General features: G+C 40.1%; 5 protein-coding genes across 6 annotated transcripts; 4 read left to right on the top strand and 1 right to left on the bottom strand.

Annotated features, from left to right (window-relative positions):
• Positions 1-5,286: 5,286 nt before the first annotated feature.
• On the top strand, positions 5,287-12,477 carry LOC112312340 (fibrinogen alpha chain). Its single transcript, XM_024568740.3, has 5 exons — positions 5,287-5,444; positions 7,676-7,801; positions 8,262-8,445; positions 10,260-10,405; positions 10,991-12,477. The coding sequence occupies exons 1-5, from the start codon at positions 5,307-5,309 to the stop codon at positions 12,230-12,232; spliced, it is 1,836 nt and encodes a 611-aa protein (XP_024424508.3). The 5' UTR covers positions 5,287-5,306; the 3' UTR covers positions 12,233-12,477.
• Positions 12,478-12,971: 494 nt separating this feature from the next.
• On the top strand, positions 12,972-13,860 carry LOC123480618 (fibrinogen alpha chain-like). The gene has a single exon (XM_045202745.3). It carries the CDS (start codon positions 13,096-13,098, stop codon positions 13,660-13,662), a length of 567 nt encoding a protein of 188 aa, XP_045058680.1. The 5' UTR covers positions 12,972-13,095; the 3' UTR covers positions 13,663-13,860.
• An 8,245-nt stretch (positions 13,861-22,105) lies between these two features.
• On the bottom strand, positions 22,106-29,704 carry FGB (fibrinogen beta chain). Its single transcript, XM_045202808.2, has 9 exons — positions 29,566-29,704; positions 29,297-29,317; positions 26,837-27,028; positions 26,154-26,337; positions 24,999-25,226; positions 24,364-24,477; positions 23,871-23,996; positions 23,386-23,671; positions 22,106-22,805 (listed from the first exon to the last, which is right to left on the bottom strand). Exons 1-9 carry the CDS (start codon positions 29,629-29,631, stop codon positions 22,574-22,576), a joined length of 1,449 nt encoding a protein of 482 aa, XP_045058743.2. The 5' UTR covers positions 29,632-29,704; the 3' UTR covers positions 22,106-22,573.
• A 7,183-nt stretch (positions 29,705-36,887) lies between these two features.
• On the top strand, positions 36,888-52,499 carry PLRG1 (pleiotropic regulator 1). Of its 2 annotated transcripts, XM_045202600.3 has the most exons (16): positions 36,889-37,006; positions 38,392-38,498; positions 38,755-38,830; positions 39,516-39,658; positions 40,525-40,578; positions 41,667-41,760; positions 41,970-42,036; positions 43,692-43,793; positions 45,524-45,616; positions 47,456-47,605; positions 47,695-47,796; positions 48,371-48,473; positions 49,532-49,640; positions 50,617-50,756; positions 51,251-51,444; positions 51,989-52,499. In XM_045202600.3, exons 4-16 carry the CDS (start codon positions 39,529-39,531, stop codon positions 52,046-52,048), a joined length of 1,398 nt encoding a protein of 465 aa, XP_045058535.1. In that variant the 5' UTR covers positions 36,889-37,006; positions 38,392-38,498; positions 38,755-38,830; positions 39,516-39,528; the 3' UTR covers positions 52,049-52,499. The 2 variants fall into 2 exon arrangements, with proteins under 2 accessions (XP_024424860.1, XP_045058535.1); XM_024569092.3 differs by lacking the exon at positions 38,755-38,830 and having other exon boundaries at positions 36,888-37,006.
• Positions 52,500-84,358: 31,859 nt separating this feature from the next.
• On the top strand, positions 84,359-266,425 carry DCHS2 (dachsous cadherin-related 2). The gene is made up of 20 exons (XM_024568565.3): positions 84,359-86,362; positions 170,009-170,194; positions 181,190-181,421; positions 192,756-192,992; positions 194,110-195,126; positions 197,034-197,221; positions 198,544-198,643; positions 203,384-203,541; positions 204,630-205,473; positions 207,691-207,930; positions 216,764-216,898; positions 217,105-217,314; positions 221,012-221,869; positions 234,923-235,036; positions 245,300-245,511; positions 247,575-247,726; positions 255,702-255,832; positions 257,906-258,192; positions 259,109-259,241; positions 261,591-266,425. Exons 1-20 carry the CDS (start codon positions 84,359-84,361, stop codon positions 264,212-264,214), a joined length of 10,062 nt encoding a protein of 3,353 aa, XP_024424333.2. The 3' UTR covers positions 264,215-266,425.
• Positions 266,426-288,358: the final 21,933 nt, after the last annotated feature.

Genomic DNA, 288,358 nt, shown 5'->3' with positions numbered 1-288,358 from the left:
TTAAAGTGAATACCATTTGTTTCCAAAGCTTGTAGCTTTTAAAACATTTTTAAATTAATATCTAAATTTATTGCATTATGGTCAGAGAACATAAACTTGTTGATATTAATTCTTGAGAGAAAGAGAGATTTCAGAAATTATTTTGGGACAGAGAAATTATCAGAGAATTAATTGATCCCATTAAAGTGTATGTAATATAATCAGTCTCCAATAATGGTCTACATAACAGAAGACTATTAATACTGTTACCTTTAGGAAGGAAAATGAACAAATTAAAGACAGACGGATACTTATCGGCTTTGTAAACATGAGTTTTGGCCCAAATGGTCCTGTAGCCATGGTCCATCATGAACATTAAAAATAGGTTTGACCATCAGCCTGTGGAACACTCCTCTGGATCAGGTTTGAAAGCCTTTTGGGAAGGCTGGCTGTCATGATTTCAAGCTCTTGCTCATCTCAGTTTCATTGGGAAATATTTGAAGTTACAGGTAAATTCAGGATCGTGGCATTTAATCAAGTCTACAACTGGGTCAAACACGTGTTTCCCAAATGAACATCCAGTATCCTTGTCCCCCACCCCCGTTTCCCAGGCCTCGTCCAGGTCTTTGTCTACCGGTGATTTCAAGAACACAAGTGACCTGAACTAGATGGGAGTCCTCTCTAGATAAATTTGAACATTGACTCTCCCTAAGTAAACAGAGTGGGCGAAGTCCACTCTGTGATGAAAGTGGCCTCTTTTTAATCCTCGGGCAAGTTGTCAAAGTGTGACTTAAAATATATATAAAACAATATGGAAGAGACCATGGGCTGGGAATGTTTTCCTTCCTAATTTTCTCTCCTGACTTCACAAAGCCAGACAAGGGTCAAATGACATATGGTGAAATTGCTCCAGACACCAAAACAAAATTGAACCGTTTTTTGCTGTTAGCATTGGCATTCCTGTGTGGGATTTGAATCAATGTTGGTTAAGTGTGTAAATATTATTTTAAAATTTCAATATTTTTGTGTTTATTTTTAATAACCTTTTCATTTTGAAATCATTTTCTTATTTACAGAAAAGTTTTAAAGATACTATAGCTTCCTATACCCCAATGTTAGCATCTTATGTTAGCATCTTACATTGCTGTGGTTCATTTGTCAAAACTAAGAAACCGACTGTAAGAGTTACTATTTTCTAACTTCCACACTTCATTCAGATTTCAGCAGTCTTTACACTAATGTCTTTTCTCTGGTTCATGATCCCATCCAGGATACATTACATTCAGTTGTCACATCTCCTTAGCTTTGGTAATAGTTTCTGATAGTCTCCCTTGTTTTACACGATCTTGATGTTTAGAAGAGTATATTCTGGTGTACTGGTCAAGTATTTTGTAAAATGTCCCTCAGTTTGGGTTTCTCTACTGTTATTCTCCATAATTATTTTATTGCATTTTATGTAAGCAGAATTTTACCCAAATGCCTTTTGTGAGTTACTTTAGTTTTATTATAGAACAGTCCATTAAAAATAGGTTCCAATAAGAACCACAGAGAGTTAAATGGATCTTGGTAATTATATTATCCCTTGCTTTTCATAAAATTCCTTGCTATGGAAAGTCTTAGTACCTTACAGATGCTATTTCTCCAGGTCTCAATACATCACTATTAAATCAATACCAACTGATAGATTTTGTTTGCTAAACTTTAATAGAAGAACCACAGTGAAACCAGCAGAGAAGTGTGTCATTAGGTGTATGATGTTAGAATGAATCCATAGTGTAGAAATCAATATGTCAATTGGTTATTCATCTATATGATGGTTTTACTTTTCAAAAAGAGCATTTATACTTTAATAAATGTTCAATGTAAAATATTTGATAAATCAAGTTAAATTTAGTAAAGCACATTATAAGTAAAATTGATTTATCTTGAAAACTGAATTATTTAATTGATAATACATTCAAATATAAAAAGAAATGAGGCAGTGGGAAAAACTTGGGGCCTCACTTTCACCCAATTCTCTCTCTGTCTTTCACACGTACACACCCATGCACACACTCATAATTACTCAGTGGAAACTTGATTAAATCTGCATAAGTAAAAGACCATAAAAATTATACATAAAAACAGCAAATAAGAATGATTATTATATTATTAGAAAATTATAGAATTTAATCTCAAAAATACTAAACACTGATTTAATTAAATGACCACTAATCTGGGCATAGTTCGGTTATAAAAAATAAAGTGGATTTCTTTCCCAAATAAAGATTTAAAGAGAAATGCGGTGTGATAGAATCAAACAAGATCAAATTTTTTTTTTCCCTCCTCACTTCCGTAAGTACAGTTCAGAATCATTTCTGTGTATTTTAGGAAATTGTCATTCTTCTCTCCACAGCTATAACTTCCAGGACAACCCTCCGGAATCAGGGTAGTGATGGAGTCTAAAAATAAAATTCCCCTTAGTTACTCTTGCACAGATCACCATACAAACTCATTCACCTTTCACAGGAAGCAGCTTGGTTAATAACAAACTTTTACAACACCCTTGAAATGTAGGACACCGGTAGAGAAAATAAGACAACGCTCCATGGCCTTGCCAGTGTGTTCCAGTTAATCCTCTAGAGGCTGGTGGCTGTTGTAAAAACCTGAGGCAAAGGCCCTGAAAGAGTATTTTAAGTGCCAGAATCTCCTAAATTTTTATAAGTCATGCATTTCAAAATTTAGAAATTAATTTTAGTACTTCCCTGTCATGCATGTAATACCATTTTACCAACATATTTCCTGTCAAAGTACCATTTCCTTCATGTTATTAGGATAATAATAAATGTGTATATTCTGATAGATTTTTATGCTGGAAGACACAATGAGTGTTTTTCAGGAAGATCTTGCGTGTTTTGGCCAGAATTAAATCTGATATTTTAATGAACGTTTCACATGAAATGTAACAGAAAACAATGCAGAAGTGATATATCACTCCCTGCTCTGTGTTCTAACAGTATTTTGAATCAACCACACAGAAGTTTTTCCATTGTTTTGTATTAGGTTAAACCATATTAATTGCAGATATTCATCATTTTGATCTACAAAAATGGTAATTTACTATGGTTTAACTTCTTAGTTTCATATGCACTTGATTTGCTCACAGCTGTAAGCCACTTGAATGCACAAGACTGTACGTTATTCCCCTTCTCACTCAAGAACGTAGCATGTGGGACTGACAAATAGTAAAGATACAGTAAACAGTCATGACATTTAAATGAATGGATAAGGAAGTAAACTGCTCTCAGAATTCAATACATTTAAAATCAATTGGTAAAGAAAAGAATAATCTTCAACTTTCCTAGGGAAGGAGAAATACCTCATTAAAAGAAAGATGAGGGTTTTTGTTTATTTTTTGTTTTGTCTGTATTTTTAAGTTATGTTTATACGACAGCAAATATTTAGATGACTGGCTACATATTTTAGTCTTCATGTGTAAGTTTTCATAGGTAGGTGCGGTTTAAAACTGAAACGTATTTACAGCTCTAGAATTTCTATTCTTTCTTACACACATCATTCACCATAGGAATGAAAACTATTCCAGTCTTGCCAGATGTGGTGGCGTAACAAATGTGAGAATCCCTGCATGTCAATATTTACAATTTGTGGAACATTACATTAATTTCAAAGGGAAAAATGAGTGAAACATCCTTTTCACAACTAGAATGAAGGAAAATAGGATATAGTCTTCTCAGAGAAAAACACAGAGATTGTGGTTTAAGAAACTGGAAATTGCTCGTATAATTTTTCCATTTTTCCATTTGTAAAGATATCCTTACTGTCACATGCTTTTAAGAAATGATACTCCTGGTACTTGTTGCCTATTCATCTGCACGGCTTTGTGTCCAAACAAAACCTGCTTTTCCATAGCAGATAACGTGGCTCGTTCAAGGGATGGAGAGACCAGTCCGGGGCTCAGGACAGTGCCAGGCCAAGACAGTGCCCCACCAAAGTGCCCAGTTAGGGAGTCCTGGCACGGGAGAGCTAACATGGGAGCTTTCTATTTGAGGGCATTGGGACATTCTAAAAACAATAGAATATACCATTCCTGGGTCTCATAATGTGTATATTCCACTTCGCAACAACCCTGCAAAATAAATATTGTCATACTTATTAGTACTTGCTTACCTGGCCTTGGACTAGACAGTATGCTCTGGCTTCATGAAGCGAAATGTGGGAGAGACATGAAATAAACAAACAACTTCCCAAATACCTATTGTCCAGCAGTGATGCAGTACTTCGAAGTAACACACAACCAGGCTAAGGGAACACACCTGAAGGTGGCTGCTCTGAGGATGGCGTGGCCTGAGGAGGGCCTCTCTGAGGAGGGGCCACCAGTGCAGAGCCCTGGAAGAGGTATGGGGGTCAGAAGTGCTGATACTGGAGAGAACCATGGACCAGCAAGGATGATGCAGGAGACCTACTTACACTAAAAGGCATTTGTTTCTTATCTGAAATTCAGGTTTAAATGGGTATCCTGGATTTGATAAATTTGGCAACTCTCAGCCAAGGAAACTTTGAGATGGAGAGGAAGAGCAGGAAAGGGGGACTAGCAGGTCCAGAGGCATAGAAACAGAAAGAAACAGTGTGTTCCATGGTGCCTCACATGGTGATGTTCTCCAATAACTGCTTGCACGTACTGAGCACTGGACTTAGCTGTGGCCATCACTGCTCTGAGGGCTTTACAAGGATTCTTTCATTTATTCTTCACAAATATATGTGTGGTGGGTTATCATTATTCCCATTTTAAAAATGAAGAATCTGAGACATAAAGAGGCAATGTGTCCAGAACCACAGAACTGGGAGATGTAGCTAGGATTTTAAACCTAGGATGTTTGGAGTCGGGGGCTGCTGTCTTTTGGATAAAGAAAAAATGACCTGTTCAAGGTAAGCTTTTAGAAGGCCTTCAGTCATTTTTCAAAGGTCAGTTCATTCGGACACAATTCCTACAGAGACTGAATTATCATTTGTGAAAACCGTGCTTCACCACGGGTTACATACAGCTGGCTTGCCTTAGCAGCTCTCCACATTCCCTTAGGCACTGAGGTCTGGGTATGTCCTCCCATAGTTCCCCTTCAGATTAGAAAATCACCTTGTTCCTGTAATGTGGGATCTGCCCCTCTCTGTTGCTACCTTTGCAACAGCTTATTGGAAGCAAACAAGTGTGGAGCAATTTAGCAAGAGCTTCTGGGACACCAACCTTGGAGAATGAGCAGGGAATGTGGAGTGCATGTTGACTGTCTAAATAGGACAAAGATAATGATTAATCAAATCCCCGGCAGGTTTAAATGAGATGGGCACTAGGAGTGAGGGCAGTCCTCTTGTCTTGCTGCTGGCGTGCTCCTTGGGAGCCAGCCCCACCCTCAGGAAAGATGTCTTCCGTGCGGATCTTTTGCCTGGTCCTGAGCCTGGCGGGCACAGTTTGGGTATGGTTTACTTTGTTTTCTCTTCTTGCTCACTTTCTGGTGTTTATTTCACAAAGCGCTTGCAGGTCTGAGTCAGCTTTCCCTACGTCCTCACCCTGTTAGCTCTCTAAGCTCTGGGCAATGGAGGCCAGTTCCCAGATGGGCTGAACACCTCAGCAGTGCAGGTTAATATGGCCCTACAAGGGAGACTTAGGGGGAACAAAGTACAGAAATTCACAGAGCAAGCTTTAACAGCTATAACTCAGGCTTACAACAGTGTGTGGTTGTTTTTTTTTAAGGGAAGAGATCTTTGTTGCCCTAAAGCCTTGAGATAATTAATACTGGTTAATAGAACAAAACATTCACATAAGTTCTTTAAATGTAATTATTATTTTCTTGCTATCTGTTCAGAATAAGCAAAACAGTGGTTTAATGTAGTTTTCCTGAAAGATTGTTTCTGTTTCTTTTAAGACAAATGCAAAGCAAATTAGTTGTCTTCGCAAATATACTACATAGCAAAGTCAGATGAGATTAAGTAATTAGGCAATATGCTTTTTTGGAAGCAATTATATTCTTTTAAGATAATTACTAAATATTGCAATAACTTCTAAAGTTTGACTTCAGAAACCTACAGAAGAGAAACTTTATTCAACAAGACTTTTGAAACACTTTGATTTTATAAAAAACATGATAAATATGTTTATAAACTCAGTTATATACAAGCTGTGAATTACTCCAAATTATTTCTTTTCCTTCACCACTCATAAGGTTTTATACCAGAGCAGAAAAAAAAACTAAAGAGGGTTTCTAACTTAATTTTCTCCCTTAAAGTAACACAATAAGTAAACACTTTTATGGGAAATAAAATTAACATAATTTGCTAAGATGATATTTTGGATAATGCATAACTTTCAGTTATTTCTCCCTGTTATTGGCATAAATATTTAATTTTTGCCTGCTTTTATTCTTGTGTCATTTTATTTTGGAGTATGTTTGAATGTATCATCTTATTTCTTAGACAAAAAGATTACATTTGTTACTTTAAATAAATTGTTCTTGATTGCTTGAATTAGTATTAATATTATTATTATTGAGGTATTTTTTAAATGAGATGACAAATGTTAACTAATTATAAGAATAAACTGTCTGAGATTAAAGTAGTCATAGTCACAGACAACTGTGTGGTGGATGAGGGGGTATGGAGGTGGAGGAGGGTCTGGGGAGATACATGATAACAGAAAAAATACAGTAAAGTAGCGTAGTCATAGCCAAGTCCTTGTAAGTTAGTGGTACTAAGTAAAAATAGCTTAAACCTAAACCCTGCATTGATTTGTTAGCATATAAAGTCTTATTAGAATATTTTCATATCGTCTTTTACGTCATAGGTCACAATAGAAAATTTTTAAATCTGAATTTCTAATTATAAGGGTTCAAAAAAGTTGTTAGTCATGAACCATTATCTATGCTTTCATTCTATTTTTCCTCATTTAAACACAAAGAAACTATTACATGAGCAAGCAACCTAAAAAGCATTTCTGAGTCTGAAGTGGCCACATTTGTGTGCTTGGGAATATTTGCTCAAATTATGGACCCCCAAGGTCATAGCAGAAACTTAAAGGAGTAACAGACATTAAGCCAAGATAATGTAGACTTTTTCCTACTAAAACCGGAATTATAGGAGAAAGAACTCTTTTAATTTTCCATTATCTATCTCCAGACAGTAATGAAAATTAAAAAATAAAATTTAACTAATTTTGTTCATTCAAATAATTTTCCTTTTATAACGGGTCCTTAAAAGGCCTACCATTTATTATATGATTTAATGTCAAACACAGATAAGAAATTTCTACACCTTATCTCCTTTAATTCTTATAACTTCATAAAATGGGTTTTAGGGTTTTCATTTGAAAGATAAGAAACAGCTGGGGGGTGTTGAGGGTAGTGGGATTGAGCAAAAAAGGAAAAGAACTCACAGACATGGTGATTGTGGTGGGGGTGGGGGTGGAAGAGGGAGTGAGAAAAATGGTAGTGGAAAAATACAATAAAATTATTAATGAAATAAAACAAAGTAAAATAAAATAAAGTAAAGTAAAATAAAAATAAGAAACCTGAAGCTTGTAGAGCCCCCAAAGCTGGTGCACTTAATCTCTGGGAAAACCACTCCTCTTCTCTGGGTCTGACAGGCTCTCCAGTTTCTTTTCCTTATCTGCTCACTGTTCCTTTCTCTTGCTTGTGTGAACGAATCCTTAAAGACTACAGAGACGGTTCAAGGCGAATTTTTAACTGAAGGAGGAGGTGTGCGTGGCCCCAGACTCACAGAAAGACAGCAATCTTCCTGCAGAGAGACAGACTGGCCCTTCTGCTCTGATGAAGACTGGGTGAGCAGCGGGCGTGGGGGGTGGAGGGGCGCTCCCTCGTGGTGTGAGAAATGCCTACCGGCTGACCCCAATAGGTTATAGCAAACTTGCCCAATGGAGATAATCTAATGGCTCCTTACATGTTAAATGAAAAGGAACCTAGTCCTGAGAACATTATTTAAATTACCTCCCCTACTCTGGTCATTAGTGGGATTAAGAGACTGGATTTTAATTGCATGTTCAGATAGGTACTCGGAATCTGACTATTATGACCTGAAGATTTCAGGGGGTCTACTTTGGGATTGAGAGGGTCCTCGTCACAGGATTTCTCTACGATCTCTGACTAGTCCTCTTAAACAACTTTTACATAAGTTGATGATCAGAAGGTATTGGGAGTGAGAGGAGCTTCATGGAAACCTTCGAAGTTGTACTGAACCCAGGAGATAGACCCTTAATGTAATTTCTTTCTCTTCACTTTCAGAACCAAAAATGCCCTTCTGGCTGCAGAATGAAAGGGTTGATTGATGAAGTTAATCAAGATTTTACAAACAGAATAAACAAGCTCAAAAACTCACTATTTGACTATCAGAAGAACAACAAGGACTCTCACTCACTGACCAAGAATCTAATTGAAATAGTGAGAGGCGATTTTGCCAACGCTAACAGTAAGTATTACATACTTAGCGTTTTGACTTTGTAGAACACAACAAAACAACATCAAAAATCCTAAATATGGTATCTCTTTATAGCAACTGAGGTTATATTCCAAAGTATTCATCTAAAAACACGTACTGTGTTTATAAGCATACGTTAAGATGTGAATGATTATTAAGGAGGGCTTTGCAATTTTGTTACTGTTACAATGTGAGAAAGGTCAGCTTAAAATTGTTTAAGATCACAATGGAAGTCAGAATTTTGGATTGAAGACTAGAATTTAAGTGCTTTCTTCCCAAGGGTGTATACTGAAAATAAGATGGGCCTACCCTTCCAAGCAGATATTGTTTGTTTCTGTTTTACAAAGGAGGGAACCAAGAGGTCAAAGGACTTGCCTAAAGACACAAAGCAGCCACGTGATGGAGTTGGGAGTGCAATCCAGGCACTCCACGAAGCTGATTATGCAGTTGTTGGGTTTTTTATTTTTAAATATATAGATAGCCATTTTATAACTTTCTCACAGGACGAGGGCTAGAGCTCATTAGGACCAGGAAACGCTGGGTTTGTTCTGCGCATGGGCAGCAAGTTTAGTGAGGCCCCGGTTCCTGAAGCCTTGCCTGACTCTTTGTATCTTCAGGAGACACTTAACTAATCTACAGTCAATGGTGCCGCAGTAACTGGCAAGTGAGCGATCCTGTTGACCTAAATAAAAGGTTAGGAATAATTTCAAATCCTTGGGTAAGAAGAAAACCTCAGTAAGAAAATCCAGGAGCACATTTCCCACTACACCCTGTCTAGTTATCAAGAAAAACACATTACGAGGCACACCAAAAGGCAAAGAGCACATGCTGCAGAGGCAGAGCAAGCATCAGAACCAGACATGGCAGGGAGACTGAAATGAATGGACTGGGAATTTAAAGCACCTAATGACTAATATGCTACGGATTCTAATGAATGAAGTGGCTAGCGTACCCATGCAAGAACATGGGCAATGTAAGCAGAGAAATGGAAATCCTAAGAAAGAACTAATATTAAATACTAAAGATTAAAAATAATAGAACAGAAGTGAAGAGTGCCTGTGATAGGCTCACTAGCAGACTGGACATGGCTGAGGAAAGAATCTCTGTGTAAGATGATATATCAACAGAATCCTCAAGAACTTGTACATTCATCCTTATACTAGTACAAATCCATAGACACACAACAGCAAGAATGAACCCTAAGGTAAACTCTGAACTCTGGGTGATTATGATGTATCAATGTGGGCTCCTCCTTGATTTAAAAAATACCATTCTGATGAGTGATGATAACGAGAGAGACCATGCATGTGTATGGGGCAGCGGGTATGTGGGAAATCTCTGTACCTTCTCGATTTTCTTGGCAACTTAAAACTGCTCTAAAAGTGAATTGATAAACACACACACAAAGAAAAATCATAGGAAATTATGAGAACAAAAAATCCAGGAACATGTTTGAGTCCCCTGAGTAAGGATATGATGAAATAATTGGAATGTGATAAGACCAATTTTTTTTATCTCTTAATTACACCTTTAAAATTCCAAAGATATTTTTTTCTTCTGCAATTATTTGGATTACTAATTGCTAGCAGAATGCCTTAATTGGCATCCATGATGACAACAGGACTTAACAGTGTCCAAAAATCAAATGCCTAATAGATAGACTTGCAACTCACAAATTAAATATCCAGAGAGCAAAGTATTAAGAAAATAAACAGGGAATATTTCTAAGTAGATTTCCTTCTTTTGTTGGTTATTACAAGCAGATCACTCAGCAGCTACTTCAATATCCATATTTTCTATTTCAGACAATGATAATACATTCAGCCAAGTGTCAGAAGATCTGAGAAGCAGACTTGAGGTCCTGAAGCGCAAAGTCACAGAACAAGTACAACATATCCAACTTCTGCAGAAAAACATCAAGGCTCAGCTGATAGATATGAAACGACTAGAGGTAAGGAAGTGTGTGGCTCTGTGACTGGATTTCCTTAGTTTTGAATAGCAGGGAAAAGGAAGGCAATAGTCATTCACTGGCATGCCTACTATATGTAGAGCCAAGTGTTATATGTCCCTTATCTACCTACAAAGTAGGTATTATTCCCCCACCATACAGATGAAGAAAAACGTTCAGTGATACTAAATGAAATTTCCCAGGGCACTAAAGAGTAAATTTCAAAATCAAATATTCAGTCCCTGCTTGTCTTATTCAAATTCCTAATACTGCCAAGCCCCTGAGCCCTCAGCCTCACTGAAGATCACTTCATTAGTGTTACCTTTCAGAGGGAAGAGCAATTTGCTCTTGATCTGTTCTAAGATGAATCCAAATAGTTCCTATTGCTTCTCCTGGCTAGTCTTACAATACCCAGCAACTCTTCCACTGAGCATACTACATAAATGGAGAATAAAATTTTGCTTGGTAGGTCTCCAAGTCAAAGAAATGAAAACAGTTTCCAAGAAATAAATTAAGTACTAAGAACTCAATAGATATCTTATATTTACTTATATCTACCTTTTTTCTTCTCTCTCCTCCTCTCTCTAGGTGGACGTTGATATTAAGATCCGATCATGCCAAGGATCCTGCAGTAGGGCTGTAGCACATGGGCTAGATCTACAGGACTATGAAGAGCAGCAGAAACAACTTGAACAGATCATTGCCAAAGACTTACTTCCCTCTAGATATAAGCAACAATTACCACTGTTAAAAGTGAGCCCGGCTTTAGAGTTGCTTCCCAGAGATTTCAAGAGTCAGCTTCAGACAGCCCCTCCAGAGTGGAGGACACTAACGGAAATGCAGCAGATGAAAATGGTGTTACAGAGGTCTGGAACAGATGGCAACCCCCGAGGAGACTCTACATCTTATGGAGCAGGAACAACCCCTGAAAACCCCAGGAACCCTGAACCTGGTAGTACAGGAAATAGGAAACCTGGGAGCTCTGGACCTACTGGTGCTGGCACTTGGGACTCTGGGAGTTCCAGACCTAGTAGTGCTGGCACTTGGAACTCTGGAAGTTCCAGACCTAGTAGTGGTGGCACTTGGGACTCTGGGAGTTCCAGACCTAGTGGTGCTGGCACTTGGGACTCTGGAAGTTCCAGACCTAGTGGTACTGGCACTTGGGACCATGCAGGTCTTGGGGCTGGAAGTTTTAGGCCAGATAGCTCAGGGCATGGGAACACCAGGCCTACAAATGCAGACTGGGGCGCATTTGAAGAGAACTCAGGAAGTATAAGTACAGGGTCAAGGAAAGAGCACTACCACACAGGTAAACTGGTCACTTCTGAAGGAGGAAAAGAGCTTCTGATTAGTAATGAGAAGGTCAGTCCTGGTGGCCCAACCACCAGTCGTCGTTTTTCATGCTCTAAAACCATCACTAAGACTGTTACAGGTGCTGATGGACGCAAAGAAGTAACCAAAGAAGTGGTAAACTCTGAAGATGGTTCTGACTGTGGGGACGCAACCGATTTAAGCTCATATACTTTTTCTGGCACGGGTGGCCTAGATGACTTCCGTATGAGGTTCCCTGAGCGTGCTGATTTCTTTGATGTTGACTCAACTGGAAAATTACTCTCGTTACCTGTGCTCAGAGAATTGGAGAGTAAGACCCACTCTAAGGGCTCAACACCTGACATTGTAACTGACTTAGGGGAGACCAGTTCTCACCACGTCAAAGAAACTTCTCTTGACGTCAGAGGAATTCGTACCACCACAAGAGGCCGTAGTAAATCTCGCACAGCCAGAGGTATCCGCACTTCTCCTTTGGGGAAGCCTTCCCTGACCCTCTAGACTAAGTTAATTATTTTTGCAATGTGCTCCCGCAGCACTTTGCATTTCTTTCCTAGCCCTCTCTCATGCTTTATTAAAATTACACCCTTTTTTTTTTTTGTTAGTTTTTCATGCTGGACTGTAAGTTCCACAGGGGCAGGGACTTTGCCTATCATGTTCATCTCTGTATTCCCACCCACCTAATAGTGAAGAGGGTCACCACTCAATAAATACATGTTAAATGAATGAATCCCACTGAAACTCTATTTTGAGTTTGTTTAACCATTTTTTTTTCTATTCCAAATGCACATTGTTGGAATTGTCACCCAATTTATTGATCATATATTTAGAGTGGCTCTCATTTGAAATTGAGATCAGGTTAAAAACAAGTTATATTAGTGCTAAATGATGCTTAGTTATATTTTCTGGTTACTTCCTATTAATCAGTACATGCAAGTAAAATTCTAAATCCATTGAGGAAATACCCTTTGCAATTTGTAGGTATTAATGCCACTCATTTGCTTATGATTCATTCCAGTGTAAGTGTATTTTTTCTCCATAGAGGAAAGGAAGGAAGAAAGGAAAAAAAGACAGGAGGGAAAGAAGGAAGGAAAAAAGGGAAGGGAAGGGTAGGTAGGAAAAGGAAGCCGGTATCTTGCCTTCATTTTAGTCTGGGCCATTCCTATCTTTGTAAAGTTAAATGAGAGTAACTTCTTCCAACCAGCTTAATTTTTTTTTTAGACTGTGATGATGTCCTTCAAACACATCCTTCAGGTGCCCAAAGTGGCCTTTTCAATATCAAGCTACCAGGATCCAGTAAGATTTTTTCAGTTTATTGCGATCAAGAGACCAGTTTGGGAGGATGGCTTTTGATCCAGCAAAGAATGGATGGATCACTGAATTTTAACCGGACGTGGCAAGACTACAAGAGAGGTTTCGGCAGCCTGAATGACAAGGGAGAAGGAGAATTCTGGCTAGGCAATGAATACCTCCATTTACTAACCCTGAGAGGCTCTGTCCTTCGGGTTGAATTAGAGGACTGGTCTGGGAACTGGGTATATGCAGAGTATCACTTGAGGGTAGGCCCTGAGGCAGAAGGCTACGCTCTGCAGGTCTCCTCCTATGAGGGCACAGCGGGTGATGCTCTGATTGAGGGTTCTGTGGAGGAAGGCACAGAGTACACTTCTCACGCTGGCATGCAGTTCAGCACCTTTGACAGGGATGCAGACCAGTGGGAAGAGAACTGTGCAGAAGTCTACGGAGGAGGCTGGTGGTACAACAGCTGCCAGGCGGCCAATCTCAATGGCATCTATTACCCTGGGGGCTTCTATGACCCCAGGAACAACAGTCCTTATGAGATTGAGAATGGAGTGGTCTGGCTGCCCTTCAGAGGAGCAGATTATTCCCTCCGGGTTGTCCGCATGAAAATCAGGCCCCTGGTGGCCCAGTAAGCTGACAGAGTGGAAATGAGAGCGCTCCGTTTTGTTTAGTGAGGTGGAGAAAAAATAAGGAAGATAAAGGAGTCAAGATTCTCTACAACCTAAAAATTCCCAGGTGCTATTTTATTATTTTTTGTACTGTAGCTAAATGTAACCGAGACATATTAGTGCTTAAAAAAATAAAGTTATGTGATTTTTTAAATCTTTAAAGTAGCTCTGTGAGTTTTAAATTTTCTATAAGGGTACACCAAGGGATATTCAGTGCATCAGAAAGAGGGAGTCAGATAAAAGCTCCTCTCTGCCACCCTTAAGAGTATTGTTTGCAGTATTTCTCTTCCCATACCATTCAAAGTCATAGGGATACTGTAAGGTATAAAAGTCACCCTGGCCTGTGTGGCTCAGTTGGCTGGATCATTGTTCTGTAACCAAAAGGTTGTGGGTTTAAATTCTGGTCAGGGCACATACTTAGGTTCTGGTTCAATCACCCTGCTGGGTGTGTATGAGATCCCCAATGTTTCTCTCTCTCCCACTCCTCTCTCTCTAAAACAATGAAAAAAAATGTCCTTTAGTGAGGATTAAGGAAAAAGTTATTTCATATTTCATTTGAATGATTTTGAACCAATGTTTTAAGTTGCAAAGCACTAAATTTAACAATGGGTGCCTTTTGTAGAAGAATTTCCAAAGTCCTTTTATCTCTTCTGCTAGCAAGCAAATCCAGGAAGGCCAAAGAAGCACTCCATCAGAATAGAAATAGAATCTTTTCATAATGAAGACCACAATGCACACTTAATATTTTCTCCAGAGTCTAACCAATTTCTTTCCAAAAAAAAAAAAAAAACCCTGGAAAAATGCATTTAAAATTTTAAAAATATTTATAAGTATTCCAAAAACAGATGGCATTTACTCATTGGTAAATAATTTTCACAGCATTCATTTTACTTTATTTTTCCACCAGTCATAAAGTATAGTCTGTGATACATTAGATGTTATTAAAATAAAACATTTGTTTGAAAGCACCTCACTAAATATGATCCATACTATTCATAAATTCAACATATTACATTGGCTAATATTATATTTTGATCTAAGTTGCATCTCTGATCTTGGTGGCCTCAGCTCCTGCTCCCAATTTTTAATTCATATTTTATTCTAGTGAGTACTTCTTGCCATGTATTCTTAAAAATGTATTAAAATATCCCAAGCACATTGGGATCCCAGTACATTGCACTCAACCGCATAGTTTCCATCCTAACATAACTGCATCCTCTCTCCTTGTAAGGACAGGAAACAGAGGGAGAGAGAAATGGCATGATGGATGAGGGAGGGAGGAAGGGAGGAAAACAAAGAAGGAAGGAAGGGGCTAGGGCCAGGCACCAGAACCTGGGGAGCAGAGGAAAAGTGAGCATAAGAACTCGCAAAGGAGTCACATATGAAGTCTCAGTATTCTTGCTTTTCCTTATGTGCGAGTAAAAATCCTTGCTACGAATAAGTGCTATATCTCCAAATCTTTGGATACTTGCATAAGAACTTCTGCATTAAAAAAAAGTTTCATTTATTTTAGACAATGAAGTACCATACTATCTCTATGCCCACTGTGTAGACACTCACACATATACCTTCTCAGAATTTGATTTGTAGGAAGAATTTTATTTTCTAGAATATCACACTCTTAGGGACAGAATCAGGTCCCAAAATGAAAGTGACTCTGAATGTGAAGGGTCACTTATTTCTCATTTATTTTGAAGGCTTAGAGTTCATTAGCAAAGAAGAGGTAACTTCTTTTAATTTAATAAACAACAGCCAATATTAGTACAACCATGAAATTAGAGATACAATTTAATTGTGAGAAAAGACACCAAACATCTCCTTCCCATTTTACCTTACCTTTAACCTGTTGCTCTATTTCCTTTGTTCCTGAAATTAAATATTGATTCAACTTCTCTGATTACCATTTACATGGAAACCCACTTTAAGTTGGTTTTCACTTGGTTATCACTCTCTTGAAATTATTCTCCTTAAAGCCAACAATAACTTTGCAGTTCTAAAGTTAATTTCCTACATTCAAGCCTCTTCTTACTTGGCCTCTTTTAAACATCTACTACGACTGTCCCTATCCTTCTCTTCAGTCTATATTTTTCTCATTTCTGGTATATCACTCCTAACCATGTAACTTTTCCTTAGCCTTTTCAACTGGCCAATTCTTTCTTAGACCACTCCTTAAATGGAGCAGTTTCTCATTACAATAATATTAGTACTCATTTTTATCAATTAGGATTAGGTTTGACCCATGTGGCTTAAGTAAAATAGAAACTTATTTTCTGTCCACAGAAATGTCTACAGGAATTCCTCGTAGCGTCTTCAGGAAGCCATCGTTCTGATAAATGGCTTCCATCCTCAGGTTCACCTCATGGTTTAAACACTATGTTCTGTGGAAATCGGGAAGAAAGAGGAAAGACAGAAGTAAAAACAAGTACCTTCTCTCTTTGAAGGAAATTTCCTGGATGCTCCATATGGCACTCCCTCTTACCTCTCATTAGCCACAGCTCGGGCACATAGACACACATAGCCACAGGAGAGGCTGAGACACCTGACTGCTAGCTTAGACACAGACTATCCCAATTAAAATTAGGGTTCTGTTCCTAAGGAGGAGTCAGATAACAGATGCTGCGTAGGCAATCAGCAGCTTAGCCCGACTGCCTTTTCTCACCTTATGGGTACATTTTTTCCTTGGTTAATTTGACAATCATTATAGTTTCAATTACCATCAGTAAGTTGATGATAGCCAAATCTAAAACTTCAGTCCTGACATCCAGATCCATTATTTCCGCTGATACTGAACACGTCCAGTTAGACATTTCTCATTAATTTAAGATTAAACCAATAAGCTTTCATCAAAGCTATTGCATCTTCTCTGTTTCTTCTCCTAGTCAGAGGCATCATTAACCCTCCAGTTTTGTAACTTAGAAAATTTGGGCACCTTGTCAGCCTCTTTATTAAAACTCCTGTAACCAATCTATTCCCAAACTATCTTTTACTCTAGAATTGGTCATTCTAACAGCACTTTTGCATTCTTATGCAATCTTGTGTTATTTTTTCTGATTTAGGCTGTTCAATAGTCTCTTAATCTCTTGCTTTACCACACTTCTTTTCTTCATCCTCCACAGTTATCTTTTCAAAAATAAACCAAATCATGTCTTATCTTGTTTAAGACCTTATCTTAAGGTTGAGTTAAAACAGAATGGAAGAACCAACAAATGAAACAGACACATAGATACGGAGAGCCAAGTGATGTTGTCAGAAGGGAGGGTGGGGGATGAGTTAGAAAAGGTGAGGGGGAATAAGATGTACACACTTTCAGGGTTCTTTGGTTATATTCCCAGAAGTGGAATTGCTGGGTCAAACAGGAGTTCCATTTTTAATTTTTTGAGGAAACCCCATGCTGTTGTCCACAGTGGCCGCACCAGCTGGCATTCCAGCCAACAGTGCACTAGGGTTCCCTTTCTCCACGTCCTCTCCAGCACTTGTTCTTTGTTGATTTACTGATGATGGCCATTCTGACAGATGTAAGGTGATATCTTATTGTGGTTTTAATTTGCATCTCTCTGATAATTAGTGATGTTGAGCATTTTTTTCATATGCCTATGGGCCATCTGTATGTCCTCTTTGAAGAAGTGTCTATTCAGTTCCTTTGCCCATTTTTAAATTGGATTATTTATTTTTATTTTACATTTACTTAAACATGAGAATATTATCATAGCATTTAATTTTAATTATTTTTCTGACTGGTATTACCGATCTAATTATACTCTCTCATGGGTCCCTTTTAAAACCAACAAAATACATTTCCAATTCAGTTAGCCGACACGAGGGGTGTGGCTGGTGAATTAGAACACGATCCAGCCAGCCAAGTTCACTGACGTCTAATCATGTCTAGAAAAGCCTGAAAGAAAAAGGCACCATGTTAATGTAAGTACAAACAGGTCACAAAAATCATAAACTAAATATGAGTTGTACTTGAGTGAAGTAATGCAACATTTACAATTTACTGAAACAACCTGAGAAGAAGCAACACTTAGATTTTGGTAGCCATGAATATTACACAGGTTGCTTGTAGGTAGTGAAATTTACACAGAAACCATTTTGGAAGTATCATGTTTTATTGATTGATTGATGCATTTATTGATTAACCCACATGTTATTTTTAATTGAATCCCAAGTACTTTATAAAGCTGGTTATGGAGAATAAATAGGGGGAGGGAAGGCAAGGGCTTTAAACATCACAGATGGGAAAGTACAGTAAAGATTTTGCATACTATTTCAGATGAAATTTGCATACTGATTCAGATGAATTCTTATACAAGAGCTAGACAGTATGTCTTCCATTTCCACATTGTAAAAGCAACACTTTGAAACCACAGAGGCAAGAACATTTAAGTCTGAACCGACTAAACAGTAGTCAGCTATTAAACAGTGGTCTCCCTGCTCATCAGTCAGGGGTGAAGGTGGCTACATGTGGATTGCAACAGAGCACTCTAGAAAATATTTGCTAGATCCACCCTGGACTCTATCTACAATAGGTCAGTGACCTCAAGGTTGCACGCCTACATAAGCTGTTGCAAAACTGCATTGAAAGTATATCCTTTGGAGAGATAAAGCAAATGTTGCAAACAGCTGGTGAATCTAGGTGAAGGACATCAAGGTATTCATTAAACCATTCTTGTCGTTTCTCTGTAAGACTGAAACTGCTGAAAATAAAAGGATTTTGGAAAACTATAGTTCAGTCCACATACAAAACAAAAAACATGTCCCCTATTGGTCACATCTTGGTTGCCAAAAGGAGAGAAAGAGCACAGTGGTTAATACTGGTACCAGCTGAGACTTGTCGCATAAGCATATGATTCTCCCAGTCTAATCACTTAGGAAACGAAATGCTTGAATACACAGAAGATAATATCATGTTTCTGATTGCTATCTTACATACTAAAAAGGAATGGTTAAGAATTTATATAAAAGATGATTATGCTAATAGAAAGCTGAGGAAAGAATGTAAAAGATAATTCTCAAAAGATAAATGGTCATTAAACATTTTAAAATCTCTTACTTGCACTAGTAATTAAAGATATGAAAATTAAGTTGTCACTATTTTAATTATAAAATTCAGAATTAGTGAGGGAGAAAAAATAAAAAAACACCTGTAACTCTGCATACCAAATATAAATTGATACAATTTTTCTGGACAGTTATTTGGAGAGATATATATGTATATAGCCTTTAGAAAGCTAAAACCTGTTATTTTCTTTAGAAATTCTGCTTCTAGGAATTTATTCTACAAGGGAATAGATAATAGTATATATTATACCACATACAGACTATATATATGCAAAAATTTAGAAATATGCTAATTTCAGTATTATTAGAAAAAGTTCAGAAAAATCTAAATGTCAAATAATAGAAACTTGCTTAAAAAATAGAGAACATTCACATTATGGAATGTTATATGGCCATTAAAGAACATATTATAGAAAATAATATCATAGGAAATATCAGATAACATGGAAAAATTTCCATGGCACAATGTGATGAATTCAGGTAGTAAAATATGTACAAGAAAACAAGAAAAACATAAACCAAAATATTAACTGCTTCCATATTAGTGCTGAAATTATGCGGTTGTACATTTTTCTCTATTTCCCAAAATGTCTACAAATAATATGCAGAACTTGCATTATCTAAAACAACACTTCTTGTTGATAACATACACAGCAGTCATTCCATTCGACAGGTTTAGCCATAACTGCAGCGACACAGTGCTACGGGGTGCAAAGCTGAGCACTGGGGGAAGCTGGAGGGGAGGCCCTCAGATCACTTGCCTCAGGGAGGGGAGGGATGGAGTTCAGGAATGACAGTCTCGGGTCTCTGCGCAAATGGTAGGCAGCGTCTATACTTCAAAAAATCTGGAAGTCCCACCTACAGAATCATCAGAGGCTGCGGGCCACCAGAGCAGGAACAGTGGTCCCAGCGTTTGGAGACCATGCTGGTAAACCCCAGCCAGGTCCTGAACATAGTCAGTGGCCACCTGTGAAGTCGCAGTGATTTCAAAGATGATCACTTGCTCTAAATACTGCCTCGTGGTCAGCATTTGGGTGAAGAAACTGCTAGATAAGAAAGACGGGAGTCTCAGATAAATGCCAATGTTGCCAGGGTCAGTTGTTCCAAAATCCAGCCAGTGACCAGAGTCTCTTGAGGACATTTATTTAAAAATGCAGACTCTTAGGTTCTTCCCATGCACACTCTGATGAAATATACCTGGGTGACACGAGGAAAATTGTGTTTTAAATAAGCTCTGTAGGTGTGGACGATCAGCATAGGGGATGTTTGGTGCTAAGGCTTAAACAGAAATGCCAGCTGACAGCAGCTGCTGGTGTTGCGCCTTCCACACTTTCGCCCCAGGTGGGGAAGTCTGTGCTCAGCTGAAAAGGTGATCCCTCAGCCGCACTGGTTAGCTGCTTTCCTTGGTTCCCAAATGCAGAGGAACTAGAAGTTTACTTCTTGAGTGCATATATCCCTCATAGTTTGTTACTTCCAGTCCCAGTTGTAGAATAAAATATATTACACTTCTCATGCCATACTGCAGAATTAATTTTCAATTCATCTTTTTAGTATCTTCATAAAAGTCATGAGTTTATCTTTTTAGCTACTGTTTTATATATTCTAACTAGGGGACACTCCCCCTTTTTTATTATATTCACAACAATGACGCTTGAAAGGGCAAAATCAGGTATATAGCATTTCTTATCAAGTGATACCGTAAGAAGGCTTAGTGCTTTCCAGAGACCTAGATATTACGTGTCACCTGCGAGTGGTCTCTGTGTTTCTGCTACTGGTACATTAACTAAGAACTAACCACCTGATTACTGACTACAGTGGTTTTTAATCTGTGGCTTTGGTTTAAGCTCTAGGAATTCTTTAGAAATTCTGTAGACCCTCGGTGAGTGCTAAGGGGGTTAACAAAAGTCAGAGAGGCACTGTGCTTGGGTGGGGCTCCTGCCCTCTGCCACCCACGATTCAGTGGGCTTTGGCTACTGCCAGCCTTTCTGCAAAAGTTCTACTTTCAAGGATTTCGCATTTTGAGTTTCTGTCTGTGCCTTTACTGGAAAATGGGTTCTATATATTTAAAAGCAGGATACCTAAGATCTTGGTAATCACTGGTTAAATCATCCAATATTTATGAACTTATGAAAATCAGCCTTTCTGATGGGCCAATGACTCTGGAATCACAGATGTGTAAGAGCTCACTACTAGTGGAGGAGGAAGGTATGTACAACAGATAAATAAGAGAGGCTTGGGAACAAAGAACAATTTGCCAGATGGATTTGGAGGACAGACACTGTTAACAATGGGAGCATCATAGAAAAAGGGCCTGACATTTCCTGGACTGGTGAAAAATTCACAGTGATGAGAAGGCAGATGTGGGGTGGGGGTGGGGCCGAGGGCAGTGCTGGGACTATTTTCACTGCCAGCTAAGGAATTTTGACTTAAAATTTAGATAACAGCGAAATAACATTGAGCAGGAAAGTAACTTGGTCAGAATTTTCTATTACGGTACTAGGACATTACACGTAGTAACACAGTAAAAGATAAATGTAGTTAGGGGTATAAGAAAACCAGGTACAAGTTGAAGTTGGATTTGATGAGGAATTAAGAGAGTGACAGCATTTCCATGGTAAAAATTAACAAACTTTGTCATGCAGGGGTGTTCAATCTGCGGTCCAGGATGGCTGTGAATGCAGCCCAACACAAAATTGTAGGTTTACTTAAAACATTACGAGATTTTTTTTGAGATTATGTGTTGCCATGTATTTAATGTGTGTCCCAAGACAACTCCTCTTCATCCAATGTGGCCCAGAGACGCCAAAAGGTTGGACGTCCAATGATGGTTAAGAGGATGAACCTCAGGACCATAAGTTTCCAAGAAAACCATTGACAGTGATGCTAAAGTTAAAGAAAGGGGACCTAGGGTCATAGAGTTGCCCAGGGCAGTTGGAGTGAGGTGATGGGAGAATACAAGCTAAAAAAAATGTTGAGTCGATACATTCATTTCTTGGGGAGACATGGAGAAAACAAAAGGTTCACATCTACTTCAGTTCTGGTGTAACTGTGTGAAAACCAAAAACCTGACTGAAGCCCGTCAGCCTAATTTCCAGGGGCAATAGGCAACTGCTGCTTCCTACCTCACTATTTCCCCCAAAAAAGCCGAATGGTGAAGACTGGGTCCTAATTGTCCTCTGGGGAACTCTGATCCCAGTGTCTGGCTAAGGGGCAGGGCAGTGGCTTTCCGCGGTGCAGAGTGAGATTTTGAATCTTCAAATGCTCAGTGCCAGTTTATGAGCTACTTGAGGTTGTGAATACATCTCTTTTCTTAAAAGCTCAACACCTAACTCATTGACCACGTGGATTACAAAATAAGAAAACATTAATTTATTGCAACAGAAACTAGTTTAATTGATAAATCTTTTTGAAAGTTTTCTGAGGCAGACCTTACATAAATAAATAGAGTTTTCAAAGTGGACAGTCATATATAAGCTTTTAGTTTGCCTCATTGTTTTTCTACAACAAGGAATTTCCACAAGAAATTCCTCCTTCTAACTTGACACTTTTCACAATCAACTGGAAACGAAACTCCACACTGACTGTCCACAAGTATCCTTTGGGTTACTTCTTGGTAAGCAACATAAAGGAAGAGCACAAAAGAAAATGGTGTCCTGACTTTAATGTCATTTCCCCTAAACAGTGTTTCCAAAAAAGTCACACTCACAGCCTTTTGACAGTTTTAGAGGGATATAATATATGAAAGAAAATTCCAATGACATGATATAAAAAAATGTTGTTACACACGGAAGAATAAAAATCTACGTGTTGGGGACTATTGCTGTGGGAAGTAGGGCCTGATCTTCATAGACATCTTCCTCATCGAGTACCAGGACCCCTTCCAGTTCATCCAGACCACTCCATCATCTGTGCCGTGTTTGGCCATGTCCCAGCTGTACTGTCCGCCCCAGTAGTATCTGCCATTTGGATTGGCCGCGTGACATCTATTATACCACCATCCACCACCATCCTCTTTAGAGCACTGCTTCCTGGGGTCGGTGTTTATCCTGAAAGGAGATGTGTCTGGGGTTATTACAACTGCAGCGCTGTCCAGTCAATTCAGTGCAAAGAGGATGCTGTGTGTTGTGCCCCTTCCCTCTGGATCTATAAATAAAGTCACCCCACTACACCAAAGACCTTCTCTGCCCCTGAGCAAGGAAGGGAGAGAACTGGGCCTGTACAGCAAATTTATCTATAGTTGTTACTTTATACTGAAATGATAGCTTAGTATTGGAGAACTCTGAAAAACAAAATGAAGCTTTCGAATATATACATTTCAATATAGAGATGCAGAAATTTTTCTAAACACTACTACTCAGAAGGTTAAAGCGTTCTAATTCCAGTTCTGTCTTTCAGAGTTGTATGCCTTTGAATAAGTCACTTAATCTCCCTAAACTTCATCTGTCAAATGAGAGTATAAGGGTAACCTTATCAGAATGATGTAGAAAGAGCTTCCGTCAGTGGCTGACACGCAGCAACTACCCAAAAGGAGAGTTATTAACAACATTAGCCGTCATGAGTGATCCCAGCCAGCAGTATCGGGGGGGTGGGGGCTTTGAGAGCAGCAGGGAAGAGCACAACACGTACCAGCCGTCGTTGTCTCTGTCGTAGGTGCTGAAGAACATGCCGTTGTGAATGGTCATGGTTCGGTTTTCTCCCATGAGCTCAGAAGCTCCCTCCATGAGGGCGTTGCCAGCTGTGCCCTTATACTTGTTCACAGAGATCTGGTACTTGTCCGCCTCGTTCTGTATAGTGAATCCTCCATAGCGCACTTTTGCCTTGTCTCCTTTCCAGTCCTCCATTTCGATCAGAAGTTCTGTGGGGCCCATCTTGGTAAGCTGACTAATTTTATCATTTCCAAGCCAATACTCACCTACAAAAATAAATAAAATCTCACTAAAAATAAAAACTGTAGAAACTAAAAACCGCCTTTCTTCTCTTCTCTTTCACACTCTTTTCATAAATTCTTCTGAACCTCCTAAAACACCTGAAACAGACTCCCAACACTATGTGTTTCTTTAATGGAAAGAAACCCACTTTTAATGATTTTATTTTGCACTCTCAGTGGTTACCTGGGAGGCCGCAGTACTTTTTCCCGTCTTCACTGGTCGCGATATTGCCAAAGCCTTGTTTATACGGGTCCCATTTCCTGCCGAAGTCAACGCTGCCATCTTGACGGTTCTGAATTACTGTCCATCCTTTGGGGCAAAGAAAGAAAAAAGAAACAGCACATATTAAACAATAACAAGTAATGTCACTCCGAGGGCAATGTCTGAATGCTCTGTCTATTTAACTTTCATTATGCCCCTCTCTATACTTAGTGTTCCCCAATAGACACAACAAGGAAATAAACATGAGAAGAAAACTCTTAAAATCTTTAAACGCTGTAAGAGCTTTATCTCACTGTGCATTGTGAATCATAGATATTTTATAACTTTTAAAATATCAGATTGATTTCCAAATCGAGTGGCCCGTTGTTAGTTATGCTAAAGCTAAGATCTATTCTCTAGTATTTTGTGGTTTCAGAATAATTGCAGAATGACAGGCCAACAACTACCACCTTACCTCCACCTTCTGTGTTCATGTCGCAGTACACTCTGTAGGGTTTGATAGAGCTGTGCGGCTGAATGAGGTACAGCTCGGACGTCTCACCTCCGTTCCTGACAATCTCCTCACACTCTGCAACCGTAAGGAAACAGATGGCATTCAGGAACCACAACTGTGCACTTGGTCTTTAGTATCCATTTTATAAGATTACATGGGCTCCCCAGGAATGTTTTGTTTTAGACAGCCGAGGATCCAGCAGAGAAACTGAATCTTTTTACAAAAGGATCAAACTCAGTTTTGACTCATATCTGCTAAGGGGATGAAAAAGCCCTTCTCCCCGGCTATCTGCCAGATGTAAACAGCCAGAACATGTGGGATGAAGAAATTCCTGCGTCTGCTCACTCCCTTGCCATCTATTCAAGCAAGGACGCGCCTTGCCCCGGGAGCTACGCCGTCCTGACACTGCCTCCTGCTCATCCCAAGCGGGCAAACACAGGAGGCTATGTCGGAACACAGCACGCTGGGAATGTGCTGGGATGTCGTTAGGATCTGTGGGAGAGAATCCACTGGACTCTTTTTTTTGTTGTTACCTTATTTTTAGAGAGTGTGTGTTCCTCTGAAACTCTCCAGAAACATGTTTATTAACTAGTTACCTTTGCCAGACACCACAGGAATATTGCAACTGACGGTGCACGGGGTGCGGCAGTAGTCCATCTGGACGGACACGTCGGATTCCAGTTTCTGTATTTTGCTTCTCAGGTTTTCCAGGATTGAACGGAGTACGCGAAGGCTATCTGGGATATGGCTAGTCAAGGTCTCATCTATAAATAATCGGAAGCTTTCCATGTCTGAGGTGTACTCATTTATGACATTTTCATTTTCTGGAAAAATGAAATTATATAAGAATAGTTAGCATTTTTCTCCTGATAAAAAAAATTAAAAGTATTCAACCACATAACTGTGATTCAGATTTGCCGAGAATGAAGAAAAGGGCACTGAGCTACCATCAGGCAGTCATGCTACACAGTTGTACTCGGCCCCATGGCACAGGCACCTTAACATATATTCTAGCTACTATCCCAGTAATTTACCTGAGGAGTAAGCTAAAAATTGTGCTTACAAATAAATACAATAGGTTGTTTATATCTTTGGTGAGGCAAAAAGAAGAAAGTATTTAGACCTTCCATCTTAGAAGTTCAACATCTTATGGAGTGGATATACTAGATTTATTTATCCATCTCACATAAGTATAGCAGAGCCTTCAAATTTACAAAAGAGATGTCACAATTTCTTTGAAAATGTCCAAATTTGGGCATGCTGATCACTGAGATGTCAATGCCGGACTCACTCACCAGCTGATTTCTAACCAGCAAGCCCATCATACTCAATTCAGATCTTAAGATTCAAAGGTTAGGTATTGTTATTCGCAATACAATTGAGTATATCATGGACCACCCTCTTATATTCAAAACCTCAAATGTTAAATGCTAACTTTTTTACTCTGTGACTATTGTCTTCTGAGTCACAGGTTTCTTAGAGACTAAAAATGAGGATTCAGAAAAATTTTCCATAGAAAACCATCCTTGCCGATGTTACGCTGGGAGTGAGTTGAATAGTGTTTCTCCGACAAGCTGCACGTGATGGTGAGTACGTGGGGCCTCCAGCGTGATCTGGCCCACACTGGAAGCCTATGGGTGCCACTTAGCCTAATCCAGAAATGTCACTCTTCCCACAATCGTGCATTCCCACGGCAGTCTAACAGTCCCTACTGTTGAACAGAGTCGAACAGAAAACACAAGGACATCTACCTCTTACTTGCTTCTGCCAGTTTTTCCACATGTCTTTTAGCACGTTCATATACTGGAAGGTGGTATGAGAGGTCTGGGAGACAGACTCCATATTATTATTTAACTCATTTACACTGTTTCTGATTGGTCTTTCTTGTTTCACCAACGTTTCTTGCAACTCACATCCTGTAGGACACAACACTCCCTGCAAACAAAGAAAACATCAGGTGTTAGATGACGAATTTGGACTATGTGTATTTGTGAAAATTGCAGTTAGTGAAAATTCAGTGATCATTAGCCAATACAAAAACTTGTTTGCTTTTCTTTCCGTAAGCCCAGAAATTCTAGAGTCATCACTGTATTCTTACAATGATTAAAAATAGGCCTTACCACGAAATAAGTGTAAATATAAACATAGTAAATAAATTAAAAATTTCCCACCCAAACAAATGAAATGGGCAAAATACAAAGGTAAAGGCAACACCCATGTGTCTTCAATTGTAATCTTGGGCCCAGACCAAAGAAAACTAGAAAGAAACCTTCAACCAAAGGCCCAGCGTGTTTATGTTTTGTATGTATTTCCAAAATAAACAAAATAACAAGAGTGGCCACATGGGTCAGTGCAGCATCAGGAAGCCGAGATGAAGTGAGAGGCTTTCCCTACACGGACCACCCACCGCTGCGAGAAACATCAGTGCACCCACCAGGTCTGGGTCGGCATGAAGGCAGCCCCCAGCGTCAGGGGCCTTTCTCTCCACTTTCTTTTGGTTGGCAGCTACTTTGGCTGGACGCGCTCGGTAGCCACCTCCACTGATGGGGGGTGGGGCAGGTCTCAGGCTGGGAGCCTCTTCCCTCCTCTTGTCCAGTGGTCGGTGACCTCGGGCATCAAAACCGCTCTTCAGAGAACCAGGCAGAAATAAAATGTATTGTGTTATAGAAGACTTGAGACGTAACTATTCCAGCTATTATTCAGGTATAATTTACATTATCACACGACTGGCGATTTGCTTAAGGCCCATCAACTGCCTAGTTGTTGGTAAATCAATAGGTTGCTCAGGTCTTTTTAGTTACAGCAGAAGGAAAAATTGTGCAAAAAGCTATTGTATCTCATGTAGTTTTTAAATTCTCAAGCCACTTGGATTACTAAATTTCTATAATGATTGTTAATTATTTCTCCATGTTGAGTTTTTATGAATTGATGATTAATTTGGATAACTCCTACATAATAATATCCAAAAATAGTACAAATTTATTTATAATAGGGAAACCCTTGACTCTAACATGTTTGGAAAGAAAGAAGAAAAGAAAGAAGGCGCTCTGGAGCTGGACTGCCTGGCTTGGCCCTACCACCTGCTAGTTGATAAGATCTTGGGCAAGTTATTTTATCTGTGCCCATTTCCTTACCTGTAAAATAGGGATAATGATAGTTAGTATCAGCCATTTAAGACCACTGTGAGACTTAAATAACTTACTGCATACGATACCCTCAGAAGAGTACCTGGCACATAGTAAGTATTCGTTATTATTTTCACTGCAATCACACATAGCAGGTACTATAGTTTAAGTGACTTTTTCACTGCTAATCCCAATTTTTGCTCCTATCTTCTATCAGTAAAGCCATTTGATAAACATTTCTAATGAAATTTCCTACATGATTTCTTTATCAAACATCATGATTTTTCATATTTAAAATAATTCTCATGGTGTGTGTATTGAGATTCAAATTATTTGTCAACTTGAAAAGCATTACATTAAAAGATGATGCAGTGGAAAATATGCATTGCAATATAAAAGAGTTGACTTGGATTAACTGTATTATCACATGGGTTCTGTCAGTAATTATACCCTTTCAGGCTTAATTACAAATTAAGGAAAGACTAGATTTGGAGCAGAGACTAAGCTTTCTAGTTATTTTGTGAGCCTGAAAGTCATTCAACTACTTTCATTTACTCATTAAGTTATAATATTGAACATTTAGTTGGAGGGTGCGAGGCTTTAAACCCAGGCGGGCTGGTTCCTGATTCCTCTGCTTAACTGCTGAATTTGAACTATAGTGTGTCATGGCAATAAAAATAAAAATGTGTGAAGATGTGAAGGAAATATACATATTTTATTTCGGAGATGTGGTTTCTCTGTCAGAGAATTTTATAAATATAGTTCTAACAGGAGTTTTATAAATATAATTCACCTGTACATTGCAAATCAATTTATAACAGAAGGAACAATCTTTTCTTTTTATTTCAGAGTGTAGAGGTAGCATTGATAATCTAGCTTTACAAGAGACAAAGAAATAAAAAATATTTTAAAAATTATATAGGCATTTAGGTTTATGAAGACCACTAATTAAAATAACTAAAACTAGAAAATCCATTTTGAAGCCTAAACTAGTAAACTGTCTCCGTAGGGATTAGTTTGTGGGCGAGAATGTAAAAGTGCTTAGCCATGTGCTTCACAAATGTTTACACATTCTCGACAATCTTCTTACCCCCTGCAATTAACCAGACAAGGACATTTTTATATGTATAGTTTTATAATTAGATCACTTAGAGTCCCTTCAAATTCAACAAATGATTCAAAATGAAGGACACCATTTGAAATTATTGTGTACTTCTATTTCTAGTGTGACAATGCCATGTTATATCCAAGAAATTTGATCATGATTCATTTGATATTAAAATCAAAACGCTTTAAATTTTCATTTCCCTAAATGCATTTCCATACTTTTGATATCTTCAAACCCATAGGAATAAATCAGCAAAGATAGTACTTGAGGAAAAACTGGTCTACAAATGAATAAATTAAACTGGGCTATATGTTTTGTAATCATTAATAGTAACAATAAATACTACCTATGTTTTAAATTTTCTAATTTGAATAAACAATATTCCATTTTTTATCACTGTACTTTATCTATTCTGATTTCAGATTTAGTTTGTAATTTTCATTCATAAATAGCCAATAATTTCAGCAACTATATATGACCTTCCTTCCCCAGGGAGAACTTATCTACCACAGTGTTTTTCTTGTCAAATACTGCTCTTTTGTTATTTTATAGTCTGCAAAATTTCCAGATTTTTGTCCCCACAATTTAATAATGTGTTGCTAGAACCAAACAAAGTTCAAAGTACTCAGGATAACACCAAATGAGAATAAACACATCTTACCTTAGGTGTGTCGTCTTCATCCTGGGAAAAGGAAAGCGACAAACCAGAAAACAAAAAATTGTTAACTTGTTTTTATACAAGAAATACTATGTAACGTTGTTTAAATAAAATGGGTTCCTAAGATTGACAATTCCATTTCATAATTAAAATCAAGATTAATTTCATCAAAATAAATATTCCATAATATTATAATTGTTATATTTTACATTAATAACATTAGTAATAATATAGTAATAATAATATAGTAATAATAATTTTTTAAAAGTCACCTCATTTTCATAGTCTTGGGACTGAACTACAAAAACACACAATAGTAGCAGTAATAGATGTTTCATGATTTAAAGTTTTTGGAAGTTCCAAGAAACCGTCCTTTGCTGGTGAACTTCACTGAGAGCACTTCAATCTTATATATACCTGAATCCCCTGTTAGGTATGACTTTAAATGGTTAGCTTCCTTAGTTAATGTTTAATTTTTTGGTTCACTTCTTGGCTGAACCGTTTTATCACTTAAGCAACATCTTCCCAGCAAGACTTATTTACTTGCCATTCAACTGTTCTCTGTTGGCCGAATTAGAAACGCCAAAGTTCTTCCATTGAGTTCACTGGACAATATGATGGTAAATTAGGACATTCCTAAAAGAGATGTGCATCGCATTTCCTGCAAATGCATGTGCATGCTATCCAAGCTTACAAAGAATGGGTGAGAGAAAAATACTTTTAATCCAGGCACAAAAATGTTGGACTAACTCACAAGGCACCCACTAACATTGTGAGCTCACTAAAGGTATAGCCTAAACACTTATGTTTTGAGGCGATCATGTAATTCAATTTTAAAATAAGCCATTAAAATGAAGAACAATGTCACATCACTATGTATTTATTAATAGTAAAACTACATATACAGTACATAATACTGTAAAACTACATTGACACATTGTGCAATGATGGACAAACATCAAAAAGAATTGTCTTTTTTTCACTCTGACCACATGTCACATTTTGTTCTTTCTTAATATAAGCTAAAATTTTCAACAAATTTTAAATATTATTAAAACAACTAGTAGATCATGGATTCCTGGATCAAAATCATTATTATAGTGATTGGATACATATTTAACATTTTATTCTTAAACCACATATATTTTTTATTTTATATTAGGCAGTATTGTTTACAAAAACAAGGCTATCTTAACACTAGCGAGGCTTCACACTTCCATTTCAAACAGATGCTCGGAAACTGACTGCGGCCCATCTCTTTCCATCATTTCCTAGAAGCCACCGAGCCCGTCTCACCTTCTCACTTGCTCGTTGCCATTGAGACTAACAACTCCTACGGGAATCGATAGGTAACCAAAATCAACAACACGCATCCCAGCCAGTGTGCTGCTTTTAGCATTGTCTGGGCATTTTTGTATAGAACGTGAAACATTCTCATTACATCTTTAAAGGGCCTTATTAAAAAGATAGCAGGTTTGGGTCAGGAGAGTATGTTTTAAACAATGCTCTAAAGTGGGCTCTTGATGATGGAATGAGACCCAGTAAAAGTCTTTTTTGTCTTCGTAGTATAGGTGGCTTTCCCACATTCTTTTCACTCAGTTTTATAGAAGCAACGTATTATATTTAAATTAAGGGAAACGATTGATTGGATTTTTCTATATTTGCATACCAGTCATTAGTAAGTAAATTGTGTGCTTTAAGATTAGTGTAGTTTTAATTTTTCTTAGAAGAATATACAATCTGACTGAAAAAGCAAATGTGTGTATTAATTAAAATAAGATGCAAGAAGACTTCTCTTCAAAATGTAACTGTGAAAAAGTTTATTTTAATTATCTAAGCAGGCTTTTATTTTAATGATATCAGATTCTTGCTGATTTAAAAAGATTGACAATTATATACCAATTTTATGTCAATAAAAATAAATAAAATAAAAAGACTGTGAAGAAGACTAAAACATGTTTTTTTCTTTTGAGGTCGTATTATACTATTACTTCATCTTCAAGCACTGACATTTCATCAACTAGCAAAAGAGCCATTATTTAATTTCCAGAAGTTTAATTTTTAAAATTCTAGCGTATTACACAATCTTGTACAACATTAAAGGGAAAACTGCTTTGCATTCCCACTTTTTCTGCTCCCACTGCCATTCTGGCCATTCTCAGTAGGAAGGTGGAAGGAAACTGTTAGGATGTACATTCCACAAGAGCAGAGACTTAACATTCATTCCACAGGTAGGTTCTTGAGAGCCTCCTACGTGACAGGTAGTGTGCTAGGAGCTGGAGATACATTGGTGAGCAAGGCAGGCCTGGTAGGCATTCAATAAAAAACTGTAGAGTGAATGAGTGCACTAGCCTTCTTTGAAACATGCCTCAGAGGCCAAGCTCTGGTAATTATTTATCCGATTTAATTCTTGAAACCACTAAGTGTCATACAGGTGATGAAACTGAGGCTAGGAAAAGATGCGTAAACTACCCAAGGTAAACAGGTAGTAAGTACTTGTACCAGGACTTGACCCAAGTCTATCTGATCTCACAGTCCATGCCCTGTGTCCCTTACACCACATTGCCCAACGAAATGCAAACATCATAAAGAATTCGCTGGTGCCTTTTTGCTTTGCTCGTTGTAGTTGCTTTGGCTAGCCCATTGTCTTGGGACGATCGTATCTCACATTGGCGCACTCAGTCCGAGCTTTATTTTCACCTACATTTTTACTTTCTTATAAGGCCGTGGGTGTGGATATTCATGTCTGTGTGAGAAGCATGCCTGATGCAGTGATAATAACTATCCGTTTCTTTAACTCTAGTCCTTGCTGGATATGTTTTTCTGTAGTTATAGACAGCTACACGAACACACTAAACTGCCTAACATTATAAAGTACATTGCCATGTTTTCAAAGAGAAGGAATATATTTGCAGACATTTTGCCTATTAAATTACTTGAGTTCTTTTAAAATGTTGATGCCATTGGTGGAGGAGGAAGGGAGTACCATGTGTTCGGTTGTGATGTCAGGTCAATAGTGCAGTGTTCTTCATATTCCCTGATCCCGTTACATAAGTCAAGGGCAGTAAATCAGTGACAGGAAATCATGTGTCCTGTCCAGCAGCTGTCTGGCGCGAAGGGCAGATTCCCAAGCGCTGCTGGTCAATGCGCTTGCTGTTGATACTTTTACAATTCGTGTCAGGCCCAGTTTGTAAAGCACGTGGCACTTTCTGTTCATCATACGAAGCACCTACTTCGTGGCAAGATAGTGTGCTAGGGGCTCAGGATACTCTGGTAACCAGGAAAGACAGCACCCTGTACCCCTGAAGTTTTATGTCTAGATGGTGAAGGGCACCAGAGTTTTGCCACCCTACATCTGCCTTTGGGGATAATGATTTTAAGCTGATTATTAAGAAACAAAAGACTTAGAAAAGGCATTTGACCCTCCCCCTTTTCTGCCCAAGAAATTCAAATGGAATCCTTCCTGCTGTTGGAAGAAAAACCTTAGCTTACTCAACTTAGCCTAATGTGAATTAAGTGTGGTAGATACGAACACGCCAAGCAGGGACCCGGTTGCGAGATCACACTTGTCCCACTGAAGCTAAAATTTGCCTGCCACGTGTGTTCTCTCCTCCTTCCTCAATTACCTGTAAGTCGTCTATCTTTATTTTTGAAATCTAACACCCCACGTCCTCCTTTCCTCCTTTGTCCAAAATGACACATATAACCAATTTTGCCTCACTGTCTCTGGGAAGTTTCATGTATTAAAACTGATTTCTCTCTGGTATCTGTCTCTGTTAATTTATAAGCCTACCTAAAAGAATTTAGAAGGCAGTAAGAAAAGTATTATCTTTTTTTAGCTCTTCCAAGAGGAAGACAGAAAATGAAAAGTACTTATAAGATGTATTATGCCTGAGACAAGGAAAGGTAAAGCTTTGGGAAGAATAACTTAAGGCCCTAACCTCCTTCAGAGGGAAAAGGAACTTGAAAGGCAAAAGCGTTTAGACTTGAAACTTATTTGTTTGAATGACAGTATGGTTTATATCATACATCTGACACATGGAAGGTATTTGATAGCTATCTATTGAACAAGGTTTGAACGTATAAATGAGTGACTGATTTAATGAGTAAAATAAAATACTGTACTCTTTTTAAATAGGCATAGCTTTTGAGAAACCATGCTAAATCATTGTTAGTCTTTGTGGGTACTTTTCTTGTGACACTATATTAATTGTTGTTTAGTCTCTGTGTTTTTTTTTTCTTGTTTTATCCTGAGCTGAAGTTTGAGAACCACTGTCCATGGGGAAATTAATACTGAAGAGCTGGAGGCCCGCTTGGACCAGAGCCTTGATGGGCAAGCCTGAGACCAGTGCAGTGGTGACCACTGTAACTGGTTAGCCGTCCACAAGGGGAAAGCAGGGAAGACGAGGAGGTGCTAGCTGACTCTATTTCTTGTGGAGAAACTCCCTCCGCTGACTTGGAGGATGCCACTCTGTTTTTCTTAAGGGGACTGATTGATAACAGAGCGTGGCAACATGGGAAAAATGGGATATTTTATTTTTCAACCCAAAACCAATCACAAGAACTTGAGAAAAGGCAGAGATGCTCATCTCTTTCTGTCACACTGGGACTCAAGACCACAAAGGGTGTAATGAACACCTGTGGAGTGCTGCCCCCTTCACTTGGAATGACCCCTAAAATGCAGGTGTGGGGCTACAGTGGTCCTGTTAGTACTATGATACTCTGACCCTAGAGCCACAGGTCACTGGGTTAGGGGTAGACTCCTTACCCAAGTCATATTCGTGGCAGCATTCTCGAGAGGAAGTCTACCAGCTCTAGCAGCAGAAATAACCCAAACTTCTAAACTTCATCATTTTATTCTTCTGTCAAATCTGTGAGACATATAGTTGTTCTTCGAATAGTACCCACACCCCATTATGTTTTGGTTAGTTAGGCTGAGATTGCTTCTAAGGTTTGCTAAACTAATCCAAGGGGAAAATTAAGATAAAATTTTAGGAATCAGACTGACTATTTTTTAGAGGCATAAATTGCACATGAGAAAGAGAAGCTGTATTTTCAAGCAATACAATAAATGATGAAGTTTTTATACTTGAGTACATAGTACCAGCAGTAAAACTCTATAGAAAATGAAAACTTATATTTTATTTTGGAGTGTTTATAATTTTTAAATTGTTTTCACTATTTAATAACTACTTCTTAAATTATAAATATTTTCTGTAAAATGTGCCCAGGATTAGATTAATGACATAATAGACATGTTTGTAATTTTGAGTCTTTCTATCCAAGAATAAGGTATGAATTTTCATTAATTCAAATATTTTAAAATGTTCCTTAGGTTTTTTAATCTAAGTCTTGCACATTTTTCACTTACTGCTGTTATAAGATGGTTTTCCCTATATACTTTAATTGCATATATGAAAACTATTGTTTTTTTAATATTATTTTTGTACTCAGACACCTTGGTGAATTCTCTTATTGTTTCCAACAGTTTCTTCAGTTGATGTCCTATTTTTTAGGCACAAAATCATACCGTTTGCAAATAAAAATAGCTTTGCTTCCATATTTCTTATTTGACACCACTTATTTCTTCTCTCATGAGCAGAACTTTCAGGAAAAAATAAGTGTGGATAGTAGTGGTGTTAGTAACAATTCTAGTTTTCTGGCTTACTAATGAGGATGTTTTTAATACTAATCTATAAACACGATGCTGACTTTTGGTACTATGCTTTTAAAAGAAAACCTAAAATTTTCTAAATTATAATAGTCAGATATTCAAACAATCAAAATGCTTTAATCTTCTTCATTAGGATGTCAAGAAGTTTCCTGTCAACTAAACCCATTTTTGCAAATCATACATTTTCCAAATAAGTTACTATCCTATAACTTAATATCAGAATTAAGTTTTATTTATACTAACTAAATTTGGCACTCACTTATCTAAATATCATGGAAAATAATGTGTTTCTTTAAAATTTACTATGACTAGAGAGTCTGACTGTCTTCAGGCAAGCAATTCTCTGCCTTACACGCAGAAAAGGGTTAAGATTAACTTAATGGTTGTTTAAACGTAGCATCTTCTTAAGGGTGAGCACATAGCACACACCTACAGATACACACAATTGTGTATTTGAAAGAGAATAAAGAAATCCCTATGTACTGGTGAGTTTTAAAAAGTAGCTTAACTCATCAGGGGAGGACTTGTTTTAAATTTGTACTGTTGGTTTCACACGAACAGACTTAACAATATTTACATTAATAAGTTACTCCCTGTCTGATTTAGGGAAAAATCCTCCTACTCTTATGAAGAGCAGCAGTGACCCCTACTGCTCGATTAAGACAGCTCTGGGTGTCAGCCAGGACAGGGATTCTTTACCTTTTCTGCATCCTGGATCCTTTTATGAATCCCAAGAAACCTATAGATCCCATCACCAGAACAAAATTTAGGTCCCTATAAACACAAAATTTGCATACAACATACAAGATTTTGCATTCATGATGCGCACTTTTGCCCAAATTTTTGAGGGAAAAATAAGGGTCCACATTATACTTGGGTAGTGCCTGAAATAACTTGTATCTATTGTTGAGTTTCGTAATTATTTTATTACATAAAATTTATTGGACCATAATATGGTAAAGAATAAAAGCTAAAATTCCTTTATAATACACAAAGGTATCTATAAATAAATAAATAATTGAAATAAAAAAATTAAAACGAAAGATTTTTTCCTGAAAGTTTGGGCCAAAAACGTGGCTGTGCATTATACCTCGCAAAAAATAGCAGGTAGTTCATGGATTCCTGAATTAGATACCAGGGTCACTGAGCTCTATCTAAAACGTTAAAGTGTATAATTCTGTAAATTCAAGAGAGCTTTAAAAGCTAAGAGCATAATCTAGTGCAAATTACCAAAATTATTACAATGCTTTTGTGAGTCTGGGCTTATACATTTTTTTTTCAGGAAGATTAACTAACTAGATAACAGACCTAAATAGACAATTATATATCCATAGATAAATTAGACTCTTCCTCACATGTCTATAATTTACTGCCATTTAAAACCATGTGCTATTGTATGGTTATTATTGGTTTGTAATTATATTATGATATCCAGTACAGTATATATTTATAATTATGTCATTTCCTTGCAAGTTCTACCATCAATGACCATTGTCAGAGAAAATTAGTTTTAAGCAAAACTCACGCTCAAATTCAGAGTGATTGTATTTTCAAGGATAGCCTTAATGTGTTCAATTAATTAAAAATTAATGAATTTCTAAATGAGATTATCGATTTACATTGCTGTATTTTGATAGGTTTTTCCCCCTCTCAAATTATAAGCCGTATGCCCCGGGGACAAGATCAATGGAACTGATTATGGTTAAGGAAAAAGCAGAGTAATAAAGTTTGTTTATTCAAGATTGCAAACGTTCAAGTCCATCAAATTTTCTTTTTTACGTAGAAAAACACATTTCCCAGTAGCAGCCGTTTCTCCAACCCGAGACTCCGCCCCGGAGGCGGCCGGGAAGAGAAAGGCCCGCCCCTCGAGCCCAGGAGGCCCGCGGGCGACCAGCGTCCGTGGCGCGCAGTTGCGTCACATCCGGGGTCAGGACTCCAGATTCCGGAAGAGGCTGCACGGTTGTGGCGGCTGTTTCTGCGTTGATGATTAGTTTCTTTGCTGCCGGAGCGGCGGAATACACAGCAACATTATGGTGGAGGTAAAGTGGCACTTTGGTGCCGAGGAGTATTTGCTTTGGAGCTGTTTTGCTTTGGTGGCGGTCGTGGGGGATCGAGGGTGTTGGGAGTCTGGGAAAGAGTAGCGGCTGGGAGGGGAGGCTTTTTGGCCCAGCGGGTTGTCTCTCAGGCTTTTCAGAAAAGGAGAGAGGCTGGATGAGAGCACAAGTTGCAGGTTTCGTCCGGCCGGGAAGTTTGAGATAATGCCCTCAGCCTTTCTTTGACCCTTGGGCCCTTGAGGTGGGCTCTGTCCTCGGAGGCGGGGCTTCTGTCATTGTCCGACCACTAGTATTCGGCGCCTGCGGGGTAGCGTCTGTGAGTCTGTGTCCTGAGAGATTGGAGGTCTTCTTGGGTGTTTACTTTGTCTCTTACTCCAGCTGTTCCCCAGAAAAATCTGCCATTCTTGGATTTTTGCATCTCTTCCTAGCTTGAAAAACCATTCTATTAGCAAGCCTTGTTTCTCTTTTCTCAGAACTATTTCTTGACTTATGTCCATACCCACTGCCATCATCTTAATAAGACCAACATCATCTTAAATCTGGACTGGCGAATTAGCTCTCAACTGGTCTTGCTTCCATTTTTGTTACAACTCTCCCTCCCCAAAGTAATATGTTTAAAAACGTTAGTTGGTCCTTTTTCTTTTCTTTTTTTTTTAACTTGCTTAAAACCCTTTACTAGTCCTATGTTATTAGAGCAAAAATACAGACTGTTGCAATGGTCTGAAAAAAAACCCTTATCTGATCTGGACCTTGTGTATCTTGCATCTCAACTCACCCTCTTACCGAATGTGTACAACTATTCTGCAGCTTCTGGCATTATTTCCATTACTGAACACCTTTGTACGTGGCTTATTTTCTCTGCCTGGATTGTTTTTACCTATTTTCTGTGCAAGGCTCATTCCCTTTCTGAGTTAAGTATCACCGCAGAGAGATCTTTCATAACTATCTTAAGTCCTTGATCCATTCTCTGTCTCAGTCCTTTGTTTATTTTTCATAGTACTTATAAAATAAAAATGTGGAGCTATTTTGCTTTTATTTTGTCTCTTTCCTCTTCAGCACAGGGACCATGGCTGTCTTTTCATCATTCTGTTACTAGCTCCTAGCACAATACCTATCAGGCACATAGTAATAGTTCAGTGATTTTTTACTGAATAAATGACTAATCTTAAGCATCACTCAGTTGCTCTACTCTAGCCAAAGAGGAGCTTTCTCCATTTTTCTGAGCTTGACTGCTGTAGCTTGCTACACATAGCTGTGGTGAGTGGTACAAAGCTTTTTACATTTGTAAACATGTAATAACTAACTTGACTCTAACTTAGGTTTGATGTGTAGTTTGTAGCTAGACATGTAATTACACCCTTTCTTTCTAGGAGGTACAGAAGCATTCTGTGCATACACTTGTGTTCAGGTCATTGAAGAGGACCCATGACATGTTTGTAGCTGATAATGGAAAACCTGTGCCTTTGGATGAAGAGAGGTAATTGCCGGACTATTAAACTTCTAATATTTGGGGAAGAGAGCTGGGAGAAGGGAACCTTTAAAGTTTAGTGAATAACACTAACACACATAAGTTATCTATTCAGTAACGAGTGGTGTCAGGGCATAATTGAAGCTGATTTAACTTTTTTTTGGCCTTATCTGTTACATTAATTTATTAATTGCATTTTACAGATACCCAGGAAGTAGGAGAGGGTGTTATATTTTATAATCAATCACTTTGTATGTGCTTTCAGCTTCCCTCCCGCTGCTCTCAGAGCCTTGCTGAGCTGAAACTGTACCTGGCCAGTACTTCTGCTCCCATCTTTTCTCGTTAGTATGATGAAGATTTTTGAGTGGTGGCATATTTTTGGTTCTACATCTCCAGCTCCAGTCTAGGATTGCATTATGTGCATCGTTCCTCTTTTGTCCTTTACCATTCTTTTAAAATCTGCTTAACTCCTCAAGCAAGCATTTATGTTTAATGTGTAAATTGAACTATTCATAAAAGTAATATAATAGGTACATTTTTTTAAAAAAGATATTGTACTAATTAAGTACTTTGATTAATTCTAACTAACCTTTTTTGCTATACCCAGTAAGGGTTATTAGAAAGCTTTTACTACATTTTTATATTTAGATATTTGAAGGATAATAATATATTGACACTGAGGGGTTTTTAAAAAGATATATTAGTTTCTATGTATTTAAAAATCAGTTCAACCCTTGATAACTCATCATAAAAGGTTTATTTACATTTATTGTTTAACAAACTAAAATATTACTTAGACTTAATGGATGCTGTGTGGTGAATTGTGAATAAAGGTGTGGAAATGAACTTGGAAATTTTGAGCTTTTAAAGTGCAGTTTAACTTTAAAATCTTTATAGAAATTTTTTCTACATGATTAGGAAAACAGTCTATTTAAGTACTTGTTTCTTGTCTATCTGTATTTACATTGGTGAATATATTTAAAGTACTCAAAAATACATTCTTATTTTTATAACTTTTTAACATAGTCACAAACGAAAAATGGCAGTTAAGCTAAGGAATGAGTATGGCCCTGTGTTGCATATGCCCACTTCGAAAGAAAATTCAAAGGAGAAGGGTCCTCAGAATGCATCGGACTCATACGGTCATAAACAGTATCCTGCCAGTCAGGGTGAGTATGGTGTTGTCAGAGCTGTCAGGACTTACATGTGAATTTTAAAAATAGATAAGTGAAATGTGTTACTAGTGCCCCTCCTGGAAGGGCTAATTAGAGCCAACCCCTCCTGATTTCCTAATTGGAGTAGTGAGTGAGATTAGAGATTGGTGGTTTTTTCTTATAGGAAATTAAAAAATGATAGTATAATAAGGGCAGAAATTCTTAGGAAATGGAGGTCATGGTGGAGACTAAAGGAAAAATTCCTAATTTGTGGGGAGACTGTCTTATCTTTTTCAGAAAGATGACATTAAGTACTGAAATTGTAGTGACTAGAGATAATCCAAGATTCCACAGGGAAACTATTTGCTTAGAAGGAAAACCAGAGTGGTGTACTACTTTATGGGATGATCTCTCCACACCACTGCGTGATAGCAAATGCACAGGCTTTCTTGACATCCTGTCAGCTAATGCTCAAGGAAATCACTGTGTACATATGGTCTTCAGGAGTCAAAACAAAAATGGTCAACACCTTATTTCTGAGGCTTAGGTTCAGTTGTGAAAATTCTAGAAATCTGGTTGATAATTTAATATTTAATTCATTAAAAGAGATGTTACTGCCGTGGCTGGTGTGGCTCAGTTGGTCGGAGCAGGTTTGATTCCTGGCCAGGGCACATGCCTAAGTTGCAGGTATAGTCCCAGATGAGGGTGCGTACGAAAGGCAGCCAATCAAGGCTTCTCTCCCTCTCGCCCTCCCTCCCTCCCTTCCCATCTCTCCAAAATCAATAAGCATGTTCTTGGGTGAGGATTAAAAAAGAGATGATACTGCTACATAAAATTAGTTTTGCTATTGATAAATTTCTCTCTCTCTCTCTCTTTTGAAGGACAAGAAGTTGAATATTTAGTGACTGGTACACATCCCTATCCACCAGGACCTGGTAAGTGAGCTACATATTGATAATGTCTTATTGTCACATGTATTTTCATGAATGACATAATAATATGATTCCCATCAACTATAAAATAAAAGATATGCTCAGTAGCCAGGCATCCAGGCATAGCTTTTTTAGATAATAATTAACTAATACTTAGTATCACAAGCATTCATTTGGCAAACATTCTTAAGCACCTATATTTTTTTTAGGCACTGTGCCAGAAATTCAAAGACAATAATACTGCTCCAGTCTAAGGCAAGCTTATTATTTGGAGGTTTAGGCAGACATGTAAATATCACTAAGCTTATAAAAGTGACTCTAGAAGTGTTAGTATAGAAGCAGGTATGATAGAAATGTTTTCATGGGTGTATGTATGAAGGAATTGGCACAAAAGTGGAGTGGCCAGATTGATAATAGAAGATAAAAAGCCTAGTATACCTAGGCTGTGGTAATTTTATCTTGTTTTTTAATCCTCACCCAAGGGTAGGTTTATTGATCTTAGAGAGAGAGAGGAAGGGAGAGAGAAACAGACAGACAAACAGATCTTGATGTGAAAAAGAAACATTGATGGGTTGCCTCCTATTTGCACCCCGTCTGGGGATTGAACCTGCAACCTAGGTGTGTACCCTGACCAAGACTTGAACTCCCAACCTTTTGTTGTATGAGACAATGCTCCAACCAACTGAGCCACTCAGACAGGATTTACCATATTGAAAGTACAGGAGAATTAGTGCTTCTTGTTGTACAATATATATTTATTCTTCAAAGCATTGTTAGTATTTAGGGAACTGCTTAATTTTTTATCTAAATGGTAGCATCCCAAGATTACACAAATTTAACTTTACTTCATGGGTTTTGCTAATACCAAACTGCTTATGATTAAATCACATTTGAGTTATATATTGTTGAGCAATATTTGTGGTAAAAAAGTAGCAAAAAATATGCAAAATGTAATCAGTTATTGAAATATCACCACTTGGAGATAATCACCATTATGTTTGTGGTATGTGTTCCTTAAATGTTTTATTTTAAATGCATGCAAATGAAAACAAAGGTAACTACTAAAAGGATTTTTCTTTTAAACTTAACAGGAGTTGCTTTAACAGCAGATACTAAGATCCAAAGAATGCCAAGTGAATCAGCCGCACAGTCCTTAGCTGTAGCACTACCTTCTTCTCAGGCCAGGTATGAAATATTACGCTTCTAATTACAAAAATTTTGAAAGCATAGTTTTACTGTTCACATTTTTTTATCATTTTTAAATTTGTTTTCTCATAATTATGTATTACATGACACTTTGTCATTGCTTGCAAAAATGTAACATACAAAGTTCATTCTGCAGAACAGGTGGCTGAAGGTGTTAACTTCTTAGAATATGATGTTTTTTGCCTCAGGGCCGATGCAAACCGTAGTGCACCTGCTGGAGGGTCCGAGCGCTCACAGCCTGCAGGGATGACTTTGGTAAGTGTCTCTGTGTCAGGTCCCCTGCAGGCTTCCACCCTTTGGAACATACTTCCTTATTTCCCTTTATTCTAAAACTCTTATTTTAAATACTAAAAAGAACTTTTGGGAGGAATTGTTTAAGTAAATTGCAGCCTGAATTAATTGTTAATCTTTTATAGCCCTAAAATTTAAGTTGCTAGTGAATTGACATATATTTTAGAATTTAAATTGTTAATTCTTTGTCTACTTACATGTTCTTATATTTATTTTGATGAAGATAATGTGATGTTGCTCTTTATTATCCACTGTTAACTATATAAGGAATGCCATTCTGAAACTTGTATTAGTGTGTTTTAGATATGAACGCCTTTTTTAAACTAAGTTGATTTATATAGTTGAAGTTGAGTGCTACTAGTATTGTAATTCCATGAGCTGTAAAACCAGTGGTGTATTAGAGCATTTAGAAATATGTAAGTTTATCTGTAAGTAACTGGCAGCTACTGTTATTGGTGGAAGTAGAGAAGAGTAACCAAGTATGCTGTCCCTTGAAATCAGTGCAGGCTTTACTTCATCAGCAAGTTGTGCAGTTGATTTGGCTCGATGAAGAGAGTGCACGGGTAGTCCTCCCATCACACTCCTTTAGTCTCTCTCTGCAGGACCCCCGGCTCAGGCTCTCTGCCTCCTTAGGAGGAGGAAATGTTAGCTGCTTGAGGGTAGGAACTTCATGAGCTTAAGTATTTTTTTGGATAGATGGACAGATGCTAACAGAAGATTGTATGTTAGCTAGAATGCCTTTTAAAATCGTACTGAAATATTTGGGGGGAAGATAAATAGAAAGACCTAACAGTCTCTCCATTGCAATGTTAAATCAATGATGTTAAAATATGACAATGAAGGGCAACGGCATAATCCATCTACAGTCCCTGAAATAATAGTAAGAGCTTACATAGAGCATTTACTACTCTGTTCATCTTCATTAATAAATGTGTCAGGTAGACACCATTATTTTTATTATTTCCATTTTAAAAATGAGGCACAGAGGTTATTACATGATTTTTATACAAGGCAATCAGCTATTAATTGGCAGAGCTGGGTCTTGAACTTATGCACAGTGATTAGTGCTCTTAACTTTATGCTCTCTCTTTTTTTAAGATTTTACTTTATTTATTTATTTATTTATTTATTTATTTGTTTGTTTGTTTTAGAGAGGGGAAGGGAGGGAGAAAGAGAGGGAAAGAAACATCAATGTGTGGTTGCCTCTTGTGCGCCCCCCACTGGGGACCTGACCCACACCCCAGGCACGTGCCTTGACCCGGAATCAAACTGGCAACCTTTTAGTTAGTGGGACAACACCCAGCCCAGTGAGCCATACCAGTCAGGGCAATTTTATGCTCTTAACTTTAATACTCTGCCTCTCAGATTTTTAAATTGCATTTTAAAGTTAACATAAAATGTAGTTTTGATTAGAAGTGTTAAGACTCATTTTCTAGTTATACAAACATTTTTAGCTGCCCCTTCCTCTTTATAGAGGGGAAGAACAGCTTTCATAAATCCCCTTTGAATTTCCATTTTCAAAAAAACTTTCATAAATCCCCTCTTTCATTTTCTTTTTTGATGACATGAAGACTTAAGTATGATGCCTTTACTAATGGTGTAGTTTGTTCCATATCTAGGCTGTTATGGAGGGCGGCAATGCCAAGAACTCTGCACTGATGGCTAAAAAGGCCCCTACGATGCCGAAGCCCCAGTGGCACCCGCCATGGAAACTCTACAGGGTGAGTGAATTTGCATGTTATTCCACTCCGTGAGACGTGATCACTGCTTTCCAGTTGACAGGAGCTGAGTGATAGACTGAGGAGGAAGAGGGTGACTATGAGAACCGGTAAAGTGACTGAGGTGGGACGGGGAAAGGGGCTTAAGCATGATATTGAGAGATATCTTGGAAAGGATACTTGCATCTTGTATAAAATATTAAACAAGTGTTGGCGAGGATGTGGAGAAAAGGGAACCATAGAGCACTGTTGGTGCATCCACTGTGGAAAATAGTATGGAATTTCTTCAAAAAATTAAAAATGGAACTGCCTTTTGACGCAGCGGTCCCACTCCTGGGAACATATCCTAAGAATCCCGAAATACCAGTTCAAAAAAATATATGCACCTTTATGTGCATAGCAGTGTTATTTACAGTAGCCAAGATCTGGAAAGAGGCCAGGTGTCCATCTGCAGATGAGTGGGTAAAAAACTGGTACGTTTACATAGTGGAATACTATGTGGCCATAAAAAAGAAGAAACTCTTACCTTCTGTGTCAGCATGGATGGACTTGGAGATTATTACTCTAAGTGAAATAAGCCAGTCAGAGAAAGATAAATACCATATAATCTCCCGTACATGTGGAATCTAATGAACAAAATAAACTGACGAACAAAATAGAGGCAGAGGAATGGATACATGGGACAGACTGACAGCCATTAGAGGGGAGGGCGGTGGGGACTGAATGAAAGAAGGCGAAGGGATTAGCCAAAGAACATAGATGCGTAAGCCATAGGCACAGACAACAGTGTGGTGACGGCCAGAGGGAAAGGGGTTGAAGGGACTGAGTGGAGGAGGGCAAAGGGGGTAAATGGGAGCATTTGTAATAGTGTCAACAATAAAAAAGTAGATAAAAACAAAAAAAAAACCACCACCACAACAAAAATGTTGATAGAAGGCTGCTAATTGTGGAGAGCAGACAAAATAAATTTAGCAACATGCTTGAAAAACAATGTATCAGTACACTTCTTTGGTTCTGATAACCTTTTCAGTTGTAGTAAGTTAAAACGAGTACTACATCTTAAAATGTACTAGATCTTAAATGAAATGTACATAGTAGGAAAAGTACAACTACTTACAATTTGACACATAAAACGTTTAAATTTTGAACTGTCATGCAGTAAATAGATTTTCTTTTGGTATACAGATCTAACAAATTTTAATTCGGTATAGATTGGAGAACCACTACCACAGTCCGGATGTAGATTTCTGTTCTGTGCAGCCGTACCCTTCCCCAGCCCTGGCAGCCATTTGTTTCCTGTCACTGTACTTGGGTTCTTGAGCTGTGTCATGTGAAGGGAATCTTCTTTCACTCGGCCTAATGCCTTTGAGATTCATCCAGGTTGTTGCAAGTATTGGTACATTGCTTTCTATTGCCGAGTAGTATTCTATTGTACAGACACCACAGCCGGGGTATTCATTCACAGGTTAAAGGTAATATAATACTTATTCTAAATCTAATTGTCAGATAATCTTACAATGTTTTCATTTGAAGATGTTGGAGGTGCAATTTAAACTTGAATAAACTTACTAACTTATAAGTTTAACTTATATGGAAGTTAAACTTACCTTATGTTTAACTTACTGCATTGTATGTATTATATATGTAATGAGTTGAAGATTAACTTGTATGTAATGAGTTGAAATTGAATAACCTTTAACTTTTGTGTCCATTCTACATTTTTTTAAATACAGGTGATCAGTGGGCATCTTGGCTGGGTTCGATGTATTGCTGTGGAGCCTGGAAATCAGTGGTTTGTTACTGGATCTGCTGACAGAACTATAAAGGTAATAACGAAGGGAATGCTTTGTGTTTGCTGTGTGTATTTAATCTGTTTTATTTCTTCTGGTGAGAATTGCTCCTACAGTTCCTCTGATTTCTGAGACCCAAGTATGGAGTAAAGTTAATTGTCTCTGCCAGTTAAAAGTCCCATCTGTTTGAAAAGTAGAGTTTCACCAACAGTTTTTTCCAAACAGAACATGCTGACTACCTACCAAAGATTCCTTGACACGTAATATTTTTCCTCTCTGGTTATAAATTTAAAGCATGCTCATCTATAAAAATACGGGAAGTACAGAGAAATACAACACCCATTACATAGACCCATATGTAATCCTACTACTGTCAGATATTTGAATAAATTTCTTTTTAGTGTTTATTTCTGTGCCTGTGTATCAGTGCATTTTCTTCTGAGTTTTTTCCTGTTTGTAAAAATGTGTATCTTTTAAAAGAACCTTGTTGGGGTTTTTTTTTTTTTTTTTTGCACTTAACATTAATTATATCAAAGGGCCATCTCTGTGAAAAATCAGGCATCTTTTTAAGTGGTTCCATGGTATTACATCGTTTGGATACTTTATAATCTATTCCTGTTATTGGGCATCTTAGTTTCCTGATTTTCACTATCACAAGTATTGCTGTAATCAATCTTTGTGCCTAAAGCTTTTTCTGGTTTTAAATTATTTTATTACTGATTCCCAAAAATGGAATCAATGGGTCAAATATTTTTGAAGTTGGCACCCGAAGTACAAATTATTTTCTAAAAATGGTGAATTGATACTTAAAGTATATGAGAAGATTCTTTTCAGCCTGTTGATTGTGTATCTTTAAAAATTTACACTCATGATAAGCAGAAGTGGGTATCTAATTTTTTAAGAACTGTATGTACAAAATTTCTAATGAACTTTTTGATACCTTTTAAAGCTACTTTTAGGATTTAAAAAAATTTGTAATTGACATAAAATACTAGGTTAGTTTCAAGTATACAACATTATCATTTGCTCTTCGCATATATTGTGACATGATCGCCACAAAGTGTAGTTAACATCTGTCACATTACATAGTTAAAAAACTTTTTCTTGTAACGAGAACTTTTAAGATCTGCTCTAAGCAACTTTCAAATATGCAATACCGTGTTATTCGCTGTAGTTACAACGTGTACATTATGTCCCTGTAGCTTACTAAATTCTAACTGGATGTTTGTACCCTTTAACACCCTTCGCCCATTTTATCCATCCCTCACCCCAGCTTCTGGCGACCACCAATCTCTTCTCTATCTGTGAACTTGGCTTTCTTTTTTCTTTTTCTTCTTCTTTTTCTGTTTTTTAGGTTCCACATACAAGTGAGATCATATGCCATCTGCCTTTCTCTTTCCGACTTACTTTGTTTAGCATAATATCCTCAAGGACCATTCATGTTGTCACAGATGGCAAGATTTCACTCTTTTTTACGACTGAATAATATTCCCTTGTATGTGTCTATGCCACATTCTATTTATCAGTTAATGGACACTTAGGTTGTTTCCATAGGGGTTTTTTAAATGGTTGCCATCTTTGGCTAATTTAATACCGTGGTATTCATACTTTTATTATCAATGATATCCTATATATATTAAGAATGCTAATCTTTTGTCATCTGTTATAAATATTTCCCCAGTTTGAGCATGCCTTTTAATTCTGTTTTTTCCTTGCTTTTATTTTTGGTGGTGCTTGAGGGGAGTCTTGTTTTGCAAATTTAAACAATTTTTATGTTTATATCTTTCACATTTTGGAGACTTCATTTTAACAACAGGTTTCTAAAATTTTGGGGATAATCAAGAAGAAGAAAAATGAGATATTCTTTCATTGCAGATCTGGGACTTGGCTAGTGGCAAATTAAAACTGTCACTAACTGGTCACATTAGTACAGTTCGGGGTGTGATAGTCAGCTCGAGGAGCCCGTACCTGTTCTCCTGTGGAGAAGACAAACAAGTCAAGTGCTGGGATCTTGAATATAATAAGGTAAGCTTGGATATAGGGATTTAAAACATGGTGAGCCACTGTTTTTCTTCCTAATCATAGAAATTTGAACTTCCCTGCTGTGTCTGTAGGTTATAAGGCACTATCATGGACACCTGAGCGCAGTGTATGGTTTGGATTTGCACCCAACAATTGATGTGCTGGTGACCTGTAGTCGGGATTCGACGGCACGGGTAAATGGAGTGGAACCTTGTGTCTATTTGTGAATATGCTGCATCTCACGGTGTGCATGTTGGGTACTGGAGTCATACATTGTTTGATAGAGAACTAAAGGTAGTTACTCTGACCCACCTGGCCCCTCCATTTCTTGGCTTGTACGTTTTTATACCTTCATCGTCAGTTCTGTGCCCTCACCACGCTTTTTATTGGGAGTGCCCTGTCCCTGAAATGTTCCGCTCTCACATGTCCTTCCATCACCACAACTGTTGCACAACCAGCGCTTTCACTCAGTAGTCCTGTTATACCCAGTCCTAGGCTTTCAGTCCCCTGGTGTTTTCTTTTAGCTCCGCCCTCACCCCACCCCACCCCACCCCACCCACCCTGCCAGCTGTCTCCTGTCTTCAGCCCCCAGCCAGCTTCGAGATTACTATCTCTTATTTAAGTGCTTTCTTCATTATATTCAGGCCCAGTTGTGTAGTAAATTCCCAGCCCTGAGTTCATTCAGGTACCAGCCTGAGATAGGAATACCTACCTGTTCTCTTTGACAGCATGTCCAGTGATGTCTAGTGTGTGTGCGCTTTTCTATAGATTTGGGATGTGCGAACTAAAGCCAGTGTGCACACGTTATCTGGACACACGAATGCCGTTGCTACAGTGAGGTGTCAGGCTGCAGAACCACAGATTATTACTGGTATGATTGCTGCTTTTCAAATTTACCATATATTCATATCAGTGCATTATGATTGCATTTGAAATTTACTGTAGTAATACTTCATATTTATGTCATACTTTTATATGTCATAGAATGAAAATATCATGTAATGTCTGACTAGAAAATGGTGATTTTAGATAAATTAAGCATTATTTCATAGTATCAGATTTAGTGGTCTAGAAAACTTTTTTAAGAATGTATTTATTTTAGAGAGAGGGGAAGGGAAGGGGAAAGGGAAGGAAAGAAACATCTGTAGGAGAGATACATCAATCGGTTGTCTCTCGCACACCCCCAACCGGGGACCTGGCCTGCAACCCAGGCACGTGCCCTGACTGGGAATAGAACTGGCCACCTTTTGGTTCTCAGGCCGGTGCTTACTCCACTGAGCCACACCAGCCAGGGCTGGTCTAGAAAATTAAAGTTAGAAGACAGGATACCCTGAGACCAATAACCTTTAGAACAAGTTTGAGTCATGTTTTATATAAAATAAGATTAATAAAAGTGGATTTTAAGACTATAAAATAATGCCATGATATATTTTATTAACTAAAATATCATTTGAGTTTTTTTCTCTCCTTTCACAAGGGGATGACATCATGTATTTGTTTTATTTGTTACTGGCATCTGTTCAAACCATTCAGTTGACAGTACATCAAGCATATATTACATTTTTTTAAGAACTAAATATAAAACCAGCCCTGGCCAGTGGGCTCAGTTGAAGAGCATAGTGCCGTCCCGAAAGGTCGCAGGTCCAATTCCCAGTCGAGGCCTGTGTGAGAAGGCAGCCGACTGGTTTCTTTCTCACGTCAGTGTTCCCCCACACTCCTCTTTCTTCCCTTCCCCTCTCTCTAAAAGCAATGAAAAAATGTTCTCGGGTGAGGATTAAAAAAAGTTTTAAACTAACCTAAAATTTTGGAAGGTCAGAGCGATTAGCCAAGAGTTGATATGACTTTCATTTGGTACATAGGTGCCTGGGCAAACACATCATAGTTTACTACAGCTTTGCATTCTTTCCCTGACATGCGTTTTCGTTACAGGAAGCCATGACACTACAATACGATTATGGGATTTGGTGGCTGGCAAAACACGAGTCACATTAACAAATCACAAAAAATCAGTCAGGGCTGTGGTGTTACATCCAAAGCAGTAAGTGTGTCTTCCTAATTAGTTTCTCTTCCTCCTTCAGTTTTTGGTATAGGACAGAAGTACCAACATTAGTACTACTTTGGTAGACATTTAGACACCTGTTTCCAGGCCTATTCTGCTTATGAACGTGCATTTCTTATTTTCCTTATGTATTTTGCTTTGTGCCCTATAGATGAGGAAAGTTTTCTGCATGGTCAATAATGATAATGTCAAATGAAACTATGAATAAACCATGTTTAAAAGCTGCATGTCAAAATAGAAGCTAAGAGTAGCGAGATTTAATGTTTTGGATGTTAAGTGTTGTTTTTTGTGCACTGAGATATATGCAGAATAGTGTGATTCTTAAAGAGGAAGTTAATATACCTGGCGGGGGAGTGGGAACTGAGAACATTACAGCCAGGGTACCCAAAGGAGTGGAGCATAATATCCCAGACTACTGACCTTTCCTGTTCATATTCATGGCTTTCTCTCCGTCCCTCCCTCCCGTCCCCTTCCTCCCTCTCTTCTACTTTTCTCTCTTTCCTGTCTTCCTCAGTCCCTTCTTCTCTCTCTTCCTCTCGCCCTTGTTTCTTTTCTTTTCTCCCGTTCCTCCTGTTGTCCTCCCTCTCCTCTCTCTCTCTCTTTTTTCTTTCTTGTCTTCTCTCTCTCATTCTCCACTCCCCCACATGATAGTTGCACGGCCCCTTACCCTTTATGTGAATTTATTGCTGTAGCTCAGTATAGAGCATTGGGAAATGAGAGGACAATAAAACATTAATTGAGGCCTTAAAATACATTTAAAATAATTTGAAAATCTGATTTAACTTGGGGTAAATGTCTTCATGTTTTTACGTCTTGGCATGACAGTAGTATTTGGCTGCAACTGCATGGATCACTGAGTACATGTGCTAATAAATACAACCATGATAAGCTTCTTTAAATCTACCATTTTTATTTAACTTGGCTTACTTTGTTATTGTTTTTAATCTTATTTCAGCTACACATTTGCATCTGGTTCTCCAGATAACATAAAACAGTGGAAATTCCCTGACGGAAGTTTCATTCAAAATCTTTCTGGTCACAATGCTATTATTAACACATTGACAGTAAATTCTGATGGAGTGCTTGTATCTGGAGGTAAAATAAAATTTCTGATAAGTGTGTTTTTAGTCTGTCATTTTTTCTTTTAGTGAATGAGTAAACATTTGTGAAATTCCTGAGCCATCACACCTGTACTATAGCAAAACTTACCTAAGTAATGTGTATTTGAATGTTTTTATACACATTCATGCTTGTTCATAATACATGTAGCATATTTCATAGTTCAGCCTTCTTCGAGTTCCCACATGATATATCTAAGTTTGGGATTTGTGCTGGGACTTGCCTGAAGTTTGGTTGTGCATTCTGTAATTGGATATCATTTTGTAGTGCATTTTGAGATCTATAATAAATTCTGAATTAAGCACAGACAAAAGTGGACAAACCAATATTAAGAGAAACTTGTGCCTGTGTCTTATATATCTTTATAACTGTAGTTGTTGCTATAGTGCTCAGCTAGTGGTTGGTGCTTAATGCTTGTCAAGCTGAATTATTGAAGGGGTACCAAGTTTAACTACATCTTTCTCTTTAAGCTGACAATGGCACAATGCATCTTTGGGACTGGAGAACTGGCTACAATTTCCAGAGAGTTCATGCAGCAGTGCAGCCTGGGTCTTTGGATAGCGAATCAGGAATATTTGCTTGTGCTTTTGATCAGTCGGAAAGTCGTTTACTAACGGCCGAAGCTGATAAAACCATTAAAGTGTACAGAGAGGATGATACAGCGGTAAGTTCTCTGTTTCACACGTATATTAAAGTAACTCAGCTGTACAAATTTGCAAGTGTTTTCTCACTTTAAAGTTACTGAAATTATCAGAAGGGAAAATAATCTATATAGTATTAAAGTATTTACCATCCTGAGTAGTGTCTGCTCGTAGCTGTCTGTATTGGTTTCATTGATGACAACAAATCCACAGATTGTTTTAACTCCAACTGTTCCTATTAAGTTACTGGGAAAATGTTTCACTAAAAACAAATAGATTGCTCTGCAAATGAATTCTAGAATCATCAGCTTTGGTGTTACTAGAATATCTACATAGCAACTTTATTTGAGATGAAAAACCACGAACAGGATATAGAGTAAACTCATTCATCCTTTATTAGATCCAGATAATGCCAAAAGTTTGTCACCCATCTCTAAAACTGTTAAATAACTTACATAATGCCACGTAATAGAATTCAGAACAGATACCTTATTTTTGTTAGAAAGGAAGTTATTAAATATGAAGTAAACTAATACTTTCTTTTCTTATTTACTTTTTGATTTTTAGACAGAAGAAACTCATCCGGTCAGCTGGAAGCCAGAAATTATCAAGAGGAAGAGATTTTAATGTGGCATTCTCTTCACAATGTTTTTTTTCTGGTTTTGTTTTTGTTTTTGTTTCTGTTCAGCCTGGTGTTGATGAGGATATCCAGTCATTCTGTGCTCTGGCTAGGACTGTAAAGCAGAAACTCACATGCTTGAATCACTGCTGCTTAACATTTTACAATAAAATGTGTTGTCCCCCTCCCCATGTTTTTATTTCTGAAGTAAGTGAATAGTTTGACATCCTGGGACGGTGCAGATGTCAAGCACATGCAGGTTTGTTAAGTATAACTATGCTAAATATAGAATATTTTGTCAATTTCATTAAAAGACACCTTTTTTCCTTTTAACTTACCAAATTGCCTGTCATAATAGGACTTGTTTTGAGGGGAGCGGTTGGTTTCTTTTTTTAATTCCTTAAAACTAGTATCTGTGACTGATAATTTTGTATTAAAGGATTTGAAGTCTTAGTTTAACTTACATATGTTGATTCCACAGACGGGCTTTGAGTGCATGTTCTGCAAAGTTCTGCACCAGGTACTGTCCAGGACACAGACAAATTAGACGCGTCCATCCTCTAAGACTTCTGGTTTATTGTGGAATGCTATAGTAGAGGTGCAAGCGAAAAGCCGGGGCAGCACAGAGGAAAAGACTTTTTTTCTGGGAGGATTGTGGAAGACTTCTTAGAATAAGTGGTATTGGAGCAGAACCTTGAGAGGGCAGAGAAGGAAATGGGTACTCTAAGAGGAAACAGAAACCAGCCAGACATGTGAAAGCCTGTCGTGTGCTGGGGGGAGAGTGTGGTGCGCGGCCGTGGAGTGCACACAGCTGGTGGGTGGTGGGGGAAGCCTAGGCGCCAAGATAGGCATCGAAACCTGGGGAACTAACTGGAGATTCCAACAGAGCTATTTGAAGCCGGAGCAAGGGCTGTAGTCTGTCTTTTGTGAAGACTGTAGGGAAGTGTTAAGTTTCTAACACCTGGGCCTCTTTTTGGTGAACGTGAATTGTGTAAATCCTGCCCTTAGGGTTTTGACTCCCCGTCAGTCAAGATCTGTCCAACTGCACTACCTGTAGTTAGAAAATACGGTTGTAAGAATAATTGGCCTCACTTCTTTTTAAATTAAAAATTACAATTTGGGGTATTTCCAAATTACATATTTGATCCTGCATGCTGTAGGTGGGAGTGTAATTGTTACAACTTTTAGGTGGATAGTTTTCTGCAGTATATTGAAAATGCTTGACCTCTCTGGCTAACGTTTATTAGACGTGAAATTACTAGGAAACTTCCTAATAGGAATAATCTGACAGTGTACACAAGCAAGTTGATTGCACCTCTGTTCTTTAATAGTTAAAGCTAGCCCAGCTGTCCTATTGATCAGGGACTGGCTTAATAGATTATGGTACCTTTGTGGAATTTATTTCAATCAAATAAGAGTGAAGAATGTCTTTGGACTAATAAGGTGTCCAAACTTTACTTTTATGTTAAAAAAAAAAAAAAGTGCAAGCACTGGTAAAATAAGCTGTTAATGCTCTGAAAGCTAATGGAGAAGTAGCACCACGTTGTCATCAGTGACTCTGAGGGGGTGGGATTATGGGAGAACTTTCATGATTGGCTATATATTTCTATGTTTTAATTTTCTATAAGCATGTATTGTAACCTTAAATAAATTAAAAAAAAAAAAAACACTATACTTGCATCCCTGATAGATTCTAATATGAATTCTAACAGAAGAAAAATCAAAGATAGTCCCCATTATCCTGCCTAGCAAAGCTTCAACTCTTGTGTTGGGCACAAGTACCAAATTCTAAATAGCATTTCAACAGTCCATCTCCCGGCTTTATGATTTCCTGTGTCATGGTGTTCCTGACTCCTCTTGCAAACATCTGCCGTATGTAGTCATGAATCCCATGAAAACTTACGCGGAATTTCACGTGTGTGCCCTTCTCTTGCTTTGACAGAACCCTAACGCAAGTGAAACCCCAACCTCTTACTGTGCCTGTGCCTTCAGTGCACTCAAGTTGTCAGCTGTTAGCAGGACAAGCAGCTGCGCTACTGGACTCCTTTTGACTCAGGACCACGCAGGTCAAGTGGGCCGTCATAGTGACCACATAACACATTCCACAGCTACTGCCCTCGCTGCCGCTTAAGAAGGACGAGCTCCCCACCTGCAGTACACAGTTGTCGCCTTAGACTAGTCTACTCAAGGACTTTGCTCCCCTGATTCGCCCCTTTCTCTTCTTCATAAATTCCTTCCCTCTTCACCAAATGACTCAACAAATTTATGTGTTTAAATAAATATGCCTGACTTTAAAAAGAATTTATGCCTGTCTTAAAAAAAAAGTTCCCTTCTAAGTATGTACCCAGTTTGTTTCCTTTTATCATCAAACTCCTAGAAAGTTTTCACAACGTCATCTCAATTTCCTCACTTCCCATGCTTTCAACTGGCTCGGACCGAAAAATAACGAAAAATCTGTTAAACATTGTTCTTAGACACACTGTTGGCACTGTTGAGATGTCCCCATTTTGCCCCTCCTTCCCCTTGTACCCCTTCCCCTCTGGCTGTCACTATGTTGTCTGTGTCCAGAAGGGGAAGGGATTAGTCAATGCACTTAAAATTTTCGAGAACCCAGACAAGGAAAGCTTTCACATGTTTTAAAGTGTGAGCATAACAAAGATACCCCAATCCAGTGAAGCATAAATATGATTTCATGTTGCTTATCAATGTCAATGCAAAAGTTTATAAAGTCTAATATAAAGGATCAAGTAGCACACACCCAAGTGAAGTCATCCTAAGAGAGCAAAGAAGGTTTATTATTAGGAAATAATATAATTTACCACATCAGTTTGCGTAAGTAGAAAAATAACGAGCAGAATGTAACTGGAAGCCAGTTGGCAAAAAAGCCTGGGAAATGGTGGTGTTTTGACCTTCAGCCTCACAGCGCTCATTACAAGGTGGAGGATAGGGTATGAGTCTGGGGCTGACTGTCGGCTAAATACCCAGCAGTCGCTTACGTGAGAACAACGTAGGCGTACAATTTCAGCTTCATATACAAATACAAGGATGGTTTTGGGTTAATTTCCTTTTATGCATACTTATGGTTGCCTGTCTTGGCACTCAAATGTTTTGTGTGTTTTTTGGGGGGTGGGCCAAAAAATATCCATGATAACTGGACTGTAAGGTGTCATGGAAGAAGTGCCACACTAGAGGTCCCCTTGGAATAGCCATAGAAATGCCAAAGAAGATGTGTTCATTCAGACCTGGGCCTCTGAAGAAGCTTTAAGAATCAGTGGCATGAGAATGAGACTCATATAATGAAGAGGAAAACATTCCCAGATGGACAGAGATCAAAACCAGAGGTGAGAAAGAGTGAAGTGTGTTCTGAGCATAGCCAAGCTTTGGTGCACCTGAGTAGAAAATGGGTGCAGGTTTGGGATGGGGAACAAGTCCAGTCACGTGGGAACAGCAGCTTGTCAGTGGAGACACCTGAATATTGAGCTAAGAATTTGGCTTCTTTTCTGCCAAATAATGTATAGGCAAGGGGAAACCATTCAAGGACACTTGGAACCACGGAAAAAGATCAAGACCAAGTGTATTTGAGGCCAGGTTGATGAACATAGAGAGCAGTGGGTCTCCACCTGGTGGAACCCATGGCCCGTACCGACCAACAGACATTCACAGGTACCTACCCTGGGGAGTCCTTATAACACCTACTGTAAATCATTGCTTTGGTCTGCTCATGTCAGCCAAGTCCAATTTTGTCCAAATTCTTTTTTTAGTATTCCCCCCAAAATAATTTTTAATACAAAATATATAATTCCAAAAATGGCTTGTCAAATTGTATTAATGCTACAGTCATAAGCTATTGAGGTAAATGTAAATTGCTAAAGTTATTTTGTGGCCAATTTGACAATGCACGTTGTATTTTATTCACCAATGCACTTTCAGCACCTAGAACAGTGTCTGACACTTAGTAGGTACTCAGTATGTTTTGTTAGATAGTTGAAGTCAGATATTCTAAGTAACTGGGAAATGGGAAGAATCGTTTTCCAGCGATCTGATTTAATTTTTTTAGTTTTGGAATAAAAGTAAATTATTGAATGAATTATTAAACAATGAAAGATTGAAAGTAATTTTAATGAAGATAATTTATACTTTTATGAATTTAAAATGTAATTAGCAGTTAACACTTAGCAAACTCATAGATTTAGAAGATACTTTGATGACAAGATGCTAAATTTAGAACATGTGAGTTGTATCTCGCAGCATTTGCACTGAGAAAAAGTAGCAACTGAAACTGGAATAGAAATCACCCCTAGAAAAGCAATATTCAGTTGATATCTCTGCCATCATTTCCAAAAATATGTTTATTGATTTTAGAGAAAGAGGAAGGGAGAGGGAGACGTTACTGGTTGCCTCCCAGATGCGCCCCCACCGGGGTCACACCTGTAACCTAGGGATGTGCCCTGACCGGGAATCGAACCTGCAGTTCAGTGGATGATGCTCCAACCAACGGAGCCATGCCGGCCAGGGCACTGACATCATTTTTAAAATAATGCTTGCGAATTTCTTTAAAGCCTTCAGACAATTTCGTTTTTCCACCATCAGCAATATCCTGATGCTCCAGCTTGTCACGCTGTCTTTTCTCCTGATCAGATGGCTGCACCTCCAGAGGAGGCGAGGGCAGTGGCTCGGAGCGCAGCCGCAGAATTGCCCACCCTGGTGGGACTCCCGGTCCTACCGCTGATTGACAGGTGCAGCGCACCTGCTGGCAAGTTACTAAACTTCTCTGATCTCAATTTCCGAACTGGTAAAAGTGGGGTAATAATAGTACCACCCCCATAGAGTTGTTGCGCCTCTTTAAAAGCCAAGTGGTCGTAACAGGACTTGGCAAATAGTGAACAGTCTATAAGTATCAACTATTATTTCCCCGTATACATTGACTTTCATCATTCTTAGTTGCTGCTGTTTTCAAGTCTTTTATAATTGCCTAAAAAATGTTACAGATTCTTCACTCTCACTTCTAGTTAGAGCTGGTAAATTAGAGTTCTCCACTCTAGGGCATTGATCTCTCCAAAGGTGATTGGAAAAGCCGCTCTTTCTTTGTTCACCTGCAAAGCAAGCTGTCCCTGGACAACACCATCTTCATTTGTGGAAGGAGCGGCTTCCTTGCCATTTGCACATTTCCCTTACAAACATGTTTTGTTATGTTCCACACCACACACTTTTCTTCTTACACTGCGTGTGTATCCATGTGTATAAGATATGTAATATATAGAATGCACATGAAATATTTGACTTCAATTGATGTTTAATTGTTTAACTTAGAAAATATTAATAGAAACTTATTTACTTGGTTATTCATAATAACACAGGTGAGTTTTCCCCACTATCTAGCCTTCTACTAGGTATCTACCTATGCATTCAATTCTACACAAACTCCCTTTCAAAGACCAAAGAGACTGTGAGTTAAGATCCAATAGCCATTCTCATCTCCTTTCTTAGTAAGAGAAGCCTTATTCTGGGAAGGTAAGGAGGTGGGTAATGCATCCATCTAAAATTTTAGCTACATATCTCAGACTTTATTGTGGGAAAGTCCTGACTAGTTGTGTGAGACCTCCAGGAAAGTTGGTTAAAATTTGTTGACGCAACTGGGAGGTATGAATTTTGCATCCTTCTGTCAAAAACCGAAGGTAGTGGTTGGAGGTCCAGCCATCATCTTGGGACAAGGGGTGACCTTGAGGATGGAAGCCAGAGCTAAGATAATGGAGCAGCAGCACAGAAGCCTGAGGTCTTTTTGCCCATAGTGCTGTTAGCCCAGCCCCACACTGCTCTCCTCTGGACTTCTACTCTATGATGGAGAAAGAAACTTTTATCTTCCTTAAGCTACGGTTACTTTAGGTGTTCTATTATAGGTAGCTGTGTGGAATTTTAACAGATAGAGAGGACCTGTTTTTCAATGTCCTCAGAAGTGGGTCCCCCTTTGGGCCAGTGCCCACGGGAACTCATCCAAGTCTCACAGCAGGGAGAGGGCAAGGGTGAGGGGATGGCTCTTTTGTTGAATGACCAGTGGGCAAAGTGCAGGCAACAGTGAGAGGGAGTTGTAGCTTCTCAGCCAGGAGCAAGATGATGACCTCAAAGGAATGGCAAGGGACAGTCCCATCGGTGTGGGCAGGTCTCCTGATACTGCCAAGGGCTGGAACAAGCATTGGGTCGACTCTCTCCTTTGAAAAGGTTATCAGCTCTCTGTCTTATTCCTCTCAGTACTTCTCCTTTAAATCTTCAAATCTTAGTTTGGGAATCAAAAATAATAATACTATAGTTTCTTTCCCCTTGAATTCCTTGCTCTAACATTCTTACCTCTCCTCTGGACAATATGATCACCTCTGACTGAAGGGTAGAAAGACCGGGAAGTAGGGGAGAAGAAAACACAAGATTAATATTTTGATATCTCACTACAAGTACCTGCCATCAGAATGTTTTCTAACTTGCGGTAATACGAAGAAACAATTCACTCAAACCAATCACAACCTGTGTAGTTTCCATTTATTTTGAAAACTACCAACAAAAGGAAAATATCCATCAAACCTCCTAAGAAGTATCATCCTGTATTGAACATGCTTATTTTAAGAGAAAATTCTTCAAAGGAGAACCTATGAATACAGTAGCTCTTGTCAAAAAGTTAGTGTAACCTTATTGACGTTTAGTAGATTGTTTTATAAATGACAGCCAGCTGTTTGAGTGTATAGCCTTGCCTGTCTACCAGCCTTTTGGAAACTATTTATAACCACACTGCTTTCAATACCCTTGGTGACATTTGAAGTGAATGAAAGTTTTGTTTTCAATAAGAAGTTAAGTGCAGAATTTTCTATTTCATTTTTACAAGGTGTACAGCTGGAGAAGCATTCTAGTCAACACTTTACACTGGGAAAGTTGCAAGAGAAAGACCTGAACGAGCTAGAGAGTGTTCCTGGATGATGGGGAGGCCACAGCAGTTGTAGGTAAGGAGGGTGCAGTGAGAAATCTCAAGTACTGGTGTGACTGGGAGTATTGGTGAGGAAGAGGGAACAAGATTCCACGGAGGGTCTGGGACCCAGTAAACGTGCCAGAGTTCACCTTCACTGGGGTCAGAGTGCCACCCTCTCTGTTCCCCACTGGTGTTTGACAGATCTGATATTCAACTCTTATCAGCAAGAGTTCAAGAGGCCAGTAGAGATAGCCGTAGGCATGTACCCCAGATGTAATGAAAGTAGCTCCGTTTTCTTTATTTCTGGTTCCTAGCTATGATCTTCTATGAAGAAGAAATTAGAACTTTGCATGATTCATTCGTTTGTTCATTCATTCAGCAAACATTTACACAGGCCATCCTTCCCTCCTTCCAGCACAGATGTGATTATGCTCTGTTTTTATTTCTTTTAGTATTTTATTACTCCAGTCCTGATGAGAGCTTGAGTGGAATCCCAGGTGTCTGGTGATTCTCCGACCAGGATGGGCGGCAAGCCCTCTGCAGGGGCCCTGCCAGCAGTCAGGGCTTGTCCCCGAAGAGAAGAGCGTTTGCCCCACCAGCTCCTGCAGCGTCCCGTGTCCTCACGTCACCTGCCCTTCTTCCATCGGAGCCCCAGCTGGTGAGTGGAGGTCTAACTTCCTGGCTTGTTTACTTTATTTTAAATAAGGAGACAAATTCTATCAACCACAACTTTCTTCTGATTTGGTCATGCTAACCAATAAAAAATGTGATCTTTGATAACTCTGGAAATAAACACACGTACTACTTTTTTAAGGTGTAGAAAAACATATATAGGTAAAAATACCCAAATCAAAGGCTCACACCAGCTTTACTTTTTAAAAATCCCCAGCCCAACTTTATAACAGGCAGAAATTTCAGGATCCTTTATAATGATAGGCAGGAATTTCAGGAATATTCTCACTAGGCAAAGTGAAAAAATTTTTTTTTAAATTCTAACACTCTAGTGAGACTTCTTTTCTTTAAAGGTTTGCCTTTCCCATGCACTCTGCTGCAGGCTTTTCTGTGCTGTGTGCCCTGGAGTCCAGGAGGCATGTCCTAGTTTCCTCCCAAAGCTGGTCCATCTTTTTCCCCAGCCTGCCTGCCTTCTAACGGAACTGGATATAGACATTCCTATAGAAGTGCTTAAAATGTTTGTACTAGTTAATGAGCAGGAGTTCAAAGACTGAAATACGTAAAGCATCTGTGCTACTTTCCAGAAAAAAATGGACTTTTGTGATGACCCCTGGCCAATAACAGGTCCACTACACATGGGAACTCCCTCCCTTGCTTCCTGCAGTAACAGGCCTTTAACTACCTCAAAGGAATTTTGCATTGTCCATTTGCCTTTGAGATTTATTTCTTCTTTTCAGATTCTGAGACTCTGAACCTCCTGGACAAGTCTACTTTTAAAATATATCATACAAGAGAGTATAATTATTTTTTAAAACCTTGGTAATCATTGTTTCTTTCTTAAAGATTATGCATTCACCTACTTTGTCACGTAGATAAAACCCGAGAGAACACCCATTATGATTTTTGAAGCCATTTTGAAATAATGGAAACCCTGCCCAACCCTTTAAAGAAAAGAGCTTACTTTAATGGATTTTGAAGGGTATCCTAGCAACCACTCCATAGTGAAATTTATCAATTTCTCTGAGAGAATTTGCACGAAAGCCATGAAAGGGACACTTCAGTTTTAGCTCTTTAGAACCATTTTTCTTCTACATTGTTCTAAGAATTGCATCATTTTAGATATCTTCACCCTTGACATTTATTTTAATGACCGTTAAAAACATATTTGATGTTATCCTGCTTAGGCTCCTTTAATGGCACTGGATTCTACCAGATGATTGACAGATCAACACATAGATAAAGATAATATTTTTAAATTGCACAATCAGTCTGAAATAATGCAAAAATAGAATATATGTTTGTGCTTTTCGGTTTTACTTCTGTACATGCAAAAATACAAGGCAAAACCTTCTTGACTCTATGGAAATGGTGACAGAGGCTAAGTCCTGGGAAGCACATTCACACTTACTAACCTTGTTTTTTCCTGGGTGCTACAAATGGGAGAGGATTTATTTTGCTGTGTTTTCAGATAGCAGTTGTTTTCAAATCTATGATTTTTTTAAAAAAGAATTCTGAATGCAAATTAAAATAGGAATTTCTCCCAGGTGTGTAGACCAGTCGAGCATAAAAGAACAGAACTGAGCGCACCTTCTGCAAACAGGATTCAGAACTGAAGAGGCTATTACAATCAAAGAGCGTTAACAATGCAGCTCTGGTAACCAGGAAATAACGCCCGCATGGAAAATTGTATGTGTGAGCAAGACTTCTTCTCATCGTTTTGCTCTCTAGAAAAGCAATATGAATTATAATATGCATTGGCCCATGTGGATTTAGAATCCAGGCATTGTTTGCAAGGCGGTCATTTGGTGTTGCCCAGGTATCTGTGTGGACCCGTTTATGAGGACATAGACGAATATGGGCAGAGACTCCCTTTAATTAGCCTTATAATAATTTAGTTATAGGGACAGACTTTCCATGATCTAGGAGGCCTACTCATAATGTTTCTTAATGTGTTCTACTGAATTAAGCATTTAGAAGTCAATATATACAATGATAGCCTTCTGACAAAAGGCCCATTAATAGACTTAGAATTTATAGCAAATACTTTTTCTTTTAAAATATTTTGGTGTTTCATAAAGATTTGTTGATTTTACCATACTAAATATTCTTTATGAAATTTATTTAAGTATAGTCTGAATTATTCAAAATTTTATTCTTTGAGTTATTTTTACAGCTATATTAATATAAATATAGCTTTTTACATCCTTTAAAAATTTTTTTCATCCATTTTTAACCTGACAGTTTTACAGATTACTATTTCTTAAGCTTTTGATCTTTAGCTCATTGAATCCTGCTTTATTTGTTTTCCTTTACCTGGGTTTTCTGCAGGGAGCTGGGTTATTCTTAGTTTGGGGTATAATGGCAGCAGGAAAGTGTGGGCACAGGGTGACAGTGGCGGGAAGGGCCCACACCTTGGCAGCGAAAGACATGGAAACCCATCCACGTCCCGGAGGTCCTTCTTTGTTCTCTTTCGTCCCCTGCTTCCTCTCTGTACTCTCCAAGTAATCTTAGCCAGAGTGATTTAAGAATCCCGTAGACTAAGAAAGCTTTTCCAATCAAAACTGTCTTTCTGTTCAAACCACACACTTGAATCCCTATTGCCTGAGGCCACCTACAGTTTACAACTCACAGAACAGCAACCATTATTGAACAGCGACGGCATGCTGAGTTTGTGCCCCGGTCTGCCGTAGACTGGCCGTTTGGAACTCAGGATCACTTTTCCCAGACATCGCCATCTTTGTATCTAGTTTCCTAGTTGGTCCGTAAAAGCCCAGGGAAGCTGGACCAGCTTAACCAAGGCTTAATTCTTCCCCTCCTTCCTTTCTTATATTAAAAACAAACAAACAAAAATAAAAACAGTCCTAGTACACTGAATTTCTTTCTGTTTACATTTACAACAATCTCAAGGAATTCTTTTCTTACACAGGTTAATTTTAAACCACTCTATCCAGACTTAATTAAGATAAAGGGAGACATAGAGAAAGCAAAACTGAGCAGAACAGAAACTTCAGTCTTAGAAGCCTCCTGGTGGGGCAAACAGGAGGCCAGTTCAGGAGAAGCGCCAGCCTGAGGGACTGAGGCCAACGCTTGGTGGGCACAAACTCTTGCTGAGTGAAAATTTCAGGAATATGTTGACCATGTTGATGGGAACAGATGCAGAGAGCAATGCCCTTCAGTATGCATTTTATTTTTTTAAATTTAGGAGCATCTCCCTCAAATGGCCTTTGTGAGAGGCCATCAAAAGATTCCAGAGAATGTGGGATAGTGACTGGCAATAATTAGTAATTAATATTAATAATGGCTTTACTCTCAGTCTTGATGTCCTCAAACCCATTTTTCCTTCACATCTTAAATTTTTCAATTTCCAACTCCACTGCCAAGGGGATTGCAGGCATCCAGCCACTGAGCTGGAGATTGAACACTGGAAGCCATGAAAAACAGCATAGCGATGTTGCAATGCCCTGAATTCAAAGTCAAGAGCACTAGATACATTAGAAACAAAACTGTGTTGTTTTGAAAGCTGGTGCTTAAGGGAAGGCAAGTCTAATTAGAGGAGGATGAAGAGAGTCCAGTGTGGCTGCTGTCAAGGGCTTTAAAAGCTGGAGGCAAAGATTCCTTTTGAACCCATTTCTTTTCAGTCTCTGTGAGTCTGGACCCTTGCCCCTTTCCCCTGCCTGGGTGTTGTAGCTTGGCTTATAAATGGGACAAAAATATAACAAGGAACGGAATGAAAGAAAGATTCTTGAGATAAACTGGCAGAAAGTGGGAAAAAGAAGAAAAAGAAAGGAATCGAAGGTTATTGAGGGGAAAGATTTCTCAAAGCAGAAATGAGAGGAAGGGGAGAGACAGAGGGAAAGGGAGAGATGTGAGCAGGGGAGAGAAGAGAGTGAGGAGGAAAGAGAAAGAGCATAGTGGGGAGGAGGGAGGCAAAGGGAGAGAGAAGCAGGGGGGAGATAGAGAGAGAATAGACAGAGGGAACGAAGGAAACTGAGGGCACCATCTTATGGTAACACTCTCCTATGGGTTGGTGAGGTCTCTAAGCTGGGGCCAGAGTGGGGCTGGGGACCTGGACATGCTTTAATGCTGGCCACACATTAGATTCACCCAGGCCTGGCTGTTTAAAAGCTCACCCGGTAGGTAGTTCCAATGTGCAGCCAGCACTGAGAACCTCCCGGTAGGTCTGAAGACATTGGGGCGGCATGCAGCTGACTGCTGTGTTTGTGGGATGCTCTTTGTGAGCCGGTTGCCACCCTTAGGATCTTGTCTGCATCTAAATACTTGTTTTGTACTAGTTCCTTTGAGGAAGAGGCCCCCGGGGTGCTCCCCACTGCTAGCACTTTCTAAGGAGGTGGGCTCTTCAGAAGCCATAGAAAAAAACATGGCATTCAACATAATGATCAAATAGCTTCGTTCAACCACATTGTTTTTACATTATAAAATCTTTGTAAGATAAGTGTTCTCATTCCCTCGTTGGTGAAATCTCCTGCTGCTCAGAGATATAAAAAGGGAAGGAAGCTCCTTAGCTTTTGATTGTCAATTAACATTGCCAAATTTCTTAAACAATACAGAATTCTATAATTTGTCAATTAAAAAATTACTGCAACTGGATTTTTGAAAGGGGGACAAGAAATTTGAAAGAAAAGATCCTTACTAGCTAAGTTATCATCATTATTATTTAATAATGATTTTTATTGAGCACCTATTATGTGTCAGACATGGTATTAGGTGAATTACACAGGGAATCTCTTTGTCATTCACAGAACTCTCTTTTCTAGGTTCAAATGTTGTCAACGGTGATTACAAAAGTCAGCTTGGACATTTAAAAGAGTTTTGTCCACATTCCCTGAGAAATCACTGTGGTGTAATGGAATCTTTGTGTGAAGTTAGAAACCTGGGAAAACTCATTCATTCAAGTTGTGGTTTCTTCCCTTTTTTAAGTGATATAGTCAGACTGATTGATTTTTTTTTTATAAATTTATGAAAATCTTGGTAATGATATACTGGCTATAACTCTGAACTGTTGAATGAATTACTAATGTTTGGTGGGGGGTGATCCTGTACAATTTCCACCATAAATGTTATTATTTTTAATCTCTACTCACAGCTCCCTTGTGAGGTAAGAAGGATAAATATCACCTCGCCATCCCTGGGAACAAGCCTGCGAATGTTATTCTTTCTTGAGAAATATTACAGCAGGAGCAGTGGGTTTTGTTTTCTTTCTTGCAGTGTGAGGCAGTGGGAAAAGTAAATGAAAGATTCTATGATGGCTAAAACAAATACACAAAGAAATGTAAAAGCTTGACTTTTTCACTACGCTTTGCAAACATTTTACAAATTTTCATTTTACTAAAGAAGAACATCATGTGAATTGTTTCCCTCTAAAATACTCTACTTGAAAAGGCAATTCAGTCTCCTAGCAACCACCATGTCTCCAAATGAGAAAAATGTCTGGAGGAAGGGAGAGAAACTACAATTACACATAATGAATAGAGCAGAATTCTCATGGGCCTGGAAGAGAATCATAAAGGGTCTCTTAGCCCATTTCCATTCTCCCACTGTCAGTTTCTGGAGTCCTCAGAGGCTCCAAACAGGGTCACCAGCAAGGTCAAAGGTAGTGGCCCGCCTCACGCCTGTGTCCCGGCCTGGGCCTCTTCCTTTCCTACCCTCTTGCTGAAGAAGCAGCACTTCAATAAGCAAGGTCTGCAAATCCCCGGGGGCAGCACAGTGCGATGTAGCACCCACTAGCCCCATCTGGCTGTTTAATTGTAAATTAGAATTAATTTAGGTCAGTTCCTCACTCACACTTGAACGGGGACTTGAAGCCCCATTTCAAGTGCGGACAGCTGCGTGTGGTGCTGGCTGCCACACTGGACGGTGCAGACCCAGACAGCCCCAGTGCCGCAGGGAGTTCCGCGCTGCTCCATTGCGATGCTCAGCGGTGTCTGCTGGATGGACTCGCGTGCGGATGTCCAGTCAGGAGACATCCCGCTGGGTGAGCAGCCTTGCTGTGGCCTCCCTGAGTTTTACCTCCAACTTTTGATTTTTCTCACCATATTGACACATTAGATATTCATCTTTCCTATCGTCCTCTTCAGTAGGAAAATTGATTTTCGTAACTGGGATGATACGTTACACATGTGACTGAGGGTTGCAGTGGGAAAAACTGTGAGAGGACAGGACCCTTTTGCAATCAAGCAAAGGGTCCCTCTTCAGCAAGAGGGTAGGAAAGGAAGAGGCCCAGGCTGGGACACAGGCGAGAGGCGGGCCACTACCTTTGACCTTGCTGGTGACCCTGTTTGGAGCCTCTGAGGACCCCAGAAACTGACAGTGAGAGAATGGAAATGGGCTAAGAGACCCTTTATTGATGTTTTCCACAGGTTTAACTCTAGTAAAGTTGATAGCAGCAATAGGAAATGCTGGTCGCAAATCTCAAAATTCTCCATCTAGATGACTTGGCGTGGAAGAGTCGGAGAGCCTCAGACGTGGTTATTTTTGGTTCTTGTTTCTGGATCCTGCAATTTGGCCAGCCCGCTAGGCGGTGCGGGAACGCGTGCTTGGGAATGGAGCCGGACGTCCAGACAGGTTGGGATTTTCTCCTGGATCTCCTCACCTTCTCGTACACCGACTTGATCAGCTCCTGTGGTGTCCCATCTGATGAAACAACTTAGTGCCTCGGAGGAGAAGATGAAGCAGAAGCAGAGTGCGGTGATCCTGTACTCTGAACCCGTCTGAGCAGCGACACACCAGGGTTCTGGAGATGCGGACTGTCGACGAAGCACCTGGCATGGGCCGCTGCCAGCACGGACTCCCAGCTGGAGCCTTAACTCCCGCCTGGCCTGAGGGAGGCCCAGCAGATCTGCTACGTGTCTGTCCAGAATGGATGCCCTCCTTCTTGACCGCACGTTGGTGTTTGGATGGAGGGGCTTCCCCGAATGCTGTGACGGATAAGTCGCATAGGTCACAAGTCAAAGGGAGTTCTCATGATAAAGTTTTTCATTTTAATTCCATGGCTTTCATCATTAGGCTAATTTATAAAAATGTATCCTAAGTCACCAAAAACCAGGTCTAGGTTGATATTTTTCTTTTCTATAGGATTGAAAATTCTTCAAAACATCATTTCACGTACAGTTCTCCAGAAATGTTTTTTTTTATTTGAGAAAGTTCATGTCATCCTGAGAGGTGGCGCAGTAGAAGCAATGCAAGAATTCTCTGAAACTTTGAACTAGTGTGTACTAAGTGAGGAGTACTAATGAAAAGACAGATGCGAGGGCTTTGGGAGCATCAGACGCCGGGCATGACGTGACTGAATGGCAAAGCCAGAGAGGGAATTTTCTGACACGCTCAGCAAATAATGCAGCACCCATATTTCTGCTCATGGGGAATTGATTTTAAATTACAATCCAAGCCAGAATTGATCCACAGCACTAGTGGAGGCTTAAAACCCTCCTTTCTTCACGGCTGCAACATGCAGAGGGGAGACCATGGCAGAGAAAAACCAGGTGCATAGTATACCCAAATGAGGGACTAAAAGCTGTAGGTCCCTGTTTCCTTCATACCAAGAGCGGGCCATGCAGCACGGAGGGGAGGGAAGGAGCACAGGCCACCTTCCTGGAAATCAATCAATAAACAAAAATAAAAGGAGAAGAATTGTAGTCTCAAGACTCAGTTTGGTAACATTTTTATGCAAGTCAACCTACCCCTCAAGCCCCTATTTCCACCCAGTTCTGGGGAGAAAATCTTGCGGCTCAGTCACTTCTGGTGTGAAATAGTCAGGTCAGGATTTAAACTGATTCCAGTAGAATTTTCCTGCCCCCTGCCCCCCACCCCGCTTCACACACACAGGTAGACACACGCACACTCCCTTCTCATGTCGGAGGCCTGGGGCCTGGCTGCTGTTCTCTCCTGGGGCTCCTACTATCACAGGGTCCTCTGGGAAGCTGTCCGCCAGAGCTGCAGATGGGATTGGGGCATGGGCCTGCGGCGCTTTTGGAGGCCTAAGAGGGCTGGGGTTTCAACACCACCTCTTTCTGGGCTGAAAGTGATGATAGTGAGGCAATGGGGCGGGGTGGGGCAGAGACGGGCCTTTGTATTAGTTTCTAAGTATCTGTTCTCTCTCATCTTCCCCGACCTTGTCCCTGCAGTCCTGGGAGGGCTGTCCTCTCTTCTCTGTGCAGAGGGAAACTCCGCATCACTGTGCTCTTCCTGTTGATGTCACTCGCAGCACGAACCCAATGCTCCAAGCCCTCCACTCACTGGGCTCCTGGAGCACAAATCCTTGTCTCTCTCAACAAAGCCAGAGTCTTGCAAAATGAATGCTTTGCTTTCCAGTTTGTTATTTCTATAATAGATTGACAAAAATTAATGTAGCACTTTAATTAAGGTTAAATGATTAATTCTTGTTCTTACCCATTCTCCTCCTGGAAACAATGAATGGCATTGATTCTTGGGTGAAAAGCTCTGGGCGACTGGAAGCTATGAGGAATTGCTGGGAATGAAGGAAGTACATCAGCTGGCAGGTCCCCATTATCTGGACAGAACATCACTGACCTCCCACACCCAGGCCACCTTCACCACTAGGGCTGTACGGCCTGCCACTTGTCTTTTTCCTCTAATAGTTTATTTTGGCTTTCAACTCTACCAGGCAAAAAATGTTTGTCTTTTCCCAAGGGCTCAGCAGTCCTGAAAATCTCAATTTCATAGTGCCCAAATTGGGGGCGTTTCATTAATAATGGAACATCCCAGAATTTCTGGGCTGGCCAGCCAGCATTATGTTGCGCATATGAGCAAAGCAAACTCAGCTCAGTGGAACAGATGTGCCAGGAACAGAGGCAGAGGGAGCAGGAAAGAAGGACCTGGGCTCCTTCTGGCATCTACCACCAGCCTGGGCACTGTCCTCACTGTGGCTAAAGCTGGCCCCTTAGCCTTCAAAACTTTTTGTTTGTTTTTTAATGGTAAAGATGCTTAAAGGAGAGTAAGAAGGAAAATCGAATTTCAGAGATAATGTCAAATTGTTTCAAGCACTTAAATTAGTGGAGTTATTAATAGTATCAGTGCTGTGATTTCATTTTACAAGCACGTCTCTCTGGCTAACGGCTGAGTGTGAATTCAGTTCTGTGTCATAGAACCTGCTTCATCTCTCAACAACCCAAGTGCCAAAAAGCATGTCCTCAGATTGATGATTTTTAAATTCACATCTTTGGCTAGCCTTGCCTCACCTTTTCCATTTTTATATTTTATCATAATCATGATGGAGGGGGAGGGAGGCAGGTTGAAAAAGAAATGGGAAGAGAGCAGCTAAGCGAAGGAGCCATGCCGGGGTCTGCTGTCTGCTCCGCCAGCCGATCGTTTCCGTGACGAATCCACCCAGACTTACTTTTCAATATTGACGTACCGGTATTTATAGGGCATGAACTGGTAATTAGTTATTGACTGTGAAAAACAAATTATTTGCAAAGCGTTTATTCTAGGATGGTCCATGATACAAATGAGGTTCAGGATGACTGATGACTTTTCAGGACAGTCTAGTTCATTCCTATGTACAAAAAGCCCCCAGGGGCCACCATGCTGCTTATGAGAAATCCAGTTCTAAAGTCGTTTGAAACAATCATTTGGAGAACAGACTTAAAAAAAAAAAAAAAAAAAAACTAGGTGGTGAAATGTTAACTGAGAAATAGTCAAAGAAAGGAAAAAAACAACTGTTTGTTTTCCCCCAAAGCAGCATCAAAAAGAATTTGGGGATTTCGGAGTGTCAGTGTGCTCTCTGCCCACCGACGCCCTCTCGCTGTCCCGGCAGCTCCTCTGAGCCGGGCTTTGGGTCACCGGGCAGGTCACCTCCCCTCGCTGCCCCTCCACCTGGGTCATTTATTTCTAATAATTGTTGAAGCCGTGTCAGGGATTTTATTATACTATTCTTTGTACTTTCATATAAGTTATAAATGTCTCATCATGATAAGTAAAAAAAAAAAGAAAAATAGATTGCAACAAGATCAGAGGAGTTTTTCTAGCTCTCTTTTTTTAAATTCTGCTATTTGGAGCAATTAAAGTCTCAGCCTGTGTTTACTCTGAACATTTAGCTTATATAACTGGTTTTTGAGTTTTACACAACTGCTATTTTTTTAATTACAAAAGTAACGTGACATAATCAGAGTAATGTGGTTAATTATTGACCTCCATGATGCCCTTTCCCACTGTTCCTCCAGTAACAAGGGGTCTCTCCACCCTTTCCTTTCGGTGCTCATATGAACATTTATATACATATACCAACTTGCTTGTTTTTGTTTTATTTATTTACAAAATTTGGGCTATTTATTTTTTACTTACTTGAGGTGGGGTTAAAAAAATAATGAAATGAGTTAGATCCATTTACTATTTACTAGGGGATGTCCTAGATGTGTTCGGTAAGCAAGTGATAAATAAGCAGCCCAAATTTTGTAAATAAAAAAAGAAAAACACCAATGTTGATATGTGTATATAAATGTTCATATGACCACCACAAAGAGAGTGGAGAGGCACCCTGATTACTCACCTTTGGGTAGTTAAGATTATACAGCTCATCCATGTTTCAGGATGGACTCGAAATTTCAAAAATATTAGAAAAACATTTGCCACCACTTGTGAAGTTGTCACCATATCTGCTGCCCATTCATTCCTTTATTCTTTCAGTAAGCAGGTGCTTTGGGACTTTTCGCATTTATACTGCAGATAAAGTCAATACATCGCTGCCCTCACAGACTAACAGCCGTGGTCTGGAACTCACATGAATTTTTTAAAATCAAAGACTGAAAATTTCTCCAAGCCAGTAAAAGACCTGCCTCTGCAAATGGCTCTCATATAAACGTATCCTTTAATATCCTTAAGTTTCTGGTTAAGGGAAATCAACAAAACTCACAAAATAAAGTCACTAAAAGTAGGGGCATAACTTAAAGTTTCTAGTGGTAATAAAGTGCTGTTCATTTTAAGGCCTGGATAAGAGAAATTTCCAGTTCTTAGCTCTTCCTGTTTACAAAAAAAAAAAAATGTGTAAAGGGAGGATCATTGTGTTTTCCACCTTCTTCTGTGATCACAAGATGGCAGTGTTTCTGAGCTGTGCTGATGTAGCAATTTGACTTAAAATGGAATCAGGGGGAAGAATTGCTGTAGGGAAGTCAGAATAAATGATGTGGAAGAACCTTAGCATGTGAAATAAAACCACCCAGCAAAGAAAAATCGACTGATTGTCCAAGAAGTTTGCATTTCCTGAGGGGTGAGTGTGTGCCTAGGTCTTGGATACACTTGCATGTTTACAATTTAGTGACGATTTCTAGAACTCCTAAAAGGTGGGAGCTGGTAGAGGTCTCGGGAGGGCAGGAAGGTGGTGAGGCTGGGAAATACGGAAGGGCAGTGCCTGGAGGACTAAGGAGACTTGGCTCACTGAAGAGCCACTGAGAGGTTTAAACAAGGTGAGGGGTAGGGGGCAGATTGAGCCCTGGAGAGACGACTATGGCAATATTTTGTAGGTTGACAGTGGAGGGGAGGGAACATGCTCAGGTACTTAAGGCAGGCTAGCTAGTCAAGAAGTGATTCTAAAGGTTTGAATAAGACCTAACCATCTGGATTAAAGCAATGTCAAAGAGATGAGACTTGAACTGTACTTAAAAGTGTAGTCAATAGAACTCAGTGATTGTCTGAGGTTTTGAGAGAGAAGTCCTAAATTAGGTGACAGGGTAGGTAATCACATTATTATAATTGAATGAATTATATCAGTGAGAGAGAAAACCAGTTTAGGAAAAAAATGATAAATTGGGGTTGAGAGGACAATAAAATATCTTTTGGAGAAGACCGGGCACCAGCTGAGAACTAGAAGTTGGTATTGGAGGGGGAAAGCATGTGTAATCTTGAAAGTCACAGTCTGGGGTTGCTCAGGGTCTAGAAGACTGAAGCCATGGAAGTGGGCATGTGCTACCAGTCTTGGGGGACAGGTTATCCCCTCAATAATAATCACCTTGGTAACAAAAATGTTCTCTCTGGTAGCTAATGTTTTCTGAAGCTTAGGTAAGTCTTGAATACATGCATTTTACAATGGCTTTCATAGAAACTGTGTATAAGGGAATCCTGAAACTTCTTATTTGTAGCATTCTGGACACATGTAATCCAACTGAAAGAGATATGTTTGCCATACAGAGGAGGTTATAAGGCAAGTAGTCTGGTTCCACCTCCCATTCCAACAATCACCTTTATGCTCTCCCCCCCACCCCCGCCACTGCCCTTAAATTTAAAACCATCCCTGGACAAAAACAAAACAAAACAAAAAAAAACAAAACCAAACAAACAAAATGAGAAAAGAAGCAGGCCCAGGGATGTGGTGTTAACCTTGCCTGTGCAGCAAAACTACCTGTGGCTCTTCAGAAGAACATGTGTGTGTGGGTCCTGTCTAAGGCATCTTCCATTCAGCAGGTCTGGGAAAAGAAAACCAGGAGAGAAAAATTTTGTGTAAGTCACAGGGGACACATTTAAAAAGGAGGGACTGGTCAACCTTTTCTAATGCAGCAGAGGCCACATAAGATTTGTGCTAGCAGTTCTTTAAATGTGGCTGCGGGAAGCCCACTGAAGCCCTTCCAGGGGCCCTGCCATTGGCGCATGGGTGGGAAGGGATGTAGGGGACATCTTTTGCAGAAGGGAATGGGGGGAGTGTTCTTATGACTCAAAGAATAACATTTGCTGGTTTAAAGGTTTGTTGAACAGCTGTGAGGACCCAACTGAGGTTGGAACTTGTGGATTTGAAATAGTGTCAACCTGCTTTGATTCATAAGTTCATTCAGTACTGTGCTGGCTCTGGGGATAGAGAAGTAAATATGATACACAAGGGTCTTGCATTTCAAAGGGAAGGCAGACAATAAACAGGAAATTAAATAAAGGTGTTAATTTCAGAAAGGGTTAAGTGCTACAAAGGAAAACAGACAGCAGTGATATGATACAGAGTGAGAAGAAGGTTCCCTCTAGCGGCAGTTAGCTGGTCAAGGAAGACCAGATAAAAGGAGGAAGGTGCTTGCATTAATCCAAAAACATGTGGGGAATGGGGAGGCTATCTATGGGGCTGGAGTCTCGGAAGGATCAGGGGCCCAGGATGTTAAGGTTGCTGCTGAGCCATGGCTGACGCAATGAACTCGCTTAGCTACATTGGATCTGAGTGACAGCGAAGCTTTCCTCTGAGTTCCGCAAGGCTGTTGGCACCCCTTATTACAGCATTACTTATCCTGGAGCGTAATTAATTTTTGTTATCTGCTTCCCCTAGATGGTGAATTCTTCTGAGGAAGGGATTTTGTCCTACCAGTTTCTTCCTTGAATTCCTAATGTGTAATCCACTTAGTAAGTCTGGAAGGGTTTTTAATGGAATGCCAGCAGGAAAAACTTGGCTCTCACGCCCCCTTGTGGTAGTTCAATATACCCCAGTAATCTGCTTGTGTAGGGAGACTGGATCCCCCCCAAATCAGGCCACTTGTTTGTCTATACAACAGAAAAGCAATGTTAGATAAATCTTCAGAAATAACCAAACAGAAGTCACTGACTTAAACTGCTCTCCTTATGTTGGTTTAAACACTGCTGGAAGAAAACAAAAAGCAATCAGGAAAGGACTTAATATTTTTAGAGTCCCTGGCCAACAAGTGAGGAAAAACAATTTTGATTCACATGTGAAGAAAAACAAGTTAAGAGAATTCCCCATGCAATAATTTATTCATCCAACAATACAGAAGTCAATTACGTATTTTCCACACTGAGACGTTGTTCTTACTGCTTTATACCCCTGTCTGCAAGCTCAGCCAACCACGGAGGGCTTGCATTCATTTAGATGCTATCCCTTGGGAACAGCTTTGGAGTTTGATAGCTGGGCTTTCTGGAATTAATAGATATTTCAGATTTTAAAAATCCTAGCATCAATTTAATTTAATTTAATTTTTTAAAAGATTTTATTTATTTATTTTTAGACAGAGGGGAAGGGAGGGAGAAAAAAAGGGAGAAAACATTAATGTGTGGTTGCCTCTCAAAGCACCCCTCACCGGGAACCTGTCCCACAACCCAGGCGTGTGCCCTGACTGGGAATTGAACCAGTGACCCTTTGGTTCGTAGGCCAGCGCTCAATCCACTGAGCCACACCAGCCAGGGCCTATCACTCATTTTAAATGTCTTTAGATTTCAAAAGTTACTCATCATAAATTAGTTAAAAATAGCTATCTCTAAAGAAAAACCTATAAAATGTAACTACTTTTTGTATTTGTCTTTAATTGCTATGTCTATACCTCCTATCAATTAAATAGTCCAAGGGTTGAGTGTAACACTCTCTAAAATTGAATAGACAGGGTCCTCTAATATCTTATGAGTCCAAATCACGGCTTTGGACAGTTGTAGCTCTTCAGTCCGAATTGGAGATGAAAGCTCCCCTCTGGCCATGTGTCCTGAAGGTGCCAGAGGCTCTTAGTTCCTCTCAGAGTTGTAAATCAACATGCTATTTTCCTCCAGGGCTGGCCAATCTACAGACTTAGAATTTCCCTTCAAAATCCTTATTTGGAATTCTGAATGCATTTCTCCTTATAAGCCACATTTTAAACGGGGTACTATTTATTGAACCAGAAGAAGTTCTAGTTCTGGGTAGGTTGGGCAGGTGAATTTTTTTCTGTGTTCAACACTGACATTCTCTCTCGAGTAACTATTTGACAGAAGCAACAATTTCTTGGTATGTTCTCAGCTGTCTTATAATACCCAACATCTACCTTCTCAGCATCCTTCACTTTGTCTTTCTATCCCTTTGCATAAAAGAGACCATGTCCTTTCTCCCAAAACATGCAAACAAGAAACTTTCCAACAGAATTCGATGGGACTTAAAAACAAAGTTAAATCCCGACCTAGTGAGCCTCACATTGTGAAGCCTTGAACTGTGACCCGGCCTCAGTTCTCAGTGAAGCCGCGTGGGCTCTGCTTCTCCTTTTTTGGTAATCTTTAATTTTCTAAATCAAAGTAGCTGGAGACACTCATTTACATTCTAGTTTATTGACCTGCTCTATTGCGGGCAAGAGCAAAGCCATTTTGATATATGGCGATTTAAAATAATTGCCCCTCTCAAAACGGAAAGGAAGTTCGCTGGCATGGAGGATGGGCCTATGCAGGCAGTATGTATCAAAGTATCAGCGCTGCTCTCGGCACCACCTGCGGGAGTCCCCTTCAGGGACACAGACCGATGAGGTCACCGCAGCGAGCTATAGATCTTGGGCAAGTTAACGGGTCCGGTTTTGCTTGGTAATGAGGAGAGTGTCTCTGAAAAATGGGAAATTGGAATCTGTCACCTGTACGCAAACGGATGAGTGATGGCTATTGTTTTACATCTCGGTGGGGATAGCACAGTTTATTAACTATTCCTCCACTCTGGGAGTTTAGTGTCATTCTTATTTTACAGGCAGGAATCTGAGAAGTGTGTTGTGAAGCATGGTTGTTGAAAACACAGTGAAGGTGAGCAGATTTCTCTGAGTCTAGGACGCCCGCATTACCTGTCTTGAGCAGTTAGCCATAGGGAGGGAAGGTGGTTTTTGAGGTGACACTGGCTAAGATGATACATCAAAATGCTCTGGGGGAGGGGGAGTGGCTCACAATGCTTTGTCCCCGAGGGGTGACGACTCCAGTTCCTCAAATTCCTGAAATCAAAATTCACAAACACCAATGCCCACGTGCCCTCACCCAAAAAGGTGACGATACTTTCAATAATTCCTTATTTTGATTAGGAAGTACTCGTTAAAGAATAAGAAATGTCAGAATTATCTTAGAAAACTCATTTATTTATTAAACAAATTTGCTGAAGGGAAAGTTTCCAGTTGTGAGTCCTTGCTTCATTATATTAAAAAAGAAACTTTGGATAAATAATATTCTTCTTGACCAAAAAGAAAAATGAAATCATAAACTTGGAAAAGACCTTAAAGGTACTCAGTTCGAAACTATTATTTCATTTGAAGTTACCAAGTAATAATGAAAAAACTCATTAATTGAGTTTTAATTGAGAAAAAAATATGTAGTGATAAAAAGTGCTACTAAAGTTGTGTTTTTAAACTGCCGATATGACCACTTAGTGGCTCCTGGCCAGCATTTTAAAAATAACAATGAAAAATAATAATAAAAATCAGGAAATTGAATTGGAGCACATCTCACTGTGAGGGTGAGTAGGGTATCATACAACTGTGGTTCCAGGTTGCTGTGTGTGTGTGTGTGTCTGGCTTACAATGTAAAATGTATTTCTCGGAGTGGGTCAGAAAGTTGGAAAACCACTGCCTTTAGCACTGAGTACGAGCCGATGAAAAGCAGCGGACCCTCCGTGAGTGCAGGAGCAGGCTTCCTACCTCTTGGGCCAGTGGCCCCCAACACTGAGTGTATTTCCCGGCCCTTTATATATAACGCCCAGGTTGCTTCCAGACTCAGGATTTACGTCTCTCCACAATACAAGCCTAACCGCATTTTCTGGCCACTGGGCCAAGCGCTTGGCTTTAAAAGTAAACTTCATGCTCTAAGCCTCTTTCACAAAGCCTCTGTTGTCTTCCTCAGATGAATTGTGGCTACCCCTCAGTCATACCCGAAAGGCATGTCTAGTGAAGATTTTAACACTTGTGTTCTCTGTGCACAGTATTCTTTAATCTTTTAAACAATGTTTTTTGGCAGACATTTTTCTGGAACATTTCATACAAAGATGAAACTTTTGGAGAATGTGTTTAAATCAAAGACGAAGGCCTGTCTTGACATTGTAAGAATCACATTCTTGGCAATCAATCTGCCCAAATTACCAACTGGAGTTAACCCCTTGAGATAAGCTTGGCTGGAAGCAAAACCAGAGTGGGGATAGCTTCCCCCTTCTTTGTAATGAGAATTTAGATGTTTGAGGGGTAATAGGCACTGGGAATATTGCTGTTATAGAGGATGCAGGAAAGAGGGCAAACCAGCCTTGGAACTGTCAAAGGATGTATTAGTTTCTTATTGCTGCTGTAACAAATTCACAAAAATCAAGGTGCTGTTAGGGCTCTGCTCCTTCTGGGTGCTGAGGAGAATCCGTTTCCTTGGCTTTTCCAGCGTGTAGAGGCTGCCCGAATTCTGCCTCTCGTGGTCCCTTCACACTGCCCTCAGCTTCCACTGTCCCAGCTCTTTCTCTGACTTTGACCTGTCTGCCTTTTTCTTTCATTTACAAGGATTTTTGTGATGACACTGGGCCCACCTGGACGATCTCCCAATCTCAGGATCCTTAACATAACCAAGTCAGCAAAGTCCTTTTTATCAGGTAAGTGTTCTGGGGCTTAGGATGTGGGCATCTTTGGAGGATCATTATTTTATCTGCCGTAGGGGACTAAGAGGATGAATGTCCAGGAGCAAGGGAGCATGAGGTTCCCAGTCCCAGTAAGTCTTCAGATTACTTTGATTTATGAATATGGCTTTGCTGCTGGGGCCATGCTTGCAGAGGAGGGACGGGAATCAGTCCTGTGGCCCCTACAGTGTTCCAGGATCGGCAGCTGTGTGGCCTCTCTGTGGCCATGCATGGCTCTGCCTCCTTCCTCGTGGGCCACACTGCACACTTGCTCAGAAATGAACAATTGCCTCTCTGATTGCTGGTGCTTGCTTCCCAGCATTTAACATTCATCTGTGTCTCCTGAAGAGCTTTATCATTTGGGTCTTTAAAGCATCTCCTCTATAGTACTTTTATTTTTTTATGGCTGTTATTTTAAGCTTATGCTTTCTGCCTGGACTGGAGACCAGGGCTTTAAAGAAGGAAAGAACAGAATAAAGCCCACAGGTGGAGCAGGTGGGCTGGGGATCAAAACATATGGTAAGAGAGGTTGAAGGCCTTCAAAGGAGATCTTGAAGATAAAGCACAAGACAAAAACTCAGAGGCCGGGTTTATATATAAAGCGGCAGAAATAAAAGCCCATGAAAGCAGAGGAAAGAAACAAAAAGAAACTTTTGCAGACACAGGAAACGGGTTTGAAGACCAGCTCCTGTCTCTGCAGTAATGGTACTAACAGCACATACCCTGGAGTTCAGTACAAGGGCGAAAACACTGTGTGCGGCGGTCAGAGTGCATGTCATTGGCCGCGGGGTCAGGCCTGCTCTCCAGCAAGACCATGGTTTATTAATTGAATGCATCTTGCCAAGCCAAGAGCTTCTGGAATTTCATCCTCGGTTTTTTGCACTATAAAGCGTTATGGGAAATAAGGAATTGGCGGTCGACAAAGGAAAGCTGAGGAGCACCTGAGTTCAGGAAGCGGTTTCTATCCTGGCCTCCCCAAGCTCGTTGTCTGGGGGAAGCCATTGGGTGGAATGGGCTCTCCCAAGGCCATGGGTTTCTAGAGCCCTCAGACTCCAAGTCTGTGATTTCTCAAAGCACGGGTTTTCCCCTCAGGATTAGCTCAGTCTGCAATCTAAAAACAGCTTTAAAGCTATTAAGCTATGATGTACTCCTTATACATTACAATAGCTATGGGAAACCTTTGCATGCCTTCAAGTAGGTAAATTCATTCATTATTTAATTTGTGTAAATATCTGCCTGATTTTCAGGTCCAATACTGGTATTTGTATTACAAATTGCTGAAAAAAAATTTGGAAACTGTGAACAATGTATTAGATGCAAAATAAGTTTATGTCAAAAAATGGAAATATGTGGAAAATGTAAATTGTGATGATAGAGATAATGTTTTCTTTTCCCTTGATTCACATGTGTTCAGAAAGATCTGGAACATTCCTGTTATGATTCTGTTACCATGTTGTTGATCATACTGAAGAAAAACAAGGTTGACGTTCAATCTTGCATTTCTCTGTATATGGGCACACTGCTAAATCTGAAGAACCAGGGCAAAACACTCAGATCCTGTGTGATCCCGGAAACTTAATCAAGGAGCAATATTGCCAGAGCCACATATGTTCCATGAGAAAAGCAACTGAGATACTGACATGGCCAAAACTCAGTGGCATGAGCTCTGACCCCAAATGCCTGTGTGTTCGAGGAGTTTCTCACAGATAGTATCTGTACCCTGTGCATCCCCATCTGCATGTGCTAATCGTGAACTGTGCTGGAATCCAGCAGGATCCATTTATTTCCAAAGTAACTGTGTCTTGATCAAATAGGATTCATGTGTGCCTGTCGCAGTGCGGAGACACACTGGGCCGGATGTGGTTCTTTTCCCCCTGACTGCCTTGATTCAATGGGATCCAGGCATTTTCCAACTGAACAGCTGTGGCTTGGGGAGAATCCAGGTGTTTTTCTCACTGAATATTTGTGGGATTGGCAAGGTTCTGGGTATTTCCTTTGCTTTCTCTTGCCTGGAATTATTATAACATATATTATATGTATGTATTTCAGTGAACTTTGCTTTGTTCCAGGAAACGGATCGGCTTCCTTTACTCACACAAAGAGCAATTACACCTAGAAAAATATGGACAGGATTAAATGCTACTTATCTTTATCCTCGTTAGCTATGCGCTTCACGGTGTCTTATACAAACACATATGTGAATATTCTGGAAATCCCTCTGAGTGAAAGTACCTTTGCATACTGAATAGCTATCTCCTCAGAAGGGGTTGCTTTATTGGAATTGGGGGTATAACACCTGCTCCGACATCCACTTGTTAAGAACCTGTTGGACTTGGCTTTGACTTCTGACTGAAGAAGTAAGTCAGCCTCCCTAGGTTTGGCAATGCGTAGACCCTGTTCGAAAACGGTGTGTGGTTTTGGTTTCCACATCTTACACAACCTGTAGGGAAATTGGAAAGAGTTCAGAGAAGAGAAACAAAATGATTAAAGGGTTGGGGAAATAAGGAGTGGGATTATTTCATCTAAAAAACGGCTTTCGGGGGGTGGGGAGGGTAGGGGAACAAGGTGTGTGTGTGCGCCAAAGACAGAGAAGCCAAGTCTTAAAGGCTGTGTGTTTGAGCAGGTTGGACTGGCCTTTGTAGGCCATCTGGAGTCTGGTGGAGGCAGTGGGGAGAAGTTGGTCTGCCTTGCCACTTAGTGGGAAGGAGAATAAGCGATTTAGGAGAGAGAAGGGGATTTGGGGAAGATCAGGAAGGAATTGCTTTAGCAGGGCTTCTGTCTCAGGCCTACTTACTGGATCATCTTCAAATGGAGGGGGAACTTCAGTATATGCTAACTCTTACATTCCAGCTTTCCCTAGATTTGAAAAATATGTTTTGATATATCTAAATCTACTTAATGATAAGCTGTTATACTTGTCTCAACCATCTGATGAAATGTTGGTATAACGTTTTTCTCTATTTTCCCAAGAATCAGAGGAAATAATTACAGTTGACCCTTGAACACATGGGGTTTAGGGGCTCTGATTCCCACACAGTCGAAAATCCTCGTATAACTTTTGATTCCCCCCAAACTGAGCTACAGTCGTCCCTCGGCATCCGTAGGGGGGTTAATTCTGGTGGCTATTCCCCTGTGCCGTCCCGCCATTTACACAAACATGCTGTTCGAAATTCTTTTTTCTGTTGTTCTCCCATACTTTTTCAAAAACTGTTACTATGTCACTGTATTGATTTCAATTAGAATTCAGAAGCCAAACAATCAGCTGTAAGCAGAAAATCAGAGAGGTGATAAATAACCTGTGAAGAGCTCCAAAGGCCACGGACACTGGACAAAACTGTCTGGGTTGAGATTCCAGCTCCACCCCTTACACCTGTGTGACTTTGGTCAATTTACTTGCAATGTCCTTGAACCTCAGTGCCTTTCTGTGTAAGATGGGGGTAACAGTTATAATTACTTTCCTAAAAGGTTGATCTGAGATGCTTTGGACACTGCTTTTGGCACTCAGGATTAACTATTTAGACAACTTAAATTAACTATTGCAGAGCTAAGTACTATCTACAGTCTGGGAGAACAGGTTTTTGACAATGGACTTCCTGTACTACCTAAACCATGTCACACCGAGTGAACATCTGCTCTGGGCCTTTTGCCCATGGTAGTGTCTGTTCATGGTACCGGGAATTTTGCTGTTTCCTTCTCCACACATTCAGGGGGGCTAAGAAGTCAGAGTTTGATATTACTGAGAATCCCAAAACATGTCACCCCTCAAAATATTTCCTCACACAATATTTCATCACACAAACAGAAGGCAAAAGAAGTAATATTTACTGAATGGCTTCTGTGCACTAGTTCACATACACTGTCTCATTTAGGGCTCAAAACATCCCTGTAAATTAGATAATATAATCCTCAATTTGGAGAGGAGAAAACAGGCTTAACAAGGTTGAAATAACTTGCTCAAAATTATAGAACAGAACCAGGGTTGCCCACTGCAGAGCCCAAATGCTCGCCAGTTACACTGCGTATGATGCTTCTCTCAAGGTCAGACCCTCACCTATTTTTGTGGGCTGTTAGCTCCTATACTATCTAAAATTATTTTTTTCTTGTTTGAGAAATGCTCTTATTTCTTTTACTCAACTAAACTGAATCCTCTATTCTAGAATGCTGCTCAGGACAGCCTTCTAGGGGGTATTGAGAAGTGGGAAGGAGACCTTGAATTGCACATGTTCCGAATATAAAGCCTAGAAACTAATGGGAAGGTAGATGCTTGCAGTTCCTGATTTTCCCTTTGTTTCTAAACTAAACCACGGTCTACAAAGATTGTGTCAGTGAAAGATGCAGAAACATTAGCTGCTTTTCCTTTTAGACGTCAGTAAATATTTGATACCAATACAGTTTTCAAAGTCAGTTGAAGAAGTTCAAAAATAAGCTCATGAAGCCCCCAGAAAGTGATTTAAATGAGTAAATTGTGAAGATACAATTCATCACAGTAAAGGATCTCACGGCCAATTAATTCTGAGTTATGGCTTCAAACCGCTCCTTTAACATACTTATCCTTCATCTACCCATCAGTTCAACCAACCAGCCACCCAGTCATCCAATACATAGTTAGAGTTAGTGAGTAGAGATCCATTTCGTTCTATGTGCCATTCTAGGTGCTGGGATAAAACAGCGTTTAAAGTGTATAAAGAAGGTTGAGATCACAAACTCTAAAAAACAAATGAATAAAACAAGCTGATTTAAGGGACTGATCAGTGCTGTGAATGAAAAATATGGCTGGGTTTGTGGTGCAGAAGCTACTTGAGCTGGGGTGGTCAAGGAAGGTCTCTAAGCATTTGATTTGAGAACTAAAGGAGAAAGAGCCTAATATTTGCAAAGCAGAAGAAATAACTCCCAGACACAGAAAGGTTCCAACAATTCAAACTCAGGCTGTCTTAGCCCATTCGAGCTGCTGTAACAAAGTACTATAGACTGGGTGACTTATAAACAAAAATTTATTTCTTGCAGCTCTGGAGGTTGGAAGCCTGAGATCACGGTGCCAGCAAGATCAAGTCTTAGGTGAGGGTTGCTGACTGCCTGCGATTTCTGTGTGGCAGAGAGCAGCAGTGAGCAGCGAGCTCTCTCACAGCTCAAGGCTCTCTTAAGGGCGCTAATCCCAGGACCTCATCTAATCCTAGTCACCTCCCAAAGTCTCTGCCTCACCACACCCTCACATTGGGGGTAAGATTTCAACACAGGAATTCTGGAGGAGACATGAACATTCAGTCCACAACCGCCACCAAGGTCAGAGAGAAGGCGGGACAGCTGGATGCAGAATGGTGGTAGGAGATGAAGTCCCAGAGGTAAATAGGGCATGTAGGGAGAGTCTCGTACTATGAAACGGAGCCTGGATTATAATCCAAGTATAATGGAAATATGTTGGCAAGTTTAAAAACATCAATCCGAATGCTTGGCTGAGAATTACTTATACAGGGGCAAGAACGGAGGCAGGGGAACTAGTTAGGGTAAACTTGAAGAGGTTAAGAGGAAAGAAGAGTAAATACATAACAAATCTCCATGGTAAGGAGTCTTCACTGGTGAAAGGAAGCTGAATTTATTTTAATGTTTCCATTTACATGCAACATATCTGCTATAAACTAATTGTTTCACTATTGTGTGGGGGGAGTTGGTGATGTGGGTGTAGACTAGCAGGTATATACCTCCAGTGTGTATGAAAAGGGCATCTCGCTGTTGCTGCAGGAACCACACTGTGCAGGGCTCCCGGCGCCCCCTAGAGGAGAGCTACGGGATCTAGAAAATGAGCTCTTCCCTCCCATCTAAATACAAAATTGCAGAAACCATTTGCTACAATAAAGCCAGCCATTCACAAGAGGTCACAGAGTCCTTCATCAAGCATCCTTTATTAGAGGCCATTTATCAATTTCTACCAATTATTATGGACAATTGACGGGAAACTTGCAACTATGGCAATTTATTGGCACTTTTCTTGGGCTCAGCCACAAGTTACCTTGAAGGTGTTCTCAATACTGGCCCTGCCTACCAACTTCCTTGCTCAGAGGCGATGGTGGAGCGCTGGGATGTGGTGGGGCCTCAGCCATCCTGTCTTTCAGCCCATAAATCAGCATCTTAAAAATCCTGGAAGTGTCGTGATGGCGCTGAATGTATAAAGAGTGTTCACAAGCCGAATTCATTGTCCTCACTCTTGTTGGCAGAGGGGAGTGACAAGATGCTCACGTGCCGCTGAGTAGTAACCTGGCATAGTAAAGCGTGGTTTACACCATGTGGGTGTAAGATTTCTCGGGGTTTCTCGACGGTTTTCAAGTTCTACCTTCCCCACTTTGCAGTTATCCTGGCCCCAGCTGTGCATCGGCTTTTGACTTCATCTGTCCTTCCGCTGGGGACGAGTGTTCCTTGCCAAATGGAGAACACAAAGTTTTGCTCCCCAAAGTGATTATAACCCCCGCCCTCTGTGCTCAGCCTGAGCCAAGCGTCTGGTCGGCGGAAAGGACAGTCAAGGGGATGGAGAGGGAGGGCGTGGAGAGATTGCTCCCCTCACCTCCCCCCACCTTCGTCACTTAGCCCTCAAAACCAGGGCAGATGCCCGTCTGCGCAGACCCCGCCGGCCTGCGCAGCCCCCAACTGCCTGGCGGCCCAGATCTCCGGGTCCTTTCTCTTTTGCTCCCCTCTCCTCCGTCCCTGGCCCAGGCGAGAACGCGCCCTGCTGCAGAGCAGCGACTCACAGGTTGGAATTTGCCCTCGCGTGCACCGCGTCACACAGCTGGGAGGAGACGGGAGGGGAGGCGCCGCGGGCTGAGTCGCAGAGGGTGCCAGGCGGTCCTCTGCTCCCCAAGAGGTGGCGGGGAGCAGCCACCCCTGGCAGCTGAGCGCACCGCTGACCCAGCCGCCTCCTCCTCCCTTCTTGCCTCCCTCTCTTCCCCAGCCTGCCGCGCTCACTTTCGGCCTCCCCGCCCTTACTCCACCCCCTTCCCCTGCTCGACCCCCATCCTGTCCTTGTGTTTGTGCGCTTTAAATAATTTCATCCTTTTTGGCAAAAGAAATAATGCACCTGACTTTACCAGGGGGAAACAACCAGCCGAGCAGGACAAGGAACGGGAGAGGAAAAAAAGATGAGACCCGTTTAAAGACATCCTGGGGCTGAAGAGGTGGCCGCAGCGGCGCAGACACCCAGCGCGTCCCCCTCTGCGTGAGCTGCAGGCGGCGGACCTTTTCACCAGTTGCAGATGTAACCTCGGAAACTCTCAGTCTGTGGGCTTGTTTGCCAAACAAAGTCTATTCTTCTTTGGCTCAGATACTGAAGAGGCTCCTGGATTTTTTCTGTCATCCCGCCACAAGCTGGCAGTTACCCGGGAGCCTTCCCGAGGACCTGGCGGAGCAATGAACCCTTCTGCGCGGAGGATGGGCGAAGGGCGTCAGCAGCGAAAGGCTCCCGCGGGGAGGCGAGGGTCACCCCGCGGGCGGCCTGGCGGCGGTGGCGACGCCAGGGCGCAGCGCTTCCTGCTGGGGTTCTTCATGCATGCGTGGATGTGGGCGGCCTCGGGCTCATCTGCCCAGGTGTTCAACCTCAGCCTTTCTGTAGACGAGGGACTTCCTCCGGACACTCTAGTCGGCGACATTCGCGCCGGGTTGCCCGCTGCGCAGCAACAGGAGGGGGGCGGCTTCTTTCTGTCTGAGGATTCAGAGGACTCCCCGCTGCTGGACGACTTCCACGTGCATCCAGACACCGGCATCATCCGCACTGCAAGGCGTCTGGACCGCGAGCAGCGGGACCGCTACAGCTTCGTGGCCGCCACCCTGCTGGGTGATGTGGTGCAGGTGGAGATCCGTGTAAACGATGTCAACGACCACTCGCCCCGCTTTCCCCGAGACTCCCTGCAACTTGATGTCTCCGAGCTTAGCCCTCCAGGTACGGCTTTTCGCCTGCCAGGTGCTCGCGACCCGGACGCAGGGCTGTTCAGCACACAGGGCTACACCCTGGTGCAACCGTCTGACGTTTCCGAGGACCCCGCAGGACCCTTCTTCCAGTTGCGCTACGGGACCCCCGGGTCGCCGCAGTCCTCGTCACTCCTCGAGCCCCTAGACCTGGTGCTGCTGCGGCGCTTGGACCGAGAGGAGGCGGCAGCACACGAGCTGCAGATAGAGGCATGGGACGGTGGCCGCCCGCGGCGCACAGGCCACTTGCGTGTGGAGCTGCGCGTGCTGGATGAAAACGACAACCCGCCGGTCTTTGAGCAGGACGAGTACCGCGCCACTGTGCGGGAGGATGCTCAGCCGGGTGCCGAGGTCTGCCGCGTGCGTGCCACTGACCGTGACCTGGGGCCCAATGGCCAGGTGCACTACAGCATCCGTAGCCGGCAGGCGCCCGGGGCAGGCGGTGGTGGCGGGCCTTTGGGGGGCGCGGCCTACTTCGAGGTGGAGGAGCTGAGCGGCGTGGTGCGCCTGCAAAGGCCGCTGGATCGTGAGGCTCAGGCCTGGCACCAGCTGGTGGTCGAGGCCCGCGATGGAGGTGCAGAGCCTGAGGTCGCCACTGTGCGAGTGTCCATAGCTGTGCTGGACGTGAATGACAACCGGCCCACCATTCACCTGCTCTTCCTCACCGAGGGGGGTGCAGCGCAAGTCTCTGAGGGTGCCCGACCTGGCGACTACGTGGCTCGAGTCTCGGTGTCCGACGCAGATGGTGACCCAGAGGAGGAAGAAGCTGGGGAACTGGATATGAGCCTCGGGGGCAGGGCCATCTCTCTGACCTTGGAGGGCTCAGAAGGAGCCTTCGCGCTGCGGCCTGGCGGCTCCCCAGGGGTATTCTTCCTTTGCGTCGAGGGCCCCCTGGACAGGGAGAGCCGCGACCTTTATGATTTGCGACTGGTGGCCACAGACGCCGGGTCTCCACCGCTGAGCACGGAGGAGACGCTGCTGCTCCGGATCGCCGACCTGAACGACCAGCCACCGCTCTTCAGCCAGGAGCATTACCAGGCCTCAGTATCCGAGGCGGCGGCCCCTGGCACCGCGGTTGTGTGGGTCAGCGCCTCCGACGCAGACGAAGCTGGCACCAGCCACGCCACCCTGCGCTACAAGCTGGTCCACCTTCCTGCTCGCTGCAGCCAAGAGGCTCTGAGGTCCACGGTGGAGTGTGAACCATCCTTCACCATTGATCCCCAAAGCGGCCTGATCAGCACCATCCGGAATCTGGACCGAGAAGTCCAGGAGGCTGTAGAGCTTAGAGTGGTGGCCCAAGACCTCGGGGAGCCCCCGCTGTCCGCCACCTGCCTGGTGAGTGTTACTGTGGAGGACGTGAATGACAACGAGCCCATCTTCTGGAGGCAGGTGTACAACGCCACCCTTGTGGAGCATGCCCCCGTTGGACACTGCTTTCTGCAGGTGAGTGTGTTGGGCCTGTGGATCAAAGGAGGTTCCACAAAGGGATGGAGCGGCTGTGAGTTTGTCCAGGGAAGGAGAATTGTGATGTGGTGGTTGTATCCCAGCTTGCTAGCAGGGAACATGGGCTCTAGTTCCTCCTGCACAGTGAGAAGAATGGGCACCCTCTGGCCGCCTAGCCTTTCTGCCAGGAGCTTGGACTGAATGACCTCTAGGTTCCTTTCTACTTAACAGTTTTACTTGGATCTGGCTTTTGCTTATGGAATCCTAGCTTCCTTCATGCCCAGTATGTGCGCCCTGATTGGGAGGAACCACCCATTCTCAACCAGTAGGAGAATAGCAATGTCTCATGTTTTGGGGCATTGTTGTGTGGCATCCTAGGGAAATAAGGTGGCCCTCACAAATTAGTTTTTCACACAAGCAAGTATATGCCTTTAAACACTGAAACTGGTGTGAGTAGTCATTCCCAGAGACTTCTTACACATTGTCCTGCCTTCACTAGATGCCCACAGTGGCTCGTTGAGGACATGACGTCATTTTTATGTTGTGGGCCAAACCCCACCAGTGCTGCCGTTCAGGACCAGGAGGAGCGGCGGGGCTCAGTCATCCTGCTTTTTGGGTGTGTTTCCTTTCAGAGTTCTGAGCCCTCCTGCCCTCTTGGGACTCTGTGATATGCACCTGTCTTGCACCACTGCTTACTGATTCCAGTTTCCTAGTTCCTGTCTGTGTGAAATAACAAACCCGATTTCCAAGGCTGATTTATTTACTCCAAGAAAACTTGAGTAAATAAATAGAGCCCTCAAGGCTAACGAGTGAATGAAGCTCTGAAGCTCTCAGGCTGGGTTGTTTTAAGACCTCAATGGCTTATTTCCTGGTGTTTGGTTGGGGGCCCGGGGGCGCAGGCGGTTAGCCTTTGTAAGTTATGTCTCAAATCATAACCTTTGTATAAGTGAGATGCTACTATATTGTAACTATGAGCTTCATGACTGCTTCTACTTTTTAAAAAAATCTTTTGGATCTATGGTCAATAATATAATAATTTCCATCCTGTTTTTCTGGCACAATTGGCAACTCTTTGAGTTGCTAGATTATTAAAAGAAGGCTTGGAAATCAATGAATGCTTGCTGATAAAATGGGCAAATCCACAATTGTCAGTGAGTAACATAATGGAAGATCGTTTATCACTTAAGCAGAGTCTGATAAGGTGCAGGTGGGCTGGTCCTCCTCCATACAAGGTAGGGCCAGGCCCGGGAGTGACTTAGATCAGGTCCATCAGCATCCGAATGGTCAGAGCTCCACCGCAAGACCTCAGGTGCACTGCAAAGGAAGCTGAGAAATGCAGAGGAGCACGTGGGTGCCAGTGCATGCTGGTGGTTCCTGCCATGCATTTCTAAAAATAGAGTCATAATAGGTGAGAGGTTGGACTAGATTTCTTCCATCTGGAAGACCTTAAGGATCTTGATATAAAACAGTACGACTTGGCTCCATTTGAAGGAAAATGAGTGTGGTGGGTTAATTGTGATTCCTTTGATTGCCACCAGCCTTGAGAGCTGTTTCTAACATTGAGAGATGACTCTTCCAGACGTGTGTGTTTACCCATTGCTGTGACTCGGTGTGTGGCATATCCATTATGGTGAGCTGAACTTGGCTCGAGTGTAGGACTGCGTCTCTAACTGCAAAAAAACGTTTTTCGGGTTGCCAAGTATCGCTGTAGATAGTATTTTATTGTGCCGATTAGGATTTCCAGAAATGCCAGTGATCTAGCCCCTCAAGACTGCAGAAACTCTCTCATTCACTGGGCTTTCTGGTGGCCTCTCCACCGCAGCGATGGGAACTTTCTGTGTTCCGTAAGCCTTCCAGCTGACCATGCTCCCTAATTCTCGATGGATTGTCTTCCATATGCTTTCTTTGTATTCTTCTTTGAAAAAGTTAATTATATTAGTTTAATTATATTAATTATATTAGTATCATGTGTACAATATAGTGATTCCATGTTTTTATACCTTACAATGCAATCACCCTGCTAGTTCTAGTACCCATCCGTCACTGTGCAAACATATCACAATGTTATTGACCATATGCCGGTTTTTCACCTTTGCCCCCAGCCCCCAGCCCCTCCCTCTGGCAGCCATCCCTTTGATGTCTGTTTCTATGAGTCTGTTTTTGTTTTGTTCTGTTTGTTCACTTATTTTGTTTAGATTTCACATATAAATGAAGCCATATGGCATTTGTCTTTTTCTGTCTGACATTTCACTCAGCATAATACCCTCTAGGTCCATCCATGTTGTCACAAATGGCAAGATTTCATTTTTATTGCTGCATGATACTCCTTTATGTATATATCCACATCTTCTTCATCCATTCATCTATCAACAGACACTTAGGTTGCTTTCATATCGTGGCTATTGCAAATAATGCTATAATGAATACAGGCTTTCTGTCTTTTTACTCAATTTTTTATACCACTTTGTAAAAACGAACCTCCCCAGCTACGCTTTAGATCTCATGGCCTAGCCTTTCTTCCAGGGCTTTGCTTAATTACATCATATCAGTTCTGACTGTACCTTATTTCTGTTGCATTCTTCCAGTTTTCTCCCTATAGACCTCTTATCTGCTAAATTCTTTGTCAGAATCAAAACAAACTGAGAAATAACAGGGAAAGAGAATTCTTCTCTGGATTCCCTGTAAGTGAATACCATGTTATCTAATACAACACACCCTTGAACCTTCTAGGTGTCTTGGTAGTTTCTCCACATCGCTTATCTGCTCTTATTACCACTCACACCACAGTGCAGCCCGTGCTTCCGACCCCTAGGGCTGGCTGAACCTTCTTATACTCTCCCACCCAGATGGGAACTTTGCAAATACTTGAAATGTGGGGCAGATGAAAGGGATTTAATACAGAGTATAAGAACCAGTCCCAGCCTGAGACAGACGACCTCTTGCCCCAAAGGATTTTCACAACCTTGTGGGCACTAGCTTGGATTTCTTAGTTCCTTGCTCCCCTCTGCCCCCCCCCCCAATGTGGAGAACCCCTTCTTAACAACTAACCCCACAGGAGCACCTCTTAGTATCTCTTGGTGCTTTCATGGCCAAGGCAGAGGGGGTTTCCACTCTGCAGGGATGCACCCTCCCAACCTAGTGTCTGGCCTGAAAGGTTCTCATTTTCCTCAGATTACTACTGTCAAAAAGACTAACTTCAACCCCAAAGCAAGACCTCATTCTCTACCTGCACTAAGTGCAGTGATGTAAACTGCACTTACAGACTTTATCTTGTAACCAGATCCTACACCAATATGCCATCGTAAGGTTATTCTTTCATATCCCTCAAATATCAGCACCGTATTCATGTACTAATTCATTTATTGCATGAAACAGCAGCATCCATGGCATAAACATCCTCCAATGGACAAACATTTATCGAGTGCCCGTTGCATGCCAGGAACTGGTCTTGGTGCTGGACGCACAGCAGGAAGGACGATGGGCAAGGCCCCTGTGCTGACAGAGCCCTGGTTCTTCCTCTCCTCCCCTGCACTCAGTCCTCAGGAATGAATGACATGTGCCCTGTCTCCCCCTGCTGACCACTCCTCAGCCCCGTGTCCAACCATCCCCCATCCTAAGTTCTGCCTTTCAAAAGGCAGCTATGTTTTATTTCAAGTCCAATGGGCTTTTCTTACTCATAACCTCCCTCATTCCCCCTAACGCTGGTTGGGCTGTGGCCCTCCCACTCTCCTCTTTCTCAGAGCCCCTCCCTCACTGCTTTTGTCACCCACACTCTCCTTCTGGCCCTGCCTGCCAGTCCCACCCACTCAGTGTGCGACGGGCATCTCCAAGGGTTCTGTCTTCCTCTCGCTTCTCTCCTTTCTGTGTTTTCTTCTCATATATTCCCACGACTTCAACTTTTTAAAATTTTCTCCCTCTCCAGGGTCAACCTTCCTTATAAACTCCAGATTAAACATTTATCTACTTGGTATGTATCTCTACTTTGATGTTTTCTTGGCACCTGAAATCTAACATTTCCCAAATTTAACTCATTTCCTTTCTAATAGTATTTTCTCCTTCTTTTATTTTCAACCTTCATGAATAGCTCCTTTTGGAAACTTCCCTGTCTTCGCAAATGTGTCCTTTCTGTAGATGTGTTTATGTGTTTGGTGGTTGTCTGTGTGATGTAGCTGCTGTTTGTCTGCGTGGTTGCGTTTGCATTGTTGAGAATTACAAGGGTAGAGAACAAGGTCATGTCTCACTCATGGCAGTTGGATGACAAGCAGGTCTTGAGGTTCCGAACTGGGGCTGTGGGAGAGAGCCCCTGGCTGTGCTTGTTTGTTCACTCTCGTGGTCTGACTTTGAGGAGCCTCCTAGGAGGGGCATTAGGGCGACGGACCTTAAAAACAGTCTCGACCATCTGGGAAGACGTGAGAAATTGGACGGCTTGATTCCCACTGTGCTCCATGGACTGAAAAGGGCTAAACTGTTCTCCTGTTTCTGATTCATTCTACCTTTGAGGTTACTTCCTTTTTATTAATCTCCTCGCCTTTAGTAAAGTCTTTCTGAGTGTGTCGGTTAGCTTTTTCTCAACTGTGCCATGGAGGTAAAAACGGGAGCACTGAACTGGTAGTGGCATGATTTAAGGGAAGAGTTGCAGATTAGCTTCAGTCCAAGTGCCCAGGGCTAGCAGCCCCTCGCCTGAAGTCTGAGTGGCGAAGATGGCACAGGATCCAAGGTGAGGTGGTTTTTCGGAACAGTGGGAGACCCCTGCCAACTTCGGGAGTAAGAGACTTTATTAAAGAAGAAGATGTTTCCTAAAATCTTAGTGTCGTCTTTCATTCCTCCTCAAATCTGACCACGGTAGTGGCCAAGCCCTGCAGCATTTCTTGCATCTGTCACTTGGTGTTCGCCCGTGGGCATCACCCCAGTTCTGTGCGACATCACTGCTGCCTCTTGTTCGAACTGGAGAGATTGTAGGCGCATCTCAAATGCCACCTCTTCCCAGGGGATGCTTTCTTGATCAGTCTGGCTCTTTCTTAACGTTCTTTGTGGTGCTGCAGTTACTTCCGTATATTAGTAACACAGAGGACTTTTAGTACCTTGTGGTGTTACAATGCAATGGTATTTGAGACCCTTGGAATTTCTAGTGTCCTCAGTCTCATGTACCAGAAGGTCAAGGACTTTGTTGAACTACATTGAAGAGCTACATAGCAAAAACAAAAACCTGCTTGTAGCAGTTACAACTAGTCGAGGTTTTAACATTTTTTTATTTTTTCAATTTTTACATTGTATATATCATATATAATTAATATGTATATATTATTTTATTGTGAGGTTTATTTACTCAATATATTTTCTCATTGGTCCTTTGGAAATTTATTGCATTGCTTTTCCTGTTTCCATCAACTTACTACTAACATACTTTTATTGTTTAACTTACTTACACACTAACAGACTTCCATAGTGTGCATGGCCTTTGACAGTGACGTAAGTGTATTACCTGGGAGGGACTGTCTTATTCTGACTGCGTGAATGGACTGGGTCTATCTGTACACGTGCACTGAGAGGGTGTCCGTTTCCCCCGCAGTCATTTGTGCTGGCCTCCAGGACATGTCGAGATACCTGCCAACTGTCGTCTTCCCTAATTATCCGACTCTTCCTGGCTTTAGACCTTAGCTCCAGCACGTGCCGTGTGCCTGTGGGTTTGCTCTTATAGCTGTGAGGTTCTCAGGGTCCACTGTAGAATTCTCTCTCAGGCTTCACTGTGACATCCCAACCTCTCCCTTTCCCCCACACAACCGCGGCCCAAGACCAGTCAGCTGGATGTACTTCCTTTCCCCTTCCACCTGGAAAAGGTGATCAGATAATGTGTTTGGATCTGTAACAGGGAGGATATAACCTAGAATCTGTGGGATGTATCTCTAGTTACAGTCAATATATAATTTACTAGTAATTTGTCTAGTTCTTGGTTTTATAACTAACGATGACTCCTTAGAATCTTCTATTGAGACAACTTGGAAAAAAGACAGCACTGGAGTCAGAAAACCTTGATTCCAATTCTGACCCCACAATTTGCTGCCTCTATTAACTTTTCTGGCCACAGTTTCTCATCCATAAAATGTTGTGTATTAGTCAGGGCTCTCCAGAGAAATAATAAATAAAATATATCTTTATATATGTATGTATATGAGTATATACATATATATATGTTATGGTGACAAATTGACTAGAATGATTTTATATTGTAATACATATTATATATTATACATAAATTATAATATACTATATATAAAATATATCAAAATAAATTATATAGTATATGAATTTATTATAGTATAATATACAATATTTTATAATAAGTGTATTATATACTATAATACAATAATAAATTTATTATACAGTATAGTGTAATATATGAAATATATGGTATGATATACAATATTTTATAATAAATTTATTTTATAGTATAATATAATACAATATATAGTATAATACTATATAGTATAATATATATAAATTTTATACAATGTTAAAATTTTATTATATATCATAAATTTATTATATATTTAGTCATACAATAAATTATAATACATATATTATAATACATCTTAATAAGTATGTAATATAGCATTTTATTACCTGTGTATATATTATATATAAAAACATAATTTATTAAGAGGAATTGATTCATGTGATTACGGAGACAGAAATGTCACAATCTACTATCTGGACACTGAAGACCCAAGAAGGCCAAGGGCGCAGTTCGGTCCAAGTCTGAAGGCCTGAGAACCAGGAGGTGGAAGGCTGGAGAAGACTGATGTCCCAGCCATGCCAGGGAATTCATCCTTCCGTCTCCTTTTCGTTTTGTTCAGGCCTTCAGTGGTTTGGATGAGGACTCGCACATTGGCAGGGATGGGAGGTGAGAGGGGGGATGTGCTTTATTTATCCTGCCAATTCAAATGTTAATCTCAGCCAAAGACACCTCACAGATGTACCTAGAAGTAACGTTTAACCAGATAGCTGGCATCCTGTGGCCCCGCGATGCTGACACAGAAAATTAACCATCACATGTAGTAATTGTTTTAACAACACATCATTGTAAGGATTTGGGGTAACCTGTCCTATGTGGTAGAAAGTAGCTGGCGTAGTAGGAGTGAAGGGGACATTGGAGATGGAAAGAGGTTTTTCAGGGCATCAGGATGGAGGTCTCCCTAGATATGGACTTTCTAGGGGGTCCTGTGTTGTGATAGACATGTTTTTGTTTACAGTTTGTCATGGGTGAATTCCACTGCACATCTTTTCTTTTTTTCCATACAAATGTGTACATTTCTAGGCACGGTCACCTCAAAAAGCGAATCACTCAGGATGGATTTCTGAAAGTTGTGATCAGTAAATTTCCTTTCTGAAGATTGAAATCTCACAGTAAATTAACTTTGTTAACACCTACACAATGAACTTCTACTAATGAGCCCCTTGCCTTCTAAATTATAAATTAAAAGTGAGCAACTGTAGAAGTAATTTGTACTTTCATAGCCCATTAGGGAAATTATGCTTGATCATTTTTACAAATACCAGGTTAATTGCTTAAAATCTTAATTAAAATCTTCATTTAAAAGGAATATGTGGTTTGCGGTGCAGGTAGATCAGGTGAATATCTTAACAAAGCCAAATTTTAATTAAAATCTATTTAGGATTACAGAGTCCAAGTGGGGATAACATGCATTGAAATAATTACGGCGTTTCTGGCTCCTATAGTGAGGTGATGGAGGAGTTTTGCAGATGTGGGAGGAGATGGCCCATGATGCACTTGCAGGGTTTGACCAAAGAGTTTGGGCTAAATGTACAGATGATGCGTCATGGAACCATGCACTTGAAACTTATATAATCTTATTAACCATGTCACTCCGATTGATTTAATAAAATAAAAAAAAAAAGAAGAGGCTGGCCTTTGTTGTGGAAGCAACTAAGAGATACGGGAGGTTTTTGAACAGGGATTGACCATGTAAAGTGAGGTTTTAGGAACATTTGTCTTGAATTAGCAGAGAGGAGAAAGTAGGGAAACCCTGTAAGAGAGTCCTGATAATATTCTCATAATGATCTATATTCAGCCACGAGAACCTGAACTAGGAGAATGGTAGGTAGAAAAGTGTAACAAAAGGATGGCCTTGCTCTAGCTCCTTCTCTGTCTACCTGGGACTCCAGCACACACCAAGTTAACCCTTGCTCTTCCATACCTGTGTGCACATTACCGCCACTGGATTAATCTAGCTAAGTGTCCCCTCCCCAACACTTGGACTGTGGAGCTTTGCCGGAGCAATTCCAAGTAATGCTAGGTTCTACTGTAAGCATAGAGTATCTGGGCACTCAATACTGCTAGGTGAGTTTGTTGTATTCCCCTTAGCATCCCTCCATAACTTCACTTTCTCCAAGTATTGTACCTTGACCCCTTCCTTCACTCTTTATAGGCTACCTCCTGCTCAGTAGAGATTAGAAGGTGAAAGCTTGCTTGTGTTTTTGCCTCCCATCATCAGACTTTTTCTGTATCTGTACCATCCAATCCCCCTGAGGACTAGGTGATTCTCCTCTGACCTCATCAAAGTCATCCATTCATACTTTACATCATACCTCTCCCATCTTCTCTGACATTGCTTCTCAATTATCCCCATTCTCCTCTGCCTTTCACCCCTCCCTCTACACTGCCTCTCCCATTGTTGACAGTTATTACAAGTCAAGTCTGTGGGCATCTCACCCTGTTTGCTCTACGTCCTTCCTCAGTGCCTGTCCGATTGAGTTTGCTGCTTGTTGACCTCTCTCTACCCAGACCTGGTCATATACTACGGGCCCTTTCCCACCTAAAGAAGGGTGCTGGGACTCTGCTGATGCCTTGTTCATTGTCTGATATCTCTTGGTGATGGATTAAGGACCTCTAGAGCTAAAAGTGTCTTCCTCAGCATGTGTTAGTGTCAGGAAGTTGTGAAGAAAATGTGGCTATTAAAGAAATGACATGTGGGATTTATTATTGCTCATTTCTTAATATTATATCCTATAGTTGATGGAAGCTGTTAACTGTGTCTTTCATAGGAGAAGAAAGGGTTGAATCAGGTGAGACAGGGCATTCTGTTGACCAGACAAAAATACTTTAGTCTTGATTATTGTTTAAATAATCTTGCTGCTTTTACCTTTTTACTCCGTGGCTTTTGGGCGTACTAACCCTGCCCGTCACAATGTGCAAGAGGACACTGTGTCTTTCTTTCTTAGCAATTCTGTTTTGAATTTTCTTTTATGAAGCCCATGCCGCTCACTTCATTTCAGGCTTTACCATTTTCCCATAAAAATGCGGATCTCAGATTGCCCATTGATGAAGTGTGTGGAAGCTCTTTAGTAGAGAGGATGGAAGGGGTTTACTGGTACTCATTATTTCCAGCTGTCCTTGTTTTGGACAGAGGAAGAGCGATCTAGTAGTTAAAAGCTTGTACTATGGAGCCAGGCAGAACTGGGTTTGAATTTCAGCGCTGTCACTTAGTAACTTGACCTTGAGCAAGTTTCCAAACCTTTGCAGGCCTCAATTTTCTCATCTGTAAAGTAGGGATGATAATAGAATCTCCCTCATAGGGGGTTTGTGGAGATAAATGAGATGCACATCCAGAGTATAGAGCAGTGCCTGACAACAGGGCCAACTCCCAGGAAAGTTTATTGTTATGTATAGCTTCAACCGAGTTTAATAAACCCGAGGAGCTAAGTGAGAATGAAAAAAGAAGTGTCAGCCCCTGTTCTAAAAATCGCAATGTGTAGTCATGTTAAATGGGTAGAAAATGGTCCTGAACCTCAAATGACACTCTAGGAAAGCACACTGTCATAATTACTACGTGGACTGCAGTCCCAAATTTAGTCTGCTCCTTACCACAGACTGGCACAGGATCCGTGGCATCCAAGGTATCTCAGAGGATACCTTGACTCTCTTGGTTGAAAGTAAAGGTTAGAGTAGCCTGTTCTCTGACATTTTTAAATGGTTCTTCTGTGGACATGCTTGCCTGTCCCAGGGCCTCCATTATCCTGGTTGCTTCTCTTGCCTTCCAAGGTCAAGGGGATTCCATAAGAAAGAGGCACTACCAAGGGTTTGTCTTACCGTGCTTGTCACCTAACATGTAAATTGTCCTAGTGAAGGAGAAAAACATTGACTTCTTAGGATATGGCAGACTTGCATCTTTTTTTTGATCAATTATCCTGAAAAGTTCTTTTTCTCATTCAATAGGTAGAAGTGGGGCAAAGGGAAGAAAGAGATGCTTTGAATTTTCTTTTAATTAGAGTAAAGCGGGGCATTGTCATTCATAGCACCCTTTAACAAATATTTATTGATACATACCACTTTGAACATGGACTTAATTGTAAAACAAAGTCATGGAGTGGTTTTGAATAATTTATTACAGGAATTTTACTAACAGAAAGAAAAGGACATCAATTAAAACTTATTTGGAAATTCCTTTAACAAAACTGATCATTCCTTAGAAGTTCTTTTGCATATGCAAAAGGAAACATATACTTAAAATATCATGTTAATATTAACGTAAAACTTTCTTAGTTGTATTTTTGTATGTTGTACGTGGGCTTTGTACACTGAGATCCCTCATGTAACCAAGTTATTCGTTTAAGCTCACTTTACAGAAATTGGAACCCATGTTTTCTATTTTAAAAGATGTCAGTAATTTTTAATTGATGATTGTTTTTGATGATCTTGTTGGTTTACTTTATACTAAATCCTCAGACCAGAAAACAGCATCACTTAATGCTTCGGAGGGTAGGGATGTAATGTGGCAAAAAGCAAGAAAAACTTGTAGCACAGCTGTGTTCACAAGGAGAGCAAAGAGAAAATAACAAAACAGAACTCAAGGCAATTTCTCATCAGTTTGGTAGCTGACTCTTAATCCAAAAATTTGTTCAGTGCCGGAGACAACCCCTTACCTTTTAAAGCTCTTTTGTTCCGGTTATTTGGAAAGCTCTTTGTTCTTCATTTAAACTGTATGTGTAGAAATAGCCATTGTTATGGATAAGTTTTCAAGAGATCAAATATTATTTCTAGCCCTACCATAAATAGACTTAAATACTATCTGATTTTTAACAGTTGTCTAATTAGAAACTTCTTATGTTATACGCTTCTCTTGATTCCTACATTTGGAAACCCAGAGGAAGTTTTTGTTTACATAGGGATTGACTTGTCTAGTTCTTAAGAATTTCTATTATAAAAGGACTAAGTCATGAGACTAAGCTTATGCACTGTTTACTTTGCTTTGAAGTACAGATTATTTAAAGTACCAAACTGTTAAAAATAATACAAAGGCTGTTCTGTTACATTATGCATAAACAAGAACATGATATTTCAGTGCTGGCAGATGCTTTATTTCCTGGACTCATCTTGCAAGAATTTAATATGGCTTTTCCTAGTGCAGAATCTGATTGTCATGCTCATGTCTATTCCACTTCCATTGCCTCTATCAGCATCCAGCAGGAAGAAGAGAGGTGACAGGAAGGGCAATTTATAAATTAATGTTTGACATTTATAAATTAGTTAATGTACTCTAGGCAATTCCCTTACTTGAATTAAAAATATAGATCTTTGTATATTGTAGTGCACTTCTAATACCACAAAATGAATTGAGTAAGTTCATCTTCAGTTTTGAATCTTAGTGTATTTTAAAAGAAAGACAATTTTTTTGGAACATGATATTTATACCAAGCAGAGTACAATGGTACTCTTATTTAAATTTATAATATCTTAAGACTTCTTTGCTATTATTTCTCTAAATGCAATTTAACATATGAGTACAGTTACCACTTTCATCTATCATATGAAGATAACCTTTTTAATGAGAAAGTTAAGCTTATTCCATGCATTAAGAGGGCTTTTTCTAGAAACTGCTTTTTCTTTATTTTTAAAGACTTTTTTGCCTTTTTTTCCCCCTGTGTTCCTGAGATTACGAATACACGTGTTAGACCTTTTGGTCTGAGGTCTTAAGGCTCTGTGCTTTTCTCTTCCTAACAATTTTCTCTCTGTTCTTGAAGTCAGATGGTTTCTATTACTTTATTTTCAAGTTCACTGTCTTGCTTCTCATCTTCATTCTGCTGTTAATCACACTCAATAAACTTTTAAAAATTCAGATATGGTATTTTTTATTTGTATAATTTCCACTTTGTTCTGTTTCAGAGTTTCTGTTTTCCTGCTGACTTCCCCTCTCTTTTCATTCATTACAGGAATGTTTTCCTTTACGTCACATAGCTCTAATAGCCGCTTTAAAGTCATCGTGAGCTGCAACATCTGGATCACCTTGGGGCTGGTCTCTCTGCTTTTTTCTCTTGAAAATGGATCACATTTTCCTAGTTATTCATATGTTGAATAATTTTATGTTGTATTTGGACACTGTGTGCATTATGTTGTGGAGACTCTGGATTCTGTTATATTGTTTTGAACAGTGTAGATATTTTTGTTCTAGCAGGTAATTAACTTGGTTGGACTCAAGATGCAAACTCTGATTCTTGGATACCAGTACAAATTTCACTTTCATTCTGCTTTTCCTCATCTGAGCTTTTGCAATATGCTCCACAGGTGTGTAGTTCAGGGTTAGTCTGAGATCTGAGGAGAGTTTATACAGAACGTGTGCCTTGCCCAGATGGTTTTCTCCTATCTGTGATTTCCTTCCCATTTCTAATGTCTGTGGTTGCCCCACACTCTGGCTTAAGGTTGTTCAGTTCAGAAAGACTGTGTGTTTCCACAGGTGCTTTAGCTACCAGAATGATACCTTGACTGACATCTGTTTCCTTAGGTAACAGGCTTATAAAAAAAAATAATAAAGAATAAACTTAAAAAATGGGAAACCCACTCCATGGCAGTGCATTCCGATTTTTTGTCCCCTTGTGAACATCTGACTGTTTTTATTCAGTCCCCAGAGCCTTCATTTTTTCTGTTTTATTCAGAGTCTATGGTTCTTACACTCAGGAATGGAGCTTATCACAGGAATGTAATTGGCCATACCAAAAGCAAACGGCTTTTTTCTTAAATTCAAATTCCTATTAATGTCAGTGAGATTCAGATCATTAAGACCTAATAATAAGAACACTTTGAAAATAAAACCTGGAGAATTTTACTCTATTTATAATAGATTATGAATGAACGGCAGCTAATGTGTACAGTCACAAAGGTCTATGGATTCATTGTTTCATGGATTAATGTTACTAGTAGTAAATGCTAACAGTTTAAAATCACTTAGGTGTATTTTAGTTTCATTCGGGCTCAACAAATAATTTTATATATTTATAATTCTAGAATCTTAATTGAACAAGTGAAAATCCTTCATGAAAAAAATAGAAATAAAAATCAACTTCATGAACCAGCTGATATTTCCAACCACATTTGCATTTGGCTGAGACATGTAGGAAAAATAATACACTGTGACCTATTTGAGGAAAATCAGGTCTTAGCAAGCCCTGTCCAAATGCAAAAAAAAAAAAAAATCTAAGATTTTTAAAAATCATTAAGATTAAGCTTTAATATGACAAAAAGTGTTGTCTAAGTAGAAATTCATTTTGCTACTTTTCTTTTGTAAATCAAGTCTCCAGAGCCAAAATATCTCATGATTAAGTTTTACTAAGTGCATTGTTCTCATATGATATATAAGCTGGAACCTGACATTTCTTTGGTAATTACTTTTTTCAGAAATATCTGTAACATAGATCTGATTATATTATTCGTGCTTAAAGTCTTCAATGACTTTGAACTACTTGTAAAGTCAAGTTCAAAATCCTTGCCTGATCCATTCTGCCTGCCCTTCTTCTATTCTTGTTCCAAGGAACTCTCCCAAACCCCTTCACATTTCATGAAGGCACCATGCTCGTTCTTCCCTCCGCCCTTTGTGCTGTGCTATGGACCTAATGTTTGTACCCCTCAGATGCTTCTGTTGAAGCTCTAGCCCCCAATGGGATGACACTGAGAAGAGGGGCCTTTGGGGGGGAACATGGTTTAGATGGGGTCACGAGGGTGGGGTCTGTAGGATGGGATTAGTGTCCTTGTAAGAAGACGAGACCAGAACTTGTTCTTTCGACCTGGTGGGGAAACAGTGAAAAACCAGCCATCTGCAAGCCAGGAAGAGGGCTGTCAGCAGAGCCTGCCCATGCCGGCTCCCTCACTTTGGATTTCCAGCCTCCAAAACTGGAAGAAATAAAGTTCTGTATTTTAAGCCAGCTAGTCCAGGATACTTTGTTATGGCAGCTTTATTATGATTAAGACACTAGTTTTGGGCTTTGCATGAAATGTGCTGTCCGTGTCCTCTCTGCCATGGGTCCCCCTTCCTCCAGTGTCTCTAACTTATTCCTTGAAAATACCATGTCTTTGGGAAGCCTCCTTTGACCATCTAAGCTCACGCCACCCCTGTTAATGATGTCCTCTCTTATAAACACCCGTAGATTACATGCATTATGCAACAAACCTCCTTTGTGGCGTACCTCACACAGGTAACCTGTGTAGGGTCTTTCCCTGCCCGCTGTACGCTCCATGGGATGATGGCAGAGGCCTTATCTGTCTTGCTTACTGCTAAGTGCTTATTAAAATACCTAGTCCCTAACAACAGTGAGATCTGTGCCATGATAAAATGGCACGACCTGCATGGAGCCCGCGTAAATGAGTGCTGACTGCTCAGGAGTTGGGTGTGACCTATGGCGTTCTGCTGGCTTCATGAGAAGCAGTACTGTCATTGAAACACCTACCACAAGCCTTATAATACAGTAAGACCATTAATGTCCCTTTTATTTTGTCATTTAGCACCAATTCTCATTTCATGTAAACAAACATGGTTTTTGTTAGTGCCCCTTTATGCTGTCAGAATATAAAGCTATGAATTTTTCCTGTTAGCGGAAATACCACTAGTCTTTTTGTTTCTTCAGTGTCTCAAGTTAACAATTTGCTGTTTAGTCCTTTAACCTGTCTTTAAAAGGCATATCTCTCTCTCATTGTTATCCAGAAAAAATGGGTAGCTGATTTGAGGGTATAGCAATATTTAAACTTTTTAATTTATTCTGACTGTTCTCTAACTTGAAAAATAAACCACCCAGTTCAACCCTTTCTTTAAAAAAAGAACAATTGTGGTAGATATATTTTCTTTCTTTTTCTTTTTGAAGGAATGCCAATATTGTAAATCACTTTTTTCAACCCTTTTAAGCAGAATACGAGCTGGCTTATTAATAGTTATGTGCTCAGTGGGAGGCACGGGTGGGAAGAGTGTACACGGATTGGACTCTGGCTGGCTCTGCATGGGATAAAGCTGTGTCCTTTGAACCTCATTTTATTCATCTAGAAAATGGGATGAGAGTATGTACTTTGAAGCGTTATTTTGAGAATCAAAGATAATATGCTTTAAATACTAGCACAGAGTAAGCACTTAAAAAGTCGTAACTATTTCTTACCAGTAGAGAGATGGAAGCTCAGCCAGGTATTGTTCCTAGGACTGGACCTGACCGGGCGGGTGAGGCTTCTGCATGAAGCAGTGCGGGATGTGTGTGCTACATAAAGCAGTAGCTGGTGAGTCCTCTGTTTGCAGGGTTAATTTTCCTTGTTTCACTTACATACTGTGATCCCCTCATCTTGTCCTAACAAGTAATGAGATAGGTCGGGTCATGCCAGGTACAGCCTAATCCTGAGGAAAACTGGTTTATGATATGGCTACATTAAATGCAAAAAAGGGTTGCTAATTTATTCCTTAAGATTTCAGATTATAAACCATATGAATCTAGTCTTTATATTGCTGTCCAAGGGTTAGTTTATAGCTCTGATGGGCAGAACTCTAGATAGCACTGGGCATTGATATATAACAGTGATTTTAAATCTTTTTCATCTCGTGGCACACATAAACTAATTACCAAAGTTCCGTGGCACACCAAACAATATGTTAGGTTTCTTGCCAGTCTGACAAAAAAATAGGTATAATTTTGATTTATTCACAGCAGACAGCTATTGTGTTGGCTGTTGTCATTGTTTTATTTGGCAATCTAAGGGAAAAGCCATCAGTGCCCCTGGCTAAGTAGTCAGGTACTCCATGTTTTAAAAATTCTTGGGGCATACCGGTTGAAAATCGCTGACATGTAGGATTCAGAACTTTAAATTTAGAATAAATATATGAATTTACAGAAGGAGTTAAGTACATTTATTCCTTTGATATTTGTAAAGAATACAAAAATGATTTTATTCCTTTGCTGAAAAGTAACTAACCTGGAAATTATGATAATGTGGTAGTGATCTTAAAAAGTGTTAATATTTTAACTTTATTACAATTGGAATGCCAGAAATAATGTAAACTATAACTTATTGCTTTTAGATTCATTCTTCTGGTTTATAGCTTCGGGGAAGCCAAAGAATATGATACTAATATAAAAATGAATTTATTTCCTTATGAATGTTTTTGCTACAGAAGAAAACATGCTCATAATAACAGCTCCTAATAAACATTTATTGAGCACTTTCTGTGTGCCAGGCACCGTTCTAAGACATTTGGATGAATTGACTCGTTCCATTCTCACAAGCCTGCGTGGAAGACGCTACTCTGGTCTCCACTCTGTGGGTGAGAAATTGTAGGAGGAGAGCAGTTGAGCATCTTGTGCAAAGTTCCCCAGCTAGGAAGTGGCTGAGTGTCTTGGGTCCAGTTCCCTGGAAACGGGTGCTGAGGTGGAGACTTGCGCGAGGCAGTTTCCTGGAGAGCGCTCTTGGGAGTAACACCTGGAAGGGGGTGAGGGCCGTGGAATCGAGCAGAAGGGGGAGGTGAACCACGCAGGTACAGCACTGACCTCAGCCTGTCCTCTAGGGATCTTGGAGCTGGAGGAGTCTTTAGATCTATCTCGAGCTGAGTCTTGGGGCTCCCCTGGAGAAGGGGCATAACCTTTGGTGGAGCAGCTCCCTTTGGCTGAGGGTGTTTCCCAGGAGAGATGCCAGCAGCTGGAGGCAAGCATGCCTGGGGCCTGAGACCTGATGGAGACTCTGGCTTGTAGCATCTGTGACAGCCCACCTGTGACTGGGACCTTACTCAGAAAGTGGGGCTTTGCAGATGTAATTAAGTTAAAGCTCTCACAATAGGTCATCCTGGACAGGAGGACCCTTCTTGCAACAAATGGTATCACAAGAGAAAAGAAAAGGAGGTTTGAGACACAGAGCAGAAGGCCATGAGGAGACTGAGGCAGGGACCCGAGTCCTGCTGCCACCAACCAAGAAACGGCCAGGAGCCACCAGGGGTTCTAGGCAAGTAAGGATGGTCCTGCTGATGCCTTGATTTCTGGCTTCCAGCACAGTGCCAGGACTGTGGGAGAACAGAGTTCTGCTGTTTGAAGCCCCCTGTTGGAGGTGCTTCATTGTGGCGTCCCTAGAACCGAATCCAACGCCCCTTGTGCTTCTCAGCCACATGCTTCCTCAGTAAGTTTATTCTGTCTGGGAACCACTCCCCCTCCCCAGGCTTCTGTTGGTTTCTTTTCCCAGGAGGACTTAAAAAGGGATGATCAGTAGCTCTGCCCCTGCAGCTGGTTTGGGGACTGCAACAGACACCACTGTCTTCCTCTCCTACTGCCCATCCCACAAACCCTTCCCACCCAGCCAGCACCTCTCCTGCATAAGGTGGTGTGACTCAGACCTTTGTTCTGAGGAGTCTTGAGCTTCTGATTACCATAACCCTTCCCAGCCTATATCTGCTGCATTTGTCCATTTTCTTCTATCAAAACTGTGCAAGCCAGTACCAAAAAATGTTTCAGTGTATCGCCTGGATATCAAATGCATTCTCCCCTGATCTCATTGTGTAAAATTGGTTCTGCCTCCCCTTCGTGGTCAGGGTCAAGTACTCTTGTCAGAATTGTAACTTGGCACAAGGAGGCTGAAGTGACAAGACATCAGCCTAAGCTTAGTCTAATGGGATTCTTGCTGTGTCCCATGGGGAAGTGCGTGGCCACCCTGGGAACCAGGACCTCTAGACACACAGGGCCCAGAGTTGTGGTGCTGGTGGTCAGTTGCTTCTTAGCTAGGAGGCAGACTGGTCATTAGGACCAGCTGCATTGAAGGGTTGCTCTGAAGTAACTACAGATTGTAATTTCTGGAGATGATAGAGCCCAACGGGTCTGCCTCCCTCGTTTTAGAAGCTCAAGGAGGTGCCTCGGGATGGCGCAACAACGTAGCAGGTGAGCAGAGACTAGAATACACCTTTTCTAGCCAGGGGAGTCATGCTGCTTCCCATTACTTCACAGGGCTTAATTTTACTTACTTATTAAAATAAGTGAGTTGATATTTGAAATAGACATTTGTTGAAAGATTTTTAAATTTGGCTTCTAACTGGAAAGTCATTAATATAATGAAGCAGCCTAGTGGTGGGATATCTAACCCTGTGGAGTGGGTGCACATACATGTGCGTGTGTTGAACAGGACTGGATCGCCACTGACACATGTGTATTTAATATCAGTTGTGAGATCCAAGGCCGTTGTGCAATGAGTTCATGCTTCCATCAACTGGGCTGCCCACTCAAAAATAAACATTATAAAATGCATTAAATTTTGGACATTTCAGTGAGAGTAAACATTTTCTCTTGCAGTAAGTCTTGATAAAAATTTTCTTCTAAGTGCCGTGTATGCGAAAATTGTAGGGGGAAACGGGCACTTCCTAACACACTGACAAAAAGGGTAGTGTTGCTGAAAACATACCCAGGACCTTAGAATACATGTGGGTGCTCAGCAGTGTTAGCTGCTTGCTTCAGATTGTGGTGGATCAACGTGCTGACAATAGTCCCATTTGTCTTTAAGCACGTGACTGAGTTTACTTCTTGGATGCTTTTATTATTGCAAAAATTAGAAAAAGTCATTGGCACCAAGATTACTTTCATGCTGTCCCGTAATCACAAATGTTAGACTTGGAAGAGATCTCAGCACAGAGAGTTACAATCATTGTCAAGGGGATAAAACACTGAAGAGAAAGGGCCTTTAAAAACTGTGGATTATTTGCATATGTGTGACACTGCTGACTGGCAGCCCGAGAGCTGCTCTGTGGTTTCATGTCCTGGAGTGTTGCTGTCATATTAATTAATAACTCCATGCAATCCAAGCCACCTTCTTTGCTCAAAGCTGTACTTTAAATAGCAAGTTGCCTTTGCTAGAGACTCACGGGACAGAAGACATAGAAGACTTGCAGGGGGAATCCTTAATAGCGTCACTGTTAAGAACATGATTCCATGTTCCAGTCGAAAGCTCCAGCCGTGTTCACATCACTCACCGAAATTTGCATCGCCTTCAAAATCTGGACCGCGAGCCTTTCTGTTCTCTGCTTCTGCCTGTATTTCTTCCTACACCTTTTGTGAAGATTTGGCATAGATTTGCATTAATAAGCACTGCTCTTCCAGGAAAAGTCCGATCGCAGCATCCAAAGCATTCTCTAAAGTTTAGAGAATGGAAAAGACACAGAACAAATGCTAGGCACGCGACCACAAGGAGGCTTCGATTCTGATGACAGAGGTGTCTGCTCCCTGAGACAGTCAGCCTGTTAGGATGGGGCAGATGTGTCTGGAGAAGGGTCACGGAACCTTAACAGTGACCCAGGATTTACTCACTGAAAAGTAGAACTCATCTGTGATTGAGGACAGCCAGGAAGCCCCTAAGATAAATCATTCTGAACACAATTAGAAGCATGCCTTTTTTTTTTTTTTTACCACTAACCTTGAAAATAAAGGGAAAGCATTGTTGGATCGCAAGCGGGAAGGCTTTCACACCAGCTACTCGTGCTGCGGTATGAAAGGAGCATTGTCAGGAACACGGACCTGTGCTGGAATAAACAAAACATACAAGCCTTAACAGATGCGAATAACAGGGAGTAATCTTTGTATGAATAATTTAACAGATTGTGCAGGCTGCGGAGCCATTCTGATACAGAACTGGGCTGTCAGAGATCCCGCGGAGCTGGGACATTTTTAATGTGGAGCTTTAAGTAAATCAGTGTGTCCTTTACCCCCTTGGCAATGGTTATAAAATCCAGCCAGCCAGCAGCCAGTAAATAAATAGATAATAAATAAGTAAGTGCTGTTCAATTTGGGGCCCATAGATAGAAACCATTTGTAGGCTCCTTCCCATCAGCCACCGCGAAGGGGCTGAAAGAAAGTTTTAATGGTGGATTTTGTCTAGAACGTGGGTGCAAAGAGTCACTATCCAGTGGAACTTTTCCAGGGTTACTTCTCTTGATTGCTAGGTGTGCTTGTCCAAATCCAAGGTCCTTATGAAACTCCATCTCTGCTGGAATGACCAGTCACTAACAGTGTCCAAGTCTTATAATGGAAAATTGTGGTGATAAAAATCTCCTTTTCAAATCCTTAGCTCTGCTTTATTAATTTTTCTGAGGGGTTGGGAATGCTTTGAAAACATAAATTCAACTATACATTTAACATGTCCAGGGAGCAGTGAAACTTCTAGGACTTTCCAATATGAGTTTTCTTGAGATAAGTAGCTTATGAAATGTGTGACTGCGTCTATATACAGTGGCATCAAAACCCTGGGCCCTAAGTAACATCGGTTGAAAATAGAGTAAAGCCATTGGTGCCTAAAAATTTTACATGAGGTGACATCAGTTAGCTGACAGATCTAACTTAATATTAGCCACAGCAGTTTGGTTCTTGTTGAATATTTAAGCATTTACTTCCTTCTCTTTCTTCATCCTTCCCTCCCTTCATTCTCCCTTTTCTTTCTTCTTTCATCGTCTTTCTCAATCACTCATTCATCGTCATCCATCTAGGATTGATTGGCCACCGCCCCGTTCCAAGCCCTGTTCTAAGCCCTGTTCTAGGTACCAGAGATACAAGATACAGGAGGGAACTACTTCAGGGGGGGTCTTCTTGTGGAAGAAGACAGACAGAAAATAAAAATAAAGAAAATAAAGTAGCAGACTTTGGTAAGTGCTATAAAGAATGTGATATAAAACATATGACTCTCATCAAAATGTTAAAGAGTAGCCGAGGGCAAGTTGGTGCTGCTTTAGCAAGAAAGGAGAAAAGGCTTCTGAGGAGGGTGGATTCTAGCTGAGACCTGCACGATGAGAAGGAGGCAGTCATTGTGATTCTCCCTGGGGGACGGCACTGAAGGCAGAAAGGAACAGTAAGTACAAAGGCACGGGGACGGGGAGAACTTGTCATGGTCAATGGACAGAGGGATGACCAATGTGGCCAGAGCTTCCTGATCAAGGGGAAGAGCGGGAGGAGAGACAGGTAGGGGCCAGGTCACGTAGGGTGTCGCAGACCATGGTAAGAGGTTTGGATTCATTCTTACTAAATGGAAGGCCATTGGAGAGGTTTAAGCCGAGGCACGATTTGAAGCCTCAGAAGTACGCATTTGAAAGATGTTGCCGAGATCGCCCTTCACTGGATCACAGAATGTCCAATTCATGAGTATATAGTAAAGAGGCCTTTTGCGAGTCTCGATATTCAAGAAACTATTAATAAAAAAGTGTTAACCCTATCCCTGATTCTTGTAACAATACAATTTCCCCATTGAATATGACTTGAGGGAAGTTCAAAGCTAATTTGCAGCTTTCCTTTAGCAATTATACACTAGTGTGTAGTATGCATTTTCCTTTTTAAAATTTTATTTAAATGGATAATATATTTATAATGTCCAGAAGTAAACAAACAGAAATACACATATTGAGAAAGTTTTGTCCCACTTCTGTCTGTGCCCAAGTCACCATTCACCCGTGCCCCCTACACATTACCTCTCACATTTATTTCTTGAGTCTTTCTAGTGTTCATTTATGTAAGTATAAATATATATTGTTATTTCCCTTCCCTGCCTCCTTCACCAAGAGGCGTGTGTGTTTGTGTATGTGTGTACTTTTTTTCCTCTTGCTTTGTCTACCTAATTAAATCTACAGATTTTTTCCCTCTCAGCACACGGAGAGCTCTCTCACTCTCTTTTAGCATAGGAAGGGTTTTCACTGAGTAGAAGAATAGAAATGCTACAGGCTACTTCACTGATGACTTCATTCATTGAGGGGCTCACGTCGTTTCGTATCTTTTGGTATTACAAACAGTGCTGCAGTGAATAACCTTTTTCATATGTCATTGTATAGTCATGAGTTATAAGCGTAAGGTAAATCCCCAAAGGTGGGACTGCTAAATCAAAGTGTGCCTTTCATGATACATAATTTTGGTAGATGTTTCTGTTTGCTGATTGTGCCTTTGTGTGCCTCCATTAACAGAATATGGTAAGTCATAATATTCTTATGGTTGGCTTTACCACTTCCTTATTATTTGCCCATACTTTTTCTTAGTCCTGCTAAGATCTCTAATTTATTTATTTCTATCCTTCTGCTTTGTATATATTTTTGGACAATCACGTGTAGGCTACTCTCAATTATTGGTTGAAGGAGGCATTGAATTATTATTGCACTTAACACTCTGTGTTATGAATATTCTTTTACATTTCTACCCCTTTAACCACTGGATTCTGCATGGTTCCTAATACCCCAGTACATATTTTATAGCTCTTAGGAGACCAATGCCTGGTAGATAGTAGGTGATGACTATTTGGTATATTACTGAATAGTTTAAAGTATAACAGTGTTATGCCCTGGCTGGTGTGGCTCAGTGGATTGAGCACCATACTGTGAGCCAAAGGGTCACTGGTTCGATTCCCAGTCAGGGCACATGCCTTGGTTGAGAGTCAGGTCCCCTGTGGAAGGAGTGTGAGAGGCAACCACACATTGATGTTTCTCTCCCTTTCTTTCTCCCTCCCTTCCCCTCTGTCTAAAAATTAAAAAAATAAAATAAAATCTTAAAAAAAATAAAGTGTAGCAGTATTACTACTAAGGCAAATAGAGCTAAGTAATACTCGATATTCAGAGAAGGAGTCAGTCAATAATTTAATGAATAAATTATGAGAACTCATATCAATAGCAATAAGAAGTATTATTATGAAATGGACTAATCTTGTTTTATTCAACTGTTATTATAAACTTGTATTAAAATGATAAACCATCAGTACAAGATTTTAGAGAAAATGAAATTTTATACTGTATAGTAGAGAAGAATTTTAATGAAAACATTCATAAGGAAAAGTATCCAGTGAATAAATTGGAAACTTAACATAGAGAATTGGCTAGGCAAAAGCATGATTCTGGGGAGGTTAGTCTGCATTATTAGGGAGCTTTCTATGTGTAATAATATATGACTCTACCTTATACATTCAATAATGTTGCTATGCATTCTCGTCTGATTGTTTTATGATTGGTATCTAGATGAGCTGGAGGAATATTCTAGAACATGTAAAAAGTGACATTATTGCTCATGAAACGAGTATGTGCCATAAGACTCTGTCACTGGGTAAGAATGTGCAGCTGGAGTGCTGCTCACAGTGAACAATTCTTTGTCTGTGAAACAGCTCATCAGACACTAACCGGGCAGCCGGCAGACGAGGTTTTGCTTTTAGGGTAATGATGGCCAGGCATTAAAACAAGCTCTAGCTAATCGCTCTAATTTAAATGCGAACCTGCCAGATATTACACATCAGAATGACTAAATGTGTGCGTGTATCTTCAAATTGTTTGCACGCTTATTCACTGATCTTGGCACGAGCCTGTGACAGAGCGAGTTCATCACACTTCAGGGACCCTGGTCGTGACCATCACTCAGCAAGCCCTCATTAAGAATGGAAAAATATAACCTTGCTTTAAACGAATCTGATGTACAAAAATACACTTATTTTACAAAAAGAGGATTTGCTTTACAAACGATTTCTTTAAAAATTATCCTGAAATATTATTTTCATCATGCATTTAAATTAGGTAATTCAGCCTATAAATATTTTCATTAATTTTTTCTAGAAACTTAGAAATATTTTAAGTATTATCCTTGAAAATAATTATACCTCTGTGTTTATGGTAAATTACAAATATTTTTTTAAAACTTTTGATATTTCTGCAAACTTCTTACAAGTGTTTAGAAAGCTGGCTAATACTTCTCTAACATTTCCTTTATTTTAGCAAATTTAAAAGGCGAACTTCTCTGTTCAAATGACTATAATGGCTACAGAGTATGTATATTTAGAATTAAAACCATTTAAAATAAAGTCTTAATCAAAGTAAAATATTGAGGTATGCCTTATTTTGCTAGGAACTACTATTTCATAGTATCATTTCATCCCTTACTTGTTTATACAAGACTCGGGTTAAATATATAACGTAATGGTATTAACTCTATCCAGACTATCAGACAACCAAGACACATATGGTATACTAAGTGTATAAGTTACTTTGTGTTCTAATGTACTTCATAAACATATGAGTAGATTTTGTATTCATGAACAAATTTCAATCCTTGTTTTAAAAAAAGTATATACCAGATTAGTTCGAATGATCTTCGGATGTAATTGAAACTATCTCTTGCTGTGGATTTTTCTCCAGACTTTTTAAACCAGCAACCTTGTGTTAACCTTCATAGCTCTAAATACTTAGACATGCATCTTTTTGTATCAGATCTGATATAGTTTTTGTGTACAATCTTTAACACCTGTGAGTATAGGCAAGAGAGGTAGTTAACCTCACAACAAAGTCAAGAACTTTGTTGACCAGGTATTACTTATATTTCTATTAAGGAAGTTGTAATAAAAAGGTGTTATAGTAAAATCTAGTTAACCCTTAAATCTCCTTTATATAAAAAGTGTAACATACACTACCTGTATTTCCTGAGCTAAAAATGTAAAATCTTGGATCAATTGCTTAAACTGAAGCTCTAGCATTAATTTTCTTCTTTGGTTACTAAATATTTTGTACATAAATAGTCTGGTTTCCTTAGCTGGCAAAAAATACTTCAGTTTCTAGAGCTATAATCCTGACCTAGCTAGCATCTTTCACTTCAATGAAACACACAGCTTTAGACTAGATCCTACACGTCTCGCTGGGTACGCCCAGAAGGCAAGGTCCTGACTGCTCCGCACCTGGGCTATTTATCAGGCTTGTGTTTGCCATAAGCAGCCTTGGGGGATGAGGTCATATCTCCATTCAGGACTAAGATCAGGTTTGGTGACTGCTTGCTCTAAAGCAATGGGATCTTTAAGGTCAGGGTTCCTCTCCGATAAAGCAACCTACTGTGTGTGCAGGCATCATCTGGCCTTCTACCTCTCCCTTCATAACTGGGCTTGAAGAACTGACACGAGTATGCTGACATTATGATCACTGCTTTTGCTATGAGTAATGGTCTTTCATCTCTGGTCTAGGACTGTCTTTTCTCAGCCTCTAGCCTGGGTGATTTAACAGTGCTTTATGGTTCTCTCAGTTTACGGATCAAAATTTTATGCTGTGTGTTGTCTGCTGTCTGAAAAGAGTTGTTTCCTATATTTTGTCCAGTTTTCTAGTTGTTTATGACAAAATAAAAAGGCCAGTCTTAGTTATACCAAGCCTGGAAGTAGACATCTAGGGACCACTTTTTTCCCTCCCTCCCTCCCTTCCTCCCTTCCTTCCTTCCTTCCTTCCTTCTTTCCTCATTTTCTTTTCTATTCTATTCTATTCTATTCTATTCTATTCTATTCTATTCTATTCTACTATACTCTATTCTATTCTGTTCTTTCTTTCTTTTCCTTTCCTTTCCTTTCCTTTCCTTTCTCTTTTCCTTCCTTCCTTCTTTCCTTCCTCCCTCCCTCCCTTTTTCTTTCTTTCTTTCTTTCTTTCTTTCTTTCTTTCTTTCTTTCTTTCTTTCTTTCTTTCTTTCTTTCTTTCTTCCTTTCTTTCTTTTTCTTTCTTTCTTTCTTTTCCTTCCTTCCTTCCTTCCCTCCTTCCTTCCTTCCTTCCTTCCTCCCTTCCTTCTCTCTTTCTTTCTTTCTTTCTTTCTTTCTTTCTTTCTTTCTTTCTTTCTTTCTCTCTCTCTCTCTCTCTCTCTTTCTTTCTTTCCCTTCCTTCCTTCCTTCCTTCCTTCTTTCTTGGTTTACAGTTACCTGTTTCAATTTGTCATCTTTTCTTTTTGTTCTTTATAAGCAAAGTAAGTATACTGGTTCTAAGCCTGTGACAGCTCACCTCCACTCTCTGGAGCTTTGGGAATCTGTTGTTGTGCATTGTTCCCACTGCATTTTTCTTTTTTGTCTTTTATCTTTGTATTTTTGGTTATCTTTGATCATGGCTAGATATTATATTTGCACAGCTATTTGTAAAAAATAATTTGAGGCCTGGGACGATGAGGTGGTCAGGCTCTGAGATGGTCCCTATTGACCCCTTCCTTGCATGGTCTTTTTTGTTCAGCTTGGGTTGGATTTAGCAACTTGATTCTGACTGGTAGGAAATGGTAGAAGTAACGGTATGTTACCTTTGAGATTAGGTTTTAAAAGACTGTGGCTCCCATGTAGGTCTCCCTCTTTTGCTCTTGGATCCTCTGCTCTGGGAGAAGCCCCATTGTGAGCAGACTTAGGGTGGGAGAAGCCCGCGTGGTAAGGAACTGAAACCTCCTGCCAACAGCCACATAAGTGAACTTGAACATGGCTTCTCTCATCCAGACCCTGTCTAAGCTTAGATGACTATAGCACCATCTGGCCCCGTGAATGAAGCCTTTTGGAAATCCTGAGCTAGACCCACTAAGCTGCTCCTAGATCCCTGACCCACAAAAACTGTGAGATGAAAAATATTTATTATTTTTAGCCATTAAGTTTGGAATAATTTTTTATGCAGCATTTGCTAACCTAATTCAGACCATGATCTCTTTTAACTGTTAGGATTTCTATTTACTTCTTCCAGTTGCCTGGGGGTGCTGGCACTCTAGGTCACCTGGGGAGACTCATAGCCCAGAATCTATCTCTTTCCAGTCTCAGGAACTGAGACGATTCAGGCTGAGCTGCTGCTCCTTTGAGGGCCTATCTGTGGTTCACCCTGACTCCTCAGGTACAGCCATTAGGGATCCCAGCCCACAGGGAGGGAGTTCAGCAGGGCTGTCCCATCTCTTTCGAGGGCTGGGTGCCACCAGTCTCTGTGACCTAAGCCGCAACAAGCTGTTGCAAATTCCGCTCAGCATCCCAGCCTCCCTGCCCTTCCCTCTGGGATTGGGGTGTATTAACCTGCTCCAAACTTGGGGTGTATTAACCTGTACTCCCTTCCCTACCATCCTCCCAGTAAACCTTTACTATGTCATGAGCTTGCTGCTGCCTTCGATTGGTTATTTCTTCAAATATTTTGTCCAATTTTTTTAGTTGTCTTGTGGGGAGGACTGGACTGTATTACTCAGTCTGTCATTACTGGAAGCAGAAGTCAAACTCCACCTTCGTTTCTCTATCAGAGAAGTCACATACTTCTTAGGGCACGAAGCATATTCAGCGGTAGGTTTCACGTGGTCGCTGACTGAGTTCTGTAGGAATTCGGCGTGTGCCCCCCACCTGGCACTCTGAGGGGTACTTTTCTGGTGACTGGTCTGATTCGGCCTGCTTGCACATCTTACCTGTGACGTTGCTGGTTTTCCAGTCTATGTGGGGGAGCAGTAAGGGGTTAATACTGACGTTAATTTCCTGAGTTTTACGCTGGTAACAGGGGTTGTATTTTGATGTCCCTTGGATAATGCGGGTGGTTATATGATATATTTTCTAATATAGTCTATCTCTGAATGTTTGGTATTGTCTGCAAAGTTTATCTTGATGGGTTTAATTTTTACATGTGATTTCTAGTAAAGTAGCGAATAAGCTTGTGTGGGTTAAGTACCAACTCCAAATCACAGAAAATACACATGTTGTTGAAAACTTCTGTGAGGAGGGAAATAATAGTTGGGAATTTTAAAACCTTATGTTGAGGGGAAAGCCTATGTAATTTTAAAAAGTAGATATGTATATGTTGACTTAGAAAAATACACTGCTATATACATATATATATATTTAAATATTTTATTTATTTTTAGAGAGGGGAAAGGAGTAGAAAGAAAGGAAGAGAAACATCAATGTGTGGTTGTCTCTTAAGTGCCCCCCACCAGGGACGTGGCCCACAACCCAGGCATGTGCCCTGACTGGGAATTGAACCAGCAATCCTTTGGTTCACAATCCAGAGTTCAAACCACTGAGCCACACCAGCCAGGGCCACACCAAGATATATTTTGGAAAAAAAAGGTGGCTGTATACCCAAAGCTGGTCTGTGTGTGTGTGTGTGTGTGTGTATACGTGCTTGTAAATGTATATAAAATGTTTAAAAGATACAGAACAAACTGAGAAAGGGGATTGAGGATTTGATATGAGATGAAGTCTTATTTTTTCCTTGTACACTTTGAATTATTTGACTTTTTGTGATTTCATGTGTCATTTTCCCAATTATCAAACTATTTAATTTAACACTGAGTGGACATATATTAGTAGTGCAATTTTATGTTAGTAGTAAAGAGTTATATGTAACTATTTCCCTTTATCATCTATTTTGTTATCTCTCTCTTTGTCTCTACTAGATATGGGTTTATACATTTATTTGTTTTAAGGTATGGATGGTATGCGTACTAAGTCTCAGCGTTTTCCCCTTTATCCAAATATTTAAATGCTTTCTGGTTATTTATGTTGGAGTTGCTAAAGTCTCCCTGAGTCACATTTCAGACTTGAGCAGTTGTCAATTTGCATGGACAAAATCCAGACTCAGAAATTTTGGAAGGAATTTAAATTCTATCACTTAATAGTTTTAAGACCTGGTACAAAAAAAACTTAACCAACCATTTTCTCTCGTCTGTCTCCTCCATCCATCCATGCTCACAGAATCAATATTAACAACTCTTTTCCACACACTTAGGTTTCTGTCTGAGAACACGAATAGTGGTAACATCTTTCTCACCTAACGTACAGGTTTGTGATGCGGAACAAAAAACAATATGCATGAAAGCTTTTGTAAGCTGTGCAAACATAAAGTGCGATTCTTTGAAGTCCTTTGCTCCATTGTAAAGTTTTAAGCAGAGACCACTGAGTGAGATATCCAATTTTCCATGTAGTATCCACAAAGCCAAAAATTTAAGAAAAAAAGCATTGACTGTATCAATTGTAACTTGAGAAAAAGAGCGACAAAAGATACTCTATGGAACATTCTGGATAACAAAACGGGTCAGTTGTACGGAAGAGATGGGAACGGAGGCATCTCCTTTTGGGGGGCAGGGTGGGAAAGTTCCTACCAGGTGGCTTTTGTCCCTTTCCTACCTCTGACTTTCAAAAGTGTGACCTGCCTCTTGTGTCTTGGGCTTTTGATGAGTTTAACATTATGTGCAAGGCATTGAATATCAGCTCCTGACCTCAGGGAGAACTTTCTGGGAAGCTGTGGAAACTGAACAAGTATGGGAAAGTCTTCCTCTGGAAAACTTCCCTCTCTGCGTATCCCTTGGACTATCCTTGAAAAGTTTCCAGGGTCTTGGTCTCCATTTCTCTAAATGATAAGTACAATTCCTTAAGGCTCTATCTGATGGGGCCAGATGGTAACAAGCTTAAGAGCACAAGGGGGACAAAAAAGGCAACATTTTAGCTCTTCTTACAACACACAAATTTGAACCAGGATATTTATAGTATAATTCATTTAAAAATATTTTGTAATTTTCTCTTTAATTGCCTGTATGTAATCTTTCGTGGGTCGTGATGTACCATGACAGCATGTCACCGTCTTTTCGACTTTATTTATTCTTTCCGTCTCTCTCTCGCAGAAAATATACCTAGTAGGTTAGGAAAAAATGGATCCTTTAAAAGGTGGGTAAATATAAATTTCCTATTGAAATATACAAACTACTGATATATCCTGAGATGTAAAGCAGAATTACTTGTTTTCATGGTTCTAGAACTATGTTTTTTCTTAAAACTATCTCCATCAGCTCTATTTAACTAGGTTCTGGGCAGCTATGTATTGGATGTACTGTATAAACACAGATACGGAAAGACAATGGAAAATATTTTATAGAAGAAAGGATAAATATGTTTTTAATGAAGAACTCTAGATTCTTAGAGGATAGGCCTAAAATTCTACTTGAGTTTTGCCTTGGTCAGCTCGGGCTGCTGGAACAAACCACAGTGAGTGGCTTGCTGGTGGCCTCAACAGCAGACATCTCTTTCTCGCAGCTCTGGACTTGGAGGTCCACCATCAGGGTGCCAGCACAGGCGGGTTCTGCTCTACAGGTGGCTGTCAGCTTGCCACGGCCTCGTGGGTGGACAGAGAGACACTTGGTTTCTCCTCCTCTTTTTATAAGGCCATTATTCCATAGCGAGGGCCCTGCTCTAGTGTCATAATCTAACCTGATCTCCTTGCAAATGTCTCACCTCCAAACACCATCACACTGGGGCTGAGGAATCTGGGGGGTGCACAACCACTCAGTCCACAGCGGATTTTAGTGATGCCACTCCTCGTCTAGGTCTGGGCCTGAGGTTGGCGGGGCTCCCACCTGAACCCCTTTCAGGGCTTAGCAGGGCTGGTGGAAATAGTCTCCGGAGGGTCTGATGTCTGTCTGAGCCTCACACTTTATGCATTGTTCTTCTGCTCACTGAATTACTTCTCCTTTTTTCCCTTTGAACTAATTTTCATTTTTCTTGGTCTGAGAGCTCGATTAGGTAACACTGCCATATATTAATTCAATTAAACCTTTTAGTTGAAAGCTGAGGCTAAAAATAGGGTTTGTAAATATTATATGGATATTTAAGGCTAGTTTTATTATGCTTATTTTTATCAAGTAATGTATAAGTCAGCAACATTTTCTCATTATATCCCTTTTTTGTTACTGGCATGAAGTTACATGCTCACAATAAAGTAATACCTAATATTTATTGAGTTCTATTCTGTACTAGGCAATGCTGTGCACTTGACATGGAATATCTGATTTAATCATCACAACAACTCGTGAATCAGGTCTTGGTTTTAAGCCGTTCTATAGATGTGAAAACAGAAACTGAGGCTTATCGCCTTAGTTTAGTGTGCCAAAGGTCAAACACACAGTAAATGGTAGAGTCACAATACCTTTGTTGGGCACATCACTGAGGTTGACAACTCTCTCAGGTGACAAACGTCCCTTAGGAAGGAGTTCTGCTTTACACGCCCATGTAAAGGAGTGGCTATAATACTCATCTACGGGATCATTCTATGCCGTTCACAATTTAGTTTGTCTTTCATTCATCTGGCCTATAATGTAGTACTACACACACACACACGCACACACAAGCATTGAATAAATAACTCAACAAGATATATGTTTAAGAAGAGTGGGAGGTTTGAGGTAATGAAAATAATACTTAACATTTACATAGCAGTAGTTTTTTCTCTCTGTTTCCCTGAAAGCATTTCTAATTAAACCTTTGGAGACATTTGTAAATTAAATCAGTATGATTAATGCTGGATAAGACAGGAAAACTGAAGCTGAGATTTATAGAGAGCATAAATTTATTTTGACAGTAAAAACGCACCAGAGACCCTTGTGCAACCTTGGTTTCGCCCAGTATTCATCACAATATTGCTTTACCTTATATGCAGAGACAAGCCCCAGTCACCCATGAGTTCAACAGGTATAAAACCGGTGGCCTGGCAGGGTGAATGATGGGAAGAACCTACTAAGTACCACGTTAGTACCTGTTGGGTTGATTGCGTTGATTTCAGTTCTGAAGGTTTTACTATCACATCCTGTTTGGGTTTTGTAAGTTGGAAACGATGAGTGTGTGTGAGCGTGCATGTGTGTGTCTGTGTGTCTTCCCTAAGACCACAGAGAAGACACAGCCACCACTAAAGGCGGAGAAGGGGTAGAAGACCTTGGGGTTCCCTTCTGCTGGTCCTCAAGTCTCCTGTGATTATGCAAATCTAATGAGAGCAGCTGGCCGGGGAACCTGTGAGGTAACATGCAGGGTCGTCCTCTGAGACACAGAGCAGAGCTGGGGGTGGGGAAGTAAAGGATGAGAGTGCCCGCACGCAACTGACTGGCACCACACGTGGGGGACAGAGGTCTGTGTGCTCTTTGCCTTTGTTCTCCCTTCTGTGACAAGGGAAGAGAATACACTCCTGTCCTGGCTTGAGGAATTTCCTACGGTTCTTTCAACTCTTATCTGTTACCATTATTATGACACTTAAAATTTTTCTTAGTAATGGTGATACCTTTGATAGCAGGAGTCTTATCACCTGGGTGTCTACGTCAATTCTAACCTTCCCTTTCAGGATTTTTAAAGGAGGGTTTCCATGTGGACTCTACCCTCAGGGGTATTTCATTCTGTGATGAGAAAATGCATTAAAGGAAACATAACCCCCCTGACAAATCCACCTGTGAGACCATGTCTCATTGGTGGGAGCTACTGCTCCTGTTCTGGCCTCTCTCCACACGTGATGAATAGGTTCTCCACAATTCTAGCCCCCATTAGGCGACTGTGAAAGTGCTGTCTTCCTAGAAATCTCCCACTATATACTAATGTATATATTAATAAGAAATCTCTCATCATATATGTGTGTATATATATACACACACACATATGTATTTGCAATTTTGGAAATAGTTATTTTCTGTTGTTGAGTCTCCAGTTGACTTTTTTGGGAGGAAAGTTTTTAGTAACTGAAAGTATTGTAATAATTTTTTTTGTTTGTTTTGTAGGGGTTGGATTGGCTTTGCACATATCTGTGGAGTGTGTGTGTGCATCTGAGAAACTGCAGCCTTAACCCTTAGAGGAGGATATAGTATTTGGACTGGTTACATAACCAGTCCAATGAACTTGAGAATCAGTGAGCATGTAATTGATCAACTTTTTAAGTCACAAGATGAAGTTTGTTTTATCTGCTTTACACTTGTCAGTATACACACACACACGCACACACACATGCTTGTTCATACGTAATTCATAGATAATTGGCTGCAACATGGAGGATCATTTAACAACTATCTAAATATACATTTTTATATTTTAACATAGTATGTGCAGGAGATGACATTTTATGTTATAACTGAGCTCATCAACTTTTAGAACTTCGTGAGCCCAGACCTGAGTAGCCAATCATCACCTTTTGAACTTAAAAAAACTCCAAACAAACAAACAAAAACAAAGTGAATTTCAAACTGGGGAACACTGTGAAGCACTTAAATTATAAATCATAAAAACTAGCTCTTCTCTGTGAAATAACAGCTGTTTTCCAGTTCGTCCTTCGGAAGCATGAGGCTCCTCCATGCTAAGTTTGTGAACCAAGTAATTTGACTCTATAATGAAAATTTCATTCCTTTGGAAATATGAGTCTGATTTCCTATTTAAAGAGTTACAAATTTTCTTTAAAATTTTAGCAAATTACTGTTTCCATTTTGGCAAAAGGATCTTGTTCTACATTGAAATACTTCATTTTAAAGTAATTAGTGTTATTCTAATTCTCTACAGTTACCCATCCTTTTTGTGTTGAGTATTTTTTCTTCTTTTAACACATTTCAATTAGCAAGGGGATGCATGAAACTGTAATTTTTATAAAATAATTCATCTGAAGAAACATTTATTTCTGTATCTGACTGAGGATTGATGTGGGGTAAAAATACTTACCAAAACGAGTTCGACATAAAAACACAAAGCATACCAATGTAACTGCAATAATGGAATTATGCTGGCGTTATTATATTTTTGCATCTGGTATCAATAGACTGATTTTCCAGATCAGTCGTTCTCAACATTCCCTGGATCAGCAGCATCCACATCACTGAACTTGGTAGAAATGTGAATTCTTGGGTCCCATCCCAGGTGCACTGAAACAGAAGCTTTCAGGAGGTGGGAGGAAAGCACTCCATGTTTTAACAAACTTTCCAGGTGATTCTGTAGACCCCAGAATAATTACCATAATTAGGTATCACTTTCCAAAAATGAGATTACTCTAGCATGAACCAGGTGTAACAAATAGCATAGACAGTGTAAAAAAGAAATCGTTGGTACTGTTGATGCTGGTTGTTTGATTTGTAAGATTCCTTTCTTGTGGGGAAATGTGGCGTGACGTTTTTCGGGTTAAGGCGGTGGTAGTGCTGAGGGTGGTGATGTGTACACCCTCCTTAAGTTTTCCCGCTGCAGCACTAAGGCCCTGCTGGTGGGATGCAGAGAAACCCGCATGGGGGATTTAGTGGGAGTGGTACGCGATTTCCTTTGTGTGGTGTGAATAACATAAAAGAAGATAATAGATACCGTTAGAAGATATGAGAACCGTTCGCACATTGTAAAGCACTATGCAAATGTAATGTATGCATTTGTTCAGTCGCAACATTAAGTTGCAGGCACCAGGGAGTGAGCAGTGAAGGAGATACACTCCCGGCCTCACGGAACTCACGTTCCAGGGACTTGCGGTTGTATTTAACTATGTCTGTGTTACATACGCAGCCAACAATGAGTACTTACAAGTAAACAGAAGTTGATTCGTAGAAAAACTATTCCAGTTCAACACAGGCCCTGGTAGCAATGACAATTTACCTGCCGTTTGCTCAGTGGTATGGTAGTTTCCAACTCATCTAACCACAAAGTAAGAAAACAGGCCTTGGCAAGCCCAAAAATAGATGTCAAGAGGCCCATTTACTCACCCAAGATAGACTTCATGCCTCTCTGTGTCCATCTTCTCCGCTGGACTGTGGATTCCTGGAGGATGGGGACCACACATCAGGGAACTTTGGTCACCAGAACCTACCAGATCATTGGCGATAAATACAAGGGGCTTTACAAATGCTCATTGCATTAGCGAGCTTACTGTGGTTGTCTGGTTTCTAGCCCACAGCCCTTCAGAAATAGGAAGCGAAAAGACAGGTTCCTGGTGGAGACATGAGAGCATGGAGGAGGGACTCGACAATTTTACAACAAAGGCAAAGCGGAACATCTATTTTTAAAAAAGCATACAAGTGCAGCAACCTGGAGAACAAACAAATCACTTTATAATCCAGAAAACTAATTTCTAAAAGGAAAGAAAGGACTACCATGTATTTAAGTGTGTAGGAGTTACCGAAGCGGTTGCCTAACATGAAAACCTTGCACTCTCCAGGACACGCGGCTCCCCGGGGTATCGGGCTGGCCAGAGCTCCAGAGCTTTCGTGGTGCTTTTTCAATGAGAACGTTGGCTGACTCACTACAGTTTTCAAATATGACTTTAAGTAATGATACTTACTGAATTGGTATACCTACTATTATAATTTTCATTCATTTTACTTTGATAGCATTCTCTTCCAGAAGAAAATATCATACCTTATGGTTCAGCTGGAGAAAAGTACTCTCTTAGTGTTTAGACACATACCTATGAATATTTTCCCATTTATGTTACTTTTAACCTTTTTAATCCTATGGTGTGGTGATTTTTTGTGGCTAAGAAATGCTTTCTTTAGCATCCACTAATGGCTCTTTGACACGCTGTGTTAAGAGGAAGGAAAGACTGTCTGGCATAAGACAAAGCTGTAGGAGAGTTCTTACTTGGGGTCTAGTCCTGGTCTGCCACAGAGTAAGAGTAAATAAATGCGGGTCTCATCTGAGTCACTAAAATTTCATCAGCAGACATTTCCTTATCTGCAGAGGGGAGCCAATGCAACTGTACAGCACAGAACTGTTTTGACAATTAAATGAAATAATGTGTGTGAAAGCATTTAAAAAACAAGGATCCCTCACAGAAATGGTGGGAATCTATATCATAAAATATAGATTAAAAGACAGGATCTAAGCAATTACCAAAACTTTAATTTTTCCATTCCCATCTCTTCCTTCCGATGCTATTTCCCATGACAATTTATGAAGTCAGATGATTCTTTGTTTATGTAAAATGGCCCAGATCCAGTTGTTCTCATGAATTGGCCTGGACCTTTCTCAAGTAGGTTTGTGACGGAGCTGAAATGGTTGGTAAATTAATTATAAGTTTTAACGAGGAAATCAGATGTTATTAAATGAGCATCAGTAACAGAAAGTAGGTCTTGACCTGGTGAGTTAACAGTGGGGATTGTTAAGACTTGTGGAAGCGTGTTTACCACATTGGGCTTCTAACATACTTATAGACAGATGGGGTGTTTTTCTAAAGATCTCTCTTATTTGAAATTTTTGTCTTCACACAGTTCTTAAGCAGCTGCCTCACATTAACGTCTTTGGAGACAAAGCCTGCAGTAACACATTGTGACAAGGAATAGTTAGAAAGCTGTGGTTCAGCATACAAGTGGAAGTCAGTTCTATGTCACTTATGAAATCAGTGGGGCTTTGCCTTTAATCCCTTTAGATCCAGGTCACGGGCTTAGCTTGGCAGGGCTATTTAACTGCAGTTAAGATGATTTTCTTCCTGAAAAGCAACTGTATTGTGAACTGCTATTACTCGTTAATACCCTGGAGGACACCAGTTGTCCTCAAGTTTATGAAAAAGAAAAATATTAAGGAGAATGGAATACCTGGATCTGGAGACTGGTTGAGGGAAAGAACCTGGGGCTTGAAAGTGCCGTTTAGCGAGGCGAGGCCTGCAGGGAACACAGCTATGAGTGACGGGATCAGAGTCCGGGCACACCCCGAAAGGAGCGAGGAAGTGGAGAGGGAAATTTGAGGCTAAAAATGCAGGGGAGGGTGTCACAGGCAACTTTACCTGCTTTGTAGTCGGCCTGGTTGTTATGTCCAAGGTGCTATAGAAGCAAAGTAAATAAATGTTTTTCTGATGATAACATGATTTAAGTGTAAAATGATTCCCCAGTTCATCCATAGAATGTTATTTTTAAGCCTTGATTTGTAGTTCGTGGGTAGACTGCTGACGTACCTCTCTGATTCCGATCATTTCCTTTGGAAGACTTGAGCCTGCTATGCTGAGTACATTCATAGCAGGAAAGTATCTGGGTGTTGCGTATCAGTGCTGTTTAAACCATGAGAACGGACAGAATTATTGTACCATATGAAAACAATCACAGCTTCTATTCATATTTTGTGCTCATCATTTATATTTGTCAAATAATTTAACTGGTAATTTTGATGTGTGAAAGCTAAGAACTATGTTAGTATTTGTGACATGAATCCTTTTAAAAATAAGCAGTTGCTCAGCACTCATGAAATGCAATGTGCTACTTATCTGCACTAACAATATTCCCTTCTCTTAAAACCTTATAAAAACCAGTCCAAAGTAGCATTGGTTATTATGTCAGCTCAGGTGCTAGGACAAGCAGACTCAGACTCGGTGACAGAATTAGACATGCAAGAGTCATTGGGAGAGAAACCTGTAAAGGATACAGGGCGTTGGGGCAGGAGGAGACGCAGCCTGTGCTGGAGCTGGGATTGGGTAGTTCTGAAAAAGGCCCGGCCAGACCTACGGGGTATCTCCCAACAAATACTGCCCATCAGAAGAGTCCCACATTGGGCAGAACAAGCCGGCCTTCCTACCCCATCACGCTCAGTCATTGGCTGGGAGCAGGTAGGGGAGGGTGTGGCCTTGGCCAGGTTGTGGCAGCCAGAGGCTGTTCGCTGACTATTCGCCTGCCAGCAGCTTCTCTCCTGAAGGGAGATCTGAGCAGTCCAGTCCCATGGCTACAATTATGCAATATATAAACTAACTTATTGTCAAGCTTTAAAATCGACAATAAAAATGTTCACTCATGTGAACACTGTTACTGGTAATTGGGGATTGTTAGAAACACACTGGAATCATGCAAAATCACAGGATAACCAGCATGAAATTGTATATGCTCTAGAAACCTGAGGGCTAATCTTATTTTATTTGAAGGTTTACAACCATTATTTTATTTTAACATTTATTTACCTCTGTATCTAGGATCTAGAGAGCAAGTCCAGCTTTCTTTTAAAGTAGTGCTAATTGCTTTCTCTAATTTTAAAGACAATGCATGCTCACTTTAGACAAACTAGAAATATGAGAAAACCTTTTAAAAAGATGTGAAAATCATGCTTTTTAATTTTTTTCAATTACAGTTTATATTGAATATTATTCTGTATCAGTTTCAGATGTACACCAAGCACAGTGGCTAGACAATCATGTACTTAAAAACCACTCAATTCCTTGATTCCGGTCAAGATGGAGGTGTAGCTCGACAGGCTTTGTCTCCTTCCGCAACCACAAGAAGAGTCACAACTAACCTCAAAACAAAAGACACCCAGAACTGCCAGAAAATTGAACTGTGTGGAAGTCCAACGACCAAGGATTTAAAGAAGCCATGTTCATCCAGATGGGTAGGAGGGGTATGGATGAGGAGTGGGGACAGAAAGGACGCAGTATGGCGTGGAGATGCGGCAGTGGTGGTGGAGCAGGTGGTCCCACATTCACGTGTGGTGGATAAACATCGGGAGGGACACTTCAGGAGTGAGGGGCCCTAGCCCCGGACCAGACCGCGCAGCCCAGGGTTCTAGCGCTGGGGAGAGAAAGCCTCGTAACTTGTGGCTGGAGAAACCAGTGGGGGTTGGGGTGATGCAAGAAGCTGCTGGTTACTCAGGAGAGTCTGTTTAAAGGGCCTGGATGGTCTTAAAATGTACACAAACCCACCCACTCTGGGATTCAACAATAGGGCAGTGGCTGAAAGGGTTCCAGTTGCATACAGGGAGTGGGTGAAGTGACTGGAAACAGGACGAGTGTTGGACAAACCTCCAGAAGCTAGGCAGTGGCATTGTCTCCTCTCTGACCCACTCCCCCCACAGCGCCACAAAGTGGTGAAGGGGGTTGCCCTGCTCTGGCATATACCTAAGCTGTACCCCATACAACTTAACAGGTGTGCTAAGACAGGGAGTCAAACAGCTCTACCTAACACACAGAACAAACACAGGGAGGCTGTCAAATTGAAGAGACAAAGAATTATGGCCCAAATGAAAGAACAGAACAAACCCCCAGAAAAAGAACTGAATTAAACAGAGACAACCAACCTATCAGATTCAGAATTGAGAGCACTGGCAATCAAGATGCTCAGAGAACTTGCTGAGTATGACAACAACATAAGGAAGAAATGAAGCTTACACTAGTGAAATAAAGAAAAACCCAGAGGGCACCAACAGTGAAGGGAAAGAAGCTGGGACTCAAATCAATGATTTGGAACATAAGGAAGAAATAAACATTCAACCAGAACTGAATGAAGAAACAAAAATTCAAAAAAACAAGGAGAGTACAAGAAGACTCTGAGACACCTCCAAAAGTGCCAACATCTGAATCATAGGGACACTAGAAGGAGAAGGGGAAGAGCAAGAAATTAAAAACTTATTTGAAAAAATAATGAAAGAAAATTTCCCGAATCTGGTGAAGGAAATAGACATAAAGTCCAGGAAGCACAGAGAATCTCAAACAAGTTGGACCCAAAGAGGATCACACCAAACACATCATAAATAAAATGCCAAAGGTTAAAGATAAAGACAGAATCTTAAAAGCAGCAATGAAAAAACAAAGAGTTACCTACAAAGGAGGTGAGACTGTCAGCTGATTTTGCAAAAGAAACTTTGCATGCAAGAAAGGCGTGGCAAGAAGTATTCAAAACAATGAAAAGCAAGGACCTACAACCAAGATTACTCTATCCAGCAAAGCTATCATTTAGAATGGGAGGGCAGATAAAGTGCTTCCCAGACAAGGTAAAGCTAAAGGAATTATTTACCAAGCCATTATCACATGAAATGTTAAAGGGACTTATTTAAGAAAAAGAGGAAGATCAAAACTATGAACATTAAAATGACAACAAACATAACTATCAACAACTGAATCTAAAACACAAAAACAAATTAAGCAAACAACTAGAACAGGAATGGAATCATAGGTATGGAGATCATTTGGAGAGTTATCAGCTGAGAGAGGGAAGCAGAAGAATGGGGAAAACGGAACAGGAATTAAGAAGCATAATTGGTAGGTGCAAAATAGACAGGGGGAGGCTAAGAATAGTATTGGAAATGGAGAAGCCAAAGAACTTATATGCACAACCCACGGACATGAATCAAGGGGGCGATTGCTGGAGGGACGGGGGTTACCCAGCAGAGGGGGAATAAGGGGGGAAAATTGAGACAACTGTAATAGGATAATCAATAAAATATACTTAAAAAAACCACTCAATTCCAACACTGAAAATGAATATACAGTTAGCTTTTGTGGAGGCTCCTTTGTGATTAAAAAAAAAAAAAGTGTGTGTGTAGCAGGGATGTGTGTGTGTGTGTGTGTGTTTAGTAGGGTCTGCAAATAGCCACCGAATTGGTGGGATGGGCTGTCTCCTGTGAGAAAACAGCAGCTCCACCCTGGAAGCACCTCAGCTGTGAGCTGGTGGCAGCGACCTGACAAGTCTGCCAGGGCCTACATGGGGGACGAGCTCCTGCTAAGAGAAGAAAGACCCAGCCAAGATGCACTGTCCCATTAAGAAAATCCCAGCCTACCTCTAATTACTCCCTTGGTGACTGCCATTTATTTATAGGTGTCTGTTAGTCCTGAAGCCATGGAACTCATGTCTGGGATGCACAAAAACCTGTTTCAAAAATGGTATGGCTCAAAGAGTGTGGCTTTGGGATTGCACCAAGAGTACCTAATAAGGGCAGGCTCTCTTGTGTCACCACAGATCACCTCGAAGCTGGCACTTGGGCTGATAGCTTTGGCAGAGCAGTCATAGTGCCCAGTGATACGGCATGGTACTTGGAGAAGCCCAGCAGGCTGGGGGTGTTCAGCACATGCCCAGATCATCACCGGAAGTGCTTAGCTGGAGCAGGAGTGTTTGGAAAATCTCAGGCAGCTGGTGATGCCCAGAGGTAATGCAGGGTGAGAGCTCCTGTGGGGGCCGCAGCCATTGAAGTTGGGCTGTGACTATTACTAGTCTAACCCCATGTGCCCCACAAAGCCTGAGAGATGTACATATGAAGAAATATTCTCTGCATGTGTGGACATGCGTGCATGTGTATGAGTGTAAGAGAGCGAAGCAGAGAGGAAAGGGAGAGATTGTGTAGTTTATGGAGATCCTATACAATTTTTTATTCTGTTTTTCAGTTAACATTACAGTGAGTGGATGCTTGCCCAAATCATTAAATTTTCCTCGAAAACAGGATTTTAAAATGGGTGCAGGATATTTAATGATATATGTTTGTTCTCATGTTTTTAATTTTTTTATTGATGCATATTTTGGTTTTTATGGGGCTTTGTCAGTGTCAAAGTGTGATGAACATGTTTGCAGATATATTGTTTATCATATTGTTGGTGATTTCTTTAAGATAAATCCCTACAACGAGATTGTCATGTCAAGGGATGTTCTCATTTTAAGATCTTTAACACATATCACGTAATAGCTTCCAAGAAATTTTGTGAAGTCTACTCCCCCATTAGCAATGTATGAGATCATCTGCCTCATTAAATCCACTTCGTCATAGCATCTGCTTAAAACAGTCTTTTCTAAATCGATATGTAAAAATATGAGATTGTTTAAACTTTTTACCAGTGAGGTTGAAACTTTTTCCTGTGTTTTCTACTTAGTCTTCCATGAGTTCTACTTACTTTTCTTGTAGAATGTCAACACTGTTCATATTCATTGGAAAAAAATCCTTTTTACATTATGAATGTCAACCTTTTGTATTTGTTCCCTTTTTCCTCTTCTTGCCTTTTCATTTTATTTACAACATTTTCTTAATGTATAGAAGTTTAAAGCTTTTTTTTTTTTTGTAGCCAAATCTTTCTCTCTTTTCCTTTGTGACTTGGATCTTCTATCCCTAGATTTAAAAAAAAAAAATCAGTTAAGTACTTGGAATAAAATCAAGTTGGAGTCTCAAATTAAACCACATGCCAAAATTAATTCCAGCTGGCATATGGAATTAAATATAAAAGGAGCCATAAAATTCTGTTTGCCACAAACAGGGATTGGCTGGTCCCTCACACTGTCTGCTTTGTTGCCGTTAATGTGGTCCTTGCACCTCACGGCGGGAGGGCAATTTGAAGTGTGCAGGTCCTTCTTTGACTAGGTTTGAATGGCCGATCCGAGGGGTCTACCAGCCAGAAAAGCAGGTCCTGTTTTCAATGAGTAATTGATGCATGTGAAATCCCTACACTGCATAACACTAGTCACCAAGGGAAAGACAGAACCATAGCAAAAAAGTTCTAAGAAGAACAGAGGGAGTGTTCAGGACTACAGTGGGCAGTTGTGATAAGGAGAGGTAGCTCCTGTAGCTGATGACATGTGTGTCAAAGGGGCTATGGGTTTAACACAGAAAAGGAGAAGTTGCCTGAGGGCAGCAAAGAGGGTACATACCTCACTACCAGCCAACTGGCTCCAAGAGTGTGGGAGGAAAACAACTGTCACCCAAGAGGGTATCAAGATTACCCATGTCCTAGCAGGGGTGTCCAACCTTTTGGCGTCTCTGGGCCACACTGGAAGAAGAAGAGTTGTCTTAGGCCACACACTAAATACATTGCAACACGTAATCATGCACACACAAAATCTCATAATAGTTTAAGTAAATTTATGATTTTGTGTTGGGCTGCATTCACAGCCACCCTGGGCCATATGTTGGATACCCCTGTCTAGTGTGTGGGGACTGTGCTCAGTTACACCAAGAAGGTCAAGGGGAAATTCAGAAAAGAGGGTGAGAGCACAAGGGGGCTTTCCTGATGGCAGACCTGGATTACCAAGGTACTGCGAAGGGTTTGGGGGATCCAGGAAGGGCGCGTTCATTGAGTCAGTTAGGGGGTGTATGGAGCCATGTGGGGTAAGGGGTCTAGTGGTTGGAGCTCTGCCTTCTTATGGAGACCGAGGTCAACAGGATGGAGGCATGACAATGAGATCCATCCTGAAGGTCGCTTAGGGAAGACGGGTGATGAGATAATTCTAGCCTCCCCCTTGGGACCCGAAAACCACACGAGCTATTGTCCACGCGTGGGTATTTATGTTTATTAATGAATAAAGAGCTTTTTTTAATAGAGTAAAAATGCTTTATAAATAATCACTGAGACTTTGAAATGGAAAACAAAACATGACTGCCTAATAATGACATAATCCTTTAAATACAAACAAATTAAACCCTTAAAACAAATTAAGGAGTGCTAACTCTCATAAGTGTTGTGTTATGGTTTTTCTTAATTTGGAGAAAAGATATCCTACTACAAAGGCTTTTAAAAATGAAAATAGGAAAAAACCTTTCTGACGAACTTGACCCTTGTCAGTTTCTCAGTGTGCTTTTATGTCATGACACAGATTTCGCACTTTGCATGGTTTTAAAAACGGACTTTACATGTTGTCAGTAAGCTGGGGAAAACACAGGCAATCACTCCTGGTATTTAATTAATTCATGAACCGTTATAATCTCTGCTTCCAAAACTGCTGATCCAGAGTCTTATTTATTTATTTTTAGCTCTTAGAACACCATCAGGTTGCTCCAGTTGATGCATAAATCTTTTGAACGCACCATGTTATCATACTGAAGAAATCTTGGCGAAAGTTTTAAAATATGATCAAACCAATTTCCACTTAGCTTTTAAGTCAATGAGGTTTTCCATTCTCTTTTAGCGCGCGATTCCAACAAAGACTTAGCATCCTTTCTTTTAAACACCTCCTAATATCAAAGGACGTCAGTGCTGGAGTGCCTCTTTATTTTTGTCTTTGCCAGCAAAAGTTTGTGTCATTCCCCTGAAATGCTGGCAGAGTTCAAAGAGACTTCACAGTAACCCTCAACTCACTGCTGATATATATGTGTGCGCTTTTTGCACGTTATAACTGCAGGCAGCCCACGCTTTTCTTCCTAATGACATATGGGTGAATAAACATGTGAAAGACATTATTTGGTGAAACAGAGAAAGTCTGAATTATGTGGCAAGAATGAGGTTCAATTGTGATTTTTTAAAAATGCCTCCTTTTATATCTTCTTTTTTGTGGGTTTTTTTTTGTGTATTTTCTTTATTCAATTTATTGGGGTGACATTGGTCAATAGCATTATGTAGGTGTCAGGGGTACAATTCTATGATACATCATCTGTATCTTGCATTGCGTGCCCGCCACCCAAAGTCAAACCTTTTTCTGTCGCCATATAGTTGGCTCCGTTTACCTCCCCACCCCCTCACCCCATTTCCTCTGGTAACCACTGCACTGTTGTCTGTGTCTTTATATTTTCTTTATACTGTGCTCTTTGGTCTTAAAATGTCTTAGCCTGCAGAGATAAGAAGGGGAAGACTTAAAACTATTTCTGGGAAACTAACAGAATGATTTATGATTTTTACGCCTCATAAAAATATAATACAAATATGTTCAGTAATTCGTAGAATTTCATCTAGTCTATGAATCTTAATTTTCCCCAAGGGGCAATAGCTGGTTTTGGAGGAGTGAAAGAAAAGATAACGACAATGACTTTTGGCTTTTGAAAGAATCAGGGTACGTAATCAGATAGGCAGTGCATATGTGATATTTAAATTTCACTGGCGAGTGAGAAAAAAATGTCTAAAAAGGCTCTTCGGAGGGACGATACTTCTAAAAAATATTGAGAAACACGGATTTAGTCTTTGAAGATGGACATTCAGCACCAAAATAAGATGTGAGACAATATAGATAGATTTTGAAAATAGTTCCAATTGCATACTCTCCAGGTACGATCTCATTTGTCTGAAAACTGTAGATTTTATACTGAGTCTTCTGCGTGCCAGCCTGTTTGTAACCCACGCTGCCTCCTTACGCACCAGGCTTCTGAGGCAGGACACTGGCTGGCTCAGCGTTGCTCTCCCCATCCTTTCCTCCAGGAGCTGACTGTCTTTGGGGGGAAATGAGATAAGGAAAGTGCAGCACTTGGCACGGAACACTCGGCAAGTGCAAGTGTAGACGGCTGTGGGATCACAAAGGAATAAATGGTTTGCCAGAAGGTGTTTAGGAAGGGATTCAATAAAGAGATGACTTTAGACTAAGGAGTTTACAAACTTGGATGGTAAAGCAATTACATCTTTAGTTTCAATTAACTCCATCTGAAATGTACTGTTTCCTTTAATTATGATGTGACAAACCACAGGAGAATTACCAATATCTGGACTTTGTCACCACTAGAAATCATAGATATTCCCATGGGACATTATAGTTGTTTCAGATGTCTTAAAATATTGTTTATGGTTATAACTTTGAAGTTATCGTAGTTACCGGACTCACTTCTAGACCTTTTTATTTAACATGTGAACACAGTACATACTTTGTAAATCTCACATTTAACCACATGAAAATTCAAAACCAGCATTTGACAAGGGGCACCACAAAGTTACAAGGAAAGTGGCAGCATGGGATGCCTGAGATACGTGTTCACAGTAAAAAAGAGATAAGAGATAAGTGATACGTGTTCATGGTAAAAATACATCCCCTACAGCAGAGCCGTGGGGTTAAGGAGCCAATTCGTGGCTGATTGAAGGGGGGCTGTGAAAGGCTGTAGAAGAAGATATTCATGTGGCCAATGCCAATATGAGAGGACCTCTCAGGTCCTCAGGAAAATAGGAACCAAAAACAATTATGTAACAGAATTTTGGCAAATTGCCAAAACTAAAGGTGACGATGTTAATGATAGTGTAGGGAAATAAACTGTTTCATAATGTTGGTACAAATTGATAAGTCCTTTTTTCAGGATAATGTGATAGTATCTTTCAATTTTTAAAACAATCTTGTAATAGAAATCCCTTCTTCAGAAATTTCTTCTGACAGAATGCTGGCACATACGCACACAGATATATATACAAGAATGTTTGGCAAAGTAGTGTCTTCATTGTGAAAAACCAGAAGCATCTTAAATTAGTCCGTCAGTGGGAAATGTATTGAATACATTGTCAAATTCTTATCATGGTGTCGTACACAGCCATAGATATTGACAGATACAGCTATGTCTACTGACAAGGAAGCTCTTCTAAGACATACTGTGGTGTGGGAAGCCATAGGGAAAATACGTGTGTGATCTCGTTTATGTAAAACATAACAAAGCCAAAATGCATCATCACCCAGAGACCATGGAAAACTATCTTGATGGATATGGGCCCAGTTCTTCACAGACAGGCCTGCTGGTGGGGGGAGGGGGTTTGGTTGGATGAATGACCAGTTTGTTTTTATTTCTTTGTAATGTTTGGACTTTTTATCTATGTATTACTGTATAATTAAGTAAAAAAAGAAAAGAATTCTGGGAAATGACTGCATTTACCGTGAAAGCAAAAGTATAAACTACTTAGGAATGAACCAACCAGGAAATGTACAGGACTTGTGGAAAGAGAACTATTAAATTTTATTGAGGTATATAAAAGAAAGCCCAAATAAATGGAGAGATGTACCATGTTCTTGAACTGGATGATTCAATGTAAGTTTATAGATTTTAGTGCAAATCTAGTCAAGACCCATGGGAAATTAAACTTGACAAAATGATCCTCAAGTTCTTCTGTAAGAATACGAAACAGGCAAGAATAGCTAAGAGATTCTGTAAAAGAGAATAATGAGAGCGTGCCTGTGCAGCCAGATATTAAAGTGTTCTAAAATTTAAATAATGGAAATAGTGAGCCCTTGGCACATGATTAGAAATGATCCATTTAACAGAATGGAAAGCCCAAAATTAGTTGGCCATCCACTCCAGCCTCTTGGACTGATTGGCATTTGTCTACTGGAGACTCGATGTCTCTGTCATTCCTACCTTTTTATTATACTCCACATAGGCCACAATCAGCCTTGACTCCTTCGCACTTTCCACGCACGTTGTACCAATTCGGGGTTTGGAACTCTGGTGGTCAGACACGGCAGGGAGGGGATGACCGCTCAACGGAGTTCACCTGGCAAGGTGATTTTTAGCGGCAAATGTCTTGTTACTGTAATTCTTTGGCTAGGGTCATGTAGGTGTGTGCCTGTGGGATAGTGTACAGAGAGGCCGAGGAGGGTCATTTTTTAAAATAAAATTTGAATCTCTCAGAAAAAGGGGTTATGAGAATAGTGGAGACGAAAGGATACTTTTAAAGGTTTTCTCATATATAGTGATACAAATATTTTAGAGAAGAGTTGAGAGAGGTGTTTGCTCTAAGTCACTGAGGAAAAACAAACTAAACCAGGTTAAAAAAATGTGCTACTCAAAATCAAAGAGGCTATCGCACAAATTGGTTGTGTAGATTCTGAAATTTCACTCCTCAGAAGACACCGATAAATGGTAGAAGAAAAACTACGGTATTGTTGTTGTCTGACTATAAACAAAAGACTGTGTCTTACTCAGCTCAGGCTGCTACAACAGAACACCATGGACTGGGCGGCTTATAAACAACAGAGATTAATTCCTCACAGTTCTCAAGGCTGGGAGCCTGAGATCAAAGGGCCAGCATGGTCCAGTTCTGGCGAGAGTCCTCTTTTGGTTTGGAAACTGTCCATTTTCCCTTGCACCCTCCCATGGTTAAAAGAGGGGGAAGAGCAGGAAGGGAGAGAGTGAGAGGGAGAGTGAGTGCACTCTGGAGTCTCTTTCATGAAGACGCTAATCTCTGAGGGTCTCACCCTCATGACCTATTCACCTCCCAAAATTCTCAGCTCCAAATACCATTACATTGGGGGTTAAGATTTCAATATATAAATTTTTTTCCAATATATAAATTTTGGGAGGGATACAAACATTGATTCCATAACAGATTAGTAAGCAAATATCTTTGTTTTGGTGAATTAATTGCCTTGGCACAACTGCTCTAGGGAGTTCCCAAGGATTCACTTTTGTGGAAGATTGCCTCTGTCTCCACCCCCAAAAAAGACTGGATTAGGCTTGTTTTGGTTTAGGTTTTCAATAGATTGCTGCTGCCCTTTCATGCCACTGAATTTATCTTTCCTAGCTATTTTCATCATTAGGGAGGTCAGTGGCAAGATCTAGATGGCCAAATGTGGGATGTTTATCTAAAGCAGAGGTTCTCACCCTATTGTATAGATCCTGATTAAATAGTTCAAGTGTGGGGCCTGAGAGATTGTGCGTGTTTAATAAGCTCCTTGGTGAACTCTGAGACTGGTCTAGGGACCACACTTTGAGTAGTGCTTAAACTGAAAAAGAACCAAGGAGGCCTAACTTGACTTTAGAATCTAGATCAGCAATGTCCAGTAGAAATTCTCTGTGAGCCACAAATGTGAGCCAAATACGTAAGTCAATAATTTTCCAGTAGTCACATCAAAAGAAGGAAAAAGAACAGGAGAAATTAATTTTAGTAGTATATTTTATTTAAACCAATGTATTAAAATCTTATCCTTTCAACATATAATCAATGTAAAAATTATTGAGATATTTTACATGCTTTGTTTAGGGATTAAATTTTTGAAATAAGGGAGGAGAGAGGAAAGGAGAGAGAGGAAGAATATCAATGAATCTGTAGAGGCGTCCCTTCAGAACCCGGTAGCCCTATGAGGACGGACCTGGGGAACAGGTGTCCTGGTTTCCCTCGCTTCCCTCACTCTGATCCTCCTCTCTGCCTCCTATTGGCTGAGCTCACTGTCAGTCTAGACAGCAAGGGAGCCTCAGGGGGTGATGCATACAAGGTCAGCCCTAAGGGGCACAGGGTGGATAAGGATAGAGAAAGGATCGGGGCCTGGTGGATTGATTAAGGTATTTTTCTCTCTCCTTTTTCTTATATCATTTTCTCTATTAATCCAGAACACTTTTATGTATTTATTTATTTTTACATTATTATTTTTTTATTGTATTTTTCCATTACAATGTATCCCTCCATACCCTCTTCCGCTTCCACCTACCCCCCCCATTATAATCTTGAACGCTTTATTCTGAACACTTTACTCTCCATATCGGTTCTTTTTGTCATCACCCTGCCTATTTTAAGATGCATATTTAATTCAAAGTGTAAGTTATACCTTTACCCTCCTACTGAACAATGTAAGAACTTTAAATCCTGTTTTCTCTCTCACCTTAGATGCTATTATGGTTTATTTGAGGTGGTTAGTATAGCACCATTTTTCTGATGAGGAAATGCGGCTCTAGAGGTATGGCCTGCCCTAGATCAGGCAGTACCCTGCTAAGGGTCTTTGGCAGTATCGTATGCTTCACTCTGAGGATGTGAATGTAAAATACAATCCACGTTACAATATCCAATTGAATATGTGAAAACATTGGACTGACAATTAATGTTGCTCTTTAGACAAAACTAAAAGTATCTTGGTTTTGTTATGATTTGCCATATGATCTCTTAGAATTTCACACGTTATGTATACTGTGATTTATTCAAAAACATTTCCTATAGTCAAGACATTATAATGATGGTTGTATTAACTTCTGACAGGGTGTCACATGCAGTTTATACCTTGATTAATTCCTTTCATTGAAAAGACAACTGATGGCAGAAGAAATATTAAAATAGGAAACCAAAAATATAGATCCAAGCTTAGAAAGAAGACCCTCCTCTCTGTAGAACAGAAATGAAAAATGGTGACTGGAACCCCAGCCCTGGGCTTGGTGGGCATGGTCCTGGGGTGGTCTGGAAGCAGGAAGCAGGGCTAGGGGTTCAGCATCTGCAGGATGCTGGAGACTCAGACAGAGCCAGCTGACCAAAACCTGAGCCAGATGTTGAGGCTAGGAATAGGACATCCCAGTGTCCCCATGGGACAGGGGCCCTGAGATGCCATTATGAGTCCTAGGAGAGATCCAGCTTATCAATGTTACCATCTGCATAAAAACATTTTTAAAAATCAAATTATTAAAGGATTTTTTATTGCAGAGTACAAGATTAGCATAAAAACTCAGAAGCATTCCAACATACCAGTAGTGAGCAATGAGAAAATGTGAGAGAAGGTAACTAACTAACCTTTTAACAAAATGCATCTAACAAAAAATGTCTAAGACACTTTCTGAAAAAAGCGCAAGCTGGTACCAGTTGAAGAAGCACTGCTTATGATGTGATCAAAATGTAACTTCAGTTGTGTCTCTTATTTTCCCTTTACAATATATACAGACAAGGAGATCTTCTCAGCCCTGGGATCGCAACTTGAGCAGTTTCTGTATTTTCTGGTTCCTCTCAAGTAGTAAGTCCAATGTTCTCTTTAGGCTACATATATAGTCTTATTTTGTAAATAGATCCCCCAGTTCCCTGTCATAGCCAAAAATCAGAATCTAATTTAGTGTTAAATCTCTTCCAGCTGCTGTCTGTTTGCTCTTTTTCTTTTATTAAGAAAGAAAAAATGTTAATGTTCCCCTCAACTGACCTGTAGATTCTGTGCCACCCCAATAAAAACCCCAGTGGGTTTTTTGGGTGGAATTTGATGAGCTGATTCTACAATGTCTATGAACATGGACAGGGCCAAGAATCATGGAGGCACTTCTGAAGAAGGAGGTCAGGGAACTTGAGCTACCAGGAGAGAAGACTTGTAATTAAAGCATAGTAATTAAGATTGCTGGCATTGAAGTGGACAAATCAACCAGTGGAAGAGCAGAGAGTCCAGACACAGACTTGTGCGTATGGACACTTGATTTATTTCACAAAGTGGCACCACAGAGCCACAGGGAAACCTCCATTTGGCCAATCCTCAGACACCTGTGCATGCTTCATCTGCCAAGAGTGAGGACAGGGTATGTGGCCTCCTTTGGCTTTTGCAGTGAGAGTAGGACCTGCTTCCCATCAAAACCCACACACTGAAGTCTTCCCCACAAGGTTGATGGGGGGGAGGGGGGTTAATGTTGAGCAGCCAAGCAGTGATGATCAGTCATCAGCTCTCCTATTTACCATCATGTGTTCGCCCCGAAGCACAATTCTGCCCACTAGGTGCTTGCAACCCATGCCCGGCAACACACCCCCACATAGGCGGGCTGTCTTTGAACTTAATTATATTTATTTATTTTTTCCTGTTCAAGCTTATTCCTTCTTATGGGTTCTCCAAATCTGTAAATAGCACTGTCTTTTTACCCAATTCTCTCTTTTCCACTCCCTTTGACTCCAACATCTACATATTTACCAAACCTTAGCGGTTATGGTTTTAAATGTGTAGAACTGTTCCTCTCTTTTCATTTGCACCCTTATTATTTTTTGCGTGACTTGATACCTAACTCGATTTCACACGTCCAGTCTTTCCTCTTCCAATCTGCCTTGATCGCTACCGAACTGATGTGCTCTGAAGCACAGCTCTGTCCACGTTAGTCTCTTGCTCCATGCTATTCGGTGCCTGTGGCTGCTGAGGGTGAGTTCGGAGCACCGCATGGTGTGGCCTAAGGCCACATCCCCAGCCTCGTTCCCCACCCACCGCCTTCCTGTGCACTTCCTTCCAGCCACGCTGTGAGTGAATACTCTTTGTTGGCTGCTTACAAGGTGCATGGCGATTGGTGAGCTTTGACTATAGATTTGATCACAGAAGTCCTATGTGAAAAGCCTTCTTTCCACTTTATAGATGAAGAGGAAAAGAGTTCAGACTAGGGGGCTCTTCCAAGGTTGCTCTGATAATAAGTGGTAGAACTGAGTCTCAAGCCCACTCTTTCTAGCCCAGAGGTCTCTGATCATTCCGCCACACTCCATCACCTCTTTATACTGGCTTTTTCAATTCTTTCTGTCTGGAGTTCCCTTTGCCTTCTTTCTATATGATTAAAATTTCCCTGTTTTTAAAGAAAACTTCAATGCCACCTTTCAGTGAAACATTCTCATTATAGTTCTGAGTAATGTCACCTCCTCTGATTTCCTATGGCATTTTATTTCTTTTACAGTGCAACACTTTGTATTGCAGTTCTCCATGTACAGGACTTACGCGAAGCCATGTGCAATGTGTCCTGCTTGTTCCCGTACATCACTAAGTATTAGCACTGATGAAATGCTTCCTGATCTAAAAAAGGCAGAATGTGAAAACAGTGATTTTAAAGGATCAATGTTAGCATCATGAGACGGCAGCGTTCTTTGGAAGAGACAATAATGCTGGGAAAGATAGAAGGCAGCAGGGAAAGAGGAGGGCCAACTATGAGAAGGGTTGACTCCATAAAAGTAGCCACGGGCATGAGTCTACGGGAGCCGAGCTGGGCTGGTGAGGACACGACATTGTGGATGTCGCTCATTGGCAAGGTCACCATGAGTTGGCGTCCATGCAACATACATCACACATTAATATCACAGACACTAAGGGTAACTTTTTCCCATTAGCCATACTTTTCACTACTGCCACTAAGAAATAATTAAAATTGAAGTGAAATGTAACAGTGTATATTTAGATGAGATGTGATATAATAGAGCCTTCTGTCTCCTGTTTGTCATTTGAGGACTTAGGCGACAATAGGAGAGCCAAGTAGGGGCTGAGGTTCAGGGCTGAGGTCCCCAGGAAGAGTTTGGTATCTAATTCTGGTTTACTCAACCTATACATTAATCCTTAGGAAAAACAGAGGCCAAGAGTTCAGCCGAAGAAGGAAACTGAAGAACAGGACCAGAGATTCTCCTGCCTGGCCCTCATGGTGTCCTAATCCTAGGAAGCAGGCAGGTGACAGTAACAGAATGCTTCGGTAGTAAAATGGAGTGTGATACTGAGCTCTTCCTTATTTTTTATCCAGGGTCGGAGTGGTCCCCGGAGTGCGGGTGGGCCCAGCGGAGAAGCAATTAGACATACTTGGCTGGGGTGCGAGGGGCCTGTGGGGTTCGGACCAAGAAGCTGACGACAGTATTACTTTTTAAAAGCCCTGTTTAAAAATTGGTCATGGTTCATTTAAGCGCTGTGGCTTTGGGAGTTACCTCACGACTATGTGCTTTGCCTTTAGTTAAGTGGAGCCTGCTGAACCAGAAACGCACTTTCTATTACGTGACGTGGGGATCTTGTGGGGTGGAAATGCAGTTCCCGCTAAGTGTTAAAATGCTAAATTCTCCAAATGGACTAACTACCAGGTCCCTTTCAGATCCCCAGTCCTAATGCTTTAGGGAACCTGCTAACTGGTTATTTGGCTTCTAAATAGAGCATTGATTCTGTATTCCCACTAGATGTTTCGTAGCAACGTTTGGAAAAACAAGCGATCATGGTCGATTAAATTATCCTATCTGGCAGAAGTGTGGCTTTTACTTAGTTTAGGGATTTTGAACAGAGAAGAATCCTCCAAATGCCACTTGAGGGACCGGGGAGAGCCAGGACTGCGATTTCCACGTGTTTGTGTGATGCAGAGGTAGCGCAAAGCCAGGATCCTTTTCTCTCGCGGTGTCAGAGCTTTTGTGAAGGAGTTTGTCCTCTTCTTCAGCTGAGACTTTGGGGTGCCTTTGAAGGTAAATCTCTTTACCGAAGGGATAGACCCCACCAGGCCCTGTTGCACAGCCCTGGTGAATAATCGCTGTCACCTGTTACGTGGCCTGGACCCTTCAGCCAGCAGATCCTGTTTATCTGCAGCTGTCAAGGTGTGCTTATCAGAAATCTGCTTCCTGCAACAGGGTCTTCCCTCTCTCTGGGAAAAGATGTTAATTAAAAAAGAAATAGAGCTGCCGAAAGTGAGTTATTGCGTTCCATGGTTATCTTTGGACTTTGGACCAATATATGGCAGAATTATTGTGGGGAGTAGGGGAGGGGGTCCTCCAGCCAGAGTCCTCCAGCGACTGTTCATCACCTAGTAGAGGAGCAGGCAGTGTGTGCAGGTGACGCAGTCCTGAATCTTAAACAGGACAGGGCTTGAATGTGGAGCCCCTGCCGTCTTCAGTCAGACACCTGATCTGAGGTAAAGGGTTGGATACATAGGCCTCACAACTTGACTGAGAGCCGGGAACGGTTCAGACCAGTTGCAGTTTTTAAAAATCCCGAGTGTCAGTGTTCATATATTTCTTCAGTGCGAATTTGTGCTGTTTATCCTGAAATCCACAACATTCTAGTTTGATTTAGTAATTCAATTTAGTGTCTGCATGATTCATTTTCTCAAAAGAAAATTCATTTGGGTTGTTTAGATCTGCAGCTGGCTTTCATCTTCATTTTCCTGTTCTTGCATGTATTTTTCTTCCTATCCCACTGCAAATTTCCATTTTTCTGCAGCCTGTATTTTCTCAGGCTCCTTATAATCAAGACAAGTGGAGCTTTTTCTTTGCTTTTTTCAGATACTAGACGCATTTGCTTGGTATGTTAAGAAGTTCTTTCCTGGGTTCATTTTTCCTATCATTTACATTCAGCTCAGGGACTGACTTCTACTTCTGCCCTGACTTAATAGGTGTTTAGGATCTGATTTACCTCTTTCTTCCTCTTGAATTTTTTGTTTCTCAAAGCTCCTTGCATTTACCTGCTGTTCGAGCCACATCTGCTATTATCTGTAAGGGAGGACCTTTTATGCTTGGATGCCATTTACACATTTACTAAGTAACAATTCAACTGGCTTTTGTTAAGCTCCTACTGTGTGCATCATAAGTACAATTATGTATCAAAAATGATTTGAATGTATGTTTTAAATGCCAGCAAGCTTGAAGAAAATAAGGGAGGATGCTCTGAGCGCCCGCTGCGGGAGGTGTGGACTCTGGGGCAGCTGCATTGGCCTCACCTGGGAACTTGTGGGAAACACAGAACCTCAGGGCCCACCCAACTTTACTGAACCAGAGTCTGAATTTTATTAAGATCTCAGGTGATGTGTATGCATTTTAAAGTTTAAGAAAAATGTGCACAGATGTATAGTAAAATTTATTTACTTATTTATCTATTTATAGTGGTATACAATATTATAGTGATTAGTCATTTTTTCAATTACAGTTGACATTTAATATTGTTTTGTATTAGTTGCAGGTGTACAGCACAGGGGTTAGACATCTACATGATTTATGAAGTGATCCCCCTGATAATCTAGTACCCACTTGGCACCATATACTATTGTTACAATATTACTGACTATATTCCCTATGCTGTGCTTTATAGCCCCATGACTACTTTGTTACTGCCAATTTGTACTTTTAAATTCTTTCACCTTTTTTGCCCAGCCCCCCAACCTACCTCCCATCTGGCAACCCTCATTTTGTTCTTTGTATCTATGAGTCTGTTTCTGTTTTGTTTGTTCATTTATTTTGTTCTTGAGATTCTACATATAAGTGAAATCATATGGTATTTGTCTTTATCGGACTTATTTCACTGAGCATAACAGCCCCTAGGTCCATCCATGCTGTGGCAAATGTTAAGATCTCATTCTTCTTTATGGCCAAGTAATATCCCATTGCATATACAGGATGGAGGAAAAGGAGGTTTACAGTTAGTTGTTGGTATGGAAAATCATGCAACAACTTTCGCATACTCACAACTGTAAACCTACTTTTTTCACCCTGTGTGTGCCACGTGTTCTTTATCCATTCAGTGATTTGACGTTGTTATACTGTACGGTGTGGTCACCCCACCAACTCTGGCGGGTCCTGTTACTGTGCAAACGTATCGCAGTGATATGGGCTATATTCCCCTCATCTTTTCAACCCATCTTCCCACACTCCTTCCTTTGGTCTCTGTTCTCTGAGTCTGTTTGTTGTTGTTGTTGTTGTTCATTTGGATTTTTAAATAATAACATTTTAAGTATGCATTAGTACATTTTAATTATTTGATCATTGTGGCAAAAATGTGCACATACAGGGTACCACATGAGTTCTGTTAGTGATGCAGAGAAGCTCAGCGGGATTCTAGGCCTTCCAAATCAGAGTGACATATTGCAGAGGCTTTGAGCCAAGCTCACTTTTTTCGATTTGTTCACAGTACACCAGGGAGAATGCAGTGTAAATTGGAAAGCATGACTGAGCCCTCCCGTGCCTCTGACAAGCCACACACTTGGGGCTGTCCCGGGAGGTCAAAGTATGGTCTTTGTGTGGTTTTTTAGCCATGGGAGCCCCATTTGTATGGCTTCTAACAGAGGCTCACCCTCCCAAGAGTGTGCTCGTGAAAATATTATAATAAAAACACTGAAATGAAATTCACGTCCACGGTCCATGCAGCTGGGGGTGGCTGTGATGGGGAGCGGACAAGTGACAGGGACAGATGGAGCCGGGGTCTGACAGGGGAGGAACGATTCATGTTAGTGCGGCCTTGGAGCATAAACACATCTGGGAAGTAAAACAAGTGAAGCCGACTGGAAATGTGAGCCTTTGCCAAGACTGTGTAAGAAAGGTGCAGTGAGGAACCCCAGCCGAGGCCTACTTCCCTCTTCCCGGCCTCCAGCTTGGAGATTGGGGGGAAAAAAAAACAAAAACCCCAACAACAGAGAAACCCTATCGCTGCACATGGGGAAATTGGCCATGTTTATAGACATGTATGAAGTCTGATCTTGCCCAGTTGCCCTTGGGTGGAAGGAGAGTGGGTGGAGCTGCTGTGTGATGTGCGAGCGCGTGAACCCGCGGAGCATTCAGTCCGCTTCTGGAGTTTGCAGAAGTCGGAGAAGTCCTCTCTGGAGCCAGGAACAGGGGGACGTGGGAGGATCGGAAGGGGAAACAGTAGGACTCGGAGAGTGTGAAGACTTAGAAAAAGAAGGAAGACCCTTTCCTCACTGGCTGGGGAATAGCACCAGAGGTCTTAGGAAAGAAAAGATACTGGGCAAATGCAGCCCCTCTGGCCCCGTCAGCTGCTAATTCCCAGGTGCAGGGTCGACTATGGGGTCAGCCGTGTTCCTCCAGCTTCTTCTCGGCCTCTTATCCCAGCAGAAACAGACCCCTGGGCAGTGCGCAGGGACACCTCGGCTTCCTGGAGGTCACAGAGCTCCCGGACTTCTGCTGTGGGCCCTCCGCCCAGGCTGTTCTCTGGGTCCCCGCTGCCCCTGCTGTCTGCAGCCTCTTCTCCTCCTGGGCCCTGCGAGTGCTCCCAAACCCCACAGGTGATGCTGGCCATGCTTCTTAGCACCCTCTTCCTACCCATTCTTCTATGTCCATCTCATTTCTACAGCATCAGCCTGCAAACATCCTTGAGTGGATATAAACCTATTAATAAACACTTCTGAGGAATCATCTTCAATATGTTTCTAAACCATATGCAAGAATATATATGTAAATGTAAAATATATGAAATATAAATATATAAAAAAGTATTAAAGTATATACATAAGAAAATATTAGAATATAAAAATGGAGGAGGTGGAAGCATTATTGAAATAAATATGTTTTCCTCCCACAACTCTGCCTCTTCCCTTGGCCAAACCTGGGAGTGCCCCTATGCCTTTTGGAGACCCCTGCTGGCCAGGAGCTCCACCTTGGCTTCTCTCACCTCCTGACTGGCTCCACCTTACTGATATCCAGGGCCCCCTAACACCCAGGGTCAAACTTGCTTGAGAATATTTAGCTGAAAGGACTGACTTTCTGGCTTCCCCTCAGTACCAGAGGTCGGGGATAAATAAATACCTGAACAATCTCTCACTGCCTCTGCTTGCTCCTCTGATCAAGGCGGCATTCTGTCAAATTCCAGCTCATTTCAGAGCAGATCTGGGAGTAGACATGCCTGTCAGTGACAGCGTGCTGACACCCCCAGAGGTAGTAAGTCCTTGTGAACTGGGAGAGCCTGGGTCTCTGAGATACTTAAGGACATTGAAAATGAGGAGGAAGTCAGGAAGTTCTGTTGCAAATGAGTCACGGGCTCTTGTCAAATGTGTATGCAATTAAATTTATGCATAGGTCAAAACAAATTATGAAATGTGTCACCAGTATTCTAGAGCAAAGGTTAGCAATGAATCCTAAGTGATGGAAAAATACCACTCAAATTACTACCAAATTCCTGAAAATATTGTTTATCTTTATGCTTAATTTCCTCATCTGTTGATTTGCAAATAATAGCCTCATTAGGTCCCACAGGGTTCTCACTAGGATAATTCAGTGATAATGTATTTAGCCAAAGGAAATAGCTGTTTGTTCTGCAGTTAAACAGCTGTGAAAGTTTGTTGGAGGACATATTACAGGGGACAAGCCTTTTGCCACACCCACATGAGCTCATTTTGGAAGCGTGGACCCAGCTGCAGCCGGTGCACAGCTGTTGGGCATTCCCCAGCCGCGTGACTGCCATGGCACATTGAGGTCTCTCTGAACTCGACACTTTAGTCCATGTCCTCTCGGTCATCCCCCTCATGCACATCATCTCACTTAGGAAAGGGCTGGGCAGGCTCTCCCTTCCAGTCTTCCCTTTGCTGCTCTGTCTTGAATACTTCAATTCATTTTTAGGTTTTTGCGTAAGAAGAGGCCTACCCCCTGCCCCCATTTTGGTAGGATTAATGTCTTAATACTTTAAAAGCATAACTGTAGGCAGGAAATGGGGAGGTTGTAGTTGGATGGCCGTCCAATCACAGTTGGGGATACATATGTGTTTTGAGTTAGGAAATAAGTGTACAGTGATGTCACAGGTGCTTCTTGAATTATGGCCTGATTTTTCTGCAGGTATCATATTTCCATTGGCAAGAAAAAATGTTGTTTAGAGATGTCATTTTGCCTTCATTTTACATTATATTCTCTGGGAGTTTTCTGTTTTACTTCCCTTAATATTAGAAGCTCAACTTCAGGAAAACAATATACAGAGTTGCGCATTTTGTCTTTTGACTTGGCTGAAAAAAAAGTATTATATTCAGGCTCTGCGTTAGTACTTTGTTCTTAACCTTGAGAAAATGAATTAATAATCAACTTAGTGTTTTGGAATCATCTTTTAAACATACAGATATATTGCTCTGAATTGGAATATATCCTTATCTATCTGCATATGTACTCCTCAAATATGTATTGACTGCCTCCTCTCTCTCTGGCATGTTCTAGAAGCTGAGGGTAACCGTGTTGAACAAAACAAAATGCCTTTCCTATGGAGCCTATTGTTAGGGGCGGGACACAAAACAGTAAATAAATGAATAAGATTATTTCAAATATTAAGGCAAAGAGAAAAATAAAGCAGATGGGTTCATCATGGTCCCAGCATGAAACAGAGGGAGAACTTAAATTATGATAATTTGAGAACAGTTTAATACAAGTTCTATTTACAAGGATATGGGCAGGGACAGGGTGAGGAGACCTTATAAATTAGTGCAGTACCTTAAGGCTGATAACAGAGGCACACCCTGCAATGGAGGACCCAGTTACCCCAAAGACAGAGAGGCTCCATGGACAGGGCTGCTGTCCAGGGGCCCTGACCTGCCGTGGGGTCTCAGCCAGCTCTTGTATCTCTGCAGGAAGGAACTAGGGAAGGAGGTTGCCAGCCTCAGAGGCTCCCTGTTTGCCTGACCCCATCAGAAGTCACATGGAGAAGGAGCCACATGACGTAACCCACACATGTCAGTTTTCTAGGTCAGAGAGCCAATGGGAGAAAGGTGGACTCCGTCGATCTAGAGGCCTGGGGCAGTGTGTGTCGGGGGGAACAGGCATATCTAGAGGGAAATGGAACATAATATGTGGGGTGTACAATGGGTGGTGTTCTAAAATGTCATATTGCTTCTGCCACAAGTGTGCCTACAGTTTATTCAAGGTGATCAAAAATAAGTTTATGAAAAGACAACTAGAAAAATAAAACTGGTTATAGGTGATAAAACTGTTATGTACCCTAATGCTTATATTTGAGAACAGGAAGTGATTGTTTCTGCTTTGGAAGATGAGGGATCGTTTTATGGAGCAAGTGCAAATGGAATTGAGCTTAAGGAATGGATAGATTGTTAATAGTTGGGAAAGAAGAAGGAAACATTTCAGGACTATAAAATGCCATTGGCCAAAATACACAGGTGGGACACATTTCAGGAACAATTTGGCTACAGTGGGTGAATGATTCTACAGTCCTTTTAGAATCATAGACTTGTAAGGAATATAAACCTCCCCCCTTCTAAACTCCCACTCAATGTAGAAACCACATCTGCAGGTACTGGCTAGCTTCCTTCCTTCTTCCCTCTCTGTTGCTCTTCCCCCTCCTCCTTACCTCTGTGCCTTTCAACAAGCGTTTATTGAGCATCCACAATGCGCACAGTTGCAATAAGCAAGCAATGAGACGTCTCCCTAATCAGTTTCCATCTCATAATCCAGAGGGTCTCTCAGGGATTGAACAAGATGGTAACACTGAGAGCTAACACTGAACACTTTTTATAGACCCAACACTTCTTATTAAAGAAGACTTGGTCTGTGTTATGAAGAATGCATTAGAGACTTAGGAGAAAGGGTTGCTGAAATGATCTTCTGTATTTTGCCCTACAAAGGTGCATTTGACTGTTTTAAAAGATGTGCCATTTGCTGAAATAGTAAATTGATTGGATAACCTACTGCATATCAAATATGCCTAAGATTTTAATTTTGCAGAAATTATGGAAGAGGAAGATTTTCTTAGTGGGAGATCTGTAGAGATTGAGTTTGGGTCCAAAGTGATTTCCTTCTGCTCCATGGGAACATCTCCTTCTCATTCTTCTTTCTGGGATTCCAGACCTCTCAGCTCAGCAGTAACCCAGGCAGGTTAAGGCTTCTACCGGATGGCAGGAAATTGAGAGAAGCAGCCAGACTGAGGAGCGGGGGTACCTTGGGAGGCTCAGCTCTAGGAGAGGCTGAGGTCTCAGGGGGTGGAGTGTTGGTTCCGCTCCAGAGTATCTGGGAAATCTGACTTTGCATTGTGCCCTCGGAGATATGTTTCCTTAGAGACTTGCTGTGTTTTCTATTCATTTCCTATGTGGACAAGACGGGATTCATTTGGAAAAAGAGAGCTTGGTGGTGATTCACAGTTAGCTAGTGTGTGTGGGTGGGTGTGTGCTTTAAGCTCTTTAGGAACTGAATTTCCCTTATAACTTTTTTTTTAAATATATTTATTGATTATGCTATTACAGTTGTCCTATTTCCCCCCAACTCCACTCCATCCTGCCCACCCCCTCCCTCCCACATTCCCCCCCTATAGTTCATGTCCATGGGTCATACTTATAAGTTCTTTGGCTTCTACATTTCCTACACTATTCTTACCCTCCCCCTGTCTATTTTCCACCTATCATCTATGCTACTTATTCTCTGTACCTTTCCCCCCCTCTCCCCCACCCACTCCCCTGTTGATAACCCTTCATGTGATCTCCATCCCTATGGTTCTGTTCCTGTTCTAGTTGTTTGCCTAGTTTGCTCTTGTTTTTGTTTTAGGTGTGGTCGTTAATAACTGTGAGTTTGCTGTCATTTTTACTGTTCCTATTTTTGATCTTCTTTTTCTTAGGTAACTCCCTTTAACATTTCATATAATAAGGGCTTGGTGATGAACTTCTTTAACTTGACCTTATCCGAGAAGCACTTTATCTCCCCTTCCATTCTAAATGATAGCTTTGCTGGATACAGTAATCTTGGATGTAGGTCCTTGTGTTTAATCTTGGGTAATGTAATTATGATGTGCCTTGGTGTGTTCCTCCTTGGGTCCAGCTTCTTTGGGACTCTCTGAGCTTCCTGGACTTCCTGGAAGTTTATTTCCTTTGACAGATTGGGGAAGTTCTCCTTCATTATTTGTTCAAATAAGTTTTCAATTCTTTGTTCTTCCTCTTCTCCTTCTGGCACCCCTATAATTCGGATGTTGGAACGTTTCAAGCTGTCCTGGAGGTTCCTAAGCCTCTCCTCATTTTTCTGAATTCTTGTTTCTTCATTCTTTTCTGGTTGGATGTTTGTTTCTTCCTTCTGGTCCACACCATTGATTTGAGTCCCAGTTTCCTTTGCATCACTATTGGTTCCCTGTACATTTTCCTTTGTTTCTCTTAGCATAGGCTTCATTTTTTCATCTGGTTTTCAAACAGATTCAACCAGTTCTGTGAGCGTCTTGATAAGCAGTGTTTTGAACTGTGCATCTGATAGGTTGACTATCTCTTCCTCGCTTAGTTGTATTTTTTCTGGAGCTAACTTTTAAGTCATTTCTTTTGAACTTCAGGCTAGTTTAAATAAACAAATTAGTATATAAATAGTGATGGCTGACATTAGCAAAGGGCAATATATTTTATTTTCCCTGCACAATGTGTGTGAATTATAGATTGGTCTCCTATGCAAGTTTTTCCTCAAGAACTATTAACCTTCTTGGGTGCTTGTCTTAATTAAATTCGTTCATTAAATGTAGCTCAGACACCATCATAATATTTAAATTGAAGTAATCACTGGGCAGCAAATGAGATGCTATTAATGTGATTTGAAAATGATGTAGCTGAATGTATTGCACACAGGAGAGAGGTGTTTTAAATTTGCATTTCTACCATGCATAACTGGAATCTAGGTTTTGGAGAAGTTAATCTTAAGGTGATACTAGGATTAACTTTCTCATTTTGTAAGTTGCTTTCCAAGGTTAATTCCATCAAATGCATACATAATTGAAAGATACTTTTGAGCAGAATTCTAGGGACTGCCCACAACACAGTTGGTCTGAAGGTGAGGGATAGGCTGCATTTGGGGGTTGGGAGCAGCAGGTAGGGTTCAAGTTCAGAAATTCTAGCCTTTGGAAGGAGGTGGGGGAAAGAAGGGGTCAGAAAGAGGAGAAAAGGCAGGATGTAATAATGGGAATGCATGGAGACAGGCTTTTGCCCTGTCCCACCACCCAAAAGGGGTTCCCCTGGGGACTGCTACTGTGGAGCTCACAATGAAGCAGGCTTTGCAAGCATTGGTACAGTGGTCTTCCAGATCCTGGAGAGAGGAGGTGCTGTACAAAAGACCAGGTGTGGGGTGGGGTGGAAGAGAGACTCAGGTGTGTGTGGAAGATCTCATGGACGTAGCAGGGATGTCAGAGTGTGTGTTCTCAGCCTCTGATAGAAAGTTACCAGGACCATTTCTTGTGACTAACTGCATGATGTGCTCCAAAGCACATGGAAGAGCAGAGCATCCCTAGGACTTTTAAGTTCCTGAGTACTTGTCAACGAGAAGGAGAGAAAGGTTTTCTGAGTGTATTCCGTCCGGAATGCCTACTCTGTGCCAGAGTCATCTGGAGTGGAGTGACCGCCACACACCTGCAGAGCCTCTGAGTTTTTCTCCTGGTAAAGTAGATTGGGACTGACATAAAAAAAGAGGAAAACATAGTAGCCTTTTTGCAGCAAACTAACAGAGACCAGACATAAAACTGTTTTTGAACCAGAAATTAAGATAGATATGATTCAGCCCCTCAAAGTCGGATCTGTAATAAGTGAGAAAGTTCCCGTGATGGGGAGGGAGAAAAAAAGAGCCCTCAATTCCAAGCAAAAGACCCTGTGGGCCCAGAATTTGGGCATTTGAGTGTGTATCCTGTCTTCTCCCTCATCGTCCTAAAGGGGATTTTTCTGTGACCATTTATTTGCTGGCTCGTGTAGACCCCGATAAGTGTGGGACAGCCTCAGATGGCCAAGCACTTGGGGAGTGCGGGCACCTCCATGTTTCTGGCAGGGTTTGATAGCCAGCTGTGTTCGTGAGGGAGCGGATTTGGGGAGTTGGCATCGTTCTTCCCTAGTGAGAGATGCAGACCCCAGAGGAGGGGAAGATTGGAACCTGATGCTGACTGCTTCCTTTCCAAGACAGATGCTTAGATCCTAGCTCCAAAATTTGTTATAAGAAACTTTGGTGAATGCAGTCATGTGCAGTCGGGAAATGGGTAATGTCGCCAACACAATAGCAGAAAAAGAAAGGAAGACGGGATCTGTGCTGCAAGTCAGAAGAGATTCACTCGCCACAAGCAAATATAACTCATGATCCCGCCGAGAGAGAACTATGTAATAGATTTGTCAGGAGTCCAGGAAGTTTCCTTGCAGTGAGATGTAATGAGATAAAGACGTTTAATCAATAACATTCCTGTATGGTGTGGGCTCGCACAAGAAAAACATTAAGGGCGATCATTTGCACTTCCGGCCACGACAGAGTAGTCCTCCCACCATAAACAACTATAAACCAGACAGAATATATGAAACAACTGTTTTTCAGGTGTTAGACAATAGGCAGAGTAGGACTGAGATTCTTGAGCAAAGAGAAACACGTGAGATGAGCCCCTTATTTGCCCTGTCTCAGAGCACTTCTGTCATTGTGGAGAAGTGAGGAGCCCAGGAGAAGCAGCAGTCTTGCTGAACCAAGAGGTAGTGGTTGGGTCTTGGGGGCTGCTAAAACTTTGTGGGTAGCATGCTGGAGGGGATGGATTTGCTCAGAGGGGACCCACAAATCTGTGTGGGCGCTTACGCTAGGACTGTGGTCCTGGTCTGGGTTGTGCACAAGCCGGCCAAGGCTATGAGGTGTAGCAGAGAGCAGTTACTGTGGGGATGAGAGGTGACCCGAACAATGGCGTTTCCCCAGGGCTAAGAGAGAATGGAGTTTTATCGCAGGATGGGGAGACCTTGCTGAACAACTTGGACATTCTTTTGAAATCACAGAAATTTCACACCCAGGGAGTAAGAACCATGCCTTCCAGTAAGGGCCACACCCTAAGAACAAACACACCACCTCTTTAAAGGAAAACAGCATAATTCAGGCTCTTTACAATGTGTCACACACCATACCCAATGTGCAGTAAAAATTTTTTCCGAACATGTAAAGAGGCAGGAAAATGTGAGTCAGAGAAAAGTAGACCTCAAGATGAACCAGAGGTTAGATTTCGTAGACAGGGATTTTAAAATCGCTATTAGAAATATGTTCAAGGACTTAAAAGAAAGGAGATTTGAATGAGGGAACATATGGGGGATGTCCATAAAACAATAGAAACTATAAAAATGATCTAAATGGAAAATCTAGAAATGAAAAGGACAATATCTGAAATAAAAAGTGCAATCTGAAGAATGGAAAGAAAAATGACTTTTTAAAAAAATGAACAGAACTTTAGTGATGTGTCAGACAATAGACAGGGCGTTCTTATGGAAAATAATACAATAATTAATAAATAATACAAGAATAAACTCTGTATCCACATCCTCACAACTGCAAACTTACTTTTGCCCCACCCTGTAATGTATCACACACATAATTAGAGTCCCCGGGAAGAAGAGAATTAATGGGGCAATACAAAATATATGTATTTGAAGAAATAGGTCTAAAAGTCCCCAGATTTGGAGAAAAACAGCAATTTACATGTCTAAGAACATCAACTAATCCCAAGTAGGGTAAATAAAAAGTGAAATATACTTAGATACATCATCATTTAACCGCCAAAAACTAAAGATAAGGAGAATACTATGAAAGAGGCCAGAGGGAGGAAGGGAAGAAAACAGATACACCAGGGAAGAAGAGTTAAAAGATAAACTATATCAATAATAAACATAAGAAAGTTGGTGCGGCTTTGTCTTCTCAGATGAAGTAAACAAAAACTATTACCACAGATCAAGAGGGACATTTCATAATGACAGAAGGACAATTAATCATGAAGACATAATCATCCTAAATGTGAATGTATCTAATAACAGACTTGCAAAGTCTGACAGAACTAAAGGGAGAAATAATAAAATATACAAGTTGGAGATTTTAATAGCCCTTCTGAGTAATTGATGGATTAAGTAGATTCAAAAGCATGTAGATTTAAACAACTCTCTTCCCCACTTGGCACTTACAGAACCCTATATTCAACAATTGCAAAACATATTGTTTTCTATTATACATGGAATGTTCAATTTCAAAGGTCATATGCTGGCCCATAGAAAAGTATCTACATGTTTAAGAACTTGAAATCATAGAGACCATGTTCTCTGCCAACAGTGAAATTAAGTTAGAAATCAATATCAATAGAATTTCTAGGGAAAAAACACAAATATTTGAACATTAAGTAATACTCTAAATAATCTATAGGTACATGAAGAAATTGAAAAGGAAATTACAAAATATTTTGAACTGAATGATAATAAAAATACAACATTAAAATTTGTAGGATGCAGTTAAAGCCCTTATTAGAGGGAAATGTATTGCTTTACATATTTCTATCATAAAAGAACAAAATTCAAGATAGAGCAAATTAGTAAATAGAAGGAGGGAATTATAAAGAGAAAAACAAAATTCCATAAAGGAGAACATAAATATTAGAGAAAATTACCGTGTGAAAGTTTCTTTGGAAAGATTAATAAAATTGGCCCCTAATGAGAATCATCAAGAAAAAAATTAAAAAATAAATTATCAATAATAAGAAAGAAAATGAGGATATTACTTCAGATTCTATATATGCTAAAAAGATTATTATGCAAAATCTTATGTCAATAAATTTGATATGACAGGAAAAATCACCAACTTTATAAGACTGACACAAAAAAGAAGCAAAAATCTTAGCTCTAGATCTACTCAAGAAATAGAATTTGTAATAACGACCCACCCCTCTCCCTCAAAATGAAAAAGCTCCAGGCTCAGAAGTTTCATCAGGCATACTAGAAATTAATGCCAATCATATATAAACTAAAATAATAGAGGGTGTGGGAATGTTTTACAACTCATGTTATAAGGCCAGGATAATCCTGACTTAAAACCTGATTAAGACATAAGTACACAAAGCTATAATGAGTATATTCAATAAATATAGATTTAAAAATCCTCAACAAAACAGTAGAAAATCAACTCTAATAACATGTGAGAGGTTAATAAAGCCAAGTAGGGTGTCTCCCCGGAGCACAGGGTTGCTCAGCTTTGAAAATCAATGTAAATTAGCCACATGGACAGAATAAGAGAAAAAACTTATATAATCACCTCAACAAATGCAGAAAACATATTTGACAAAATCCACCACTTTTTCAAGATTTAAAAAAATCAAACCTGCTGTCAACGAACTGGCTATAGGACTTGATAAAGGGCATCTACAAAAAAGTTATAGCTGACTTCACACTTGACAAGAGACTGGATGCTTTTCTCCTAAGATCAGGAAAAAGCAAGAATGCTTATTTTCATCACTTTTATTTATTTATTTACTTACTTACTTACTTACTTATTTATTTGCTCTGTATTTGCAATAAAAATAGTAAGTGAAATTTTTAAAACAATTTTTAAATATTATCTAAATTAATAATACTTAGAAATATATTTAACACAAAATGCATAGGTCCTTTAAAAACTATAAAACTTTGCAGAGAGAAAATAGAGATCTAAATATATAGACATATAATATTCATAGACTAGTATAGTTAACACTTTTAAGATGTCCTTTCTTCCCAAATAGAACTAGTCTTATCAGAGCCCCAATCAAGGTGCCAACATACTTATTTGACAAAAGTTGCAAATTGATTCTAAAATCTGCATAGAAGTATAAAGGATCTAGAATAGCCAAACATTTTTACGAAAAGAAAATTGAGAGACTTGCTCTAACTGATTCAAGACTTTGTATAAAGCTATATTAATCAAGACAGTGCACTATTGGCATAAAGACGGAGAAATCAGTGGGACAGAATTCGAATTCAGAAGGATATCCTCGTAACTGGTTTTCAACAAAGGTATCAGGGCAGTTCAATGGTAAAAAAAAAGTCACTTCAAAAAATCATTGTGGAATAATTGGATATCTGTAAGGGGAAAACTTGGCCACAATCTCACACCATACACAAAAAATTAATTTGAAATTGCTCATAGACTGAAATGTAAAAGTGAACACTTTCAAACTTCTAGACGGAAACACAGGAGAATATCTTTGCACTCTCTAGGTAGGAAAAGATTTCTGAGAGAGGACCCCAAAAAGCCCAAACCATACATAAAACGACAACAAAAAAATCTGATAAAATTAAACTCATAAAATTCAAAAAGTTCTGTTCACCAAAAAATACCATTAAGAAAATGAAAAAGTAAGATGCATATTGGGAGAGTATATTTGCTATCTTGTAATAATCAATAATAAAATATCAAGCAAGTCTATTAAAAATAGGCAGGATACTTGAGTAGATGCTTGACAAAAAAGAGATGTGTAGGAATGTCCAATAAATCTATGGAAAGTGGGTGTGGGCTCAATACAGGACTCTCCTCCCCCCACCTGAGACAAGGGTGGACCGCCAGGGTCCCCGGCCAGAAGGAGTGCGTATTGTTCTGGGAATGGCTTGTAACTCCCTCCTTATCTCTTTCTGGTCCTGTGACTGCTTCCTGACCTTTTCCTTCTGCACGTACACACTGATGTAATGTAGCTCCGGGCCATGCACAGGTTTGTGCCACCTGGACCTGCATTGCGTTTGTCTGGGCTCCCTTATTACAAGCCTCAGACTGGAGGAGGTGCGGTCTCTCTCGCATCCACTCACAACGGCCAGTCCTCGGGGTGTTTTTTTCCGAATATCATGGCCACTTAAGCAGCTCCCTCGTTTGGGGCTCCTGTGCTGCAGTGTGCACATGTCAACGTAAGAAACGTCCAAACCTGTAAGAATTTTTATGAGTTTATTTGAGCCAAAGTGGTGACAATTGCTGGGAAGCAAAATCTCAATGGATTGAGAAAATGCTCTGGAAAATGGCAGTTTTTTACAGCTTACTTTATACATGAGAATCAAAGGGGAAGACTTAGGGAGGTTACAGGAAATACACTGGTGATAGGTTAGGGAGGCAGGAGAAAGCAAAGCAGGGAAATCTCTGGGACTGCATAAAAAGTGAAAAGAATAGACACATACTTCTTTTACACGGGTATAGGACAGTTAACAGTTAGCAATTAATATGATAATAATAACAATGGAGGGATTTGTGGTCTCTGCTCCAGTGCTGTGGTTGTTCTTTGAGGTGTGGAGGGGGGAAGGAAATTACTTTGACATTCCAAAGGTATGTTATGGTAGATGCGAAAAAAGACAACAGGCTCAGTTAAGGGAAAGATTGACCTTTGTTAGGAAAACGTACCGGTCTGGGACATGACTACGCGCCATGAACTGCTTTTAGTTAGAAAGTTTTAATTTCAGACCATCCTGTCTGATTGCTTCAGGCCTCTGAGTTTGTAAGGCTGCCATGCAGGCCTCCCCTGAGCTTGTCAGGCTTAGTATACGACCCCTTTTTCATCTACACACGTCATTAATCATTAAGGAAATGAAAATTAAAGTCATAATATTATACTACTTTACATCCACTAGAAAGGGTAAAATTAAAGAGTCTGATAGCATCAATCTAAATTAGGATGTGGGGTGGCTGGAACTGCCACATATTGCTGGTAAAATACTTTGGGGGAGTGTCTGGTAGTTTTTTATGAAGTTAAATACACTGTTACCTCATAACCCTGCAAGTCCATGGCTAGATTTTCACCCAAGAAAAATGTCAACATATGTCTACAAAAAAACACGTACCAAAATGTTCATAGTAGCTTCAATCACAATAGCCCCGAAATGGAAAGAGCACAAATGCTCATGCTGAATGGAACAATAAATTGTGCCGTACAGATTCAATGTAATACTACCCAGCAGTATACACGGGCGATCGACTGAAACATGGAACACCACGGGTAAATTTCACAAACCTAATGTTGAATGAAAGAACCAGACACAAGAAGCACATATATGGTTTTATTTATGTGAAGATAATAAACTAGCAAAAGTAACCCATGGCGACAGAAATTAAAATGGTGGTTGCTTATGGGGGTGGAGAGTGATTGAGTGGAGGAATAGGGAAACTTTCTGGGGGGATTGAAATGCTCTATATTTTGATTTATGTGTTAGTTACACAGATATATATGTACCTATATCTATATCTCTTTATACCTGTATCATTGATCTATATCTATCTCAAAACTCATCTTACTATACCTTAAGATCAATGCCTATCACTGAATATAAATTTTACTATAATAGGGAAATGAAGGAAAACAGCTCAGAGTAAGAGACTGGACCCCTTCATTTCATTTTCTGGAGCTACACACAGTTGGAAGCTGGCAAGTCAGGTGCATGGAGGGGTGGGCAGAGAATGATGAGTGGGTGGAGGGTAAAGGAAGGGGTGAGCACAAGAACAGCAGGGCATTGGAGAGAAGGAGGGATCTCATAGCCGTCACGAGTATGAAACCTGGGGGAAAGGGAAGAACGTCTAAGAAGGATGTTTAGGGAGTTCTGTTTGCTTGAAACAGTGTAAAGACCCTTGTCTTCACTTCAAGAAACCCTGAAGCACTTCGATATTCTTCCTGGCTTTCAGAGTAGATCATGCTGCTTTTGAAAGTGTCACCATACTGAGACTAGGCATAAAAGGCTTCAGGTTTTTAAGGGCTTCATGTAGCACATGAAAGGGTGTGTAACTCTCAGTACTCTTGACAGGCTGGTTGTGGGGGGTCGATACTGAGGAGTGTAGTGTAAATCTGTAAATTGCTGATTTCCTGGGTGACAAGGGGCTTTAGAGGAAGTCTGCAGGGTCCTTATATCATCAATCAATAAGGGATGGTCTTGAGAGCCTAGTTGCTTTAAAGAGAAATCTTACAAGTGTTTTATAAATGAAAAATCCCAGTGATTTCTTTACAGGCCACTGGTACAGTGTGAAGCACCCTGTGGATTTATGTTCTCTTGCAACTTGTTGTAGTGGTTTGGAATTGCCTCTTTATTTCTTGTTCCCAAGGGGACCCCTGGGTTTCCCTGACTGGTGTGAAACAGCCTGGAGCTAGGAAACCTCAGCAGAACATTCTGGGCACAGCTGGAACTGACTTTGTTTACTGCTCAGCCCCTAAAGACCAACTACTTATGGATTCAGCTTTGATATATGAATCCCTTGGCCACCAACTCCCCCTGCTGGCCTGGAATTTGCATCTTACTACTCAACCCTTGTACCATTTGCTGTGATTTTTTTAAAAAATCTCCTGGGAATATGAAGATAGCAACCATAAACAAAGCGAAATATTTGCTTATGACTAAGCCCCATAAAACTTAGTTATTACTGTACCCAGTCCCCATCATCCTGCCCACCTTTCTGTCTTTATCCATCACACCTCCAGCCCTTCTCTTGTCACGCGAGACCCTAGTTCTCAACTTCACACCCCAGCGTACCACTTACAGCAAGGAGGCATGTCTCAAATAATGTGTTTTTTCCTAAATGCCGAGTATTTGAAATATTCCCATAAAATATTTCAATATTAAGCAGATTTGTGCTTAATAGTTTTTTGTATTTTGGAGGGCAGATATGAATGTTGAAATCTTGCATGCCATCTGATTGGAGGGGAGGATTAAGAGCACAGGGGGAAGGGTGAGCAAGTAAACACTGAATTATTCTGAGCAGTTCTGGCAATGATACCACATTTCAAAATCAATCCAGGGTGGAAAATGGAAGGTTGCTTTCAGGCATGACAGTCGAACATTTATAGCTCAATTTCTGTTTCCAGTTCTCCCAGAAGACAGATATCGTGAAACCTTTCATGAAACTCCAAATCTGCTCTTAAGATGATGTTTTTTGGAGGCATGGAAAAAGCCCACAAACACTGAGGGCTTATAGTAGAAAAGAGGAAAATAAGTCTGCTCGCTGTTCTCTTTGGGCCTAGTGAGAAGGAGGCGAGAGAGGGGAGTGGGAAGTGGAGCCCTGACCGAGAACTTGATCATGTTTAAGGGAAAAACTGTCCTTCTGAAGGCTGTCGGCGTTGGGCTCCCAGACATAGACCTGCAATGAATGGCCTCTGTTAAGCAGACTACCTTAATGAGCTTTTGAATAGGCAACTCGAGTCTCAGGCTTTAGTTTTGAGTAGGAATGGAGAATTAACTTCTTATAGTAAATTAATATGACTTCGGTGATTGGGGCTGCCAGTCACTCGGGAGCTTCCTGGGATGAGAGGGACTAAGAGCGACACTCTCATAGGGATAGCCTTATAAGGATTGACATTGAATAACATTTAGGTTCCAAAAATCACTGAAGCGCTTTGGGAGTTAATCCATATCGTAAGCACATTATCTGAGATGTGCTTCATGGCTGAGCCCTGAGAGATGTATTGGCGCGTGGTGGCTGAGAACTGCTGACCTCAGGGCGACAACGGCAGCTGCAGGTGTGATGGGTAGACACAGAGGTGTGGGCAGGAAATGAGAACTGGGAATACTCATACCCAAGTTTCACTGAGCGTTTACTCTGTGTCAGGCTTTGGGTACTTTCTGTACATTATTTTATTGACTCTTCACCCTGGGAAGTGGCTAAAAATCCCATTTGACACAATTAGTAAATGGTTCACCCAGATTTAAACTCCTATTTAGTGCTTTATTCTTATAGGGCATAGAGAAAATTTATCATATAGAATTCTTTATTTGAATAAAATTAAAATCAAACCAACAGATATTGATTGGTCATAGTACAAAGCCTTGTGGGGACATAGATTTTGGGCTATTCAGCCTTGAAATAGAAGGTGATTCTGCCATTTGGAACATGGATGAACCCAGAGGATGTTATGGTAAATGAAATACGCCAGACACAGAAAGAAAATTACTGCATGATTCCACTTATATGTGGAATTAAAAAAAGTCAGATACATAGAAGCAGAGAGTAGAATGGTGGTTACTAAGGGCAAGGAGGTTGGCGGGGGGGAATGAATGGGGAGATGCTGGTCAAAGGGTGCAAGGTTTCAGTTGTGTAGGATGAATACATTCTAGAGACCTGATATACAGTACGGTGGCATTAGTTAGTAATAATGTACAGTGTACTGGAAACTTGCTCAGAGAGCAGATATCAGGTTCTCACTCCCACATGCACACACACCCTTGCAAAGCTAACTGAAATGGGTACGTTAATTAGCTTGACTCTGGTAATCACTTTGCTATGTATATGTATACCAAAACATGTTGTACATCAAATATATTATATGCATATATATGTATATACACACACACATACAGTTGTTACTTTAAAATTAAATTTAAAAAGAAGTTAGAAAGGTGAATGTATCAGATGTGACTCCTTACCCTCTCTAAAGCAAAAACAAAAAACAAAGCATATGTATGTACTTTTACACCCATTTTTATCTTCTTTTGCAGTCTCAGTCCTTGGTCCACTCGTCAACCCTTTGTTTTATACCTTCAAACTCTCCTCTCACTAGCTGTATGTCTTCTACCTAGTTTTCCTCTGTCCAGCTGAGAGGTAAGAAGCTGTTTGAGATGGTGTGCCAGGTTTCCACTATTCATTTTTTTGAGAATGAAGGAGAAGGGAGAATTGCTTCTCAGCCCTTCTCTCATCTCGTCTTGAGAAGCTGTTACTGTACAAACAGCACGCGGAATGTGTTGGCAAAGGTGAAATATGGGTCTCAGGAGATGCTATTTTTAAAAGAAAACCTCCAGCAAAAAGTAAATGTTTTTTCTCTCCTTGAGAAAGTTAACTATGGAACGAGTAACACTTGGACCCTAGGGCTTAAAGAGTAAAAGAGTGCCCACTAAGGAGGGACAGTCGTCTGGAAAAACCAGAGGACACAGTGTCATGTCATTAAAGGTTTGTTGTAGTTTTGTGAAAAAGCAAGTCTTATTTGATACGAAGCTGGAAAAAATGGAATTGAACTGTTTTTATTTCACATGATGCAATATTTTATTTAAAATGGAGCTCATATTTTAACTTAAGCCATTTTCAGGAATACAAATGGGCTTCTTCTTGAATATAGAATAGATTTCCTAGACATAGACAGCTCTAATTTCATGCAGTTGGCTTAATTTATGAAAGAAGTTGAGAACAGAAATAGAGACAATAACCAGTCATTAAGTCATAGCCCAAATTGTATGTGTGGTGAAATAAGATTGGACAAATATATAAGATACTTTTGCCTAATAAATGTTCACTCGTATAGCCTTTTATGCCCCTTTTGCTATTCCAACTTTTATGGACCTTCCAGTGTCATTAAATAAAGCAGATATTTGACTGCACATTCCACTTCAGAGTGCAATGTCCTTGCCTGCTCTTAGCTTACACTACCTGCCTCTGTGCCCCTCAACGCCACACAGGCGTGGGCTAGACAGCCATGGATCTGATTTTATGCTAAGGCTGTTAATTTCACCAAGGATGCCTTCCTCTTCTCTTAGAGTACTCACTTCCTACCAATTCGTTGAAATCCTTTTCAAACAAGTAAGGTTTAAGACACACAACTCAAATTGGGAGTGATCAGTGTCAAGAATGAAAGAGGTCCGTCCCATGGGAATTCAGTGGGAAGGAAGATTGCTTCAGCCGAGTGCTTTAGGGAGAGTTTCTTGGAACAGGTGGCAACTGCATTGGGCCTTTATATTAAAAACTGAATGAATTATGAGTAGGATTTGATTATATTGAAGTAGGATGGGGAAGGAATTCCATGCAGAAAGAGCATCACGAGACAAATCCTGGAACAAGGAGTGTGTGAAACAGTTGATTGTATTTTTTGACGGGAACACATGCATTAAAAGTGAAATAAGAGAAAATAGGTTATAAAGTTGGGTTAGGGACACCACGGAAACCGTGACTGCAAAGTGTTGGCAGTGGAGACTCAACAGACTCTATTCCCTTCCTGAGTTCAGAGCCAATTAAAAGATCTCAGGAGTCAACAAATTGGGACAGTATTAGCAGTAATGCTAATTAGAGACTCTTTTTTTCAGACTGGTGGCCAAGTGAGCTTGCTAATTAGACAGAATTTCCAAACAGACACGGGAAGCTAATTCAATGAAGAGACACTGTTTCTTTTTTAAATAATCACTTACCATCCTCATACTGTCTTTGTCTCACCTCGTATGCATTAAAATGTGAGGCCAATATTTTCCCCCCAAACAAAAGCTTTCAAGCCCAGATGTTGACTTGGAACGTTGTGGGATGGGTTGAACAGCCATAGGAGTGGCACTTGAGTCAATCTATAGAGATTCAAACTTGCAAGGTATGCTTTGCTTTTAATTCATTTTGGCAGCATGTTTCAAGTGATCTTCTGGCCTCTTCTAGCCTAAAAATGCCTCCTAAGTTTGCATTCCTTGGCCAACTATCAGTCATACAGCTGTTATGTTTATAATATCCATTTCTGTACAATGATACTAAGTAAGTGTATTTTGTGCTCTACTTAATTAAAAGACTAACAAAGCTACTAACAAAACTATACAAAATTCGGGAAGATGAAAGTGAAATTCAGGAAAACGGGGAAGATGAACATGAAGTAGCACAGTAAGATAGAGGCAGGAAGAATTTACTCCATGGAGTAGAATCTGCAAGATCATGTACATGCATGAGAGCTGGTACCAGTCCTCAGGGTGACAAGACTCCTGAAGTTGCCCACTTAAAACATTCCTGGTGCCCAGGAGAAGCGTTGACTTCCCTGGAACTAAAGCCTGGGGGAATTTTTCCCTGTAAGTCCTTATAAAAGAGAACACTGAAATGTGATAAAATTTCCTTTAAACAGGGGTGTCCAACCGTTTGGTGCCTCTGGGCCACACTGGAAGAAGAAGAGTTTTCTTGGGCCAGACATTAAATACACAAACACTAATAAAAGCAAAAAAATCTCATAATGTTTTAAATAAATTTATGATTTTGCATGCATAGCCATCCTGTGCTACATGTGGCCTGCGGGTCGCGGGTTGGACACCCCTGCAAAGAGTGTGCTTATGACAAACACTTGGTTCTGTAACAGTGTTTGTACGGGGGGAAGGGGGGGCGGAGCAGTGCAACCTGTGCTTCCACTAGACCTACGTGCACCATCTTCTCTGTTCCCCCAGGAGAGCAAAGCTGCCAAATGGAGTCTCAGTTTCCAAACCTTAACATTAGCCAACTGTGATTACGATGCCTTTGCAAGTGTGAAAACAGCATTAACTGTGTTTCCGAAGGTCAGAGTCCACACTGGAACTCATAGCCTGAAGTTACATTGTGGCTGCAACTTCACTTGGCCTTCCCACTATTTGCTTTCTTGTTAGAATTTTTCAAACCCGCTGGCCGCCCTGGGCTGCAGAGCACACGTGGTTGTGTTTGTATCTGAGAGCGTGCCCGTCCCCTGGGAGGACCTCTGGGCATAAATTTAGGGTAACTTTTCATCTTCCAAAACACATACAGGAGAAGTACAACTGCAAGATAAAAGTCTCATGGTCGTAATTTATGATTCTCATTCCCAAAAGAGAACATAATGCTTAAAATGAATGCTTTAAAACCTTCAACAACCAGCTCCCCTTTTTTGACTCTGTAGAACTTTCAAGGTGTCCTTTGTGGGTGGAGTGGGGAGAAAGTGGCCCTTAAAATCCTATAATATAGAAGATATATATATACACATATACATATATATGTATGTGTATTACATACATATGTGTGTGTGTGTATATATATATATATATATATATATATATATACACAGAGAGAGAGAGAGCCCATGTGCGCCTGATATATATATACACACATACATAAATATATACATATATGAATCAGGCAAATATATATATATCAGGCTCAATAGAAAACACTGTTCACAGAAACATTTGTAAAAAGTGAAGTTTGCCATGAGTGCATCCCAAGAGAGAACACCTGTTAGGAGTTTGGGGTGTATTTTTCAGACTTTTATTTTCTCTGGAAATAGGAACATTTATGTAACTCTGCACAATAGTCTTCTCTCTTGGGTTAGGTAACTGGCCGAAAGGAAATGAGCCGTACCTCTGAGCGGGCCCAGTGGTACACGCGGCCCATCGCCTACACCTCTTGGTGTCCTTGCGGAAGGACCACAGGTGCACAGGTGCCGGCAGGGAAGCTCATATCTGGTTTTCTTCTGCTGCTGGTGAACACACAGGTGGAGCCACAAAACATGTCAGTATTATCGACATGACAAAACATGTCAATAATAAAAAATGTATTATTTTTATTTTTCAATTACAGTTTACATTCAATATTATTCTATATTAGTTTCAGATGTACATGTTTCAAGTGCTCCCCTGGTCTCACGCATGGTTATTACAATATTACTGAGTGTATCCCTATACAGATGTGAGTATTCTGTAACTACCGTTGTAAAGTCACCTTTGTGTTTGAGATTGTTGCACGCCACACAACACATATGGTGTCAAGAGGGTTACGAAGTTGGGTGTGGGCCCCAGCCTTGCTGCCCATTTGCCCTGTTGTCTGGCCTGGGCTTTTGTTCCCATTTGCAAGTGACCCGTCTCTTGGAGAGGCATTTACCTCAGTCTGTCGGTCTTTTTAACTTGTCCTCTTCTTCTTCAGCACCTTATCTTCTCTCGGACCCAGAAATTCTCTGATCTGTCCTTTTTGCTCCGGGAGCAGGGATGATTCTAGTCCTAAGGTGGGGGTTGATCCAGACAGCTGTGGGAGGCCCAAGCCGGTTCAGACGTCTCTCGTGATGGGGGCTGACATTGATCCTAGTTTATGCGGACAGAGCCCGTGTGTCTCCAGGATCATTAGAAAAGCCATTCTCTTCCCTTAGTCTGGGAGGCTCTAGACTCGGCAGAAATAGGACCATTGCAGCATATATACATTTTTTTAATTCAAAAGTGGGATCTTACTGGACCTCTACATTTTTACAACTTTTCTTTTTAACAGTGTATTCTGTTTATTTTGTGTGTGTGCACATGTGGCTCTGCTTTATTCTTTTCAACAAATGCATACTGTTCCATCGTGTAGTTTTCAATTAACAGACTCCATTTTGGTGGACCTTTTGTATCGTTCCCAAATTTTTACTGAAAAATGAGAATGTCTTCAACAGTCACTGGATGTGATCAGCATTTCCATCTTTCCCAAACTAAAAGGTAAAAATAACATAAACAATAATGAGAACGATTGGATCAGAGCTCATCTGAGTCTTTTTGAAGTTAAGTATTTTTGTGTTTAATGGGTTGCGCTTATCTCACTTGATCTCTCAGCATCATTTACAGCTTCCACTTTGAAGCTGAAAGACAGAGTCTATAACTATTTTGCTGGGTGTTTTTTATTTTTCCTTGCAGTCAGGGAAACAAGTGGAAGGGTAATCCTAGGTTCTTTACTTGAGTCACAGGATGGATAGAGACATCATGCAATTGGAAAAGGCTGAGAGAGAAGTAACTTGGGACACTGGGTGGGAAGAATTTGAAATTTATATTGGGACGTGTTGAATGTGAGGTGCCCATGAACTTTGTCTAGTGGGCAAGTTAGGGAAGTCTTTCATACGTGGGTGTGGAGCACAGGAAAAGGGTTCATGCTGGAGGAACAAAACTGGGCTTGTCCTAATACAGGAGAAATTTAAAATTATGAGATTGGATGAGATCACCAAAGCAGGCAATCCAGAGAGAGAAAAGGAGATGTTTATCCAGCACTTTGAAAGCACTGATGTTTGTGTATATTAGGTATATTTGAAAATAAATCTCATTGTGAAATCCTTGAGGTAGGGAGAAATAATAGGAATAGGATGTCAGCTTTTATACTCCTTATTTATTCTGCCAAATCTTACATACAGTTCTCACTGGCCAAAGAATTTACATCTGAACTTCAGAAAAATAAAACCTTAGAGGAAATATTTAGCGAAGATCCTCTTGTGAATTTGTTTGTCATTTAGGGATTTATCATATTACCGTATTTTTTGGACTATAAGACACACCGGACCATAAGACATACCTAGGTTTTAGAGGAGGAAAAAAGGAAGAAAAAACCCCAGCTCTATCGCTGCCCCCTCCCCGAGTGAGCCAGGTAAGCTACGTTCGGACTGTAAGATGCACCCCCATTTCCCTCCCAAATTTGGGGGAAAAGGTGTGTCTTATAGTCTGAAAAATAATGGTACACATTGTGAATATCTCTAATAATCATAAAGCATTTGTAATACAAGTTCATTTTTGGATACGCAAAATGTTTCTGATGATGTCATTCTTTGCGTTTCTAGATACCTGTAAGAATACTATGAAAACATTCAGTTGAAGATTGATTTGTTTTTTAAATATGAGTTTTCTTTCATGTTATTATAGTTTGGTGATAGAGTAGTATAAAGTATTTGAACATGATGGTTGTCTTGAACAAATAAAGGAGTTCACACTGCAATATTGCTAGTGAAAGTGTAATAATAGAGAGGTGAATAGTACATGTAAGATGATGAGAAGAACCAGAACTAAGAAAACTTTACTCTTGTTACCAATGCTGTTAATAATAAACAATCAAGAAGAGACTTTGGGGAGAGTGAAGAAACTCTGGATCCCAAACAAGTGCAGCAAGAGCACAAGGACTATAGGGGATGTCAAGCAGACAAGCACGAGGATGTTCTGGGCTACAGAAGGAATGTTCTGATGGTTAAGATAAAAGCAAGTCAAATGTATTAGAGTTGTCTGTAATGGGCAATGTCCACTACAGGCAGTGTATGTGGTTTGAACAGAGAAGCCGTCCAAAGCCTGAGTCCTAGGGCGCTATAGCGTTCAGAGGCTGGGAAGAGAACACGGACAGCAAAGGAAACTTAGTTATAGTGGGAGAAAGAGAGTTAGAGAGTGGTGTGTGATGAGGAAGTGTTCAATTGAAAAGGAGATGATTAACTGTGTTAGGAGTGGCTGAATGGTATGGAAAATAAGGACCCAGTCTTGATTATTAGACTTGCTAAGACACAGGTCGTTGGTGAAGTTGCCCAAACTGTGTTCAGAGAGTGGCATGCTTGCATATGGGGGCCATCCATTGTGGACCCAATGCTGTAGATCCAACTGTCACTGGAATATTTTTATCCTGTTTTAACTGTAAGATCAGCGATTGGCTGAGTACTTCAAAAGTAAAAAGTTATTTTGTCATTTCATTTTCTTTTCTTGTGCTTTCTGTTTGAAGTTCTAGGTGTGGGTTTGTTGTGTCAATAACTTTGTTTCTCCAGACAAATTGTTATATGCTCATGGATATGGCACACGCAATTTTGGAAATTATAGTAAGAAAAACGTTAAAGTGAGTTACTTAATTTAAAATTTCATCTAAAGTACAGCTACTTTTCTCTAGGACATTTTTGGTGTTTTGCTCTTTTTTTTTTAATGGGCTCTTTGACTTTTCCATAAATGTCACTGAATTAAATGACATGATTGACAATATATCACCCTATGACTTTGGGTTGACTTTTGGATTTGGGGCGCTGATGTGATTGGCCGGGCAAGTGACCGCCAGCAGAGCTGCCCAGTTGTTGAAGAGAAGCCTTTCCTAAATGGGGTTGGGGGGGAGCTATTCTGGTGAGGGAAATGCAAATCAATTCACTCCACTGTGGAACATGCAAACATGCTTTCTAGAGCCCATGTCTTCCTTTATCTCCTGTCCCCCTGACATGTGCACATAGAGGAAACCTTACCCGGGGATAAAAGGAATATCTTTCCTTTACCACTTAAGAAAGTGGTAAACATTCTTTACATTTCAGGAAGCTAGTAATGGAATCAGGGAGTTATTAATATTTTGCATTTTTATAATGTCTCCATTAAATTTGTGAAAGATCAGGCTAAGGGAGAGCAGTTCTTAGAATCATTTTAAAGTAAAATCATCAAGTTCATCTCCATCTATAAGAGGTAAATGGAGAGCAAGAAGCACACAGGGATGCCACTGACAGTGCTGGAATGTGCCTCTGAGTAGATTCAAGGATAACCCCTCCAGAGATCTCTAGATGCCTCCCTTAGCCCCAGAAGGTTGTGATAATAGACTCTGGTCAGATGCTTCTCTGATTCTCTGCTTTAAGCCGCTATCTCAGGAGAAAGAGCACACTGAGCTTATTTACTAGTCAGGATTTCCTCTTGAAGGTTTGGCAAAGCCATCTCTACTTTCGATAGAATTTATTTAAATTTAAATTTATTTAAGTTGCCAGCATTTTATGTGCCAGTCAATGGCTATTGGGAATTATAGACCTCATAAAGAGGCAACATTAACTACAGGCATTCAAGACCAAATATTAGTTGGTGGACTTGTTGTTCTGGAATATTAGGTCAGTATTTTTAGGGAGCTGACTACAAACAGAGAGGAACGCATTCTTACTTTATGATCCCGAACGTCAGAATCTGCACTGCTAACCTAGACTGAGATCAGTACTCTTGTCCTACTTTTATTCCTTACATTTGCTTTTCCAAAAGTCCCGATGAGCAAAAAGCGTAAATAAGGAAACTTGTTTTATGTAAGCTAAATAACTTGTTACTATGTGCTGTTAAAGGCTGAGAATGAGTTTTAGAATTCGAAGTTCATTGTTCTTATCTTCCAACCAAGCCAAAGTTACTGAGAATACCATATGGTTTTAGAAGATATATTTGGTGTCTTTGGGAACTTGAGGCTACTAAATCATTAACAGCTGCCAAAATGGAATAGACCAAATGTACTTGGAATTTAGTCCTTTGTAGTGGGGAAGTTCGTGGGTTTCCTGGTTCAGCCCATCTGATGAGAAGAATAACTCACAACATGTTAGCTAGTTGCACAGGATGAAATTTTGCCAGAGAACATGATAGATGAGAGTGAAGATAAATTTAAAAGACTGTGTCATTAGTTGAAAGAATTTAAAGACAAAGAGGGAAGTAATATCGCCAGTTGTTAAGAGTTTCATCAGGTGTAGGGTTCTCAACCTCGGAACTATTTACACTCTGGGCCAGAGAATTGTTCGTTGTGGGGTTTGCCCTGTGCCTTGTAAGATGTTTAACAACACCTCTGGCTTCAACCCACTGGATGCCACCAGCCCCCTCTCCCCAGCTGTGACAATCAAAAATGTCTCCAGACATCGCCAAATGTCCTCATGAAGCGAAATTGCCCCTGATTGAGAACCACTGGGCTAGACTACACAATAGCCCCAAAAGTCCCATTCCAGTAATTTGCTCAAGGTAGAATGGGATGAAGGGTCCTGCCTGTTGAGAACTTTGGTTGTTGAACATGTTATTGGGATGAGGTTTTTTTGGGAAACATAATAATTAGGGCATAGCTCCTGAATGTATATTGTGTAGATGATGAGTAGATCAATTTTTTAAAATCCAGAGTTAAATTGACTATAGTAGAAATACTATTAATGTAAGTGATTGATTGTTTTCTATTGTGCCTCCCTCCAAAAAGTCTTGCAGAAATATGTAGGGCTGCCCAAGTAGGAGCCCATTGGGAAGCCTTGTGTGGGTATGACTTTCCACTTACTTAAATTTCACTGCATAGTAGAGGCTACTTAGAAACCTACATAATCTTACCTGCTTGTCTTCAGATGAAGACGTAGAGGCCCTTGTGGCAGAGACTGTATTCACCAAACATCTTTGTGATCCTTCACTTTCCCAGTCTCTCTCCCAGTTAGGCTGGGGCCATGTAACTAGTTCTGTGCAGTGAATAGGATCTGAACTTAACTTCTGGGGTGAGGAAGCTCAAAACAAGAATGCCTCCTCCACTCTCTCTTCCACTATCATGGTGACTTTGGGGCCTCAGCAGTATGTGTCCTATGAATCAAAGAAACAGCCACTCCTTTTCTTTCTTCTTCTCTGTTTTCTTTATAAGATATCTTTTAGGGGGGTGGTGGACTCTGAATTATCTGCTTAATTCTCTTTTATTTCCAATTATTATCACTGTATCTGTTTTTCTACTTTTGGGAACCCAGTTGGAATTTGACCACATGGAATAGAAGGTTCAGCTAAGACTCAAGAGCACCGGTTTTACTGCCAGTTGACTTTCTTTGTGCTAATGCTGTTCTGGGGAGAAAGCCATGTGCATATTAAGTAAACAGTTACTTGGAATGGTGTTGCACGCAATCAAGTTCTGCACTAGAGGAAGTTAAGGAGATTTGGGAGGTTTTTGTTTTCTTTTTCAATAAATGACAGGTGAACTGACAAGAGTAGGACTTGGGAGGTAGGGTAATATGATCCTTAATAGCATGTGCTCTGCTGTCCAACTGCCTGGGTCTGAATGCCACTTTTGACACTTACTAGCCATGTGATCTTTGGCTAGTTACTTAAGCTCTCTGAGTCTGACTTTTCTTATCTGTAAAGTGGAGGTCGTTACAGATTATAAGTATGTAATATATATTAAGCAATTGGGATAATACCTGTTCCATAACATGTAGTTGTTTGTTTGTTTGCTTCTTCCTTTCTTTCTTTCTTTCTTTCTTTCTTTCTTTCTTTCTTTCTTTCTTTCTTTCTTTCTTTCTTTCTTTCTTTCTTTCTTTCCTTCTTTCTTTCTTTCTCTTCTCCCTCCCTCCCTCCCTCCCTCCCTCCCTCCCTCCCTCCCTCCCTCCCTTCCTTCCTTCCTTCCTTCCTTCCTTCCTTCCTTCCTTCCTCCCTTTCTTCCTTTCTCTTTTTCATCCTTTCTCTTTTTCATCCTTTCTCTCTCTCTTTCTTTCTTGGTTGATCTTCCCTTAAAGGGCTTATTTTATTGTAAGTACTATTTAGATGTTTGCTGTTAATTGGATTGCAAATCAAAAGCATTACACCAAGCCCTTGAGCTCAAAAATAATTTAAGTTCCATATAGCCTATTGTATTTCTCACTAAATACTCCTACAGTTAGTATAAATAAGTTTAAATGCCTTTCATGATTCCAGTTCCTTCATCTTTTCCACCAGGCACATGCCCGCTGCTAACATAAAAGGTATTTATGGGCAAAGAGAAATGTGCCCTTTCCTCTGGTCAGTGAGTTATTGCTCCACGCCAGTGTGTGTGTTTCGATGAGCAGAGCATGGGCTGGATCTCATCCCTGCACATCCCCCAGTCTGTGAGGCCTCTGTGCAGGACTCTGTCTGCAGGCTCTATGGGGCCCTGATGGGGACTTTACTCTTGCAAGGAACCTGGCTTGGGAAACTCAAGCTTCATATGCCAAGGTGAATTCTGTCAGTTGGATTTGATTACTAGTGATTGTGCTACCCATGACCTTGGTTTATCTGCCCTTCCCTTGCTGTTCTGAAAGGGTGGGGGTGGGTTTTGAACCCATCACTTAAAGGACTTTGGTATGAAAGGGAATCCATAGATATGTTGTCAAGTTGTTAGCATGTGGATGTTTTTAAAACCTTGAGATTGGGTGAAATCACTCAGATATAGTGAGAGGAATAAGGAAGCAAAAGGACCAAGGGCTGAGTCCCAAGGAACTCAAACTTTCAGAGGTCCTATGAAAGTACAGGAATGGGTAGAGGAGACCAAATGAAAAGGAGAACTCACAAAGTGGGGGAGTTTGCACAGAAGGTAAGAGGAGAGAGAGATGAAACCAAAGCCTACACTCTGTGAAAAGCTGTGGGGGTTAGTTACTTGGTTATGCAACTCATGATGGTAATGCATGACCAACTGAAGAAGGATACTAGCATTCCTCTTTCCTCACGGGTCAACCTCTGTCTTGTAGGTAAAGGCCTCCGATGCGGATGCAGGACTCTATGGCTTGGTTGAGTATTCTCTTTATGATGGGTTCCAAAGCTATGAAGCACCTCGAGCCTTCCAGATTGATCCACATGATGGGAGAATCTGTGTTTCTCAAGATACCGACAGGGAAAGGGATCCAGCCACCTATGATCTCTTGGTGAAAGCTAGAGATGGGGTAAGTCTTGTGTATGAAACTTGGAACAGACTCAGAAGTGAACCACTGTGTATACATTAGAGAGTACCAATGATTACCAGTGGCCAATACTGTTTCATAAATCACTACCTCTATATATTTTTTTTGCTGGAGAATTTTGAGGCAAATACCAGCCATCATGTTATCTCATCCATAAATACTTCAATAATATCTCTAACAGATAATGATTTTTAAAAACATAACTATAACAAATTAACATTAATTAATATCTAATATCCATTCCATTAAAAAATTTCTGGATTATCTAAAAGTGTCTTTTAATAGCTTGCTTGTTTGAATCAAGATTGAAATAAGATCACAAATTGATTTCATCACTTATCTTCCTTAAGTTTCAATCTATGATAGTCAGCCCCCATCCCCCTTACCTTTTCTCATGAGATACTTATTTTTGGAAGAAATCAAGTCATTTTCACTGTAAATGTTCTACATTTTGAATGTGGCTGATTACATCCTTCGGATTCATTTAGTATGTTTTTTTAAAAATCGTATTTCCTATAAACTGGCATTTATAGCCAGAGACCTGATTAGTTTTGCGTTCATTTAGGCGATGCTGTGTGCTTTTTATTGCATCGGCAGACGCGCACCATTATTCCATTATGGGTAATGATATGGCGATTTTGAATCCTATTATTCCTTTTGCATTTATTATGTGGAATGTTCAACTAAGAAGAATATTCTCTCATTAACTACTTGATTACCCTGCCACATGATTCATACAGGAAAGGCAAGTTATACTTGATTATTCCTCTTTATTTTATCAGTTTTGGGAATAATGAGTTGGTGCATTTGCCGTCCCCAAAGAGTGCTGATGATGTTTTCCCTCATCCCTTCATTTCCTTCATCCCTTCATTTCCTTCAGCAACATATGAAATGGATCCAATAAATTCTTAGATTTTAACATATTCTATCTGTTTCATATGTGGCTGAACATCTCCTTTCTGATGTACCTATTGACCCATCTTAGATCAGTGAGGGCCCCTTTAAATTGGCTCTTATGTCTTTTTTTTTTTTCAAACTTTTAAATTGACATTTTAAAAACATGCAGAAGAGTAGACAAATGATAAATACAGCTTCTTGGATGTTTGCAACATGAACACATGTATGAGAGCAGATGAAGAAACATTACTAGCGCCCGGGAAGCCCCTCTCTTGGCTTCTTGCTGTAACTATGCCTTCCACCCTCTCACCCTTTAAGAGTAAGCACTGTTGACTTGGAGCACCAAACATTGTCAGCCTATTTTTAAATTTTCAGTGAATGGATTCATATAGCATGTGTTTTTATTGCTGCTTTTGTCCAACATCATTTGTTTGAATCATTTATTCTGTTGTGTGTATCAATAGTTCACTCATCCTCATTGGTTTGGAGTATTTTTTCCTGTGAATTCACAGTAATATTTATTTAATAGTTGAATGTATCCATTTTTTATTGCAAGTAGTACTTCCATTAACTATCTCATAAATTACAATTTGGTGAACAAATGTAAGCATTTATAGTGAGTGTATATTTAGGAGTGGAATTGCTAGAGTATAAGAAAACCAAACAACTTTTCAAAATGGTTGCACCAATTTATACTCCCACCAGTGAAGGATGAGATGTTCGTGTGCTCCACATGGTCCCCCAACATTTGATATTTAATGTCTTTTTAGTTATAGCAATTCTGATACTGGTGCAGCGGTACAGCACATTGGGGGTTTACTTTGCATTACCTTGAAAACTAATGAATTGAGCACATTTTCATATGTTCATTTGCCTGTTTGTTTAACTCATTTTGTGAAGTGTCTGTTCAATACTTTACCCATTTTCTATTGTACTGTTGTCTTCTTTTCTTATTGATTTGTATGAATTCTTTGCGTTTTTGGTTTTCAAGTTCTTTCTTGAATATATTTATTACGTATGGCTTCTCCCGTTCTGGGGCTTGCCTTTTCACTCCCTTATTGGTGTCTCGTGAGCATCACAAGTCCTTAATTCTAATAAAGCTCAGTTTATCAATCTGTTTCCCTTTATGATTAGTACTTTTTCCCTTTATAACTGTCCTTTCTTTTTTTATTTTTATTTATTTATTTTATTGCTGTTCAAGTAGTTGTCTCCATTTCCCCCGCACCACTCCCTACAACTGTCCTTTCAAGAAGTACTTGCTTACCTTAGGGACAGGAAGGTATTCTCTTATGTTTTCTTCCAAAAACTTTATTGTTTTACCTTTTACACTTACTTTTTCAATCTAGCGGGAGAAAAGCTTATTTTTTCCGTGTGTGGGTATTCAGTTCACGCAGCACCATTTACTGAAATGATCATTCTTTCTTCCCAGCACTAAAGTATCACTTTTATCATGAATCATGTGACTGTATGTGTGTGTCTATTTTTAGACACCCCATTTTTGACTTATTTGTCAACTTTGTACTAGCTCCATACCCTTTTAATTTTTTAGCTTTATAATAGTCATCATGATATATGTATTCTTCTAGCTTTGTTCTTCATTTTCAAGATTGCCTTGGCTATTCCTGACCATTTACATTTCCAAGTACATTTTAGAAACAGCTGGTCCAATTCCCATTCCATTACAGCAGAGATACACACTGTTTTGCACATTTTCTTTCCACTAAGTCTCTTTTGGAGACTTTCTTCCTTTCTTTTTGATCTGCTTACTGACTGCTCCTTTGTCTAGATGGGCACTGCTGACCTTTATAGTTAATCTTTCTCTTTTGAAATTAATGGGGAAATCTACCTACTTATGGCATGAGTCGATGGGACAAAAATAAGTCTAAATATACTTATTATAAGTAAACATGTAGAAACTTACATGAAAATATTCAGTAAAATTACTATGATCTATTACTATATTCAGTAGAATTACTGTGAACTATTTGATTAGATTTTACCTAATCATGGACTCCTGACTATGTGAGTCCAGGAATACTTGTCTCTATGTAAGAAAACACATGGGAAGCAACAATAGGAGTAAACAGAGGAGCTTAAATTCATTCAAGTCTGTGTGATTATTTAAAGCTCAATATATGCACACACAAATATTTATCCAGGGCTTCAGAAATATATTCTTAGTAGATTTTAAAGCAATTATAAAAGGCCATCCCAGATTGCATAACCAGTATAAATCCAATATTGCAGTAGTCAAACATCTGTTTCTAATTAGTTGGTTTCAGATGATTTTGTAAAAGTGTATATAGAAATTATCTGAACAGAAATAAGATTGTTTGATGCCAGAAAAAAATTTTACTGCCAAAAAGTAGTGCATTAATTAGGAGCATATTCAGTGGAATAAAGGATACCAATCCAGATATTTAATTTAAACCTCCTTGCTTACTTCTTTCTGTTTCCATATTGAACCTACTCTCCACACTTACTCTATGGAAATTCCTTCCTTTCCTCTCAGCTTACCAGTGTCTATGGCAATATTCAAGTGCATGTCTAACCATGTCACCCCTCCACAAAGCTTTCCCAGCTTGAACAAAGGGAACGCATTTTTCCCCCCAGCCAAAAGCTATTTTCTTTTCAAGATAGCTAAGAAAGTGTTTACAGGCTGTGTAGCAGCTTTGGTAATTTTTAGAAATCAAAGAGGAAATGATCTTCAGGGTGATGATTGCTGTGGTCTGAATGTTTGTGATCCTCCAAATGTAGAAGTTGATGGTATTAGGAGGCGGGGCCATTGGAAGGTCCTGAGGGCGGAGCCCTCATGAATGGCATTGGTGCTCTCATAAGAGAGGCCCCAGAGAGCTCCTTAACTCTTCCATTATCTGAGGGCACAACCAGAAGTTTGGCAGTCCCTGGTCCTTCACCAGAACCTGGCCATGCTGGCACCTCGATTTTGGACTTGTACCCTTCAGAACTGTGAGAAATAAATTTCTGTTATGTATAAATCTCCCAGTCTATGGCATTTAGTTACAGCAGCCTGAACGGACAATGATGTATGTGAATCAGAATATTCTTTTGTAAAAATCCCTTGTTTCATAGGAGGAAAACCCCCTAACAAAGCACAACATATTCTAGATTGTCAGACCAGAGACATCCTTCCTGCGGGTACTTCATATTCAAGGTTCCATCCTCTTGTTTGGGTGATTCATCCTAAGCCCGCCCCAGGGACAGATGGCAGCTGGTCTGCACCCTACCTGGTTTAATGCAGGTTTCATTATTATTTAGGTGTGGGTAAGGAGATGATTGCCACTGTAGGAACAGTTTGTTGTACTCACAGATGCCAAGAGGAAGGCATGCCACACCAAGGGAGGGTGTGTGTGTGTGCACAAGAGAAACACTGGGGACAGGAGGCAGAGGGAGAGAGGAAAAACTTTAGGCAAGGGTCTTTATTGTGGTTTCCAAGAGAAGCAAGGGGGAGAGGCAGAATAAACAGGCTTATGATTGGCCATTCTGAATAAATTCAGTGGACTCTTGGGGCATGGGGGCTGCCTCTAGTTATCTGGTATCTGGCTGTGGAGTGATTAGGGCAGATGCATGGTGGCCTGGAGTGTGAAATCCCAATAAAGGAGGTGGTCGGGGGTGTGGGCTTTGGACTGGTTGATTTGCTTTTGAGAAGCATGCTCACCGGATACTGGTCAGTCCCTCCAAGATCAGCAAGGTCCCAGATGTCAAAGTGTCAGAATACAGCAAGTAGAGTACATGGAGAATATGCCGTTCCGGTGCGGAGTCTCCTTGAAGAGGAGGGCAGAGGGCTCACCGGCTCTCCTGTTCTACTTAAGGCCACGCAAAGGAAGATCCCTGTAGCTACCTTGTCTCACTCCAATTTATTGGAAGTAGCACCTGGTGATACCTAGGGAATTCACCACTCAATTTAGCTATTGTCCCAGGGTAGCGCCTTAAATCATCAAAGAAAGTTTTGGGCATGGCGGGCAACTTTCAGCACTTTCTTCTTCTTTGTGCCAAGCCCTGTGTGGTCCCACACAAGCTGCACTCAGTTCTGCTCAGTCCTGGGCAGTCAGTCCTCAGCCTCTTCCTCAGATGCCACCAACAAGCATTCTTCCCCTTCGCCCTCCTCCCCACTTGCCCCTCTGCTGTCATCATCTCTCATGTTCATCTCCTCCTTTCATGCTCTGCATCTCATCTCCGCCCTTTTCCAAGTTTATCTCCTCCAGATGCTCTTGAGTGTGGATCCACCTCCAGCACAGTCTTCTGTTCTTCCGTCTAGTCTTTGGGGTGAACTGCTTCAATTCTACTCCCATCCGTGGAGACCATGCTTCATGGCCAATGTGGCCTTGGAGTGAGACCTTGGCTCTACCAGAGGGCCATTGGCTTGTCAGAATCATCTTCCTCTTTCTGGTGGCTGGGGCAGAGGGCACTTGTTTAGCAGTGATCACCGTCACACCCTCTGTGGCCACTGCTTTGACCACCCCCAGGGCTTCCCCACATTCCTGCTTGTTATCACCTCCAGGCTCCACTTCTTTTGGCTTCACCTACGTTTCCTTTGCTCCGACCCAGGCAGAGCCCCTCAGCTGTCCCACAAACCAGCAGTTCTTTGTGGTGTCATAGAATACAGGCCATTAATGAAGCTGTCCTCCAGGCTTTCCCCTTCTTCCCCACCACAGACACCCCTGGGGGGCAGTGTCTGATGATTCAGGGCCCTCACCACAGTGATGCCTGATGTTAGAGGGAGGAAGCTCTATTCCCTGTGAGGTCCCTGAGTCCACGCCTATTTGCCTTTTCTTCCTTCCTCAGACTTCAGTCAGAGCATATCTGAATGCAGGGTGTGTTTGTCCACCTTTGCTGACTGTTTCCAGTAGCCTCCGTAGATGGTTATTTCCCCTGGGAGTGGGGGACCTTTGGCAGCCAATCTGGGTGCAAGCCCAGCTGCTCATAGGGACAGCTTGCTCCATATGAATGTGTCCAGGTTAAAGGCATACATGTCATTATAATGATATAATCCCTCACACACTCATGGAAACTACCAAAAGAATTAGCTGTCTTCCAGGCTACCATCCAATACCCACTTTGACCTAAAGACCCCTGTGTTGATTTGACTTGCTCCCAGGTTTCTGTTGCCAAACGTAGGACCCTTTAAAGATCCATGTAGTAAAGAGGACCAATTCAGTTTTCTTGGGATGAGCAGAGAATGACACATCCAACGTGGGGACACAGTGTTTCTAGGGTCTGCATCTTTTTAGCATCTAGTGTCTGGACATGGGCTATCGGGGCTTCAAAGTCTCCTTCTTCTGTGGTGTTTGGACACAGTCTCCATTTGCATGGCCGCCTTCTCCTCCTTGACCATCATGTGAGTCTGCAGAGGTGCAGGAAGAGAGAGCTGTGCATGCAGCTCACCTGAAAACGGGTTCTCCTGGAGGCACGCCTGGCCATGCATTTTTAAAGACAATATTTAGAAGAGTCTTCCCCCTTCCTCTAAATGACAGGCTTTTAACAGCTTCCTTGCTTTCACTTTGTTTGGCCCTAAAACTGCCTCCCATGTTTGCCTCAGGATATATGAGAGCACGCAACATGAGACTCCCTGTGTGTATTGTCCAGTGCACAGTGTTCATGCGGTTGCCTGCATCATATTTATACATTTCTTCTGTGATGAACTGTGCATTTCTACAAGGTGAAGTCCGCATCTGTCATAACTGTTCTGTGCAATACCTGCCAGCAGCATACGTCCCTAATCCAAAAGGCTGGCAAAGATGAAGTTAATGTTGACAAAGACTGGGTAGGCTGTCCCTTAAATAGTAGTCTCGACTGAATCAGAGGAGTAAACGAACTCAGACAAGATATTTTAGGTTCAAGAAGTTGGATTCTAGGCCATAATGAATTTATTTAAAACAATAAACTGCACTTTGACCAAAGACCTTTAATTTTACAGAATTACCTTGACAGTTTGTGATTTTTCCTTTATCCTTTCTCTTCCTAATACATGTCTTGAAAGTGCTTTGGAAGAAGATTGCTGTGATCCCATTTGCTGGTGGCTACTGAGATATTTATTTGTCCATAGAAGAATTTTTTTCTTATAAGATGTTCTGGGCTTTTTTTTCTACTTAATCTTAGGATGACTGTCAATATATTAAAAAATTCAATCACTTCTATTTTACTGGTGTCACTTCTGAAATAACCTATTTCTGCTGCTACTGTTGCTGCTATTTATCTCATCCGTAGAAGCCACGAGGGTGCTATAAAATTATGTAATGGAAACAAGTAATTGGATTACATTGGAAATCAAATGGGTTTTCATGATAAAGCTCTATAATTTAATTATTCCATGTTTATATATAAATTCCTGTTTCCTTTTTCCATTCATTTTCATCATGTGAATGTCTCTTTTACTGGTGTGTATGTTTATTAGCATTCTATTTCTATTTTTTGTGACATCTTGAATTCTGCAGCGAAACCTGTGTCTGAGATAAAGCTATTTCGTCTCTATCTCCCCATTCCAGGCTCTGGGCAGGGCTGTGTCACACTAGCAGAATAGGAAGTAAATTGATTTTGCCCTTCACCATTATATGTATTCATGACAAAAGTTGGCTATTGAGCTTGTGCTGCACGGTTTGTGTGTAAAGCAAATAGCTCTCTAGAAACAAACTTACTGAGTAAAAGGACACACTCAGTTTTTACCTTTTTGCTGCAGCTTTATTGAGGTATAATTAATAAGGTGTACGACCTGATGCCTTTGAGATTTTGTTATCTATCTGTAAACTGGACTGAATTCTGACTTTTTTTAGTTTCTTCAATATTTAGCTATGACTCATCAAACCAACATTTCCAATTTTCTCCCACCCTTCTGATTTGGAGTCGCTGACAACAGAGAGTGCTGTTGAACCCCATTGGAAGGGACCATAGGTAGTCCTCCTCACTACCCACTTGCAGCCCCCCTTCAGGACCACATTTAAAAGGGCTCCTCCATGCTCTGGGGACTGCACACCAGCCGGAGATCTAAAATCCTACTGCTTCTGAGGACCTATCTCAAGGATCCCCTCAGCATTGAGGTTCCTGCCATTCACTGCTCATAGCTCAGGTCAGCTTCTGAATAGTAAAGATCTACATCCTTTATCTGCAGTTCTGAAACCCCAAAGAGCTCACTTTGGGAAGTTTTAAAAACTCATTTGATGAGAAACCTGACTTGAACTGACAAGAGGCTATCTATCGTTTTTATTTTACTTTCACTTTATTGTTGACACTGTCACAGGTGTCCCCATTTTCCCCTCCTCTGCCTGCCTCCACCCGGTCCCCACCCCCTTCCCTATGGCCATCACCACACTCTTGTCATGTTTTTTTTAAATTGCTGCAGAATAGTAAGCGCTTGATTATGGGGTGCCACTTTAGACCTTACCAGGTACATGCACAATGTTACCTTTATAAAATCTGAATAATTCAGAATTCTAAGACAGATCTACCTGGCCCCAAGCCCTTAGGATAAGGAGCCTCTAAAATCTCATAATTGATGGAGATTAACCATTATAAGCGCTTTCATACGTGTTATGTCAGTTCTTCCAGCAACAGGCCTGCAAGGTGAGCAGGTAGCCCTGCCTTACAGAAGAGGCCACGCTGACTCAGGGACTCTCTGACTTCCTTGAGGCTGCGGTCCCAGATGCGGGCAGGGCCAGAGAGCAGACCCAGACCGTTTGGCTTCAGACTGTTCCACTGTGCCACAAACCCGCTTGTGTAGCATCAATCTCCTGCATTGTAAGTCCTTGTACACAGTGCTCTGTCTTCCTTATCCCTAAGGCTGAGTCTGTGGTTGACACTGCCCCTAGTCCTCTGTAAACGAGCCTTTTGTGAAAAGTAGAATTGATACCATGGCAATCCTTAAAGAAATCTAATCTAAAAGAAGTCACCAGAGGCTTTGGGGACACACTGCAGATCTGCTGTTTAGTCTTGTTTATCTTAGACAAACCCTTAACTTCTCTCTGCTTTGTTTTTCTTATCTGTTAAGATGGGGGAAGCCATAAAAGTCTGAAAAAGGAAGATTATAACAATCAAAGGAGAAACTATATGTGAAGTATACTTAAAACATTCACAAATGGTTACTACGAGATAAAATTTATCCCATTTGATAAATTCAGCAGATAAAAGTTGAAGTCCTGAGAAAGGAAGACTGACATCTACAATACTGCAGAACGGTTCATTGTTTTGTGATAATACACTTCTCACTTTGTCCATCTAACATGCCTCGTTTGGGTAGCGTTGCCAGATTTAGGATCTTCATGGAGAGCCTAGGAATTAACATCTTTGTTCTCAAAGATCTTCAGTGGAGATTTTTTGATCTCTTCACATCTTCCCCACTTTCTCATTACTTCTATTACCTGTTGTCTCAGGCCCTCCTCAGACCTCAGGGACATCTTGAACTTGATTGGAAATAGAAAAAGAAGGGGGAAGGGAAGGCAACAGGAAGTCACAGCAGGAAGGAAGACCGTTTAGAGAAACAGCAGGGTACCTGCAGTATTTTCGATCTGCTTACAATCAGCCTGCAGTCCCTGTTACTCCACCCCACCTGGGGACCTCCTGGACCTTCAGGTTTGCTGAAGATAGAGAGCCAATCTGCATTTTACACATACAGGCTACATGGAACTTCATTGTTTTTATTTCTCCTGTTTTACTTCATTGCTGGTGTGGCACTGGCTCCGTATTCAACTGAGAACAAGGAAGATCATGCTTTCTAAAGATGTATTTCTTACTTTATTTTAGTCCCCAAAGTCTGCAGTATGTGGGACCTCAGAGTGTGAGAGCCACTTCCAGACTCGTCCTTAACGTCACCCCGCACAACACTCTCGCCCTCACGTGAGCTTCCTCCAGATCTGCCCAGCAGTGGCCCTCCCTTCCGCTCCTGTCAAAACTTCCTCCCCACTGTCTTTCTTTTTCCTCCTCAGTGCCTCCCTGCCACAGCAGAAAAAAGAAAAAAAAAAAAAAACAATTCAAGAGAGAGAGAGAGAGAGCAAGGGAATGGGGGAGGATAAGTGAGTGAGAAAACCCAGGCTGTGTGACTTACCAAGGATTTTCGTCAAAGATGAAAGTATCACAGTGTCCCAGATACAAATGGAAAATGGTGCTTTAAAGTAGGAACATATGTTTTTACTCTGGAAAAGTAAAAATTGCAGAGGATTATTTTCTTCTGTTGTATTCTCTCCGCTTCTCCTTGTTTTGAGATGGAAGCAACAGAAAATAAACAGTATCAGATCCACTTCTCACTATTTTATGCGGTGTGTTATTTTTCTAAAACTTGAACAATTCAGAATTCCAAACCAAATCTGGCCCCAGGTATTTAGGATTACCACCTTCAGTGCTACCACTGATGATTCCAAACAGCCCCCAACTGGTTTCCCTCCTTCCAGCCTGGCTGGCCTTCAGCCTGTTTTGAATACTGCAGCCAGAGTAACAGTGAAAATCGAAGTCAAATTAAGCAACTTCTCTGTTAAAAACCCTCTGGTGGGTCAGAGCCTTGGTCCTTTCAGAGGCTCCCAGAGTCCTGCACAATCTGTCCCTGCCTTTCGGTTCCCGGAACAGGCCCGGGACAAGCACTGCTGCACTCCTGCCTCAGGGCCTTTGCACTTGCTCTTTGCTTCTGTTATGCTTTTCCAATCCTGATCGTTGAAATCTAGCTCCCATATCAGTCAGTCTTTAATTCAAATGGCACCTTCTTAGTGAGGCTTTTGCCAATGACCATTTCTACAATTGTATCCTCCACTAATACTTCCTCATCCCTTCTTCTTACCAGTTAAAAATTGCTCTGGAGATAAAGGTGAATTTTTGTTCTCTTTGAACATCAGGAAAACTTCCTTTGAATACCTTTGGCCTCCAGTCTGAAATTATTGCCTCAAAGATACTTAAGTGTAATAGCATTTATATTTAAGAATAAGTGCTGAGGTATAGATATGATATTACACGTAAGCTCATCTTCAAGGAGCTCATCTTTAAGTTTGATGTGTTTCAAAAGTCTGTTCTAGGATCTTTGTCAGTTATTCTGTATCCCAGTGTTCAGGAGAGATGCATTTGTAATCACTTCTCATTCATCAACAGGGTGGACTAAGTGCCCAAGCTTTTGTTCGTGTGGAACTGGAGGACATGAATGATAACGAACCTGTATTTAACCCGTCCACCTACGTGGTGAGCATTAGTGGCCAGACCCAGCCGGGAACTGAGATCGTCAATGTTCTTGCCACTGATAGGGATTCTGGGATATATGGAACAGTGGCTTACGAGCTCATCCCCAGTGACCCGTCATCCCTTTTTACCATCGACTCTACCACAGGTACGTGACCTTGGAACAGCTCTCCTCCAAAGTCAACATCTTCTGTGAAACAGCCAGAAAATTGCCAAGTGATTTCTTTTTTATTAGCAGGATGTCGCAAGGCTCATATCACCTTCCAGAAGGGCACGAGGTATATTTAGAAGAGCCGGGGCTATAGTTAGATTAGACCTGGATTGGAGTCCCAGCTTGCCTCCCCCTGGTCTTATGATTTTCATTGGCTTCAGTCTCCTTACCTGAAAAAAAAAAGTAGTGCCAATTACCCCAGAGTGGCAAAGTTTTCATGAGCATTAAAGGCAGAAAATTATGAGAAACAACTGGTCAACAGTGGGTTCTTTTTTCTGTATACCATCTAAGAATAATTTGCATCATTTCAGTGTACAAATCATATTCATGCAAAGAGCCTTGGACAGATACCCCTTTCTAATACTAGGTCTGGCATTCCCTTAATCTTTTGGGGTCTTAAGTTTCCTTGGTATTTTTTTTTAAGTAATATCTAAAGCTCCTTTTAGTTTTCTAATACAGTAATTGTGTTCCTGCCAAAAAAGACCAGTGAGCAAACTGAGTTTTAGGGTTTTTTAAAGAAATAATCAGCACTTAAGTTGTTACTCTCCCCTTCCTATCAGATTCTTAAATTAACAAACTGTTTGAAAAATCGTTACTAGAAAATGTAAAATTTCAAGTATATTACATTATAATACTTTGGAGATATTAGAGCTCTTCTGGTCCAAAAATCAGGCTGCAAAAAAAAAAGATTTTTTCTCTTTTACATTTCTTCTTCTTTTAAAAATTTCATTTTACTTTGTAGTTAAGAACACTTAACCTGAGATCTGCCCTTTGCACAAGTGTTTAAATGTACAGTCCTTTGTTGTGGACTCTGGGGACAGCGTTGACAGCAGGTCTCTGGAACTTCCTCATGTGGCCAGCTGAAACTTTGTTCCCACTGTTGAGCAACCTCCTGTTTCTCCTTCCCCATCTCCTCCTGGCAATGCCGCTATCGCATGCTATGAGTTTGACTATTTTAGATTCCCTGTGTAAGTGGGATAATACAGGATTCGTCCTTCTGTTACTAGCTTATTTCACTTCACATAAGGTCCTCCAGGTTCATCCATCTTGTCGCATATGACAGTATTTCCTTTTTTTAGAAGGCTAAATTACATTCCGTTATGGATATATACCATGTTTTCTTTATTCATCCGTTGGTAGACACTTAGGTTTTTTCTACAACTTGACTGTTGTGAATTGTGCCTCAGTGAATGTGGGAGTGCAGATAACCCTTTGAGATTACGTTTCTTTGTAAAGCGCCTGATCTGAGCTCGGGCAGAATGGGTTTCTGTTGTGATGAGGATGATAGCATCGTGTGCCACGGTAGGCATGCTCTGTGCGTTGTCCGACTGGATCCTTACAACACCCTTGGCAACAGCCGTATTCATTAGCAACAAGTAGTAATTTACACAGGACGTCTAATCTCCCGAGTTAGTTTGCCTTCTCACCCAGCTCCAAGAGGTGGACAGTCACATCGTCTTGCCTGGGAAGTGCCCTCTATCTGGAGTGTGTGACTGCTCGGGACTAGTTGTTTACAATGGCAGTCTGCATAAGGCAGAGCTTTCCTTGCTTAAAATAATCCACTGACATGGCCCCTTTCACATTTAAAAGATCAGAAGAACATACTTTTTTAGGAAATTGGTCTGCTTATCTTGGCTTTTTCAAAATTCCTCTAAACTGAGGACCTTAACTGCTTGTCAAAACGCCAGGCCCTCTAGGGCAATAGCATTGCCAAACTTATATAGGTCAGCCAGTAATCAGGGCACAGAATCAAAAAGCACTTAGGAGATTGTTTTTAGAAGACGTCAACACACTCATCACCTAGTTTCCCCTAGAAAATCTGGAAGAGTGAGCTGCCTAGTGCCCTGTTTCTAGAAGACATCTCTGTTGTTGTGCTGGCTTCGGTCAGCCCCAGGCTCCCCACTCCTGGCACCAGGCATAAGACAAATGCCATCGTTAATCATGGAGAACACTTTACGTGAGTCATTATCTAAGGAAGTATTATGCTATTTTTTTTTTTTTTTTAAGCACAGACCAGTTTCGTAATGGAAGTAGCTTCGGGTGATTGTTGGCCGGTACCTGTATTATTTCATATCGGAGCATTTAGGTTGTAGACATTTCTCAGTCTAACGGTACTTAGAATTTAGTTGCACTTAATCACAACTCATGAGAAATTCATAAGGGCCGGTAATGCTATGCTTTAACCTTTCAGCTGAATGGCATTATGACTAACTATAGGAAAAAGGTTGCCTAGTGAGCAGGGAGTCTCCAATTTGAACAGTTGTGTTCAAGTTCATCTGTTGGCTGACTGACACGCCACACACATTTTCTACACTGCGCATAACAGGCTTTCAGGCCGTGCCATGAAGGGAATCTAACTGTTGGTGTTCTCAAAGAGTAGAGCAAGGAGCTGTTTGGGCTATGGTTTTCCTCTTCTGGATCTGTGCTTTTGTTGTAGCCTACAGAAAGCTGAGCTTCCTTGCTTAGCCTGTAAGGCCTATCTCTGCAGAAGCTGCCAATGGGAACAGTCTCGAGGAATTGCATATATATGTAGATATGTGTATGTATTTGTATATGTAAGTGCATCTATATCTATCTATTTGTGGAATGAAAGAACAACTCACATGTTTTAAATTGAAAAATGATTTAAATCCTTATTACATTCTTGTAAGAAATAACAAGACAGTGTCATTGATAATACAGAGCAAAACTTCATTTAAAACCCTCTTTCCCTGTCACACCGTGGTAGGTGATTCTGTGGCCTGCCCTGTTTTTCCTCAAAACTATCCCAAACTCTTTCATTTTCTTTCCAGCTTGTCTGTGCTGGCTGTCACTTTTCTAGATATATATGCTAAATAAATACTCATATATATAATGTACCTATTTATATATAGTTTTATAACTATGTAGCTTATAGTTTTTATATAATTGATTATATAGTTGAATCGTTTTATAGTTACATATAGTTGCGTTGTATGAGAAGAATCTTGAGAATTGATGAGCAAATTCCTACTTTGTCACTTCTTCCCAAGTTATTCTAAAATTCTCTCTTCGAGGCATTCATTCATTGGCTCACTGGTCCCTTTGCCTTTTCATTTTGATGCTTCCTATACCAGACGTGCTACCCTGTCAGCTTATGGAGTGTGTGTTACAGGCTCATGTTTTCCTGAAGACAAGAGATTTTTCCATTGACCTATTTGTGGCGTAACCAAGACTCGCGCGTTAAAAATAGAGCCTTTGACTTACTGTGTTCATCTGGTAAGAACAGTGTTTTGGAGAAAACTGGAAGGGGGCATGGCGACATCATGGTTGTTTTCTCTCGTGGGTTTATCTTCCTGGTCTGTTTCTGGTTTCCTCAGTGTGTTGTTAGTTCAAAGAACATTTTTGTAAAATGCGTTTAGGCATCAGGAGAAAGATATTGAATGGAGTTTTCCTTTCTCTTATTCTCAGTTTGTTGGGTTCCTTTGATGTGGGCACGAGGCAGACCACAGTGTTTTGAGCTTTAAAAGGAGGAAGCACAGAGGCATATTTATTAATAGCTCTTTTTCGTGTATTTTTAATCCCATTTAATGAAATATATGTAGGGTTTTTCTACATTGTTTGAAGTATCCCTTTAGTAGCATGAAAAGAGCAGTTCTTTAGCCTTTGTGTTTGTCCTGTTTATTTAGTAATTTTACGCAGAAACAAACATAACTTCTACTTCAGGTTATTTTGGGGTGACAGAGATTGCCAGCATTTGTGTTGGTTGTTTGTTGTTGCTTAGCCATTTTTCCCCACGAAATTAACTGTTGGTTAAATTCTTGTGGTTTAGCTCTTTTTATAGAAACAAGTTGACATAAAGAAAAGTCAATAAAAGTTCTAAAAAAGAAAGTAGCTTGTCTACTCAAGCCAGAAAACGGAAGCAAGGTCATCCTTTTAATACGTATTTATTCAATGACTATTTATCTATGCACCATGTACTGTTACAGATGTTGGGAATGCATCTGTGAATAAAATGAAAATTCCTGTTCTCATATATCTTATAATAAAAGCTTATGCAGCCTCTCTTGTTGTGTGATCTATGTTTAGTTGTGACATACACAAAATCCAAGTTCAGCACTACAGAAGAACAGATAATTAAAAGAGTAACTGAGTGAATTAAACTGCCAGACAAGGGACGCTCTGTCTCCATGTTGAGCTGTAATTTTTTGTTTGTACGGGTGCATGGATTTTCATATGGACTCTCAGTGATGTAGCAAAGGCTCTGTTTTTCTTTCTTTCAAGGGCAGATTCTTTTCTAATGTTAGTTTCGTGCTCAGATTTCATACCACGTAATGATTCTCATAATTCTTCATGATTGTCGCTTTTCTACATATAGAACATTCTGATATGTAGTTAATAAATTAATACCACATCTTATTTTTTAAGGGATGTGGGCCTGCTCACGCCAAAAAATTCTTTCTTTTATTCACAAGACAGAGACTAAAATTAATCACAGGGACCTAATCAGTATATGTGTCACTTTTATAGGAAACAAAAGCATGTTAGAGAGTTTTCTTATGTGTTTTTCCAATCTAAGATCACAGACTCTTGGAGATGAAAGGGACCTTAAAATTCAGCTCCCTCATATAGTGGAGGAAGAAATTGAGGTAGAAAAGAATGTGGTGTCTTGCCTAAAGGTGCACGGTTGGTACATGGCAGACCTGAACTTGAACCTGGTGTCCTAGACCTGTGATCTGTCCCTGCATTGCTCTGTCTCAGATAATAATACTTTCAAACATCTTTTCCATTTATTGCCTGTTCAAGCCTTACACAGCTTATGGGAGAAGCAAAGCAGATGTTTTTACGCCCATCTACAAATTAAGAGAATGGAACCCTTTGAGGCTTAGTGGTTTGTTCAAGGACATAGTTGGAACCCCGACACTTGAATTTACTTCATGAACTTCCATTTCAAGGATCTTTCTATTAGTGTGACATTAAAAAAAACTAAAAATAAAGCTAAGATAAATATAGGTTCCATTGATTTCAACCAGATAACGTAAAAAAGATCTCTCATTGTGACTTCCTACACAAGCCTATTGCAATACCAAATTACCTGTTGATTTATTTACTCTTTGCCATTGAGTAAACACAACTGATTGAAAACTTCCAAAACAGGTTCATTGTTCTTTTTTAAATTTTATTTTTATTGAATTCATTGGGGAGACATTAATAAAATTTTATAGGCTTCGGGTGTAGAATTCTATAATCCATCATCTGTGTATTGTATTGTGTGTTGTTTACCACCCCAGGTCAAGTCTTCTTCCATCACCATTTATCCCCTCTTTACCCTCTTCTACCCACCCCCACCCCCCTGTCTCTGAGGTTTTTCTTTTTTGTGTTTTTTTTTTTTGCTTAATCCCTTCACCTTTCTCACGCAGCCCCCCAAACTCCACGCCTCTGACAGCTGTCAGTCTGTTCTCTATATCTATGAGTCTGTTTTTATTTTATTTGTTAGTTTATTTTGTTCATTAGGTTCCATGCATAAGAAATCATATGGTAGTGGTCTTTCTCTGACTAGCTTATTTCACTTAGTATAATACTCTCCAGGTCCATCCATGCTGTCCAGAAAGGTAATATTTTATCTACTGATGGACCCTTGGGCTGCTTCCAAATCTTGGCTGTTGTAAACAACTCTGCAATGAACGTAGGAGTGCATATGTTTTTTTGAATTAGTGTTTCCTTGGATATGTTCCCAGAAGTGGAATTACTAGTTCTACTTTTAATTTTTGAGATATCTCCATACTGCTTTCCACAGTGGCTGCACCAGTCTGCATTCCCACCAACAGTGCATGAGGGGTCCTCTTTATCCACATCCTTGCCAACATTTGTTTTTTGTTGATTTATTGATGATGGCCATTCTGACAGCTGTAAGGTGATATTGCATTGTGGTTTTAATTTGCATTTCTCTGATGATTAGTGACATTGAGCATCCTTTCATATGTCTATTGTATGTCCTCAGATGTCCTCAGATGACATATGAACATGACATATTCATATGTCATCTGTATGTCCTCTTTGGAGAAGTGTCTATTCAGGTCTTTTGCCCATCTTTTAAATGGATTGTGTGTTTTTTTGGTGTTGAGTTTCGTAAGTTCTTCATAAATTTTGTATAATTGTTTTAGTTGTCAATATCAGATAGAATTTTGAATCCATTCTATTTTTGTCAGCCTCTACAACTTGGTTACCCAGATCTGTGTGTCAAATAAAGAGTATAATGTCATCCATTTAATAAGTTTATATATTCTCACAAACTGACTATAAGAGCTATCATAAATGTCAATAACAAATCAGAAAGTAGTATTGATATCCCATAGTTTTTAGTCTTTCTTTGTTTTTGAGAAAACCACACTTACAGACTACATGTTTAGTGAAGGTAATGATTTGTGCTTGTTTTTCTTCTTAACTCTCCCACAGCTTACAATTTTAGTGATGACCTACAGATTTTTTCCCAACTAGGAATTACTACCTTGGTTAAGAGTATCCCATCTTTTGCAGGAGGTTTGATCCAGAAAGTAAATATTGCTTAGTTAGTGAACATGATATTACATACATTAAATTTAATTAAGACCTTTTTAAGTTGTTTCATTAGTTTATCAGTGAAAATAAATTTTATTCCAACAGTGTCCTCTTTTAAATAAAAAGTGACAAGATAAAGATAACAGACAAATATTATTGTATATTATAATTGGTAAGTATAAATCTAAACACCCAGTAATTAAACCTAAAATAATCAGTGCTCTGTAAAAGAATCCGTGTTTATTTTAAAGTTAAAGTTGGTTCCCTGAATGTGTGGTTAATGATGATTTTCAGGAGTTATGAAAAAATGAGAGCCAATTAATCTCTGTACTTAAAAATATTAAAATATAGTATAAATTTTAAGCTAACAAAATATATAGACAGCTATTTATTTTATTTACCTATTTCATTATTTACTATATATTATACATTTTTACATGTATTATATATTATAAAGCTACATTTTCTGGCTCCTTAACTTTATCAGACAGCTCAGTTTATTTAAGAATGTTAAATTCAAGTAAATAAGTTTTCTAGTTACTTTTACATTCAAACATCAAAAAAAGTGAATGTTTTGAAAAGTTCAGCATATAGAAGAATGAACTTAATTTTAATACTTTCCTCGTCTAAGTGGTGAGTGTTCAAAGAAATTCACTAGTTTCTTCCTGGTCTCTAGTAGAAATTGTTCTGCTATACAAAATTGACTTTGAAGGCCAGCTAAAGTAGTCATTGGCTTCCAGGAAGACTAGTAACATTTATACATGTAAGCATTAAATGGACCTTGTTCAAATATAAAAAGACAGATTTGGTCATTTTGCTCCCCTGCCTAAAATCTTTAATGACTTCCTATGGCTGTTTGGCTGAAGACCAAGTCCTCCTTTTGGTCAACCAGGCCTTCCATGGTCTGCCTGCCTTCCGGTGTGGCTTCAGGAGATAGTTCTTCTCTTCAATCTTTGTACTCCTTCCTCACACCAACTACTTCTTCTCTTCTTCCTCTGCCTTTCTCTTCCTCCTCCTCCCCCTCCTTCCCTATGCCGTGCTTCCTTCTGCAGGCACCTTGCGTATTTTTTTCTTTTGCTGAGGTTGATTGTTCCCTCTCCTCTCCTCTTCCCATACTCACATCTTCACCCAGTTAATGGCCTAAGTCATCCTTCCTGTCTTGCTTTATGAAGGATTGCCAAAGGAGGTACTAGAAAACAAGTCTTACTATTCTCCTGAACTTTAACCCACCTGTCGAAGGTATAAAAGATTGATAAATTAGAGATAAAAGGGTTGCTAATTTGTAGACACCTGCTGTGGGTTTGTGGGTTTCCCCTAGGGTGGTATATCTATACTTAACAATGAGTACTGGGAGAACTTGTGTGTTCCCTGCTGTTTGGAGCTAGCAGGCTCAAGTCAGCCTCTCTCCTGAGAAATCTAAAGAGGGAATTGAGGGACCAAAGGAGAAGTCTCTGGGGTGGAGACACACTGTGCTCCAGGAGTTTGTAAAGGCAAAGGGTACTTAACTGTTTTTCCTGGATGCGGGTCATTTGTGACAGAGATAGCTGGTGCGGAGTTGTTTCAGACCCTGCCCCGAAAGGGCCAGAGGGAGAAGCTCTGAGCATGGCCAGCTCTGCAGGAGAGAAGGAACCAGTGAATGAAGTCTGAAGACAGATGTGCTCATCCCTGCTAAGGCAGCTGCAGATTAGGGGTCTGAAGCAAGCTAGAAGAGAAAGAGAGAGGCCCACTCTTTCCGACCCACAGCCGGTGCCCCACCTGGACTCTCATCTTGGCCTCCTGATCATCGTGTGGGCCTTTCTATTCCAGCTATTAAATCGAGACTATTGTGTGACTCAAGTAACAGAATTTTAATTGGTTGATAGTGATTGTAGAAGATGTAAGAGCTTCTTGAATTTTGACTTAGGGGCAGGAGGATTTGCCGTACAAAATAAATTGCAATAGGAGAAAGAAGTAAAGTCGCTCTATGACTGCATCCCCTGAGCTGTGCTCCCTTTTCATACTTGTCAAGTTTATGGCAGCCAGCTAGCATCGTGTCTGAAGTGGGGAGATGGGCTACAGAATGATGAGGAGCTACAGCAAGGGGGACGACTTATGGAGGAATTGAAAACCATGGCAGAGAAGTTTAACTTTGATTATTACAAGAAAATGAGAATGACATAAAGGTTTCGAGCACTGGCACATTGTGGGGAAAGTGACATTTCAGGACAATTACCCTGGCGGCAGTGTGCTAGGTGGGTCTTAGGACTAGAACATTTGAATAAGACATACATATTGGTTAACAGGAAACACAGATTGATTACATAAGTATGTAATGTGTCGTACATGTTTATGACAGCCGGATATTATTATCTAAGGGTCAAGTTTAGAGGTTTGTGTTAAGGAGATAGTAATAAAAACTAATCGAGGGTACTTTAAGAGGGAAATATAAGAATGGTGACTGATTTATTAATGAAAGATGATGAGTCATACATAATTTTTAAATTTTAGCTATGATGATTGATGATCCAACTGAAGGCAAATTGATAAATGCCACCCAGAAAGAGGCATGGAACTCTAAGTCAGGTGGGAAGACATGGGAAGAAACTAGGATAAGCACCTATCAAAGAACATATGAATATTTTGAAGAGAGTACATTACAATGGTTTTTTAATTTTAGAGTCAATAAAAAGTCCTGGTGGAGCCTGTGAAAAATGCACCTCCTGGGTCCTTCCCCACATCTACAAATCGGAATCTCTGTGTAAGAGCCTAGAAATTTTGATTTTGCAAGTACACCTGGTGACTTAATGCAGGTGGTCAAGAAACACCCTTTGAGACCCTCCAGAGAACAGAACAAAGAGAAATGCCTATAATAGAGAAATGCTTAGAACTTTGAAGAGTAGGTAGGACCATTGTAGGAATCCTGGGAATTTTTAGGAAAGGCGAGAGAAAACTATGATGTGACCAAAGGGAAGAATCCAAAACCAAGAGGTCACCGTGACTGTAGGAGGTGAAGAGCATGAGGTTGGAGACGACATCCCGCCGCCCACCTTTCCCTTCCTTCCGTCTGTACCCTTTTTTTTGTCAGGCACGTTTCTCGTAAACATGTGTTTGGATTTATCTTGAAATCCATTCTGAAAAAATTTGTCTTTTAACCAGAGCATTTTGTCCATTTATATTTTTTGAAGCCTTTCCCAGTCAACATCTGCTGTTGGTAGTCAGTCTCATTCATGTTAACATATTTCCTCAGGTGTTGTGTGTATGTGTGTGTGTGTTTTACTGCAGGCTTGGATCTTTATCTGAGAGAATTCTTTCAACCTTGGGGATGAAGGTAGATTCCTCTGGAAAGTGTTTGTAGCTTTTTTTTGCCCAAGTATCTTACCAGTCTATACCACGTTAAACTAAGTTCTGGGCTTAGCAATTGATGAACAGGTTTCTTGTTCATACGATATTGACTATCCCATCATTACAGAAGAATTTGGGGTAGATCAGCAGTTGTATATATATTTTCGTGTGTGTGTGTATATATGTATATCACATGTGTTAGTATATGTACATGTGTATGTGTATACAACTGTATATGTATGTGGGTATAAAATATATTAATACAGACACCCGAGCGTGAAGACCTTACTTTTAAGACTGCTTTGAAATGAGACATAGAGGAATAAGATAATGAGCCTTTTCTTTTCAAAACCTAGTGAAAAACTGAGATCGGAAAAATTTACCTTGTATGATCAATCGCTGTTTTAAAAAGCATGGAAAAAAATTTTTAACCAGGCACTTCCGTTGGGAAAGTAGGACTCTCGACCCTCTGCCTGGTCAATTTATTCTCTGAATGACTACTATGTACGTGAGGTTCCAAGCTAAGCACTCTTTATCATAGTTAACATTGGTGCAGTGCTTCGATGTGGACACATAACAAAGTGTGTTATCTCGGGCCCGTCTGTGACAGCCGTTTCTTACTAGTGGCCTTCATTGACATGACATTCTGGGTGGGTGATATGCTAGTCAGGCCTGACAAAGGCATCACAATTTATGTTTTTCCATTGAATTGATACACTTCTGAGATGTCCGATGTTTAAGCTCTAAGAAAGCATTGTTTACTTGACAGATTCTGGACCGTCATTTTGCAAATATGCTTAAATCTTTGGAAAGTGGATGTATTAGTCAGCGTTCTCCAGAGAAATGAATTCAATAGCAGCTCTATATCTATATCTATGTCTATATCTATATCTACATCTATCTATATCTATGTCTGTATCTATGTCTATGTCTATGTCTCTATCTATGTCTGTATCTGTGTCTGTATCTGTGTCTGTATCTATGTCTATGTCTATGTCTCTATCTATGTCTGTATCTGTGTCTGTATCTGTGTCTGTATCTATGTCTATGTCTGTATCTATGTATCTGTGTCTGTATCTGTGTATCTATGTCTGTATCTATGTCTGTATCTATGTCTATGTCTATGTCTGTATCTATGTCTGTATCTATGTCTATGTCTATGTCTGTATCTATGTATCTGTGTATCTGTATCTGTATCTATGTCTGTATCTATGTCTGTATCTATGTCTGTATCTATGTCTGTATCATTTATCTAGAACCACCCTCACACAAACACACAGAATACTGTTTGAACAAATACATGGGCACTCCATAGCCCAGTCAGGTCAATATAAAATTAACCATCACAGTACAATCGACAGATCAGATGTTCTATTGCTCATCAGTATTTATTGCATGTTATCTGTTTTTTAATTCTTTTTTTCCCTTCCCCAGGAATTATTTACTTATCATCCACCCTTAGTCATTTGGAATCCTCTACACTTCTGCTGATGGTCCGTGCTCGAGATGGTGGCGGGCTCCTATCTGCCATTAATGCTGACGTTACCATACACATTCTTCAGACAGCTCTGGCACCGGCTGAATTTGAAAGGCCTAAGTACACCTTCTCAGTTTATGAAGATGTGTCCGAAGACAGTCCTGTTGGAACAGTGAAAGCAAAAGAGTCCTTGAGTAAGTATTCCCTCCTTATGCTGCATTGAAATCCCCTATTGGAACATCCCCTGTATTTTGTTAGGCTGTATAGCCTTATATTGAATCTCCCCTCTCCATGCAAGAAGAATGAAGGGAGAACACACAGTCTGTGGCTTGGTCTTTGTCCTTCAACATTATTTCTATCCTATAATTGTTTCTAGTCACAAAAATAATAGGTACTTTTAAAAGAAAGTTTAAAACAAAAAACCCTCATAATGTGGAAAGCACACATCTCCTACATCCCACTCCCCAAACACACACACACACACACACTTTTAAAATTTTTTTACAAAACTATATCCTAATATCTTTTTTCTACTGTATCATTTACACTGTTTTTTCTACTGTACAACTTTGCAGGTAACTGTACACCATTTTGCCTCATTTTAAAAGTTTGAACAGTATTTCAGCTTAGATATAAAGCATGTTTTATCTGAGGGAGAGAAGTATAAGGGGATGAAATGGTAATGGAAAAAATTTAATAAAGATTATATATTAAAAAAAATTTATTAAACATTTCTCTTTTGCTATCAATTGGAACGATTTACAGTATTTTGCAAGTCCAGGTAATACTAAAGCAGTGCCCTTGGGCGACTTGTAGAAGTCTCTTTGCAGGAGAGATCCCTAGACGGGGATTAGTGCTCTACCCTGCTCCCAGTCCCCTCCTTTCCCTCCCTCTGTCCCTTCCCTCAGCGTTGGTGAAGGGGAGTTGCCATTCGTAGGTAGATATCTTAGAGAAACAGCAACATAAACTTAACTTGGCTCCCTCAAATGTATTAAAGAGACATCCAAATAATTTTCTTATCCTTTTACCTCATGCAAGAGGGATGAAGAGAGAGAGTGAAAGCTGTGCCTTGCTTTTTGTCCACTGGACGTTACCTTTATCCATGAAAGCATGTTAAACCATGTGTCCACTTTCCACAGGCCTTGGAGAGCTGAGCAAGACGTAAGATGTTGCATTGTATTCTCTGTAGATGTAGTACACATTAATATTATATTTTCAGATGTTAGTGTTCCCAGTAGGTACATTCTTTTGACATACAGTGCTTGCTTCATCCTTTTATTCTTCCTTTTTTTCTTCCCCTTTTTTATTCAGATTCCTCAGAGCCAGTGTTTTACAGAATCTCCTCTGGCGATGTGCACGGGAAGTTCTCCGTTCACCCGTGGCTAGGCACCATTCGAACCCAGAAGCCTCTGGATCACGAGACGCAGCCCGTGTTTGTGCTCACCGTCCAGGCACAGCTCGGCAGCCCGCCAGCCTGCAGCAGCACAGAGGTCAACATAACTGTAATCGACGTCAATGACAACCACCCAGTGTTTCCTAAAGCCTCCGACGAGGTAACAGTACCCTGGATCGCACTGCCTGGCACAGCCGTGTACCGTGCGCGTGCGGAGGACAAGGACAGCGGTTGGAACGGATTCATCCGCTACTCCCTGGCCAGCCAGAATCCCAGCATCTATTCCATTGACCCCGGGCTGGGGGTGGTGTACCTCAATGGCAGTCTGGACGGCGGCATGCCCCAGAAGCACACGCTAACTGTCATGGCCCAGGACCTCGGCGTTCCTCCCCGAGCATCCCTGTTCGTGCTGACAGTCGTTATCGAGAAACAAGAATCGAGCCCATCCTTGATTTTCGGAAATTTGGTCTATCAAGTGGAAGTTAGCGAGTCTCTCTCGCTGACGACCCGAATACTGCAAATACAAGCCTACCCGCTGGGCCCACAGCGGGGAACCTCCCAGCTTCTGTACTCGCTGGAGCCCAGCGCAGACTCTGCTGTGTTTGCCGTTCACCCTTACACGGGTTGGATTTATTTGCGGCGACAGCTCGACTATGAATCCACCCAAACATATAATTTCAGAGTGTTTGCCCGGATCCCGGGGGACAGATTGTCACACAATGTGAGCACTTCAGTAATTGTGCATGTTCTGGACGAGAATGACAATTCCCCTGCCTTCTTGCATGATGTGTTGTTTTTGAAAGTGGAGGAGAGCCCCCTTCCCCAAGGGGTAATAGGCAAAATTACAGCAATTGACGGAGACTCGGGAAAGAATGGACAGCTGTCATATTTCCTTTTGTCTGATGGAAAATTCTTCAAGATGAATCCTCATACAGGTAGCATTTTGTAGCTTCCACTTATTCCTTTCAAACTGGAATTGACAGAACCCAAATCTTCTAGTTATAACATTAGTACAAACATATAGTTAGAATCACAGTTTTAGTACACACCATATTGATTATAGTTCTGTGATTTTAACATGAGGTGAAAATGAATAGAATTTTATCTACAATGATTCATACTTCTCTTGCGTCTCACCCACATATTGCTAATATATGGCTCTTATTCTAAATTAGAGATACAGTCAGAACTGGATTGAATAAATCCTTTTGTAAAGTCTAATTTTTTTCACCAACCTTTTTCATTTCTAAATTTTAAAAAGTCAAATAATATTTCGTTAAATATAAGTGTCATTGATGTAAAAGTAGAAATCAATCCAAGATTTCAAAACCACTTCACTGACATACTTTTTCCATTCTCACTTTGATAAGGGTTTGGACAGACTCTTACAGTGAGTTCTTTCGAGTCTTCTATACTTAATTATGGAACTAAGTATAAAAGTGTTATTATAAATATTATAAAGCTAAATGTAAAGGTGTTCAAAAATTGTATAGATTTACAAGGACTTTATTTAATCCCTGAAACCACTCACAAATGAAATATGTTCATGGTACAACTGTGTAGCTGGGGAAACCGACTCTGACAGCTCAACTAACATGCCCAAGGTCACAGAGCTAGAAGGAGAAGTGGTCACCACTTGGTGCAGTTCCTGCAGGTACCATGGACATTGTGGCCTGTGCAAACGACGCCCCATGCCCAGTAATGCATTGAATTTGAATTCAGTTCTGATTAACTTTATTCCAGAGACCCCTGCTGTGTGAATTGGGAAAAGGTGCCCTTCCCTCCATCCTCCAGCAGATGGAGCTTTTCCCCAGGGCACTAGCTCACAGAGATGACTGGGGAGCTGGAATCCAGCTCGCATTCACTCGGAATCTGGTTCCCCTCCGCAGGTCACACACTGCACAGCTATGCAGGAGCACGGGTCCCAGTGTTCTTAGTTTTGCTGCATGGCTTTGAGCAAGTAGCTTCGCCTCAGAGCGTGGCTTCCTGACCATGAATAAAGCAGGTAGTTCCTGACATGCTCAGACCAGACAGAGCCCTTGGCCTGTAATGGCCCTTGACAGTAGGTGGAGGCAGTCACAATTTTGTGTCCGAGTCTCCAATGCTGAAGTGTTAGGAACATTGCCTAGAAGTGAGTTCTGAGCAAGAGTGTGTAAAATAAGGCTTGTAAAGCATCAAGAGTTATTTGGGAAGTCACTATCCATTGTTACACATATATTTTGTGAGATAATGATGAAGAACTGTACATATAAAATAAAAATCATAGCCGGCAGGATATATTAGATTCTTGGGGAGATACCATTGTTTTAAAGAGATGATAACAGCAGCCATGTGTGTAATGATTGGCAGGCTACAGAATGCTTCTAAATGTATGAATGCACTTGCTGCCAATGGGAAGTAGGCTCGGAGGGGTCCTTCTGCGTCTCAGATGGAGAAATTGGGACCCAGACTCAGAGCCTGTGATGTGCGAGCTGAGGAGCTTCTTTCTGGTATTCTGTGTAGCAGTATGAAGGGGGAGATGCTGTGGTGTAAAATCTTCTGAGTTATTTCTGAATTCTCACAGAGTATTTTATCATCTACTTCTATGAATTCAGTTTTAATTCAAATGGTTGATGGTAGCTAAGTTGAAGTACAAAGAATGGAAAATTCAAAGTGGCATTTTTAGGAGAAACCAGAAAATTCAACAGTAGAGTCAAACTACGAATGTACACGGTGTTGGAAGTTGTTCTTTCACTCTGAGGTTGATAGTGTTTGATTTTCCTTTTCCCAAAAGACCTTGAGTGCAGTGCTCAATGCCAGATGTTGGTACAGTGTCGGCCTCTTTTCTCCCTGCGTTCCTCAGGTGAGCTGATCAGTGGGGTGGCACTGGACCACGAACGGCAGGTGCACCATCAGCTGACTGTCCTCGTGACCGACCACGGCTCCCCCCCACGAAATGCCAGCATGGTGGTTTATGTCTCAGTCACTGACGTCAATGATAACAGGCCGTACTTCCCACAGTGCTTCCCCGGGAAGGAATTACACATCAAGGTTTGTGGGGTGCAACAGCCTTGCAATGAACTTGTAGTGTTCTTAGATATTTGTGTTGAGCACCATCTTGTGGTAAAAAGCATGAATGTATCAAATTAGTCACAGTGTGGCAGTACATTCATTTCTAGACGACCTAGAAATTGTGTGCATGTCCAAAAAAGTCCCATTTAAAAAAAATAAAATGGTTGTATGTGCCATTTGTGGTCTAACATCCAGCTGTTTTATGATTAATGGAGTTCTGCCCTTTGTATACAAACACAATGGTTCCCCGTTATTACGCTCAGCCCAGGACTGTTGCTCCGATAATGGGCATGCCTCTCCTTGTGCAGAGCTCCTCCGGAGCCATCGGTGCACGTCGCGAAGATGGGCCGTGAGAGGGAGCGGAACAAGCTGTGGCTCTCATGTGGAGAGACGCATATCCAGAGATTATAAAAGCTGATCTTTTTGAGGACACATGCAGAAACTTCTCATTATATTTAGATGATCTCATGTTTTTCCTTGCTATGTTTTTGTGTGTTTTATAATGTTCACAATGAATTAGCATATTAGTTCATGAACATAAGTAGTAAGTACACATATCTTGGAGGTGCTCATACTTTTTAAAAATGAATGGGTTATATGAATAAAAAATTTGGAAGCTATGGCTCCCAAACTGAATTGGATATTCAAATTGTGCTCAGATATGCGTAGGGTGCTGAGGAAGTTAATAGCTCTAAACTCATCTTCCAGAGTCATATTTAAAGAAAATTTTACCAAAGCAAAATATGATATTATCATTATGACTTTAATCATGTCATTAAAATATCTTATGGCTTAATTAGGGAGTAGGATTTTTAAACACAGAGTTCAACTCCACATGTAAATTTCAATATTCTAGGAAAGTTTGTTACTTAGTTATCTTTCCTGAATGAGGTATGTTTCCTGAAATAAAGTTTTTGTTTATCTTTTGTATATTTTAGACCTTACAACAATCTTTAGAAAAACACCCTGAGAGGGTGGTGAATGAAAAAATGCTAGAATTCTTAAAATACATTCAAAATCTAAGATTGTTTAGTTAATTTGATTTTCGTTTTCACCCCTCAGAGTTAGTTCAACTGCTGTAGATAATTTGTTCAAATTGTGTAAAAGATTTAAATTGTAATGTGGATTATTTTCACAGATTTATATCCATATAGTTTTATATGGTAGACATTTGAATTATATGTGGACCTAAAATAGTTTTTTCAAATGCTTAGTTGTAGTGTCTTCCTTCACTTAAGTTCATTGCTTTCTCTTTGAAAACTTTCATCGAGTGATTTCTAAGCTGTTGGTTTTATTGACAGGTTCTGGAAGGTCAGCCAGTAAATATGTTGGTTACAACTGTGTTTGCAAAGGATCTTGATGAAGGAAACAATGCAGAAGTTATATACTCAGTATCTTCAGGTAAACGTCACTACCCATAAAGAACTAAGAGCCTTTAGAATTTTCTCTGTTGTTTATTAACGGTCTCTCTCCTTCTGGGAACATAGTTAACACTGAAAATAACACCAAATTACAAACAAAATACATTTATTATTGTCTAGAATCACCTTTATATTTAAAAAAATTTAAAATTTAGTGAAAAACAACCCACTTACCATCCACCTTAAATGAATAATTTTTAATAATCTGAAGTGTGAATCAACATTTATTGAAAGGAAAGTAGTAGTTAGTGGAAAGTGGGATTAGTATAAGAAATATGATTATGAATACCGAGCATCTATGAATCTCTATGAAGACTAACTATTCTCAAGGTTAGAGTAAATCACACCTGGAAAATGTCACACATGTACATGATTCATGTGTACGTGGGAACTTGATAGAGGCAGGTGTGCTTCTGTGTTTATATTTCGGAACCTACGGACCTCGGATGTGTTCCAGTGATTAACTTGAGTTGACATTGTGTTTTTACATGATCTTAAGACAGTCAGTGCTTTGTCGTGTTTGACAAAAACGTGAGAAAGCAGGAGACAGCATTGCCCTTACCTGCAGATAAGTTGTCTACATGAAAATGCAAAGGAGGCCACGGGCCAACTATTGGAATTGACAAGATGCGAAATTTCTGGGAACAACGTCACTGTACAAAAGTCTCTAGCACTTAAAAAACGAAGCAGGTCTTCAAAGACCTCATTCACCACAAAGTTGAAGCTTCGGATTCCTTCACTTGCCCAGGCTCTTCAAGGGTGGGGCGGGAACTAGTGAGTATTTTGTATTTGTAATATTGTTCTATTTTCCTTAAGGAGGGACCCTCAAATTACGTAAGTTTCAAAACTTCTGAAATCAGGATTATCCTGATTAGAGCACAGGCAGGAAAACTCCAGTAAAAGATGTTTGAGACTTTTATGTAGAAAATTACAAAACATTAACAAAGACAGGAAAAAAGAATGAAATGAAAGGCCTGTCGTGTTCCTGATGGGGCAGGTGCAGTCCCCGCAGGAAGACATGGGGGGCGGTTTGGAGACAATGGGCCTGCTGCAGAACCACACTGAGGACTCCCCTTTTTCTGGGCCCTCTTCTCCGCTTCAGAGATGCCTTCTCCTTTTTCATTTCTCCTCCCATTAGTCACCACTCGGCGTTCTCTCCCCACCCCTGAGCCTATTCTAATCTGGTCCTGGAGAAAAGAAAAACAGGCTTGGCTAACATGCATTCGAGGGTCAGTCCATGAGATCTTTGTTTCATTTTTTTTGTTCCTTTTTAAATTTGGGCTGGGAGGAGAACATATTTTTTGGTGTACTTGTAAAACAAACTGGGGTGAAGAAAATACACACAAACATATACATGCAGATTAATAAATTAAGCTATAATCCTGATATCATAGCATTACTTATAAATTTAAAACAGGCTATATATTATTCATGGATATATGACTAGAAACACAAACCCTTACTTTAGAAAAGGGGCTGTCTACAGAAAGGAGGAGGGTAATGAGCTTTAGAAGTATACACAGGTCCTCTTCTGTACTTAAACTCTGTCATTTCTTCAAACATTTTTTAAAAGAAATATTGGGAATGGATTTGGAAGATGTTTACATGGATGTTCCTCATATATTCCTGAATGTTTGAAATATTAATTTTAAAAAGAAACTTAGCTTATAAAGTGATACTTGGGGTATAGAAATATAAAAATATGGCATAGCAATATCAAAATCATGTCATTCATACCTTTGTTTTTCCCTTATCTAATTCCAAAATTGAGGCAACTGCAAAATATAAATAAGATTAAAAAATCAATATAATAGGAATGAAGATATGTATCACATTCAATGAAAGTATTCTACAGTGTCCTTGTGAGAGTAAAGTAAATGGAACAAGCATAGAAATCACAACTAATGCAGGAATACCTCATTTTATTGCAGTTCACTTAATTGCTCTTTGCAAATACTGCATTTGTTTTACCGATATAAGGCTATGGCAACCCCGTGTTGAGCAGCTCTATCAGCAACATTTTTGGAAACATTTGCTCATTTCCTGTCTGTGTCACATTTTGGTAATTCTCATACTATTTTAAAGTGTTTCACTATTGTTATATTTGTTACGGTGGTCTGTGATCTTTGGTGTTACTATTGTAATTGTTTCGGGATGCCATGAACCATGCCCAGGTAAGCTAGTGAGCTTAATTGATGAGTGTTTTGTGTTCTGGCTGCTCCACGGACCCACTGTCCTTGTTTCTTCTTTACATCTCCTTAAGCCTTCCTGTTCCCTGAGACTCAAAAAATACTGAAATCTCCAGTTATTAGTGCTACGGTGTCCTCTAAGTGTCCAAGTGAAACAAGAGTTCAGGTCTCTTATATTAAATCAAAATATAGAAATGATTAAGCTTAGTGAGGAAGGTACATTAAAAGCTGAAATGAGCTGAAAGCTCGACCTCTTATTCCAAAGAGTTAGCCAAGTTGTGAATGCAAAGGAAAAGTTCTTGAAGAAAATTAAAAGTGCTACTCCAGTGACCACACAAATGATAAGAAAGTGAAACAGCCTTATTGCTGATATGGAGAAAGTTCAGTGGTCTGGATAGAAGATCAAACCAGCCATAACACTCCCTTATGCCAAAGTCTAATCCACAGCAAGGCCCTAACTCTTTTCAACTCTATCAAGGCTGAGAGGGGTAAGGAAGCTGCAGAAGAAAAGTTTGAAGCTAGCAGAGGTTGGCTCATGAGGTTTAAGGAAGAAAGCTGTTTCCCTAACATAAATGTTTAAGGTGAAGCAGCAAGTGCTGATGTAGAAGCTACAGCAACTTACTCAGAAGATCTTGCTAATTAATGAAGATGGCTATACAAAACAATAGATTTTAGATATAGACAAAACAGCCTTCTATTGGAATAAGATGCCATATAGCACTTTCTACACAGAGAAGAGTAGTCAATATCTAACTTCAAAGCTTCAAAGGACAGGCTGACTCTCCAATTAGGGGCTAATGCAGCTGGTAACTTTAAGCTGAAGCCAGTGCTTATTTACCATTTTGAAAATCCTAGGGCCTTTAAGAATCGTGCTAAATCTGCTCTGCTTGTGCTCTAAAAACGGAACAACAAAGCCTGATTGCAGCACATCTGCTCACAACATGGCGCTTTACTGAATATTTTAAGCCCACTGTTGAGACCTACTGCTCAGAAAAAAAGATTCTTTTCAAAATATGACTCCTCATTGACAATGCACCTGGTCACCTAAGATCTCTGATGGAGATATACAAGGAGATTAATTGTTGTATTTATGCTTGCTAATACAATATCCGTCCTGCAGCCCATTGACCAAGAAGTAATTTTGACTTTCAAGTCATTATTTAAGAAGTACATTTCAGAAGGCTATAGCTTCCATAGATGCTATAGTGGTTCCTGTGATGGATCTGGGAAAATCAACTAAAAACCTTCTGGAAAGTATTCCTCATTCTAGATGCTATTAAGAACATTTATGCTTCATGGAAAGTGGTCAAAATATTGACATTAACAGGAGCTTGGAGTTGATTAGAACCCTCATGGATGACTTTGAGGAGTTCGAAACTTCAGTGGAAGAAGTACCTGCAGATGTGGTGGAGATACTAAGAAACTAGTATTTTACGTGGAACCCGAAGATGTGACTAAATTACTGCAATCTCACGACAAAACTTGAACAGATGAGGAGCTGCTTCTTACGGATGAGCAAAGAAAGTGATTTCTTGAGATGGAATCTACACCTGATGAAGATGCTTTGAAGACTGTTAAACGGAAAAAGGATTTAGAATATGACATAGACCTAGTTGATGAAGCAACAGCAGGGTTTGAAAGGATTGATTCCAGTTATGCAAGACATTTTTTTCTGGGGCTAAAATGCCATCAAACAGCATTGCATGCAACAGAGAAATTGTTCATGAAGGGAGTGAATCGATGCAGCAAACTTGATTGTTGCCCAATTTTAAGAAATTGCCAGAGTCACCCCAGCCTTCAGCAACCACCACACCGATCAGTCAGCAGCAATTGCCATCAGGCAAGACCCTCCACCAGAAAAAATATTACAACTTGCTGAATTAGGGGTGTCCAACCTGTGGCCCATGGGCCAAATGCAGCTCAGGATGGCTGTGAATGTGGCCCAACACAAAATCATAAATTTGCTTAAAACATTATGAGATTTTTTTGTGATTACTTGTCCTAATGTATTTAATGTGTGGCCCAAGACAACTCTTCTTCTTCCAGTGTGGCCCAGAGACACCAAAACGTTGGACACCCCTGGTAGATGGTTAGCATTTTTTAGCAATAAATTATTTAATTAATATACATACATTTTTTAGACATAATACTATTGCACACTCACTAGACTACAGTAGAGTATAAACATAATTTTTAAATACACCAGGAAAGGATAGCAAAGGGAAATATATGAATGGGAAATTAAGACCGGCCATGAGTTGACAATTATTGAAGCAATGTGATAGTCACGGGAGAGTCCACTATATCACTTTGTCTACTTATTTATATGTTTTAAAATTCCATACTAAATTTTTGAAATATCTGTTCTGTTTCTTATATACATTTTTAGTATTACTTTTTGCGTTTAGTCTCTCACAGAGCTTAACACAAATATATCTTCCAAATAATCACAGATGTATTTGGATTAATTAATTCTGTTTTCTGCATTGTCAATTAACATTAATTTCTTAATTTTGTGTGTGTGTGTATAGAAGATAGGTCTGATCACTTCAAGATTGACACCAACAGTGGTGAAATCAGAACGACCACAGTACTTCTCTATGATTATAGACCTTCCTACAGGATGACTGTAATTGCCAGGGACCAGGGCGCGCCTCCTCTGCAAGGACAGGCAGTTATTAATATTCAGGTAATGGTCTGTCATCGCCACAAAAGGGAGAAGGGCGTTCTCAGGTGCCATTGGATTTCTATACAACTATAGAGAGTGAAGATACACTAAATGTACAAATACTATTTTTAGAGAGCATTGCACACATGTGTGCCTTTTTATTATCACTAGAGAAATGATTAGACTCAAGTAAATTTTTATTTGAACTTTGCACAGGTCTTGAGAAGATATTTACCTTCATCACTGTATAAGCCTTTGTTGCTTTGTCTTAATAAACAACAAAAAAATGTCTTTTCTTTTACTTTTTTCTAGTTGCGAAGAGCTGGTAAACTTGCCAGAGAAACTTTTACATAAACAAATGGCCAGTAATCATTTTTAAACTTAGGAAAGTCACTTGGGATCCATATTCTAAGGCGTTACTATAATCAGAATGAGCCAACAAGTTGTGGGAAGTCTTCATCGTAGGAAAAAATTACACCAGCGAGTCAAAAATAAGAGGACTGTGCAAAGGCATTTCTTTGTTCATGTGCATGAAAATCAGTAATATTAATATTGGCATGTATAAAAATCAAGACTATATAGCCCCAAGAGTTCTGTTTCCAAATTATATTCTTTATTGATAGAGGATGTGTGTGTTAGGAGAAAATTCTATATCGTAATTCCTCAAGTCCCTGGTTGCAGATAAACAAAGACACACGATTCATAAATGAACACAGATGTTGTCATTATGGATGTATTGGTCTCTAGGATTTAGAGTAGTTGGGAGAACTAGCTATTCCACATTCTTACTGAAGAATCACAAGACTGCTGTTCAGCTTAACTATAATGTATAGTATGGCCTCACCAATGAAGCTGCATCTCATTTCACAGATTAGAACAAACAGGAAGTGGAAAATTTTGTACTTTCTTATCTCCTGGATGTTATGCCATTTTCAATCATCACAGGCACACTGGAATTATATAATAAAAATGAATTTTATCACCAAGTAACATATGTATTTCACACAAATAGAAGGAACTATTTTCTAAAATAGCATCATCACATGTACTGATTCAACTGTCAAAAAAAAATACCTCAGGTTAACAACTTTTTTTAATTCTTATTTCAGGTGATACCACTATCCAAAGGGAGAACCACCATTTCTCAGAATATCAGACATTTAGTTATACCAGAAAACTTGAAACCTGCAAAAATAATGAGCTTGGTAAAGTCACCTGATCACTTCCAACAACATCATAATGGAAAACTGCATTTTAGTATCACTGCAGAGGACAAGGATGGTCACTTTGAAATCAACAGCTCAACAGGGGACTTGTTCCTTTCTAAAGAACTTGATTATGAGATGACATCTCATTATCTTTTCAGGGTGGTTACTAAGGACCATAGCAAAACCCCTCCCCTGCACAGCACAGTCTTCCTCAGTATTGATGTGGAGGACCAGAACGACCATTCCCCATCTTTCCAGGATGAGTTCATTGTGATAAGCGTAGAAGAGAATGTCCCCATAGGAACTCTGGTGCACGTCTTCAATGCCAAAGATGGAGATGGCAGCTTTCTGAACAGTAGAATCCAATACTTCATTGAATCCCACCACCCCGGAACCAATCCATTTCTCATCCACCCCTCATTTGGCACATTAGTCACTGCATCCCCCCTTGACAGAGAGAGAGTTCCGACTGTCGTCCTGACAATAACTGCATCCGACCAGGCTGTGAATGTGACGGACCGGCGACTGAGATCGCTAGTGGCAGAGGTGGTGATTTTGGATGTAAATGATCACAGCCCCACTTTTATGTCTTTCCCCATCGTGCATGTCAAAGAGGATGCCACAGTGGGCTCCCTGGTGTACCACATAACTGCCCAAGATCCCGATGAAGGAAGGAATGGAAGAGTGACATACAGCATTCTGTCAGGAAATGAAAACATGGCCTTTATGCTTGATAAGTCATCAGGTATTTGTCACTGTCAATCAAAGCCTCTGTCACTTGCTTACATCTATCCTTTTCATTTCCCTCTGTTAAAATGACAGTTCCAAATGAACAAGCTTTAAAGAAATGTGACCTGATTTTGCCTTTAACTTATATATTGATAGGCACAGAAGTTGTATTCAGAGAACCAACTGTAATTGGCCTGTTCATTAATATTGCCTATGCTTTGTAGCTAGCTCACATTTCATGGGATGAATCTACAGCAGCAAACTTCTTTGCCACCATTGTGGGTCCCACAGGGTAGAAGTTACCAAAAATGCAAAAAGGTAGAATATGACTACTCAGCAACATTAGTCAATGGCTCTAGCATGGAAAATTATCTTTAAGATCATACATTTACAAACATACATTTGTAAATAGTTGGAAATAATGTATGTATGTATGTATGTATGTATTTATTTATTTTTAGAGAGTGGAAAGGAAGGAGAAAGAGAGGGAGAGAAACATCAATGTGTGGTTGCCTCTCACACGCCCTGTACTGGGGACCTGGCCTGCAACCCAGGCATGTGCCCTGACTGGGAACAGAACCAACCACCCTTTGATTCTCAGGCTGGTGCTCAATCCATTGAACTACACCAGCCACGGCAAGAAATAATGTGTTTTTAAATGGCGGGGTTGGTTTGAGCATAAGACCCTTTTCATGTCCACTGTACCATTTTATTTTTTGCAGAAGCATTTATTCCCTGTCAAGGACTTTATAGCAAAGTCACTCGCTGTTACTATACTTGGCTTGCTATTACCATGTTGCCAGATAACATCTACTAAAAGTTTTGATGTAGTTTGATGGAAGATTATAGGTATAAAGTGTCATTCTTGTGAAACTGGAAATGAAGTGCCCTCAACCTGATTTTAAGGAGATATTGAAGAGATGGACTACCATCTCAATCTCTAGAAAAAAAAAATTATTTCTGCATGAGCCTCAGAAAAAAAAATCTCAGATGTATGCCAATTGGCCCAACTCTTAGTAAGACCATGATTTGGAATGGGACTGAATGTGTAGGATTTGGAAGTCGTGATTATAGTCTGGCTATACACTGTTAAAAATTTTTATCAAAATATTTATTGAATCCTGTACATATGGTTCCATTCTGAGGCATGTGTGAATACCACCTAAAAGCCCAGCTGACAGAGAGATAGTCCAGACCTAGTTACTGATTGCTGTTGGAGCTGGGCTCTCCAAGGACCCATTCCAACAGTCCTTAAAATGTTTTCCATGACAGCTAAGGCAGGTCTATTTCAGATTGTTAAAGAGGATGGTTAAAATTAGAACTGCGCCTCACTAATATAGGTATCACGAATCTTGAACAATTGCAGAGGCTGTTTCGGTTGAGATCTTTTTCGAAGACATAAAATGATACTTGCTGAATGCATTACTGTGTTTCTCTCACAAGGCTCATATTTCTTATAAAGAAGACATAGCAAATTTTTCAATGGCTTTGGGCTGTGAAATATGAAATAATACATAATTACTGGAAAGCTGTTTTACAAAATCTGAAGCAGTAAACCTCTTTAATTACTTGAAGAAAAGTTCTGAGAGGATGAGCGTGTGTTGGAGAAGCACACAGCAACCCTAAAAGAAAACATGTGACAGCCGTAATCACGGACAGCTACAGTGTGCGAGACTTCGCAGCACTTTGCTTAAATGAGTCACATGCTTCAATGGCAATAGCATGGAGACACGCTTTGTCCATGAAACGTGTCTGGGCTATAAAGTCGTTACAGTTTTTTGTTAATAAAGAAGACAGTTACCAAAATACATATGAAGAGAGGATAACAAAAACTAAATTAATTTTTGAAAGACTAAATATCTTAAAGAATGTAGCCATACTCACCTTTTTGCTACGTGGTCACTTTAAACACGAATTGCCATTGACCTGAAGACAGTTTTTTAAATGAAGGTAGATGTTGGGTACAGAAATCGTTTTGATGTAATCTTCACAGAAAATAATGGTATACGATAGACTACTTCTGAATTTTCATGCATCTTCGTAGTTTAAATTAGGATGACTTTTCTGATGAAAAAATGTCATTTTACTTTAGATAATATATAAATTTAAAGTTGGTTTCATAAGATTTCTTATTTAACAAAGAAAGACTCTGAAATTTTAGACATAGGTAGAGTGAGGTTGGCTACTCTAAAGAACATTTATTATGTATTACCTTTCTCCACCTTCCAAACAGGCTTACTAACTACAGCTTGCTCTCTGGATTATGAAATTAAAACTGAGCACATTCTGACCCTTCTGGCGCTGGACGATGGTGTCCCAGCACTGTCTTCATCCCAGACCCTGACAATCACTGTTCTTGACGTCAATGATGAGGCACCTGTGTTCAAGCAGCACCTGTATCGAGCTTCAGTTAAAGAAAACCAAAGTCCGGGGGAGTTTGTCACAAGGGTTGAAGCTGTGGACAGAGATTCAGGTAATTTAAAATATGGAAACTACGTAATTAATGCTAAAACCAAAAATTAATGTCATTTAAACTGGTTATGTCCCAGAAAAATGAAACACTTGTGAGTCATCTCAAACTTCTCATACCTCTTTAAATGGCATTCATGAAAGACCTCTCCATGGGTAAAGATAATGCATGCTCTTATATAGCATTTTCTTAGATTGATCTTTGCCATTATTTATAGTACAGTGATATATACCTAATTAACATAGAATTTATTGATGTGATTGTGATAATAAGCAGATGTATAGACTAGGTATCACATTTTTTTCAGAGTATACTAGATACATTGAATGCAGGAAGGCAAATGGTTAGTTCCTCTCTGTATAACATAATGGAAGAGGGAGGACGCTGACGTCAGATTTCCTGAGTTTGAATTCTAGAACTGCCATTTTTTTTGTTTTTTTTTATTTTAATTTTTTATTGTTATTCAATTACAGTTGTGTGGCTTTTCTCCCCATCCCTCCACCCCTCCCCTAGAACTGCCATTTTTTACTTAAGCTGTGTAACCTTGATGAAGTTACTGATCCTCTCTGTTCCTCTGTTTGCTTATCTCTAAAATGGATAATAATAATACCTGATGTATAGTTTTAAAAACCTGGCACAATAAATGGTCAATAGATATGTTAACTTCTGTTTTTATTATTATTATTAATGTCAACCACTGTGTTGAGACAAATGACTTTGAAGTAAATAGTTACCCTGTCTAGGAATCTGTAAATTCCTAGAATTTCATAGAATTACTTTTCAATATCACTGACCTTTTTGGCATTTAAGTTTCAGTAACTTTAATAATATCCTGTTTTTATTTTAAACAAAATAGTTATAAAAATTATAGTGAAGTATTTTCCATTAACACCATATGCCAGATTTTCTCACCTGAATTAATACGAATAGTTTAATAAGCCAGTCTTCTGAGATTCACACTTGTACATGGCAAGTGGCGTTATATAACCAGTGTGATATTTTGTTCTTTCTTTATACGAATAGTAACAGATGTTTCTATGGAGAAATACTATTAACAATAGTATGTTCCTCCTGTTTCAAAGGGATAAAAATATATATTTCCTTGAGCTTTTAATGTAAATTGTATGCCATTCAGATGCATTGCCATTTTGGAAAGCATCGTCTTTTAATGAAATACATGCACTTAGATGTGATGTCACAAAACCTTTCAAGGGCTAACCTAATCTCTCTTTTGACCAGAGCGGGGCAGTGTGATCAAACAGTTTTTCTTATTTTGCCCAAAGACTCCTTGCTAACAACTGCTTGTCCAGACCAAGCTTGAAGAACTTACTTAGCACATTTCTCACAGTGTGGTTTTTAGGGTGATAGAAACAAGGGAGACTATACATAAGCCTTGTGTTTCACCATAATTCTGGTTCAGTAAAGTTATGTTAGTGCGTGCTCTCATACAAATTGTACAACACAGGCTCAGGGCACCATCGAAACCACTTCACAGAATACACAGCCATGTGCCAAACCCATCAATGATGTGCGATTTAGCCATCATTAAAGTATGTAAAATGCTTCCTCCCGTTGACCTTACTTTTGCTTCTTAATTTTATTTTTTTGTAATTGACTCTACTGAAAGGATTACTTTTGCTTTAAATGTTTGAAGAGGGAAGAAAGACTTTCTCTCAAATTTGCAAATATCGACTAAAGATGATTACCATAAAAATTCTTTCTGATTTTTACTATCAAGTTACCTAGTGTTAGTTGTATTTTCTTTTAGAACCAGTAGTCTGCAATCTGTTACTTGAATTGAATGTTCATTATTCTAGAGATTATGGTTTGCTGTACAGAGAATTTAGATGTTAAATTATTGTTTTTCTGGCTTTGCACTTATGTGTGCTTTAAATACACATCTAACATCTTCCTGAGTCCCAGGCACCCTCACATGTTTGGGAGACAATTTCAGTTTACTGGAAATCTTAGTGTTTTTAACGAGGCCAGATGTGTTAAGCAAGTAGTTATGTAAATGCATGTGAATTTGTGTGTATGCATGTGATTTTGAACATATTTCCCACCAATCTTTTTTTTTTTTTTGCTTACTGGGTTAAAACAATGAAAAAGGATTATGCATGAGAATTAAATGACGTAGTCAAGATTTTAACATACCAGCATCGCATAGGAATTTATGAATGGTTTACTTTGTAGTATGTATTTTAAAAAATACTATATAGCATTACTTAATACCAGAAAGCTTAACATGTTTCCTAGCATTCTGCCATGTAGTTTTCAAAAACATAAGCCTAAAGTGCTGGCCTTCAAAACCCATGGGAATTTGAGCACTGAATGTTTATGATGTATGACTCACACTAGTTCTAACAGGAGTTTTTTTCTTATATTCAAACGGGAAAACAACTACCAGGTTTTAACTAAGATATTAAAACTGCTGCAGCATTTGGTGCCACCAACAAGAGCTCCATTGTTAGTGAGCAAGGGTCTTCCCCAGACGCCCCTCTCTGCCACGGAGAGGACAGGGCGCCCCGCCAGGGAAGACGACTCACTGGGAGCTGATAGGTTTACTAAAGAGTGGCAAAACAAATATAAAATAATTTAACAGCAGATTGCCATAGAGAAGTGTGGACTTCTATAATGAGATCGTATTCTCTCTTCCATAAGAATGTATCCTCCATCTGGGTTTATCCTGAGTAAACTGTACATCTGGTTTCTTGGAAAATGTCTCACACTCGATGAATAACTGCACCCAACATCCTACACTTGGGGCAAGGCAGAAACACGGCCATGACAGCATTTCATCTGTTTCACGGAGCCAAAGGCACCATTCACTGTCAAGTGTATCTAATTTTAGAAATGTTAGCATGTGAAAAAAAGTTTTAGAATTCATGAAATAGTAAACAGAAAAAAAGAAAGAGTAAGGACCACTCATGACCTCACTCACCCAGAAAGAATCACTGTTGAAATTGATATGTAGTCTTATTTCATTTAATTCACGGTATTATAATTATGTAATTGTTTACTTGTCTGCCTGTCCATTTGGCTGTGAACTTCTCATGGGTCCAGGATGCAGTCTACTCACTTCTATCCCAGGCCCCGTAGCTACAGTTCAGGATCTGTGACGTAGGAGCTCAGGAAATGTTTTTAACTGTGGGATCTGAGACACTGAAGAATCTGTGAACTGTGCTGCTTCAAGTCGCCTTCACGCTTCAGAATTTGTTCATTTATTTATCCCTTCATTCAGTCCACCAGGCACAATCCTGGTTTTGCTTCAGAAATGTCTGGGTTGCAGGGCATCATACAGTTGAGGGATCACATGAAAAATGATCTTCCTAAAAACTGTATCTGAAAAGAGCACCCCCTTGGCCACAATTCTTTGTTAATTCCCTATGGTTTCTACGGGAGCGTTCTATCGTCTTCTAGCTTTACAACCAAGCATTTTTATGAAGTGACTCCAGTTTTCCCCCGTCCTCATCCCCTATCACTCTCCCGCCCTTTACTCTAGGACAGGGTTCTACAAACTCTTCTCTGTGAAGGGGGAGAGAGTAAATGTTTTAGGCTTTGCAGACCATACGGTCTCTGTTACTCAACTCTGTCACAGCAGCAAGACAGCAACAATAGATAATACATAAAGAAGTGGGTGTGGCTCTGTTTCAATAAAAATTTACGAAAGCAGGGGCGGGCTGGATTTGGCCAGCAGGCTGTAGTTTGCCAACTGCTGGTCTAATGCATGTATCTATTTAACACATCTAAATAGTTACGTGCTACTTTCTGCTCATCAGATCCAATTATGACGTCATCAAAGTAGTGGATCAATGTGATGTTCGACTGGATGCCAAGATGATCAATATCTTTGCCGGTAGATGATGGTGGATAGCGGAAGTGTTTACCCTATAGATGTACTTTGTTGTTCCTGCAAGGTGAAAGCAAATCACTTCCATAGTTCTTATAAATTGGTATAGAGTATTGGTTTTAAAAAGGTTCCCCCCCCATCATCTACAGTCTACAAAGAGACAACTACTAGAGGGCTTTAAAGGATGCTCATGTCTCTCTAACCGATGTCTTTCTAAGGGTCTTTATGAAGGAAGAATCCTCTGAACTCAGGCTATATAATGGGGGAGCATGCCAGACTTAGTAAATCCATCTTAACATTCCCTTTTCCTTAAGCTTTCAATCCTTTATAGTGCAGAACAAGGGAAGATCTGACCCCTCAGCTTCAATGATAGGCCAGTGTCAAACCCAGACAATCAAAGAAACTGTCAGGAGACATAGCTCTATGAGCTAACACATTAAATCATGATCTCTGGTAAGCACACCATATCAATACATCCAGCCTAAATCAAAGCTCTGTTTTATTTTCCTGGATTTCACATCCTTAGAAATGACTTCCACATATATTCCCCAGGCTTAGCCAATATAAGTTAGAAAACTTGATGTTCTTTTGAAATGATAATCTGTCTTTGACTGAGTCAGATTCGTACATGACCGCCTGCAATATGTTGAGATCTGACTCTAGTTATGGCATTTCAGGTCATAAGCATCCCCTTGCAAGAAGTTACCTCTTGTATCTGCCACTCAATTTGGGTCTGATCTCAAGAAGATTAATTTTAGGGCTCCCATAGAAGATTTCTGGTGTTCTGACTATGACTGAGCTGCGAGTTTAAAACCTTAGCTTGTCGTTTTCTTTCTATAAATTCCTTGTACATTCAGAAACAGCTATCTCCCATCACATTTCTTTTTACTGTCATATGACCCAAGTCAGCACCATTTGGTCTTCTAAGGAATTTGAGTCCTTTAATAGTCACTTATTGCAATCCAACACGGGTGATAATTTAATTGATCGTGATATCAATGCAAGTGATGAATTACTAGTATTCCATTTCTCATGGGCAAGGAACTCGGCAGTGCATTCAAGGCCTAAAACATAACCACACCAATCCCAGAGTTCCTGTCACTTGGGCCCCACTGCTGGTGCCAAGTACTGTATCAGTCAGGTGCAGTGAGGAAAACCAGATGTTACTACACAGGTGTTGGGAGGCTGGGTAAGCAAAAGGGGAATCTTGAAGTAACCCTGGAAAAACACTGAAAACAAAGAAAAGAGGCTGAGATGATCAGAACCTCGGAAGAAAATGAGAGGAGGAGCCTTGCAGAGCCTGGTCCTGGGAGTACCGAAGAGAATGCAGGCTGTGAGCAGTTGCTGCAGCCAGGTGAGATGGCATCACAGCCAATGGGGGGAGAAAGTTCTACCTCCTCTCCTTCTGACTCCCAGCCTCCCTGGGATGTCCCCTGGGTGCCAACACTCTTTTTTCCCCTTACCCTTTAAATCCTATTCATCATTAGGGTCTCAGCTTATACAAAAGACAACTTGTAATTATGCAGTCATTCTTATCATTCTTATCAGGAATCATAATTGCCTGCTTACTGACCTGTGTCCAGTGCTGTCCTGTGAGTACCGTGAGGGTAGAGAAGTTGTCTTCTTGCTATCAGTTATATTCTTAGCACCTGGCCACGGTACCTTGGCACTTACTATCACCTTGTCTACGTTTATTGAGTGAAATAATTAATGAGCAAACTATGTACCTGTGATAAGTCTTCCCTGATCCACTTCTTCAGTGATTTAATATATTCTACCACATGGTCTATAACTCATTGATTTAATTGTCTCCCCCACTGGAGGGTAACTCTGAGGGTCAAGATAATTACTTATTATTCAGTGGTACCTTTCCAGTGCCTGGCACTCAGGAGATGTGCATTACATAAAGGAACACATGAATGAATGCATGTACGCATGAATGAATTAAACTTCCAAATATCTGGAGGTCAACGCAAAGGCATGGGTGTCATCTGTGTATGAGTGGAAACTGAAGCCATTGAGTTGGGTGGGAGAGAGACTGAATTCCATTTTTCTCCTTTCCTCCTTTCCTCTCTTCTTCTCTCCCTCCCTCCTTCCTCTCTCCCTTTGTTCCTTCCTTTCTCTCTTCTTTAACATCATTCAACAATATCTGAAGGTAAGAACTAAAATTGGCAGGTAGATTTTGTAACCAGAAGGTCATTGGTGACCTTAGAAAGGGTAGCTAGGTATGGCAGTGGTTTCGAGCTAGCTGCGGAGAATGAACAGTATTTTTAAAAGACACTTGGCTGTAAAGAAAAGGGAAAAAAATCTTGACTCTTGTAGCTAGAGAAGAATATAATTTTAGGGAAGAAATTAATGAGAAAGATTAGAACTAATAGGAAAATCCCAAAGAAGGTATTTGAAGAATTACTTGACCATGAAGACAGAAAGCAGAACGTAGAGTTGAGCATAGTTGCAGGAAGTTGAGGGGATTCTTTTCCCAGTGCCTCCATTTTATCTGGGAAATGGGGAGGGGAGGGATTTGTGAGAGTGAGCCAGGAGGTGTTTGCGTGGGAGACATGAATGGGAGAGAGGTGACCAAGAAGATTTGGAAAGATGGCCAGATGACAAGGACTTTCAGTGGCCTCAGCCTATGCTGTTGTGAAATTTCCTCCAGCTCTAGTTATCTGCTGGATATTCAAGGAGGGCAGAGAGATGGCTGGATTGATCCTGGGTCGGAGCTTCGCTGGGCACCTTTTGCAAAAAGCCACAGGACCTGAGGAAATTTGCAAGGTGGCTAAAGTGAGAATTCGTGGGTGGGCCTGGATAGGAAAAGGAGTGAATTGAGGAGGACGGCTATCCCAGAGTGGGAGAAATGAAGGCGTCATAAGGCCGTAGGTCTTGAGGTCAAGAGCAGATGTACGTGTGTGTGCACCCGTGTCTGTGCCCACACATCCTTCACTGGGTGTGGTCATAAGTATACCACACAGTGGGCTCAGGCCCAGCTTTCCAAATTGCTTAGTAAGGTGATGGGATTCGACTAAATAATTGCTATTTTATTTTATTCTCTTTGTTTCCCAGTTTGGTGATGCTCTCTTTGTTCTGGTGGATTATTTAAGGGTGTGGGGGAAGAAGCAAGGAACTGAGTTCCAAAAAAGCCACAGTCAAATACTTTAAATTTATCTCACAGTACTTAAGTTGTGAAGGGTGTGAAGCTTGGAGTGTGAAAATGTACATATGCAAACTGTAGTTATAAAAAAATCTTATTTATCTTCAATAACACACCAGGAGGGTTGAAAGTGAGTGGTTATTTTACAGATAAAAGCTATATCAAACAATAGGAATAATTAAATCAGAAACTTTTTTAAAAGTCAGGGGAATCCTGGTTATAGTGGCAAAGCACATCAGAGAACAACAGAAACAATGGATGGAGGGGAAACATCAAGATTTGGGTTTATGTTGAAACATTTAAAGATATTTTCTAGGTTTGACCAGTGCTGGGAATTAAAAGTATATGATATTCAATATATAATATTGTGTGTAACATATAATAAGTGAGTAAATTTATTTGAAAACTAAAAGGCCCCAAAATTAAAAGGCGCTGTTTTCCACAACAGCTCTACATAGGCAGAGGCACACCAGCTCCTTGGCAGATCAACACTGTGCTTGTCACCTAATTTTGTTCACCAAATATTCAAGGAGCAAGTGAAGTGGATGTGAGATGGTATTGTTCCCATTTCCATAGTGTAAGAAGAGATAGACAGGAGTAACAACCTGGAGTTTTGAGGAATTCGTCCTGGCTAGAGGAAAGATTATGTGATCGTTTTGAGATGAAAGTAATCACCATGCTATCAGAGAATCATTAATGTCATGGTCTGACCAATGCTTAGTGATAGAATGACACATTTTGGTGACCTCTGGCCATATCATATCAAATATGTTGATTCTATCTTATTAGACTTTTAAAAATGTCATTCAAATGCCTGCAGATTATCTCAAATATCTTTTGTCTTTCAAGGGACATAGTAAGAAGACATGTATATTTATTTTTATATAAAACTGTATGATATTCCACTCCTTTTGGCTCTCATTCCTATGTTACATTCACGAGATCATAGTGAAATTTACTTTTTAAGACTGACAAGATGGAAATGTGTTCATTGAAGTTTTTTTGTTGCTAAGAACAAAGAAGAATATTTCATCTTTTATTAAAGTATAAAGTCATATATTCTAAGTACTGTATCTATGTCGAGATTCTTGTCTGTTAAGAAAAGAACACATAGAAAAGTGATTGAAAGGAACTTGTGTAAAGTACAACTAAGTCACATCAGCACAGAAAATCATGTTCAAGTTTGTGGGATGAAAGGTCTTCAAAACCCATGGGGAAATGGCCTGATTCTTTTCTCAGGGGAGAAATGAAACCACAAAAAAATATGGGAAGAACTATTTTCAAAATATGTAATAATGCAGCTTTTCTCGCTCCAGAAGGAGACTGAATATTAAGTAGAAAACAAAACAATAAATATGCAGAGGAGTGACTCTGAGAGCTCCCCTTCTGCACTGGGAAAAGAACAGGGTATCATAACTGAGCGCAAGCTTGGAAATAGGAGGTCAATTCACGGAAACGGTCCTTTGCCCTGTAGCTTACAGTTATGTCATGAAGTCGCAATCAGGGGTGTTGGAAAGAGTAATTAGAAATATGTTGGAGAGTTGCACACTCATAAGAAATTTTTTATGGGAGGGAAAAAATCTCAAGCATTCACTGTGGGGAAGTCTCATAAGACTTTTGAAAAGCAAGCATTTTGGCTCATGAGGCTTTTATTTAGCAAGAGCAGCCAAGAGAGTTGTTTTGTTTTGTTTTGTTTTCTAACTTTAATTTGAAGGTTGTTTAAGTATCTTGGCTTTTTCATCTATCACCTAATACGTTCATAGGAAAAAGAATAGGAGAACAGAAGAATGGATTCCAAAGGGCTAATTGCTAAAATGTTTCTTTATATTTTCCTTAAGGAATTAACTCCAAGCTTCAGTTTGAAATCATGCCAGGTGCATCATTTGGGTGGTTTGAGATCAATCCTGACACCGGAGAGGTGGTGACAACCACCACACTTGACAGAGAACTTCAGGAAGTCTTCACCCTTCGAGGTAAGGGATCCCTGGGCTCTGCTAAACAAACAAACACACACACACAGGCAGTAGGAAGTTTTATATATCAGTAGGGTGTCTTTAAATAGAACAGTATTGACCCAGGGCCACCGGGTTAGTTCGGCCTGGCGCCGTCCAGGGAGGGCAGTGCCTGTTCAGGTACGAATGAACAGCCCCAACCTGTGCCGTTTCTCATTCCGTGTCAGTACTTGTACGAGATGGGGGCGTCCCTTCCTTGTCTGGCACCACCACTGTTCTCTGTACTGTGGAAGATGAAAATGACCATGCTCCAAAGATGATTGTCCCCGCCCACGGCATTGAGGTCCTGGAAAACCAAGAGCCAGGGGTTGTCTACACTGTTTTGGCCTTTGACATGGATACTGGCAATAATGGAGCTGTCAAGTATCATATAATCGGTAAGTACTGTCTTATTAAAATTCCCCCCATGACTGACCAAGCTGACACACTGCATGGTGATTATTCTGTATTTGGTGTCTATTGCAGTGTCGGCAAAATGCACACCCAGTTAGAACTGAACGGTGGTGCCCTGGGTTTCCTCTCTGCCTCCTTCCTACAGCCATCCGGAACCACTGTTCCCAACAACTATTGTAAATTTTCCTACAGGACAATGCATTTTATTGCCCTGAATTATTTAACATCAGTGGATGTACAGGTGGAACAGATAGGCTTTTTTTGTTTCTCTCTTATAATCACTTATTTTTAGTCTTTTGGGCAATTCAGAGTTTTTTCAGGTCTTTCTAGGTGGGCCTAGAAGACATGAGTAGGCAAACGATTCCCAGATCTGAATGCCAGTGTGACACTTCAGATCTACCACGATCCCCCAAAGATCAAGGTCTTTAGGGACTTCTTCCCTCAGGGTCATTTTGTGACGTGGCTCCCTTTGGGTCGGAGGCGTGAGGATTTCTGACAGCTTCACTTCCACATCAGCAGTCAGCTTGAGAGAGCCATATCGTGTTCATCTAAAGCAAGAGTGATTGAAGAGTCTGGTTTTTAGCACACATCAGAGAGTACACAGAACGAAGGGAGCTAAGGAGAGAGCAGTGCTTCGGGACTGCTTATGAAGAGAAGCTGCTTTAAGGTCTTGTAAACACAGTTTTAGGCCTGGTTGCCGGAAGCTATCACTTTCTGCATGCTATAAATTCTATAATCAAGCTATGTTCTTTGTACCACCCATTTTACTCCAAAAGGAAAACAGTTTTATTGCCTTTCCCCCTGATTACACAATGATATATCATTGCTGTAGAATATATATATACATATATATAATTTATAAAAAACAAAAGTAATGACAAAGACTCTTATGCCTTGCAGAGATAACTCACTTGGTATTTTGAAAAACACTTTTCCGTGAACCTCAATGAACTACAGACACCATTTTTATGCATATTGGAAAATTTATATGCGCTAGTGTGTTGCTTCATTTTTTAAATGAATATGCTGTGTAAATCTTTCATGTCAGTGAATACACATTTCCAATGCTGTCTCTTAATGCATATGCAGAAAATCATTTATTTCACTCATCCCTTTTGATGGCCATTTAGATATTGTACAGTCTTACTATTATAAAAATGCTGTGTTGACCAATACTTACATTATTTTTTATGATAAGGGTATATCATACTGCCATCCCAAAGCATAACACTCCCTCCAAGTAACTCATATCAGTACGTCCAGTTCTTATTTCTTCCTTCCTATTGCAGTAGAATAGGTATTTTCCTCTTCTGTAAGCTCCACTTATTTTCTAAAACTTCTCAAACTATCTGTGGTTTATATTTTTAAAATTTCCAATCTGTTGTGACTGATACTTTTTATAAAATGCAATAAGTATGACTAACTGGGGAAAAGAATCGAAGGCATGCAAAATGCAAACCCCAGTTTTTAAGAACTGTTAATGTATTATGCAGACATAAAATTATTCTCTTCAGTCATTATAAAATTTGCTAAATGCTCAGTCTCCATTTCTGCATTCACCTTGTCAAGGGCCAATTGCAAACAACGTCCAGACTGCACCTTCCTTCTTCCATTGCATCAGGGACATTCCCCATCTATGCTCATGGCCCTCCCTTTCCTTCATGGCCAACTTTTTTCCTTCATTCCCCCTCTACTGGCTTGTCCAGCCTTTCCCATCTTGAAAAACATCCCCCCTCAGAAGTACCCCTTCATTCACTATCTCTCTCCTTCATATTCAAGCTTCTTAAATCATCTGCACTCTGGATTCTTAAGGATATGCATCCAGAAACTCCTTGGAAAGCGTCACGTAGCCCTGAGAGCACTCAGACCTCACTTTAACGAGAACTGGTCTAAACCCTGTGGTCTTTCCCCTGCGCCCACCATGCATTCTTCCTGCCTTACTCCTTCTTTTTCCTCCTTCATATTTTTTTAATGTGGCCACTTCCTCCGTGCACCTATGATTTCAGAACCTCCTGTATTCTAATCAGGTTTTGATGCTGCTGCCCCGGACTCTTTCTAAAACAGAAATGTGATTCCTGACACTTTCCTGTCTGCAATGCCTCAGGGACTCCCCGTGGATTTTAAGATAAAGTATAAACGTTCAGCTGTGTACACAGGGCACTTCATATTCGACCCCCTGCTTACCTCCAAAACCCACTGCAAACCCTCTTCCTACCCCCAACGCTCAAATACCCAGGGGGCCCTGTGTTCACGAAAACATTCATAGCCATTAACTTCTCCTATTCCGGGGACCTCACGCACGCTCTTCCCTCTTCCTCTTGCTCTTCCCTCTCCCTGGAACTTGCGGCCTGTCTTTCTCCCCTCTACAACTCAGTTTTGACGTCACTCTTTCTAATAAGCACATCCCGCCCATCCTAACACAGGACTGTGTGCCCTTCCTCTAGGCGTCCCTGTGTCCCCTATGTAGGATTTTCACACTGTACTTAAATGTCTAGGCACTGGCCCCCATTCCCTCCTGAATGATCAACTCCTGGAGCCTGGGGTCATATCCTGCTCTCCACATAGTCCAGCATCCAGCACATACTTGGTACATGGCAGGTGTTCCTTAAATGTTTGCTGAGTGAATGCATGTTTGTCACCCACAAATGCTGCAGAAGTGCAGCTTGTCTGATCATCCCTTTGTTTGGTACAAGTTAACCATGTCTTATGAAGAAATACAAGTGCAAGTTCCTTCTTCTCAGTCCCCAGCACTACCTATGACTGCCGTATTCTCTAAATGCCAGCCTACTTCGTACCCATATGCCTCTGGCAGACTCCAGTAAATTTCCACACTATCGGGAATAGTGCGCCTCATTGAAGAGTATGGCCAGCAAGTTACTGAACCACACTTCTCCTGACTAATGTTCAGGGTGACTTTAAGTGTCTTTGAAAACTTTTTGTCCTATGTTCAGTTTTAACTTTTATTCCGCTTAGTACCACAGACAATAATACAACAAAGATGTTTTTGAAGGATGCAGAGACGAATAAAACCCTCTCCTTGCTTATGTTATGGAAGAAATAGACAAGTGTTTCACTGTCTCTAACAGCAGTGTTTTACGATTCACGCACAAAGTGCCATGGAAATGTAGAAGAGGAGCTTATTGCTGCCATATAAGGGCCATGCAATCTGTAGTGAGTAATGTTTGGGAAAATTACTGCTATCAATGTGTTAATTCGTGACTGATATATAAAAATAGACATTGCATCCTATTTCTTATCCCTACCTACTACTGTTTTATTTTATATAAAATGTACATTTTAATCCTCTCAAAAGGAAAATGAATGAATATAAACATTGTAGATGCACATGCATAAAAATCATACTTCTACAAATCAGTCAAAGCAGATGTTCTAATTACTGATTGAATTAAGATAGATACTGAATTATATTATTTTGCTCATCCCTGATAACAGAAGCTTCATGAGGGCAGGAGCTTTATCATTCATGTGCACTGTTACAGCCTCAGTACTCACAAAAGCATTAAGACGAAGTAATCAGGAAATAAATATTTGTTGAATGAATGAATCAGTGATATATATATATATATATATATATATATATATATATATAGGTATATATTGCTAGCTAAGGGCAGCTACTTTTTTAATTCAAGTGAATTTTGAATTTGTATTCTTTGATAGATGGAAATACCTATGAGTACTTTGCTATTAATGAAACATCAGGAGAACTCTCAACTACTCGCGCTTTGGACCGGGAGCAAGTCAACAATTTTGCCCTCATCATCCTGTGCTCTGACCTGGGGGACCCACCGAGGAGCTCTATAGTGCAGCTGCAGCTTAGAGTCTTGGACGACAATGACCACAGCCCTTCCTTTCCCACACTTCATTACCAAGCCTCTGTGAGTGAAGATGCTGAAGTGGGGACAGTGGTTCTTGTGCTCACTGCTGTGGACAAGGACGAAGGCCTGAATGGGCAAACTGTGTACTCTCTGACAGATGAGGCTTCTGGTGCTTTCACCATTGATCCTGTGGCAGGCACTCTGAGAACAGGCCATACGCTCGACCGAGAAGCCAGATCTCAATATACATTCAAGGCTGTGGCCAGAGACTGTAGCACCCAGGGCTCCAGAAGCACCACAGTAATTATAAAAGTACATGTCACTGATGTTAATGACAATGATCCAGTTTGGGAACAGAACCCCTTTGATGTTTTTCTTTCCCATCAGTCACCTTTAAACCAGACGACTGCCATTCTGAGGGCCAATGACCCAGACTTGGGACCCAATGGAACTGTCATTTTTAGTTTTGCAGAGACCCAGTCCATATTTTCTGTTAATAAATATACAGGAGAGATTCAACTTCAGCAAAACCCGTCTTCAGGATATTTTCCAGTCTGGCTGCTGCTTAAAGTTACGGACCAAGGGGTCCCCTCTAGGACAAGCATTGGTCTCTTGGTCATTCACATGGAAGGAGAGGATGTAAAGATGTCCTTCAGCCATCACCTGTATAAGGGGGTTGTGACTGAAAATTGTGAGGCAGGTAAGTGTCCCTTTGAAGGTTTTTTTTGTATTTTGCACTTACTTTGGCAAAATGTTTAAAACTAAGGATTGATTATACAATAAGAATGCTATTGTAAATTTATTTATAAATTTTTGAATGTAGCCTATTCTTGGTATGCTAATTTTCATCCACAGTATACCAGAAAAATATACTCAAATACAGTAAAACACACACATGTGATCATTTTTCCTCATAACCCTAATTGTTTTTCAATAGTTTCCCCACAACTGTATGCCATAATGGGAAATATTAAAAAATCTACTAAACAGATTAATTTGAAATGTCCTTCTACACACACACACACAATAAACTATGTAGATAGTGGTGAATTTTTAAAAATTCAATCTAGGTAATTACATCCAACTAGAGAACAGAGAATTGAATCTTCTGATCCTCCTAACCCACCAGCAGGCATGCAAAGGGACTCAAGGGTTGGGAACGGGAGGGGTTTGGTTGCTAAAGGTCTGATGCGTGTCATGCGCTTGCTCATGCCAATTTTTTGTTTTTGTTTGTCATTTTATTGTGATTCAGTGTCACTTGATACCTCCATAAACCACTGTTTAAGAGGCGGCCTGCATTTTTCTGAAATTAATTTTTTATTTTATAGTGAAAATATATTTTGCACATTATATACTGCTTCCTATATGAAAAGAGAACACTCAATTTAATATTGAATATTCAATTAGGGCTGTTCTCAATTGCAGATCATTAACCTGACTTCTACCCTCTTTTGAATTATGGGTTACTTACTCAGAAGTCCTGTGGTGGATTCCAAACATAATTAAAAGTAAATTGCAGTTATCTTCATTAAATGAAATACTAGTGGCTCCAAAAATAAGTCAGAGATTTCCAATCTACATATATTCTTATGTATAATGAGACTTCCACATAAGAATTAAATGTTAAGAAATATGAGATTCTTCTTAGAGCTATATTTCTATTCCTCCTAAGAGGCATAAATACCAACCTCATAGCAAAGCCTGATGGAAAGTAAAGTTTACATGTTCTCAATAATATGGCACAAAATATACTAATCAATCTTGAAATTAATCTGATAAAATCATGCAATAAAGCTCAGCCTTCATCTGCAGTGCAGATAATACACATTTCTCCCTAAACATCTTTGACACATGGTCTTTCAGCCTCTACTTGAGTATTTCAGTAATTGAGAATTTCAGACAGTGGATCTTGAACTTGAGTATAAAACCAGTGATCTATGACCTCCTCTCCCACCACAGATTCCACTTCCTAGTTCTTGCAGGTTCTGCTGAAGTCTGAGGTCCAGACTCCATTGTTTTTAACAAGCTCTGCAGGTGATGTGTTGCATGTCAAAGCTGGAAAGCCCCTTTATGTGGAAAGTTATTTATATATTGAACCCAGATCCGCCTCCTTCGTGTCTATCCATAAATCCTAGTTCTGCCCTCTGGAGCACTCCACTGCTATGCGCAATCACTCTGCAGATATTTTATCTGCCTCTTCAACACATTTTTTAGAGTTAAGTGCCAGGTACTTTTTCATTGGGATATATCAGTGAACTAAAATATAACGCTGCTCATTCTTGTGAGACTTACATTCTAGTAGATATGGAGAGACGATATCAATCAACATAATAAATAACTGAAGTATAGGAGATGTCGGATGGTGGTAAGAGCCATTGAATACAGGGAAAACAGGGCAGGGTTAGAAGAAGGGAGTGCTGGAGGAGCGACAAATTGTAGATAAAATCAGACATCATTGAGCAAGTGACATCTGGGCAAAGATATGAAGAGACAAGGTAGCCATTTCTAAATTTGGGGCAGAGCATTTCAGAAAAGAAGAAAAGCTGGTGGGATCCTGCCTGGTTTGTTCAGAGAACAACAGAGAGAACTGTGTGACTGAGGCAGAGTAAGCAAGGGGGAGAAGAGTGGGAAACAGCAGGACTAAAAGGTCCACTAAGAGGACTGGAGGACTTCAGATTTTACTTGCAATACTTTTCCCTTCTCTAGTTCATTCATGTATCCTTCATGTAAGAGGGTTTCCAACCACTGCTAGTGAATATTCACACCCAGTATAAATCTTACAGAGCAATAGACATTAAATATATCATTCCTCAAAAGAATCAGCATGGAAGCCATCATTGTTACTACAATTTATTACAAAAATTGTGTTACATTTAGGGAGTGAAATTTCTAAATATACCTAAGGCATTTGCTAATTGTTAAGCTTTCCTTTCTCAATTCTCCCAGGATCAATCTAAATAAAAACCTAAACCTAAATAAAAAGCAATGTCTAAGGCACCCCAAAGAAATTGTTTCAATATAAAATTAAGTTATGGATTAGTAAGCATAAAAATATTTCTGGTCAAATTCAGAAATGATTCAACAATAACACCAATATAAACTGCTGTGGAAGGGGACATTTTTCCTTTTGCAGTGGGCCGTTCTGTTGCTAGCAGGAAATGACCCTGATTTTAGCCTGTTTCCCATCATTCCAGCAGCATCTCATCAAATCTATACACCTTCCATGTGCTCCCAAACATCACAGTTGAGATTAATCAGTATGGGTTGGAGTAACATGAGATAAAAAGTTAGGGCAGAGGACGGTGAAGACCAAATTACATTCTTATCTCTGAAGCTCAACCTCCTGTTTAAGATTCTGCCAGAAAAGCTAGTGAATAAATGGATGGGAAGCCTTCATCCTGCCATCTTCATCATTGTGTTTTCTTTGACCTCAGGCCAGAGTTGCCCTTCTTAGACCTCTTGTGTTTGGAATGATTGGATAAATTTGTTTTCAATAGAACTTAACACTCTCTTTATTAAATCTTACACATAAGGAATGCTAGAAATACTTACTTACTGCTAGAAATACTTCTGGCAGTAATACAAGCATATGGTATCCATAAATATCCAGGTAGGCACACATTTCAGGACATCTAAAGCAATAGGTTGGGACCTCGCTTTGAAGACAAACTATGACATGTGTGAAGGACATGAAGTCCAAGGTGAGAGGTAAACCAAAAGCATCAGTATATAGCAGGGAGAAAAAGGGAGAAAGAAAGGATGCCAGTCAAGAAGGCTGTTGAATCTGATGATACAACTACACCTGGATCCTAGGATCCTATAAAAAACAATGACAAAGTACATAAAATATTGATTGACATTTTCAAGCTGGCCAAAGCTTTGCCTGGAAATGAATTCATTACAGACCACCAGATCATATCCTAGACACCAGAAGGTGATTTGTGTGTGTGTGTGTGTGTGTGTGTGTTTGAATTCCAATGGATTTCAAAGAGTGTGAATCCACTAATCAGTGTTAGAATGGCCTTGATATAAATTATTTAATATGATTTTATAGCTTCCAGAATGATTTCCCTCCCAAATATGCCTGCAATCCTAATTTTATCTTCAAATGAAAACTATATGCCTATTAGAAGCTTAAATTTTCTGTGAGTCACTCAAAATCCTATCAGTAGGCACCACTTGACATCCTCAGTGAATTATTTTTTGTATTATCCTAGGTTTTCACCATCCTCAACTGGTTTTAACATTTAGATGTTATTTTAAGAAAGTAAAAAGTTAAAACTAATTACTCCAATTTATTTATGTTTGTTTAACATTTTTTTCTTAGAAGCCCACAAGTTTGAATTTTTTATTAACTTTTCATTCACATATTAACAATAATGTTAAAACATCAATTGCTTAAAACAATATATAGTTCAGTAAAGAGTTTCCATTTTGAAAGCAACCTTTTGGTAGGTAAAATCCCTTTGAGAGCCAGTCATGAAATGCTCACTTAGTCGTAGAAAGAGCCCTTCTCGGGGGCACCAGCTGGGTGTAAGGGAGAGGCTGGCCCTACAACAGTGTGACAAGACAGGTTGGAGTCCGAATGGTTCCCCACTCCTTCCTCTTCCCACCGCTCCTTTTCAGCCCAGGTGAGAGGGAGTCTAACTGTTCTGAATCTTTCTGAAGTGGACAATAGACCTGGTTGTCCATGGTGTTTCAATCCGCTAAAACAGTGGAAATGAGCCTTCTAGAAGTCAGCTTTTATTCTGTTTCACTGCCGGTGGGTTTGGTTGTCCTGAGATGATGAATCAGCAACCATAGTCCCCAGTGTAGACGCTCCACAATGTCATGCATTCCTTTGAATTACCATGAGGAGAAAATTGAAATGATGAATTGTATCAAAGTTAATACCCAGATTAAAAGTTAACGCTCAGACTTTAAGATTAAAGAGTTTTAAAAGACTTGTAATAAAATTAAAACATGATAACCCTTGGAGGCATTCTAACTAGTAAAATATATTTAATATTATATCATAAATAAATTAGATCTTAATATTTTGGAGGAAATCTTCTGGCCCTTTGGCAATGGATTCAGTAGCGTCTGGCTCCTATGTTTGGAAAGGCTAGTACATGTATACAGAATATGGGAACCCAGGGGTGTCCAATCTGTGGCCAGCAGGCTGCATGCTGCTCAGGATGGCTATGAATGTGGCCCAACACAAAATTATAAATTTACTTAAAACATTATGAGATTTCCATGTGATTACATGTCGCAATGTATTTAATGTGGGGCCCAAGACAAGTCTTCTTCTTCCAGTGTGGCCCAGAGGTGTCAAAAGGTTGGACACCCGGCTTGAGTGTGACAGCAGTTGGTATAGCTGCTCTCTTGCTCACAATGGAGATGATAAACGCTTCCCAGAAACGCTGGAAAGATTAAATTAGGTCATCCCAGTGTGGTAATCAATGCTTTTCTTACTATTTTGTTATCTTCCTTCTATCCTAAATCTTTAATTAAATGCTATTAAGTTATCTGGGTACAAATCCTCACCAGAGCAACCCATTATTACTAAACAATTATATAGCAACAGTGAACTACTTGCAGGTTTGAAAACCCTGCGATTCCATTTCATTCCATTTTGTCTCCAAACCGGATAAGAGGTACCCTTTCTGAGGTGCCAGAGTTTCCGTAACTATGGCAGTGGTGTCTCTGTGTCATCCGCGATTTTGGAGCAGAATTTTTATCTTAATGAAAGAAGGAAGGAAACATTATCTGTTATTCCTACTTCATTATTTAAGGCTGGTCTCATATTTGGAATGAAATTCATTGGAATGAGTTCCATCTAACTAGCCATTTACAAGGACACTGAATTTCGTTACCTAAGATAGCTCTGGAGGAGACAGAAGGAGAATGGCAGGCCTTCGGCAAGGTCAAGTTTTCTCAGGAGACAAGCACCTCACAAGGCAGTTTTTATCTTTGTGAATTAACCCCAGTCCCACATCCGGACTTCAGCCCTATCAGCTCAAGACCTCATTTTATTAACAAGCCAGAGAGTTCTTTCCCCAGGTCTGGGACTTACTACCAATATGAAAGGGATATATAGAAATCAGAACTCAAGTTCTCTTATTCATATGAAGAAAAATGACTGCCATGTAACTTACAGCAGTCATGCCAGGATGACCAGCTGTCTCTTTTTTAAGAAAAATGACTCAAGAAGCCAAATTGTAATCAGAGAGTTGCTTGCTAATTCTGACAGTTCCAGCAGGGCGCGATTCATGTATTAAATGTCATCAGCCTACGTCACTCTTTCCTCAGAACGGGCTCACACCACGAGACGTAGTGAGATTTCGTGATTTCGCCACAGCCATCTGGACTTACATGGCTCATCAGTTTCCTTCTAATTCACACATTTTTTTTTCCTGTAAATGTCTTAACACCTTAGTCAAGGCTTCCGCCCTGGGAGTGATTGTTTCTTTATGGTGATTTTGCATAACTCTTTTCTGAACCATTATGTTTTCTTTGTAGTGTAATAGAATTAATATATTTTTAAAGACTTTATTTTTCCAGAGAAGATCAGGTTCACAGAAGAGTTGAGAGAAAGATACAGGGAATTCCTATATGTCCCCCATTATCAACACTCTGCACCAGAGCAGTGCATTCGTTACAACTGATGACCCTGCACTGACACGTCATCATCACCCGAAGTTCACAGTTGACATTAGGGTTCACCCTTGGTTTTGGACAAAGGTATCATGACGTGGATCCATCACTATGGAATCACACTTTTAGGGCAGAGAACTCTCCCTGCCCTAAAAGTCCTCCGTGCTCTGCCCATTCATCCTTCCCCCACTTCTGCTCCAAACCCTAGAAACCACTGATCTTTTTGTACTGTCTCCGTAGTTGTGCCTTTTCCAGCCTGTTGAATAGTGGAATTCATACTGTAAGCAATTTTTTCAGATGGGCTTCTTCCACTTTGTCATATACATTTAAGGTTCCTCCATGTCTTTTCACAGCTTGATAGCACTGAATAATGCATCGCTGTCTGAATATAGCACAGTTTATTTATCCATTCCTCTCCTGAAGGACATCTTGGCTACTTCCAAGTTTGGGCAATTATGCATAGAGCTACTATAAAAAAATCACTGCTAAGAAACATACCCACATACATGTTTTTGTGTAGACATAAGTTTTCAACTCCTTTGGGTAAATTCCAAAGAGAGTGACTACTGGCTCTTATGGTAAGAGTACGTTTAGTTTTCTGAAGAAACTGCCAAACTTCTTCCTAAGTGGCTGTACCCTTTTGCTTTCCTACCACAGTGGAGGACAGTTGTTCCTGCTCCACATCCTTGTCAGAATTTGGTGTTGTCAGTGTTCTGGGTGTTGGCCATTCCAATAAGTGTGCATTTAGTAATATTTCGTTGTTATTTTAATTTACATTTCCTTGATGACATATGATATGGAGGATGTTTTCATATGTTTATTTGCCTTCTGTATATCTTCTTTGATGAGGTGTCCTTTTAGGTCTTTGCCCATTTTTAAATTAGTGTGTTTTCTTGGTGAATTTTAAGAGTTCTTTGTATATTTTTGATAATAGTCCTTTATCTTTTTCAACTATTCTCTCACAGTCTGTGGCTTGTCTTCTCATCCTCTCAACATTGTCTTTCTCAGAGCAAAAGTTTCAAATTTTAATGAAACACAGCTTATCGATTATTTTTGTCATGGGTTGTGCCTTTCATATTTATCTAAAAAAATCATCACCACATCCAAGATTACCTAGGTTTTCTCCTAGGTTATATCTAGATTCATTCTTTTTCTTTTTCTTTTTTTTTGGTTGTGAATACTCAGTTTTTCCAGCACTATTTGTTGAAAAGACTGTTTTTGCCTCATTGTATTGCCTTTGCTCTTTTGTCAAAGACCAGCTGACTCTTCACGTGGGTCTGTTTCTGGGCTCTCTATTCTGTTCCATCGATCTATTTGTCTGTTCTTTTACCAACTGCAGTGTCTTGATTACTGTAGCTGTGTAGTGTCAGCCCTCCAACTTTGTTCTCCTCCTTAGGGTTAGTGTTTTTTAACTATATTTCCACCCTTTTTCTATTGTCTGTGGATAAGGCCTTCCATCTGTTTTGCAAAAGCATCTGATTGTTTTGTATAACATCAGGATAATTACATCAAACAGGTAAAGAAGAAATGTTGTGCCTTTGTCAAACAAAATAGGTGTTCCTACTACAAACAAAGATTGTTCATAAGGAAGTCTGCCACATGAAAAGAAAGGAAAACCCTTCTCTTCTAGTTGCTGGGGAGTGTGGGTAGGACAAAGGAGAAAAGGTATAGGAAACAAGTAGTCAGCAGGCGTATACTATCCCCTCCCTTTGCTGAAGCTGTAATCCTGGAGGCAGCCATTGATATAGACTGGGGGAAAAGCTAACATCAGAGGTTACCTTGCAACTCTGGGAGGACATGGCTTCTTACGCTATTAGAGAACAAGTGACAGCAGAGTAAAATGGGTAAGTGTTTAGGTAAAGAGAAGGCACAAGTGAGTGCCCCATCCCTGTTTGGCTCTCACAAGGCCTAGAAGACATCCCTCGGTCCCAGCATTCCCACCTGCAGACACAGATGAACACGGAGTACAGGCCAGCCGGCCTGCCAGGGGGACCACTGTTACAATGGACGAGATGAGCCCATCCCAAATCTGTGCAGTAGACAGCCTGAATGCAGGGTTGGATGACCCTGCAGAGGGTCTGCAGTCTCAAGAACAGCTGCGGTAGGGCCAGGTGAGCAGGGCAGAGTTCTGAGCCTGAACGTGTTGACATGACTGAGCAGACTCCTTTCTTAGAGACGAATCTAAGAGCCAGTGGACAGCACACAAAGATCCCCTCTCATTGCTGCAAGTCCCAGCCCACCCATCCACCTAGGTCATCTTGCAGAGGAGCAGCACAAGAGGGAGTGAATCTCAAAGACTAAACATGTTCTCAAAGAACACTAAATCATCTAAAAGTGCTGTTTAAGGGGAAGAGACTGGGATGACTTTAAATAGTATGTTTAAGATGGTCGGTTTTTTGACTATTGTTTATCAGGGTGGAATTCATAAGAAATAGTAGATCAATCATGAAAAAATTTTTAAAATTATTTGCACATCTTAAATTGTTCTGTGCAAAATTGTAACTCTGCTTCATTCATTCTTAACTCTTAAAGATACTCTTATCTCTGTTCTTGAGATGTCGCTCATTTTTCTGTCCTTCCCTATCATACTTCCTATTAGTGTTGATGGCATACTCAATACTGCACAATCAATATTCAATTTTTGAAAGCTATAGGAAGCAACTAGTCTTCCTTGTAAAGGGCTTTGAACATCTATTTCATCTCTTCTCTAACAAGACAGTGATGATGAATTAAATGAGCACTTACTAATCTCTAAGGCATTTTGCCAACACAATTATCAATAGTTGTAAATGTAAGATGTGGAGATGAACATGCAGCTAGAAAGAGCTGAGAGAAGTTCCCTGATGTGGATGGCAGAGGCAGAAAAAGCTCACTCCTACTAGGTGTTCACCAAACATTTGTTGAAATCATTTCACTATTTAACCATTATACTTTGACAATAACAAAAGCCATATGTCCAACCGAGAATAGAACCGGGCACAAAAACGGTGGGGCAGGTACTGAGTTCCAGGCAGGGAAATAGCTCACACAGAGGTGCAGAGTGTATCATCCAGCACAGCAAACCCTGTGGAAGAGCTAGACAGAAGTTCTCATAAGCTTTCCAGTGACAAGTTGGAACAGAGAGACACTGACAGCCTTTAAATTAGCAAAAAAGTGCCCAAACAAATTTTACTTTGTAGATTACCTTGGAGGCCTTGTGAAAGGTGGCTGAAGGGGAGCAAGATGACTGAGGAGGGGCCTGTGGTAATGCGCGTGATAAGGGACCAGGGGCCCAGAACGAAGCCCTGGCCGTGGGCCAAGACAAGTGGAGTCAGTTGTTGTTGTTAATGTGGTGTCTCTATCAGGGATGAGTTCTAAGACTTTTCTATTCAGCCATCTTGCTAATGTCACTCCCAACTTTTCTTCTTAAACGGTTGAAATATGTTTAGCACTTCAGTGGCTGGACATTTAAGAGATAATAGATAATTCAAAATCATCCAAATCTTTGAAAATCTGTTTCTCTCAAGTCAGTCATCATTTTAAAAAAATTGCTCAGAAATACCAAAAATAAAACTCTAGAGTATTTACTCATGGATAACTCATAATAAAATGTTTGCATAATATTTTACCTAAATGTTCCCATGACTGTGACTTCTATCATCACAGAACATGAATATTTAGAGAATTCTGCTTTTGAGTGCATAGTTTACTGCTGCTGTAGGTGGTAGTAGTTTTTAAAGCCTGTTTTTGTACAGAAGAAAAAAAAGAACATTATATATATCAGACTTCCTGATGCAATGTTAGACATGAAGTAAAATTCTTAAGAATTGAAGGTACAATGTTGGTTTTTATATTTTACCATTTCTACCTTGATGTGAATTGAGAAGTAATTGTAAGTGGTGCCCAAAGGCAAGCTTTTATTTAAAATGTGTGTAGTAAGCCAAGCCCTAGAAGGGTTCAAGGCCCTTTACTGGTGTCCTGTTTCTCAGCCTGCCACAAATTTAAACTTTGTCAGACGAAGAAAGTATATAAATACTTGCAGCTCTTTGCTGACTTTAGCATCTATTTTGAAGTATTTTCGTTGAATGAAACTGTTTCTGCACTACAATTGCATTGATATTATGAACATTTTACGTGCAATAAAACTAGGATTGTTCCTTTTACGGGAGCGTCCATATGCAGTTCTTATTTGCAATTCTGTTCCTCTACGTGTGAGTGATCTCCGCGTTTTCTTTCACAACTGGGCATGTAGTAAGCATCCTAACCCACGAAAAAAAGGCCGTCAGCAAGATTGTACATCTTGTCTGCGTAGCTGTTTTTCTTCTTTCTGCCATTCTTAAGAATATATGACAAGCCACTTGAAATAAAATCTCCTGTGTTTAAAACACGAATTGTATCAGGAAGCACAGTACCATGGCCAAGCACTGAAGATAAAACATAGCACCCTGCTGTGAAGGAACGTTCCTACCCAACATGTAAGACATTTTTATATTCACAGTACGTCTTCTGAAATGTGAGAAAATAAGGCTCAGATTATAATGAACGTGTATGGTAACTGGATTCTGCCATGATTCGTTAAAAGGCTTTGTCACTAAATGATTTCATAACTGCCTTCAAAAGAGCAAGACTTTGGAAACCCAATAAATGATGGATAAACTTTGTCACAGTTTATGTTAAGCATGATGTTTTTAAAGAGAATAATAAATCAAGTTTTGGTGTTCCATTCTTTCCCCATAACAAATTCTGTTTATGCCTTTCTCACCGAATTTTCAGTTTTGCAGACAATCTCACATCCTTGTTTCTTTTAGTAGCTATGGCACTCACGGCATGTTTCTTTGGGTATTAAGTATTGAAAAGGCTCCTGGGGAAAATATTGTCCATTCCAGCTTTTCCTTCCTCTCTTCTTTTTAGTGAGACACTTTGAGTATCTAGGAAAAGAAAAGGCACACCCATTTGGCTTAGTTTAGGGATCATTGTTACCGTGACCCCCAGTAGGAGGGGGTCTGTTCCCGGGGCCTGCACAGTAAGACTCAATGAGGATGCCCAGCAGCGGACTTCAATAGGTGCTATTTTTTAACTATTGCAGTTCCCATTACCAGATGGGATATCACAGCATTGAGAGATTTAAAAAGATGCCGTTGGTTTAGAAGGGACCTGTAGGCAGAGAAGCATCTTTCTAATCTCTCAGGCTCGGATGCTTTAGTGACCGCCTCCCTCCCTGGGTCTTCTCTTTCCTCTTTAACACCTCCATTTCCCCATACTTACTAAACATTTGCTGTGTACAAAGGAACAAACTTTTGATACACAGAACAGCATGCTTGATTCTCAAAGTATGCTAAACAAAAGGAGACAGCCACTGTTCATTTGCAAAACTAACCTAGAGTTACAGAGTGCAGGTCAGGAATTACCTGGGGCCCAAAGTGGAGAAAATTGACTCTAAAAGAGCATGAGGGAACTTTTGGAGTGGTGGACACCTGCTAACCTTGATCATGGAGGTGGTGACCCAGGTATACAGAGTTGTCAAACCTCATAGAACTGTTTACTTAAAATAGGTGTACGTTGTATATGAAGCTTAACTTAATAAAGTTTATTAAATTAAAAAATATTTTAAAAAACAAGACAAGTAGTCATAGGAGGGAGACAAATGGGCAACCAGGGCAGGAAGCAAAGCAAAGGCGAGCAGCAAAGGGCAGAGGCCATCACGAATGAAGACAACAAAGTGCTAACTTGGGGCTCACATGGATTCTCAGGGACCCTTCCAGGAAAGGCCAGTTCTGATCACACCAGTCACCCTCAGTACTTGCCATTTCCTTTTCCATGCTGGTAACCAGTCCGCTCCCTATAACCTGAAATGACTTCCTCCTTTCCTTGTAATTCCAACGTCTAATTCAATCTGTTGTTTTTTTTCCTTCAGGTGCTCTTGACTACTCCTGCAGTACCTTAACAGTCCTTGAATGAACTGATGTAATACAATTAATAACTCAGTTACCCTCTGCTTGAGTTGCTTTTACCTGCAACCATACTGGAAACTGGTTGAGGGAGATTTCTAAGGTTTATACTCTGTTACCTCCTTTCCCATGTTCCACTTGCTGTGCAAGGACATGTGTCAAAATATGTCTTTCTCTCCCATTCTTTTCATTTCTTCTCCCACAATCATAGTTCATTGTCTCTTGCTTGGACTATTGCAGTATTACCTTAATTGGTCTTTCTTCTCTATTCTTACCCCACTTTGTTCTCTACATGGCATTCAGAATGGTATCTTTCAAAAGTAAATAAATGCCCTGGCTGGTGTGGCTCAGTGGATTGAGCACTGGCCTGCAAAATGAAAAGTCACTGGTTCAATTCCCAGTCATGGCACATGCCTGGGTTGTGGGCCAGGACCCCAGTAGGGGGCGTGTGGGAGGCAACTGATCAATGTATCTCTCACACACTGATGTTTCTCTCCCTTTCCTTCTCCCCCCTTTCCCCTCTTTCTAGAAGTAAATTTTAAAATCTTAAGAAAAAGAAAAAGTAAATCCTATTCTCTTACTCCATTCCTTAAAATGCTCCCATGACTTCCCACTGCACTTAGAATAAAATGCGATCCCTGCCTGACTAGAGGCTATCTTTACCTTCCACCTCTTCAATTCCTCCTATTCACTGTGTTTCACCAAATCGAGACCTTTCCCAGCCCAGGGTTTTAGCAACTGCTGTTCTTCTCCTAGAATCCTTTTCTTCCCACTTTTTTGACGGCTTCTCATGCTTCAGGGAAGGTCATTCCTCTGAGACCCCTCCAAAGGAATGTCTGCCTCCCGGCAACCGAAGTGTTTTCTGTCATACAACCTTGTTTATTTCTTTCCAAGGAACTTAGCAGATATAAAATCTACCTTGATTGTGTATCTATTTAATGGCTGTTGTCTGTGTCCCCCCCATCAGTTACTAACCACCACGTGGATAGAGATCATTTATACCTCGTTTGTCGCTATCTCCCCAGAAGCTACGTGGGATCAGCTTACTGAAGGGACCCAATAAGTAATCACTGAATGAATGAACAAGTGAAAATGTAGGAGGCAAATAATAAATACCCAGTCTTTGCTCTTGTTTCCCCCCGAAATTTTCTTTTTCTAAAAATTTTTTTTCTACCTCATTCTTACAGGTACTTCCATCATGACTGTAAAAGCTTTTGCTCCCAACTCAATTCGAGATAGCATTAAATATTCAATTTTTAGCGGAAATGAAGATGGAGTTTTTTCCCTGTGCCCCAACTCAGGTAAGTCTTCTCTACACAATGACAATTTTACGTCCTGTTCCATTAATGTTATTAGTAAGAAATACTTCTCCAAAGGAAACTCAAAATTTGAAAGGTACAAATTGTTATAGGTAAATAATTTAAAAGATAAACAAGAAAGTTTTTATGGTAGCAGATGAGAAATTGTGGGAAATCAAGAACTATTTGTTTACATGTTCTTGCTAAGAATTCTATTCTTCACATTTCCAAATTAGATAGTTCCTATTTTACTTTTCTAATTTCTGAGATAAATTGGTTTCTACTTAAAAGTCACCCATCTACTTGGGAGAACTGGAGCTATAGTACGGAGATCATTAATATTGACATTGAACTGAAAATAAGCACACATGTCTAGTCTTTTCATCAGATTCCTCCAGTTCGCCACTGAATGTCAACAATGCAATGAGAAAGGACAGCTGGAAAGGTTTCTATGCCATGGTAAAGAAATTACTTCCAAATACAGCATGTATTAAATTTAGTTTTAACAAGACCATTATTGTGTTTTAAATGAATACCAATTGATTATTTGAAACATATTTTTTTGACTAACAGCTATGTAGTAGATACATATCTACAGCTTCATTGTCAACCCTCAGGAAGAATGTTTTTAATCATTTATATATTACCACAGAACTGTCTTATTTAATCTGTACTGCATGCACATGGGAAGAATTGAGAGGGGGTAATTTCTTAAGCAAATGCCTCCTTGTCCAGAGTAGTGGTATGACTTTTTAATCCACACAGCCCTTGGTCAGGAGCTTTCTGAAGTGGCCTGCTAGAAGTCTTCATCTCTTTATCTCATCTTTTGGTTAAAGGGTGGTACAGGAAGCCTGTTGGGAAGAGGGCCATTGCAAGTATCACCAAGCCTTAAGTAGCCAGCAGTCCAGGTGCCTGAGGGTTCTGGGAAAACAGCTAAGATTAGAACCGTGAGGAAGAAGGAGAGCAGAGCTTGCATATTTTCCCAGGCTACCCAGATCTTTCTGCTCTTTCACTCCTGGCATGGCCCACGCTTGGCCTTGTTTTTTTCTAGAGTATTTCATTAAAATGCAGATAAAATATCCACAGAAAACTATTTTTTTTCAATTAAGTAGTTATTTATGTTGAAATTTATTTCAAAATTTCATTGTGCAATAGCTATAAGGTGATATGTTAAGACATATAAAACTGTGTAATAGGCAATAGTAAAATAAAAACCCATCTACTTGCGCCCATCTTTAGAGATGACACATTAGTAGTAGAGCCTCGAAATAGCCTGGGTGTCCCTCTCACATCTCTCTTCTTTCACCCCAGAGGAAATCAGCAATCAGTAATCTGAATCTGGTCTTGATACTTGCCTGTATTTCTTCTTTATAATTTTCCCACTGTGTTTGAATCCCTAAACAATAAGTTATTTAGTTTTACCTTGATTTAAAGCAGAGAATAGAATCATGCCTAGTGTGTTCCATTGTGTCTTGATTTTTGCTCAACATCTTTACTCTGCTTTAATAGTGCCTTAACCCTTCGTACACATTGAAGAGAAATAGCAAAGAATGACGTGTGTCTGCTGCCAAGGTTATAAACTAGAACACGGCCATTGTCATCAGTCCCCTTGTGCCTCTCTCAATGGCATCCTTCCTCTCCACTGCTTCAGGCTGGCCAGCGTCCTGCTTCAGGAGGAATCATTCCCTTGTGACTTACAGTAAATGCATTCCTACATAAAACACTTGAATTTTGATTTTTTCTAAATTTTCTATAAATGGATTTGTATTCTTGTATTCTATAGGATTAGAATTTTTCATTCAAAGTTAAGAGTTTTTCACATTAATGTGTAGTTGGGATCCTTTCATTTTCACTTCTTTCTGGTGTTCTGCTGTAAGTCTGTATCACCACTTATTTATCCATTCTGCTATTGATGGGCAGTGAGGTTTTTTGTAGGGGGATTGGGGGGACGGGCTCTGCCCACAGAGCCCCGGCTATCATGGATGAGAATAAGTCTACCAAGACACAATCTGCTTGGGGAGGAAAGTTGGCCAATCTCTCAAAGGAGAAGAGCCAGGAGCCTGTTCTTCCATGGGCTTTTATTGGTTTTAATTTGCATAGGAATACAGGGTATATACGTAAATCTCATCAATCATTGTCAGGCAGTAATGATCAAACAACAGATAACATTCAAAGAACTCTGAGGGCTTATTTTGAGTCAGGGTCAGATAGCTAAAGGGCCATAAAACTTTGGGGAACAAACTCATTTCATGCTTGGACCCTTATCATTTAAATTGAGAGTATTAGCAAAGCAGGTTTCATAGGATTTTATGCATTCTTTCTTAGGCCTGATAGCCAGGGGAACCTGCCCTTTCCAGCCCAGGGCCACACCCACCTCCGGCATTGTTTCAGGTTTAAGGCATTGTTTCAGTCTTAAGTCAGGCAGGGAAAGTAAAGCAGCCAAGAGATTAGGAGACTTCTTGCAGACAGAATGAGGACTCGGGCTATGTCAAAGCCGAGGGGCAAGGGTCCATCACCCCCTTTTTCTATAGCCCCCCAAGTCCTTCCCTGAGGGCTGCTTCATGACCATGCCTGTCTTAGGTTGTCCCTACTTTGAGGAATCTTACCCATCACGGGCTAACCAGTCATCTGCCTGGGGCCAAGCAGGGTGAGGTGAAAGGGGGCAGAGGTGGTGCCCCTACCTGGGAGATAAGCTTTGTCTGCTAAGTGGCTTATGGTCACAAGATCTCTTACTCAGCCTTAGCCATGGGGGGTTACAGCTTCTGAAACCAGGCAGGGTGGTTCCCAACAGTTTTTCTGTCTGGGGATACAATGACAAGTCCTGTTAGGAACACCTGATGCACAGGTAAGGAGTTCTTTAGGCCCCAGAGTCTACGCTGGGCATATGCTTCGGAGGATGAATTCTTCAGCTGTGTAGATAGTGCAAGACTGTTCTATGAAGTGGTTTGCCCCACTTCACACTCCTTCAGCATTGAGTGACAGCTGTCAAGCTTGTTCATGCCCTACTTCCTGTTGCCAGCCTGGTGGGTGTGAGATGGTATCTCATCGTGGTTTTTATTTGTGTTACCCCTATTACTAATGAATTTGAGCATTTTTTTTATAGTTTATTGGGCATTTCTGTTTTCTCCTTTGTGAACTTGGTATCGATATCTTTGCCTAACTTTCTGCTGGGTTGTTTGCAGTCTCTTTCTGAAGTGTACAGATTTTAAATGTATTTTGTCAGTATTTTTCTCTTGTTTTTTGATGCAAACATTTTTTACTGTTTGTGACTTATCTTTCACTGTATTCATGGCATATTATGATTTTAATGACTTAGAATTAATCAGTCTCTTTGTCAGTTATTGAAGAAACTCTTCCTTTCCATGAACTTAAGAAAATATTCTCACAGTGTCTTTTTAAATTTGATAGCTTTCCTGTAACTAGGAAAAGGTTGTCTTCAATAAGCTTTATTAAAGCTTATTTATATCTTAGGATATCTAGAGTTGAGTTAGGGATATTGTTTTTTCTTTTCTTTCTTTCATTTTTTTTTTTCAATGCGATTGCCAGTTGGTCCAAATGGCATTAACCTCCTCCCATGACCTGCAGTTTCACCGTTGTCATAGGTCAGGTTTCCATGACGTTTTACTGGGCTGTCACTCTTTTTCATTCATTTCCTGTGTATCCACACACTGACCCCACACTCCATTGCATTGCCTTTATAACAAGTCTTCATATCGGGGAGCTTCCACCTTCCCCCAATATTCACCCCATCTTCATATTTTTCTTCATGAGTATATTAGCCATTATTGACCCTTTGCTCTAATATAAATAATTGATTTCACTTGTGAAATTTTACCCACATACCTATTGGGATTTTTTCCCCAAGGAAAGGAGGTTTACTTACAAATTTGGGGGTGATGTACAGCAGTCTATATCTTCATGCATATAGCCCACATAACCAGGGCATGCACACTTGATTTCAGGTGAATCCTCACCCAAATTAACAAAGAAAATGTCAAAAAAAAAAAAAATCAGGTAACTCCAACCCAGAATTGAAGTAACTTCATCATTGGGCCACAATGTCCTCCTTTCAAATCTCAGAAAGCCCTGCATAGCTGTGCGTTGTACATAATCATCATCTACTAAAAGGTTCCTTTTAAAATTTACTTTTCTTCTTTTTCATTGTGGCAAGAACATTGAACGTGAGATCTACCCACTCACATTTTTAAGTATGCAGTACAGTCTCATTAACCCCAGGCACAGCCTTGTGCAGCCAGTCCCTGGGACAGACTTATCTCACATAACTGAGAGTTCATGCCCGTTGGACAACAACACCCCATTTCATGCTCCCCAGCCCCTGGCGCCACCCTGCTGTTCCCTGCTTCAGTGAGCTTGCCTACTTTAGATGCCCCACGGAAGTGGAATCACGCAGTGTTCATCTTTCCGTGACTGGCTGGTTTCACTTCACATGTCCTCAAGGTCCATTCATGCTGTCCCATATGACAGGGTTTTCTTTGTTAACACTGAATAATACGCTGCGGCAGGTGTGCACCACATTTTCTTTATCCCTCATTCATCGGGGGACACTTAGGTTGTTGGAATTGTTCTTTAAGTTGTATTAATACAAATTTCAATTTGGGGAAAACTTATCTTTACAGTATTGTCTTTGAAGCCAGGGATATTATAGAAAATCACACCAATATTTTTCTTTAAGATATTTTAATAAAGTTTTCATCTTTTTATGTAGCAGGTTTGCATATTTTTGTTAGATTTAGCTTAAATACTTTATACTTTTTCTTGCTGAAGTAAATGGAAAAATGCTTTTTCTGAAGTGTTGGTGTACACACTTGATATTGGTTTCATATTTTAATTTTGTGTCTAGCAAACTTGTAAACTTATTACTTTAGATATGTTTCTGTATAGTCAATATATACAATTGTTGTCTGAAAATGACTATTTTCCCCTGTGTTTTTGGAAACTACATAGCTATTTCTCTTCTTTTAATGGCTAGCCTAGCTATTGTAATATGTGTGACTGAAGTCTAACATCAATCAATATCTTGCTCCTAAATTTAAAATTCTTTAGCTCCAAATATCTCTTTTTTAATTTATAGGCTTTTGTTGACCACTATTTTAGCCCTTTCTAATTAGGCTTAATAATATTTTAAATAGACTTACCTGCTTCTTTGTTACTCTCTTTGCTAACTGTTATTTCTTATGTCTCAAACTTAAGTATCATTTCTAGTATCATTTTCTTTCTACCTGAAACACGTCCTTTAGTGAGGGCCTATTATAGTAAACTTTCTCAGATTTTGATAATCTGAAAATGACTTTACATAATCTTTGTTTTTAAAAGATTTTTTTTTCTGGGCTTAGAATTCTAGGTTCACAGTTAATTTCCTCATTTTAAAGATATCCTACTGTCTTCTAGTTTCTGATTGTTGCATTAACAAGTAAGCTTTTGATCTAAATACGATTTATTTGTATTTTTTAGAGCCACAGTTAGACAAACATTGGGCAGTATTGAAACCGGAAAAGACACCAGCGTTTGGGCTGCCTGTCACTACCAAACCCAATAAGCAAATGACAGCGACTGAATCTTTATGGGCACTTTATTCAGGTGGCCAGCGATCTGAGAAGATGGCGGGTTCATACCCTAACAGACCATCTTCCCTTCCCTTTCCAGGCCAAAGTTTTTATAGCAGGGAATAAACTAGGTGCAGTGAGGGGTTTTGAAATTCAGGGAGGGTTAGGTAGAAGAAACTGCAACCTTCTTGTCTTAGGCGGTTAGCTGTTCCCGGGGCAGGTGGTCGTTTGCCCCTCCCTGGAACACAAAGGCCCGGATGCCTCCACTTGTCCCCAGGCGGTAATCTTTAGCAGTGCCCCAGGAGGTCTGCTGTTTTCCCAGGAGCCAGGATGGGCCTTATCTGTAGTCTCTGAAACAAAAGCTTTAACATATACATTACTTGCTAGGCTTATAACTTTTTACCTTAAGCTAAAATGTTCCAATTCTTACTTCCCCCATTAGTATCACTCTCTCCTACATCTCCTTTACATATTTTTCATCTCTGTCTCTTCTCAGTTTAGAGAACTGCTATATTTTTCACTTCCAGAAGTTCTCTTGAGTTCTTTTTCAACTCTTCTTGGTCTTTCAAAAACATAATCTCTTATTTCTTGTTCACGTTTCTAAGCTTTTTTAATATATGTAAACATATATAATAATGACAATAATTCCAGCATCTTAAGCATCTGAGGATGTATTTTGCTCTCTGTGGCTTTGTTAGCTCTCATTCATGATGCCTTTTTTCCCTGTGTCTTTTGTGCTTAACTCTGAACCACTCATTGTCCTTGAAACGTTTTTGTTTTGCTTTGTTTGTGGGGATCTTCAAAGCCTGGGTTGACTCTCTTCCCTTTAGAGAGGATTTGCTTTCCCTTCTGCAAATCACCTGGACACATCATCAACAACACTTAGCTTAAATCTAATTATTGAGGGTTTTTAAAAATATATAACTGTGATAGTTTGGTTACCATACATTCAGGCTTAAGCTAATTATTATTGGCAGACAATTTCTTTTCCCTCTGCCAGTCAACGCCAAGGTCAAGAAGAGCAAGATTCTGTGCATCCATTTTTAATTTCTTTTTAAATATTGATCACTCATTTGGTACATTTGGAGCCTTCGGGTTCATAGATTTATTCTGATTTTCCTATTAGACCCTTCACCTTTTGTGGGTTCAGTCTTCTTTCCTGTTTCTCCACACCCTGTGCAGCTTTCAGAGGTGAATCTCAATGCAGGAAGTTGTGTCAGAAATCCTTTTAACACAAAAAGGATTTGAGTGCTCCACTTACTTCCCAGATTACTCTTCATTTATTTTTTCTCTTCTGAGGACTGTCTACTACTGTTTCAACTCAATAATGCATTTCAACACACACACACACACACAATTGACTAAGCGTTTCAGTTCTTTTTGTCATGAAGATAATTTCAATATATACTTTATCATATTGCTGTCATGAAACATTTTTAAAAATCATTAAATATGACATCAAATTTTATGCCACTTCTGCCCAATCAATCATTAAACTTCTACCTAAAGATTTTATGAATATATGTTCTTTAAACTGTGTACCAGTTAAAATAGAGAACTAGTAGGTATGATAAATCAATGGGGTATAAGTTGTGGTCACTTTTCTTAGTGGAAAAGACCAGAGAAAGCCATGCTATTAGTTATTGGTTAAATGAGTTATGATTAGATGGATTTCTGATGGGCACCGTGTTTTCTGTCCATCTGTGCCAGAGTCTGCTCTGTGTTCCATAGACACAAACCGAAGGTTTACTTTTCTATCCAAACATCCTGTCACTTCAGCTTAAAAATATCTACTATTCACTATCTAAGCCAGCATGAATTCTGGAGTTTGACTAACCATGTGTATGTCAATAACAGATGGTAGTATTCATTTCATTATTTGGTCGATTGACATAAAACAAAAATGATCAAACTTTCAGTGTTTCAAGGACACAGCTTTAACAGGAGAGAGTTTAAAGGCTTTGGGATAACATAAATATTTATCACATCCTGCTTTGGTTGTGTATACAGTATGCACGTGCGCAGTTTGTAACTGACTGGAATAACCCGAGCATGCTATCAAACGTTTAGCATTTGAAAACTCTTAACCTCATTTCGATGTGTATTTCATAACTTGGACAAAAGCAGTATGTGTGCCTGTATCAGAAGGAAAAGATTACTACAGTTTCATTCTCAAGTTGTTGTGTAACTGGCACTCCAACATATGAGAATGAACATGAATTCGGTGCTGGGAGGCCCTTCCTCTAAGGAAGACATGGTCTTCTGCCCACACTATCAGTCAGAGGGCAGGAGTACTTTCATCTCACCGGTGACAGCAAGTCCTTGATGTCTCTGAGAAAAGTGTGAGTGGATCATCCAAGGCAAAATGTGGGTCTGGTAGGTGCGCCAGCCGCGAATTATCTCACAGACTGGTTATTGTCTTTTCCACTTGCATAACTTTCACAGCATATGCCAATTATTATGCCAAAAATAAAAACCAAGCAAGGAAAGCATTAGAGCTGCAGATCCATTCCAAGTTCAAAATTCCAATTATCAAAGCCTAAACACAAGCCTTTTATTAAAAACCCCACTTTGATCTGCACTGTAATTGGCACACTTTCTACTCAGTGACACTGGCAATTTAGTATTGCATTTCCATCGCATTTCCCTTTACTGGCAGCACCAGCGCATGAGAGCAAGCTGAGCACCCTGCCTGGTGGAGGCAGAGCTCCAGATGAGAGCTTTGGACCCACCTCAGACTGGGGCTCCTCTGCCATGGGGGGGTGTGGGGTCTGCCCCTGTTTCATGGAGGCTTCTCAAGACCAGCTTCCTTCATCACCTGCTCATCAACATGCAGCTTAATGATTCTCCAGCTGCCAATAATTAGATGCATTCTAAATTTTGTCAGGGGTGTTGGTAACATCAGACTGTGGTTTGTAAAGTAATTTGGTTTTAGTTCTAAACTGGTAACTAAATCTGTTGTCAGTAAATGAACGTGATTCTATGAAATTTTAAATTTGATAGTATAGTGAGTTCTTCATATAGAATATATATATTTAATTTCTCTTAGTAACAGAATAGAAGCTATAAACCTCCCTCCCCCGCCAAAAAACTTACTTAATACCAGAGATAGAACATTTCTTGGGTGGGTTGGTTGCCTAAGGAGACTGGTTCAGAGAGAGCACTAAGAACTGGGACTTCCAGGCCATAGATCCAAAAACAGGTTCCTTCACCAGAATGTAAAATTTCCTAACAGTCTGTGGCTATTAAATTTTCTCTTTCTAGATACAGACCTTATATAAAATAGTAAATCTATAACTAGTGATGGAGGGGAAGAGAGATGTAGGCACAAACACTGGAATCTATACCATCCAACTCCAAAGAAACATTCTAAACATGCACTCTATTACCTTTCACGGTGACCCTATGAAGTCATTACGAACACCCTCATTTTGCCCAAGAGGAGCCTGGACTCTGCAGAACCTGAATAACTGACTGCAGGTCACAGGGTTACTGGCGGTGGAGCCAGGTAATCAACCTAAATGAAGTAGCCAGGTCTAGGATCTGTGCTTGGTTTCAGGTTTCTTGAACTCCAGACCAATGCTCATTCAGCAGATCCTTATTCAATGGAATCTCTGACAGTGAGAGCCAAGTAATTCATAATGATAAAAAGAATAATAACAATAAATTCAGTAAGAAATCTGGTTGAAAGGAGGAGGAAAAGATAGAATAGGAACCAAAGAAAGAAATGATATCATGGGAGGAATGTCCTTAATTTGGGACACTTGAACATGAGACAACCCCAAAGGATCACTTCCTCTAGCTTGACTATGCTTTTCATACAAGGGTGTGACAAATGTGATTGGGTGCCTTATGTGTGCCAGACATCCAGGTAGGTACTGGGGATAGGATGGTATAAGAGACAGGTAACCACCCTCGCCTTGTAGAACTTCTGAATCATGAGGAGTAACTCGACTGAAGTGGTTGAACAAAGTATAGCAGGTGTTTGGGAGAGTCCATTGAGGGCTGACAGTGATGGTATGGGGGTGGGAGGTCTGGAAAGATCTCTGAGGAAGCACAGAATTATGGACTGTTTGCAGCAGATGGAAGAACCTACAGGGCAACTCTGGAATGAGCCTTTGAGAGGACATTTATGAGTCTTATGCCCAAGGCAGAGAGGGTCATGACGGGACGGACTTCTGAGGTGAGAGAGGCTAAAAATGATGAAATTCATTGTCATAGCTATGGAAAGCAATGGAAGGGCTTTACACAGGGCAAGGACAATGTCATTTTTATTATTAATTCAGACTGGGAACTGGGTTGGTGGGGAGACCAGGGAAGTGGCTAATGCAGGGGACAAGATGGGAAATGCCAAAGGCTTGGAGGAGAGCAGGAGCAGTGAAGATGGAGGGGGTGGATTCAAGAACGCGTGAAAGGGAGATTTTCCAGACACGGTGATGGACCAAAGAGGGGGAAAGAGGGCATAAGAGACAGCGCCCAGATTTCAGATATTTTGGAGCATTTTTGCCTCCTCCATTCTTTGCAAACATCTGCACGCCCTCAACTCTTTTTTCACAATGTCCCCAGTCAGTAGAGGAGAGAGACCCGCCAACAGGGGGCTTTGAGGGACAGGTGAGCATGTGAACACAAAGGTGATTTGAGACTTTTTTAACAATAACTACATCAACTTCTTGTCTTTCTTTCTCCCCGGGACTAAAAATAGGAGAACTCACTGTGAAAGAACCCAAGTTTCTTGATTTTGAAGTCAGAAAAGAAGTACAACTCATTGTTTTAGCTGAAAGTAGTGGGCATAGAGCCTACAGCAAAGCAGCCGTCTTGATACAAGATGTGAATGATAATTTGCCACACTTTGGGCAAAACGTTTACCAAGTACCGGTGTCTGAAGGCCAGTTCTACAATGCTCCCATCATACAGGTAACAGAGGCATGTTTTGTGCATGCATGTATGTGGATTATCATGATTCATCGTGCATCAAAATATGGCAGGCCTTTTTTGGGGCACATAAATTAAAGTTTAACTCTGCAAGGCATGTCCAGTGTTTGGTGGATGAATGAAACATTAGGTTAAAGGGAATTTGGCGTTTCTGAGTTCACTCATCTTCCTCTGTTTATTTAGTGTTCAATTCATGCCCACCCACTTACTCTGGGGACTCGCACCCTAGCAGGGAATCTAAAGGGGCACAAAAATCAACCCGTTTTATAAATGCATGCAATTTAGTGGGGAAATAAGAAATGTAAGTATATAATTTAAATGCACATAATTAATGTCGCAATACAAGTGTGCATTTAATGTGTTGAGAGAAAGGAGGGGACGCAAACTCTTCCTGGTGGAAAGCACAGGGCTTCACAGAAGAAGGACATTTGTACCAGGTCTTAAAGCGCGTTTAGTCATTGCTGAGTGGAGCTGCCACCAGGCGAGCATGCGCTGAGGCGCAGATGCGTGGACACGCTGCCAGAGCCCGAGATGTGCAGATGTTTCGTGTGTGAAAGGAACAGATGCACTGTTCTCAGGCCTAGCCCGCAGGTCCTGGGAGAAGATCTGTTCACCAGACAGCGTGGCTGCAGCTCTAAGGCCCACTCTCCTTGGTAGTTTCTCCACCTGGGCAGCAGCAGGGCCCCCTTTTACCTTTCCCCTCGCCGTTGAACTGACGCTTTGTATTCACAAGGTTGATGGGCATAGAGTATAAAAATAAGTTTAAAGAATTTAAATTCATCTGTCAACTCGTTCATAAACAAGATCTTAAATTCACTAATGGTTTTGTGATCAAAATGTGATGCACACTAAATAACATATCTCCATGGAGACCGATGGATAACTCTCGTCCTCAACGCTACTTTGATAACTTGTCACATAAATGATCAGGAGGTAAATTGGTTAGCATTAAATCAACTTTGTTTTATCTTTTTAAACATCCTTTTAGAAGGAGACTCTCAATATAATACAAAAAAGTCCAAGTATGGCTTCCTTTACAGACAATACTTTAAAGCAGTAAATAAAAAAAAGCAAATGACAGATTACCATTCACTGGGTAGAGGTTTCCTCTGTCGTTTCTTTCCTTTTGTGGTGCTAGACTGAACCCACAGATGGTACTGGAAGCTTTCTATTCAAGCAATTAGATTTTTTTAACTATGTTTTCCTCTTGCCTAAAACTGTAGCTCAAAACATGTGCGACTCCCACTGAAAGTTACTTGGAAATCCTTTGAATGAGTACACAGGCTTGTTTCCTAACCCATTACCCACTTTATTGTAAAGTGAAGTGTAAGCTTCAGCAGTGATGCTTACCCCAGCCCTCAGGGTCTGTGTTGTGGCTTTGATGGACAAATTCACACTGACTACAGAAGTCCTGTGGAGAAAAAGGGAAGGCATGGCTGCTCTCTAAGTGAGAGAGAGGGCCCGACCCCTGCCTGGGCAGGCTTTTATTGTTTTTCTTGGTATATTACATTGAGGATGTTCCTCATTTACTATGCAGAGGTTCGCTTTAGGTGGTTACCTTTTACAGAAAATAAAGGAGAGGATGTTGCTAATCACATCAAAGAAGAAGGATGTTTGCAAATGCAAAGGGAAAAGTGGTTGAACTGGTTACACTCTATATGTGGGAGGTTTAGGTCAGATTTTAGGAAGTTGCTTTAAAGATATGCAGTAAGGATTTACTGCCTCAATTCAGGGTGAGGGAGTTTTAGCAAAAGTAAGCCTCATAGCAGCCTAGGTACAATGCAGAAATGATTGCCCAAGGGAAAACCTATCCCTGAGCGTGGGTTCTGTGTGCCGACCTCACTCCCCATTGGTTTTCCAAATCAGGGGTTGGGCTACATTCCCCATACCACACGGATGGGTTTTGTTGGCATTTCTTTGATCACCAATTTTGAAATGTATTTTTTGACAATCTATGATTCTTTCATAATGCATTTCTTGAAAAACTGACTTAACTCACGTTGCAGAATAAATCCTTCTCTCATGCAAGAGTTGCTTCCTCACAGGTTTTTGCTACTGACCTGGACAGCGGGTTGAATGGCCTCGTTGAGTACTCCATTCTCTCTGGCAACCAAGGGCAAGTGTTCCAGATCGACGCACAGAGCGGCATGGTAACAGCAAATGGGATTCTGGATTACGAGTTGGCCAACTCCTACAGGTCTGTCGCAGGTCCAAATCCATTTGATCAGTGATCTGCTTTGTTTCTGACAACGTTATCTCCCTTTAATATAAACTTAGTTGTAAAATGTGTTTTCCCTTTGATCCAACTTATGAGCACCCTTTGGATATACTGAGTCTTAGAAAGTATCTGAAGTTTTGGAAAGGTGATTAGACTAGAACTTTAAGGTTCCTTCTACTTCTAAGATTTCATGAATCTAGGATGCCATTAAGAACTAAATGGGAGACTTTAAAAAAATCAGAATTTGTAAAATGTCTATTGAACCATTGAGCACTCTACAAACATTTGTTCTTATTGTTTTGTAAACAGTAAAGACTGAAGGACATCACTCTTTTTAAGTCTTTATTCCCCTTTTGTGTACAAAATTATAACTGTCACCAGGACCCTCGTTGCAGAGCTGTGTTCTAATAGAAATGATCTTATTGAAAGAGCCCACAAAACATTAAACATTTTTTTTTTGGTCTTGAGTCCAAGATATGCCAGCCTTATGCAGAACTCCATAAAAGGGAGAGTAATAGTGTTACAAGTCTCCTAGGTATTTAAACGTCAGTGCTACAAAACTCTAGCCTTGCATACAGAGACATTTATGGCAACTCGGTCTGTAAAAGAAGAAGACCAGGGAACCTAACGTGGCAGTGAATGGGGTCTGCTTTAGGAATGAGGGCCAAGTCTTCTGTGAAATACAACGAAACTGATTTTCAAAGAGGAAGAAGTACGGCTGTATGTGCTGATGAGGATAGAGCGCTAGGATGTGTGACTACGTGGACGACATAACAAGGTGCACCCTAGCGTTCATACAGCAGGGTGTTTGAGCAAAAGCACACCCACATAGTCAGACGACTTCAGGAAGAAAATGGAAGAAACTGTTAACCTTGTTTGACTCTGGAGACATGGTCGTGTGAGAAGCCTGGGGGTCAAAGAGATGCTTGACTTTCTTATTTCTTGTTTTAATGTGCTACATGTTGTTCTATTTCTGTATCTTCTTCCAGAAGGCCTTGCACATGCAGTGTTTCCTTTAATCCCCCCAGTCACCTCCCAAGGAGGCCAAGTTGGGCGACTTCTTACTCACTGAGAAGTCAACAGGCGCACAGTGGATTGCTCAGGGTCACAGACCCATTTTCTGTTCCTTCATGGACTTGCGGCCAGGCGTTCGCATCCTAAGTCACACTGTCTCCCCTGTACGCGCCACAGAGCTGACCTTCGGTTTGGGGTGGTGGGCGTAGGTCTACCAAAGACCTCAGTGTCAGCAGCCTCCTAGGTTGGCGACGTGCAGGCTTTATGAGGAGAGTGCAGGACACCCCTGTAGGTGAGCAGTGAGAACTGACTAAAATGGGTCTGTTACTAGGAGGACTGGATTCACTAACCTCTAAAAAACTTCCCAACTTCCCAACTCTAAACGTTTAAGTGCTTTGTTCTTTTTGTCTGAAATACTTCAGAAGTATTTTTAGAAACTTAAGACCTTACCCTGTATTAACTAGTAGGATTTTTTGATAATATTTTATCATCAATCTTTATCATGCTTAAAGTATAAATACATTAAAACTGACTGTATGTTAAAACCTATCCCTGCCACTTGGTTTCTATAGTAACTTTAAGCACTAAGCTTTTTTTCTCTCTCCATAGGTGACTACAGGTAAATCTCAGCCTAATGGCCACCTGAGTGATTACACATTCACAGGTTATTTAAGGTTCGCTGTGTTCCAGGAACTAAGCCTTTCCTGATCATAGATTTCTGTTACAGTGTCCCTCTTACTCAATGGAGCCAAATTAGCATTAAATCTCACTCCTTCCAGTTTTTCCTACGCGCATCATAGTTTCATGTTCCTGACATTTAACTCGGTTCCAATATTTAAAAGTGTCCCTCCCCAGTTCCCCAAGAAGAATTTAACTCAAGGCTGGGAGGACCCAGAGAAGTTGTACTCAACACATACAGCCACAGAGCGATACATACATACACACACACAGAGTCTCCAGCTGGGAGCTTCTCCTCTCTGTGGCTTTGCTTCCTCTTTATCTAACATTTAAGTGCTTTACCTAATTTTTAAGGCAGTGGGAACTATAGGGGATGATTTCCCCTAACCTGCCATCCCTCTAGTGAATGCCTTGGAAAAGGAATCATTTAGCTTTTAACTTTTCTTTAATTTTGAACTATTGTTATTTTGTCTGATTAAGGAAAATATTCTTAATTCTAGTCCTCTGTTTTACAATATAAAATGAGGGGAGAAAACAATATTGTCACTTACAGTTGTATTCAATATAAATGCATTAAATAAAAATTAAATAATTTTCATGTGCCTTATATTAAGTCACATGTAAGAAAACTGAGTGGAAACATGATAACAAATTATAAAACAGACCATAAGTTCTGTCTGACCAGTATTTCTGAATTTTAAAAACTGTTTACCGAGCTTGGGATATAAAGATATATGAAAAAGTTCTTGTTTTCAGGGAGCTCAAAAATTGAGTGTACTTATAATCCATGGCAGGAAGTGTATTAATAATCGCAATAATTTATGGAGCACCTGCATTACATGCTGAATTCCCATAATAGACTTAAGATTTACAGAAGAAGGAAACTGAAGTTCAGAGAGGTAAGGTCTGCCAAGATTACGTAGCTAGTAAATGACAGAATCGAGATTGTTGTCCTTGTGAGTGGTCATAGTAGGGCTTCCTATTGTGTCATGTGAATGAATCTTAAAAGTACACACCTGTATGTCTACAGAGCATAAAAAATACTTTACAAATTTAAAATAATAATAATAATAACGTAAGTTCCAGCCTGTAGTTCTGAACTAACACTAGTCTGGGCATGAGTGTGCAAAAATGGGGTTTGAGTCATCTGAAAGCATTTCCACTGCTTGACTGATAACTGACAAGGAGACTTAGCATCCCTACTCAGATTGAGAGCTGGACAGTCCTGGGAGCCTTGTGACACTTCAGGGCCAAGATTTTTATTGTTATCAAAGTAATACGCTTTTTAAAATCAAGCAGCAGTGTGGAGTCTATCAACAGACTGAGATGAAAGGCAGCCACCATGGCATCACCCAGAGACTGACATTTTTAACTGCTTTTCTCCATTATTATTAATACCAATATGTCTCAATTATAATTTCAAACATTATCTCTCAACTTCTTATTATAATAGATGTGCATTTAATATTTTGACCTTTTCATATCCAGTTCTCTCTATATATGTGTTCATTGATTTTCATTTTATTAATAATCAGTCTTCACACTATATGATTCTATAAATGTTTACTTCAGAGCCATGTCTCACCCATATTCCCCTTCTTACCCTTCCCCTGTTCCAAAGTTACTGGTTTATCTTTCTTGTTTGCTCACCCGGTTCGCTACATCCACAGCCTTCATTCCTTGCCAGTGCTTCGGTAGCTCTGTTGTGCCCACCCATCTTCCCCCCAGATGCCTCTCCTATCAAATATTCTGTCAAGTCCTCGTTGCTCCCTGGAGATCTGTTCCTGCTGCTTTCTGCCCCCCTGGTCTAGTGTTGACCATCTGCATGGGCTTTCAAGCCCTCAGCAAAGTTTTACGTTGCTTTGCTGCTCTCCTTAGTTGAGCCCATGCCACAGACCACGTCTTTCTCCTAGTGTTCTCTTCCAGTAGCTTTGTAGGAAAAAGTGGCAGGGAAGTAGATTCTCTGAGTTCTTGCATATCTCAGAATGCCTTTATTCTACTCTGACATGTGATTTTTACAATGGATAGTATGGAAGTTGAATTTTTTTAAAAAAGAGTTTTGAAGGTATTGTTCTGTTATCTTTTTAAACTCAGTGTTGCTGTTGAGAAGCTGGGTGTCATTCTAATTATATTTTTTGTAAATGATTTGTTTTTTTCCTTCTCTGTGGGAGTTCTCAGGTTATTTTCTTTATCCTTAATGTTTAGAAATTGTGTGATTATATACTGTGATGTGGGTATTTCCTTGTGCTGAGTACTTGGTGTGCTCTTTTAAGAAGGAGAAATCTTTCTATTTTCTTTTATTATTTCATTGATAATTACCTCTTCTGTTTTTGTTGTGGTTATTGGTTTGTTATGTTCTGTTTTCTTTTCTTTGCACTTTTTTTTTCCTGGACTGTATTCAATCAATTGTTGGACTGCCGAGACCACCTTTTTGTCAATAATATTTTATTTCCTACTTTCCATTTCTTGTTTTGTTACTGAGTTATTTTTGTTTTATTTTTCAGAGAGAATGCCTTAATTTTAACCTTCTAAACTTTCTTTTTTGCTCTAGTTAAAAAACATTTTCAGATATCATTTATAGTTTTATTTCCAAAAGTTCTTCCTTGAATTTGAGCTTTTCCGTAGCATTTCGTTCTTGATTTATCCGTGCATCATCTTCTGATATCTCTCCAAGGACATTACTTAGAATTATCAGAATTGTTTTTACATTTTCTTTTGTACTTTCATGTTCTCTGTTTCCTTTGGGTTCATTTCTTCTTTTTGTCTCTTTTGCACTCTCTTTTTCATGTTGGAGGCTCTCTGTAAGTAACTGGTGATCCTTGGTTCTGAGAGAGACAGTATCAAAGTCACGGGAAGCTCTGAGCGGGCCGGAAGAGCTAGTGACCAACATACTTTACTCTCGGATGAAGCAGAGAGGGAGTGGACTACTTTCCAAGATGACATACAAGTGACAATATAAAGAGAGTTTTTTCTTTTCCTTTGGAGGGGCTGTCACTTCTCCAGGCACAATCCCTCGATAGTACTTATTCTGAGTGTGATCATCAGAAATTCTCTTGCCTGGGAGTGAAGAGCAATAGGCAAGCGGACTTGATTGTTCTGTATTCTGAGTTTAAAACAATCTTCCAGCTATTTTTTAACTCTATCTCACCTCACTGTTTGCCATGCCTTGAGCTTGTCTTTGGATACATGGGAGCAAATCTGTTTCTCACTCATCTTGATATCTCTCCAAATGCATTTTAATCTGTGCTTTCCCCTGACCCACTCATGAGTAACCACTTCTTAATCTGCTTGCATTTTTCTGAAATTTGTTAAAACTTCTCACCCACACCACCCACTAATATCTTCTCCCATTTCTTTTTAGCTTTATGGACATATTTCTTATTTTAAATTCTTTTGCTATCATTATAGTAGAATTTCAGGGAGAAGAGGAGCTAAAACTGTGTAGATGTAACCACAAGTCATTGCTTTTCTTTTCATAGGTGTTTCTGATAGTGGCTGATATCTTTGTTGTTTTGTTTTATTTATGTATTTATTTTTAGAATTTCAGAAGGAACACCTCATTGTTGATAGACATTAAGATACTGTTGAGAGTTTTGAAAAGTCCTGTACTAACATCTTTAGTATTTGTTAAAGTAATCAGCAAAGATCCTACCCGGTCTAAGCCTCATTTAAACTTTAACATGGTAAAAGAAGCTTCCGCCAGATAAGGTAGTAGAAAAATGCTCGGAACTAGAATGGCCCCGTTCTAAATCTGGCCAGCTCATCGATAGCGTCTGCTGATGACAGTCATCAGGGCGGCAGTTCTGGGACCTGGAGCCAGTGGACTGCCTACGGCCAACAGTTGCACAAAGACTGCCCAGGAGCCATCTTAAGAAACTTAAGGTCTTGCAGAGGTTGTGTGTAGAATCTCAGTGGATCTGCCTTTATAATTTTTCTTTTTTTTTTTAATCCATTGATAAACCTTTTACTTGTCCTTTTATTTTGGAACTGTATCATATATTTTTCTCCATATCAAAGAGACCCACTTTTTTTTTAACCTGACATAGGCGTTCCATAGAACCCCTGAAGTTGTAATGTTGTGAAAATAAGGGTGGTTATGGCTAGAGTGGAAGAATAAGACATAACTTTGATGTCTTGGACGAGACTTTAGCATGACACTGGGGAAGGGCAGGCAGCAGGGCAAGAGAACATTATGAGCATATTATTTTTAGTAAAGTATTTCCATATGTACCTGACTTACGTTCATACTAACAAAACAAACTTTTCACATGGAATTAGTCTTGGGCTCCAGAAGTGTGAAACTCAAGTTGTTGTTATACTGATATCCCAACATCGATAGTGTTGAAGGCAGCCTGTGTACTTCATGAATGCTAGATAAAGAGTAACCATTTGCTATTAAGTGGAATTTAAACCAAGAAAGAGTTGATGCTTATTTTACATCATTTTTAAATTTAAAGTTGGAAAGAAAGAAGACTTATCAGGTAAGCTAACAATGGAAAAGAAAGAAAAAGTGTGTCAACTTCCAAGACTCAGTTTCTTAAACGGTAGAATCAAGAGCTGGCTAAGACTAATACCACTTCTGAAATAAAGATCATTTCTGATTGACAACTCTCTTTATCACTCAGCTACCCTCCTGGGACTCCCAGTGTTTAGAGGAAAGTGAAAAATGAGCTTATGATTATGCATTAAGGAATGATATACACATAATAAGAGGCAGGTTAAAGGAGGATCATGTATATAGTGAAGCACAAGCTTTCTAGTCAACCAAGACTAGTCAACCAAGGCTCTACCTAAGAGCTGAGCTTGAATCTTGACTCTGTGATATAATACATTTATAATCCTGAACAAATATTGAGAAACTAGTACTCAACATATATTAAAGAAAAACAGATAAGGTAGCCCACCAGCCCTCCAAGAGCTTATGGAAGAGACAGACAAATCATTAGAACAAAAGCTGATGAATGTATGGCAGAAGAATGTACAGGGTGCTATGGGACAGAGAGTGGACATCCAAATCAAATGAGAGGTCAGTGAAAGCTTATTGAATGTGTGACCTTTGAAAGACCTGGAGCATGTAAGGACTGGGATCCAGGCAGAAGCCAGATCATAGAAGGTCATGTGTACATGTTCAAGGCTAGTACTGCCTCTTGTAGACATGGAGAGCAAAGGGAAGTTTTTAAATAGGGAGTCAGGTTTTCCAATCAGGATTTTAGATAGAGAATTGAGTTGCAACATGAGGGTTGGATAGGAGCAGATAGGACTTGCTCCAAGAAAGGAGATCGGTGAATAAACAAGTACTCCAAATGAGAAAGGTCATAATGAATACGCACCATTCCATGTAAAAACAAGAGCTACAGAACCAATTTGTCCTGGTTTGGTTAGGCCTGTTCTAGTTTTTAAAGCAATCTGAAAGTCTCCTGTCCCAGAAAACACTTTAGTCCTTGGTAAAGCAGGGTGGTTGATCAGCCTTCCTGAAGCTCTGAAGGTAGAAATGAATGAGATTTTAAGTGACACTCAGGAGGTAAAGTCTATGAGAACATTGGGTGTGGCAAGGGTGGTGACAGAACAGGAGGAGTTGAAAACACTAATAGTGTTTCTAACTTGGTTGCTGGGGGACGTAGTTGTACCATCATCCAAGAAAGACTGAATCACTGCGTGTGAATTCTTTCAGATCACGGACTTTTACATCTGCTTTATAGTCCTAGCCAATCATGTGCTTTTTGTATGTGTATTAATCATGGCAATTTCTTCTCTTAATTCTACAATTTTTATTGTTTTGCAATTTGGGTCTGAAAAATATATCAATATAAAGCAATCTTTTAGTGGCTCTATCTTTTGTTGATACAGAAAAGTAAAAATATGTAGCAATATACAGGCCATATGTGGCAGAATAGAGATAATCTATTTATCCAAAGAACAGATCGTGGTGTTTGTATCTTTTAGATTGTTCTTAGTAAGAAGGGACTGAATGTGACGGTCAATCGCCTAGAAATGGTGCATTGTTTTTGACATAAATGCCTCATGACCCCTGGTGGCTTGCTGGATTTGCTTCTCTAAACATGTCAAAAATAAGTAAATAAACTTCAGGTTACCGTTCTTATGAAGTAAATTTTAAATGATACCATTTAGAAAAAAGCCAGGAGAAGAAATAAATGTAGCTAGTCAGCTCATTTTTAAATTTTCAACTGGAAATTTGATATTTATGTGTTTTTTCTTATTCTTTGGATGATGGATAACATTCCTTGATTCTTTTCCAAACCAGCTTGATTGTGCAAGCCACAGATAAAGGGATGCCCAGGCTTTCCAGTACTAGTGTGGTCAAGATACAGGTGACTGATGTAAACGACAATGCCCCAGCTTTTCTTCCCCTTGAAGCAGTGGAAATTGCAGAAAGTAAGTGTGGCAATTTGGAATAGGGGTTTTGAGTAACTTGTGTGGTATCATCTCCCATATTTTCAGCCAGGTGCTATATTAAATATGAGTACTAACACTCAACAACATGCAACAGAGATAGTTTTCATCTTCATTGTACAGAATAGAGTATGGATGTTCAAAAACTAATTAATCAAATGTCAAAGAAGTTCAATGTTAAAGCTGGGGTTTGCATTCAGATCAGCAGAAGGCCAGGTCCTCATGCTCACACCATCATCTCACATGGGTTCTTTCTTGTGTTCAGACATTTCATAAGAATGAAACCTACTGTATGAAGAAGCATATTTGGTTGACTGATAATCATCCTAAAGCTTCTCTGGGAAGAAGCGATCTTAGACTGAGAACATTGTCGGTCTTTGCAGTATACTAATGACAAGTAATAAGTGAAGGGAAATGGATGTTCATCATACAAAGTCATCATTTCCTCTAGTGTAGACTAAACTTCAGTATCTGCAGAAAAAATTTACCACATTAGTGGTAAAGGCTGCAAGTACCAGATTTTAGATGATACATTGATTAATGTTAATTGTTTGGGCCTCTGGATGGCTCCGTGGACGTTGATCCCAAAGTTGTTTGTGGTCAGTGGCCCCAGTGGTAAAACCCACTCAACTCTTTATAGTTACAGTTGCAAATAACCCAGTCCCTCGCTCACCTCTCTCCTGTCACTCTTTCTTTTTAAAGATTTATTTATTTATTTATTTCTAGAGAGAGGGGAAGAGAGGGAGAAAAATAGCGACGTGTGGTTGCCTCTCATATGCCTCCCAACTGGAGACCTAACCTACAACCCAGGCATGTGCCCTGACTGGGAATCAAACTGGTGACCCTTTGGTTTGCAGTCTGGCACTCAATCCACTGAGCCACACCAGCCAGGGCTCCTTTCCCTCTTAATACCAAACTTATTCCTAACATGTTCTTATCATTATATGTCCCTTTTCTAAACAAATTATAACCATCACCATTCCCAGAGGGATGTATTTCAGAAATTTTTATATCTAGGGATATCTACACATAGTCTAAATATGCCAAAATATTCTATTAATAAAAAAGTTTTCAGTTTGGCTTGCTACCTATTCGTTATATTTTCATGTGCTTTTACTGGAGGTACTAAAGTGCATGCATTAACATAAAAATGCAACAGTGCCCAACACAAATATATCGTAAGGACAAACAACATAAACTGAAACGTATTGAACGAGGTAAGGCGTGGTTGGTGCACATCAAGGATGTTCAAGCTTGAAATGTGAGATCCGGAGTCTCGTATACAGTGGAATTATTCTCAGTACCCTGGCATCTTCTTTCTACCTGTCCCATACATGTAAGCTTAAAGACAAAGTCCCTTCCGTGGCAGCTTAGGCTACAGAACACATACAGTGTGTGAGGCATTTAGCATCTCATCTATTTCGTGATTTGGGGGTGAATAATATTAAAAATTTTGTTTTCGTAACCAGCACAATGCATAGTTTGACTTTCTATAGCATTGGTAACTTTGAGAGTCATATTTTAAGGGAAGGAAGCAATGTGTGTGTCACTCCAAAAGAAATAATTTTGCAAGATAAGTACAAGGAACCAAGTATTGTATCTATGTCTCACTTCAGTATCCAAGCATGTTCATTTCAATCTTCCCTACTTTTCAAAATCGTATTAATGTTTTGAGTAATATCCTTCTTATCGCTCATATCCCCTATGAATATATGATTTAGCTACAGAAAATACATAGCACAGGTAAGTGGCTTAGACTATTTCTTGGTCCTGGAATTGTGTTGTAAACATAGGTGAAAAACATAATATAAAAATTGAATATACCCTACCTCCACAATTCCCTACTCAGTGGTAAATTTTCACTTTTATTGGGCTTATAAATTCTTCAAAGCTTTTGTTTGGTTTATAATGAGCTTTGAATGAGAAGTCATGCCAAGAAACAGCAAATCATGTTGGACTTAAATTTTTTTTTAAGTGCTTGGATTGAACTATTAAAGAAAAGTATTGCAAAGGATGAATTTTAATAGAGACTGACATTGGTCGTGATTATTTCAGATTCTTTGCCTGGTGTAGTTGTGACTCGGATATCAGTTCATGATGTGGATCTGAATTCAGCTTTCATCTTCAGTTTCGCGCAAGAGAGTAACGCTGGAACCAAGTTTGCTGTGGATCGGAACACTGGAGTGGTGGTGCTGGTGGAAACGTTGGATTTTGAAGAAGCTGCGGAATACGAGCTGCTTATCCAAATTTCTGATTCAGTGCACCACACAGAGGGAGTGCTCCTCGTCCGAGTGTTGGATGTCAACGATAATCCACCAGTATTTTCTCAAGATTCCTACCAGGTAATCGGCTCAAAGAGATGCTGAAACACAGCCCAAGCTTGAAAGCCTACCGCTGCGGACAGATAATTTAGACATACAGCAGTCACTGTGTGCAGAGCTTAAGTGGATGCTGAGGGTTTTACATTTAATATCATGGAGGACAGAAGTACATGCGAAATTGGACATAGCATTCTGTGCAGTTTCTTCAGTGTGAATCATATGTCATCACGTGAAGCTATGTCATCATTCTTCCAGTTTTCAGGGATTGGGGTCCAGTTGTTTGAAATAATTGGAACTTGCTTCATATTTTCAGTCACAGAGGAGACAATAAGGTGTCTGGATTATTGGCAGTTAATTTGGGAAAGCATTTCCTTTCCTCGGCATATTTTTAGAATATTTTGGAATACTGATTAATATTTTAAAGAAACAAAGTATGAACAATTGTATATAACATGGAAACTTTAGTTTTTATATGTTGATAGAAGTAAAAACAATGCTAACATTCAACTAAGTACTTGGAAATGGGCTCTAGGACTCTTGAATGTAACTCATGCAAGGTTTCTGTGTGAGCACAGTAGGGAAAGTAACCTAAGTAATGATCTTCTATGAAGGCTTGCTAAATTATATAGTGTAAATAAGTAATAATATATAGGTGAATGTATTAACTATCTGCTACCACACAGAAATAACTTAGAGGATATTTTTTTGTAATAAAAATTGAAAAAAGTAATTTTTTAAATATTTTTTCTGAAATTTTGGACCACTATATAATCTTCTTAATATGTCAGCTCTCTGTATGAACACACCTAATAAAGTCAGGCTCACTGTGTATTTTCCATAAGCAAAAGAAATAAAATGCTCTCATGTTTTGGCCCTGAGCATGAAAGTATCTATAGTCTTTAAGCACAAAGCCCATTTCTCTCTCTTTGTCCCGCAGGTCACCATCCCAGAATCAGTGCCTGCTGGGGACTCTGTGCTAACAGTGACAGCCACTGACTTAGAAAGCAGCGAGTGCATTTCTTACAGAATTCTTTCATCTTCTAAGGACTTCTCAATTGATCCTATGAATGGTGAGTTATTTATGGTGGCTTCAGTGTTCTAGGTTTGAGTTACAGGGTGGAAACCTGAAATAATCCTTTCCAAAGGATTATTTATTATGTGCTCCTCAAATACCCCTATGCCTGGTATTATCGACACTGCCGACTTATTCTCCTCACGTCAGACGCTGCGGCACCAAGTCCCACCATTGTTTCTCTTCTCCGGCATCTCTGTGGCTGGAAGGCAAGAGGAGTTGATTAAGTGCTGGCAATGGCTCAGAAGTTCAGAGACCCCCATCAGTCCAGCCAAGCACAGTTCAGGTAGTCATCCCAGGCCTCAGACGGAGCACATAAACTTGAAGGTTGAAAGGATTCATTTAGTTCTGAGGACTTCATGTTACTGGAGTTGGGAAGCTTTTATTGAAGCCCAGTACAAAAAGTTCAGTAATAGCATCATACATTCAATATGGACCAAAACAAAAAGAAGAAAATTACTTGGGCATCTTTACTAAGTAAAAAACATGGAGGTGTTCTGGTTTATTTGATGCCTCCCAAAGCTCTTTGTGTTTTTATTAGAGTAAGACATTCGTGGCTGTGAAATGCATTCAGGCAAGTGATTTCAGATTAGAGCAGTTAAGCACTATGCAGGGAAAACTGAACAGTGAGGAGACCTCAAAGTTAAATCTGATGAAGATGAACGATTAGCAAAGCACCGTCGCTAACAGAGCACACTACAGACAAGAGCGACCCGGACACAGCACGGAGTGTGGTCCCCGTCTACACCCACCGACGCACCACTTCACAAGTGAGGGCTGATTTTTAAATGACCCTCGGGATGGTGGATACTAACTAGATTTACCATGGTGATCATTTTGCCATATATACATGTATATGGAACCATTAGGTTATACACCTGAAACTAATACAATGTTATATGTCAATTATATCTCCATTTTTTTAAATTTAACCTCAGGACTGTTGAAAGGAGAATTTAATCACAAACTGCCAGCACAGAATTACCCGTGGAGTGTTGTGATGGGGAGAAGTAGACACTGTTGTCACTCGTGTGACAACAGTAATGATAATATTAATATAAATAATAACAGTAATATAAATGGCTGCTGTGTGGGCATAAACATGTCAGCAAGTTGGCTTACCTTCTCTTCCCTCCCTCTCTCTTCCACTCTCTCTCTCACACAACTTACTCTCTTTTTATTTATTTATTTATTTATTTATTTTTACTTTAATATATAAATATATTTAATATCTATAGTTGTCCCCAGAGGATGACAGCTGCTGCCCTGGCCACAGCAGATCACAGTGTGGACGGTAGGAGGTGGTCCCTTTGCTTGACATGTGCTAGCAATAAACCGTGCAGTGAGGTTTCGATTAGATCATCTTTGAAACATTAGCTGGTATCAGCTCAGTTTTGTTCTCGGTGGGACACCCCTGAAATGTGGCATGTAAGTGACAGCATTTTGTATTCTTCCTCAGTGACCACAGTTAAAACGTATTTGTCTTAGAAAAATGTTGTTACATATATAGCTGTAAAATTACATATTTCTATATTTAAAACAATATTAAATATTACTGTATTAAATATATTTCATCAGTAAGGGGAAACCCATATGCTGAATTAACCTCAAACTTTAGGAAAGACATCTCTATACTTAAGCAATAGTCATAACTCGGCATTATCATGTTTACAACTTTCATTTTATTATAATCGTGTCAACCAGTTTTTCCAGAATAAATATACGAATGCTAGGATATGTCTACATGTGTCTATGGGTAGTAGAGTGAGATATATGTTTTTCAAATACGAATACATTTTCTTTAAAAACATAGCAATGGAGCAACTTACTATACAAAAAGAAAATTAAGAGAAATTTATGGCAAAATTACCTGCAGGCAGCACACATATTTAATGCAATGAATGTCATGAATATTATGTCTGACTTTTTTTTAAAGCTTTTATTTTTTTAAAGATTTTATTTGTTTTTAGAGAGAGGGGAAGGGAGGGAGAAAAAGAGGGAGAGAAACATGGATGTGTGGTTGCCTCTTGCACGCCCCAAACTGGGGACCTGGCCCACAACCCAGGCCTGTGCCCTGACTGGGAACTGAACCAGAGACCCTTTGGTTCTCAGGCCGACACTCAATCCACTGAGCCACACCAGCCAGGGCTTATGTTTGACTCTTAAGTGTTACAAAAGCATAAATATAATAATTTAAATTTTCTATTTGGAGTTAATCTTGGTTGTAATAAGTAATAAATATAACAAATAAGTAAACAATTAGTAAATATTTGATAAGTATTTGCTAACTAAATGGATCATGAAAATGTAATTTCACAACATTGAGATGCTACGTCTTGTTTTTCAGGCACGATATTTACTAATAATCCTATATTACTTCTGGATAAGCAGTCAACGGTTCAGTTCCTTGTTGAAGCCCATGATGGTGGAATTCCTGACCTAACGGCTCTTACCTTAGTGGAGATAGAAATACAAGATATGAACAATTATGCCCCTGAATTTACAGTAGAATATTACAATCTTAGCTTGAGTGAAGATGCTCAAATTGGAGGCACCCTTGTCACCTTTTCAACCACTGACCATGACTGGACCCCTGAAAACACACGTGTTGAATATTCCATCATTGGTGGTAATTCACAGAACAATTTCCATGTGGAAACTAGTCTCATTCATTCAGAACATGTGGATGAGCAAGTTGGTTATCTGGTGCTGCTTCACAGTCTGGACAGAGAAGCATTTGCCAGTCATAAGCTTGTCATTCTGGCGTCTGACCATGGTTGCCCTCCGCTGAGTTCCACAGCCATCGTGTCAGTAGAAGTGCTTGATGTCAATGACAATCCACCTAAGTTCAGCAGTCTGAAGTATCATGCCCACGTCAAGGAAAGTACCCCTCCAGGGAGTCACATCACTGTGGTCTCAGCCAGTGACCGTGATGTGGGTTTCCATGCAGAAATCATCTACCACATAATTTCTGGAAATGAGAAAGGACATTTTCACTTAGAAGAAAGAACTGGCATTCTTTATTTGACTAAACCTTTGGATTATGAAGAAACAATAAAATTCACTTTAACCATCCAAGCTTCAGATGAAGAAAAGAAACATTTTTCTTTTGCAGTTGTGTTTGTTGGTGTCCTAGATGATAATGACCATGAACCTCATTTCATGTTCCCAAGCATGAACTGTGTTGTTCCTGAAAATCTGCCTGTTTTCTCTACCGTATGTTCTGTAAATGCTTTGGATTTTGATGCAGGTCCTTATGGAGAATTGACCTATTCTATTTTGTCTCCCTGTTCTCTCACACATGGGTTCCTTCCTGACCGTGATCCCTTCTTCATTGACCCGCTAACAGGGGACATTCACGCTAAACAGACCCTTGACTATGAAAATGACAATAAATACTGCCTTACAGTTCAGGCAAAAGACAGAGGGGACTCGGCAGCCTCTTTAGTGGTTTGGGTGGATATTGAAGGGATAGATGAGTTTGAACCCATTTTCACTCAAGATCAATATTTTTTCAACCTCCCAGAAAACAACATCAGACAGTTGATTGGCAGAGTGGAGGCATCAGATGCAGATGCTGGTATCGATGGTGTCATTCTTTACTCCCTTGAAGCGCCATCTCTCTTCTTTACTGTAAATAGAAGTAATGGAAATATTTATTTGACCAGAGCCCTTCCCCTAATAAGAAGTCATATCGGCAAAGAAGACACCGTTGAAATGAAAATAATCGCTCATAGCCCCAAACAGGACTCCAAGTTTGCCTCTTGTACTGTTTTTGTGAATGTGTCATTTTCCTCAGAAAGAATGCGCTTGGCCTTGTCAACTAGCAGCTTCTCCATTAGCCTCACGGTCTCCTTTTTAGTGTTCCTGTTACTCGTCTTCACTCTACTTGTCCTGATTTTAAGACACAAACAAAAAGACACAATCAACAATTATGAAGACAAGAAAGCATCATCATCCTTAGATATTAGCATAAGACTGAGCAGGGACGCCAGCCTGCTCAAGCCCTTCCAGACAACGAACGACGGCAGTAACGAGGCGGTGCCGGTGGACTCCATGCCGGAATGGTTGAGTTTAATAAGTATCATGGAAAAGGATGCTGTAAACCTGTACAGGCACTCAAACTCCAGTGGCCACTGTTCTGTGGAAGGGGAGAGTGCAGAAGACAAGGAGATCCAGAGGATAAATGAACACCCTTACAGAAAGGACTCTGGCTCAGCTCTGAGTGACCGGGAGTCCAGGGTGCCAGACTCGGGAATCCCAAGGGACTCAGACCAGCTCTCCTGCTTGTCAGGGGAAACCGATGTGGTGGTCACTGTTGAAACAGCAGAAACCAGCCACGCAGTTGAGGAAGGAGATGGAGGAGAAGGCTGCGGCCCAGCCTATGTTCAAAATAATGTGTTACCCCAGACACTGAAGAAGAGAGAGGTAAAAGTGGGCATCCTGGCTGAGGTCAGGAAAGAGCCTGTCTTTATTTCGGGTGGTCCAGAAACAAGATGTGCAGCTCTTTCAACACAGAGAACCTCTGATCATGACGTGAGAGGCAGCTATCGCTGGGATTATCTCCTCAGCTGGGAACCCAAGTTCCAACCGCTCGCCTCCGTATTTAATGATATCGCAAAACTAAAGGACGAACATTTACATAAACCTGGAATTCCCAAAGAGAAGATGTCTTTTGTTTTTCCACCCCCTTTGATAACAGCAGTAGCCCAACCTGGAATTAAAGCAGTTCCACCAAGAATGCCAGCCATAACCCCAGAGCTGGTCCTGCAGAAATACCTGCACTCCCCACTTGTCCGTCACCCCAATTCTCTGCCAGGAGCCATGACCCCCAGTTTTTCTCCGTCTCTCTCCCTGTTGACGACACAGACCCCTGCCATGACTCCACTGTTGTCCTATGGAGAATTGTTAGGAACCCATCTCAGTGATGCATGCCATGAACTTAAAGCAGAAGATGAAGTTCAAATATAGAACGATTGTGATGTCAAGCACCTGCTCACCTGGTCATGAATTATTCAACACAATGCTCTTAAGCAAGCTCCTCTCATCAAGATTGAGTTAATTTTATCTACAAGTGAGTGATATGATTTAGTCAGGGTTTTTAGAACCTCCTCGTGTAAGTTTCTCAAATTTCTTTCAGCCTTAATGAGAAGTTACCCCCTCCTTAAACCATTATGTTTTGCTCTCAGGCCTGGTTTGTGTATGTTAAGTAGTGCATGTTCTGTCATTCCTGGTTTCCTGTGTGATTAGATCTCCAAAGGACACAGTGAGCTTGACTGACTGCCAACGTGTTTATGTGAAAATAAATGGAAATAAAGTACAGGTAAAGTCCACTCGGTCACATGACTGCCGATAGCACTGCTATATCTAAAACAAATTAGTGAAGACAGAATAAGGGATGAGGGTAGAACAGAAAGTAACAGAGGAGAAATTTGGAAGGCTAATCTTAAGTTTTAAAGTAAAGCAATTTTCTACAGATCTGACATTTTAGAGATGCATTTCTTCACTTTCTCCATTGGCCACACTTGTGGAGTTTGGCCATAATTTGAATTTTAACGCAGTGTCTTTTGGAAATTTAATCAGAAATTAGGAATGAAATTTGTCATAACTCTGTGCCAAAAAAAATTATGCTCAATTAAATGAAGCAGAAATATCTGTTCCTGACAGAGGGCCAGCGTTGATAAAGCAATAAGTGTGTGGTTGGCTGTCACCTAAGACAGGCTTCCTTGACCTTCAGAAATAGAATAATGATTTTTCTTCTCTCAATATTCTGTCTTACAACATTGTACGGGTACAGACATTGAAGTTTGAAGTGATTTGTGGATTTTTTTCATTTTATGTTCTTCTAGATAGAGTAATTTTTGGTGAGAAATAATTTATCCACTCAAGGTCAGTTCTAAATGTTTGTGTAGATAAAATTATGTTATTAGCTAATAATAATTTTATAGAGTAATTTAGCAATATATTTTTAAATGATGTTTTTTTATATAAATATGCTACTATAAAAGTTAAAAATGGATGTCAGAAGTCTTTCTTCCATTTGTTCATGTTTAGCTTTAACTGATGTTAGATGGAGCAGTTTGGCAACATGGTTAAAATCATTCCGTTTTGTATGGCTACGGTTTCAGAAATACAGCGGTGTTGTGTGGTGCTGACATTTAGTGCTATATTCTCCTCTCTGGTCAGCCTGGGAATCCATCCAACATTCTGACCCATTCCAGGAAAGCAGAGCACGTCCTCACGATGATGGCTGGGGAGTCATCCGTGGTAGGCAACATGGCCTGTCTTTGACATAAGAGTTTAGGATTCTCAAGGACATCTGGTATGGTTTTCTTGGTGGTTAGTGTGGGTGGGTGTCCACTATAGAGATATTTCCTTCATGTTTTTTTTCAATAGGCCTCATCTGTAAAATTATGTGAGATAACTCATTTCTCTTTACTGAAAAACATTACAGGGTCCTGTGTTTGGTATCTAATTTTGTAGGTGAATAATTCTAACGCTTTTTATGCTGATTTGATCAATTATATATCTCTGCTGACTCTTAAATTGAGAACAAGTGTATAAAACCACATTGGAAATTGTATGAGACATAAAGGTTTTTGGTCAAGCCTGGAATCCTAGAGAACTGTCATTTAGGCACGAAACAAATATTACAGGACAATGCCTGTGTCTCCTTTTCTTCATGGCATCCGGGAAAGAAGACTTCTTGGTTTTCCTTGAAAACTTAATTATTTTCTTCCAATATTTATTCTCTTTGACTTCCTTCAAAAGATTACTTTGAGTCTACAAAGGAATTTTATACTGATTTTCTCTAATTATATATGGATGTTTTGTTTTGCAACAGAATTATTTCTAGGAACCAAGAACATCTTATTGTTTTTAATTAAACAGGTTCCTTATTTACTTAAGCCTAAAAAGAGTTGTCCATCTACTCTTCCTTAAGTTATTTGTCTGTGATTTATTATCCCTTCTGGACATGATTCTGAATTTTTAAAAGACATTTAATAAAAACAGAAGACATGAAGTATTTAGAGCCATTCCTTACCAGTATCTAGTGGACTTTTAATTGATGACTTTATTAATACTGTATCCGACGCCACACCACCACCAAACAAATGCTGCAAGTGGGGTTAAGAGCAAAAAATGTAAACATGCTGGTTAAGTGTTCGCAATAAATCATATGTCAGCCCTTTCAACTAGAGTGCTTTTTTTCCTAAATAAACAATATAATTTGTATAGTTTTCCTTCACATCTAATATTAACTTGCCTCATATGTTCTGTGTTACTTTGCTGATCTACACACTGGCTTTAGCGCTCTGGAGGGGGTACAGAACTTGTTAGTGGAAAATCATATTAAGCCCCAAACTCATAAGCTATAAAATAAAAGACAGTTGTCTCTGTGGAATTTTGGCTGCCTGAAATTCTGGACTTTCTTGTTGGCAGCCTTAAAAATACTGGTGTAAATCAGTACCAAATGGATATCAAAATTCCATGTCCTAGTAGTAATCATTGAATTGGCTTCCAAAACAGATTCCTGGGCAGAGGAAGGGAAAAATGCTGTATCTTCAGGGACTGGATCATTTAACTGTTCTCTGAAAATATTAAAAGGCCCTGTAAACTACTGGCTGCCTGCATGTATCCATCCTTAGTCTGTCTTAAATGACCAGCTGATGCTGGAGCTATGTGTTTCTCAGCACCTTTCCCTTCAATTTCGATGGCCTCCTTGCTTTGTCTTCCAGAAGTGATGAAAGTTCATTACTCATTTTAAACTTATTACATCCTAACATGTTTTGTTACATTTGTTTTGTTTCACCACTTTACACATTTTTTAACTTAAACTTAAAAAAAAAAGTAAGACATAACTAAAAGGATCTAAGACGATCATTTACTTCAAAGCAGTGAAGTATATGGAGTGAATATCGTTAGTGGATTTGCACATGATTGTTATGGATGAGCTCATTGGATTTATTTTCACAGCATGTTTTAGTTGAGCTTAAAAGTACAGAGCCATCTGTGTGGTCATAGCTGAGGAGAGTTAGTATGGAAAATCGTTCTGTTCAAGAAGGACACCGCAATCAGTGAAGTTGTGAAAAGTTTTGCTTATGACCAAAACCACATTCAGTGTGAGTCACTGAATGGAGGTAGCTTTCACCCTTTGCAGAGATGGAAGGAGAGAAGAGAAAATAGAGGATTAAATCTGAAGAGGAATAATTTAAGGCACTCATAGAGAAATGCAAGAAGGGAAAAAGGTAAGTACTTGTAAAACATAATTTTAGAAAAATAAATGTAAAGATTTTGCTGAGTCATGTCCCCATTACAGGTTCATCTTGTTGAGAAATCTTTTTTTCAGGAATCTTTTTTTTCTCCTCCTTCCTCTCTGTTCCTTTCAAGTCTCTTATCTCCATTGCTCCATTGTCTGAAAATTTAGGTTTATCAAGTTGTGAACCTAAAGCTAGGCAACAGTGAACTAAAACATATTTGACCATGACGACTTGAGTTTCTTTTTTAGTGAATGGTAAAATTAAAAAACTGGAATGACTACCCTGCCTTTTTCCCACTCTGCCTGACTTTGGCATTGAGAGTGCCGTAATGTTAAGTAGGTGACTTTACACGTCTACCAAGTAATGAAAGTTCAGAAGGCAGTTGGAGCCAAATATTGAATTTTAGTACCTCGTCTTTTTTTCTGGTAACTCATCCTTTTTAAAACTGAGTGCTTGCTTGATACTCATGATTTTACATTAAAATATCACATTTCATATAACTTTTAAACCATAGTACATAATACACATAGGCAATAGTTTGTTCTTAAATCTTGTCATTTTATTTAAACTCTTGTGTCAGAAATTATTTTGATTTCATATAGATCAAAGAAATTTGTCTACTAGAAACAAAATTATAGCAATGTTAGGAAGATCTAGCAAAAAGTGACTGGAGTATTGAACCATATACCTTTCTCTTATAAACTCAGCACTTGGCTATTTGATGACAATTTAGCACTTCCTACTGTTTTGATCTACATAATTTTCCTCATTTCACTCAATATATTTCTTAACCAAAACTGTGAAGTGAGTAACAGAGGGGGGAAATCATACCAAATAAATAGCAGATGCACAGTGCATCTCTTGAATGAGAAAGCATTATTTTGGTTAGAAAACTAACTACATGGATTTTGTTGTTAGATAGTAAACCCTCAGGGCAAAATCCTGGTCTCAACTTGTATTATGAAATACAGATGTTTCCTAGAATGAATGAGTACATATGTGAACGGGCACAGAGGGTACTATAAAGTGAGAGTGTGATACATAGGCCTTGAACCCATTAAGTGTGAATTCTGACATAGTTCTGTGACTTTAGCCAATCACAGGGCAGAGGGGAAGTGTAAAGGGCCTATCAAAATACTATAGACCATCTTAGGCAAAGTCAGGAAATTCCTTTTGTAATCTGGTTTGTCTTCTCTTTTTCTTTCCTTTCCTCACAATAGACATACATTTCTTGTGAGCTTTAGACATAATAAAAACAAATTATAGATGACATTCAAAAGCACATTGTTTGAGACAGCCATATTACATGGCAAAATGTGCACTGAACAGCTTAAAACATCAATTTTTGTTTGAAAAAATCACTCAGCTTTCAGTAATGGATTCTTTCTTAAAATAATAAAATGACATCTCACTGAAAAGCCAATATCTTCCCCAATGGAGATACTCCAGACCCTTTGCTATAAGTCAGGAATAAGAAAATTTGTCTAGTATCCCCACCAAAATCTGATGTTGTTCAATTAAACACGAAAGAAATTAGAAACACAAGAATTTGAAAGTACAAGGTAAAACTTTTTCTATTTGTAGACTATATTACTATATCTCTGGAAAACTCAATTTAATTGATAGAAAACCATTATAAAAAATGAAAGAGTTCAGCACTTTTATCAGCACAAGATATAAATTTAATATACAAAAATAAAGTCAATATCCTTCATATATATGAACAATAAACAGTTACAGGATGAATGAAAGAAAAAGATCTATTTATTTTTATTATTTTATTTTTTCAAGTGGAACCCACTTTGATTTTGAATTTTTTAAATTGATTTTAGAGAGAGGAAAGGGGAGAGAGAGAAAGAGAGAGAAACATCAATTTGTTGTTCCACTTATTTATGTATTCATTTGCTGATTTTTTTTTCATTTTTATTTTATTAATTTTTTGAGAGAAAGAATGAGAAACATTGACTCATTGCTCCACTTCTTTGTGCATTCTTTGGTTGATTTTTTACATGTGCCCTGACTGGGGATCAAACCTGCAACCTTGGCATATTGGGACAGTGCTCAAACCAACTGAGCTACTCGGCCAGGGTGAGAAGACTCTATTTAAAATAGAAATAAAACAAAGTGAAATCATCCCCCAAATGCATAGCATCCATATGAAGAAAGGTATAACATCTCCTGAAGGCACAGAGGAAACTTAGATTGTTTTTGAATAGACTCAATACTAGACTCAATGCTAGAATGATGTAGGTTGTTCCTAAGTAAATTTACAAATTCACCTGATCTTAATATGCATACCACTTTTGTTTTCTGGAGTGAAATAACTTGATTATACAGTTTATTTTGAAAAATAACCAAAAAAGTATAGCTATCAAACACTGAAAAACATACAAGTTCTTTGAGTGTGTGTTTAGGTGTGCAAGTGTGCCCACATGCATTAACACTACCAGTTAAAAGTATGTCATGAGGTTCTCTATAATTAGAAGGGGGTGGTTTGGGCACATGGCAAGAGACTAATGGAACAGAATAGAAAATCCAGAAATGAACCCAAGAACATGCAAATGCATCCTGTAATAATGGATCAGCCTGTATGCCAACCATCCTGCTCAGAGTAAGCAAAAACCTGAATAACTATGAGGAGAGAAAGAAATAGTTTTGCGTATGTATCCGTACAAGAGACATCAGACAGCTACCAAGACAGTGAAGACCTGAGAAACCATGAGCCTTGAGAGAACAGAAACTCAGAGATGTATACCTAATATGCTGTGCCACCAACCCCCTTGAAGCTAAGCAGAAAATGTCCACTGTAAGGTTGAGAAGCTAAAAAGAGATACTGCCCATAGCATGTAAATATCATCTCAATAATTGTTGTTAAAAAATAGAACTGAAATAAAGAACTCAATAAATATGTTGACCATCAGATTAGACACAGGTGAAGAGAGGATTAATAAATTAGAAGATAAATCAAAAGAAAATTTGTGAACTAAAACAGAGACGTGTTTGGAAAATACTGAAAAAAGAATGAGATGTGTGGAACATGGTTTTAGAGTTCCAATATGTGTACTGCATCCCGAAAGGAGAGTGGAGAGAATGGGCAAGAGCGATATTTGGGAAGATGGTGACTGAGAATCTTTCAAAACTGACATTAAATCACAATTCAAATATGCTACAAACTGCAACATAATTTTTTAAAAACACAGTTAATCACATAACAGTAAAAGTGGTACAAAACAAAATGAAAAATATTTAAAATATTCAAGGAAAAATGACACATTTTCAACAAACTCAATGCACATGGAAATATTACATATGATAAAGGCAGCATATCAAATTAGTGAAGAAAGAATTTTTTTTAATAAGTGGGGTTGGGATAACTAGATAGCCATATAATAAAAAAATTTAATTGAACATATTAGACACCAGGATAAATCATACAAGTAAATACAATTAAATGCTAGACATAGAAATGGAAAAGTTTCCAACAAGAGACAAAATCCAGAAGCAATGAGACAAATGAATGGTAAGTTTGACTAAAAAACATTTTGCATGGCGTGAATCTCTAAATCAATTGCAATGTTCAGGAAGATGGTTCTCTGACCCTACGTTCAGCTCTGTGATAAGAGAGGTGGACCTTGTGACTGGTAAACACCTGGTGGAGAAAGGCCAGTTCCTGACATGAACAGATGTCTATCACCATAGCAACATAAACTAAGTACTGTTGTTTGCATTGCATGTGTAGCTATAAAACTAATTGGTAAATATACCGTATTGGTTAAACCATGAGTTTACCAGTTAAATGCTATTTCAAAGAGTGGAGTGTGCTTGTATACTAAGCAAATGGTTAAAACATTATAATATAAGTAAATATTATTTGGTCTTAAACCTAGATTTTTATATTTCATTTTTAATTACCTTATTTTCTTTTCTGTCATTTCTAGTCTATCATTCATTTTTGTCTTCAGCTAAAGTAAAGCAAACAATTTGCTTAATGTTTAAAGTAGTTCTCAACAATGACACAAAACTAATTGGACTTTCATTATTTTATAAAGTTTTATTTTCTCTATTTTTATTTAAGTATGGTTTCTATTTTATTTATTAAGTATGGTTTCTATTTCTTATCTAAAAACTCTAGGAAATCCTATACCACATGCTAATTACTGAAAGCATATGTGCTTAATTTTATGATAATGGACAAATTGAAAGTAATGAACATAAAAGGCTTCAGATTATTGTCAAATTATATGCTATGTAAAAGGGAAATATGTTAACCTTTGTGAACTTAAATAACAGCTAAATTTTATTGAGTGTTCACTATGTGCCAAATATTGTTTTACATGTACTTTATTTTGTTTAATCTTCCTACTAACCCTTTAGAGTAGATATGGTCCCTTTTTACCAATAAGGAAACCATGGCTTAAAGAGCTAATAATTGGTGGAGCCTAGAATGCAACTCAGTGGTGTTACTAGAAGCTCTTCTCTTAACTCCTTCGCTACGCTGCCTCGCTGGGAAGTTCCTTAAGGATATCTGTTTTCTTTTTTAATCATAAACTTCTATTGGCTCCATTTTAAAAATTCTTTAATATGTGCAGGTCATGTTCAAAAAAATGACAAATAAGCCACGTGGTGACTGGAAGAGGCGTTTCCTTGTGTTGAGATCTGTGATCACAGGCAATTCATAAATTAGGGATTACTCTACAGACACACCACTAGTATACTTATTTTCTGATTCTCGCCTTTTCTTACACAGAAGAAAATTATTTTAAAAGTAGAACTGATAATATTTATGGCCAAAATGGCTCTGAAGGTAGCCACATTGCTTCAGTCTCTACTGCAAACACATAGTACCAAAAGATAAAATGTTTTAAGCAGAAATAAAAATAAAAATGACATAGGTTCAAAAACAAGATAATCCTTTCCATTGCAATATCTAGTACGGTTCAACATATTTTATTCTAGAGGCTGGTGGATTCCATTTCCAGACCCACCGGGGGAAAGTCTCACAAGGTATTGTACAAGAGTAAACATAAACTTAATGCAGTCTGCGTGGCTGAAGCTAGGCTTGCTCTACTCCAGGAAGCAGGCACTGCTAGACAGGGACAGGCAGGCCAAAAAGGTTTTATGTGACAGAACCGTAACTAGGATAACTGCTTAAAGTCGGGGGCTGAGTAGGGCTGCTGAGCTCCCTCCCTCCATAAAAGGATGGACAAAGATAGGTTGCTGACCACCTGGGACTTTGGCTGGTAGTGAGCTGGGGAATTTGAGGACTCAAAGAATAAATGCTCAATTTCATTATTATTCAGAATTAAACTAATCTTCCCATGACTCAGTAATTAGTCTGCAATATCCAATAAGATAATACTACTAAGAGACAAGAACCTTTGAAAGTCATTATAAGATCTGACTCTGGAATCATCATTCCCTTTGATGTCAGAAATAATAGAAAAATCCTCATATTGCTATTTTAAAGTGCACCTGCAGCTGTATACAATGCAATAGGACCAGAAAAGAAAAGAAGTAACAAGTAAACATTTGGAAAGAAAGAGAAAAAGCAATCTTTTATCTTCACGCAATACCACTCTCTACATAGGGATTCTGTGTGTAAATTATTAGAGAATTCAGCAAATTTGTGACTACAAGATCAGTATCAAATATCATTAACATCCATACATACTACCAATACTCAACTAAAAGGTATAATAGAAGACAAGTTCATTCACAACAACAACGAGGACTATAAGGTACCTAAGAATAAATCTAATAACATTTTAAAGACCTCCTGGAGAATTTTTAAAATATCATTGCAAGAAGTAAAAGACCTAATTAAATGAAGGTAGATAGTGGAAGGAAATAATAATTTGAACATGGTAATTCTTTATGAATTAGTCTATGAATTCAATGCAATTCAATCAAAAGGTCAATATGCATTATTGGGTAATTGGGCAATGCTATTTATAACTAGAGAAAAAACTCAAAATAATGGAGACAACATTCAAGAAAAAGAAAGGATGGGGAGGGAGGAGTCTTCTTTTTTAAAATTTTTTACCAGATATAAACAGATGGAATACATTAGAAGGTCCTAGAGATAGATAGATAGATGATAGATCTCTCTATATTTATCATGTAAGATGGCTTACTAAATAAAATGTGGATAATTTAATAAATGTTGCTGAATTAATATTATTTGTATCTAAAAAAATGAAATTGGATATCCTCCTCACATATGGTGAATTGGAGTGAAAATTAAAACTTTTTGAGAAGAAAATTAAAGACAAAACACACAAATACAAAAGATTGTTAAATATAGTTACTTTAAATTAAGAATGAGTATTGAAACAAAGACAGCATATGACCAAATTTATAAGAGAATCTATAATTTAGAAGAAAGCATTTATACTCTATATCAGGATAAAAGGCTAAATTTCCATAACTTATAACATTAGTAAGAAAGGAGTTGCTTAATAAAAAAATGAACAAGGGCAGTTACAGAAAAGGAAGTTTGTATGGTCAGTAAATATGTGGTCAGTAAGCTGTATACCTATCAGATTGGTAAAATCTATAAAAATCTGACAATATTAAATGTTGACAAGATTGTAGAGAATCAAGACCTTTTATACAATGCTTGTGGGAACTTCGTAGTTTTCATACATTGTTAGGTGCTATAACCATCATGCAAAGTTGTTTGGCGAGATTCAGTAAAGATGATGAGATTCTTTTTTGACAACCTAGTTAATTCCATTTCTACTTGTGTACTCCAGAGACACTCTCCTTTACACATACCAGAAGACATGTATAATAATGTTTATTGCAGTACTGTTTCTAGAAGAAAAATTAGAAACAATATAATTATGCTTTAAAGGCCTATTGATAAATACTTGTGGTATATCCATAATGCTTTCCAGTAGTTAAACTGAATGAGCTAGATCCATTTGTATCAATATGGGAAAGTGTTTAAATATTATATTGCAGAGTAGCATATACCATATGATACCTCTTACATAAAGCTTAAAACACAAAACAGTGCTATGTAAATTATCAATATACACATATGTAACATTAGTTTAAATTCATGCCTACAAAAATAAACGAATTCACAATGGTGCTTACCATTGGGAAGAGAGGGGCATGTGTTTGTAATATTTTGTTCCTTTTAAAAATCTGAAGCCAATCAGGCAAAATATTAAACTTTCATAGGGCTGAGTGGTTGGAAATATTTTAAATTAAAAATATATAGTACTAATTACAAATATCAGTTATCACATAAGAAGATTTTACTTTAAAAACCTGGCTTCCTCTACGTTCCCATTGCTACTCCTAACTTAGGAAAACTGATTTATATTCTAAAGGAGAGTGCTTACCCCATGCAAACTGGGGCAATGAACCTAAGTGTTCAAGTGCAGTGGAAAATTTGTTAGGCGTTATGCTTTAATCAGCATCTCCTGCCAATGATTTTTCTTTGCCTTCACTTTGCAAAGAATGCCAGTAGGGTGAGTGCAATCAAGTAACTGCACAACGTTACTACGGGTGAACCACAGACTCCGAGAACGGCCAGGGTTTTTTGAATACAATTTTCATTTTGAGCAAAGAGTCCCTTGTTTCTGTGATGAATGTGATGTGGCGTTTTCTGATTGGCAAGTGGCACACAGAAAGCACCATGGGAGTGACCGTGTCACAGTTCAACTTCATAACTAAGTGTAGTTTTGTCTGTGGCCTTAATTGCGTTTGTTGGAAGCCCGCTCCTTGATTTCCCAGTCATGTCTGCATTTTTAGTTGCCCTATGTAAAGATGAATAAGAGGAGGTATGTCTCTAAAGCAATAAAAATTTGGGAGATTTGTTTGGTAGGGATAGCAGTAGAATGTTTATTCCATTATTTAGTTGCCATTGTTTTCCCAGGAAAAGCCCAAGTCTTGGTATCATCTGGGCATTTTAACTATAACCAAGCATTTGTCCTTTCAGCTAAATGCTGCTAATCGGATACTTCTCCCTAAACTGCATTGCCTCAATGAATACATGGACTTGTTTAGGTGTCTAGCTCCTGGACATAGCTTCATCTATGCACAGATGTCTTACCCCAGCACAATCTCACATCTTCCTCTGGAATAATACATGGAAGTTGAAAAATATGAATATGTACCTGACAGTGCTGTGTATGCTGAGAACTGTCTTACAAGTGCACTGAAACAGTCCTGGAGGCAGAGGAGGGTCCCCTGATTGTAACTCCATGTTCCTTTCCTTTAAAGGAAAAGGGATGCTTAGTGGCTGCTGGCTCTTTAAGCATGAGGTTTCCTTCAAGGAGAGGTGGATGGAAGAAAGTATATGGTACTCGCAATGGCCAAGCAAGCCTCAGTTTTCTCATGAGGATGAACGATCGCAAACCCACAATCAGTGCCTGGCAAGCGGCTGGTTCCCGATGTACCCGTGATGATTCCAGAAGCATAACTATGCACTAACAAAAATGTTGGGACGGGCAGATCGGCGTGCCTGTCTGTGAGCAGAGACAACTGGGCTCCACCTGCAAACAAAAGGCCACAGCACCTCTGGGCTTGTGGAACAAATGATTACCATGTCTATCGCTGGAAAGTCTCTATGGACACGTTTGCCTAATATCATATATTTACTACTCATAATGTCATTGGTGAACCCATGGGGCTGGCGGTGATTCATAGCATGAGGGTGGCTTTGGGAGGAGACAGAGGAAAGCTGACTCTTCGAATTTCTGCTTCAATTAGAGGTGACAGTATTCATGTTTATGACTTCAAACAAACAAGATCACAAAAAAAGGGTTTTTTTGCAGACTTTTCTCCCTGGAGTCCAAATGATCTCAGTCCCAGCATGGATTGAGGTAGTACCTTATATATGATATATGTCTTAACTCTCCAGGTTTGGGGGTTTTTTTTGTTTTGTTTTTTGTATTTCAAAGTTATTCCAGTAAACCTAGAGTGCACCAAAAGATGTAGAAACACTTGAGCCAAAAATCTGAATGCGTACTCTGTGTCCACTTTCACAAGCAGCTCTGCTGATTGATTGTCTCTCCCCACCCCACTTCACCATCACCTCACATCAGCCCAAATGGCCTGCCTCGTTAAAACTCTTTGCTGCCCTGGCTGGTATAGCTCAGTGGATTGAGCACAGGCCTTCAAACCAAAGGGTCACTAGTTTGATTCCCAGGCAGGGCTCATGCCTGGATTGCGGGCCAGGTCCCAGTAGGGGGCACGTGAGACGCAACCACACATTGATGTTTCTCTCCTCTCCTTCCCTTCCCCTCTCTCTAAAAATAAATAAATAAAATCTTTTTTTTAAAAAACGGAACTCTTTGCTAAGGATTAGCAGATTGTTTTGAGGTGAAAGAAAGGAACACAAATGATAAAGAGCAGAACATTCTGCACCCCCAGAAAAATGGTGCGCCTAGAGGAAAGTTGGTGACTTGCTTATGCTTTAAAGTTGCCTGGGCTGGAGGAAGGAAGGAGTCGTCTATGAGGAAACCATCCAAACGCTGTGAAGTGTGCTGTTACTCCATTTGACAAGCCAGTTTAATTGTGTAAGTTCATTTACTTCATTGACTCTTTGAGAGCACCGATTCTCTAAAACGATGCCATTTTTCCTTAATTGAGACACATACATGCATCAGGATTCAGAGAAGGTTGGTCCTTCTGGTGAGCTACTACCTATCTAAGAGAACAAAGGAAACGCTCCCTTTAAGTCAAGGGTAAGAACATAGAAAGTCCCCTGAGTGAAGGCAAGTTATAGTCAATACAATCAGTCTCAACTTCTTCCAGGACAACTTTGGACAGTTATTGAAGAAGACATTATCACTTGTACCCAGGACTGTAACCTAGTTTCCTGCTGGGGTTATTTAAATGTGTATTTAGAAGTTAATTTACATTGGTTCAAGGTTTTTGTGACTTAACACAATAAAATGTGTCTTGTTTGCCTGACCCCCACTGGCCAATCTTCCCTGGAGCAGCACTCACTCATGTAGCTTCTCCTCTGCCCACGCTGAGGCCACCCTTCCTTGTGTATTCGGTTTTCAACATCTGAATCTGGAGGGACACAAGCATTGAGACCATAGCAACAATATTGACAATTTCTTTTTATTGTATATAAAAGGTCATTTTAAAAAGATCATAGTGATAATAGTGGTCATTATTTCTACTACTGCTCATTGCAAAGGAATGATTAGAAATAGTTAATTTAAGATTTTTAAAATTTATTTTTATATATTTTAATATATTTTATTGATTATGCTATTACAGTTGTCCCATTTTTTTCTCCCTTTTATTCCCCTCTGCCATTCACCAGCCCCCCCCCATTAGTTCCCCACCTTAGTTTATGTCCCTGGGTCATACATATCAGTTCTTTGGCTTCTCCATTTCCCATACTATTCTTAACCTCCTCTGTCTATTTGGTACCTACCATTTATGCTTCTTACTCCCTGTACCTTTCCCCCATTCTCTCCCCTCCACCTCCCAGCTGATAACTCTCCATGTGACCTCCATTTCTTTGATTCTGTTCCTGATCTAGTTGGTTGCTCTGTTTGTTTTTGGTTTTGTTTTTTTGGTTTTAGTTGTTGATAGTCATGAGTTTGTTGTCATTTTACTGTTCGTATTTTTGATCATTTTCTTTTTCTTAGATAAATCCCTTTAACATTTCATATAATAAGGATTTGGTGATAATGAACTCCTTTCACTTGACCTTATCTGGGAAGCATTCTATCTGCCCTTCCATTCTAAATGATAGCTTTGCTGGATACAGTAATCTTGGATGTAGGTCTTTGCCTTTCATGACTCTGAATACTTCTTTCCAGCCACCTCTTGCCTGCAAGGTTTCTTTTAAGAAATCAGCTGATAGTCTCATGGGAACTCCTCTGTAGATAACTGTCTCCTTTTCTCTTGCAGCTTTTAAGATTCTCTCCCTATCTTTCATCTTGGGTAATGTAATTATAATGTGCCTTTGTGTGTGCTTCCTCAGGTCCAACGTTTCTGAGACTCTCTGAGCTTCCTAGACTTTCTAGAAGTCTATTTCCCCTGGAGAAGTTCTCCCTCATTATGTTTTCAAATAAGTTTTTAATTTCTTGCACTCCTCTTCTCCTTCTGGCACCCCTATGATGCAGATGTTGGAACATTTAAAGTTGTCCCAGAGGTTCCTAAGCCACTCCTCATTCTTTTTTTGAATTCTTGTTTCTTCATTCTGTCCTAGTCGAATGTTTCTTCCTTCCTTCTGCTCCAAACTGTTGATTTGAGTCCTGGTTTCCTTCCTGTCACTGTTGGTTCCCTGTGCATTTTACTTTATTTCACTTTTCATAGCCTTCACTTTTTCCTCTACTTTGTGACCATACTCAACCATTTCTGTGAGTATCCTGATTACCAGTGTTTTGAACTGTGCATCTGATAGGTTGGCTATCTCTCCATTGCTTAGTTGTACTTTATCTCTTCATCGCTTAGTTGTATTTTTCTTGAGCTTTGATCTGTTCTTTCATTTGGGCTTTTTTGTTTGTTTGCTTGGTTGGTTGTTTTCTCAGCATGCCTGTTAGTAGGAAAGGTGGACCCTTAGGTATTTGCCAGGGTGGGACAACCCTCCATGATGTGTTGTGGCACTGTATGTGGGGGAGGGGTCAGAGAGGGAACAGTGCCACTTGCTCAGCTCTTGGCTGGCTTTCAGTCACTTCCCCCAATACCCTCAATCAAATTGGGCCCTTCTGGTACTGATTCCTGAGTGGGTGGGTTTTTGTATGTTCTAGGACCCTGTGGGTCTCTCCAATGAACTCTCCAGTGAGGCTGGTAGTTTCTCCTGCTGCTGCCTCAACCCCCACAGGTGTTTTCAGTCAGCAGCTTTGAGGCTTTATTTCCCCCAGCTGGAACCCTGGATTGAGCAGTCTGTCTCGCTCCCCAGTTGTTCCTCCCAGTTTATCTGCAGGCAAATGTGGGACCACCCACTCTGCTAGCTGCTGCCTGGTCCAGAACGCCAGCTGCTGCCCTTCCCAGTCCTCTAGCTGTGGCCTTGCTGCGAGTCCTCTCCACCCCGGGCTGCCAGTCTCCTCCCCTCCTACCAGTCTGGATGAATGTTTCTTCTTTAACTCCTGGGTTGTTGGACTTTTTTTTCCATATAGTTTGATTTTCTGGCAGTTCTGGTTGTTTTTTGTTTTTAAATTTGTTGTTGTCCTTCTTTGGGTTGTTTAAGGAGGCAAAGTGTATCTACTTATGCCTGCATCTTGGCCAGAAGTCCTAATTTAAGATATATTTAGGAACTCACATATTCTTCATTTAGTAGAATATCAGTTAATAGCATAAGATCATTATCTATTAAGAACAATAATAACAATGTGTGGAATATTTATGGATAAGAGGATAATATAAAGGAGTAGACTTTGGACCCAAACTGCCACGTCAGCTGGGTAACCCTGGCAAGTTATTTACCTTCAATAGTACAGTTAGGAAGATAATAATGCCTTCCACCTATGGTCGTTAATCCATATAAAACACTTAGGACAGTGCCTTGCACGTAAGTGTTCCATCATTGTAACTGCTACCTTCTTTAAAGGAGCATTTACTTTAAATAAAAACAGCTCAAAATCTATATGAACACTGATACAATATATGCCTGATTACTTTCTCTTAAGGGATTCAGTCATTCTTGAAGCACATGATTTTGTGGGGTCTAAAGAAGCTTAGCATTTAATAATTGTCAAGTGGCCCTCTATCAAAAAACTCTCCGTAATGGTTGTCAATTAGTTATTCAAGCGCCTGCCAATAGAATTGCCCATGTCTGTTAACACACGAGCATTCCACTGGCAAATACATTTACAGAGGAAGCAAGACACCTTGACTCTTCTTTCATCTAGGAAGAGCATTCTTTAGATTTAATCAGTTTTAACCACAGACGTGCAAGTAGAGATGTAAGGAAAGTTTTTAAGGGTTTCCAAATTCCTTAAGGAACAGAAACAGTCATTGTTTGAAATACATTCAAAGGTAATTTTGCCACAGTTTGAACCTCATCAATAATACTGCAAAAAAAGGGGGGGGGGCGGGCATCAAATAATCACGATTGGCTTTTCCCTCTAGAAAAGTAACAAAATTTCAGGGGGCGGTTCAATTTTTTAAATGATTTTGTTCACATTTTTCTTTGTTTTTGATCTCCCAGCTTCTTCTCTCTCAGAAATATTGCTATCAAAAAACCTTCCTTTTTCTGGGGGTGGGGGGAGGTGAGGGGGACAAAGAGCACTATCTGAGTAAATAAATAACACTGTCATTAGAAACAGCTAGAAATTCTAGAAAAGAAACCTGACTGATGACATTAATTTTTGTTAGGGAATTTTAAAATATATTTTTTCTTGCAGTCTCCCCTATGTTCGGTGGACCTTCAAAAGAAAGAGTCGATCCATGCATCACCCCTCCTGGCCCTCCCCACCCCCATTCCCTTCCTTCCAGCCAAGGAGATCCCTGGGGGCAGCATAGATGGGATGAGAGTTAGAAATTGACTGTCCTTGTCCCTTCCTCTAACCTCATGGATTTAGGCAAGTCACTCAACTTCTAAATCTAGTTCCTTAACTTACAGTTAGGGTCTGCAAAGTGGTTATCGCCAAGATCTCTTCCAAAGCTAGCATTCTATAACCTTACTATTTTTAGATGTCTTAATTAGCTGCTCCAAATCATCTAATACAGAAATCATTTATATTTGCCTTTGAAATGTGTTTTTGTTCTTATAACTGAATCTGTTTGAAATGTTGCCCAGCCTATTCAATTAGAAGCCTCTCTTCTGGGTTTTTCTCTGCAAATACTCCCCAGCCTCTGAAAAAAGTGGGGCATAATAGTCCCAGGAGAACAGCAATTTGAGGAGGTGATTAAGTGTTAGGGTTAAATGACTTTGTTTAGACTTTATCACGTGGAAGGATGTATAAGGATAAGCAGCGGTTTAATAACAAATGATTCTTTTAACAACTAATTACTTTTATTTACTCTGTTCAGCTTTGCTCAGTACATTATGCCTGGTGTAACACAATGGAAACTAAACAGCTGTCTTACATTTATGAACCTCTAAAAGTGAGCTTAAGGATGCACTGGAAACTCTCAAGGTCCCTGAGACAACATCAGAGAAGTTGACCGACTTGCTCCAGGCACATTAAGGGGAGAGCCTGAGGGGCTAGGAACACTGATGCTCTGTGATCTGTACCCATTTTCACAATTGGTCTCTTGTCTGGCTTTCCCTGGGTCACATCCCTTATCTTGTTCCCTGGCTCCCACAACTATATGAAGTTCTTGTCTGGGGACTCTCCTGAATTCTAGCTGGCTCTTGGGTCTGTCCCTGTCCTCTTCCTGAAAATTATCATTTCCTGGCAGGTTGGGTAAACGCTTTGGCCTTGCCTTTCAACTTCTTCAGCTATTGTAATCCTTGCTCTGAGGCTATAGCTGTCTGGTCCTTGAGATTTATACTTCTCTGTTTAAAGGTCATAAAAAACAATCAGTCTAGCCTCACAAACCCATTGGATGCCTGGCACTGCTCTAGAAATGGGGGTACCCTAACAAATAAGGAATTAGTTCTAACTGGAACTGCTAACAGTCTATGGCCTGCATTCCCAGTCTGTGACTGTAATGAGGTGCAGAGCAGGGGTCCCCTGAAAATGACAGAATATCCCCCACAACTCTTAATTGAGGGGAGGGAGAAGTGGATGATACAGCATTTAAGATACTTTGCATAACAATGGCAGGTTAATAGCCATGCCTTTTCTGAAGGGAAGAAGACTGCCATCCAGGGTGTGACTCATGACATAGGGCAGGTGGCTGCCCACCCTGGATGCCCCTGTGTCACTGAGAACTCTTGCCCTGACTAAAGGTGGCAGCTGAGAGAAGATAAAAGATACTGGGGAACTGGCAAAAATGACAGACGCTAACACATCATAGGAGGGGCTAGATATGATGTCACATAGGAAATTCCGGGGAGCATTAAGTGAGAGCAAGCTACAAGGGTGTAGGAAGGAGAGCCCACCATGAAGAGAAGAGGTCCAGAGAGGTCTGGAGTGAGTGAGAGATACAGGAGTGCACACCATGAAGTCGGCAGGGGGAGAAGATCAGACTAGACAAGACCACGGTAGAGCTGATGGAGCTGCAGGGATCTGCCTAACCAAGCACAGAATTGTGGGAGATGCTTGGAGCTGAACCGTGACCAGAGGTGCTGAGTCGCACACTTCTGCTTCTTTAAGGACGTACAGAGAAGTCACTCTCCTGGGACTGTGCCTCCCTGGACCCCACCATGACTCAGTGTAACACGGCATGTGTTTCCCTGAACCACTACATGGAGGGAGAACAGTGCACACCACATCCTGGAGGAGAGAGCTGCTGCAAGAGGATAGAGACTCTGGAACCCACACGTGCACCTTCCAGAGAGGATGGAAATCTGTTTGCGTGGCTGGTTTAAGAACAGATTAGGATATGGGGTACTTCTGAGAATGCTTTTGGCTTGTAGCCTTTTGGGGAGCAAGGGAGGTACTGGTCTGCATGGGAGGGGAAGGTTCTGAACAGGAGTGCTCTCAGAACCCCCAAGGTTGGAACCCTGTTAATAAAAACCTGTTTCTTTCAACACTAGTTGTTGAGTCGTGTGTTAAGACAGCACGTGGCTGAGCCCTGGTTTGCTCCGTTATGCAGCCTCAGGGTCTTCAGAAGCTAGTGAAAAGCTACATATACTCTGGGCATTTTCAACTGTAGGGTCAGTTCCGGGGCTTGAAGGGTCTTATTTGCTTGCTCATTTTATGTCTGTGTCTGTTTAGCATCTTTCTTGAGAACATAGCACACACACATACTGTCTGCTGACCAAACATGATTTAGTGATAATGACCGAGATTGGAGCTTTTTTTGCCTTCTTTGGAGAACACATAACTGGTAAATGAGAGCATTGTCATTTTCATTTCTTTTTAAATGTGTCACTGTTTAAAGAGAGTTCTCATAACAGTAGACTTGTGTTACACAATTAACATGTTGTAAGTCATTTAATATATTGTCCCCAGATGGGAGATGCAAAACAGGATGTTTGACCACAAGTCCTCTTCCAGAGCTTAGCTAACAAGTGGGTAGGAGGTACCAGCACAGTTTGCCAATTCTCTGGATGTATTTTAGTTCATTTGCTTGCAAAACATTTCTGTATCTTATTTTTTAAAATATTATCTCAGGGAGAGTTGACAAATAAGTTATAAAATTATCACTTTTATATATAAACAAAGTGTGGATAGGTGAGTCATTGTCTCCCGGGAAGGTCCCTGGTGGTGCTGAGCCCAGGGACTGGAACTCTGGCATGGGTGGGAGGGGTGTGTATAGGTGCATGATACTGTGATTTATAGTAAGAATTATATATTTGGTGTTTGTCCCATTTCCTGGCACAGAGATCCTAAAATTTTTGGAATTTCTTAAGTGATGAGAACAATAAAAGTGTCTTTTGACTTGTTACTGTAGAAGGTACTTTTGGACCACACCTAAAGATGGGAGCTGGTTGCCAGTGGAGCCAACCATGTGATTAGAGGTTTGGAACTTTTGGTCTCAACCCTGATTTCTGGGGAAAAAGAGGGGCTGGAGGTTGAATCGGTTGCCTATCAGCCCATGATTTAACCAATCGTGATGTAATGAAGCCTTCATAAAGCCCCAGAAAGACAGGGTTTGTAGAGCTTCTAGGTTGGTAAACATGTGGAGGTGCCAAGAGAATGGCCTCCTGGAGAGGGCATGGAAGGTCTGCCCACCCTTCCCACACACCTTGCCCATGCATCTCTTCTGTCAAGCTGTCCCTGCATTGTATTCTTTTAGAGTAAACCAGTCTAGTAAGTAAACTATTTCTGTGAGCTTCTCTAGCAAATTAATCGAACCCAAAGAAGGGTTCCTGGAACCTCCCTGACAGTCTGGTCTGACCTTGCATAGAGGCACCCAAGCCAGCAAGACAGGGTATTGGACCAAACAGACCAAGGTAGGACAGCACCCAAGTAATTGGTCAGGGACAGGATAGTTCCAGGGACTAGAAAGCCGCGGGAACAAGTCCCAGGAACTACAGATCCACGGGATAGAAACACCCAATAAGAGAAGGAAGAAAGTAGAGCGGTTCAAAGTAACCAATTACAAGACTACTTCCCCATAGTGCGTGGGGGAGGGGGGAGGGGGCTCTTTTAAAGCTCTGCACAGAACCAACCGGACAGGAACTGGAAACTGGCCTCAGGTTGGCTGCTTCCCCTCCCTCACTCCCAAGGGACTCTGCTCTCAATAAGTTCCTTGCTTTGCTATTAGCTCGCTGTCTTCTCATGGTTCCTCAGCAGCTCCAATCTCACACTCCTATCTATAGCTGGGTAGTCAGAAGCCCTAGTGATAGCCTGGACTTGTGACTGGGGGCAGGGGGGTCAGAGTCTTGTAGACTGAACCCTTAACCTATGGGATCTAATACTATCTCTGGAGAGATACTGTCAGAATTTAGTTGAATTATAAGACACCAGCTGGTGGCCTGAGCATTGCTTAGTGGTATGAAAAGCCCCACCCACATTGGAATTGGGTGTCAGAATCTCAGGGTGTTTTCCAGTTCTGCTTCCTGATCTTTCCTCTTTCTGTCCCATGAGCTTGGTGGTCTGGGTGGTCCTTGGTTTCCTGGTTCCATTATCCAGACATCCAACCTGTAAGGCTCTTACTCATATTTTGTTACATTCTGCCCACTTCTGTGTGCGGTCCCAAGGGCACTTTGATTGTTAGACCTTCCTCATTTTCTGAGAAGGGGGTCAAAAAACAGGGTGCTGAGCTGGAAGTCCCCAAGATGGGAAGTCCCCCACTAACCTGGCTTGGGGGCAGGGGAAGCAGAGCAGGGCCATTGAGAGTTGCGTGGCATATCTAAAGAACTTGGCCAGTGTTTTAGTGATGCTAATGGCTGTGCCAGGAGCCAGGGATATGGGTGTGACTCTAACCCATGATGCAGCCGGGAGGCAGTCCCCTGCACATCACAGGACCAAGCCTGCCCAACTAACAATGTCAGCCAAGACAGGCAGAAGGAACCAGAGTACTGGCCCATGTAACCATTTGTGGGATGAGTCGGAAATGGGGTTACAGAGGAAGATCCACACAGGGATTTAAACCCAAGTGTGGAGCAGCCATGCTCTCTTAACCATGCAGCTTGTGAGCGGAGAAGGGGGTCTTGGCCATGTGGTTTGAAAGGATGCAGAAGGACCCCCACCGGCCCACATGAGGAGGGGCCATGTGGTTTTGGATTAATAGCAGGAGCGTAGCCAAGCATGGACAACTGAGAGAAGCCAGAATACAGATGGGGTACTGAGCTGTGGACTTCTATTGTGCGTTTTTTGTTTTTTGTTTTTCATGAAAGATGTTACCTCTGATTGGCATATTTTGAAACTAGCCTGATTTAACAAAAAGGAGGCAGGACTGTGTGTGTTTATAGGTTTTTTGTTTCTAAAGGGAGTGGGATTTAATGGCAGAATTCCGCCATTGTTCTAAATATGTCTAACTTATAAATAAATAGTTCCTTTCTTTTTCATAAGACTCTGGCATTGGGAACCACAGGGTTTTGGTGGCAGGCAATAGAACCCAGAGTAAAAGAACCCAGAGTGGTTCTATTCCAGTCAGACCCCAGGGAGATTTCCCAGAGAAGCTCTGAACACTTTCCCGAACATTAGTCTCAGGGAAAAGAGATGGGGGGAGTCCATGGAATTTGAACCTCTGTGTGCAGATAACCCCAGTGAAGTACATCTATGTCAAGGCCAGATAAGATTCTCACCTTCAGGGAGAAGACCCAACAATGCCCTGGGGAAGGACAGTACCCATATACCTGAGATGTGCCATTGACACCAGCCCATGGAGCTTACTGGGCACTGCTTGTCTGAGCTCAGCCCAAAGCTATGGCCCCTAGGTCCCTGGTGGACACAGGGGAGATGCAGGTGGAGAGAACAAGTGTAGAGACCGGTCTGACTCTGACCATAGGGCACAACTTCGAGAAAGGAAAAATAACTTGGATTGTTTGTGGAAAGTGACAAAGCAAAAGGATTAATTGATCTTATTACGGTCCTAAAAAAAATTCAGATGATCTCAGAGTGGTTTCTTTGCTCACTGTGCATTTGGGTCAGGGACTGAGGAATAAATGATACTGTGTCACGATCTGACAGGGTCTCACCCACCCTGTGATGAAGGTGAGTGGCCTTGCTCCCAATGCTTATATTTTTAAAAATGGAGATGCATACATTTTGCTGGTAACGTAAATCATTTTTTTTTCATCTTATTATGCCTTTTGTTATTGTAGGGCAAAGAATTCGGGACCATTAAGGGGAGCAGGAGGGCAGGAAGACCATCCATAGTCTAGACTGGCATCCTTTAGCTCCTAGATCCATTGCTAACAGAGGTCACCCTATATTTGCTTTGCCTGCTCCCCAGGGCTGTGACGGGGACAGAATCCCATGTGGAAACCAGCTGGGAGGGTCCCTGCCACCCCGTATAGGAAAATAAACCGCAAATTAACAACAGGAGATCTGCACTCAAGGAAAGATTCTTAGAATAATTCCCGTTCTATTAGGGAACTAAGTACGTCAAAACCAGATGATTTCATTTGGGCTGATCTCTGAAGGGGGGCCGGAAGAAAAACATGTGATTTGCCCCATTCTGAGGGATTTAGCAAAGCTTTTTTGTCAACATGCACATGTCCACGACTCCTCTTGAAAAGCTTATAAACCCCTTAAACATTATGGCAAGGACAACATCAACATTGACCAGAAACTTCATCCTTTTAACCCACTGGGCACTATAGGAAGCAAATTCCAAACATTACTACCTACGGAGTTGCTTAACCAATGGGCAGATCTCCCAAACAGCTAGTGTCGCTTGTTTCAAGAAGGCACAAGTGTCCAGGATCTGGTTGTCTGTGTGTGAGGCTGGGTCTGTTTTTTCTTATCTCCCTCCCAAGTATCTATCACTCCTGGGTGCACAGCCCACCGTGTCTGGGAAGCACTTTAAGGGACCATAGTCTATGACCACCCTCACGCTCACACCAACCTTTCCAAGTAATGGTAGCCAAGGAGATTTTAAAGGCACCTCAGTGAAGAGGCCACATACACTCAACTCTCAAGGTCGACGGCCACAGTGAGAGCTAGCTTTGCAATGACAGAGGGTGCAAGATAGTCACTGCGCAGGTAACACTGTGTGGACCAGTTCCTGCAAAGCCTTCGGCCGCATCACCCTCCCAGAGAGGAAGGGCAGGATTTCTCTGCAGTGCTTCCTAGGAGTGGAGACGAGCAAAAGGGTCACAGGTCTTCTGGAGTTGAAATGGGTACTCGATTGAAAGACGACATGGTAAGAAAGCCCAAAGGAACTGGGAAGAAACCTACCACTTGGTGAGAGTGCTGAGGATAACGTTTCTTAACTAATTGCTGCCGGGTGTGTTGTGAGTAGGCCCTGAATTTAGTTCCTTACACTGGTAGCTTGATAAAGTGGAGGAGAAATAAATGGCAAAGGATCCTACAATAATAGTGGGTCTTAGAGAGCTCTCTCTCTCAGCTCTAAGCCATTCCTTGAAGAAAAACCAAAACATAGTGGTGATGGTTGGACAAAAATGTGAAAGTATTGAATGACACTGAATTGTACACTTAAAAAGGATTAAAATGGTAAATGTTATGTATATCTTGCCACAATAAAAAAAAAAAACAATCAAAACATGCAAGTATGTGGAAATGAGACCATTGCAAGCAAAGCAGGAGATGCTTTAAGACCAAAGAGGGAGAACCAGAGGGCTCTGCTCAGTTAGACTTTGGGAGTTGGATGAGCAGCCCAAAAGGGCTCATCATCCTGGAGTCACAGTAACTGTTCTTTACAAGGGAGATGAATTCACTCTTCTATTAATATAAACCAT

Source organism: Desmodus rotundus, chromosome 9 (genome assembly GCF_022682495.2).
Source record: "Desmodus rotundus isolate HL8 chromosome 9, HLdesRot8A.1, whole genome shotgun sequence".
Taxonomy (NCBI): domain Eukaryota; kingdom Metazoa; phylum Chordata; class Mammalia; order Chiroptera; family Phyllostomidae; genus Desmodus; species Desmodus rotundus.
This window is presented reverse-complemented; position numbering and strand designations above follow the sequence as displayed.

What these genes read in the sequence shown, in the direction of transcription:
- LOC112312340 (XM_024568740.3), top strand. Translation starts at nt 5,307, where the DNA reads ATGAGATGGGCACTAGGAGTGAGGGCAGTCCTCTTGTCTTGCTGCTGG. An exon ending in TCTGCTCTGATGAAGACTGG is followed by an intron (nt 7,802 to 8,261) that starts GTGAGCAGCGGG and finishes CTTCACTTTCAG; the next exon opens with AACCAAAAATGCCCTTCTGG. An exon ending in TAGATATGAAACGACTAGAG is followed by an intron (nt 10,406 to 10,990) that starts GTAAGGAAGTGT and finishes TCCTCTCTCTAG; the next exon opens with GTGGACGTTGATATTAAGAT.
- LOC123480618 (XM_045202745.3), top strand. Translation starts at nt 13,096, where the DNA reads ATGGATGGATCACTGAATTTTAACCGGACGTGGCAAGACTACAAGAGA.
- FGB (XM_045202808.2), bottom strand. Translation starts at nt 29,631, where the DNA reads ATGAAACATCTATTACTGCTACTATTGTGTGTTTTTGTAGTTCAGTCC. An exon ending in TTCATGCCGACCCAGACCTG is followed by an intron (nt 26,338 to 26,836) that starts GTGGGTGCACTG and finishes CTTTGTTTGCAG; the next exon opens with GGAGTGTTGTGTCCTACAGG. An exon ending in CTGGCAGAAGCAAGTAAGAG is followed by an intron (nt 25,227 to 26,153) that starts GTAGATGTCCTT and finishes TCATTTTTCCAG; the next exon opens with AAAATGAAAATGTCATAAAT.
- PLRG1 (XM_024569092.3), top strand. An exon ending in GGGATCTTGAATATAATAAG is followed by an intron (nt 47,606 to 47,694) that starts GTAAGCTTGGAT and finishes CTGTGTCTGTAG; the next exon opens with GTTATAAGGCACTATCATGG. An exon ending in ACAGAGAGGATGATACAGCG is followed by an intron (nt 51,445 to 51,988) that starts GTAAGTTCTCTG and finishes TTTGATTTTTAG; the next exon opens with ACAGAAGAAACTCATCCGGT.
- DCHS2 (XM_024568565.3), top strand. Translation starts at nt 84,359, where the DNA reads ATGAACCCTTCTGCGCGGAGGATGGGCGAAGGGCGTCAGCAGCGAAAG. An exon ending in AGCAGTGGAAATTGCAGAAA is followed by an intron (nt 255,833 to 257,905) that starts GTAAGTGTGGCA and finishes TGATTATTTCAG; the next exon opens with ATTCTTTGCCTGGTGTAGTT. An exon ending in TTTCTCAAGATTCCTACCAG is followed by an intron (nt 258,193 to 259,108) that starts GTAATCGGCTCA and finishes TTTGTCCCGCAG; the next exon opens with GTCACCATCCCAGAATCAGT.